General features: G+C 54.0%; 1 protein-coding gene across 4 annotated transcripts; it reads left to right on the top strand.

Moving 5' to 3' along the window:
• Nucleotides 1-5,192: 5,192 nt before the first annotated feature.
• On the top strand, nucleotides 5,193-151,720 carry ARHGEF10L (Rho guanine nucleotide exchange factor 10 like). 4 transcript variants are annotated; one of them, XM_081223481.1, is made up of 27 exons: nucleotides 5,193-5,323; nucleotides 42,133-42,206; nucleotides 47,495-47,686; nucleotides 48,473-48,506; nucleotides 62,352-62,443; nucleotides 64,195-64,278; nucleotides 68,046-68,215; nucleotides 75,811-75,919; nucleotides 78,432-78,538; nucleotides 80,782-80,859; nucleotides 82,308-82,487; nucleotides 83,487-83,603; nucleotides 84,904-84,996; nucleotides 85,741-85,914; nucleotides 90,539-90,684; nucleotides 92,699-92,880; nucleotides 95,757-95,872; nucleotides 96,400-96,527; nucleotides 97,876-97,976; nucleotides 106,894-107,015; nucleotides 113,059-113,145; nucleotides 114,432-114,658; nucleotides 116,291-116,445; nucleotides 123,316-123,464; nucleotides 141,903-142,077; nucleotides 149,243-149,365; nucleotides 150,638-151,720. In XM_081223481.1, exons 2-27 carry the CDS (start codon nucleotides 42,173-42,175, stop codon nucleotides 151,174-151,176), a joined length of 3,714 nt encoding a protein of 1,237 aa, XP_081079607.1. In that variant the 5' UTR covers nucleotides 5,193-5,323; nucleotides 42,133-42,172; the 3' UTR covers nucleotides 151,177-151,720. The 4 variants fall into 4 exon arrangements, with proteins under 4 accessions (XP_081079607.1, XP_081079605.1, XP_081079606.1 ...); XM_081223479.1 differs by having other exon boundaries at nucleotides 68,043-68,215; XM_081223480.1 differs by lacking the exon at nucleotides 5,193-5,323 and adding an exon at nucleotides 14,666-14,684 and having other exon boundaries at nucleotides 68,043-68,215.
• The last annotated feature ends 92,073 nt before the right edge of the window (nucleotides 151,721-243,793 follow it).

Raw genomic sequence — 243,793 nt, 5'->3', positions numbered from 1 at the left:
ACTCTTGGTTTCCAATTGAATTTAATGGAATGTAAATCCTTATAATCATCATTTATTTTGATGCTCAGATTGCCCTTGATTTGGCTAGTGGAAGCCTCTTTGAGTTGGCCTCTGTGTCCTTTTGCTATGTTTCCATCATTTCTTGAGCAATTTATTAATTTCTGGCCCAACAATATGTTTCAGGCACAGCTTGTGCTTCCTCTGAAATCAGCCATTTCTCCAAGGAGCTCTGGTTCCTTTTAACAGAGAATGGTATTGGCTGCACCGCGTGACAGGCAGGATCTTATTTCCCCGACCAGGGATCGAACCCATGCCCCCTGCAGTGGAAGCGCAGAGTCTTAACCGCTGGACCACCAGGGAAGTCTCAGAGAATGGTATTTAGAAACCATGATCTGACTGCTAAGTGTGTTCATTGTCATTGGGTGTCCCTGCTCCCAGGCCCTTTTGGTGGACAGAGCTATGAGCTCACACCCAAATCTCCAATTCCGGTCCAGCACCACAGGGTTCATTCTACTTTTCTCCCTTTTCATATTTGTATTCCCTTCTCCAACAGTGTTGGGAGTTTGAACTCTTGACAACCACTGTACTAGGCTGCCTCTCATCAATAATACGTATGATCGTTTATGATAATATAGTATCAAATAGCTTATTTATCTAATTTTGTTGGTGAGATGTTGAAAAATCTATGAGATAGAAGAGGGCAAAAGGATTATTGCTCTTTTACAGGCATTGGGACCAAGTGGAAGAGGTTGAAGGCTGTTCTCAGGGTCCTATGGAGAGCGTGGGGTGCAGAGCCCTGTCCCGTGTCTGTGTCCAGCCCACTGGACAAGTGTCCCTTACCCCCAATGGCTGTTTTGAGAGAACTCTGAGACTACATCCCCAAGAGAAAGAGCTGCTCAGACTGTCCTCTCCCTTACAGCAAGGCCCGTAAAGTGGTAGCTCAGAAAATCAGGTTTCCTTCTTCACTTGAGCCCCCCAAACCACCTCTAGCTGTGTGTTTCCCCACAAATGGCAGGTCTTGAGTTATGAGGAAACTGGGAGGTGGTGGGGGAGATTGCTCAGTGCGGCCCAGCTGCCTTCCAAATGCCCGTCCTACTGGACAGGGACAGCAGTGTTGCTAGAAGAGAGTTTCATTTTGGTAGGACAGATTATGTCGTCCTCATTCACAATCAAAATGCGATGCAGCCTCTCTTAGATAAGAGCCTGTTCATGACTGGTTTGACGATACAGGAAATAACAAGGACTAGCTGCTTTCTGCACACTCTCCATTCATACTGCCTGTGCAGGGGTGGTATCTGGACTTGGGAAGTCCACTTTCCCGTCTACCCTCTTCCTTTTTTTTTTGCGGTACATGGGCCTCTCACTGCTGTGGCCTCTCCCACTGCGGAGCACAGGCTCCAGACGCGCAGGCTCAGCGGCCCTGGCTCACGGGCCCAGCCGCTCCGTGGCATGTGGGATCTTCCCGGACCGGGGTACGAACCCATGTTGCCTGCATCGGCAGACAGACTCTCAACCACTGCGCCACCAGGGAAGCCCCTACCCTCTTCCTTTTTGATCTACTACAAGCCTGGGCCGACGGAAGCAGGGCCAGGCTGGGAGGCAGAGGCAGCTGGGTTCCCATCCTCACTTTGCAACCAGCTTGCCAGGCAACCTTGGCTAAGTCACTTAGCCCCTCTGACCAATGGGAAATACCACCATGCCCTCCCTCCCTCCCTTCCTCTTTCCCGGGTCAGCAGTAGAGACCAGGGAGAACAGAGTCCCGGCCCCATCCAGATGTATCATCCATGATTATGCTTACACAATAGATCCCGCCCCACCAGAATGCTCAGTGAGGGGGAAATTCTGGTTAATTGAATGTTCTGGGACATGGAAACGTTCCCAGAAATCCTTTTTGTTCCTTTTGTGGCTATTGAAACCCATTTGTTCAACTATTTAGCAAATATTTGTCTCGTGCTTATGCTCCATCAGGCTCTGTCCCAGGTGCTGGGGATTCCAGCATGAATGAGATAGCAGAGTCCCAGCTCCTGAGGACTCACAGTTCGGGGGAAGACATGGGGCAAATACCCTACACGACACGGTAGGATGGGTGCATGGAGGAGGGGACTGTAGGATGCTCTGGGAGCCCAGGAGCCCAGTTTTGGGGCACTAGAGAACAGATCTTGAGAAGGTGTTTTCTATGTGGAGAGCATCAAAAAGCCACAGTGTCTGAGGGATGGAGCAGTAATTGTGTTTCAGGCAGAGGGAACAGTATAGGCAAAGACCCAGTGAAACGCCTTGTACATTCATTCGTGCTATGGAGCTTAGCATGTGAGGCTGGGCAGGCGAGAGAGAAGGGGTGTACGCGTGTCAGGAGAGCAAGATGGTGGAGAGAGCAAGAATGCAGGAGACTTGGGCTGGGCTGGGGCCTGGGCTGACCTAGAAGGTGAGGGCTGCAGGCTCATTTATTCTTGACTATGTGTTTCATGATGTGCTTTTTTTTTTCTTATACAGTGTAAGTAGGATGTAGATGGAAAATGAAATGAAAACACTAATTCACAGAGGAGGGGCCTCAAGGTCAAATGGATGACACAGGACTGGGAGGAATGGTGACAAGTGGAAGGACACGGCTCTTTCTAAGGGGCCACCGCGCCTTGGGGCCTATGGAGTGTGGCCATGGGGGCCTGGCATTACCAGATCGTCAGATCTGTTAAGAGAAGCCAGCAGTCTGGCAACGGATGGGAAATCTCTCAATTGTTAAATGTTGGTAGCTAATTAACAATAATAAAATCACTGCGGGCAAAACAAAATGCTTCTGCAGGCTCTGTTTGTTCTATGAGCTGGTAGTTTGCAACCCTGGATCCAGAAGTTTCTATTGATAAGGGTTTGAGGGTGTCCACTTGGTATGTCCCTAACCTGTGCTGGGCTCTGGGGGCACAATGGGGGCCTGAGGTATGGCCGCTGCCCTCAAGCTGGAGACAGTTTGAGTCATTACATGTCCAGAATCAGCTAACAGAAACAAAAGCGCTAACAGAAGCAACTAACCAAAGCATGAAGTGCTGTAGAGCTCAGAGGGAGAGGTGGTTGGGGAACAGAGGCCACGTGGGGCAGCTTCCTGGAGATTCTGGGCCTTCTGATTGTTCTGGGAGGGAGGGTAGACCTTAGTGCAACCAAACAGGGGGCAGGCATTCCAGACTGGAGGACTCAGGAGGGCTCAGGCCCAGGAGGGAAACAACTATAGCCAGGGAGGGGGGCTGGAAGAAGTCTGAAAGGATGCAAATGCAGGTCCAGGGACTTGTACTTGTACTTTTTCTATGCCAGCAGGACCCGAATACCTAAATTCTGGTCCAAGGCTTAATACCATGAGCCCCGAGGTCACTGGATAGACATCTGAAGATGTTCTTGCTGCTTTCCTGGCATTCCAGAAACTTTCCTCCCTGCTGTCACGGCCATTGTTTATTCTTCCCTGGAATGGACAATCCAACAGGGCAGGGGCTTTGCCTGTTTTGTTCACTGATGTCTCTTGCGTACCTAGAATGGTGTCTGGAACATAGTAAGTGCTCAGCAATTATTCACTGGCTGTACAGTGTGAGCCCAGGGTTGCCCTAGGCTTGGGGGTTAGGATGACTTTATGAACGACTCTTAGGACAAGCTCTATGGGGCTTATGTTCTTGTGTGGAGATGGACAATAAACAAGCAAACCTATCAATGAATAAGATGATTTCAGAGAGCGTGGACTGGTGTGGCTTGTCTTGCTGCACTGTAGTGGCCTGTTATCCCTCTCTCCTCCTAGCCTAGGAGAGCCGAGGGGGCAGGGCCAGGGTCTGTCTGGTTCCTTGTTTCATTCCTAGCCCCTGAGGCTGGTGCCTGCCCAACAGGGAGTACTTAAAAGAAAAAATGTTTTTGCTGGCTGTAGGAAAGAACGCACACAGGCCAACACAGACTCCAGGCTACATACACCTGTGCCCTTTGGAGGCTGCAGAACTCATTATCAAGCCAGGAGTAATTGCTGATAAGCCTGAGTGTGAGTTTCTTTGCATATAGGGAGGTAGCAGGGCAGTGTTTAATACCAACAGGGATCATTTTAATTAATGAGCTGATAACTGTAATTAATTGCATCGTATCCGGAGGCCCTCTTTGGAATTCTGAGAGGGAGTAACTAGGGTTTGGCAGCTTTTTTTTTTTTGCGGTACGCGGGCCTCTCACTGTTGTGGCCTCTCCCACTGCGGAGCACAGGTTCCGGACGTGCAGCCTCAGCGGCCATGGCTCACGGGCCTAGCCGCTCTGCGGCATGTGGGATCTTCCCGGACCGGGTCACGAACCCGTGTCCCCTGCATCGGCAAGCGGACTCTCAACCACTGCGCCACCAGGGAAGCCCGGGTTTGGCATCTTTGAGTACTGGAAGGGAGGGGCATGCTAGGATCTCGGTTCCACCACTTCCTTGCTGGGTGGGCTTTGGCAAGTTACAGCTCTGAGCCTCCGTTTCCTCATCAAGCAAATGGAGCTACATGGCAGGGTGGTTGCTAGTTCAAAGCCCGCAATGCCTGCAGCTGCCAGGATTATGGTTCCTGAGGTTATTATGGGAAACCAGGGTGCAGGGCTGATGTAATGTGTCAGGAGGGTTCTCTGCAGCAGGGGCTCGGTGGGGGCCCATCGCAGGTCTGGGTTTTCCTCCGGGACCAACCCAGGCATCCCTCACCCTTCTGGGGTAGCCCTGGGCAAGCTCCTATAAGTGAGGGAGAAGCAAGCAGCCGGCGCGGGCCGGGGACCTTTCCAAGGGAGAAGCGGGGAAGGGGGGGACACGGGGGTGGGGATGAAGGAGGGGAAGCCCTGTGAAACCTGGAGGGTCTTGCCCCAGCCCCTGCGGGCGTCGGTTTCCCCACCCGTGTGGCGAGAGGCTGGGTGGGCGGGAGGGAGGGAGGGAAGCCCTCCTCCGGCCGCGGGGTGGCGGGCGGTTGGGGGAGCTCCCGGCCTTCCGGGGGTCGCCGGGCGCGGCGGTCTGGCCAGCAGGGGTTAAGCGGTGACTTCAGCCGCGGCGAGCAGGCCGGCGGGCCGGGCTGGCAGGCGGGCGGGGGCGGCGCCGCGTTGCGTTGTGCGCCGCGGCTGGACCAGGCCGCTCGGCAGCAGCGGCGGCGGCGGGCGCACCCCGGACCGGGCCGTGACCTCGCGGGCGGCGCGCGGCGCGGCCATTGGCTCGGGCGGCGGCGGGCCGGGCGGCTGGGGCGCGGGGCTGGGCCGGCCCGGCCATGGGCGCCCGCGGCCGCCGGGGCAGCTGAGGTGCGGGGCGGCCGCCGGCGCCTTTGTGAGCGGCGCGGACAACAAAGGCGCGGCCGAGCGGCCGGAGCCGGTGAGTGCGGCCCGCGGGGCGTGGGGCCGGGCGGGGGGCTCCGCGATCCCCGAGACCCCGCCAGGGTGTCCGTGTGGCTCCGGGTCTCTCCGGGGCCGTGGGCGTCCCTGTACGAGTGTCGCCGAGTCCAGGGTCTCGGTCTCCCGCGTGGTCCTGGTCTCCGCTCCTGCTTGATCCTTGTGTCCCCGATTCTCCGGGGGAGAGTCTCTTCCGGAGCCCGGCTCTCCTCCGTGTACCCGGTTGTGTATGCGAGTGTGTATCTCAGTGTCTCTGGGGGTGAGGTCCCGGAGCTGGGGTTTCTTCTCTGTGTGTATGTATGTCCTGTGACATTGGAGCGATTGTATTACGTGTGTGTGTGTGTGTGTGTGTGTGTGTGTGTGTGTGTGTCTCCTCCCCCCATGGGAGACTCTGTGTCCCTCGGGTGTCCCATCCCTCTGCATGACTCCTGTCTGGCTTTTGTGCATCTGTGTGTGTGTGTGTGTGTGACCTCAGCAGGTTCTGGCAGGGACAGTTTGGAAATCCCCCCACCCCCACCCTGGGCTTCACTTTCCCTTTGGTTCACCCAGGCCTTCAGGTCCTGCTATCACTGTGGTTCAGCTCCCCCCTGCACTGACCTGAGGGTCCCTGGGATTAAGTGGAGTCAGGAATGCTCTTCTCGCCTCTGTTCTGGGCCCACCTCTCCCACCCTGGACCCCTGCCCAGAGACTGAACGGGGCGGCCTCCTGGAGGAGGGGAGTGTGGGAGGAGACGATGCCCTGGTCAGCCGGAAGGCCAAGGCCACAGAACCCGGTCAGGCCTGGACACTCCTGGAGACAGAAAAGTGTGTCCGGGACAGGCTCTGTGAAGATGAAGACCAGCCCCCTGGGCCTCCGGGGGTGGTCTTTGAGAGGAAGGTCAGGCCTGATGTAGGGGAGTCTGGGGGGAGTTCTTTCTCCCTCTTCCACGCTGGGGTCCTGGGGCAGGGGGTCAGGAAGCTTCCTTTAGCCTTGAGAGCCTGAGGACCCTGCCTCGGGCCACAGCAGGGAGGTGGTAGGGGGGGGCCGCCCTGCCCACGGGCTCTGGAGCTAAGACTTTGCCTCAAAGGCCTTGGCCTTCTGGAGGGCTTCAGTCCGGGGAAGTCATGCTCCGCCTGCGGAAGCCCCATCTGTTCCTCCTCGGATGCTGGGGAGAGAGGACAGGTCGTGCAGGCTTATTAACATGCTCAGCTCTTCCCTGCAGGCCCTGCCTGAATGGCCCTGAGCTGCAGCATCCATCCGTCCCTCTGTCTGTCCACCCAGCACTATGCCCCACAGTGTCCAGGCCTCGGGTATATAAACTAGAAAGGAGGGCACAGTCTGGAAATCTCCAAGCTCCCTGTGGCTGGATTAAAACTGCTCGGGATGGAGCTCTTCTTCTGGCTTGTGAGGCCTCGGGTTGTGCCTGCGTCTTTCTTACTTTGCTCCACACTTGCCTTTCTGAGTTCCCCTGCTCCTTCCTCTTCTACCAGAGAGACGTTGCCTTAGCTGGTCCCATCCTTCCCCTCTTCGCTTCTCACTCAGGGATCTCCTCCTCTCTGGGCAGCCAGGCTGGCTCCAGAATTCCTGTTCGTGATGCTCTTAGAGCCCTCACTGCAGTCGGGGTGGGCTTTTACCCCTCCCAGTGGACTATAAGCCTTCGAGAGTAGGGACCATGTCTGTCTTGATCACCAACGCCTGACACATAGTCGGTGCTCAGTAAATGGTTGCTGATTATGTGGATGCCCTGGAACTAATGCTTCCTAAATTGTCCTGTTTCACAGGTTAGCTTTGAAGGAGTCTGGGGAGGGGAAAACTTGGTGGACTTCTTGGGACCCAGGTACCAGGTTCGTTTAAGAGGAAGGCCTACTGTTATTTAAATAAATAGTAAATTAACAGATAAATCAACAGTAAATTAAAAGCTCTTTATGGAACCCAGTATGTGCCAGGTGCTGGTCTGGCTGGTGCATATATGTCATCTTTTAAACGGTGGGATGGAGAAGAGTGGAAAGAATACAATCTTCTTAGATAAGTTTTAAAAAGATAAAGTGGGTGATACATACTGCATATATATGTATGATAATAGTAGGTTAGATTTATGTTGCTCTTTCATGTCTGCTGTCTTTTTGTTTCTACAACCACCCTGATAATTAGGCAGTGAAGATGGGCTCATATACCCATTTTACAGATGAGGAAGATGAAGCACAGCATTTAAGTGAATGCCGAAGGTCACCGTCAGTGAAGGACTCAAGCCTGGGTCTCCCTGACCGCCCAGTCCTTGCTTTCTTCTGCAAGCTTGTCTTTAGTATCTTTGGATTCTCATCTGCTGTGCTTGCGCTCAAGTCCAGGAAAGACAGTCAAACTCATAAACAGCAGAGTAGGCCAAAGTTCTCTTTGTGTTCACTGTGTTCACTGTGCCACCTGGGCCCCAGCTCAGCTCCTTTCTTGCCATGTGTCCCTGAAGAGTTCCTTGGTCTCTCTTTGCCTCAGTGGAGGGCATTTGAGTCGCCTTCCTTTGGGGTCCTAGTCTAATGAGCTCCCAGGAGTGACCCATCCTCGCACGGCCTGTGCTCGGCCCCAGGCAGTGGTGTGCTGGAGTCTGTACTGAAGAATGAGATCAGGTTGATAAATTTTAGGCGTTTTGCGAGTTGGCTGTTAACCTGCAAGTTTATAGTATGTAAGCTGGCTGTAGTATATAAATTTACAATTAAATAAGTTATACCAAAAACAAGGGTAATAAGTACTCAGAATACAGTACTTCCTGATTATTTCACTGTTTTTCACAGATACCTGTGTATTTGTGATTACTTATATCTTTTGTGTGTGTGTGTATGTGTGTATATAGATAGATAGATAGATCCTTTATATGTGTGCGTATGTGTGTGTGTATATACATATATATACACACATACAGATCTTCCTCAACTTCTGATGGGTCCTGATAAACCCATTGTTAGTTGAAAATATTGTAAGTTGAAAATACCATAAGTCGAGGGTATTCCCTGGTGTCCCTGTGGTTAGGACTTGGCGCTTTCACTGCCAGGGCCCGGGTTCAGTCCCTGGTTGGGAAACTAGGATCCTGCAAGCCGTGAGGTACGGCCAATAAATAAATAGATAAATAAATAAAATGTTAAAAAAAGAAAATCTCCTAAGTGGAAACTGCGTTTAATACACCTAAGCTACTGAACATCCTAGCTTAGCCTCGCCTGCACTGAACATGCTCAGAACACTCCCATTAGCCTACAGTTGGGCAAAATCACTTAACACAAAGCCTGTTTTATAATAAAGTATTGGACATCTCACGCAATTTATTGAACACTGTACTGAAAGTGAGAAACAGAATGGCTGTCTGGGTGCACAATGGTTGTAAGCGTGTCGGCTGTTTCCCCTGGTGACTGCATGGCTGGCTGGGAGCTGCAGCCTGCTGCCCTGCCCTGCATCACGAGAGTGTTGTACTGCATGTCACCAGCCTGGGAAAAGATCCAAATTCAAAATTCCAAGTACAGTTTCCACTGAATGCGTATCTCTTTCACACCATCATAAAGTTGAAAAGTTGAACCTTTGTAAGTCGGGGATGTAATGTACATACGGGTGTGCTCCTGCCCATCTCTTTCCAACTCTGTTCAGCGGTCTCACACCTTGTAGCTCAAAGTGGCCACGGTGAGAGCACTTATACCACAGAAACTGGAAAACGATGCAGGTGTCCCAGTTCTCCCCCCTGTGGAGAACCAGCTGTTCAACATTTTACCAGCACACCATGGGGATCTAGCAGTGAGCTCCCTGAGCACAGCCCCTCCCTGGAGCTTGCATTCTCATGTGACAAAACTCCAGGGCTGGTTCAGGGTCGTCCCAGTGAGAGTGGCAGCTGCTGGGCTGGGTCTGCTATGATGGTAGGGTTATAAGTGGCCCCCAAATGAGCTCTCCACTCCAGAAACTGAGTTATCTTCCGATGCACCAAGAAGAGGGGACGTGGGATGAGGATAAGTTTCAGTTAATTGAGAGCCTGCTTTGCCATTGATTGGAAAACCACACTCAAGATGACTCAGGTGTCCGGGAGGCAAAGTGGTTGGGGTGCCTGAGGAGAGACTATGGACGAGTCAAATAGCTCGGGGCTGGTGAAGGTGTGATGGCCAGGACTCCGGTGGCTAGAGCTGTCTGGGGGTGGCTTAGGCAACAGTGGACAGGACCCATCCATATGGATTCAGGGGCAGAGTAGAGTCAGACTGTTGAATGGGCAGGCTGTAGCTCTTGTACAGTCTGAGAGCCCTGGTTGGGAGAGGGGCATGAGCACAGTTACATACAGCGGGAGTGTGTGCAGAGTGCAGCAGAAGAATGGATGGGGAGAGGGCAAGGGTCTGGGTGGAAGGAACAGCATGTGCAAAGGCTTGGAGGCATGAGCTGTTGGAAGTTCAGTCTGGCTCAGGTGTCAGGTGAGCCAGTAGCCTGCAGAGCTGGTGGCAGAGCAGGCGAAGTCCTGAACCTTTCTCAGGTCAGAGTGCACAGCATCATCTGGGTACCAGCAAAGGAACGCTGCCAGACCTCTTCTGCCAGGGGCATCGTGCTCTGCGGATCACCCCCTCCCCTGAAAATCTTTAAGTTTTCCGGGTAGTTTCTTGTTATCCTCAAGCTTGCTGCTGCTCCAGCCCTAGCATCTGTGGCTGGCGGCTTCATAAAAAAATTTCCATTTTAATATCAGGCCGAAAAAATACAGAATTGGGAAGGTGGGTCTGCTGCCCTCCCTCCACCCCAAAGATAAAAGTAACGGTTAGTTAGGTTATCCAGTATTTTGATTACCTCTGCTACTTTTGCCCTTCTTTTAGGCATGGGAGCTTGTTTGTTTAAAGACAACTCATGTTACTTCTTTTTTTTTTTTTTTTTTTTGCGGTACGCGGGCCTCTCACTGCTGTGGCCTCTCCCGTTGCAGAGCACAGGCTCCGGATGCGCAGGCTCAGCGGCCATGGCTCACGGGCCCAGCCGCTCCATGGCATGTGGGATCTTCCCGGACCAGGGGCACAAACCCGTGTCCCCTGCATCGGCAGGCGGACTCTCAACCACTGCACCACCAGGGAAGCCCCTCATGTTACTTTAATGCCTCTGTGTGGCAGACATTTTTCATGCATCAATTCATTTAATTCCCACACTGATCCTGCAGGTGGGTACTATTATCCCATCTTACAGATAAAGAAACTGAGTCTTAAAGAGGTTGAGTGACTTTCCCAAGGCCACAGTATAAGTGGCAGGATTCGAACCAGGTGGGCCCTGAGCTCTTTCTACAGTCCCCCTTTGTTCTATTTTCCCCTTTGCCCTTTGAGGAGGGGAGGAAGAGAAGATTCGACACATGTCTGGAATCTCAAAACACTCAGCCCTTCTTCGTTGGAAGTGAATGCGTGTTTTCTCTTGCATATAGCTGGGTTCATCACCCTGTGGTTTAGGGTCAAGGCCTAGAATAGAACTCGGTGCCCAGGTGGACCGCAAGTCCTGGTGTCTGGAAAGTGCTTATATAATGGCTTGTGTTTATGGAGAGTGCTAATTGTAATAGCTCAGATTGACAGAGCGGCAGCCTCATTGGCGGGGGCGGGGGCGGGGGCGGGGCTCGCAGGAGTTTGGTCCTGGGCAGTCCTGACGAGTGGGCTGTATCATCAGCTCCGTCTTACAGCTCAGGTAAGTTATCTTGCCTGCCCAGAGACACGTAGCGCGGAGGAGCAAAAGCAGCACTGCTTGACCTTGTTCTGTTTGCCCAGAGCCCCAGCTCTCAACCCTGTGTCCTGGAGCCGTGCCACCCCTTCCAGGGCCTGGCCTCTCTGTGCCTCTGACAGCCCCTGGCAGCGGGTTCCACGTGCCGTGGGAACTCGGGGCGGGCAATCGATCGCTGGGCCAGCAGTGCAGGTTGTGCCCACCCCTTGGTCAGAGGCTGGTGCTGAGCCAAGAGCTTTACCTTTTCCTGACCTGTCTGTCGAGAGAGAACCCCCTGCCAAGCGGCTCATCTTCCCACTGACCTGTTGGGAGGGTAGCCTTGGCCCCGGCCTCACCACCACCTCGTTGCAGGGACATCGCAGGTCCGGGGCAGTGCAGGTGGCTTGGGGTGACCCCTGTCCATGACTGCACATTGGGCCTGAGGCGAGGTGGCATTTCTGGGTCTGGAGCCCCTCCTACTTGAGAGGCTGGCCTCTGCAGGACCCCCCTCCCAGCGGCTGCCTGATTAGTATGCATCCCTGAATTCCAGCCCTGAGCGCGCAAGGCGGGAACCAGCTCCCATCACTGCCCTCTTCATTGTTTGAAGTGGGCAGACTTGGAGTGAGCTTTAAAAATACGGGCTTTTTATTCAATTTCCCTAGAAAAACAATGGTTTAAATGAAGTAGAGGAATAACCGTCTCTGGAAATCGAAGAAAAATATTCCGGAACCCTGACATTACCCAGAACCTTTGGATTTCTTTTAAAATAAGGGTTTATTTTACTTTAAATTATGCGTGTATTATGTGACCATTGGAGAAAACTTGGAATATACAGGGAGGGAGAAGAAGATTAAAATCCCCCTTGTTGCACCACCTGAAGACAACCTGTCTCAGTATTGCAGTGTATAACATTCATTTATTCAGCGATTCATCTGATCATTTGGCAAGTACCAATTTAGGGCCTACAAAGGGCTGGGTCTGTGCTGGGCGTGAAGTGGGCACAGGTAAATGGTACCCTGCTTCCTGCTGGACCTTTTTTTTTTTTTTTTGGCTGCACCGCGTGGCAGATGGGATCTTAGTTTCCTGACCAGGGATTGAACCTGTGCCCCCTGCAGTGGAAGCGCAGAGTCTTAATCATAACGGCCAGGGAAGTCCCTGCTGGGCCTCTTTCTATGCTGGACTTTGGGTAACTCACCTGGCCCCTCTGTATCTCAGTTTTCTCATCTGTAAAAAGGGCGTAATACAAGTACACTGCTCAGGGCAGTGCCTGGCCCACTGTCCCGGCAGAATTGGTGGTTCTTACGACAGTGACCAGGCCAATTGTAAGTAGCCTTGCCCTTGTGGATCTTATGTGATGGCGGAGGAGACAAAAGCCAGACAAACGAGTTAAAGTAACCGCATGTCATGGAATTAGTCCTGCCAAGGAGACAATCTAATGTGATAGGATGGGAATAGCAGGGGCTGGGGGGAGGCTGTTGGGAGAGGAGGGGGTGTATGTGGGGGTTAGTGGTGCAGAATTTGTCAGCTGGAGATGGTGAGGAGGGCCCCTCTGAGGAGAGGCATTTAAGCTGAGTCCCAAATGACGAGGGAGGACCCCCCTCCCCTGCAAAGAGCAGACAGAAATGTGTTCCAGGCAGGTGCACAGCACATGCAAAGGCCCTGAGGTCAGAATGATCCTGGCTGGTTTGAACAGGAGAAAGCCCAGGGCTTGCAACAGCCAACGCGGGGAGGGCAGTATAAGGAGATGCTGTGGAGGGCCATGTGGATCAAGGCAAGCAGTTAGGATGGCTAATCCAGGTGCAGCAGGAAGCCATCAGCAGTTTCTTTTTAGTTTCCTGTAAATACCTTTATTCACGAAATACAATCCCAAGATTCCAGCTATAAATAGCTCTGGAAAGAAATTTATGTTTTTTTCAGATAATTCATTCAGAAATAACTGAGTGCCTATGACAGGGAAGCACTGGAGTGGATGCTGGAGGGTGAGGGATGGACTCATAGATGAGAAAGGGGAGGCCTCGCCAGCAGGTGACTGGTGACTGGTGACTGCGTGCCTGCATTGCCGTCCTGCTGACCCCTCCCACAGCCTGCTGGAGCCTGTGGGCCCCGACTCACCTCAGGAAGGGACCCTCTGGCTGCAGGAGGAGAACCGGCTGTGGGCACCCAGGTGGACTTGGGACTGGAGGAAAGGCTCGGGTGGCTCGGGTATGAGAGGTGGCCATGGAGCTGGAGAGAAGACTTAGAGAAAGAATCGGCTGGAATTGCTGGTGGATTGGTCACAGGGGCTGAGGGAAAGAGAGGAATCAAGAGGAGCCAAGACTTCTAGAATCGTCTTTTGAGTGTCTAGGTGGGTGGTGGTATCATTACAAACAGGTGGTTCAGAGGGGGTTGAGAGCATGTTTTTGGAGAATCCAGGAATCCAGTTGGGGACAGGTTCACGTTGAGAGGCTGGCTTAGAAGTCCACGGGGAGAGGTGGGGGCCCCTTGGCTGGGTGTCATTAGCATATAGATGGCACAGGTGGGGCCACCCAGAGGCCAGGTGGGGGAGGAGGATCCAGGAGAGGAGGCCGAGGAGGGGCAGCCAGGGTGCTAGGAGGAGAAGGGAAGGAGAGTGGGGTCTCTGGGAAGCCGCCACGCCACGCCAGGCCACACCACGCCACACCACACCCCACCCCACCATGCCATGCCATGCCATGCCACGCCACGGGGCCTGTTGCAGAAGAGAGCTGGTGGGCCACAGGGCTGCAGGCCGTTGAGAGTGGAAGTAAGACCAGACAGAAACACGGAGGCAGTGTGGGCCTTTGTAAGGGCACTTTTGGAGGAGGGGTGGGGCTGGAATCTGCAGTGGGAGTGGCTGGGACCGGAGGGGAGCAAGGAGAGACAGCGTGTGCGGACAGCGCTGAGATGTTGGCCAGGCAAAGCGGGGTTGGAAAAAGATGTCTCGGGTGGAGGGGAAGTGGGGGGACCCAGGAGAGTGGTTTGTGCTGGTGGCCAGGACTGCTTGGAGAGGGGACAAGACACAGGGGGCAGCTACGGGAGCTGGATCTTTAGGCAAATGAGAGAGGGTGGTACCCGGTGTGATGATGTGGGAGTCGGGGCGGTGGGGGGGAAGGCATTGGCCCTTGATGGGAGCCAGGATGCTCTTAGGAAATGGGAGAAGATGGGATAGATTTGGATTATACATGAGGAGAAGTTGGGGACAGTCCCATCTGATGGCCTCATGTTTCTCAATGAAACCTGGACCAGAGGACAGTGAGGTAAGGTCCCCCCAAGACTGCTCCCCCCCAGGAGAGGTCATTCTGCCGCCACTAAAGGAACAGGCAGAGATGGCTGGGTCCCCCCAATGATGGAAGCAGCCTCAGCCTGCCTTTGTATAGACAGAAAGGATCAGAGAGGTCAGTGGTTGGTCTGAGATGGCACAGAGGGGCTGAGCCCTCATTCCCGACTCAGTGGTGCTCACATTCTCTGGGGCACTGGGCTGCTGGGGTGTGGGTCCCGTGCCAGCAGATGGGGGCAGCCTCCAAGCCAGTTGGGAGGGTGGTGTCAAGGACACTCGGACCCTGCAGCAGTAGCTCAGCGCCCCATGTCACGCCCGTCTCCCACTTTTCTTCCCCAGAGGTCAAGTGCAAGGAACTCACCTCTTCCTGCCAGGCACTGAAATGAGCACTCTGGGAAGATTAGCCCACTAAGTCCTCACGGTAAGTGAGGTGCGGGTGCTGTTATTGTCCTCTCTCTACAGCGGGGAGAAGGGTCCCTAGAGGTGCAATACCACCCAGCAAGCCTGTGCCAGCCACAAAAGGGGGGTGAGGGTCTGCACCCAGCGAGTCCAGCTGTTTCTCCCACGCATGCCCGTTTTGCAGAGGAGGACGCCACAGCTCGTGGATTCGTTAATTTGTTCTCAGTTGCTTGTCCTCGCATTCCTCTCCTCCCAGCATATATTTACTGGACACCCCCTGGGAGCTGGGTACTGGGCTAGGAGCTAGAGATGAGTGAAGTATGGTGACCACCTATCTGGGGTTGGGGGAGCAGGCAGGTAACCGATGGAGGGAGGGGAGAGTGCCTGACCCAGGCATAGGGGCTCACCGGAGCTTCCCAGGGAGTGCTGGGCCAAGCAGCCTAGAGGCAGAGTTGGTTCTGGGAGAGGGAAGCGTCCCAGGTGTGTACAGAGGCTGGAGGTGAGTGCAAAGTAGGACCCTGCAAGGTCAGGATGGGTGCGGTCAGGAACGCCACTTGAGAACTCTGTCCGTCTCACTAGGAGCTTGCACTTTATCTTGACCATGGGGAGCCATTCAGTTGTTTCTAGCTGGGGAGGGGCATGATCAGCGTGGTCAGAACTTTTTGTCCTGGTGGGGGCTGAGTTGGAAGGGACAGGAGACATCAGGGAGACATTTAGAGGCTGTTACAGGCCCTCTGATTCCTAGGTTGTTCTGTGGACTCTTGCTGCTTTCTTCGTGCTTCCCAAACTCTGCTCATTTCTCTTGTCTAGAAAGGTTCCCGCGATTCAGAGAGGTTAAACAACTTGCCTGAGGTCACGCAGCATAACACGGCATCCAGGCTTCTGCTGGTTTCTTTTTTTTTTTAATTGAAAATTTTTTTAATTTTTATTTTTTTTATTAGTTTCTGCTTTATAACAAAGTGAATCAGTTATACATATACATCTGTTCCCATATCCCTTCCCTCTTGCGTCTCCCTCCCTCCAACCCTTCCTGTCCCACCCCTGCTATCCCACCCCTCCAGGCGGTCACAAAGCACTGAGCTGATCTCCCTGTGCTAGGTGGCTACTTCCCACTAGCTATTTTACGTTTGGTAGTGTATACATGTCCATGCCTCTCTCTCGCTTTGTCACAGCTTACCCTTCCTCCTCCCCATATCCTCAAGTAGGTCTGTGTCATTATTCCTGTTTGCTGGTTTCTTGAGTGAAACAACCAGAGTCTCAAAGGTGGAAGCAGGTGGCAAGTAACCTCTGCGAGGGGCTCACAGGAGGCTCCAGTGGACCGTCACCACCTGCAGGTCCTCCTGTGCCTTTAAATGTTGTCCTTTTACCGGTCTCAGAGGCTGGGTGGGACTTCTGGGAGGGAGGAGCTGGGCTGCTGCTGGGAACTGGGAGTCCGCCTTCCCAGGAGCTGGGGCCCCGTGTTTAAGCAGTTTCCTGGGGAACTGGCTTCCTCCCCAGTGAGTGATGAGAAAACTCTCTGGGGCTGGGCCAGGTCATGGGAGGCCAGCAAGGGCGGCGGTCTCCTCTGGGGAGGATGGCTGTATTTTACTGATGCCAGGCAGAGACCTCCTTCTTGGGGGGCTGGAAGAGATGGGGAGCAGTTCCCAGAGCCCTGTTCCTGTGAGTCCTGTCACTTTGGGCAGGTGTCTTGCCCCTCTGGAGTCTTGGTTACCTCATCTGTGAGGGAGGGATAATATTAAACGTGCTCCCGAGGGATTGAAAAAATAACCGGTGTTTTTCACTGAGGGCCTCGAGTGTGCCAGGCAGCATGCATTATCTTCTTTCACTTCATGTGGCAACCTTTTTTTTTTTTTTTTGCGATATGCGGGCCTCTCACTGTTGTGGCCTCTCCTGTTGCGGAGCACAGGCTCCGGACGCGCAGGCTCAGCGGCCATGACTCACGGGCCTAGCCGCTCCGTGGCATGTGGGATCCTCCCGGACCGGGGCACGAACCCGTGTCCCCTGCATTGGCAGGTGTACTCTCAACCACTGCACCACCAGGGAAGCCCCATGTGGCAACCTTTGAGGTATGTAGGGTTATCTTCATTTTACAGATGGGGCAGCCGAGGAACAGAGAGGGTAATTTGCCTGAAGTCACACAACTTGTAAGTGGCAGAACTTGAACACTGATCCGTCTGACTCTGGAGCCCTCCCTGAAACCCCTTTGGTCCCTGTCAAACTTCCGTGGCAAATCACCTGATAGAATCTTCTGGGGCTCCAGCTTTCTGGCCACCCCACTTTGGGGCACACCAATCTAGTCCAACCCCATAAGTTTTATCATGATGTCTTGGAGCCCCAGTGGGCCTAAGCCCCTTGCTCATCATCTCACAGCCACTTGGACCAGACTTGGGACAAGGATCCCAGCATCCCAGGGATACTGGCCTTCTGCTCTTTTGCTACCCCAGGGCCCCAGGAAGACCACCGGACTGGGAGCCTGGCACCTGGGTTCTAATCCCACCTCTTCCTCAAACCAGCCAGGAAAGCTTGGGCAACGTTTCATCCTGCCTCTAACTTCACCCTAAGCCTCAGTTTCCTCTTCTGCAAAATGAGCAGGCGGAGAATATAGGGTCTCTACCAATTCTAATAATCCACGAGTATAGGATTTCAGATTTCTGGGAGTCTGCAAGCGTGAAACATCTGCCACTTTTTTCTACTTCCTGTCCTCTGTTGCCTGGGGGGCAGGGGGAGATTGAATTGAGAAAACAACTCAGAGAGCCCTATAGTTAGATAGCAGCTTATGATCTAAGCATTGATGGAGCGCCCCGTGCGCCAGGCACTGAGCTGGCCGCTGTGCGTATGACTGATTGGTGTGCTCACCAGGGAGGTGGATATTATTAGCTACGTTGCAGGTGTGGAAACTGAGGCATAAAGAGGTTAGCTAACTTTCCCGAGGGCCAGGCTATACAGTTACCTTTATATGAGAACTGGACTTAAAAGCCCAGAGGCAGTGCTAGGGGTCTATGCAGGATCCGTCCTGCCTCGTGGCCCATCGTACAGAGCTCTTGGTAAAACCGGCTCTCTGGGACCCCAGATGGAAAAATTCACCCTATCCATCCACCCTTGAGCAATGGTGATTGGGGTCCAGTCTGTAAACACTCAACGGGTGTGTCACAGGGAGGATGATGAAGGGATGATGGCAGGGAGAGCAAAGCAGTGCTTAGTCCGCCGTCGGCCAGAGCTCAGTCTAGCCTGGCAGCCCGGACACAGAGCGCAGGCCGCGGCTGTTTACAGGGTCGAGGATTTGGGACCAGGGAGAGGCTGTGGCTGACGGGGAGGGAAATGGGAGCTGAGGGTAGGACAGTGGGGTCAGACTCTTGTCTAGAGCTGGAAGGGCCTTCTGGGATTATCTACTCCAAGCTCCTAATTTTATGTATGGGACATCTTAGTCTGGAGAAGGGCCGTGACTTGCCCCAGGTCACACAGCCAGTGACAGCAGACCCGAGAACAGAAGAGGATTTGGGAAGCTGGATCCTCAGCTTCCTTCTGGCCACTGTCATGGGGATGACTTCCTGCCCAGGCCCTGCTGCTGCCCGCCCTCTCTCCCTTCCATCAGAAGATCAAGAGCAAGAACAGGGCTTCCCTGGTGGCGCAGTGGTTGAGAGTCCACCTGCCGATGCAGGGGACACGGGTTCGTGTCCCGGTCCAGGAGGATCCCACATGCCGCGGAGCGGCTGGGCCCGTGAGCCATGGCTGCTGAGCCTGCGCGTCCGGAGCCTGTGCTCCGCAACGGGAGAGGCCACAACAGTGAGAGGCCCGCGTACCGCAAAAAAAAAAAAAAGAACAAGTACAGTGATAGTAAACAGAGGAATCATCTTGCCGAGTATAAGCACGGTGGCTGCCAGTATGGACTCTGGAGGCAGGCTGTCTTGCTCAAGCCTTACCGTCCCCCCACCCCCTTCCTCGCCCTGTGACTCTGGGCAAGGCATGTAACTCCTCTCAGCCTCCAGCTTTCTTCATCTGTATCATGATTCAAGCAGATTCTGAAATTGCAGGGCTTTTCAGCACCTTTAACGTCTAGAAGGGCAATTTCTACCCTGGTTCTTCCATGGTCTTTGACCACTGAACACCTTTTTTTGCACTGAGTATCTATTAGCATATTTCAGGACACAGGTATTCCCCCAGATGTGCAGACTGAGAAACACTGATGTCAGTGGTTCCTCAGGACGATTTAAACATTTGAACTCAGGCACTGTGGACTGATCGTAGAGTTTTGGGGAGACATCCCTACTGAGCTGTGACATTCAGCACCCTCACCAGTCTCCTTGGGATGCATAACCGACAAGACTGTTTGTGCTCATTCCATTCTCTGATGCCTCATCCTTCCTGGAGCACGAGTTGCTTTATCACCATACGTGGTGGAAACAGAAGGAGCCTCCCCTGGTTGGAGCCACCCTGTCTTCCTGGGACAGCAAGACTGGCTGAGAGGTCCAGGGCCGGCAGCTGCTGCCCTGCTACCAGGCTCACCTGGGAGCAGGCTTGGAGGATGCGAGGCAGGGCAGCCTGGGACCATGGGGTGAGTCTGGGGCATGGCCACCTGGCTTCTAGGTCGGCTCTGCCACTCACTCCTTTATAACCTTGGGCAAGACACAGCCCTCCCTGGGCCTCGGTTTCCACATCTGTAAGATAAGAGGCTAGGTGTAGTGATTTGTTGGTTTCCTTTGGGGCTGATGTTCTGAGGAATGGGCACATTTGTTACCTTTTGGCCTCATACCCTCATTCATTTGCTGGGTTCTTGGAGTCATCCAAGATGTCCCCCTATTTTTTTTTTTTTTTTTTGGCTGCACCGCACAGCTTGTGGGATCTCAGTTCCCCATTCCCTGATCAGGGATTGAACCTGGGCCATGGCAGTGAAAGCCCAGAATCGTAACCATTAGGCCACCAGGGAACTCCCCAGATGTCCTGACAGGAGCTTTTCTTTCTCAGGAGGTTAGGTGTGCATGAAGGTGCCAGATACAAGCAGGTGCTCTGAGCACCCTTGGGAACTGGGAGCCAGTAATTCTTATAAGTTAGTGTGTGCCAGCATTGCCCCGACAGCCTGCAAAGAATGCAGATTCTCGGGCCTCACCCCTAGAGATTCTAAGTTTGTAGGTTGGGGTTGGACCTTAGAGTCTACAGTTTAAAAAAGCCTCCCCTTCATTCAGGTTGTTGTGTAGTCAGTAGTTCAAGGACCACACTTTGAAAAAGGGCGTTAGACTCTCTTTGAGCCGAAAAAGGCTTAGGAGAGTGACAACCTGCCAGGTTTGGTGATGACTCTGTGTGACCCTGTTCCGAGCTGCCCTCATCTGTGGTCACAGCCTTCAGTAGCTGGTTACTCTTCTCGCCGACAAGCTAGTGTTTCCCAGACCGGACTGATTATCAGAATCTCCAGGAAGCTTTTGAACAAAATACGAATCCTTGAGTCTCACACTTAGTGATTCTAAGCCAGCAGATCTTGGCTGGGACAGGAAAACTCCATGTTTAAAAAGCTCCCTAGGTCTTTGGTTCATTTGTTTGTCGTTCATTCATGCAATGGTCTAGGCCCAGGGGAAGGCATTGAGGACTTAACTGTTAGACCAGACGCAGTCTCGGACATTATGTCACCTATGCTACAGCCTGGTGAAGGAGACAGACAGTGATCACATAGGGATGCTCAGCCAGGTTTGGGAAATATGTCTAGAAAATGGTTGGGTCAGATTAAATACTTGGGCAAAGCTGGGCTTCCTGGTAAATTCCAGATTGAAGTAGAGCCCTGAGCCCAGTGGCCTTTGGTCACTGCTTATGGACACCTGTCATGTTTTCATTCACTTATTCTTTTATTCATCCATCTATCCATCCATCCATCCATCCATCCATCCATCCATCCATCCATCCATCCATCTATCCGCCTATTCATTCATCCACCCATCTATCCATTCATCCATCAATTGATCCACCCATCCATCTATCCACACATCCATCCATCCAACCATCCATCCATATATCCACTAATCCACCCATTTACCTAACCATCCATCCACCCATCCACGCATCACTCTTGAATCTACCATGTGTTGAGGGCTGCACTAGGTACTGGAGAGACAGAAATGAAAAGCCTTGTCCCTACCCTCAAGGAGCTCACAGTCTAGTGGGTGGAGGGGTCAGAAAGCAAAGCAAATGATTCCAATCCAGAGTGTTAGTTACTCAGAGGGGCGAGTGGCTGGTTCTCCCAGTGGGCCTCATGGAAGATTTCCCTGAAGCTGGGTTGTGTTAAGGCTCAGAATGTAGGTGGGAGGGTCCCAGGCAGATAACGTAGGGCATGGCTTCCAGGCCAAGGAAGGGTCTTGCTCTGGGGAGGGCAGGTCATTGTGGCTGGGTAGGTGGGGGCACCTCTTCTGCTTCTGGAGCTCAGGCTCTGTCTTTTGTTTTCCATGTTTGTTTCTCCATGAGGCCTGGTCCACAGTAGGTGCTCAGCAAACATTTGTCGTTGGTGAGCGGGGAGGTGTGGGGTGACCTGGAAGAAGGGATGGCCTTGTGGGCCACACTGAGGAGCTTGTGGCTCTGTGGGCCCTGGGCAGGGTGCAGGTGGGGAATGACCATCACCTGGTCCCTTGGCTGGGGGAAGGGGGAGAATGGAGATGACCAAGGGGGCCCCCCAGCTCTCACCTTTGTCGGCTTCCTGGGCCTTCAGTTCTCTCCTTGTGCGGATCAGAGCCATTGCCTCTGTGAAAACTCGTTGAGCCCATGGCTCTTTTCCTAGAGTGAGTCTCTCCTGCAACCCAAGGGCTCTGCCTCTGTTGGTGGATGAGGAGGACAGGGTGCTCTGAGGAGGTGAGTAGATGTAAGGGTGGGTGGCTAAGAGCCTTGGCCTCTGGCATCAGCCTGTTTTTTTTTAAAAAAATAATTAATTAATTATTGGCTGCATTGGGTCTTCGTTGCTGTGCGCAGGCTTTTTCTAGTTGTGGCGAGCAGGGGCTACTCTTCTTTGCGGTGAGTGGGCTTCTTATGGCAGTGGCTTCTCGTTGCAGAGCACAGGCTCTAGGCACGTGGGCTTCAGTAGTTGTGGCTCACGGGCTCAGTAGATGTGGCGCACGGGCTTAGTTGCTCCGCGGCATGTGGGATCTTCCACGGACCAGGGCTCAAACCCATGTCCCCTGCATTGGCAGGTGGATTCTTAACCACTGCACCACCAGGGAAGCCCCATCAGCCTGGTTTTGATTCTCACTTCTGCCTCTTTTTTTTTTTTTTTTTTTTTTTTTAAAGCGAATTCTCAGATCCTACCCCAGCTCCACTGACATAGGAATTCTGGGGTGGGACATGGCACTATGTGTTTTAAATTTATTTATTTATTTATTTAGGACTGTGTTGGGTCTTCATTTCTGTGCAAGGGCTTTCTCTAGTTGTGGCAAGTGAGGGCCACTCTTCATCGCGGTGCGCGGGCCTCTCACTATCGCGGTCTCCCTTGTTGCGGAGCACAGGCTCCAGACAGTAGTTGTGGCTCACGGGCCTAGTTGCTCCGCGGCATGTGGGATCCTCCCAGACCAGGGCTCGAACCCGTGTCCCCTGCATTGGCAGGCAGATTCTCAACCACTGCGCCACCAGAGAAGCCCTCACTTCTGCCCAGGGAAGCCCCATCAGCCTGGTCTTGATTCTCACTTCTGCCTCTTTTTTTTTTTTTTTTTTAAAACGAATTCTCAGATCCTACCCCAGCTCCACTGACTTAGGAATTCTGGGGTGGGACATGGCACTGTGTGTTTTAAATTTATTTATTTATTTATTTAGGGCTGTGTTGGGTCTTCATTTCTGTGCGAGGGCTTTCTCTAGTTGTGGCAAGTGGGGGCCACTCTTCATCGCGGTACGCAGGCCTCTCACTATCGCGGTCTCCCTTGTTGCGGAGCACAGGCTCCAGACAGTAGTTGTGGCTCATGGGCCTAGTTGCTCCGCGGCATGTGGGATCCTCCCAGACCAGGGCTCGAACCCGTGTCCCCTGCATTGGCAGGCAGATTCTCAACCACTGCGCCACCAGAGAAGCCCTCACTTCTGCCTCTTGTCAGCTGTGTTTCCTGAGGCAAGTGTCTCAACCTCCCCGTGTTTCAGTTCAGTTTCTCAGTTTGTTCTTGAACCGATTAAGAGAGCTGTCGTGTGTAAAGCACTCAGTGCAGTGCCTGGCACCCAGTAAAGCATCTGATAAATGTTAGTTGAAGTGTGGAGCTTGGGAGGTAGTCGTGCTGGGGTGATTGGAGCCAGAAGGCCTTGTTCCAATCCCACCTCTACCTCTGACTAATTATAGAGACCCTGGCAAGCTGACTCAGGCTCTGAGTTTCTCATCTGTGATGCCTTGTAGGATTGCTGGGAGGAGCACGGAGTCTGGTGGTTCCTTCTCTGCACTGGGCTTATTACTGAAGTCTGAAAAGTTGGGTCTTAACCGGTAGAGTGAAATCTCTATCTGATGAGGGTGGTATGGATGGTCACCTCCACAGCCCGCAGACTCTGGGGGTCGGTCTCATGTCTGCAGGACCACCTCTCTTGGTCCCAGTCCCCCCTTCACATGCCCTCACTGGCTTCTGGGGTCCTTTGGAAATGGATCATCATATGACAGGGGCACGGGGTCTTCAGAGCAGGGTGCTATGGCGGGAGGGTCGCACTAGTCTGTAGGGGCACATGGAAGGGAGTCTTCTTCCCCAGCCAGCCTGGGTCTGGGTGCCCTGGAGAGACCGGGATTTCAGCCACCTGTCCCTCTCCCACATCATGTCCCTGCTTGGTTTGAATGCTCAGGGCTGAGTGATTTGGGCATGCCTGATGCCCCAGAAGATTTGGGTCACAAGCAGGTAAATATTAAACCCAGAAATCTAGCTCCGAATGGGAACCTGTTTGGGCTGGCTGCCTGGGGGACTGCCAGGTTCTGAGCCTCCCGCCCAGCTGATGGCTAGGATAGGCAAGCACCCTCCAGGGGAAGAAAGGGCACCTGCTCCATTCCACGTGACTGCCTTTACTTGCCATTACTGTCCAGTGGTCAGGGGCTGCTGTGTCTGTTTTGCAGTGAGGAGGAAACCAAGGCACAGAGAGGGCAGGAGGTCTGCTTAGGTTTACATAGCTAATGGGGGGACCTGGGGTTGGACCCGGGAGGGTCTCTCAGCAAAGCCCATGCTTTTCTGGCCCTGGGCCCCCAGTGGTCTCCTTGCTGCTGCTAGGGCCATGCCAGGATGCTGTGGGGATCACAGGTGCTGAGGTTTGCTCTCTGGCTCCTCTGAGCCTGGGCCTCAGATTCCCTTTTTGCAAAGTGGGGACAGTCTTGTTTGGGGTCCCTGGCAGGCAGGACCGGGCCCAGGACACCTGAGTGCAGTGATGCTGGGGGAAGGATCCCAGGGAGCGCTTCCTGTTTTCAATGTACAAAGCTCTCCTGGGGCCTGGGCAGGGCTTTGGGAGTAACCACCTAGCCAGTCAAATAAGCCTTCTCTTCAAGACCGTGTACGAGAGGGACACCCAGGGCCCAGCCACAGTTCCCATCCTCTGGGAGCCGATACACAAGCCAGAATGAGAACATAGGTTTGGGGCTTCAGGACCTGGGTTTGCATTCCGGGTCTTATTAGCTGTGTGATCTTGGGCAGGTGCCTTCGTCTGGCTTAGCCTTGGCAGCTCGCTCTGAAAGACAGGAATTATAATTTACTTCACCAGGCCATGGCGAAGAGGAAGTGAGATGGTGTTCTCTAAGCTGCCCTCCTCAGGCTCTCAGGGGATAGTCTTCTAAGGCTGAAAGTGACCAGCAGGTCTGAAAGTTGAGTGAAGACTGCTTCCGGTGCTGCCAGCAGTCTAGGAGTAGCATGGGCTGGTCCTGCAGGCAGCTGGGGATGGCGCAGAACGGGGTGTCCGCTCCACAACAGGACGGGTGGGATGTGGGGTAAGCTTAGCTGGGGAGAGAGGGGAATGTTGGCTTTTACCTGGTCTCCCCACCCCCAGCCCTATAGGCAGTGGCAGCCCCAGACCCTTGGCTGTTTTCACAGACTGTGAAAATCAGAAGCCTAGGAGAGGAAGTGACTTGTGGAGCGTTGGTGGGAGTTGGTGGCAGAGGCAGCCTGACCCCTAGCCCGAGGTCCGCCCGGTCCTGATGCTGCTCCATCAGCCGCCTGGGGTGGGCCCCTGGGGCGGTTGGCCTCCCTCGCCTCTCCTGCCCACCCTGAAGCCAGCTATGAATGGAATATTCTGGGCTACATGACTCACAGGCTGGCCTTTCCTCCACCAGGGCGCTTTGGGTTTTCCTTTCTTTAATTTTCCCTAATAAGGTCTCGTGTGGCTGGCTTTCACCTCTCCTTTCTTTGGGCCTGGAGGAGTGGTGACTTTTGCCCCAGGAAGCCTGTCCTGGGAGGGCTCCCGTTAGGCTGCTGGACTGCACGTACTCAAACCTGGCTAAGTTTAAAGGGAGGCCGGGCAGAGGCATTGGAGCCGCGCAGACCTGGGTCCGGAGCTCGCTGCCCGCTCTATACCTGTGTGACCTCGGGCAAGTCCCTTTGCCTTTCTGAGCCTCAGTTTTTGGACTCAGTTCAATCCAACCCACATTTATTGAACCCCTGTTAGCTGCCAGGTATGGCGCTAGGCAGTTCTGGTAGAGCCTCAAGCAGACTCAGCCGCTGTCCTCCGGGAGCCTCGAGGCTGAGTGGGGAGTCACGTGGGGACTGGGCTTTCCAACCCAAAGCACGTGTGAAAACCCACACCTGGCTCCTGGTTTTACTAGAAACTCGGAGATCACAGTGAGCCTTAGTTTGCTTCCCAGCTAGCCAGAGCAGCAGTTGGGATTTCATGTCAATTACTGTCATTTCGATTTCACACTTGTTAGCAGAAAAGCGCAGGACCTACTTCTGGAGGGACGGCCTTGATTTTCCACGCACACTGGTGACGTGAGTTAGTGTCCCAGGTGGTGAGCTGAGGCTGCCGCGTTCCCACGTGTGCCCCAACCTTGGCGAGGGGGAAATGCAACCCAGATGATGTTCCAGGGTGGTCCACCTCCTGGCATGTAGTGGGTACTCAAGAAGTGTTTGTTGAACCAATGAGAGGGACAGTGGCAGCCTGGAACACATCCTAGCGAGGGTGTGACTGACTCGGGGAAGGAGGGCCAGCTTATGGGTGTCCCATGCAGGAGGGAGGAGGCTTGTCCTGAGAAACTTCACAGGATGAAATGAGGGCAGGTTTAGACTTTTCTAATGTGGGACAGTGAGTCTTCTGCCAAAGGAGGAATTCAAACATGAGAATATGATGTGGGACAGTGACTCAGGCTTGGGTAGAGGTGAGGCATTTATGGAATAGCCACTCTGCGGCTGGCACAGGGCTGGGCTCAGTAAGCTCCATCAGGGCAGGGAGGCTTTTTCTTTTTTTGTTCACTGATGTATCCCAGGCACCTAGAACAGTACCTGGCTCACAGGGGTGCTTAATAAACGGGAATTGATTGACTGAATGCATGAATGAGTATATTACTTAATTGGGTCTCAGGGGTGTTATTACACCCAGTATGCAGATGAGTAAACTGAGGCTTATGGAGGTCAAGTCACATGTTTGCTGGGTTGTGGGGTCAGGATTTGGAGTCAGGGCTGCCTGATTGCAAAGCTTGTGCTCTGACCCACCCATCTGTTGGGATCCTCAAGAAGGAATTCTTGCCCTGGCTGACAGGTTGGATTTCAGCCTCTCAGAGATCCCTCTCTTCTGAGAGTGACTGACTGTGGGAAAATACAACATGCTTGACTCAGAACTAATGGCAGCGCCAATGCTGCGAATCACAGTGGATCACCCGGCCTGCTCTGATCAGCAGGCGCCCTTTCAAAGAGAGGGGTTAGGAGGGGATCGATGCTGCCCGCCCTAAGGGGGTCCTGCCAGGCTTGGCCTGACGTTTTGGGCATCCTCAGCCACCGCTGGCTCAGGTGGTGGCTGGCACACTGCCGGCACAGTGGGACATGAATCTCAGGCCGACCCTGCCCAGGTGCCTGCTCCAGGAGAGTGGCTGGATCGGTGAGGGTGAATTCCTGGTGTTCACGGGAACCTGTGCCTGCCCTCAGCCCCCAGGTGGTTCTGGACAAGGATGCCCAGCGAGACTTGACATGTTTGCATTCAGCTGCTCTGGGAGGGGGCCGCTTATTGAGGCTCTGCTGGGGACATCGTAGCTAGAACACTTGCCCAGGGCCACCGGGCCGGAGCACTTTGTCTGCTGGTCCCCCACGTTCTCCTGATGTGCTGCTGCTTAGGGTCCCTGTCCCACCAGCTCCCCATGGCCCCGTCTGCTCACCTGAGCATTTCCCAGGCAGCAGAGCAGCCCAGCGGACTGGTGGCCGGCTAGTGGCTGAGGTGCGAACGTGTGAACACCGTAGGGGTTCAAGGCACAGCCCTGCAGCCAGATGGCCTGTGATCCAATCCCAGTTCCCCCTTGTATTGACCGTGTGACCTTGAGCAATTTTCTTACCCTCTCTGTGCCTCTGTTTCCTAATCTGTAAAATGGGGGTGATAATAGCTCCTCTCTGAAAAGGTTGTTGTAAAGATTAAAGTAATTATAGGAGTAAAGGACTTGGAATTGCTCCGGGCCCTTAGTTAGCAGTTAATACATGTGACGTGTTGTGATGCTGATTTTGGCACTCACTCCTTGGGGGCAACTCAAGGAGCGAGCGTTTGCCTTTTTTCTGTGCCCGGTGTCCGGGCCCTGAATTCCACCCACTCAGTGCCACTTTTGTGGATGAGTACCTGGGCCAGGTTGCTGGGTGGGGAGAGACGAGCCAGGGCAGTGCAGGGGCCCCTGTGACTCCCCCTGGAAGCCTCCTTTCTACCGTCCTCCCTCCCTCTCTCCTGCTCCCATGTCCCAGGCCTTGCAGAGATGAACTATTCATGCTTTTGTTGACTGTTTCAAGGAGCATTAACTGACATGCCCCCACCCCGGGTTCAGGGCCACTCCCCGGAGTTCCCCTAGGCCTCCAGGTCTTCCCCGCAGAAGCACCACCTGCTCTTGACAGTTGGAGCCCATTCAGTTCACCTTCCCCTGCTGGACTGTGAGCTCCGAGGGCCAGGGGCCGTGTCCGCCTTGCTCACCACTACACCAGCCCAGTGGGGCCTCGCCTGGCACCCAGCACGCTGGAGATGCTTGATGAATAAGTGTCCAGGGCTGAGCCATGTGCTAGGCTGGGCTCGGGGCGGTGGGGGCGGGGGCGGTCAGAGGGGAGTGGGGGCATCGGCCCTGGCCCAGGAGAGCTCAGGTCTGGTTGTTTATTTGTGAACTCAGAGATGGCGGCTAGGTGCCAGGAACGGTGCTGGGTGCTGAGGAGGGAGAGGCGTAAGGCGTGGTCCTTGCTTTGAAGAGGCTGCAGCCTGCCCTCTCTCCCTCCCTCCTGCCCTCCCTCCCCACTTCCTGTATTCCAGATGCCACACCAGGTGGTGGAGGCACACAGAAAAGTAGGTTGTGGTCTCTGCCCCCAGTCTCTGCCCCGAGATCCACAAAAACAAGTAACCAGAGCATAATTCAGTTTCTTTAGAGACTTGGAACCTGGTATTATCTGCCATGGAAACCGGTGGCAGTGACTTTGCTCTCTGTGCCCCTGTGACTAATAGCAGTAACACTACCCTGCATTAACAGGCCAGTGTCTGCTCTAGATCCTCAGAGGACTTGACCAGATGCCCCGAGACCAGGAGTTTTCTACCCCAGCACTGTCGACACTTGAGCTGGATAGTTCTCTGCTGTGGAGGCCGGGCTCTGCACTGTAGGACATGCAGAGCATCCCTGGCCTCTACCCCTTACAGGCCACTAGCTTCCCCCTCCCTCCCCGTTGTGACAACCCCAATGTCTCCAAACATTGCCAAGTGTCCCTGGGTGGCAAAGTCGCTCCCGTTGAGAACCTCTGCCTTAGAAGGATCAGTGAAACTGTAATTGCATACATCAAGATGGAACGGAAAATTTGAAATCCAATACTGCCACCCTCCAAAAAAAACAAAAGAGGAAAAAAGCGCCCACAACATCCTGTATTTCTTGGGTTTGGCATGAAATGCAAACATCCGATGGGAGGTGGGAAAGCCCTTGGAGGCCTGAGCAGTTGTGTGCCTTGGCCCAGGCCAACTGGAGGCAGAGCCTCTGGCAAAAGAACAGGGCCATCGCCAGGCCTTGTGTCGCCTTGCTCTGTGTGGTTACAATGTAGGGCAGGTCATCAAACAACCGTAGGGTGTACATACGACCATCATCAGTTCTGGGGGAGTTGAGTCGGAATGTTCGACTGGCTGCCTCGATCTCAGTTAAGCCCTGGTGTTCCCCCCACCCAGAGTGCCTGTCCTGGTTGGTATAGATGTATGGACTTGTGTAATTGTTTAGCATCTGCATCCCTGTGGGGTTGTGGATTTCAAGCGGGCAGGATCCAAACCCCCAGAACCTTGCATGGTACCTGGCATCCAGTAGTGCTCAATCAATTTTTGTGGAATGATTAAGAGATATTGTGGGGTGGATCCAGAAAAGTAGGTGGGCTTTCCTGCCCTCCCCTTGAACGCTCTTAGGTTCCCAGAAGGAGGGAATGGGACCTGGAGACCTCAGTTCTGACATACATGGCACATATGTGGAAGACGTGACCTTCCTCACTCACTTCCTGGTTTGCATCCTAATGGGAAAGGAGATGGTGTCTCCGTCCTCTGACCCAGACCCTGGCCACAGGACAGACCTCGGATGAACCTGGCAAAGGCTCAGCCTTGGCAGGAAATGCACAGGTGTTCGCGCATGTATCCCCCTGCCGCCATCCAGCATTTTGGAGCACCTGTTGGCTGCAAGCAGGGAAGAGAGCACCAGATCCTGCCTTCCCAGGCCTGTCTCTTTCCACAGGTCACTTGAGGATGCTCCTGATGCAGTGTCAAGTGACAGCCGTGGGCAGGCGGGGTGGGGTGGGGGGGTCACTGTAAGTTTGCTGCCTGGAGGCAGGGTTGCTGTCCCTGACTTCAGCAGAATACATTTGAGTTCAAGCAAGGAAATTGAAGCATCCTGATATTTGCAACTCTCCCCAGGGCTGATTCTCCAGCCAGGGTGCTTTACATAAGGGGTACATCTGCAGCCAGCTGCGAGGCCCCGCCTCCCCTTGACCACGTGAATTCAGGCAATTGGAATGTCTCCCTGGCACCACGCACTGAGCTTTGGTCATCACTGTGTTTCACACCAACTAAGGGAACTCAGCATCGCTGTCATTTTTGGGGTCCTCTCCTTTCCTGATGTGACCTTCTTGCCTGGAATCTTGACTTTAAAAGGAGCAGGAGGTGTGTGGAGGCTTTGGGGAGCTGAGTGTTAGCTTCAGGGCCAGGCCAAGCTGCTGGCTGTCCCAGAGCACATCAGTGGGCACCCCTGGCCCTCAGTGGGGGACACTGCATGGTCAGAAGCTGCAGGAGGGCTTTCACTGACCCAGAAAGACTCTGGAGGACAGTGATGGGGAGGGCCCTGGGACTGCTCAGCTCTACCTAGGACACCACCCCTTCTTGTAGGCCAGGGCTGCTGTCCAGTTAGAAGGAGGTGGTCATTCATTCATTCAATAAACATTTATTGAGCGCCTCCTGTGTTCCAGGCTCTCAGCGAGGTGTTTTATGTGAATTATTCTCATTTAATCCTTATAGCAACTCTTTGCAGTGGGGATTTTTAGAGTTTTCCTACAGAAGAGGGAAGCAGGGATCAGAACAGGGAAATAATGTCTTTGTGTCACGGTGAGGAAATGGAGAGCCAGAACCCAACCAGGTTTGATTGCAGACTCACTCTCCTAAAAATCATACCTGGGGCATGATGGTGGCACAAAGGGGCACCCAAGGGATACCCTGCAGGACCAGAGACTGCCTCAGGATGGGGGCACCCTGAGTGCAACGGGTCCCCCATTTTCCACCGGGCAACAGGATGCAGGCAGAGGTGGGCTCACAGCCCCAGTGCGGTTTCTGTGAGAAGGGAGGGTGGGAATTCTCTGTAGGACCAGGCTGTGGGTGCCAGTCCCTCAAGAGTTCAAGTACAGGGCTGGTGTCGAGAGCATCAGTTAAGCTTTCGCCAAAGCTGATAATGAAAGAGGACCGGTGTTTGGGACCAGTTCCCCGTGGGGGTCACAGTCCAGGATTTGACTGCAGCCCAGGACAGCAGAATTCAGGGCAAATTTATTTCATGGTTGAAACCCTGCCTCCCCCCAACACCTCCAGCCCAGTCTCCTCTGCCCCCTTCCCAGAGCCCCAGGCAGCATCTTGTCAGAGGTGTGGTATTCATCGCAAGGGAGTGGGATGGATCCATTGGTCTGTTGAGGGCGAAGCACCCTGCTACAGCGACGTGGCCAGACCTCTCCACCTGCAGCTTAATCACGGATCTGCCTCTGACGAGCTTCTTGAACATGGACAGATCTCTCTACCTCTCTGAGCCTCAGTTTCCTCCTCTATAAAATGGGGCTGATCCCATCCACTCGTGGGTACTCTGCCCCTTTGGGGGCTGGTGGGAGGACAGGCATTTCCGTCTCTCCCTGGCAGGTGCGGAGGACACGGATCTGCTGGAATGACACTCACATCTTCCCTGGGGAAGGGCCGCACATTGTGAAGGGGGTGGCGTGAAGCTTAAGTGCTGGCCTTTGGGGCTGAGGCCTCTGGGTCCCCTGGGGCTCCTTGTGGGGCTTGTGTTTTGGGAGACCTCAGGTGCTGTCCAGCCAGCTTGCCCTGCCTTGCTTGGGTGGGCTGAGCTATTTTTAGCTCCGAGTTTTGCAAAGGTTATTTCTTCCTGCCCGGAGCGCTCTGTAGGACAAAGCGGACAGCCCCCTCTCAGAGGGAAGCAGAGCTTGGGCCAGAAGAAGAGACTGGAGTCAGACTGGACCCTTGTGGGCTTTGACAGGGAGGCTTCCTCTGCTCTCGGTGGCCGGCCAGCGGGGGGCTCCCGTGATCCTTCCCGGGAGAGCCGGGTGTACGCCAGGGTCCCTCACCTGCCTGCCCGAGCGGCCGAGGGCGGCAGCCACCGGGGCTTCGGCGTCCTGTCTTCTCTCCTGACCACATGCTTCTGACTCACCAGAGCAAGAATGCGGTCTTTTTGGGAGCGAGTTTGTAAAAATAGTCCAAGTCCTTCCTCGCACCCGCCCCGCCCCTCTCCTGATCACACCCTGGCATGGGCCCCAGGCCTCTTCCCAGACTGGTTTTGGGGGAACCGCCTCTTGCACAGCTCGGCACTGACTCTGTGCAGCTCTCCTGGGAGGAGCTGTCCTGGCCGAGGCTGATTTTGGGCAGGAGGAGGCATGGCCCCAAGAGCGGGTGCCCCACAGGCCTCGGCCACCTTCTCGCCTCCTCTGATGGTGGTGGCACGGCTGGTGTAGACCAGCATCCCTTCCTTCATTCAGCAAGTGTGTGTTGAGGTCTGTTGTGTGCCGGGCACCATTCCAGGGCTGTGGTTGGAGCGATGAACATAAACGATAATGTCCACATTCTGGTAGGAGGAAACTGATGTAAACAACTAAAATGTATAGATTCCCGGAGGTGTTAAATACTATGAAGGCGGGGAGAGCAGAGTCAGAGGAAAGAGTGTGATGGGGAAGTGTATGTGCAATTTTTTTTTTTTTTTTTTTTTTTTTTGCGGTACGCGGGCCTCTCACCGTTGTGGCCTCTCCCGTTGCGGAGCACAGGCTCCGGACGCGCAGGCTCAGCGGCCATGGCTCACGGGCCCAGCCGCGACGCGGCATGTGGGATCTTCCCAGACCGGGGCACGAACCCGTGTCCCCTGCATCGGCAGGCGGACTCCCAACCACTGCGCCACCAGGGAAGCCCTGTATGTGCGATTTTAAAGCGGGTGGTTGGAGGGGCCCTCTCTGACACAGTGACCTTTGAGCAGAGCCCTGAAGGAGGTGAGGGAGTCATCCATGTGTATATCCGGGGGAAGAGTGTTCCAGGCAGAGGAAACAGCAAGTGCAAAGGCCCTGTGGTAGGGTGTTTGAGGGGCTGCACAGTGGTCATTGTGACTAGGGTAGAAAAGCTATGGGGAGAGAGGTAGGCTCTGAAGTCAGGGAGTTGGTGGAGGGACCACATCATGTAGGGCCTTGTTGGCCAAGGTGAGGACCCTGGTTTCCAATCCGAATGAGGTAGGAAGGCATTTGAGGCTTTGAGCAGAACTGCTGTGTTGAGAACAAAGTGTGCGGGGTGGGGGGTAGGGGGGTGAAAGCGGGAAGCAGGAGACCAGTCAAGGGGCTATTTTAATGATCCAGGGAAGGGATGATGGTGGTGTGGATCAGGGTGGTAGCAGGGGAGGTGGTGCGAAGTGGTCAGATCCTAGACATGTTTGGAGGGTAAAGCCAACGAGGTTTGCTGACGGGTGGCATGTAGGTGTGAGAGAGAGGGGGGAGCCAGGGATGAGCCTGAGGTGTTTAGCCTGAGCTCCTGGCAGGCTGGAGCTGCCGTCAGGTGAGATGGGACGCCTGGGAGGAGTGAGGGTGGCGAGCAGGATGTTAAATTCAATATGCCCTGTAGACCAGTGAGTGGACGTGCTGGGCAGGCATACTTCTGGGCAGAGGTCTGGAGTTCCAGGGAAGGTCAGGCTGGTGGTGTCACCGTAGAGATGGTCTTAAAAACCACGAAATGGGTGAGGTTGCCTGGGGAGGTGCAGATCAAGATGAGGTTGGAGTCCTGAGCCTGAGAGCAGCCCAGCATTTGGAGGTCCTTTGCCTGGGCCATTCCTGCAGCCTGGACCGTCCATCCTTCCCCCACATCCAGCTCCGTGAAGTTGCCTGGAGTCAAGACCCCTCCATTTCCTGGTCCCACTTCATGCTTCCTGGGTGACTTCGGGCAGGTTGCTTCCCCGGTCTGAACCCCAGCTTCCCTGTTCATGAAAAGGAGGGAACAAAGCCACCTCTTGGGTTTGGTTCTGGCATGAAAATGCTCTACTGCTGGTATGAGTGTTCTAGAGCCGCCCTGGCACTAAATTGCCCGGGCTTTGGATGGGGAAACAGGTGCAGAAAGGTGAAGGGGTGGTGCATATTCCATGCTGTCCTCTCCCAGCTTCCAGGTGTGTGTGCTGGGGAGCCCCATCGAATGGGCCACCCAGGATGTGGCCAAGAATATGGGACCCTCGGATTGGCAGTTTTCCACCTGGCCCTTCAGCCTCGGGCCTTCTGCCTGGACTGGACCTCTGGGAACAAAGGGGTTAATGTGCCTGGGGGCTGGGAGGCGGAGGAGGAGGGGGAGGAGGATGGGGAGGGTCTGGGGGCTGTTCTGGTGGCAGCAGCTTCTCCAGGCTGGCTGTGGTTTCCTAGCGACAGCCCCCAGGGGTCCCTTCGGCCCAGAGGCCTCCTCAGGGTTGGTGTGGGAGGGGGCCTGCTCCCAACCTGTCCTGCCTGGGGATCATTGACCAGGGGCACGCCTAGGGAGAGGGGACACTTACCCCGCGCAGTTACAGAGCCTCCATTGTCTGAGGCCTCAGCCACTGGCCAGCCTCACCCCTGCCCATGGCAGGAAGCCCATTGAGTGGCTTGGCGCCTAATGTGCAGGGAGGGGAGCTGGCCCTGTGTCCCTCTGGCATTTGGAGGCTCCCGCCACAGGCTGTGGAGGGTCTGGGAGGATGCTCTCCCCACTCACCCGCACCCTCAGCCACCTGGCACCTGGTCCGTGCTGGGATCCCGTGAGAACCAGCCCGAAGGTCCCGCCCTGGCTCTCCCAGCTCACAACCCAGGGACCCTGCTCAGCCACTGCGTGGCCTTGGGAACATCCTCAGTCTCTCAGCCTCCTGTTCCTCATCCGTTGTGGGAATTAAATTAGACAGACACTGTAAAATGTTCAGCAGGGGTTCTGGTGCACGGCAGTGCTGGGAGACGTCAGCTATTATCGTTTCTAAGACGATCATTTTGTGATCTCAAGGGTGACAAGGGTCACAAAGGTCAGGGCTGATATTCTGGTGGACCGTCGGCCTGCACTCAGTTGAGCAATCTGCAGAATGGGGCAACACTGTCCTCCAGGAGCGGCAGGAACTCCAGGAAGGGAACTAACATTTATTAAGGGCCTACCGGCATTTTCAGATGTCACTCCACTTACATCTGCATCTGACACATGAGGACAGGAAGCACAGAGAGGGTGAGTAACTTCCTGAGGTCTGGCCGCTGGAGGGCAAGCGCAGATTCAGCGTCTGAAGCTGGTCTCTCTGACCCCAGGCTGAATGCTTTCTGGGGCTCTGAGTCCTGGCCACATGTCCTTCTTGCTGTACCTCCATCTGTGTTCTCTTGGCTAAGGCACGTTGTCTCTCCAGAGCCCCTGCGAACTAGCCCCCTCCACAGTCTGCAGCAGGGGGGCTGTTTGCGATGAGGGACTCCCAGGGCAGAGGTGCCCCCACCATACAGCTTGCAGACCCTGCTCTTCCTCCTGGCCCCGGGCTTTCCGGGCAGGGCAGAGGACACCTGGGCTGAGGTTCCTATCTGGGCCTGTGCCCCTCCTCCACTGGTCAGGAAGCCCCATACCTGCAGCCACCCCAGGTTCAGGGATACGCCAGCCTCATGGTCTCCTCAGTGAGTGGATCCCAAGCAGATGAAAGTTCTCAGGCTCTGGGCTTAGTTCAGTGAAGCTCAGCTGTTGTCTAGCGTGTGGGTCGGTGCTCTGGGCACTGAGACGAAAAGAAGAGTCCAGTCTAGGAAGGGAGACCGTTCTAATGGGGGCTGTAGGTATCCCAGAATCACCTATGCTCTTTGAAAATAGACTTTCTCAGGCTGCACCCGCAAGCTACCAATTCAGAATTGTGGGCCTGGGACACAGGTTTCTTTCTTTTTTTTTTTTTTAACATCTTTATTGGAGTATAATTGCTTTACATTGTTGTGTTAGTTGCTGCTGTATAACAAAAGAAGATGGAACGCTTCACGAATTTGCGTGTCATCCTTGTGCAGGGGCCATGCTAATCTTCTCTGTATCGTTCCAACTTTAGTATATGTGCTGCTGAAGTGAGCACAGATTCAGGTATTTTTTAAACCAGGCTTGGGAACCACTGCATGAGATGGGTCTGGGGAGGCCTCACAGAGGAGAAGGGTCTGGGTTTTGAAGGTTGAGTAGGAGTTTGCTTTTTGGTTCTGAGAGAGAATTATCCCTGGAGGGAACAAACAACCTGAGCAAAGACCCAGAGATATAGAACAGGTCGGCAAAGCGATGGGCCTGAAGCCCTTCATGAGGGCTGGAACAGTCAGGCCGGGCGTGGGAACTGCCCAGACCAGAGAGGTCGGTAGGGAGGGTGGTGTGGCAGGTCAGGGAGGGCCTTGCTGAGGACCTGCATTCCGAAGGCGAAGGTGACGAGGATGAGTCTGAGCCTGTGTGTTTTGGAACCCTTGCTGTGGCAGCAGAGGTGGGCGTGTGTTGGTCAAGCTCACACCTGGCAGGGGCCGAAACCTGGAGAGGCCTCCCGGAGGCTGTGGTTGCAGGAGGAGCTCTGGTCCACACCCCTGGTCTTACCTCCCGTCCCACACTTTTTTCCTGGCTTCCAGGAGACAGATAGGGTGCCTCTGAGGCCAGAGTTGGAGGTGGGGGCCTGGGCCAGATCCTGGTCCGTTTCCCTCTGTGCAGAACAGGGTGGCATCTATCTTTCCTCTGGCAAGGCTGCCCGTCTCGGTTATGCCAGCATCTCCCTCTGGGACTGCCTGCCTGCCTGCCTGCCTGCCTACCTGGGACCCTGCCCACCCTCCCCTCCCCTCCCCGCTGAGTCCCGCCTTCCCTGTCCTCAAACTCCTGGCCTGGTTTGTGCAGCCTCCCTGATTTTCAGGAGCCTTCCTGGTGTATTTCTCCAAGCCTCATTCAGGGGGAGCTGATGGGGCCATTCACTTGAGTGGGAGGTGGGAGATGGTCAGGGATGGCGTGAATCTCAGGAACTAGTGAGGAGGGGTGGGTGCGTGCAGGCTGGAGGAGGGTTTCCTGCTGGGCCTCTGGGCTGGATGGACCTTGATCTCTAGAGGAAGGAAGAACTGATAAGGGTCTGATTCAATTAGAGCCTGGAAGACACCTGCTGTGGTGAGCAGGGCTGTCCAGGGTGGAGGGAAGTGCTAATCTGGCCGCTCTTGGGTGGTCCCAGTCACTGAACTTGACCTGCTTGGGGAGCACACCCGGAGCTGGGCTTGCTCCTTTGCTTCTCGCTCTGTCTGAACGCGCTTGAGAAGTACAGCCTGCTGCTGGTCGTTCTGTGTAGGGTCACGGGCAAGAGCACCGTTCGGGGGTCTGCCTGCCTAGCCAGTCTTGGCAGTCGTTTTTAAAGAGATGACCCCCCAGAGAAGAAAGTCTCCATAACCCTACCACCCACGTGGAGCACTGTGAATATCACTGTGATAACAGTGGCCACTGCAGGCTGAGAGCTACACCACCACACGCCACGGTCCCGTTTCATGAGCACAGGACCTCTGTGAGGCGGGTGCTGGGGAGAAGGGGGTGAATTGTAACAGCTGGAAGTGGCAGAGATGGGATTCAAACTCAGATCTAGCAACAGATCCCACCCTCTCAACACCATCTTGCAGCTACTGTCTGGTCCGACCTGTGATGTTTTGCCTTAGTCCTCTTTTTTTTTTTTTTTTGTGGTACGCGGGCCTCTCACTGTTGTGGCCTCTCCCGTTGCGGAGCACAGCCTCTGGACGCGCAGGCTCAGCGGCCATGGCTCACGGGCCCAGCCGCTCTGCATGTGGGATCTTCCTGGACCGGGGCACGAACCCATGTCCCCTGCATCGGCAGGCGGACACTCAACCACTGCGCCACCAGGGAAGCCCCTTAGTCCTCTTTTTAAAAGTGAGAATGCTTCTTTTCATCTTCCATCCTTATAATACTCACCGTAGAAGATCTGGAAAATTCAGAAAAATGGAATGAGGGTCAAAAGAAAACCTTCTGGAGCCCTGCCACCCAGGCAAACACTGTTCATATACCTTAGTGAGTTTCCTTCTGTCCTTTTCCTCTCTGCACTTTAGAAACAGTTGGAATCCCTGAGTGTAGATAATTCTGTAGATAATCCTGCTGGGCTACTCTTAGTTTTCAGTCAACGCTCCTTCCCCAGCCAGACTGCCTCTTTTGCCAGAGACCGCTGTGGCAGGAGGGTTCTGGATCGCTTTTAAGAGCGAGGCTCATTTCAGGGGCATCACGACACATTTCTTCCAGCTTAGCCTCTGACCTTGAAGCTTCCAGACCATGCATAGCTCAAGGAAGACTTAAAAAAAAATAAAAAAAGGAAATAGCCGAGCAACCCCACCTGTTTGCTCATGTTCACACCTATGCCCCGGCTGCTGGCTGTGGCAGCCTGTGGCATCCTCCGGGCGGGTGCTGTCATGCCCACTTTACAGAGATGTAGCCTGAAGCTCTGAGAGGCCAAGGTGGGGGGCCTGGGGTCACACCGAGAGGAGGAGGCAGAGCCTGGCCTGCAGATGGATTTGGCTGCCCCCAGACCCTCACGGCTTGGAAGCCCTTGGGGTTCCCCTTTGAGCCTCCTCCAGGGTATCTCACACTCCTGGGATGCAGAATCCAGACACATGGTCCCATTTGCTGTTTCCCATTTTGGTGGTGACACGTCAAGGATGGGCATCTTGGCACTGACTGAGCCTGCTAGGGCTTTGTGGTTGACCTCAGGGATGCTGCTGGGAGTCCCATGGGCCAGGTAGCAGGAACCCCATTTTACAGATGAGGACACCAAGGCTCAGCTCACCTGCCAGTGGAGATGAGACTCCAGCCTGGATCCCTGACTCCCAAGGTAGAGCTTGGTCATCACAGTCTGTGCCCTGGGTGTTAAATGACAGCCAGAGACTACCGTGTCCCAGGGACCCCTCCAAGAGTGTTGCATGTATTTACTTTTAATTTTCTTAAGAACCCCATGAAATAGGTGCTTCTTAGAAGTATTTTTAAAAATTTATTTATTTTAATTTATTTATTTTTGGCTGCATTGGGTCTTTGTTTCTGTGCGCGGGCTCTCTCTAGTTGCGGCGAGCGGGGGCTACTCTTCATTGCGGTACGCGGGCTCATTGCGGATGGCTTCTCTTTGTTACGGAGCACGGGCTCTAGGCACGCGGGCTTCAGTTGTTGTGACACGGTGGCTCAGTAGTTGTGTCTCGCAGGCTCTAGAGTGCAGGCTCAGTAGTTGTGGCACACGGGTTTAGTTGCTGAGCGGCATGTGGGACCTTCCCACACCAGGTCTCGAACCCGTGTCCCCTGCATTGGCAGGCAGATTCTCAACCACTGCGCCACCAGGGAAGCCCCAGTAGGTACTTTTTAATCCCCATTTTGCAGATGAATAAACTGAGGCACAGAGACGGGGGTTAAGTAACTCATACAAGGTATTATGGCTACTGAGTAGTGGGCCCAGGTGGTATCAGGTAGCCTTGAATTCTTTTCTAATTATTGTGCCGTGAAGGTCTAGCAGGGAGTTGCGCTGCTCTGAGCCATGCCTATTCCCTCACTCACATCCTTCTGAGCCTTGGGGCACGTGTGTGCAAAATGGTGGCCACAGGCCTGTGGGTGGGCACGGGGCTTGCTGGCCGGGGCCCTTGCCCGGGGACCTCACTGCCCCCAATTAGTCTGCAGCAAACGCCTCCCAGATGCCAGCCCTGAAGTCCAGGGAGGCCGTGTGATTAAGGGGTTGAGACTAGGGTTTGGGGTCAATACCCCTGGATTGAATCCTAGTGTTGTCACTTTGTTCACTTGCCTCTGTGACCTTGGGCAAATCCTTACCTCTCTGAGCCTTGGTTTCCTCATCTGTTAATGAAATAATGCAGATAAATCTCTGGGCTCCTTATATGTTGATGTCTCTGTTTCTTTCTGGGAAAAGCCTTGGGCTTGGAGGGGAGGGCAGGAATCATCCCTGAAAATGAGGAAAAAGGAGAGGACATTGGACTTTCTGGCCTAGAGGGAAGGATCCTGGGCTTCTGCTTGATCAGAAAACATATATATATATATATTTCTTCCCACAGGATGTTTATTAATTACAAAGGAAAATAGTAACTTTACAGTGGAGAAACCTCAGGGAGACATCACTTTAACTAAGTGATCAAAGTTACCATGACTAGTACAGGCGTACCTGGGAGATATTTTGAGTTGGGTTCCAGACCACTGCAATAAAGCAAATACTGCAATAAAGCGAAACACGCTTTATTTTTCCCAGCGCATATAAAAGTTATGCTTATACTATACCTTAGTCTATTAAGTGTGCAATGGCATTATGTCTAAAAACACAATGTACATACCTTAAAGTAAATATTTAAGGAGCAGCTTGCACATGAACCTGGGCTGGGTGCCTTCCTTTTTCTTCTTGCAAAATGGGTATGTCTCCCTGCTCCTCCTTCAGTGGTTCTGAATGAGCCCACAGGGAGGACGGACCTGCAGGGGGACTGCTATGCAGCTGTTGTTTGACTTTTCAACTTGCAAAGTGATTTGCAGACATTTTAGTTTGCTTCCCCCAACTCTTTGCTGAGAGTTTTCAGTGTGGGTGAAAGACACAGTCACACACTTAGTGGAGAGCAGTTTGCGTTCAGTCAGAATGAAAAGTGCAATTCTCTGACCCAGCAGATCCGGCCTAGGAGTGTGACTGACAGGTTCATGCATCCATTCGCTCAAGGCCAAGTATACGGAGGAAGGCTTTATAACACCAAAGCCTGGAAACAACCTCAGTGTCCCTTGATAGGGATTATGTCAATTACGGTATAGCCCATCCGCCCCAAAATACTACGCAGCCATTAAAAAGGTGAGACTGATTTCTGTGTACTGTTCTGAATTGATCATGGAGATTCTTAAGCAAAAAAAGTGGTTGCTAAGTGAAGTAAGTCAGACAGAGAAGACAAATATGTGACATCACTTATATGTGGAATCTAAAAAGACTGATACAAATGGACTTATTTACAAAACAGATAGAAAACAAATTTATGATTACCAAAGGGGAAGGGGTGTGTGGAGGGATAAATTAGGAATTTGGGATTAACACACTACTATGTATAAAATAGATAAACAAGGACCTACTGTATAGTACAGTGAACTGTAGTCAATATCTTGTAATAAACTATAATGGAAAAGAATCTGAAAAAGAATAGGTATACACACACGTGCCCGTGTATAACTGAATCACTTTGCTATACACCTGAAACATTGTAAATAAAGTATACTTCAATTAAAAAAAATTTTTTTTAAAAAGTGGTTGCACCACCGGGTGTGCAGTGTGCTTCCTCCTGTATAAAACAAGGCATGTATACAGATAAACAAGTTGGTGCATACATGGCATAGTTCTGGAAAGATTCATAAGAAACCAGTAATAGTGGTCACTCCTGGGGGCTTTGAGAGACTGACTTTTCATTGTACATCTTTTGTATTGTTTGGACTTTGAGAGACAGTAGAGCATGGTGGTTACATAATGAGCACACACTGGGGCCCCTGGCCTGGGTTCACACCCTGACTCTGCTGCTTACTAGCTGTGTGATCTTGGGCTACTTACTTAACCACCCTGGGCCTCGTTTTCTCATAATTTGGATTTTCATATTTGTTAAGTGCTCAGAATAATGTCGGAGATATAGTAGGCACTGCATAGATGTTTGCTGTTATTAATTAACTGCCCTTTACATGCATTCTATTTTTGTTTAGGAAACCAGCTAATACAAATAGAAGCTTTAACGATTGGAAAGGAAAATAGGCTTGCAGCCAGTTTGTGTCAGGCGCTGATTAGAAAGGAGGGCTCGGGGCTTTCCCTCCAGAGTCGATCCCCTCTCCCCAGGAAGTCTAGAAGGACTGCCTCTAGCTCAGAATCGGGGGTGTGAACCGGGAGTGGGGAGAACTCCTTCTGTCACTGCTTGGCAGGGGGCATCGGGCAAGCTTGGCTCCAGGGCCCAGGAAGCCCGGTGGAGGCACTGGCTTCTTGGTTGCGGGATCCTCCACTGCGAGGCCTGGAGAAACTGCCCCCAGCTCCCAGCATTAGGGATTCCACCCCAATCTCGAGGCACCTGTCTCCATGAAGCCCTTTATTTCCCTCACACCCACGTGCTAAGTGGCCAACCTCGTGGGTGCAGCACAGGGAGAGACAGAGAGAGAGTGAATGGCCTTCCGTAGGACCACTGGGGCGGGAGCTGGGAAGAGTGGCTGGACCCAAGGGTGCCCATGGAGGAGGAAGTGTCCGGCCACGTCCATGACAGTTTAGGTGTGATCCAGCTTCTGCAACACGGGGGCTGAGTGTGATCCTGGCTTCTGAGGCTGGAGTTTCACCTGTCAGCCAGTGGGGACCCACCTGTCAGCCTAGCTGGACCCAGCAGGCTCCCGAGGTTCCTTGGCAGAGGAAGGTCCGTGGAGGCAGGGGCCTTCTGGGAAGATGGCTTAGGGTTCTGCCGCTGCTGTTTTTTCTGCAGGTTAATGATTTATGAAGGTGAGGGCTGGGCCCTTGCTGGCGCTGTCCTGTGCTCCCGAAGTGGCTGGGGAACAGGGTGAGAGCTGGCAGGCTGGCGTGCACAGGTCACGAGTCAGTGACCCTTCTCTGTCGCTGGAACTTCAGCCTTGAACACCCTCTGATCAGATTTCTGGCCTTCTGTTTGCAGACGAGCGCTGGGACGGTGCTGGTGAGCTGCACCCTGTCTGATGGCTTCCTCCCATCCTCCACAGGCTGCCATAGGTATAGTACTCCGGGTGCCTGCTTCTCCCGCTTCTGAACGGGGCCGTGGGGCCTGTCCCAGGGCCACTAGCTTTGGAGTAGGCTGACCTTGGGTGTGAATCTGGCCCTACTGGCGATTATCTGTGTGCCCTTGGGCAAGTGACCTCACCCCTCTGCCTCAGGTTCCTTGCCTACAACATGGAAATAAAGATTTCCTCCTGCGGGCTCCAGGTAAGGGTTGACTCTTTACCTTTCTCCCTAAGGTCCCCTGGAGAGATGAGCAGATCCCCTCTGGGGACTGAGGTGTGCTTGGGGGTAAAGCTTATGAATTGAGTGGGGAGTTGGGGCTCAGGGGAAGGGCGGGGCCATCCATCTCCATCTGCTAAGGAACGGAGGAAGCCGGGTCATCTAGCAGTGGTGGGGCTGCTAAAGTTAAAAAAAAAAAAAAAGCAGAAAAATACATACTTATACTAAAAAAAATTGTTTTTTAATCTGAAATTCAATTTGATGTCCTGTATTTTTATCCGGCAACCCTAACAGTGGGGCCTTGGACACTGCTGGTAGAATCCGGACCCCATCCTGGAGGAGCTGGATGCAAGGCCATTTCTGCCATTGGGCCCAGCTTCCTGACCTCTTGTTCTTTTTGTGGAGTGGCAGGTAGCAGAATGGTAACAAGCCAGGGCTTTTTCTCCCGTCCAACCCTACCACTGCCACTGTGAGCTCAGCTGAGTGACTTGGTGTCTCTCTGGCTCCGTTTCACCACCCACAAACATGGGGATAATAACGACACCCTCTGCTGTGATGTTTCGAGGTTTAAATACAGGTGGGACCCGGGCATGTGGTAATCCATGGCTCTGTACATGACAGCTGCTATCACTGGGGTGTTGGCAGGACGGGCCGCCTGTGCTCTGCTCTGAGCCCCCGGGCAGAGCCCAGGGAGGACTCTCTTCCCCCCCGAGCCTCCGTGTTCTTTTCTGAAGGGTGGGGGACCAGCACGGTGGACACACCTTCTCCATAGTGTGGGGTGGCTTCCTGGGTCCCGGCCTTCTGGATTCTCTGGGGACTCGCTGGGGTGGGCTCTCCCGAGGACGGGGCACGTCCATGAACATGACAGGCGTGTGTGGTCACCTCCAGCCCTGCCAACTGTCTGGATGGGTGGGAAGGGCTCAGTTCAGCTCTCAATTATCCGGGGATGGGCCTCCTGATTTTTCCTTTTGATAAGGAGCTGTGTCTAATTGCCCGGGTCTCAGGATCCTGAACAGAATCTTGGGGACAAGGTCATTTCCTGATTCATGGCCATAGCTTTGGGTCCCAGGATGTCCGCACCCCCGACCACTGTCATAGGCACCCTGAACCCTTTCTCCTACACACCAAGGGGCCAGACATGCCAACTGAGAGCAAAAGTATCTTATGATGAAATCAATTCAGTTCCGTTCAGCAAACGTTTGATGAAAGTTTACTGTTCTGGGTGTATCTGACATCGCGGGCTGGTTTCATCTGGTTGAACCAGTCTCTTTGCCACTTTCTGATTCTCTGAGAGCTTCCCATGGTCTTCACGAATAAATTCAAATCCCCCCAACACCTCGCAGCCGTGTTCTCACCCCCATCATCCTTGCTCACGTCTTCACTTCCACTGGGCCACTTGCTGTTCTTCTCCGCTCCTGCTCTGGCCTCAGCCTGGAATACCCCCTGACCCGTAACCTGAGCCTGTCAGGCCATTGCTCCCCCTTTAAGGCTCTGCACAGGGGCAGCCTTGTGCCAAAGCCGCGCCCCACATAAGCCCCCTCCTCTCTTTAGCACCAGCTCAGTCTCTGGGCTTTTACATTGTTCTCTGGCTGTATCTGCCTGCCTCACCCTGTAGTGAGCTCCTTGACATTGAGGGGCCATGTCTGTCTTCTGCTTGACCCTCCCGGCCCAGGGGCTCTCGGGGACAGTTCACTGGATGCGGGCCTGACTGTGTGGATTGCTGGGCAAACTGAAGCTATTGGTACTCTTAAAGGGAGAAGGTGCAGAAGTAACCTAAGTCCCTGGACACAGCCTGGGGGCCTGGGACTGGGCCTGGCCTGGGAATGGGGAGGGGCTCTGCATCTCACCCGGGGTCAGGGCCAGGGCTATGACTCAAGGCAATAATAACAGTAATAACGATAATGATGATGCAATGACAGTGATGCTAAGTAGAATCGTCACTGTAAGAGCCGCTAACATTTAGCGAGCCCATACCTCGCACTGGGTGCTTTAATGTTTGTCAATTCATGCCATCCTCCCAAAAACCCTGTAAGGCAGTTACTATTATTGTCCTCATTTGACAGATCAGGAAACTGCAGCTTGGTGGGGTAGGGGGAAGGGCGGTGAAATAACTTGACACTCGCACAGCCAGTATAAGGGAGACCTGGAGTCTGAACCCAGGTGGTCTGACTGTGAAACCATAGTGACTACAATGATACAGGCCATGTGCAAAGGGAACCCTCCCCCCACTGTCTGCCCAGCAGATTCAAGAGGGCAGGACCGTGGGCACTGAAGCCCCTTTGGTCAGGATAGGTCTGAACCTGGTGGTCCAGAAATAGTGGGCAGGGAGTTTGTGGTCATTTATTCCAGTATTTTTTAAACTTTTAAAACTGCAACCCGTAGGTAGACCTGACAATAGGAGAGAGAGAGAGTGTGTGTGTGTGTGTGTGTATTCAGCAAATACTTATTATGTGCCTACCATGTGTCGGGCACATTACCAGATGCTGGGAATATGACAGTGAAACAGACAAGAATACCTGCCCTCAGGAAGCTTACATTCTAGCAGAGGAGGCAGACAGTAAAATAAATAAAACATACTGTGTGTCACACGCTGATAAGGGCCACAGAGAAAAAGAAAGCAGGCAAGGCAAATCGGGAGCCCCCGGGTGTCACTGGGGGCAACTTTGGTCCTGGCAGCCTCATTGGAAGCTGACATATGGTAAAGACCTGAAGGAGGTGAGAGCAGGAGAAGACGCCTGGGGGAAAGAACATTCTGGACCCCAGGACTGAAAGTGCAAAGGTCCTGAGGCAGGAGCAGAGCTGGCACTTTCACGGTACAGCAAGGAGACCAGTGTGGCTGGAGTGGAATGAGCAAGGGGAGAACAGTAGAAGATGCTATACACACACATTTTATATGTGTGTGTACATATACATATCCAAAACGGAATTGTTGAAAGCAATATCAAAAGTAATACCAAAGGTGACTGGGGAGGGCCAGTTAGCTCTGGGTTTCTGCTGCAGTCAAGCAGCTGAGGAAGGGTCTTCTTGAATTTGATACACTTGCACCTAAAATGTTCTGCTCTGGAAACCCCAGGTCACTGTGGATGGGGCGGTGGGGGGGTGTTGGATTTTTCTGGTCAGTGAGACTGCTAGAATCAGATATGTCCATCTGTCCATCCGCTGGCCCGTCTAGCTGTCTCTCTGCTCCATCCACCTCCCCACCCATTTACTTATCGATCCATCTGTGGACAGTCCTGTCCTCAAGGATCTCAGGCAGGGAGGGGACAGAAATTACAGCAGGTGTCACTGTGTAACACTTACATCCCAGGCACTATGCCAAGAGCTACATCTGCCAGGGCAGTTCTCCACCAGGGGCAGTTGCGTCCCCCAGGGGACATTTGGCAATGTCTGCAGACATTTTTGGTTGTCATAGCTGGAGGCGAGAGGCCAGGAATGCTGCTACACATCCTATAGAGCCCCCTAGCGCGAAGACCATGCAGCCCCGATAGGAGGCTCAGAAACCCTGACCCACATCTCACGTCACAGTCACATCAGCCTTATGAGGTAGGTGCTGTCTCGTTCTCCAATTTACAGGGAAGAAACCAAGGTTCAGAGAGGCGAAGGGGACCCAGACAGGACTGGGTGCGCCCCAAGCTCATGCCCTAAAATGTGTGACATGAGCTGTGACAGGCCTGCTCTGGGCAGCCCAGGGAGGGGCGATCAGCTTCAAACCAGCCCACATTGTCCCTTGGGTTGGGAGTGGGTTTGCACGAGGTAGGGAGATGGGCTAAATGGACGCTTGAGGTTCTGTTTAGGCTCAGATTCTAGAAAAGAAGTCTTCTAAGGAAGACGACGGCGGGACCTCAGCTTGCTGAAATGGGCCGAAGGCGAGGGCTTGTTATGCTCTTTAGGATAGAAGATCCAATTCTTCACTTGTTTAATGAAACAAGTGAAGTTCTTGTTCAAGTTTTCTGAGTTCTGCCCGTCGACTGAAAAAAAATGCACAACCTAAAAGCAGAGAATTATGTTTTACTTGACGGACTTACTGAGGACTGAAGCCCTGGAGGCAGCCTCTCAGATAGCTCTGAGGGACTGCTCCTAAGAGGTGAGGGGGGAGCCAGGATATATAGGAGTTTTTGCAGCAAAGATCAGGTAGTGAGAACATCAAAAGATTACTGTTAACTAAAGAAAACCAGGCATCTCAAGTTAATGAATTTAGCACTCTTCTCTATATGGGAAGTGCAAGAGGCTGTGCTCCTTGAAATCATTCCTTTGATATGCGCTTTAGCTATCTGGGGCCAGCATCCTTTTCTTTCGGTCCTGAATCCCCTCAGGGTGCACCATTGGGGTGGCTGCAGTGGCTGATGCCTAGATGGCTGCAACATCCTTTGTTTACTGATGTGGCTGGTGACATACCCCAGGCCAGGACCTGCCCCCTTAAAGGGGCAAAATAAATCATTACACATTTTACAGGAACAGATGAAGAAAACAAGAGGCTAAGACAGAGAAGGGATGCGGGCAGGGGTCCTCCCAGGGGAGAGAAGCAGGGAGTAAGGCCGGGTTGACCTTCATGCTGGGAGCCCTGCCCCAGCCAGTCTGTGCCCTGGTACCCGAAAGCTGGCTGCCTTCAGGCTCCCCTCCCCCATGCATACCAAATAAAGTGCAGGGTGCCGAGCTCATTCGCATATACGTGAAATGCAAAGACGTATCACACGTGGAAATACACACAAAGGTGTGTGCCCAGACGCTCGTGGGCAGATGCATTTATAAAACCCCCTTGCTTACAAAATAGGAAAGTAGAAAACAAGAAAACCAGAGACTTACATTCAAGTCCAGATGCACACACGCTTGCCTTGGAAGCTTGCTCCCTGCCCTCCGTCTGCTGCCTATCTGCTTAGAGCCCCAAGCCAACCACAGGAACCTCGGGGCACAGGAGGGCCACCTGACCTGGGCATGGGTTTAATCTAGTCTCTGGGAACTGCCCGCGTGCTCTCTCTCAGACCCCCAGCTGCTCCCCACTTCCAGCCCTCTCTCTGGACCAAACCCTGAGACCCCACAGCAGGCTAACTCCTCCTCCCTTCCAGGAGATCAGCTGCTTCCTGGAGGCCCAGACCCCTCCCCCGAGGCAGAGGACGACCCTGGCGAGGCCTTTGAGTTTAATGACAGTGACGATGATGACGAGGACACCAGTGCTGGCCTGGGCGTCCCAGGCGCTGCTCCAGAGAAGGAGGCAGAAGACGCCCCACTGATCCACTTGGACTCCGCCCCCATCGCTGGTAAGGTGCTCTGGAAGCCCAGGGTCTTCCCATTTCTGGGCCTCCGGGGCTACAGGGAGCTCAGGGCTGCGTGGAGGCTCCAGGCTCCCAGTGATGCCTTGTGGCTCCTCCACTGTCCCTACAAAGCAGGAAGGGAGGACAGACCACTGGGAAGAAGCTGCATTCCATCGCTCCCATTGGGAATTGGAGATTCCTAGCATTCCTGCAGCATCTGGTGCACTTTGGCACGTCGTAAATGGCAGTGGTTGGCCGTCAATGGCAGTGGTTGGCCTTCGGTTGTGCTTCAGCGACAGTTACTGCCCAGAGCTTGTCTCTCTGAAGCTCCCATCTCCCCGCAGCTTCTCCCAGGGAATCACAGCCGCCAGAGCAGCAGCCTCCCAGAGCCCTGGGGGCGGGAAGGCCCTGATAAGGCCGGGGTTAAATGACAGCTTCTGTCATCGGGAGGGACTGGGGACTGGACTGGCAGGGACTTCTTGCAGGCTTGGGGACAAGGGGCTCCTTGAGGGGCTGCGGGTGAGGGCAGGCCCAGAGCAGGCAGCGTGACTGGTTCTGGTCAGAGCTGGGATGTGGGCCATGGGGCTGGGGGTGGGGACAGGCAGGTAGGACTGGTAGGGGAGCTTAATGATAGTGTGGGGCTGGGGGAAGGCAGGCAGGGACGCAGCAGGCACCGGGCTGGCGCCCCGTCTCTGGGGCCCCCGGGGAAGATGGGAAAGGGGGCGGGGATGCGCTGAGTCCCTCGGGCCAACCCCTGGCCTGACGGGCTCTGCCTCTGCTCTCCTCCCGCAGACCCAGACCCAGCGGCTGCACCGGCCCAGACACAGTAAGTGAGCCTCGTTCTTTTGCTCTGGCAGCTGGAAAATGAGGAGAGACCGGGCAGGAGGTGTGGGAAGGGGTGGAGCTGCGGCTGTGAAGGCTCAGGGCAGGTCTTTGGCTAAAGAGAAACACATTTCAGGATCCCTGGGCCGGAGGGAAGAGGTCAGTCCCTAAAACGTGTTACTTTTTCCTTTATTTTTCCCACAAGCCTGTGAAGTAGAAAGCAGGCCTGGCTCCACATCCTGGCTTTGTCCCTTGCCAGCTGTGTGGCTAGAAGGAGTCACATAAAGTCTCCAAAGTCAGTCTGTTCATATGCAAAATGAAAACAATGAAGTACCTACCCACTCCGTTGGGTTGTGGCTGGGAATTAAACAGCTCTCTGGTGCTCCACGCGGTGCCACCCTCTGTAATTGTCTTTGCCATCGCCACTTGTTTTGCCAGTGCCGTTCCTGCTCCCTTTCCTGTGACTGTTGCTGGGGGCTCTGCCCTTTTCCACCTGGGAGTCTGTCTGAGGCTAACACCCCTGGGTGTTGGGGTGATAGCCTGCATCGTACTCGGGGCCCAGCATTGGCCATGGGTCCTTGTGTAAGTCCCAGTCCCCCCAGGCCTTGGTTTTCTCATCTGTAAAATGGGCCACTGCTTCCTCCATAGAAGAATGAAGAACTGCTGGGTAAGACACCTAGAGACACTGCAGGCACCTAATCAAGGCAGTTTTACCACCACTCCCTCTGTGGTCTTCAGCAAGTTGGACCGCGCATTTGGGAGTTCGGGGGCTGTGAAAGCTGAGGCCTCTTGGAGCTTTGCTCACTGCTGCTCATTGCTTGGCTTTCAGGACCTGAGTGTTTAGAGAGTCCTCTTCTAAGGGAAGCCTCAGTGGTGGGTCTAGGCCCTGGAGTTGATGGCCGGGGCCCCTGGGGTCCTGAGTTTAAATCCTGGCTGCCCTAGTCTGGGGAGGGGTGTCTGAGCCTCCCTTTGTTTTCCTAGAGTGAGCTGAATCTGGGCGGCTAATTCTCAGGTAGGTGTCACCCAGCTGGAGGTCTCAGAGATGCAGATTGTGGCCCTGGGTCCGGGAGCCAGGGCAGTTCTGGATTCAAATTCAAGCCTAGGAGTCCTTGTTTGTGCTCATTTGCTTGTTGGAGTGGGTGGTCCTGGGAGGGTTTCTGCTGGGCTTGCCACTGTGTAATTACGGCCAGAAGAGGGGCCAGGCTCTCCTCCCTGGTTAGGGACCTGAAATGAATCAGCGATTCTGCACCTGGGCTGGGAAGTCCTGACATTGCTGTGATCTCCCAGGGGTTACATCCCTCCAGGCTGGGCCAGGAATAAAGCCACCCAGAAACTCAGTCTGGACAGGGAAGCAGACTCATCCAGGTGGGACAGAGGGTGCCCAGGGAACAGGGACACTGACCGGAGGGGGGCTAGGTGGGTCTTGGCTGAGCAAGGGAGAATAAATTCACCAGTGGAGAGAGAGGAGGGTTCTACACGAGGAAGCCACTGAGCAGGGACAGGGGGCGGGGGGTTGGGAAACGGTGTGGGCAGCCAGCAAGTGCACCCCTTCCAGGGGTCTGGCACTTGGTTTGCTCAGGCCATCCTTCTGGAGACCCTGGTTCCCCGACCTCAGAGTCAGGAGCGTAGCCGTCTGGCCTGGCCCTGCCACCTTCTCTCTGTGTGTCCTGGAGACCTGGTGACTGCGGCCAGACGCTGTGTCTGGCTGGTGCTGGTGCCCTGTGGAGGCCTTGCAGTGGCCCCCAGAGCTAGTGCTATACTGCATCAGAATCACTCAGCGTGGGCCACGCGTTTCTGGGAGAGGGGCCCAGCCTCTGCCTTTAACCCACCACCCGCCCTTCCGTAGCACGCCCACCTATCCTATACCTGGCCCTGGTGTTAGCCCAGCTCCCTTGAACACCATCTCCTGGAGGTTCAAATCCTCACTCAGCCCTTCACTAGCTGGCTGGCTTTGGGTTCCCTGTGAAGCTCTCTGAGCCCCAGTTTCTGCATCTGTAAGATGGGCGTGTTCTCTGCCGCTAAGCATCGTGAGGAATAAGTGAGGCTGGTTGCTTCTGCTCCTGCCTCCTGACCAGTTTGGATGTTTCCAGTGCGATGGGGCCGAAGGGGCGGAGACTGTGTGCCCAGTGCCTCTGACTCCTGGGCTGGGCCTGGGTTGCCAACAGGTGTGAATAAACATCACTTCTGAGAGCCCTTGATGGGGCATTTGTGGGCTGTGAGTCCCCTGCATAATATTGATTGCAGCAGGAGTCCCGAGAGACTTCCTTTCTCACCCCTTAATTTTACAGATGGAGAGACTGAGGGGTGGGGCTTGCCCACAGTCACCCAGTGAGATGCTGGAGGCCTCCTGACTCCTTGTCCGTCAAGTGTCTCGGTGCTGCTCCCAGCTTTGTTCCCTCCCTTCCAGGTCTCCGTTTACTTAAGTTCCACCTCCTTCCCCGGATGGTGAATTTCCACTCTGGAGTCCTCTGGGAGAAGAGTCAATCCAGATCGCTTTCCTTCTCCTTGGTATCCAAGACAAAGGGGAAAAAAAAGTATCTTGATTTTCTTTCTTTCTTTTCTTTTTAAAAAAATTTTTTCCCAAAGGTAGTCACTAAGCAGACATTGCTTTGGAAAAACAAATCTCCAAGTGGAGGACATTTCATCTCTTCTCACTGCATTTCTTTCACGGTCCCTGCCTGAAGGCTTGGAAATGGCCTTGGGCTTTGCCTGGCTGCCTACCTGGCCTCCAGAAAAGCAAGGGCTGCCTGACTCGAGGCTCCTGACAGCACAGTTAGAACCACTGTCCAGATCCGGGCAGCCTCAAAGTGACCTCACTCCCCCCCCAGCTCTCATCCACAGCTGGGGAGGGAAGGGGGTGGGAGCGCCGTGGGTAAAGTGAAGAAGGCTGGAGTCCTGGTCTTTGAGGGCCTGGGAGCTCGGGCTCTGAGCCGCAGAGAGCTGGCTTCGAGTCTCACCTGTTACTTAATACCTGTGTGTCATTGGGCAAGTTGTTTCCTCTCCCGAGCCTCACTTTCTTAATCAGTAAAATGGGGATAATAAATCTACTTTCTTGCAGGGCTCTGTGAGGTGTATGTAAGTTAACATTTATTCGGTGCTGCATCACTGGTTACGAGGACTGCTGAGGCTGACGGGCAGTCCAGGTGACCTGGGCAGGGGCACCGGGTCCCTGTCTGGCTGTGAGGCCTGTGGACTTCCGGGTCCCTTCACCTGGTAGGTGGGATTGCCCAGAGGAGGCAGCCAGGCTGTTATGGGGTAGGCAGAGTTGCTGGCTTTGCTGAGTGTGTGTGGTGCCGAGGTCCACGGGGTGATTTTGGGGTCGGGCCCCGCTGCTCCACAATCCCAAGGAGTGAGGGGGCCTGGGCTCTCGTCCGTCCTGCCGCCAGGCAAAAGAACGTTCAGCCTGCTCGGCTAGCTTTTGCCACTTTCTCTTTCTTTTGCCACTTTCTCTTTCCGAAACAGGACGTATTATCAGATAACAGCAACAAGGACAACAGCAATAATAGCGAATGATAATAGTAATAGCAGTGATTGTGTTTACCTGTGTACCAGGCACCAGGCTAAATGCCCAGTCCCATCTCTTGTCTCTAGGAAGTGGACACTTCATTACCCATGTCACAGGTGGGAAATTGAGGCTTGGGGAGGTTAGGTGGCCAGAGTTACATATAGATGGTGCATGTTCATTCAACAAAGACTTAGAACCAGGGCCCCTCCGACAGGAGGCCAGGTGTTTGACCATCACCCGACCCTCCAGGGATGCGCTGGGGACTCAGGACTTTAGACTTCGGTTCATGCTGGGAGGGGTGGCTGGCTCCATATGAACGATCCCCTTCGGTGTGTGTTTATTGGGGTAAGAACTTTGCCTCTTATGAGATCTAACTTTGCCTCTTGAGCTCTTGGGAGAGTAGTGTCCAAGCTGTCGCTGGAATGTTCCATAGACCCCACCTGGGGAGCCAAGCAGAGTGGCCTCGGCCCTGCCTGTGTGTGATTCTGGGTGGCGCCCCTTCCCTTGAGATGGGAGCAGAGTACAAGCAGCCCCCTCCCCTCTTGCCCCACACAGAGGTCTTGTGATGGTAGAGGGGTGTGGAAGCGCGTCTCCACCTGCCGGACGGCTCCATGGGGACAGGGATTTTTCTTGGTGGGAGAGGCGGGTATTTCGTTTGCTGCCATATCCTCCCGGCTTTGCATGGTGCCAGGCACGGGGCGAGTGCTGAAGGCATCCCCATTGAATGAACGATGGATTCCAAGGGACAGAAGGAGGAGCCGGGTCTGAAAGGCGACTCTCAGTGTCTCCGTGAAAATGAAGAGAAAACAAACCGTGTGGAAACAGAATCTCTGAACCGGGGTTCCGACTCTGGCAGCTGACTGAGGCCAGGACAGAGGCCAGCGGGACGGGAGGCCTCAAGCGGCTGAGCGGCTGATCACGCCAATGCCACTCATGTCGGCTGCTGTTTCCTGAGTCACACTCCGAGTTGAGTGCTTCCTGCACAAGATCTCATCTCCTAGGCGATGCAGCCCTAGGAGGCGGGGCTACTGATTATGCCCATTTTGCAGATGAGGAACTGAGGCTTAGAGTTGAAGTAGTTTACCCGAGATCTTGCAGAGCTGGTGAATGGCAGGGCTGGAGCTTGGCCCGTCTGACTCCACAGCCATCCATCCGCTGGAGCTCAGAGGGTTGGCCTTTCTGGTGGACTTTGAAACCTGTGAACTCACAGCCACGCCGAGCACCCAGTAAGTACTTGCTGGGAAATGAGATCGCGTAGGTCGCCAGCTCCCTGTGTTTTCCCGGACTCGGGCCGTGTCTCTCACCTCTGAGCGCACCACGCCCTCTGCATTTGTTTGCTTTTCCTGCCCAGTTTCGCTGCCATCCCCACCAGCCCCACTGCAGCCTCAGTATTTCCTGTTGGCTCCTAGCCCAGCTGCAGGGACTCTCAGTGGCTCCCGGGAGGTACTTGTCCTGCCCCTTCCTGGGCTTATCCAGGCAAGATGGACTGTGTTGCCCACTGGCCAGCGTGTCTCACCCGGGCCTGGAGCCTGAAGGAAGCAAATGGGCAGCTGGGAGAGCCAAGGAGACCCATCCTCTCTGGATGTATCAGGTGCCGAGAAGATCAGACCAGGCTTGGGGAAGCAGTGTTTGAACAGGATGGAAACAGGGCGCTGGAGGGCCTGCCTGCAGCCTGGCCTTGTGGCTTCTGAGGGCCGAGGGTCTGGGGAGCCTGGAGGCTCTTAGGGGGCAGCTTGACGAGGCTGGAGTATCCCCTGGCCCCGGGAGGAAATGGAGGTGTCCATGAAGGTTTGTGAGATTGCTGCAGACCCAGTCTGGAGTTGTTTGGCATCCCGAGCTTGCCCTTAACTTGCTGTTTCCCCAGATCCAGAGCATTCATAGCCTCCTGTGTCCTGTCCTGCAGGGTCTCCATGGGACCTGGGGACTGACAGAGACAAGCTTCCCTCCCAGTGGAGTCCCTCATGGGAGGGTTATGGGGATCCTTTTCCCATGAAAGACCTCTGTCTGGCCCCTTACCAGTCCCTAAATTGGAAAAGCTGTATTTTTGTTTTTCCCCTTTTCCACCCCTGGCTACAAGGGGTTTCCATATAGGAGCTATGGTCTTTGGGTCACAGACCCTTTGAGTCCCCAGTATGAAGGCCACACAGTCTCTGGCCTGAAAAAATGTACACAGGTTTGCATTCATTACATCGAGTCCCCCTTCAGGAATGTGTCAAGTCCGCCCCTGGATCCCCGCAGTGACAGGACTCTGCCTTATGCATCTTCCATCCCAGTGCCTGGTACAAGGAAGACATGGTACTAATAGTTTACATGTGCACGGACGTTACAGTTTATGTAGCCCTTTCCACGCGCATCTCATTTTGATTTGCACAACTGTGGCAGGCAGATTAATGTCCCTCTCCAAGACTTCCAGGTTCTAATTACCAGAACCTGGGAATGTGCGACCTTGTACAGATGTGATGAAGTTAAGGGCCTTGAGATGGGGAGATGATGCTGGATTATCCAGGCGGGCCCAACGGAATCACAAGGATCCTTATAAGGGGGCCTGTGGAGTCAGAGAGGGATTGAAAGATGCTGTGCGGTTGGCTTTGAAGAGGGAGGAGGGGCCACGAGCCAAGGCTGCTTCTAGAGGCTGGAAAGAGGCAAGGGAGCAGATTCTCCCTTAGAGCTGCCGGAAAGAGCACAGCTCTGCAAGCACCTTGCTTTTACCCTAGTGAAACCCATTGTGGATTTCGGAACTTTATGGCTGTAACATACATCTGTGTTGTTTGAAGTTACTGAGGTTGTGGTAACTGTCACAGAAGCAGTAGGAGACTAACACAGCAGCCCTGGAAAGAGGCAATTCTTATGGGTCCCGTTGTGCAGGCCCAGAGAGGTGCAGTCACTGGCCCAAGGGAGCTGAGTGGCAGGTAGTGGCGCTTGGGTTCAAAGCCAGAGGGCCGGGGCTCTGTTTGCTCTTCCGCAGCAGCCCCCTGCCCACCCAGGCCAGCGTTCTGCTGGGAGTCCCCCTGCCCTTCCCCTTTGTCCTCCATCCTCCACCTCTCTACTGAGTGCCTGCAATGTGCCAGGCATTGCCGCGACCAAGGCAGACAGTCCCTGCCCTCGGGGGGCTGACATTCTGGGCCTTGGTGTGTTTATGGGTTCTGTAGCCAGATAATCATGGCCTGCACGTATTCTGCACTTATTATTCACCAAGCCCTGTTCTAAGAGCCTCTCCCGCCTCCAGTAATGCTCGTGACACTCACAGGTGGGTGCTACTGTACTCCCCAGTTTACAGATGCAGAAGCAGGTGCAGAGAACACACGCTGTCAGCCTCAGGACACGGAGCTCCACGGTTGAACCTGGTTGGCTTCCAGTGTTCTAACCCCTGCCCTCCCGTCTCCCGCATAGATCTGGTTGGGACCTTGCCTGTCTTCCACATCAGCTCCACAACCCAGGACCCGTTCATTGTCTGATCTGCTTAACCTTCCATTTCGTCTCTATAAAGTGGAGGCTAAATGAAATGTGAGGACCAGATGCTCCAGCGAGCTGCTCTTATCACTGTCCTCAAAGGGTGTGGGTCTGCCTGGAGCAGGACTCCAGGGCACAAGGGACCCCGCGCTGGCCAATCTGTTGCTCAACGTTGCCTGGGATGTGTTTTCCTTCTCCCTTTCTTTCTTTCTTTTTTTCTAATAGTCATGCATCTTTATTGTAGAAAAATTGGAAAGTACAGAAAATGATAGACTAACAGCAACCTTTAATTCTATCACTGTATGTTCCTACCCAGCTTCCTTGCTATAGAAGTATACATATGTATATATACCAATATTTTATAGAACTGTGGTTTTATTGCACGTGCTGTTTCTCAGCTCACCTTTTGACCGAATTACATAGGGTGAGCATTTTCCCATGGGAACTTCTTCAGTACCCCACAAGGCTCTTGATAAGTTATTGCTGAGGGTACAGTGCCTGTCCTGGGTCTGACTGCTGAGCCTGGGGCCCTTGAGATGACGGGAGGGAGGTGTGTGCACCACAGAGCAGAAGGCCAAGGTGGGGTCTGGGTTATTGGCTATGGCTGTGGGGAAAGATGGTTCCCCAGGGGCCTTGATGCTTGCTTCCCACTGAGGACTGTGTTATAGATATCAAGTAAGGGTCCCCTCCTCCGACTTCCCTGGGGGCCCCTCCCCACTCTGCTCATTCAGTAAGTGGATTTGTGACCATGTGGGGGATGGCACAGTACAAAGAGTCTGGGGCCCAGAACCATTCCGTATGTGAGGGGTGGCCAGGCTCAGTGTGAAGAGGTGAGTGCATACAGGGACCCTGTTAGCTGGAGGAGGGGGGGAGGGGGAGGAGGGGGGAGGGGGAGGAGGGGGGAGGGGGAGGAGGGGTGGAGGAGGAGGAGGGGGAAGGGAAACAGTGCACCGGGGGTATTTATCATGGGCCAGACCCTCTGCTAAGAGTTTTACAAGCCTTTATTTACTCCTTCCTGGAACCCAAAAAGAGAAGTATTATTGCTCCATTTCACAGATATGGAAACTGAGGCACAGAGAGGTGCCAAGTGCCATATCTGTGTTATCTCATTTAATCCTCACGGCGGGAAGTAGAGTGATTATTCGTCCCATCCCTCAGCAGCTCCAGGATGTTTAGCCACTGTCCTGGTCCACAGCCAAGTGGCAGAGCTGTGATCTTATCCCAGGTCTGTTGGCTCTGGAGCATATGTCTATTCCCACCCTAAGCCCATGATTCCCCCGTTCTCAACCCTGGCTGCACACTGGAGCCAGCAGAGAGCTTTAAAAACACCGATGCTGGGCCCCTCCTGGCCGATGGGTCAGAATCACTGGGGCAGGGGCTCTGGGTCTGTATCTCTGAGGAGCTTCCCAAATGACTGCTGTGGGCAGCTGCTTTGAATCCTCCTACCAGGTGATCTTCAAGGTCCTTCTGCCTTTTTTTTTTTTTTTTTTTTTTTGGCTGCACCGTGCGGCATGTGGAAGTTCCCCGACCAGGGATCGAACCTGTGCCCCCTCAATGGAAGCGCAGAGTCTTAACTACTGGACCACCAGGGAAGTCCTTCTTTTTTTTTTTTTTTTTTTAAATCTTTATTAGAGTACAGTTGATTTATAATGTTGTGTTAGTTTCAGTTGTATAGCAAAGTGAATCAGTTACACATATACATATATCTACTCTTTTTAAGATTCTTTTCCCATATAGGTCATTACAGAGTATTGAGTAGAGTTCCCTGTGCTATACAGTAGGTCCTTATTAAGTATCTATTTTATATATAGTAGTGTGTATATGTCAATCCCAGTCTCCCATTTTATCTCTCCCCCCTGCCCCCTTTCTGGTTTTAACATGCTATATGAACTAGAAAATGGCCAGGGCTAGAAAGAAAACTGGCAGCAGGCTTAATCCGGGCTTGATGTGTTTGCCTTTCTTGTGTGTCTCTTGGATTTAGGGATAGTGATAGTGGTGCTGGTGGGGAATTTCTTGAGGGGATGCTCTTGAGTCGGGCCGTCCTGGGCAAGCCCTGCTGTCCCAGCCCTCGGTCTGCTGCAGATTGGGTTTTACTCAAGGCCTTATAAGGCTCATGTTATTCTGGTCCTTTCAATTCCCAAAGGTGGAATTCTTTCCTCTTTCATATTTTTCATACCTTGTCCTGGAAAAGGCATCGGGAATACCGTGTGTGCGTGCGCGCGAACACACACACACACACACCCACCCACACACACCCAGCCACCCTGGTTTTGGGGGTCTTCTCTCTGATAACTCACACTGTGTAGCCTCTGGGAAGGGACCTTGTGGAATCTGCAACCGGGCCCAGCAGTAGCAGGGGCAGGGGTGCTGCCATTCTCAGAGTGGGGCTTCTTGTCTTTAAAAGAGGGCGGGGGGCGGGGGCATCCATCATCACTGAGTGTCCTCGTGTGAAGGGGCTGACGGAATGGGGTGACCAGGCCAGAGCAGGTCCCTGCTGTCACAGGACACTCATTCCCCTCTTGTCCCTGGCGTGTCCCTGGAGAGAGAGGAGGTGGGCTCAGAAGGTGCTTTGAGCTCTGTAGTGGACTCCTGGTGTACTTGACCTCAGTCTGGTCCAGTGAACGCTGTCATGGGGGGGCCTCCTCTTCTTTGCCCAGCTTCTTGTTCTCTGTTCCTCTCCACGGACTTGGCTCCTTTTCTTGGCATTCGAGTGGCGGAGGCCTCACTTTGTAAGACGGTGTCATCTTAGTGGCTGGCCTTTCTTGCCTGTGCAAGCTGAGAAGCATTAGAAGTGCAGGAAGCTCAGATAAGGGCGAGATAATTGGCCTCTTATTGCTTTTTTATGGCTCTTTTATTATCTGAAACCTTTGGGGAGGCTCCAGGAGTGTTTGCTCACAAGGAGAGTTAGATTTTCCAGCCAGGCAGCAGCTGGGAGAGGCTGCCCCTGGGTGGGCTCAGGGTGGGTCAGTGGCCTTGGCAGGCAGCTAGAAGGGCCAGGGAGGGAGGAGGCACCCCCAGCCTCATTTCTTGCCATGCCCACTGCTTCCCTGGCCTGGGAGGCTCTTCCCCATCCCGTCTGCCTGGGGAACACCTGCTCCGGTCTGAGGGCAGCAGAGTTGGTGTCAAGAGCAAGGCTCTGCAGGCAAAGCACAACTCTGCCACTTGCTGGCCAGGTGATTTGGGGCAAGGTACTTGCCAATTCTGAACCTCACTTTCCTCATCTTTAAAATGGTCACAATAAGACACACACTTGTCCTCAAGCATTCTGCCTAGGGCTGGGTGCAGAGAAGATACCAGCAAAGTGCAGGGCAGGGGTGCTGGTGGTCTCCAACCAAGCCTGAGAAGACCTGTGCATGCACGGGCACTGGCCTCTTCCCTCCCTTGGGGCCCCTGGTGTCTCTGCTTGCCTCAGCCATTGAGGCACTCAGGGTGGGCATAAAGGTGACTGCCCTGCTGTGTGGCCCCTGCTCCCCAGCCCAGGAAGCCAGGACCAGTACCTCGGTGGCTGCTCAATAGAAGCACGAGCCCAGACTAGCTTCTCTAGTAGTGCCGGTGGCTTAGACCCATGCTGTCCTGTTTGGGGGCTACTAGCCACATGTGGCTGTTAAAAATTAAATTACTCAAAATGAAATACAATGAAAAAATAAGTTCACTGTGTTTTGGTAACGTGCAAACTAGAGGCTCATATTTTCAGCCCCATCCTGGCTTTTAGTATGTCATAGCAGTTACAGATCCCTTTTTTAAAAAAAATTTTATTTATTTATTTATTTATTTTTGGCTGTGTTGGGTCTTCATTTCTGTGCGTGGGCTTTCTCCAGTTGCGGCAAGCGGGGGCCGCTCTTCATCACGGTGCGCGGGCCTCTCACTATCGTGGGCTCTCTTGTTGTAGAGCACAGGCTCCAGACGCGCAGGCTCAGTAATTGTGGCTCACGGGCCTAGTTGCTCCGCGGCATGTGGGATCTTCCCAAACCAGGGCTTGAACCCGTGTCCCCTGCATTGGCAGGCAGACTCCCAACCACTGTGCCACCAGGGAAGCCCACAGATCCCTTCTAAAGCTGTCTGACCTTACCCCAAAATGCCCATCCCGCCTCCATGTCACCGTTAGAGGTTACCCGAGACCTTCTGGGGTGTTCACTGTCGAAACGCACCTCAGCCTTGGAGCTGGTGTCACAATTTCTCCTGGACAGAGCCTCGAACATGCATCTCTGACTATGCCAAGAGCTCTTTCTCTCTTTCCTTTTTAAAAACATGGTTGGGAGAGTAGTCAAGCGAGGTGCAGTGATGTCATGACACAGTGAATCTGTGATGTCGGTGAATGAATGCGGGTTCCCTACTTTTTTTTTTTTTTGCGGTACGTGGGCCTCTCACTGTTGTGGCCTCTCCCGTTGCGGAGCACAGGCTCTGGACGCGCAGGCTCAGCAGCCATGGCTCACGGGCCCAGCCGCTCCACAGCATGTGGGATCTTCCCAGACCGGGGCACGAACCCGTGTCCCCTGCATCGGCAGGCAGACTCTCAACCACTGCGCCACCAGGGAAGCCCCCGGGTTCCCTACTTGCACATGGTCTGGTGGAAGGAGCAAACTCTGCAGGCGGACAGACTGGGCTGCAGATCCCAGCTCCCTCTGATGAGCCGAGTGACTTCAGTCGAGTCCGTCATCAAGACTTCGTGAGCCTTAGTTTCCCCATCTTAGAATGAGGACAACACTGCCTACCTCACGTGCGCTCTTGTGTAGTGAAATATGCAAATATAGGTAAAGCACAACAAGCAGCACCTGGCACGTTCTTCCAGTAGTCACCAGCTGTTATGGTTAACGTAGCAAAGCAAACTTTAAAACCAAATTCGGCCAAACTCTCATGTCAGCTCCCGCTGGAATGATTTGGTTGTCTGAGCATTTCCGAGCAGCTGGACTCAGCACCTTGAAGCCGTCTCCAGGTTGAGAAGGTGGTGACTCAGGGAAGCGCTGTTAGGGACTGGGACTCAGGTGGCTCCAGCCCAGCACCCCTCCTGGTCCAGACCAGCCCTGTCCCCTCTTGGCCTTAACTTCCCGCTGATGGAAAGCGTTACCCCAGGACTGAAACGTGCCCCTCACCCCAGGCGACACTGCTGACTTCTGGCAGTAAAATTGGAGCTGAGTCTTGCTTCTCCAATAGTGCTGGTGGCTTCGGCCTGTGTTGTCCTGTTCGGGGGCCACTAGCCACATGTGGCTATTTAAAATTAAATGACCTAAAATGAAATAAAATGAAAAGTTAAGTTCCTTAGCCACACGAGTTCCATTAGCCACCTTCCAAGTGCTCCGTAGCCACGCGTGGCTCACTGGACAGCACAGACGTGGCATGTTTCCATCGTCACAGCCGTCCTTGCTCTGTTACCTGAGACGCAGTCCTGAGAGCCCAGCTCAGGGGCCCAGCAGGCTGGCTTCACTGTCCAGCTCTGCCACTCACAGGCCAGTGATCTTGGGCAGGTTCCTCTGCCTGCCACCTGCCGAAGTGGGAAGGATGCCAGGATCTACCTGTCAGTGCTACTGCGAAGGCGAGGCCAAGGGCCTGCTCAAAGGAGGTGTTCCACACTTCACTCTCCTCCCTCCCCTCTCCCTGCACTTCCTGGTTGTCATCTCCCCCTCCTCCTCCCCTCCCTCCGTTCCTCCTCCCCCCCTCCCCCTCCCCCTCCCTCTCCTCCTCCTCTGTTAAGGGCTTGTGTGCTGGCAAGTTCAAGTCAATTCTTCATAACAGTGGCTGCTGCCTTGGACAGTAGAAGGCCTCTACCCTCTGGGTTGCCAGATGTGGCTTTTTTTTTTTTTTTGAGCGTGGGCTTAAAAAAAAAACCAAAAACTTTTCACTCTAAGATAGTTTTAGATTTACAGGGATGTTGTAAAAGTAGCACGTAGAGTTCCATATACCACCTCATCCTGTTTTCCCCATTGTTAGCGTCTTACACGACCATGGGATATTTATCAAAACTAAGAAACCAATGTTGGTACTTTACCATTCTCTGAACTCCTGACTTTATCTGGATTTCATCAGTTTTTCTGCTTATGTTCCTTTTCTGTCCCGGGATCCTATCCAGGACCCACATGGCATCCAGTTGTCATTTACACTGCTCTGCTCTGTGACAGTTCCTCAGTTTTGTTTTTCATGATCTTGAGAGCGTTGAGGAGTAGTGGGCAGGTGTTTTAGAGCATGTTCCCCCATCTGGGTTTGTTTGGTGTTTTTCTCATGATTAGCCTGGGGTTATGGGCTTGGGGTAAGAATCCCACAGAGGTGAGCACCCTTCTCATCACGTCGTATCTGGAGTACATGATGCCCGAGTGACGGCACTGGGGGTGCTCACTTGGTGTCTGCTGTCTCTCCACTGCTTTCCCTTTGCTTCTCTGCTCCCGGGAAGCGTGCCTCTGGTCCAGCCCATCCTCAAGTGTGTGTGGGAATTAAGCCCTGCCTTCTGTGCATGGTCTTGTGAAGCTTTGCAGGTCCTTGTCTCTCAGACGCAAGGCCCCCCAGTCCTCTCCTCCATTTTGCATGTGGAGACTGGGGAGATGGAGATTCCCACTGAGTCTGCCCTGGTGGAGGAGAGACAGGGTGCCCTGGCCCGGAGAGCATCTGACCCTTATCACTTATCACCGTGAATACATTTGACCTTTATGCTCTTGTAAAGCAGGAGGTCGGCCTTATACGTTTGACCTTTATGCTCTTGTAAAGCAGCAGGTCGGCCTTACAGTGCCTTCTAAAGGTGAGGAAACCAAGAGGGGACGGGGCGTGTCCAAGGCCAACCCAGCTGTGGCCTCCCCAGCTCGGCCTTGGGGGCAAGTGGCGCTGTCACCTGGTGAGGGGCTGTCTGACGCTTCAAGGAACCAGCTGTCCCATCCTCCTGGCTCACTGGCCCTGCTTCTCCGCCCGCAGGGGGCCGGCCGTGGTGAGCAATGGGGTTGCCGTGGACACAGCTTTCTCTGGGGTCCGGCGCTCCAGCTGGAGACGGAAGAGCTCCCGTCGCAGTAAGTCCCCCGCATCCCTCCCCACCCCCCAGGTCTCAGCCCCAGGAGGTTGGTGTCAGGATAGCCTCCCCTTCTCTAGGCTGAGAGAGCTGATGTGGGCTCATGCGAGCCGAGGGGTTGTCCTTGCTGCATGGCTGCTGTGGGCTTGGTGGCAGCTCTGAGGTGGACCGGCCACTGCCCACCCTTGAGAGTTGCCCCCTTTGCCACCCGATGTGAGTCGTGATCCAGGAGTAGATCACACATTCAGCTGCTCATCCGTCCCCCAAATACTTCCAAAGCTCCTCCAGCGGGCCAGGGTGATCTGGGTGGTGGGTGTACACTGGTGACCTAGACGAGGTCCCTCTGGCAGCAGAACCAGACACATAGGCGGGCGGTTACCATGCAGAGCGCATGTGCTAGGCTGGGGAGGTGGGAGTCGGGAGAGCCCACGAGTCCTGAGGCAGAGAGTGAAGGAGCAGGGGTCCGGGCAAGAGTGTCTAGGCTGAGGGGGCAGCCTGTGCCGGAGCCCAAGGGCGAGGGGATGCCTGGCACCTCGGAAGCAGTGAGCCTTGGTGTGGTGGAGGGGAGGGTCTAAGGGGTGAGCAGGGCCAGGTGAGGCTGCCATCTCCCCAGTTCCTCCCAGAGTGTGTGTGGGGTGCCCTCGGAGGCCGTGCTTTCCCCAAAGTGACAGTGAGCCATAAGAGGCCAAGAGGAAGCCATGAGACCACGTCTGCATTTCAGTCCCATCACTGATGCTCCGAGACAAGGTGGTGGGCTGGAGGCTGTCCAGGGGAGGGAGGCTGATGGCTGGAGCCAGGGACCTGGAGAGAGGTTGGGCAGGTCTGAGCCATGTGGGAGGCAGAATCTGTGTCGGTGGGGAGGGGGCGGTGAGGCTCCTACAGGGCTCTGGGCGCCCTGGGACCGCAGGGAGCAACGCAGTTAGGAACGGGGACTTCAGAGTCCATCTGGTCCTCTGTCTTCCTGGAAGGCCTGTGGGGTGAGGACAGGCTACCATCGGGCGGGGACTGGTTTTCCAAACCCTCGCTCTGCTGGGGCCACACGCCCCTAGAGAGGGCAGAGACTGGGCACACAGTTATGGCGGGGGGGAGACCTCTTTAAATATTCCAGCTCAGGAGCTGCTAAATGGGCAGGCTGTGCTCTCTGCCCCACTCATAGCACACCCAGCAAAATGTTAGGGGAGTGATGTGCTCATTTGCAGAATTTTTTTTTTTACCAATCAGGACCCCGCTGTCTGAGTTTTGGGGGACTCTCCTTAACCCCCCTCTCCAAATCCATTCCCCCACTCCCTGCCGTATCCTGTGCTCATTAGATATGGCTGCCTTGCCCTCCCTCGCCTCTGGGTGGGGGGTGACTCCTTTTGGGGTAGTCCTGGGGGCCTGGGCGGCTGAAGAGGCTTCCGGGCCCTGGGGCACAGGTGCTGGGTTTGCTTCATGCTCCGTGCAGGTGCCATCAGTCAGAGGGGCAGGCCTGCAGGTGTCGGGGCGGCAGGGGGCGTGTGCCGCAGTCACTGGGAGGGCGTCTTGGAGGGGCCGGGGAGCGGGAAGAGGCAGGGGAAGCTGCGTCCTCTCAGAGCAGTGGCAGGCAGGGCTCCCCAGGGGCTGGGCTGCAGGATGCTGGCCCAGCTGAGCCGTGGGGGTGCGGGCGGGCGGGCGGAGGGAGCTGCCAGCTGGTGCAGTCCTGCTGTCAGTCTGGCAGCCGCCCTGGGCCACCACAGCCTCCTTCGTGCTCTTTTCCTCTCCCTTCTCTCCCAGTCGACCGGTTTACTTTCCCCGCCCTGGAAGAAGATGTGATTTACGACGACGTCCCCTGCGAGAACCTCGACGCCCATCAACCCGGTAAAGCCTCTTTCAGGCGTCCTGCTTCTCTCCGGACAGAGGAGGGGTGGGAGGGGCGGCGGGAGGGCGGGGCCTGGGGAGGGTCTCTCCTTCCACTTCCTCCCCGGCCCCACCCAGTCCATGGCCCCTCCTTGCTTTTAAAAACCACGGCCGTCTTCCCGGGAGAGTCAGGAGGTGGCTGAGGGCGCGGCCAGGCTGGGGCTGGGGCGGGGTTAGGGCTTCACGGGGCGGGGTTAGGGCTCCATGGGGAGGGGTTAGGGCTTCATGGGGAGGGGTTAACGCTTCAAGCGCAGGGGTTAGGGCTTAAAGGGCAGGGGCATGCTGGGCTGTGGGTCCCCAGGCAAATCACTCACTTTTCCAAGCCTCCGTTCCTCCTGAAAATGGGTTAATAATCCAGACTTGCTGAATGGTGAAGCAGAGAAAGCCAGGGAAAGCCTGGGTCCTGCCAGGGAGATTGGGGCCGCAGAGGAGAAACAGGGTGGGGGAGGGTGAGTGCTGCTGGAACTGGGCCCACATTCTCACCTAGCTGGAAGGAGGACTACCCAGGGAGGAGGGATATTTAATATCCATTCACAGTAAGAGCCGTCTTTGCTTAAACACGTTTTGCCAGCTGCTCTTCATGGTTTACCTCCTGTAATCTGCTTTGAAACTTTGACTTAGGGTATTACCTCCTTATTCTTCAGAGGAGGAAACTGTAGAGGCAGAGCTGGGATTCGAACCTGGGTCATTCTGACTCCAAGTCCAGTGCCCTGTCCCCTCCCCCCACAAAAGGACTTGGGTGGCATTTTATGAAAGATGAAACGCATTTGCTTCCCCTATTCAGTCAACCCCGTGAGGTCAGTAGGGCAGGGCCTATGGCTCCAGTTGACAGTCACATCAGAGAGGTTAAGCCACCAGCCCCAGATCACACAGCCAGAATTTGAATAGACATCTGCTGGACTCTGCTTTTTCTACAACACTGTTCTGCCTGTCTTCTAGGGGCTCCCCATCTAGTGGGGGAAACAGCCCCTGCATTTGTGGAGCTCCTAGTCTGACAGGGGCGACTGTAACCATCCTGGGGCAGCACATAGTCCAACGGGAGAGACACACAGACAACATGACAAGGCCTGACGTCCCCCGGGGGCACACTCCTGACACCTGTCCCAGGAGCAGGGTGGGTGGGCCCATGATCCACCCATCCATTTAACAAGCCCTGGAGGAGCCTGGAACCCATTCCTGCTTGTAGCTCATGTGAATCCGGGAGAGTGGGAAAGGGTGGCTGGATGAAGGTCCCAGAGCCAGGAGATCGGAGTGGCCTGAGGCCATTATTTGACCCCTTTGGGCTGTTCTCCCACCTGAATCCGATCAAGCCACGAATCACTTGGTCACAGTCTTCACTGGGCACCCTCGGGTCCCCAGGGTGTAGGGATATGGCATGTCCTGCGGTTTACCCTGAGGTGGGCAAGAGCAGGTGGCCTGGGAGCCAGTTGAGCCTGCCAGCTGAGGACCAGGACCCCTGCCCTGAGACCCCCACTCTCTCTCGGGGCTGTGGGAGGGTTGAGTCGGCGAGGCTGGGCCCAGCCCTCAGCAGGTACATCCCACGAGGAGCACTGTGAGCATCACACCTGCCAGGGCCCCGCACTGACCCGCACGGCCTGTGGGCTCAGCCGGCGCTCGGTGGGGAGGTTGTCCACTGAGGTGCAGGCCGCACAGGCCAGTGGACCCACACAGCCCTGGGCTTTCATCCCGGCTCTGCCATTAATTAGGGCACAGCGCTCTGTGCTTTGGGCCTTGGCTTCTTCGTATGAAATCAGAATATCGTCCTGACCTCACAGGACTTTGGGGAGGGTCATGCCGCAAATCTTCTGGTTAATCTCTCTGGCTTCAGTCGATGCACCTGTAAAACTGGGCAGTGCTAGCTTCCTCCTTGGGTTGTGGGGAGGATGCCATGAGATAGTTGATGTAGAGCAATGAGTGGGTGGTGGTAAGTGCTTTGAAAGGGGAGCCATGTTCCTGAGCATTAGGGAAGTCCATGACCCCAGGAGGCGGGGGGAGGTGGGAGGCAGCGGGGACCAGGCGACTGTGAGGCCTCTGAAGGCTTAGGAATCTGGTGACACTGTCTCCACTGGAGAGAGTATTTCTGGGTGAGCCCAGGGGGTCGTCAGCACAGCAGTGCCTCCGTGGAAGGCAGCATGGTGCCTCTTTGGAAGGCAGCACAGTGAGTGGATGGAGCCCCCTCCCCGCTCACTGCCTGACTTCGGGCAAGCACATGTCTACTCTGGGCCCCATTTTCTCATCTGTCTGATGGGAGGTGGTGATAATTTCCAGCCCCACAGGGCTGCTGGGAGAATCCGGCATGTAGGTGTAGGTGGGCGGGGCCGGCAGTCAGGGGAAGTAGATGCCACGTGGTTCTTCCTCTGGGGCAGCCCCAAGGACTGGGCTCTGCCCCTGGACTCACGGGTTGTGGGGCCTCCACTGCAGTAATAGGACAAGCAGCCCAGCCTTGTGAAGTTCACAGCCTGGTCACCAGCTGCTCTACCCCCTGGAGATGTTAGTCACTATCATCTTTTGCTGAAAAATAACCCTGTGCTTCCTCCTGATCCTGGGACCTGAGTCTCCAGCTAAGCCCCAGTGTGTCTGATTGGCTCTTTGGCTGAAAATCTTCCCTGACCCCTCACCCCCCGGCTTTCCCGTGTGGGGGAGGTGGAGGCTTGGGGTCAGTGTGGAGACCTTCAAGCCCACCCAGAGCCCCCGCGACTAATCAGCTGCTCTTTGCCGAGCGCCTGCCATGTGCCAGGCTCTTGGCTAAGAGCTTTTTGTGCAAATATTATGTTTACTCCACCTTTCAGCTTATCATCCCCATTTTGTAGAGAGGGCTCCAATAACCAAAGTTCTCTGCTCTTTAGAATGCGTGGTTTCTGAGCAGATTTTTGTTTTTTTAACCCATCTCAGTGCCATATTTTGTCTGTGTTAACGCAAAGCCTTTTCACCTTCGTGCACTTTTTTGGAGTCTGCCCTTACTTTTGTGAGGCCTGCAGTTCAGTTATTCTCCGGGTCACAGCCCAGGAAGTGAAGCTCAGAGGTGAAGGTGAGGCTGAGAGCTCCCGGAGGTGGAGCTGGGGCTGGGGCTGGGACCCCGTGTTCTGGGCCCGGGAAACTGGCTTTCCCACCTCAGTCTAGAAACAGCATCTCAAACCCGAGTTGACAGGGACCCCAAGAGTGCCCGGCCCTCCAGGCCAGTGGACTGTCGGGTCTCTGTCCCCCAGTTTCCCGTTCAAGGCATTTCCTGTGGGGCCGGGGAAGAAAAGGGAACATTCCTGGACGCTGGGCTAGACGCGCCCCCTACTGGACCATCCTGGACCCTCACGGGGAACTCAGATTTGGGGTGAGGGATCTGAGTCATTCAATGCCCCGGACCATCTTCATTTTCCCCCCTAGGATGCTGAGGCCAGAGCTGAGGGCCTGAGTCAGGACGTGGTCTTAGGGCTTCTCTTTTCCTCTAAAAAATGCCACAGAAGCCTCAAATGAGCGTTCAGATCCTAGCAAGGTGATGCGGATAGGGGAAGTTGTTGAGCCGGTTGTGTGCCAGGCACGTTTCTTGTGCTTCTCTGCATTTTTCACGTCCTCTTCACTCTGCGGGGTGGATGTCGTGTTCTCGCTGCCTCCTGCTTCTGGACCTGGAAGTGGAGCTGACCCACGCCCCCACCTGCCTGCCTGGGTTCAGAAATAGGGGCTGGTGGGCTTGGCCTCAGGTCCTCGGCTCACCAGCCCTGTCTCTTGGCCAGCAGGGGCAGAGAGGAACCTGCTCTACGAGGATGTGCACCGGGATGGGGCACCCCGGGAGACGGAGGACCTAGGCTGGAGCTCCAGTGAGTTTGAGAGCTACAGCGAGGACTCCGGGGAGGAGGCCAAGCCGGAGGCGGAGCCTGCCAAGCACCGAGTGTCCTTCCAGCCCAAGGTGAGGGGGAGGGCGTCTCTCACCCCAGCCAAGGCACCTGCGAGTGGGGTGGTGAGGCCAGGCCTGAGACTCGTACCTAAACCTCAGTGATTCCCAGGAATGTATGGTGAGAGAGGGAGAAGTGGCCTCAGTAATCCCGAGACAGGTAGTGACCCACCCGCATTGCTGATTGGCCGTGGAGAGCCCTAAACCTAGGACGGGCGTGGTTAGTGCCTGGCACATGTGCTGCCCCTGCTCCAGGCCTGTGGCAGACCCGGCAACTGATGACGATGCTCACGGGCTCAGATCTGGCTTTAGAATCCTCCTCAACACAGTGCTTGGGCAGCCTAACCAACTGATTACAGTTGACACATGGATGAAATCAGCTTGATCTCCTTGCCTCACAGGATGCTTCTCAGATCGATCCGAGACCCCCACAGCCCTCTGCCCTGGGGAAGTGAGCAAGCGGGCTAAGTCAGAGGTGCCTGGGAGGCTTCTTTCCAAAGCCTTTCAAAGTGCCATCCATGCGTTGATTGCTTCCAGTGTTTCTGCCTGGAACAGAGTTCATTCTGCTGATTTCATGGAAGGAGCCACGGAAGCCAAGAGGAGGATGGATTGTTTGGTTCCTCCTTTTTTGTGATAGCCTTGCCTGTCCCATTTGTTCTCTAGAAGCCACCAGAAGGCAGGTTCTATCCATGCCGAGATTTGGGATTGAATGGGAGCAGCTTCTTAGAGACAGGCCCTGCCCGACCAGAGGTGACTGGGTCTCTGTAAGGTTCCTTTTGAAAAGACACAGGGAGGCAAGTGGGCTCAACCTGTCAGCGAGTCCTGCCTGCAGGTGGGACAGGGACCAGGCAGGGGCCCCAGGCCCAGGCTGGATTACAGGGGCCTCCAACTCCCAAGTTTTTCTGAGTGCCTCCTGCCCCTTTCTGAGTTTGGGGATCCCTTCTGGGAGAGGGGCGCAGGCCAGAGCAGCACCTACACCTAAGAGTCTTCAGACAGACTTTACTCAGATGAAGAGGGCTCCCAAGTCCTCAGGAAGCCTGGGGGCTGAGCAGGTCTCTCCTGAAACGTGGTCTTCTCTCGGCTGGGCCCCCGTGGGTGGCACCATGGAAAACAGCCTTGACCTCCTGCTAGCAAAAAAAGTTAAGCATCTCTGACACCTACTCTGTGCCTAGTCCATATCTTAGGGTGTGGGTTGGGGTACAGGGGGACTGGAAGACCCAGCCCAGGCTTGGGGAACCTTTGTGGTCTAGGAGGAGATACCGAATATGAAACGATTTGTCAAAAATGAAGAAAACATGCCTTTCTGTGAACACAAGCCCGTGTACCTATGGCCGCCTGCCCGACACAGGTGGGATTTGATGGGCCTCATCACAGGAGGCTTCCTTCCAAGAGAGGCTGGTTGGGAGCTGGGGTGCAGAAGCCAGAGGAGATGGGAAAGGTGTCCCCAGTTGGAGGAATGACCCAGGCGAAAGGCCAGGAACAGGCCTCTTCCTGCTTCTGTCCTTAGAAGGGGCAGCATGCTCTAGTTTAGGGGAGAGAGGGGGCTTTGGTTATGAAGGCGCCACGTGCCCTGGGTAGCCTCTGCATGGGGGGTGGGTGGGACTCCTGTGTCCCAGCCCGGCTCTTGAGGGTGTGAGCAGGTGGGACCCCAGGCCTGGGCCAGCCCTTGTTCTCAGCCTCTGACTGTCCCACCTGATCTCCCACGGCCACTTCCCCGGCCCCCTGCCTTCTTGCTGGGGACCAAGAGGGAACCGTCAGCACCTCTCAGGGCAGGACGTGTGGGGATGCTGAGTTTGGGCTCTCCCATGGTGGTCCTCGGACTTGCACAGGCATCGGGATCACGTGGGTAGTTGGTTGAAATCGCAGATGTCGGGGCCTCGCTCCCAGGTTCGGGGTTTGGGTGGGGCCTGGCAATCTGCTTTTTAACGGCGCTCTGTCCTCCGGGGATGCAAGGGGCCCACAGAGCACCGTGAGAAATGCTGGGCGGGCCCTCACCTTGGCCTGGCCCCAGGGGTGGGGTCTCTGGGGGCTGCCCCTGGGCATGTGTCCCGCACACCCTCAAGCTGGGGGCTTGGGACTCTTCCTCAGCAGACAAACGATGCAGAGTTCTTGGAATTTCTGACCATGAGGACTTTTCTCCGGCCATGGGCCCAGGCCCTCCTGTTCCCTGCACAGCAGGCTCCCAGGGATTGTAGGGGGGCATTTCCTCTGACACCCCCCCTCTGCCTGGGAACCGCCCCACCTCAGCCCCACCTGCAGGGCTTTGCCCTCCTGAGCTGCTTGGGGCGCAACTGCTCCTACGCGTCGTGCTGCAGCCGCTGCATGTTTCCTGCGCCACCGCTGCTTGCCTGTATGTAGTTTGTGCTGGGGCGCCTTGGGCAGCAGAGATCTGGGTGGAGTCGGGTCCTGTCCTTAGAGTCTAACAGGAGCCTGGCACCCCGTGCAGCTGCAAAAGAACTAGTGGAGCCCCTCCTGCAGGTGTCTGGCCAAGCCAGCCCTCAGTGGGCCGATTTTTGCCAAAGAAAATGACTGGTGGTCTGCAGAGGGACCTCCTCAGGAGCACTTGACCCAGCTGTGACCAGGAGCCTGACCCTGATTAATGAGGGCCTGCTGGTCGCCCCCCATGGTCCGCGGGAGGTTATGTCTTTTTTTTCCCCAGCTGTGAAATGGGCTCCACTGAACCTTTCCACTTTCTGACTGTGATCTCTTCATAATTAAGGTGACCGTGATCCGGTTGGCCAGGGGCCTGGGCAGCAATGCCAGCTCTGACCTCAGCTGGTTGACTCTGATCCAGCTAATTCTGCAGTTGACCTTCGAATCTAGTTCTTCGGACCCTGAGAGAGGCAGAGGCCCAGGTCCTTTATGATTTATCATGTCAGTCTTATTTACAGATGAAACAGGACTCCAGTTTTCTGGGGAGTCTGAGTAACTCTCAGAAGGATCCCTGTCCTGCTACTTCTTTGTATAACAATAGTGAATATTTGCCCAGTGTGCTACAGCTGACAGAGCAGTTTCATTTATTGTTCCTCATACCCTGGAGTGGTTGGCATTACTTGCTTTAAGAGTCTCATTTTGTTGATCAGAGAACCTAAGCGACAGAAGCTCAGAGAGGTTAGGTGTTGTGGTGAGGGCCACACAGCAAGTAGGTTGTAGAACCACAGCTCAACATCACATAGGATTGGAAAGGAAGTACCTTGTCCATCCGTTCATCCCTCCATCCGTCCATCCCTCTGTCCATCCATCCATCCATCCATCCAGTCAACTGTCCATCCATTCAACAAATATTGAGCATTTATTATTTGAAAGATAGATAGTCTAATATCTAAAAAAGCTCCCATTTGTTTGAACACTCACTAAGCTCTGGGGTTTACATGCTTTGTCCATTTAACCTTCTCAGTGATACTATGAGGTAATTATTCTTATGGCTACTTTACCAGTGAGGAAGCTGTCACTCAGAGAGGGAAAGAGACTTTTCCAGCTGGTAAGCGGGGAGCAGTGATTTGAATGTAGGCCCACCTGCCTCTCAGCTCATGCTTTGGATTCCTCTGCTTGTCTACTTTTCTACAAGTAGCCCCAGTCCTGGTCTTCTCTATAGTTTACCAAATATCACTATTGCTCCTACAGTTCATGCATTTGAATGTCTGTCTGTTTGTCCATTTATCTGTCCATCTTCCCAGATAGTATGTAAGCCAGTCAGCCACCTATCCCTCCATCCGGTTGCCTGCCCATCCCTCCCTCCATCTATTCCTCCCTCTGTTCCTCCAGTGGTGTGCTCAAGCCAGCTCATCCTAGCTCACAAGAAACCAAGAACCAATTGTGCACATCCCTTTCCAACTTCACACTCAGTGATGTCACATTGGTAGTCTGAAATTGGCTGTGGTGGGCGTGTTCACGCCGTGGAAATACTACAAGGCAGGGCTCTTTTTCCTGGAGAGCCACTTGTTGAATATTTACCAGCACAGCACTGCTTCCATCCATCCATGTTTTTATTAATTCATCTGACTATCTCTTCATTCCTCTACCCATTTGCCCAGCTGTACAGTCATCCAACTAAATGTATCCATTTGCTCACCCATCCATCCATTTATCTGTCTATCCATCCATCTATGAGCCTGTCCATCTACCCATCTGTCTATTGTCCATCCATCCAACCACCCCTCTCTGCATTCACCCATCTTTCTGCATTTGCCCACTCATCCATTTATCCCCTTGTCCACCCATTCCACCCATCCATCCACCTGCCATTCATCCATCTCAGAAACTTGCCAAGAACCTCTTATGTCGAGAGGCCCGTGCTGGGCTCCTGGGATGGGGAGATGACCGAGACACAGTCCTTGTCCTCCGAGCACTGGGAGGGGGCCTGGGCTGTTCCCCTCCCACCTCTCCTCCCCGACAGCTACAGAGACCCAGCCCCCAACTGCTTGGCATGGATGCTGCTGCAGCTCATTCCAGGCAGGAGCCTGGTGGTCCCCAGGTGCCCAATCCCACCTGCCCCGAGTTGTCTATCCACCACCTCACCTGAGTCTCCTTTTTACTCTGTTGCCGGTGTTTTGTCTCCTGCCCTCCCCGCCTGCTCCTCTCACCTGCTGTCCTTCTGCCTGGCTGCTTGGGGGCTCCAGCTTTCTCCAGACCTGACTAGGCTAAAGGAGCGATGCGCCAGGACTAAGAGAGACATCTTGGCTTTAAGAGTTGGGGGGAGAGACATGCAGGAGCTGAAGCACAAGTACGATTATAAGGTATTGTCTGTCTGTCCCTCCAAGTCCTGGGGGCTCCCGGGGCCTTTCCTGCTGCTTCTGGGGCTGCAGGGGCGGGGCTGAGTCCCAGAGCTGCCTCGAGCCCTGGAACTTGGTGGCATCTTTCGTCGGCTGCACGGGCTGATGCTAAAGGCTGGCTCGCTCCTGTCCATGTCCTCGCCTCTCTTTCTTCCCACCCTCAACTGACACCTTAACCGTCGATAAGAGTTCCTGTGTGGGCTTTCAAACTTTAGGGCCCTCAGAATCACCTGAGTGCTTTGAAAAATGCAGATTCCTGAGCTCCACCCCCAGAGAGGCTGATTCTACAGGTCTGGGCCAAGGCCTAGGAATCTATGAATTTGCTAACTATGGCAGGTGGGTTTGGGTTACACTTTGAAAAATATGACTGTTGGTGACATTGGACGTTCTGCCTCGGAGCTGTTCAGAGAGGTCCGGGGTAAGGAGGCCAGTAGGAGAAACCACAGTGCCTTCTTCTCAGATGGGACTCCGACCTCTGCATAAGGATGATGATATGGACAGCAGTAGCTTCCATTCCTTGAGCACCTACTGTGTGCTGTGGGCTTTGGAGGCCTGGATTTGAATGCCAGCCCCACCACCTCCTCGCTGTGTGATCCTGGGCAGGCCTCTTGACCTCTCTGAGCTTCAGTTTCCTTGCCTGTGACATGGCGGCATGAGCAGTACCAGCCCCCAGGGTGGATGTGAGCTCAGAACCGTCAGGTGCTTAGGGCCGCGCCGGGCACAGCCTGAGAGTTCAGTGGATGGTGACCATTACTACTTGTGCGCCTGACCGTTTTCTCGCTGAGACGCCCTGGGAGGCCGCTGTCTTACTGCTGTTATTCAGCGTTAGTGAGGCCAGCAAGTGAGGCAACTGGCTGGTGGTCCCACCAGCGGTCAGCGGCAGAACTGGGGTTCAAGCCTGCGTCTGTGCAAGCCGGAGCCTGCCCGCCCTCTGTGCTGTAGCCCTGCCCATTTTCTCAGAACCGGAGGCCTCTCTGGAGGAGGCGGAGAGACCCTTTACAGTTTGCAAGGCCCTTACACGGACACCCTCTGAGAGCCCTGTGACTGGAGGTGGGGGCAGATTTAACTTCTCAGGAAGCTGCGGCCCAGGGAGGAGCAGGGAGCACGTGGAGGGCGGCGTCGAGACCAGGGTGCTTTCCCCAGCCCGGCCCCTGAGTCGGCCCCCAGACCGGGCTCTGTGCTCAGTGCTGTGAGCCAGTGGAGGTGGCAGGTTGACCCAGGGACGCCTTCCAGGTGCTCACCTGTTGCTCTTTTTTGGCCCAGGAAGGGTCTCTGATGGTTCCCCCACAGACCACTTTGGGGGTTCCTAGGACAGCCCCCCTGATGGCTTTCTGCTGAGACAGGAACTGGGCTCCAGGAGAGAGGTTTCCAGTCTGGGGGTCATGACCCCCTCAGCGGAGGAGGAGCATCTTCGTACGGTTTCTGGGGTCTGGGGTCGAATGTCCCTCTCGTTAGATTCTCACAGGTGTTTAGGACAGCCCCACCCACCTCTCTGAAAGGCCAAGAACTGCTGCTCTAGAATCATACCATTTAGAGGCAGGGAGGGGCCCGGGACTTCCCTTTCCCCTGCTGGCTGTTGGTTGTTTCCAGAAAGTCGTCTTGTTCCTGAAAAGTTACCACCCTGCCCCCAGCCTCAGCGCCCACTTGGTGTTCAGCAAGCCTTCCTGACCCACACCCTTGAGAAGTGCCAGGGCCCTTACGCTGGGGACCAGGGCGGGTGTTTGGAGGAAGGTGATGGTGAGAGCAGAGACCAGGGACCCCCAGATGAGTGCTTCCCACCTTCAGCAGAGAGCTTCAGGGAGGAGGGGGTTTCCTGGAACTGTACCGGCCATTATGATGGCCACCCAGCTCTTTACATTCAAGTACATTAAAATTAAAGATCACCAGGACTTGGGGTCCTCAGTCGCACCCGCCAGCTCTCAAGTGCCCAGTGGCGACGTGTGGCTGGCCGTTGCTAGGTTGGACAGCGCAGACAGGGAGCATTGCCAACCATGTGGAAACTTCTAGCACTGGCTGTGTGTCAGGGAAGCTTCCAGGACTGGGCTGGGGGCTGAGGGGACAAAGCAGTGAGTTAGGGGACGGCAGCTCTGTTTGCAGGCCCAGGGTGCCGCTTCCCCGTCCTGGGCCTGCCTCTGCCCGCGCCCCGTGTCTGCTTCGCTTGCTGCGCCCGTGCTCACAGGTCCTCCCCACCTGAGGGAAGCTGCGCCTGGCTCTGTGGAGGCACCAGCCTCCCCCTTGTTCCTGGGCAGAGGCTCAGTAAGAAACCCGGCTATTGGGGGGGGCCGGGGTTCCACTGAGGGGATGGGGGTGCTCCCCTCCTGAGGTAAGCTTGGGCATCTGTGCAGCTCATTTTACTGTTCAGCATGCTTTCCCAGACACTGTTTAGTCCTCACAGGCTCTGGCGGGTCTCAGGGAGGAAACTGAGGCTCAGTGAGGTTCAGGGTCTTGTCCAGAGTCACGCGGGGCCGGGGCGGGGGAGCGGTAGGGCTGGGATCTGAACCAGGCCTAGGACTCCAGGCCTTGAGCCTTTTCCCCAGTGTCACCCCATGTCCTTAATTTGACACCCAAGGGGAAAAAACTGGGTTAGTAAAGAGGGTTCCCCCCGGAAGGTCCCCCAGGGCGTGAATGCCCTTCCACCGCTTCCCAGGAGGTCTCGGGGTGGCACTGCCCTGCTGTCTTTCTTGGCCTCTGCTGCCACCTCCCTGGGAGGCACTGGGCCCCGGGGTCCTCATGTTTGTAGCCCCGGCCGGGAGGCCTGGATAGGGCCGGTGGCCCTTGGTAGCAGATGTCGCAAGGCCTCCTTCCGCTTCTCTGATGAGCCCCCCTGCCTTTGCTCAGATGACCCAGCTCATGAAGGCCGCCAAGAGCGGGACCAAGGACGGGCTGGAGAAGACGAGGATCGCAGTCATGCGCAAAGTGTCCTTTCTGCACAGGAAGGATGTCCTCGGTGAGGCGCTGCGGGCCGGGCCAGGGGCGGGCTCCGTGCTCGGCAGGGGTGGGTGGGCGAGGTCACTGGGTGTCCGGGCTCCTCTGGCGGTGGGGTTTGGGGACTGATCCCCAAATGTGCCAGCTTGTTTCCCGGCCTGTGGCAGGTGGACCCCATCTCTTCCGGGAGATGTGGGCCTCTCCCTTCAGCATCCCTGCCCTTGGTCTCTGTCGTGGCCTCCTCCTTGGCCTCTTGCCTCCCAGGCTCACCTGACCTCATCTTTGAATGCGCCTGTTCATTCCCTTCTTTATCCATGCACCTGTCTCTCCACCAGCCAACATTTATTGAACACCTACTAAGTGCCATGCCCCGTGCTGGGTGCAGGGACACCAAGATGAGTTAGGTGGTATTGCCTGCAGGAGCACCTGGGACAGTACGGAGACAGGCATGCAAACAGGAAGTGACCAGCCACATGGTGGGGTGCCACGGTGGGAGCGTGGGGGAAGTGAGCGTGGAATGCACGAATGAAAGGGCAGGGAAGGGCTGAGAGCAGAAGGAGAAGGGGACCCAGGTCCATCAGGCCAGGGAACGGGGCAGGGAGTGGGTGCTCCGGGCAGAGGAGCCAGCATGTCCAACGGTCCAGAGGTGGGAAGGTATGAAACGTTCAAGAAGTGATTTTCATGATGGTCATCGTTTATGGAGTGTCTGTTGTGCGCCAGGCACTCTCCTAAGAGCTTTACAGTTTCTCATTTAATACTTATAAACACCAGACAGGGACAGAGGACTGTCTTGTTCCCATTTGGAGATGGGGGAACAGGCACAGAGTGGGTCAGTGTCTTGCCTGGGGACACACAGGCGTGGAGGGGACGGAAGAGGCTTCCTCTGGCTGGAGTGAGGGCAGGGGTGAGAGAACAGGGCCCCGTTAGCACAGGCATTCAAGCCAGGGAGGACTTTGAGGCTCTGCACCCTCTTGAAATCTATGTATTTTACCCTCTCTGTGCCTCAGTTTCCTCATCTGTACAATGGGGCTAATCTGGCATCTGTCTCAGGGGGCTTTGGTGAGGATGACCGAGCAGCAGTAGTACATGGAAAGAGCCCAGCACAGCTCCTGACCCCTGTGTGGCAGGTGTTATTCCCAGTGGCAGCCACAAAAAGGAGGTGTTTGGTGCTGGGACAGCACCTTGCTGATCTGGATCCGATCCTGGTTCCACGGCCTCCTGGCTGTGTGACCTTGCCCGCTTCTTTCCCTCTTGGACTTCCAGGTTCCTCATCTGTGAAGCGGGTTTAGTTAACCCCACCACTGCATATACTTGATTCAGCGCCAAACTTTTGGGGAAGCCCTACCCGCCGATGAGGGAGGGGACGATGGGCTGAGGAGCCATTTCGAACTTGGAGTGGCCTGGAGAAGGGACAGGCTGGACATGCTGGCTGGCTGGGAACTCTTCCTGGTCACCCTCCCCATCCCCAGGCCAGCCGGGCGGCCAGCAGGCTCCCTCCCCACCCTGCCTGTTAGCCCGGAGCCTTTCCTAAAGCGACCCTCCCACCAGAGGCGTTATTAATAGCCACGGCAGGGCTCGAATCACCGGCCAAGAATGTTACCCAGTGGCGCATGGGGGAAGAGGAAGCCGCGGGGCCAGCGGCTGGGGTGGGTGCAGAGTGATGCCCGGGGTGCCATGTGGGCCAGGCAGGAGGGCCTCCACCACCCCGACCCCCGTACTGTCATCCACTGTCCCTCCTCCTCCTCCTCTTCTGTCTCCTGCTCAGGTAAGGCCCGTCTGCGTGTCCCTGTTCCCTCGGCCCCTGGGAGCCACCGCCACTTCTCTCTTCCCAGCTTCCCCATAGCACCCGCTTCCTGCTGGGCAGCCGGGTTTCAGGGCCGCAAGCAGCGGGGTCCCGTCTCCCTGTGCCTGTGCCTGTAGCTCGTGGGGCGGGCGCCCTGCACGGCCGGGTTACTGCGCTCTGCCTGACCTCCGCTCTTTCCCTCCGCCCCCGCCTCCGTCTGTCTCGATGTGTCCTCTGAGGTCTGCCCCCACTCATGTCTGCGTTGCCCTATTGGACACCAGCTGGACTTCTTCCCTGTTGGGTCTCTTTTTTTGAAAGATGAAAACACAGAGCCAAACAGCCCTGTTCTTCTCGGGGCTTTACTTTCTCCCCCCTTTTTGGCATCCAGAAGAAAACTATTTTTAGTGCCTAGTGATGGGGACATCACTTCTGGCCTTTGCCAGCCCAGAAGCGGGCGGGTCTGAGCGGGGACAGAGACTCCTGGCAGAGTGGGTTCTGAGAGCCGAGCCCCTGCTGCATGTTGTTTTCTACTCCCTCGCTCCATCCCTCCCTCACTTCCATTTCCGGGTGGACTGTTCTAGCAGAGTATAGCCAGGAGGACAGTGAGTAGGCCCTAATCCTCTGTGGCCCCAGGAGCCGCCCATCCCAGGACCCCAGTCTGTGGGGGGGGAGGGTGGTTTCCAGCTCCTGGAGTTTGAGCAGGTGTGTCATCCTTGCCTTGCATGTGTCACCAGCCCATCTCACTTTCCAGGTGACTCGGAGGAGGAGGACATGGGGCTCCTGGAGGTCAGCGTTACGGACATGAAGCCCCCAGCCCCGGAGCTGGGCCCCATGCCAGATGGCCTGAGCCCGCAGCAGGTTTGTGGGAGGACCGGGGTATCTTCAGGGGGAGGGATGGTGGGGACCCCAGCCTGCTCCCTGGGACCATGCAGGTCTGGGTCTGGAAGGGGAGGTGATGATCAGGGGGCTCTTGACAGAGCCCCAGCTGGGTGGGGGACCTCCTGGGGTCTCTTCTCGACCTGCTGCACAGACTTTCCAAATTGGACCCTGCAGGTTCCACGCCATCATCCTGGGTGGCGGTGGGGCTGCGTGTGGAGCTCTTGCTTCCCAGCTCCTGTGTAACTGGGTCAAACGAAGGTGTTTGAACAAAGGGCCCACGGTCCCTTTCTGGGAAGCATCGAGCTAATCCAGTTCAGGGGGGGACCCTGGAGGTGCCTGGCCCCCCTCCCCCAATCCACCCACCTGTCATCAGTTCAGACCCCAGAGTCACCGCAGGCTTCCCAGGAGCGGGACTCTTCGGGCGATGTCTTCCTTCTCCAGAAGTGTCACATTGAGATCGGGGTGGCTGTCCTCTGGGACCTTCCTCGGCAGAGCCAGGTCTGAGTTTTTTCCCACTGGGGTTTTCTTAGCCATGAGGCAGGGGGAGAGACCCCTGCCTCCCTCTGGTCATGAGGGCTCTGAGCAAGACATGTCGGGGCAGCAAATGCAATGAGGGGGTTGGCCGGTTTGGAGTTGGCAGCAAATCCTGATGATGGGCCCCTTTTGAAAATCGGAGATACGGCCACACCTCTCGTCTTGGGAGTCCATCCGCCTCCTTCCTTCCTTCTTTCTCCTGCCTGGCCCCTGGCAACACTGAGGTGGTGACCCCCCTGCTCCTTCCCCTATGCAGTGAGTCACTGTCAGAGCCATCAGAGCTCAGAGCCAGGCAGGACCCTGGGCTGCCAGCTCATAATCCGGGGTTCCCCTTTTTGATGTCGGCCAGGTCTGTCTCCTCGGGAGCCTTTTACATTTCTTGGATCAGCAGTGTTAGTTACTCTAGGCCAGTGGCTCTCAACCGAGCTTATTTTGTACCCCAGGGGACATTTGGCAATGTCTGGTGATGCTTCTGGTTGTCACAGCTTGCGGGGGGTCAGGTGCTACTGGAATCTGGTGGGTAGGGGCCAGGGACGCTGCTACACGTCCTACAGTGCACAGGACGGCCCCAAACATCAGCATGCTGAGGTTGAGAACGCTGCTCTGGGAACACCTGGGAAACTGGGGATCCTTGACAAGGCATCAGGGCAACTTGAAGGACAGTGGCCTGGCTTGTCACACCGCCAGGGGCCATGGTCAGGCCTGGGCGCAGGCAGGGTGGTGGGAGGAGATGCAAAGGGTGTGCCAGAGGCAGGAGGGAGGAAGCAGAGGGGAGCAGGGGAGATGGTGGTGGGCGCCTGGATCGATGTTCTCAGGATGGCTTTGGGGGCACAGTGGGGGTCAGTCACCCTCCCAGCTCTGGGCCAAGGTGCATAGGCTGCCCCCTCGGATGCCTCTCACGTGCAATACCTTTCATGAGCTCTGTCCCAGCTTTGCTGCATGATAGAACCACCTGGGAAGCTTTAAAAAACACTGTTACCGAGGTTGCACCCCATAGCAATTCATTCAGAATGTCTGGAGTGGGAGCCACATGACTCCAGGGTGCAGCAAAGTCCTCCCACCAGCCCCCCTCCCAGCCCGCATGCTGCTGTATCCAGGTGAGGGCTTCTTGACTGGGTGCTGGTCGGTCTGCACCTGAGAGATGCACTAATTTGAGCTGAGGAGAGATAGGGAGGGCAAGTGGGGAAGGATAAGGGGCTGGGATGTTTAGCTTGAAGCAGAGCCCACTTGGTGGGAATGGGAGAGGGGTTGGTTAAGGACTGGATCTATAAGTGTCGAGAGCTGAGATTTCAATTTCATCTAAGAAAGAATTTTCTGCTAAAGTTGTCCAAAGATGGAGGAGGCCGCCCGTCCCCGTGGAGGAGAGTGGTGGTTTCCCATCCCTGGATGTGTGGGAACAGAGACCAGGCAGGGGACTCGAGTCCCGGCGTCCCCTGCCCCCATGCTGCAGTCTGGGGAGCACGGGCATTTGTCTGGGGTTGGCAGGGGCTCTGGAAGGGAATGCTGGCCTGCCAGGCCCCAGTGGTCCAGGAGCGGCTCTGGGAAAGACGAGTTCCTTCTGTCCCGCGGCCGGCAGCTCCACTGGGCGTCATGACTCCTCTCCCCATCAGCAGGGGCTCCGCACACAGCCGGTGCTCGCTCTGTGCCATGGTTGGCACAGGTGCTGACTGTGCTTTCCGCCCGAGCAGGTGGTCCGGAGGCACATCCTGGGCTCCATCGTGCAGAGCGAAGGCAGCTATGTGGAGTCTCTGAAACGGGTACTCCAGGTAGGACTCCGGGGGGTCTGGGGGGAGGGCAGGGGAGACCCCGGAGGGACATTTTACAAGGAGCGTTTGGTGACTGGGGGCATTTTTAAGGGGAAGGAGCCAAAGGCCAAGGCTTTTATGGAAACAGCAGGACCTTCAGATGGGGGACACCAAGAATTCCAGATGCCTTGGTGTTCACAGGATGACTGCATTTTCTGAAACCATGTCGAGGTTCAATAAAATGAGCTCTTATTTGTAATGAGGTGGATAGACCTAGAGTCTGTCATACAGAGTGAAGTAAGTCAGAAAGAGAAAGACAAATACCGTATGCTAACACATATATATGGAATTAAAAAAAAAATGTCATGAAGAACCTAGGGGTAAAACGGGAATAAAGACACAGACCTACTTGAGAATGGACTTGAGGATATGGGGAGGGGGAAGTGTAAGCTGTGACAAAGCGAAAGAGAGGCATGGACATGTATACACTACCAAACGTGAGGTAGATAGATAGTGGGAAGCAGCCGCAGAGCACGGGGAGATCAGCTCGGTGCTTTGTGACCGCCTGGAGGGGTGGGATGGGGAGGGTGGCAGGGAGGGAGATGCATGAGGGAAGGGATGTGGGAACGGATGTATATGTATGACTGATTCACTTTGTTATAAAACAGAAACTACTAAAAAAAATAAATAAAATAAAATGAGCTCTATCCTATGGACTTGAGGGCATGTGGTGCCTCTTGTGCCTTCCTCGCCACTCTGGGAGCCCCCGGGGCAGGGGCTGGTGTCTCCCCGTCATCTTGGAGCTCCCTGGGTGCGCCCTCTCCCCTGTGATCTGGATGCACAGGAATTGCTAAGTAGATGCTTGCATGACTAAGGTGTGCTGGCCTGGTCTGTAGTTTGCATTCCTGGAAAGGTGCACCTTCTGGGATGTTGTGGGCTCTCGGTGAGGACAACAGGGAGGGGAATTGTAGGGGTGGGAGGATGCGAGTAACAACCTCATTTCCCCTCCTGAGTTTGGATCCGCAGTGGAGGAGGCCAGACCTCGGGCAGGTGGAGACAAAAATATCCCGAGTTTCTGACAAAGCTGGTTGGAGAGTGTGGCTCTAGGTCTTGCTGTGACATCACTGCCACTGCTCCGTTAGACAGACTGGCTCACCTGTGGGCAAAGCCGATCTGGGCCGGCCGCTGGGGACTGCCTCCGTGGAGCTCCTTGCAGGCAGGGGTCTGCCTGAAAACCCAGCTTAACACATAAGTCACGGGGGTGGGTTATGGATGGGCAAAAGGGTCAGGAGTGTTACGTTCATGGAGACGCTTCCAGAAGGACAGGTGAAGAGTGAGGGGTGAGTGCTCCCCCCACAGGAAGGTCTGCCGAGTTCTGCTTAGCCCGGTCCAGGTGGCCATGAGGGCAGTGGGGGCAGGGGCTGTGGCCTGGCCTCGGGGCACTCACCCCGCCCGCCCCACCCCCCCAGGATTACCGCAACCCCCTGATGGAGATGGAGCCCAAGGCGCTGAGTGCCCGCAAGTGCCAGGTGGTGTTCTTCCGCGTGAAGGAGATCCTGCATTGCCACTCCATGTTCCAGATCGCCCTGTCCTCCCGCGTGGCCGAGTGGGACTCCACCGAGAAGATTGGGGACCTCTTCGTGGCTTCGGTAGGTGTCCCCAGACTCTCCCCAGCCTGCCAAGGTGCTAACCGCGGCCCTGATCTGGATGTTCTCCAGGTCAGCCTTCTGCCTCCACCTGGTCACCTCGTCCAAGCCAGCGGGGTCAGAGGGTGGCCGGGCCTGAGTCGGCCTGGCCTGCACGGGGGTGGGCGTGACACCTTGCAGCGTGTCCTTGGAGGTGTCCGCCGGCGTGGCGCCCGCTCACTGTTCGGGCTCCGCCTAGGTGACAGCGCCTCCAGGAGACTGGCCACTGTGGGCAGCCACCTGGCCGATCTCAAGCCCTCCCTGCCGAGTGCTCGCAGAGGGACCACTGTGCGACGCTCACACAGAGCATGGCCTTGACCCCAGAGGATGCTGCAGGGTGTCGGGGCCAGGCCACAGTGTCGTGCTGCCAGAGACCTGGCCTGGTCCCAGCTCAGCTGTGCAAACGTGGGCAGCTCCAGGGCCCTCTTGGGGCTCAGGTCCCCATCTGTGGAAGAAGGGGGTGTGCTGGACTCATGGTTTTTGACACTGAAGTCTGTGGACCCCAGAGAGATTCATGGGGTGAGAGATGGTCAGACTGGTGGAACCTTGCTTCGATATGTTGTAGGCAATTGGGTTTTGCTAAAAGACAAAAAACCCAGCACCCTGGTCGGTGCGTCCATGGGGCTCAGGTCAGGAGCACCATCCTTGAGGGTGGGGGGCTGGGGGGTGTAGCAAAGGGCCTCCATGCCCCCCTTTGCCTGTGGGCCAGGCTGCCATGCTGGGGGACGAGGGACCTCCCTGGGCTCTCCTTAACACCACCTCTTCCTCCCTGTGACCTTGGTGTCTCTTCGCCTCTCTGAGCCCTGTCCCCTCCCCTCACCGGGTGACAGGTTTCCTCACCTCAAGGCTAGCTGAGACCCTCCAGGCAGAGGAGGACTGTGGTCGGCAGTGAGGGTGGGGTGCTGGTCGCCCTCCCCCTCGCATGGATGTGACCCTCCCGGGCCGCGCCCACACCTGTTTCAGTTCTCCAAGTCCGTGGTGCTAGACGTGTACAGCGACTACGTGAACAACTTTACCAATGCCATGTCCATCATCAAGAAGGCCTGTCTCACCAAGCCCGCCTTCCTCGAGTTCCTCAAGGTGGGCCCAAGGGTGGTCCGGGGCCCCTCTCAATGGAGCCCTGGCCGTCGGGGGCGGGGACAGGGAGGTTTCTCAGGAGGGAGGGATCGCTGCAGCATCATTTCTTTGGCCCAGACACCTCTCTTCTTTCCTTTGGGCCATCCCCAGTCCCACGGGAAGAAAATTTGCCTCTCCTTTCCCCACTCCCCCAAGGGGAGGGTGAAAAAGAGTTAAAGTTTCTGTAAGCCACTTGGGATCCTGGAGTTTTGACAGGTGGAAGGGTAGGCCTGTGACATCTGCAGATGGTGGCTGGGCTTGGTGTGGCTCAGGTTGTGGCCGGGATGATCCCTTTTCTTAAAGCGGTGCTTTGGGGATCACGTGGGAGAATAGAGTTTAAAGGACTATAGGCCTCAAGTAGCTGTGGGACCAGGTCCCCAATCCCCATTTCCTAGGCGCACACTTAGGTGAGTCAGAGACGTGCCACCCAGCAGAAGGCGCAGGTGGGCTAGGGCCCCCGGCCTCAGCCGAGGAGCCTACAGCCTGGATCCCAGAGGGTCAGGGGGCTTTCTCAATGGGGTGCCATCTGACATGGGTCCTGGGGGGGTCAGTGGGGTTGAAACGGGGAGATGGAGAAGAGGGTGTTCCAGGTGCAAGGGTGATGGGGCAAAGGTCAGAGGCAAGTCTGGTTGGATCCTGGGAACACTGGGTGCCCGGGAGAGAGGCCCAGAGCAGTGGAGTTCAGTTTGGGCAGATCTGGACCTCCTGGCCCAGGGGATAGGATGTCGTATTTCAGGCAGCGGGGAGCCACTGAAGTTTTGGATGGAGGCAGAGGCCGGTGGGGAAGCTGTGGCGGCAGCCTGGGTCGCAGGGGCTGAGGGCTCGGGTCAAGGTGACAGGTGTGTGGATGGAGAGGTGGAAATAGAAGCAAGAGACGGGACAGTAAGAACCGTCCCCGTGGCTGATCCTCACCCCGGCCCGGGCCCGTCCGCTTTAGTTTAGGTGGAGGAAATGGTTGTCTCGGCTACTTTCAGTAGCCTGACTTCTTGGATAAGTTGCTGAAATGTCCTACTTATGCTTTTAGTCCAGAGACTTTAACGTGATACTCTAGGCTTTCCAGGGTGAGGGGCTGTACAGGGGAGCCCTGTGGTGGTAGGGACCCCTGACTGTGGAACCAGGGACCTCCTGGGCTCTTCGCTTGGGCCTAAGGCTGAGCAGGGTCCTGGGCCCGGGGAGGGGAGCCCGGGATGGGCCGCATCTGTACCCCAGGTGCTGGGCCCTTGCTGTGGAAGCTCAGTGAATTATTCCCCCTCATCTCCAACAGCGGCGGCAGGTGTGTAGCCCCGACCGCGTCACGCTCTATGGGCTGATGGTAAAGCCCATCCAGAGGTTCCCACAGTTCATCCTCCTGCTTCAGGTACCACGGGGGATTCCGGCGGTCACCAACCTGCAGGGTGGGGCATGGGCTGGTGCGAGCCTCATGGGGTTGGGGCAGGAGGCCTGGCTTCTCATCCGTCACCCACAACCCACGCATCTGTGCACGGTGGGCAGGGCCTCGGCCCCCCGGCCCTCTTTTCCCACTCTTAGGGTGGAGCCCATCGAGCTTACTTTCCCCTCCCCTGGTGGGAACCTGGTGACTGGTGGTGACATTAGCCCAGGTTGTGGGAAGGCACGTGGAATCCGAGCGCCTGTGGGGCCCCTGGCAGTGAGGAGATGCCCCGTGGATGCTCTGATCTCGGCACTTCAGGCTTCCTGAGGGAGCGTTAGCCTCCACGCTGGGCCCCGAGAGCTTGAGGCAACCCCCTGATTGCAGGGGGTCCTCAGTCAGGGGGTGAGTCCCCCTGGGGGGCAGGCTGGCTGCCAGCCCAAGGGCCCCAGCAGGATTTCCTCTCTGTTCTCAGAGCAACCAGCAGCAGGAATGGGTCTCATCTCAGTGTACAGTTGATCAGTGAATCAGGGATTGGTCCACACAGCTATTTTATTTTAGTTTTTCATTCACTAGCTGCTTCTTGAGGCCTTGCTCTGTGTCAGGCCCCGCCTGTCCTGGCTACAAGCTGGGCCCTTCTCAGGCCCGAGTGTGGAGGCGGAGGCTGTGACCCCAGCCAGGGGAGGGTCTGCTGGGGTGGGGGTCTCAGTCGTGGCTCCCTCTGGGCCCCGGCAGGACATGCTGAAGAACACCCCCAGGGGCCACCCGGACAGGCTTTCGCTGCAGCTGGCGCTCACGGAGCTGGAGACGCTGGCCGAGAAGCTCAACGAGCAGAAGCGGCTGGCCGACCAGGTGGCCGAGATCCAGCAGCTGACCAAGAGCGTCAGTGACCGCAGCAGCCTCAACAAGGTGCGTGCGTACCTGCCCTGCAGCTGGCGTCGCCTGTCACTCTGCCTCCTGCCTTGTGGCACCCACCAGGTGGCAGTGTTCTCCGAGGGAGGCGACTCCTTGCTTCTCTCTGAGCCCGCAGACCTTACCTTAAGGATTAATCTTGACTAGACCTCCACATTCGTTATACTCATGTGATTTTAGGATAAAAGCTGATTTTATTCAGCAGTGTAATTGCAAATAAAGATGCCAGAAATGATAGCCTAGTATTGTGCTTAAACTAGTGGGCCGTGGAGTCAGAGTCTGGGTTTGAGTCCAGATTTTGCCGCTGGTGCTTACTGTGTGGCCTCAGGGGAATCACCCAACCTCTCTGAACCTCAGTTGCTTCCTCTGTAATGAGAAGAGCTCGATGGCGCCTCACCCTCAGGGCTTCTGTGAGGCAAATGAGAGAGCTGGCAAACTGGCAGACCCAGAGCCCTTAATACAAGGTGGCATTATTAGTGTTATTTTTTAAGAAGCAGAAAGAAAAATCCATGCCATGTTTTGGAATTGCAATTTAGGAACATTCTAGCAAAAAAAAAAATCTTGAAAAAGTTTCAAATGAGTCTATTAGGGAACTCTGTTTTTAAAACACAAAATTGGTACCAAAAAATTAGTCACCTCCCAGAGTCACCTGTTGGTGAACTTTATTTTTTTATTTTTAAAATTTTATTTATTTATTTGGCTGCGTTGGGTCTTCGTTGCCGTGCACGGGCTTTCTCTAGTTGTGGCGAACGGGGGCTACTCTTCATTGCGGTGCATGGGCTTCTCATTGCGGTGGCTTCTCTTGTTGGGGAGCACGGGCTCTAGGTGCGTGGGCTTCAGTAGTTGTGGCACGCGGGTTCAGTAGTTGTGGCTCGTGGGCTCTAGAGCTCAGGCTCAGTCGTTGTGGCGCATGGGCTTAGTTGCTCCGCGGCATGTGGGATCTTCCCAGAGCAGGGCTCAAACCCGTGTCCCCTGCATTGGCAGGCGGATTCTTAACCACTGCGCCACCAGGGAGGTCCCTGTTGGTGAACTTTAGTCCTCTGTTTCCCTAATGGCTTGTGACATGAGCCGCTTGCAGGTGCACCCACACCTGGGAGGTCCTGGGCCCCGCCTTCTTTCACCCACCAGAGTGTGGGGTTTGGCCCCGATGGTTCGGGGTGAGGTGACCCCCACCCCAGGGTACTTGGCGAGGGCAAGCGTTGTTCTTTGGGGAAGGGACATCCTGTGGGGTCACAGGGAGGTGTTCAGGTATTCTGGCGGAAAACTGGGAGCCTCCTCGCTCTGTGGCCCCAAAAGCAGAACTAAGGCCAGTGACTAAGGCCGATGAGATTTCAGCCAGACGGGGTGGAACTTTCTAATGTTTGGGGAGTGTTACCAGGAGCACCATGCGGCCCTGCCCTTTACAGTATATGATACTCTCTAACCTGCGTTGTCATGTTTAATTTTCACCACAGGCTTGCAAAACAAGGCCCGGACAAGTTAACTTGCAGGGTCCCTTGCAATTCTAAGCTTCAGGGTCCTGCATCTTAAGACTGTCCCATCTCAGGCCAAATTCAGGCTGCACATGTGTATTTAGGCCCATACGGTATTTTTAGGAAAATGGAATTAATTGCTAACATTAAGAAATGGAGAAATGTCCCACAGCATTTAGACTCATGTATCTTCTTAGGGTCGGAAGAGCTGGCACTCTGGCCCACCTTCCTATGTGGCACCAGTCACCCGAGTAGCGGCTGCCCTTGCCCCCTCAGTCCACATCCAGTTCTTCTCACTGAGGTTACTTCTGGCCCTGCAGGCACCTGGGTTTGCTTTGCCTGTTCCAGGAGTATAGAGCTGGGAAGAAAAGATGAGGCAGGGGATGGAGCCCCCTCCCTGGGGTGTATCCCCATCCAGGATTGCTCAGGGTGGGCCTGAAGGGTGGGGGTCATCTCCCCTCCCCGCCTCCAGGCAGGACTTACCCAGCCAGTCCCACACGAGCCTTCTATTTTTTTAAAAAAATTACTTATTTATTTGGCTGTGCAAGGTCTTAGTTGCGGCACGTGGGATCTTTAGTTACGGCAGGCAGACGCTTAGATGTGGCATCCAGCTCCCCAACCAGGGATCGAACCTGGTCCCCCTGTGTTGGGAGCGCGGATTCTTAGCCACTGGACCACCAGGGAAGTCCCAAGCCTTCTATTTTGAAGTGTCTCTCGGGTTAAAAAGACCTTAGCCCAGCCATGGCCACCATGCTAGTGTTTGATGGTCTTTGCACTTGGGAAGTATCTTCTTCTGTCTTTAGCTCCTTTCCTGTAACCAAGAGGGTTTCTCTCGCTTTGGTTCACACACTTGTGAGATCACTCGGGAGAAGGAAACCCTTCTCCTTAGCACTTGCTCTGGGAAGAGCTGTCTGTTCCCTTCTGCTCTGTCTGCTGGGGGGGACCCGGGCTGTGAGGAGCAGTGGTCACTGGCTGGAGGTCAGGGGGACCTGTTGGGTGTTGGGCGAGGAACTGACAGCCCCAAGCCTCAGTTTCCCCACCTGTCAAGTGGGTGTGTCGCATGAGTGTGGGATGGTGTCGTGGAGAGAGTGATGGTGGCCGCACACCACGCCTTCCCCTGCCAGGGCCCCCCTGGGGCAGTCTCGGCCAGCTCTGAGGCCAGTGCAGTGATTTCCCTCTTGCCACCCATCACCCAGAGAGAAGTGGAAATGAAACTGGGTGTGCCCGAAGTGGAACCGTGTCGGCTGTTTCAAAATGTGCCTGCTCAGGACGTGGCTGCAGGGGGCTGTTTGTGCAATATCCGAGTTTTCTTTTGTCTTTCTTTTTTTTTAATCCGCTTAAGTGGCAGGAGGATGGTTGTCGGAAGCCAGGGGACTTTCCTCTCCCCTGAGGAAAAGGGTCACGGCACACTTGGCTGTCTTCTGAGGGGCCTGCTGTCTGCAGGGTCCCGGCTGTGTTTACACGAGCTGGCAGTCAGCTTGCTGGTGGAGGCTGTGGGCTGGGGGAGCCCAGTCTTAGCAGTCATGGGGGTATCCCTGGGGTACCCTGAGACTTTCTGTGTGTGTTGGGAGCAGTGGGCTTCCTCTGACTCCTCTAACCCCCAGTCAGGAGCCAGAGGGCGTGTGGCTGGCTGCCCGGTGCTGGGAACAGCGTGTGTGGCCTGGCTGTGTCCTGCCCTGCCGCTCAACCGGCATTGGGTCTCAGCAAGTCACTTTACCGCTGGAATCTCCGTCCCCTTGTCCAGGAATGGGGAGGCCTCAGCGTTCTTGAGGCGATTAAATGAGAGGTGGACTATCTAGGGGCATGTGGTGTCACTCGGGCTTTCGTGTCGCCTGGAGAGACACCGTTCTTCCCAGAACAGAAGGGCGTTCTCTCCAGGAGAGGTTTTGGGATGATCCGCCCTTTCCCTTGTGAGGATGGGGCGGAGAGGCGCTAGCTGTTGTTATCAGAATCATGGGCTTCGGGAAGGAATTTTGCTGAATACTCCTTTTCCTCCTCAGCAAAATCCTTAGTTAGTGAAGAGATGTTTTCCCAGTGGGTCTCTGGGTCTGATGGTGGTCCGGTGCTGGCAGCATTCTTGGAATCCAGCCCGAGATGGGCAAACGGCTGTTCGGATGCTGCAGGCTTGAAGGCCTTCAGCCTTGTCAGAGGGCTGCCTTGTCAACCAGCAGGTCTCTCCCAGCCCCACACGAGGCCTTCCACGAGGCCAGTAGCTGAGGCTGTTCAACAGGTCAGGGTGGGGAATGGGACCTACTTTCAGGCCAGGAGTCTCCCTGCTTGAGGCCACACGAACAGTGGCAGCAGTGGGGACTGTGGCCATCTGCGGGGTGTCCCATCACAGGGCCGGCTCCTTGGGTGTGTGGCCTGTGCCGTCACACAGGGCGGGCACTCAGAAGGGCCCCACGTCTGGCTTCATGCTCTGCCATTGCCATCTTGAAATTCTTTTTTTTTTTTTTTTTTTTGCTGTACGTGGGCCTCTCACTGCTGTGACCTCTCCCGTTGTGGAGCACAGGCTCCGGACGCGCAGGCTCCGCGGCCATGGCTCATGGGCCCAGCCGCTCCGCGGCATGTGGGATCCTCCCGGGCCGGGGCACGAACCTGTGTCCCCTGCATCGGCAGGCAGACTCTCAACCACTGCGCCACCAGGGAAGCCCCTGAAATTCTTAATAATTCTGAGCAAGCACCGCGTTTTCCTCCTCTGCTGGGCTCTGCAGATCATGTAGCCAGGTCCGGTCACACGTTGCCTTGGTGATGTGAGCAATAGAGGTATCGCCCACTTGACAGCTGAGAAAGCTGAGGTGTGGAGAGGTGACACGGCACCTGCCAGAGGGCTTCACAGTGGGCGCTCCGGGAACCAAGGTCAGAGCACGGGTCTGTGGCTCTGGAGCTGTGCCGCTGGCAGTGACATAGGGACAGGCTGGCAGTGGCTGGCTCACCTGAGCAGGGGTGCTGGCTGCTGGGGCCGGTGGGTGGTCGGTGCCTCTTGTTCGCCGGGGATGGAGGGCGTGGCCCTGCCTCATCCTCCACGTCTCCCAGCTGTGGTCCCCTTTGTGTGTGGAGGGAGAATCCTGGGTCTCTGGCACAGTGACGTCTGTGGAGCAGCCCGTGTACCATGTCGGTGGTGACCTTCCTCTGTCCCCTCCCCCCAGCTTTTGACCTCAGGCCAGCGTCAGCTGCTCCTGTGTGAGACGCTGACGGAGACTGTGTACGGTGACCGCGGGCAGCTGATCAAGTCCAAGGAGCGCAGGGTCTTCCTGCTCAGCGACATGCTGGTCTGCGCCAACATCAACTTCAAGTAAGCAGGCCTGGCCGTCGCCCCTCCCTGGGGACCCCTCCTCTCGTGTCCCAGTCCGTCATAGCTGGGGTCCTACATGAGCTCATCGGAAGCCTCCAACGTCCTGACTTCCTCTTCTATCCCTTTGTGCCTGCTCTGTCCCTGGTCCCCAGAGTTAGGAAGCACCTGCAGAGGTCACTGAGGGCAAACAGCTGTCTGTTGCACAGGGTGGACTGTTCTGGAACTCTGCCATCGGAACTGAACAGTCTGCTGAGTTTTGACCACTTTGACATTCAAGAGATTCTTCCCTGTTCTCAGCCCAGATCCCAAATCCCTGCTGCTTTAAGATTTTCCTCCGGCCAGATCTGAGTGCTTCTCAGCAAGAGTCTTTGCCTTTCCCCCAACTCCCTGCAGGAGGCTGGTTTCCCGGTTCTGGGTCAGAGGTTGTAGCAATGCCCACAGGCAGGCTGCCAGGCTGCTGCCTGGAGTCGGGACTGGAGTTGGCGCCCTGCAGTGGGGAGAGGGTGATTCTTTAGACCAGAGTTTGCAAACTCATGGACCGTGGGTTGCACTAGGCCTCTGGAAATCTTATGTTTGGCTCCTACGGGGAATTCACACAAAGGTTGAGACATCTGGCTTCTCTTAGAAACGTGAAGATCTCGCGTTCTGGGCCCACACTGCCTGGGGCCACACGGGCCTGCAGCTGGGTTGCGTGAACTCTTTACTGGGGCTCCCACCTGGCCCGGGTCACTCGCATCCACTGCTTGGTCCTGTGGGCATCAGGGATTGTGACCCTTTACCAAATGAAGGCCAGCTGGGACCTTTCCAGCCATACTCGTATCCACTCGAGTGGAGGAAAATCTCGGTTCTCAATACTTGGCAGTGGTTTCAAAAACCACAGAAACAGCAGGATGGCAGCAACAGCCCAGACCCACGAGGGAAAGCAGTCACCCGTAGCTGGGCATTAACCCCAGCCTGGCTGTCCCACCGCCTGGCTGGAGCACATGTGGGGCGGGGGGCACCCGAGGAGCCTGATTTAGATTCTGCACCCAGAGTCGCTGTGCCTTCCTGTGCATGGCCACGGAGCAGATTTGGGGATTATCCGTGGTTGTGGATCACGTGTCCCGGAAGGCGGGGAGCAAGCAGGGCTATGTGGGGACTCGCACACAGCCTCCACCCACTCATCCTTCGGTCTGTTAATCCATCAAATGTTTACTGAACTCTTACTTGGTGTCAGTTCACAGGTCTGGACAGGATCCGGCCCTGGTAGGGGCCTGGGGCAAGGAAGCCTCTGTCCCAGATCAGTGCAGCGGTGCTGATGGCTGACTCATTCATTCATTCATTCATTCACTCCCTCCCTCATTCAAGCGCTATAATTTTTAAGTCCCGTTTATATCCTGGGCTCTGTGCAGGTGCCAGGGATCTGACCTACACCCTCTCTGCCCTCCTGTTGCTTGGAGCCTAGCATGGCGTGAAGGTGTGATGAGGGTGTTAGTGGCCCACTTTTGGGGGGGTCATCTTGGGTGACTTGGGGTGAGTCACGTGACCTGTCTGAGCATCAGTATCCTTTTCTGGAATAACCCAGGCTTCCTAACAGGGCCACTGTGGGAATAGGTGATGGAAGGCCAGTGCCCAGCCCAGGGAGAAGGCCCTCTGTGTGGTCCCCTCTGCCCACACCTGGCCCAGCCCAGTGGCCAACCCCCAGGGGGGTCTCATCGGCTGCAGTGGTTTTTACGGAAACCACTCCGTAACGATAACAACCCTTCTTGTCTTTTTCCTCAGGCCTGCCAACCACAGGTAGGGGCGCCAAGGCTTGGGGTGGGCGTGTGGTTCTGGATCTGGGGCTGGGGCCTGGACGCCCTGATGCTTCCGCCCCCTCCTCCGTTCCCCGCTCCGCCTGGCTTGGTTTTGGCCTGAGGGCTTGTGCTTGGGCTGTGAGGTGCCTGGCTGAGCTGACCTGCTGAGGAGCGGCTCTGGCTGGCCCTGGGGCTGGGTGCTGCGGGCTCTCCAGGGCCGTGTCCTCTCTTCCTGGCAGGGGCCAGCTGGAGATCAGCAGCCTGGTGCCCCTGGGGCCCAAGTATGTGGTGAAGTGGAACACGGCGCTGCCCCAGGTGCAGGTGGTGGAGGTGGGCCAGGAGGGCAGCTCCTATGACAAGGACAACGTACTCATCCAGCACGCCGGCGCCAAGAAGGCCTCGGCTGCGGGCCAGGCCCAGAGTGAGTACCTGCTCGACACTGCCCTGGGAGCACCTGCCCGGGCTTGGCCCCCCCAGGCCCACGGGCACTTGGCCCAGAGACTTTTCCTGCTGTACATAACTGCACACAGACACACACCCACATCCCTACCTGAGTGTGCAAATGCATGCTGCACGCAGTCACACCTCACAGCCCCTGCCCACCCCAGTCCTGTCCACTCTGGCGAGCATGCACACACACACATGCACACATGTGCACACGCATGCATGCACACGCAGTGACCTTGGATCAGAAAGGGTGACCTCCAGTGCCTGCCTGGCCATTGCTTGCCTCCATGTGGGACCTCAGTTCGCCCGTCTATACAGTGAGGGGCCCCAGTGACACTCACCCTGTCCCTGAAACCCTCAGGGCCCAGGCTCAGGGCTGCCTGGCTCTGCCTGGATCCTCTTTCCCCTATGCTATCCCCTCAGACTCTTGGACAGCAAGGACAATGAGAACTCGGGGTGGCAGGCTCCCCCGTGTGCCCCATCCTCTCCATCTCCGTGGTGCTGGGGCAGGAACTTCCTGGTGCTGCCCTTTCCTCCCCTTTGCCCTTTCCTGTCCTGTCCCACCCCGTCCTCTACCCTCCCCAGGCCGACTCTTCAAAATGCACATCAGAGCTGTGTGTCACCCTCCACCTGAAATCCGCCGGTGGCTTCCCACTGATCTCAGGGTGAAGTCCCAGGTTCTCGCCCGGGCCCACACTCCCGTCCTGGGGGCCCACCTGCCGCCCCACCTCAGCCCACCCCGCCCCTTCACTCCCTGGGCTTGGCTGCCCTGACCTCTCCGTTCCTGGGGGGTCGAGCCCCCTCCTGCCCCAGGGCGTTCTCCCGGCCTCTGCCCTTTTCCAGAGTGTTCTCCTGCCATCCTGTTTTTGTCTATCTGCCCCTACTCAGCTTAGCTCAGGTGACACTTCCTTAGAGAGGCCCTTCCTGATTCCTTTGGACTTGCCAGGTCCCCGTCCAGTGCTCTCAAGGCCCGGGTGTGTTTTCACCTTTATGGTGATGGTCTGGTTGCCATCTCGTCTTTCCCCTTGGTGTGACTGTAGCCCTCCGGAGCCTGGTGTGTGGTGGCTGTTAATAGACATTTGTTGAATGAACGAAGGACGTAACTGCATGGCCAGCAGGAAGGCACTTGGCTGTCACCCCTCCCCACTGGCCAGCTCTGTCCATCTCTGACCTGGGAGGTGGCTCTGAGGGAGGGACTCACCACACACTCTCGTCCTCAGAAAGCTGCACCCACTTCAGCGGCTGTGTCCCCCTCCCCGGGCCTGGGAGGCATGGGAGGCTGTCTTGTGTTCCTGGCTCTCTGTTCACAGAAGCCCCCTGGGAGGGGCTCCTGGCCCATCTGCCCCCCTCAGAGGTGCCTTTAGCCCTGGCTCCACTTCACTCTCCCCCCTCCATTCGGGCTCTTGCTCTGGGAGTGCTCCTTCAGCCACTGTTTTATCTGTGGCCACATTTCTCAAAGTAGAGTACGAGGCTGCCTGACCCCCTTCAAAGAGGAAAAAAGAAATCCTTATTGAACCGCAGTTGGCCTTGAATGATTTTTTATTATATTGTTATTCAAATATGTGCAAGTATAAGACTAGGTATAATAAACTCCATATGCCTATATCCCTTGAACAACCGTAAAACCAAAACAGAATCACAAATGGAATAAAAGTGATGCTACAAAATCATAAAATTCAAATGAACAGCATTAATGTAATGTGATGGATGATGTTGTTTTGCTGGCGCCAAATTGCTCTCAACATAGATGTGGTCCTCTTATGGGGCAGGTTCTTTTGAGTTCTCTGCACCTGTACCCCAAAGTGCCTCACGGTGATCTCCATTTCCCACCAGCTCACTCCATTTGGGGCGCTGCAGAGCCCTTCTTTGCCCTGAGTTTGGTGTGAGCGTATCTCTTACCGCCCACGCCCACCTCGCTCTGTGTTCATTACCTGGTGACCATCACGTAGTACCAAAGTCCACGGAAGCCCTGATACCGAGCAGCAGGATGTGGCTTTAAAGTCATTGTATCCTGGTGACTGAGGATGTGCATCTGATCTTTAGATAATCATCTCGATGAAAATCCAAATTAAATGCCTCCGCCCCTCCCTGGGATTCTGTAAGATCTCAGCTTGAGTAACCATGGTGTAGAGGACACAGCCCCAGTTCCCTAGCCTGGCATTCAGGGACCTCCCCATCCAGTCCTGCTGGGCCCTCCTGCTCTGTCTCTTGCTGCCCTCCCTCCACGTCCCCGACACTGCATTTGTATCATCACCAGAGATCTGGGCACCCGCAGCCCCCATCCCATCTCTGTCCTATCACCCCGATATCCTTCTCCCCAGTACCTCCCACCATCTGCAGTTGTTAACTGACTCCTCCCTGACCCTGACCAGGTCATAAGCTCCACAAGAACAGGGACCCTGTCTGTCTCAGTTGCAGCTGTCTCTCCAACATGTAGACTAGAACCTGCCATGTAGTAGGTTCTTAGTACATCTTTGAACAACTTACTCTTCCTGGGCCTCCTTATGCCACAGTGCCTTTGCACCTGTGGTTTTCCTTTTTTGGCAGTGCCCACCGCTCTCCTGGGCCTGTGAAGTCTCCTCGCCTCTCATGGGCACAGTTGGTTCTCAGTCTTCTGGTCTCCTGTGACCCTTTGTATAGACTGAGAGTGGCCCAGATCCTAGGCGCTAGACTTTACCCGTGATTGGATTTGTCCCCGCTAGTCGACGAGAGCCTGGTAACATTTCCTTCTGTATCTCTAGTGCCATATCTCCAGGGCGACAGCTCTTCTTTTTTGCAGTGAGTACATGCTTGGGCCCTTGGTGGTGCCTTCCCCACCCCTGAGGCTGAGTAGGGTCTCTCTCTGCCCAGATAAGGTGTACCTCGGGCCCCCGCGCCTCTTCCAGGAGCTGCAGGACCTGCAGAAGGACCTGGCTGTGGTGGAGCAGATCACGCTCCTTGTCAGCACGCTGCACGGCACCTACCAGGTACCCAGCACCGGCCTCGGCAGGAAGGTGTGGGTGGGCTCCTCTCCCGCCCGGTTCCCCGATGCGCCATGGCCTCTGGGCTCCCACTAGCAGCAGTACTGGCTGAAGCTCCTGTCGCTACCTGGAAGTCTGGTGGGCGGCCTCCGGTTCGGGTTGAAGCTCTGGTTCGAGTTGAGCAGGGCCTGGCTATGGGCATTTTTTTTTTTTTTTTTTCGTTCTCTGTTCAGTGTCTGTTCTGTCCTGCAGCTCCTTCCCGAGCCTCATCCCAGGCTGGAGAGGAAGCTGGCTGGGAGGGTGTGTCCCTCTCAAAGGAAGGGTGCCGTGGAGGGGGGAGGTCTGAACCAAGGCCTGGAGCCCGGGGAGTCGGCATCCCCCCAGCGCTTGTGGCCGAGTGAGCCGCCCAGGTCGAGCTCCCGCGCTGACCCCTGGTTCCTCTCCCCTTGGGTCCCCAACTGCTGTGGGATCTGGGGTGGCTTTCGGGGAGCCAGAGGGCTGTATGGTGACCTCCTTGGCCTCCTTGACCCTAGAACCTGAACATGACCGTGGCTCAAGACTGGTGCCTGGCCCTGCAGAGGCTTATGCGGGTGAAGGAGGAGGAGATCCACTCGGCCAACAAGTGCCGCCTCAGGCTCCTGCTTCCCGGGAAACCCGACAAGTGAGAGGAAGAGGGGCCTTGGAGAGGGGCGTCAGGACCAGCCTGCTTGCCAGCACTACGGGGGTGGGCGTGGGCATACACGCATCGTGGGCCGTGCCTGGCAAAGCATTTGACACAGAGCAGGTGCTCGTGGTCAAGTGAATGAATGAATGAACAAATGACCTATTTGTACCTGGGGTGAGCCTGTCCTCTGTTAGGCTACTGGGACACCCTGCCATTGATTGTAGACTGTGCAGTCCCCTGGGACCAGGCCCCGGGTCTCCTCTCATGGATCCAGCCTCCCCCCAAATGCTCCCACGGAAGCTCATGCTCAGTCGCCCTGCAGCTGATGTTTGTGGAATTGATGCAGAGATGGGGAAAGCGATCTGTCTGATCCCCACTCTACAGAGGAGGAAGGTGAGGCTCAGAAGTAGGTGGCAGAGCTGGGTTCTGAGGAGTCTGACTCCGAAGCCTAGGCTGGCGCAGTGAGGGGCTCAGAGCCCAGGTTTTGACCTCTTGGTTGGGCGGGGACAGTGTTACAGGCACAGTGGCTGCAGGGAGGGGGAGATTGGGCCACTGTGGTCGGAGGCAGGTCCGGGAACCAGGATGCAAGGCCCAGGACTGGATGGAGTCTGAGGGTCAGCAGCCTGGAACCTTCTGGGTGCCCTCGCACAGTGGCTCACAGTGCCCTGCTGAGCGGCTCTCTCCCCTTCTCCGCGCCCCTTCCTCACCTTCCTGCCCACCTCCCGGGGGGCTGGGATGGCTCACAGCGGGGAAATGGGCCCCGGAGAACAATGAAGGGGCTTCCGCTGCTCTAAGGTGAGATGACAGTGTGGTGACAACAGTGACCTCTGGCCACCCCAAGCCTGTACATACCGCCGTTCATTCATTTTTTCATTCATTCATGTGTCCGTTCAGGAGACATTTACCAAGCAAATGCCCTGTGCCAGGTGCTGGGAACAGGCCCGAGTCAGAGGCTCCGGGTCAGGCGTGTGCAGGTGTCTGACGAGGCCTGTGGAACCCTGACCAGGTGGGGCCCTGGAGGGCCTCTCGAGTCGCAGCCTGCGGAGGGCCAGACCCCCCATGGCCTTGCTAGGCACCCACGCCGGGGTGCCTGGGCCGGGCTGGGGGCCGCAGCCTGGTCGCTCGGGGGAGTTACCTGCCCCCTCCCCGGGGCTGTGGTGGGTGGAGGGAGTCCTTCCCCAGGGGACTGAGGCTTTGCCAGGCCACTGGCCTCTCTGGCCATGCTTTGATGCTCTGCACAGACCTCGCTCTATCTCCAGGGCTGGTGGTTGCGGGGAAGAGCTGCATACCTCCCGGGTGAGCCAGGCCCCGTTCCAGCATTCATGCTCCTGCCCTCTCACCGCAGGTCCGGCCGCCCCATCAGCTTCATGGTGGTCTTCATCACCCCCAACCCCCTGAGCAAGATCTCCTGGGTCAACAGGTTGCACTTGGCCAAGATCGGACTCCGTGAGTAAAGCCCCGGGGGTCAGGAGTGCGGAGAGGGAAGGTCTGGGGAGTGTATATGTGAGTCAGAGAGCGTCGTCCAGTCTTGGGGGGCAGGGAGGCTTCTGAGTGGAGGGAGATGGTGCAGCGGAGAAACAACTGGGGCCAGAGGCTCTGCTTCGTGACCTTGGACACGTCACTTCCCCTCTCTGAGCCTCAGTTTCTCCATCTGTAAAATGGTGGGAGTTGACAGAAAGTAAATTAGTGGTTGCCAGGGGCCTGGGAGGAGGAGGGAATGGAGAGTCACCACTAAAGTTTTTTTTTTTGGTTAGAGTGATGAAAATGTTCGCAGATTAGATAGTGGTGATGGTTGCCCAAGTTTGCGAATATACTAGAAACCAGTGAGATGTACTCTTTAAAGGGGTGGGTTTTATGGTAGCTGAATTATATCTCAATAAAACTGTTACATAAAGAATGATGCAGGTTAGGCTAAACTGATTCTCAAGCAAAGGCCTCTTTATAATTCTTTTCTCCTATGCACCCCCTAATAACAGTACAGATAAATAATGGGTATTTCTATTTATAGAGTGCTTCCTGTGTGGCAAGCATTTTTCTAAGCATTTTACACACATTTCTTTCATTTCACGTTCACAATAACTCTAAGAGGTAAGTCTGTTGTGAATCCCTTTGTACAGCTGAGGATTCCGAGGCCCAGAGAGGTGCAGTGACTTGCCTGAGGTCACACAGCAGGGAGGAGTTCAGAACCTGGGCAGTCGGCTCCCAGAGCCCACTCTCAATCCCTGTCAATTCTGTTTCCTCAAGTTGGTGAGCTTCTGTCTTCCAAACCACATTCATTAAATTATAATTACTCTGTGCTTTTTTTGAATTGACAAAAGGCCTAGTTTCTTGCCGATCGGGACCATTATTTGCTGTGACCTACTAGAATTCCCATTTGCCAATTCCAGTCAATAGCAGTGATTTCTGGGGTTTTGTTTGTTTTTATTTCTGGCGTGATCTTTATCTAGATAAATACGTATTTCCGATAGATTTTAAAACATTTCTGGAAAGGAGTCAGGACCTTTGTCAATGGCTTTCATCAATTAAAAAACTATTTATTGGGCTTCCCTGGTGGCGCAGTGGTTGAGAGTCCACCTGCCGATGCAGGGGACACGGGTTCGTGCCCCGGTCCGGAAAGATCCCACATGCCGCGGAGCGGCTGGGCCCGTGAGCCATGGCCGCTGAGCCTGCGCGTCCGGAGCCTGCGCTCCACAACGGGAGAGGCCGCAACAGTGAGAGGCCCGTGTACCGCAAAAAAAAAAAAAACAAAACCAAAAAACTATTTATTGAGTCTCTACAGTCATTTCAGGCATAGGGGAAAAGAACAATGACAAAAACAGAAAGGTCGCTGTTCTCAAGGAACTTACAGTTTATGAGGGGCAGGCAGAGATTTACACGAGGAACAAATCAACCGGGAGGGGTCGGTGCTGTGAGGGGGTAGAACCGGATGCGTGACTGGCACCGAGCCTGGGGGCCGGGACTGCTGTCAAGGAGGGCCTCTGAGGAGGTGATGTCTGAAGCTGTGCAGAGGTCTGGGTAAAGTGATCCAGGCTTTGGAACAGCAAGTGCCAAGGTCCTGAGGTAGCCAGAGTTGGTGAATGGTGGGGTGTGGGGGGAGACAGGTGGAAGTGGGGAGCAGGTTTTCCAGAAAGCCAGGGTGAGGTGCATGGAACTCTTTCTTGACGCATGGGGGCTGTGGGTTGCAGAGCTGAGAGAACCGGACAATGGCGTGAACTGATTTCTAATTAAGTGGATCATTCTGGCAGCTACTCGGAGAGAGGCATGTGGAGACTGGGGAGGGAAACGGGGAAGAGGTTGTGGCTTTGGAGGAGCCGGCATCAGAGCCTTCTGCTCAGCCAGCCCCTTCTTGGATCTGGCGTTGACATCACACAGGCCTCTGCTGGATGTTTCTGGGCGACCAGGAGGCCTGTGGAGGGTGGAGGAAGGGTTTTAGGCAGAGGCCGCCCCGGCCCTGGCAGAGGGCTTCGGAGATTCCAGCCGAGGAAAGGTTAAGGTGGCCTGCCTGCTGGGCCTCGGGCCACCCGCTCCACTCTCTCCCCTTCCCATGGAGCAGTGCGTCTAGGGCAAGCTCCTGAGCCCTGTTTGTACACCCGCTAAAGGCAGGTGCATCTCCCGTTTGAAGCCCAGATGCTTTGCCGAGTGGGCCTTGGCGTTGGTGGGAGAGGAGCCGACAGATGTGAGCATCTCCGTTCTTGGCAGCCTGTGAAGACCTTCGGCTGTCTTATCTCCACATGGTTTCACTGCAGCAAAAGTTTTAAAGGAAAGAGAGTCATTTGAAATCCATTCTGAATGCCTGGATTCCCCTGGGGCTTGAATAATCTGTTTCTTCTATTTTGCCAGTTTTTTTAATCTTCATTGCCTGGTGCCGAGGAAAACAATATAAGCCCGTTAGAAATAGGCCCGTTAGAAATAGAACCGTTAAAAACATTTATTCACAAAGGATGTTATTCCTTTAATTTTTTTTTTCTGCATCTTTCTCTCTCCCTGACTCCAGCGTGCTGAGATCATAATCCACTGAAGATTGGGAAAGAGAGGGCTGGAGTTGGGGGTGCCTGGGATCCGAGATGGTGGGGGCAGTTCTGTCCCTTGGAAGGGCAGGGGTCCTGGGGAATCTGGGGACCCAGTTTACATCCCAGTGTGGCCACTGCTGTGCTGTGCGGCCTGAGAAAGGCAGGCTTCCTCAGTAACTTGGCCTAGAGTTCCACGGGCCTTTTCCCTGTTGCATTTCGGGATCTTAGCACCGCGTGAAATGGGGCCAGACAACGTGGGTTCAATTCCCGGTTCTGCTGCTTGTTAGCTCCGTGATCTTGGGCAAACGATTTCACCTCTGCATGCCTTGGATTCTCCATCAGAAAATGGGGATATTCATAGGGTATCATGTGAGCATACGGGGAGATGGTGCCTGGAAGGCGCCTGGCACACCGGAGAAGCTCCTAGGAAAGGGGTGTCTGCCTCTTACAGTGGGGAAGTGACTGGCCTGGGGTCGCATGACATTTAGTCATGTGCCAGGATGTCCTCCCCCTCTCTCTGCCAATTAGTCTCTGTTCATTAAGGCTCCAGAAAAGAGATGCAGATAGGAGGCTCCAGGGGTGGCAGTGGGGAAAGGGGAGATTTGGGGCTTCCAGCTCTCCCTTCCTGTGTCCCCCCCCAACCCTTACAGCTCTAAGTTCTGCATCCCTGGCCCAGGGACCCCTGCAGCCTCTCCCTCCATGGCCCTCCTGGTTCCCACCCCTGGAGGACCTGGGCTGGGCAGGCCCCAGGCTAATCCCACGCTCCCAGGGACAGGTCCTCGCTGGGCGTGGCCTGGCAGGCTCTCCCCACTGCCTGTGACTTGGTTAGTTTTCCAGCCTGGTTTCCAGATCTGGTTACGGAGTCCTGAGCATGGCCCAGGCTGTGTGCTGAGCATGTTCTAACCCTCATCTCTCATCTCCATTAGCCCTCAACCGTCCCAGAGCCAGGGACCCGCCCAAGCCCTTGGCCGGAAGTGGTAGGTCTGCCCTCCAGGAGGGGGACCGAGGGTACTGGCCCAGGAGCCTGACTTGGGTTTTACCCCAGCTGGGTGATCATGGCCACTGTCTGGCCTCCCTGGACCCCGGTGTCTCTCTCTGCAGGATAAGATGCATGCTGAGGTCCCAGCAGCCCTGATGTCTGTGGCCATGGCCAGTAGCATCTCCGTGGTGCTGGGAGGTGTGAGAGGGGCCTTGGATTTAAGAAGGAAGAGAAGTGCAGTCCAAACTGTCCGCTGGGGCAGAAGTGACAGGAAGGGCATGGTGCTGGGACGCAGGTGGGGCTAGAGAAGCAGGGCAGGGCCAGCGCAGGTGGTGGGCTCAGCCCAATGGCGGTGGGTGGTCTGACCTCAGGCATAGTAATAGGCAGCTTTTTAACACTGAGGCCAGTGGTCATAATGGGTACTATTTCTTGAGTGTCTGGTATACACTAGGTATTAAATATAATCTTTCCAGTGCTCACAACAACTCCAAGTGGTTGGAATTATTCCCCCCATTTTCCAGACGAGGCCACAGGCTAGGAGAGGTTAGGGGTCCCGCTCTGTACCCCCCAGGGCCCTTCTGGCAGAGTCGGCTTCCTGTGGCCGGCAGGTGGTCCTGAGGGCTCAGGGGGTGGGGGGAGCGAGCGGGGACGTGGGCTCCGGCCCTGGAGCTGCTCCCACTGCCCCCCTGGAGTGCTCTCGAGTTTGGTGGGCGCCGGCAAACAGAGCCGGAGGCTAAATAAGCCCCCACTTATCGTCAGTTGGAAATCGCAGCTTTGCCCTTGGTGCCTGTTCTTAATGTCACTTATCCCGAGCGGGCTTTCAGTTTCCAGTGGTAACAGCCTTCTAATTTGGTCTCAGCCGCTCCGGTTTTGTGACGGGAACAATGGTAGTGGCAGATGGGGAACAACACCTCCAGTTTCTTTTAACAGTTCCCAGTCGCAGGCAGGGAAGGCACCATCTGAGACGAGAAGGTCAGATCATTAAAGGAACGTATAGTGATAAGTTGCCAGGACTTGATGGGCTGTGGGTGCGTGGTGGGAGGAGAGGGATGAGCTCGGGGCGACGTGGTGGTGGGTGGGCATGGGGGCTTATGTCCACCCGCTGAGCTCCAGGCGAGCAGGTGGGCTTGCCTGCTCTCTCGGGCTCCTGCCCCTGGGGAGGCGAGGGTCTGCGTGACCGTAAGCTCCTTGAGCGCAGGGCCAGACTCTCCAATCTCGATCATCTTTGTTCACTGCCCGGAGGCTTGTCCAAGAGGCAGCGCGGTGGCTGTGATGTGAGCTCACATGTGAGCTCCTGCCAAGGAGAGGTGGTGTCCCCCAGGGCGGGCGGGCTTGTCTCGGCTGTCACGGCCTGGCCGCGGGCGCTGTGCAATGTGCCCCAGAGGTTAGTTGCTTGGCTCCTGGACCCTGTCTTTGACTCCCTGACCTCCGTTTCCCCAGTGTAGATGGGGATGGGAACTCCGACTTCCCCTGGTGGCTGTGGGATGACGTGCGGGACAGAGCTGTGTAAACTGTGAAGTGAGGCGCGCATAGCCGTTCTGTTTCAGTGATGCCCATCCTGGGCCATCGTTGTTGTTTCCTTGATGGCCTCTTCTCCTCGGTGGCGGGAACCGGGTTTCATGCGACTCTGTCTCCAGGGCTCAGTGGGGCAGAGGGCCTGACACCGGGGACGCCTCTGGCCCGTTTAGGGAGTGAGCTCCCCTCCCAGCGCCTCCACTGCTTGAGGGGGTGGGGCAGGCACCGGAGCCTCTATCGGAGCCAGCTGTTCACATAATAATTCCTGACATTTGCGGATGTCTTCATCTTCTCAAAGAGCCTCCTCACCTGCCCCCGCATTCCGGCTCCTCTCTGCTGTGACCTACACGCAGACATCACCTTTCTCTGGCGGCAACGGCATTTTTAAAGCCCTTTATTGCGGTGTGATTGACATACAAAGAGCTATCCATATTTCAAGCATACAACTTGATGGGTTTGGAGGTAAGCATACCCCTGTGAACTCCATCGCCACAGTCTACGCCATAAACAAACCCACCCTCTGAAAAGTTCCCTCCTGCCCTCTTCCTTATTATTGTTATTTTGTGTGTGTGTGATAAGCACGCTTAACATAAGATCTATCCTCTTAGCCACTCTTTTTTTTTTTTTTTTTGCGGTACGCGGGCCTCTCACTGTTGTGGCTTCTCCCGTTGCGGAGCACAGGCTCCGGACGCGCAGGCTCAGCGGCCATGGCTCACGGGCCCAGCCGCTCCGCGGCATGTGGGATCCTCCCGGACCAGGGCACGAACCCGTGTCCCCTGCATCGGCAGGCGGACTCTCAACCACTGCGCCACCAGGGAAGCCCCTCTTAGCCAATCTTTAAGCACGTCATACAGAATTGTTAGCTATAGGCTGTACAGATAATCTCTAGGATTTACTCACCTTGTAAAAACAAAGCTTCGTACCCTTGGATTGGTTCCTCCTCTTCCCCCCACCCCCAGTTGACCATATTTCTCCAGTGTTGCTCTGTGCTGGCTGGGGGTTGGGGGTGGTGACTGCTCCTGGTGGCCGTCATCCCAATTTGACAAATCTGGAAAATGAGGCTCCAGGAAGAGACTTTGTTCCTGCCACACAAGGGTGTTGATGGTCTGCTGTGTGTCCAGCGCCACGTGAGGGGTTTGGAGGGTACAGAAGGAGACGGTGTGGAAGGTTTCAGCCGTCATGGAACACGGGCGTTGTAGGGGAGCCTCTGGGCACACAAGCACAATGAAGCACTCGCGTGTGCACACTCATGCACGCACATATACACGTGCACTCGTGCACGCGCGCACACACACAGAGGATAAAAGAGCCAAGCCAGTAAAAGAGCTGGAAATTGTGGTCAGGGCCATTACACACACCAGTAGGGGCTGAGACAGAAAGTGATGGAGGTGGGAGATGGGATGATGGTCAGTTAAGGCCTTTCCGAGAAGGCGGAGACGTAACCTAAGCCTCGCAGAGAAGCAGAGCCAGCCCTGGAGAGAGCTGAGTGCACCTTCCAGGCAGAGGGAGCTTTCCGGGCTCGTCCCGTTTAAGCTGCTGAGGAAAGCGGAGCACGGTGGGGCCTGCAGCCGAGGGATGAGGCTGAGAGGGAAGGAGCGTCCTTGCAGCTCTTGTGGAAGAGTTTGGATTTTATTCCAACTGGTCCGGGACTCAGTAGGTATTTTTAAGCAGGGGAACAATGAGGTCCAGGGGAAGTTTAGCAGGATGGCTCTGGCTGCTGTGGGGAGGACCAACTGTAGGGGGCAGTAGTGCGCACAGAAAGACTGGTCAGGAGGTCCCCATGTGGCCGCAGGGCACCCTTGGGCTGAGCTGACCCTCCCTCCTTGTAGCTGAGTAGATGTGTGTGGTGGTGGGGGGGGGAAGGCTGCTGTTGGACCCTTTGGTTGGTGACCTCTGCTCCCATCTGCAAAGCTCTAGGCACCCCTCATCTTGATGTCATTGCGTTAAGTGGCCTCTCTCACCTGGGGTGCCCTGTCCAGTGCCTCTGGCTCTTCGGGGCAGAGTACCTCCTCATTGTCTAGTGTCACCATGTCCAGGGTCATTCATGCCCAGGGGTGTCACTGGGGGTCTGATTGCTGGAAGATTGCCTGGGTTTAGTGCAAAGAACTCAGCCTGTCAGTCAGACAGACCTAGGTCCGCATGTGGACTCTGCCACCCAGCCGTGCACGTGACTTGGTCAACTCACTTAGTTGTCAGTCTCACCATCTGTAAGGTGAACATTGTTATTCTGACTGTGCTTGGTTATTGTGAAAACTAGCCAGGGAGCATATGTGAAGCACTCAGAGTGTGCCTGACGCCTGGACACATACTGGGCGTGTCTGAGCTGCGCCCTGCCCCTGCCGTCATGGGATCCCTGGAGGGCAGCCATCAGTTGGAGTATAAAGAATATGGGCTCCTTAGCAGGGAGAATTCCTCAGGAGAGATGACGGTTTACTCACTTGCTCACTCATTCATTCTTTCAACCCATGTTCACTGAGCACTCACTATGTGCGGGCAGCATGCTGGGTGCCAGAGAGATAGTGGCGGACAAGACAACCCAGATCCCTGCTGCTTTGAACTTACATTCTAGAGACATATAGAGACAGTCTGTAAGCAAGGAAACAGAAAACATGATTTTTTGTTTGTGAAAGCTGTATGGGAAATAAGACAGGGTGTTTAGTGTGGTTTCTGAGGGAAGGGGGCCATTGTAGCCAGGGTGGTCAGGGAGGACTTCTTGGAGGTGGCATGTGAGGGAGCCCAGACCCATGTGAAGGAGACTCCACAGAGAATGTGGTTGAGCAGATGCTCTTGAGCGCAGCAGTCTCCAGGTGAGGGTCCAGGGTCCAGGCTTGGCTTGGGCCTGAGCATGTGCACTTCCTTTGTTTTTTAATTTATAAATTTATTTATTGGCTGCATTGGGTCTGTTGCCGTGCACAGGCTTTCTCTAGTTGCGGCGAGTGGGCGCGACTCTTCATTGCGGTGCACGGGCTTCTCGTTGCGGTGGCTTCGCTTGTTGCGGAACATGGGCTCTAGGCGTGCGGGTTTCAGTAGTTGTGGCTCGTGGGCTCTGGAGCACAGGCTCAGTGGTTGTGGTGCACGGGCTTAGTAGCTCCACGGCATGTGGGATCTTCTCGGATCAGGGCTCCAACCCGTGTCGCCTGCATTGGCAGGCGGATTCTTAACCACTGCGCCACCAGGAAAGCCCAGCATGTGCACTTCTAACAGGCTGCCAGGGGCTTCGATGCCAGCTGGACTGGGGGACCTGGAGGCAGGTGACCTTCTAGGTTTCAGGGTAGGTCTTAAAGGGAGTAGGAGGGAGAGTCTTCCTCTTGACCATCGTCATCACAGGTATAAAAGTGTCATGGCTGCGCTGTCACAATCCAAAAACCTCTTGTCCGCCTACTTGTTTTTGGCCGCCTCCCACCTCTAGAAGGTAAGGTCAAGGCAGCAGGGTCCTGGACTGCGCTCAGTGTCTTAATGCTTTTTGAAACTCTGTCACATGTGCTATTTCACTGGATCCTCGCAGCAACTGCAGGATGAAGGCATTTTCATCGTCCCTATTTCATAGGTGAAGAAATCGAGGCTCAGAGAGTTGGGCGGATTTGCACAAGGTTGCTCAGTGAGAAGGTGGGCAAGCTGGGACTGAAGCCTTAGGTTTTCCGACTCCCAGCCTGGGACCCATGGCTGTGACCGTGGAGTGAGGCTGGATTTCATCTCACTGGGCAGGCGTGGGGCTGGGGGAGCGGCTGGCTGGGTCCGTGGGTCATGCGGGCCAGGCCTCTGGGGCCCGCGGTGGCTTCCCGGGCTTTCAGGGCCCCTCACAGTCCGCTTGGTCCTCGCTCTCTGACCAGCTCCTCCCACCTCCTTCCTCTTGCCGCAGGGGAGGAGAACCAGCCGGGCTGGCTGTGTCCGGACGAGGACAGGAAGAGCAGAGCCCCGTTCTGGTGCCCAGTCCTGGCCTGCTGCATCCCCGCTTTCTCTTCCCGGGGCCTCCGCCTGCAGGTGAGTGGCACGCGTCTTGCTGAGCCCACCACGAAGGTGGCTCCTGGGACAACCAGAGTTTCCAGGTGGTGCCCACAGCAGGGGAGGCCTGGCTTCCAGCGTCAGCTTCTAGACCTTTTGCTGATGGAGTTGATCGAGCCTTTTTGTTGTTCTCTGAGTCAGCTTTCCCCCCCAAAAAAGGGGGCAGATGCCCTCTGTGGATCATTGAACAGAAAATTCCATCATTTTGAGCTAACAAATAGCAATGATCTCATCAGTTGATGGTGTGACTCCAGCTCAGAAGATAGACTGTAATAGGCCCACCTGGCTGTGCCAGACTTTGCGGGTTTCACCCTTTATGATGCTGCCGTGGGGCAGCCAGCTTTGGCTCCACAGCCATCATGCCTCTTGGTGCTTTGCTGTCACTGTCTTGTTTTAATATTTATAAGAACCCCATGAATAGATGTTTCTAGATCTGTTTCACAGGTAAGGAAGCTAAGGCTCAGACAGGTGACGTGATTTTTCTAAAAAAAAACAACACCGCCGGTAAGGATGAGTTGTAGGAATTGGAACCTTGCTGACTCCAGCACCCCAGGTTGTAACCACAAGGATGTTCACTTCCAGTGTCATCTGTCCCCAATGTCCCGGCTGAGCTCACTCCTCCACCTGGAGTAGTTACTGCCCATCCCCCTCCCAAGGAGATGAAGTCATCTGAGCTCCAGGGAGGGGACCTAGGCCCAGGTGAATCCCCAAGAGACAAACCGGGCTGTAGATAGGGGCTCTAAACAGCTAAAATACCCTTGAGATGCCAATGCATTCATTCATTCATCCATTCTGCATATAATTTTTGAGGACCTACTGTGTGCCAGGCTCTGTGCCAGGCACTGGGAATATGGTGGTGACCAAAACATACAAGGTTCCTGCCTACATGTAACTTTCAGTCTAGAGGAGAGACAGGTAATACCCCCCTGCCCCGGCAAACAAAAGCAAATAGAAAAGAGTGCTGTGTGTTATAAAGAAAATAAATCCGATATAATAGATACAGAGATGGAGCCATGTAGTTAGGCGGTCAGAGAGGGCCTCTCAGAGGAGGTGGCATTTAAAGTGAGCCCCAAATGGCGAGGAGGATCCAACCCCTGGAGGCCCCAGGGGGAGAATATTTCAAATATTGACAAGACAAGACAGACTGACACAGAAGCCCATGATAGGAGCAGTTGGGGCAGCTGGCATGGCTGTAACTCGGTGAGCTGGGAGGGAAGGCCCAATAGTGGGTGAGCTGGGCCACACCGGACTCACAGGCTGGGTCAGGTTTGGATTTCATTCTTGGCAACGAAAAGCCAAGCATGGCTCCAAGCAGGGGACTGGCACGATCTGATTTATATTTTGGAAGGATCATCTGATCCTTCTGGCTTTTGTGTGGGAGTGAACCGTGGACACGGAGGGAGCAGGACTGGAGACCAAGAGCCCGGAGCAGAGCTTGGCGCTGGGGTCCTGCTGAGATGGGGTGGGACTTGGTGCAGGTGGAGGCCGGGGAGGAGGCCGGGGAGGAGGCCGGGGTGGACTAGTGCGAGACGAGTGAGGCACTCATGGTCAAAATAACTGATATTTTCACACAATACTTAAAAAAAAATCAGACCTGCGAACTGTGGCCTTGGTTTGCCTGCTTTTTTTTGGTAAATAAAGAGCCAGCGTTAGGGTGAGGCATTGTCAGGTCCTGTCTTTATTTAAACTCTTAGTAATTGTTCACTGTGGATTTTTTTTGCATTTTTATTGTAAACAAATTGTGTTAAAATATTTTCTTGATTGTGTTAAAATCTCTGAGTGTTGGGCCCCCCGAAGATGTGCCCCTGGCATGAGTGACCCGCTCTCCTCACCCTGGTCCCGGCCCTGGTGGGGAAACAGTGGGGCAGTGCTCTGGGGTAGGAATGGCTGAACTGGTGAGAGATGAGACGGGGGCTGAGGGTGAGGGAGAGGATGGATGAGCTGAGTATTTCGCTTGCGCTCCCGAAAGCTGGTGTCAGCGGCGTGGGCTGCTGTTTCCTGTTCCGCAGCCTGATTTAGGGATTCAGTGGGAGAGGCTGGGTCAGGTTCCCAGCACTGAGCTTGACTGGTAGCGGGTGCTCAGTAGACAGTGGCCGTAATAACAACAACAACAGCAACAGCGATAAGACCTAAAGTCCTTTAGTCTTGACAACTTGGGGTCGGGCCCTTCCCAGAGGCATCTGTGCCAGGCTCCGTTCTGGGCACTTCCCAGCGATGAACTCTGATCCCCGCAGCTGCCCTCAGAGGAGGGGCTGCTAGTCCTTGCAGCTGAGAGAAGGGATTCAGGAGTGATAAGTTGCCCGCTGGGCAAGGAGGGTGTTCTTGACCCCTGCCCGATCCTGTTCCTTCCCGCCTCTCCCTGGGGCTTGGCTGGCATGTGCCCCCGCGCCATCCCCTCACCAAACATTCCCGGCCTTTGTAGGGCTTCAGTCCTTATTTATTGATTACGGGAGGCTCTTACCTCCTGGGGGTTGCCTGTGGGCCTCGGGGTGGGGACAGTTCAGGTCCCCCCTGTCTGTGGCTCTCCTGGCCCTACCGCATCCCATGGAAAAGGACTTCTGGGGTGGGGAATGGATTGTCCCATCTTCCCCCGGGGCCTTGGGCCTCTGGGGAATACAGGACGCGGGCCTGTGTCCTGACAGGCCACACGGGGTGGTGGGGTCACAGACAGGCCGCAGCCTCTGGGGCCTCCCTGCAAGAAACGCCCACCTGAGCGGGCAGCCATCTGCCTCCTCTCCCTGGGGGGACTTGGGCCTGAGAATCTCCTCACGTGAAGCTCATGGGGCTGGGGCCGTGTAGGCTGGAAGCACCCTCAGCCTCCTCCCGGCCCGCTGCCCAACCTCTCCTGAGGAGCACCACCCTCCGCCCCGACCCCGAGTGATCCAAGGGAGCTGTGAGGGAATCCCCGCGAGTGACGGGCCTGTGGAGCTCCCGAGGGACTTATCAGAGCCTGCAAGTCCCCGTTTGCTGGGCCCCAAGACACCGTGCCCTCTGCTTGCACCTGCCTCCCACCCCGGACCAGACACATGTGCCCATCAGATCCGTGTGGCAGCAGGTGGATTAGGGCCTTGAGCGCCAGGGCCTTGTCCAATTACCGCGAACAGATGTGAGCGTGTGGGCCCCTGCCTACGCCTCTTCCCAGGCCCAGTCCTGGGGGCCCAGGACTCGGGCTCTGCGGCTGGCCTAACGAGAGCTGCAGCCGAGGCTGTTCTCCCGGGAAGGCTTGTTATCCCAGCCCCTCTCCCAGTGTAGATGAGCTCAGACCTCTTGTACTGCCAGCCAGATGGGGGTGTGTGTTGGGTTCTTTCCCTCAAGGGAACAGGGATGCTGGGGCTGAAGGATAGAGCATCTCTCTAAGTGCTGAGGATGGCTGGTCCCCACGCTGGGCTGCACCGTGGCCTTCAGACTCATCAGGGAATTGCTTGGGGGAGGGCAAGAGCACCCACGGGAGCCACCCTGCCCTGGTTTTTTTTTTTTTTTTTTTTTGCGGTGTGTGGGCCTCTCACTGTTGTGGCCTCTCCCGCTGCGGAGCACAGGCTCCAGACGCGCAGGCTCAGCGGCCATGGCTCACGGCCCAGCCTCTCCGCGGCATGTGGGATCCTCCCAGCAGGCAGACTCTCAACCACAGCGCCACCAGGGAAGCCCTGCCGTGGGTTTGAATCCCAGCTCTGCATGTCCCAGCTGTGTGACATCAGGAATGCTACTTCGGCTCTTGATGTCACAGCTGTGTCTTCAGTGCGTAAACTGGGGTGGCCGTGGTGCCTCCCTGATTGGGTTATAGTGAGGGTTCAATGACACGATTCTTGTCAAATGCTTATTGTCTGCTGTGTGCCCTGCCTTCAGAGTTCAAGAACTGGAAGCAAATATTTGAGGACATCTTGGTCCCCAGGAAAGAAAAGTCACTGGTGTCTGTTGTGGGGGGTTTCCGATAGCCTGACTGTCAGATGTTGCAAGGTTCTTCTTGAACCTGGGCTCCATCCGAGGTGTAAGCCTCTCCCTGGTGGGCAAGGGGGGTGGGAAGGGGAGGGCTCAGGGCAAACCCATTCTCCCTTGGGCTGAGGTCCAGTTAGAGGCCTGGCTGGGGACAGGGCCTTGGGGAGGGGGTGGGGGTACTGCTCACTCTGGGGAGATTTAACACGCAAGCATCTTGGGGGCCTGGGGGCTGCATCCCAGAGCGGCAGAGGGTCTTGTCGGCAGGCTTTCCTAGGCCTCAGTACACTAGCTAAGTGGGTTCTGTCCCGGCTGTCACCCTCCATCCGCCGGAATTGCTGTTCGGGGGTCCTTGTCTCCTGTGTGTCACAGCGGCTCGTGTGGAATAGCCCCTCCCCCATAGTGTTGTCCTGTTGTTCTGCTGACAGTGTTACTGCTTATTGAGTGCTCACGCGTCCCCCAGGAAGTCCTTGTAAGCAGTGGCCGCTGCCGGGCTTCATGGCCACCATCTCTAGCCCCCAAGTCCATCCTGACAAGATGTCAAGGTCCCCATGACCACGAAGAACGGGTTTGTGGGGTCACCCAGCTGGTAGCAGCCGAGCTGGGACTGGAGCCCGCTGACTGCATCCAAAGCTGGCCTCCTTTCTACAGCCTGTGCTCTCCTCTGCTCTTTATGGGGCACCTCGATTTTGGGGAGTTGGCTTCCTGGCATGGACAGGACTTCTGGGTCCAGGGCCTTGCCCCTCCAAGGAGCCGTTTGAGTTTTTGCCATCGTCTTGGACCCAGGCTCTGTTGACTGGGCTGACATCCGGCCCGCTGGAGTTGCCATGGAAACGTCTGAGCCAGGGCTGCGGTTGCCCCCTCCCCGTCTGAGAGGACAGGAGCAGCAGCCTGGCAGAAAGGGCCAGGCACCCAGCTGGATGTGGCCCCCCAAGAAGCAAAGTGATGGGGAACAGGGGCCTGAGGGTGCCCAGGAGGCCTGGCATAAGTTGTATCCCAGAGTGCCAAGGTCTCCAGCCTGGCAGTCTGGCCTCTGGGTAGAGTTCAACCAGAAAGAGCACTGGGCTGGGATTCGAAACTGAATTCCAGCCCCGACTCTGCCATTAACTTGCTGTGTGACCTTGAACCAGTCACATCCCCCCACCCACCAAACTTCAAGTTTGCCAACTCCTAAATGAGGGGGCTGGATGCGGTGACCTCTTTGGGTCCCCTCACCCATGGCCATTAGAGACTTTAGTAGAATATTCTAGCAGGGCTGGGATTAGCCGGGCCTTCAGGACCAGTAGAGGGCAGCACCTGCCTGTCAAAAGGTCCAGTGGTGCTGCATTTCTCCTGGGGGCACCTTGGAGCTCTCCCCACTCAGCCTCCTTCTCCTTCAGTCTGGCTGGAGTTTCCAGCAAGGCCCATGAAAGGGCCAGGCCATCTCCTCACATTGCTGTCCTGGCCAATGTGGACAGGGAGAGGCAGACGGGCAGATCTAGCTCAGGAAACAGGCCCCAGAGAGCCACCAGGCATGGGGTTTGGGGCAGCAGATGCACAAGGAACAAGCGGCTGGTGGTTCTCAGTGACAGTCCATTACAGACGGAGCCCCCAGACCGCGGACCCAGCCCTCTGGTCCTGGAGGGGTCGTCTGCAGAGGGGCTCTGTTGACCTGAGGATCCCCCTCCATCGTGCTTCCCTGGGGGATGCACTTACCGTCCCCGTGGCCTCGGGCAATTGCGTGTCTTCCGTGGACCTCATTTTCCCCGTTTGTAAAATATGGGGGGTGGGCATTAGTGGTTTTCAACAAATCTTACCTGGAAGTTGCCTGGCTTGAAAAGCCCTCTGCTGGCCCAGAGTTTCATTCAGGCCCCTTTTGGCCAGAAGTTTTTAGGAGAGAGATGGTCCAGTGCGAGTGCACAGGAGCTGCCTGGAGAGGAACCTGCCCCTTTTCTGGCTCCACCCTCAGAGGCCTCACTCGGGGCCTGAAGGGGACCCAGGAATCTGCAGGTTTAACAGCCCCTCGGGTGGTTCAGACCAAGGTCTTGCTGTCAAATGTCAGCATCTCAGTCACCTCGACACTTAACCCTGTGTGTGCTGTCTGTCTCTGCAGCTTGGGGCCCTGATCCACAGCCCTGTCAGCTGTCCCCTGCTGGGCTTCTCGGCTGTCAGCACCTCCCTTCCACAGGGCTACCTCTGGGTGAGTAACCCCCAGGCCCAGCCAGGGATTCTGGCCTCAGGGCATGAGCAGGGAGGGTGGCACCCAGGGTGGGTGCTGGAGACAGCTGCCTGCCTGTGGCCCCCATTTTCTGCACCTTCAGCCAGCAAGGTCTTCCTGGGAACTTCTGTGCCAGGCTCTGTGCTCTGAGTTGGCAGGTGTGACCTCACCAGGGACAACAGAAAACCAAGGGACAAATAAGCTCACTTATTTGTGAGCTTGGAAGTGGCCTTGGTGCCATGATGGAAATTAACGGGAAGCTGTGTGAAGTATCTGGATGGCAGGGTCTTCACTCCAGGAGACAGGGGGCAGGGCTGCCCATCTCTCACGGAGATCCCAGCCCACCCTTCTGCCCCTGGGGTTCCTGGCAGAGCCTCCCTGGATTCAAATAGGTGTTCCGCACCTCCCATGCTCCTGGTGTGCAGATGGTGGCCTCCCATAGATTCTCTGAGGTTCCAGCCTCACCACCCCTCTGGTCATCCTCTACTTCCTCTTGCTTATTCCTGTCTCCAGGTACTTAATCAGGGAAACTCTGGCTCACCCTTCAGAGTTCAGCCCAAATGTCCCTTCTGAGGGTGATTTGTTCTTCACTGTTTCCTCAGTGTCTAGCACATGATGCATCCATCCATCCATCCATCCATCCATCTACCCATCCATTATCCTTCCATCCATCCATCCATCCATCCTTATAATTATCTGTCCATCCATTCATCCACCCTTCCATCCATCCATCCATCCATCCATTATCCTTCCATCCATCCATCCATCCATCCATCCATCCATCCATCCTTATAATCATCTGTCCATCCATTCATCCATCCTTCCATCCATCCATCCATCCATCCATCCATCCATCCATCCATCCACTCAGCAAGTATATAATGAGTGCCTGCCATGTGCTAGACACAGAGGTAAAAGAGTGAACAGCACAGAGAAGGACATTTTAAAGAGCAGAGTGTATGCTCACTATTTGTTGGTTGAAATTCACCCTGGAGATAAGGAAATAGAAAGCTGACCGGGTATCTAGTCCACCTTAGTTCTTTACCTGATTTCCTTTGGGCCCTGAATCTAACTTGTTGCCATGGCAGCTGGGACCCAGCGACCTTCAGTGACAGCAGGATATGTGTGGGCAGGAGGGCGGACATTTCTCTTGATACCTAACCCCAGTGGCAAGTAGAAGTTCGGGCCGGGTCCCTGGGAGGCAGGGCTGAGCTCTGCCTCTGCTCTCATGGTTCTCCCCTGATGGCCTCTCTGGGTCTCTGCCCCAGGTCGGGGGCGGGCAGGAGGGTGCAGGGGGCCATGTCGAGATCTTCTCCCTGAACCGGCCCGCGCCCCGCACCGTCAAGTCCTTCCCGCTGGTGGCCCCTGTGCTCTGCATGGAGTACATTCCGGAGCCGGAGGAGGGGGAGAGCAGAGACGGAGACAAGAAGTGCTCGGCTGCTGACGCCTCGGCTGGAGTGCATCCCACCGTCTGCCTCGGGCTCCAGGATGGCAGGTTAGGGGCCTGGGGAGGAGGGGCTGGGAACAGCCTGGGGCAGGGCTGGGCAGGTGCATCGGAGGCTGTCCGTGTAGCTTTGGCTTGTCACCCACCAACATTCTCCACCCCTGGTTGAGAGCAGAGAGGGGGAGCCAGGGGTGCCCAGTGTCAGGACCCTTCAGTGGCTGCTTCGTGCAAGCTGGCTCTCTTCCGGGTAGTGTGGTACCGAGGGCAACGCTGACTCCAGTGTCAGCCAGAGCTGGGTTTGGATCTGCTATTTCCTCATGCCATTTAACCGCTCTGAGCCTCAGTTTCTTGTCTGTAAACTGGGTGTTAGCATCCTTCCATGCAGGGCCGCTGTAGGAGTCCACTAGGACATGGGACATGTGAAGCCTTCAGGTCCCTTCTCTGTCATTGACAGCATCCACCCAGCTGTGGCCTCAGTTAGCTTTGCAGGGTGGGTAGGCAGCCTGGGTGTTCCCAGGTTATGAGACCTGCTGGCAGAGGGGGCTCCCCCAGTAAGACCCTCCCGGAGCTGGTGAGTCAGCAATACTTCCTTGCAGCAAGGGGCACTCCCGCCAGAGTTTAGCCTGCTGGAGGGTCCAGCCGTGTGGATGGAGGATGAATATTCATCCCACTTAAAAGGAAGGTGAAGATGGTGATGAACAAGATCCTGAGATGGGCTGCACCCCCACGTCCTCCTCATAGCTCCAAGCTTTTCATGCCTGTCCTAGAGTCAGGGGAAGCGGGGAGAGAGGATGTTTCCTGAGCACCTACTGTGTGCTGCTCCCTGGGCCAGGGGCTGTGAGCCTCACAGTAGCCCCACTATGAAGTGTTTCCCACACAAGCAGCTGGGGGAGGAGCTAAAAGCTAACATACATAGAACCAACTTGGAGACACTAGAGGCTCTGTGATGTCCTGGTCTGGGTCGACGGAACCCAGGGGTCTGGTGAACACTCTTTGCTTTTAATGAGATCAAATTCAAACAACATAAAATTCACCACTTTAACCATTTAAAATCATATAATTCAGTGGCTTCCAGTACATTCATGATGGGCAACAATCACCACTACATAGTTCTAGAACATTCTCACCACCCCCAAAAGAAACCCTGTATCACCTCCCATTCCCTGCCCCAATCCCTGGGAACCACTAGTCCACTTCCCATTGCTCTGTATTTGTCTCTTCTGCACATTTCAGGCAAATGGAGTCACACAGTGTGTGGCCTTTTGTGCCTGACTTCTCTCGCTCCCCATAACATTTTCAAGGTTCACCCATGTAGCACATGTCGGTGCGTCATTCCTTTTTATGGCCGTGAGGTAGGCATCACGGCCCCGTTTTTTGGAGAGGGCTGAGGCTCAGCAGTCCAGCTCAGTCAGCTGGATGGGGCACGTCTGAATTCACCCTCGGGTCTGTGTGACCCTGAAAACTGTTCTCTTAGCCCCTCTATTGTGCTGCATCCAGAGCCCCCTGTTTTCCACGGGCACCATCCTCTAAAGGCCACCCATGGAAAAGTCCGAGCATCGGCCTGTTCACACAGCAGGGAGGCTGGCTGAGCTTGGTTGCGGGGGCTCGGAGCCTCTCACCAGGAGGGCACGTGGGGAGTGGGCACCTGGGGGGCTAAGTGAGTCACTCAACCTCTCCCCACAGCATCCTGGTTTACAGCAGCGTGGACACGGGCACCCAGTGCCTGGCGACCTGCAGGAGCCCAGGCCTGCAGCCCGTGCTCTGCCTGCAACACAGCCCCTTCCACCTGTTTGCCGGCCTGCAGGATGGGACCCTCGCCGCATACCCCGGGACCAGCGGTAAGGATGGGGGGCTGGGGGCGATGGGGGCAGCCCTGGGCCCTGACTGAGAGCCACATGCTGTACCAGAGCGTCTATGGGAGGCAGGCCAAGGAGGCAGCTCAGAAAAAAATCAGGGAATCGAAGTGCTGGGGAGATTGGAGATCCCTGATCCCCACAGAAACGGGGTGCTCACTACCACACAGGCAGCTCAGCCCATTGGTGGGAAACTCTGCTGGATAAGAGCAGGGTCTCTGGGCTCAGATAGATCTGGCTTCATGTCCACGCTCTGCCCTGATGACAGATGTGTCCATGGGTGAGCAGCTTCTCCTCTGTGCCTCAGTCTCCTCATCTGTAAAATGGGAATAATTGTAACACCCACAGCTCATGGGTACCTGTTGGGTAAAAGGTTCAGTGAAGGCAAAGCATAGGACCTGGCACAGCGAGTGCCCAGTGGGGTGAGGCATTTCAATCTCCATTATTTTATTAAGTCATTGATGGCACAGATAATAACATCTGGAGGGCAAAGCTGACAGCGTTTGAGCTGCCGTATGCCAGGATGGGGTGAAATGCTTATGCAGGCGCATTATCTTAATTCTCACCACGACCCTTGAGAACTGCCTCCCCTTTACGGATGCTGATGCTGAGACTCGGGGAGGGACACGAGTGCTGTGGTCCCCTGTCCCCTTGTGACTCATTCAGCTCTCAGTCCAATGACAAGGGCTGGGCAGAGCAGAGAGCTGCCCCCAGCACCCCCAGAGGTGGCTGATGTGCCGAAGCCCCAGCCTCCCTCCCCCTCCCATGCACCTCTAATTGCTGCGTCATCATAGCCTGTTGCAGGATTATAAACGGATATTTGTACTGAGCTTTTTTTTTTTTTTTTTTTTTTTGCCACTTGGCACTGTGTTGGTGTTTTAAATTAGCTTTCAATAAGGCATTTATAGTTTTTAATTAAAGGGGATAGAGGGAGGAGGAAAAATCCCTCTCACCGCCAGACAGACTGTGCGTGTGAATGTCAATATGGGCTCAGATTTTTGGAGATTTAGATCAGGGGTTCTCAGGGGACTTTTACCCTCTGGCTCCCACGGGAGACTGGGAGCCCTGCCCTGCCCGCGCTGGCTTCTCAGCCGCCAGTTCGGCTGCCTCTAGCCCTTTCCGTCTTGGTTCCTGACTCATCAGTTTGGGCGTCCGGGTTGGGAGGAGGCGAGGGGGTGTATCGGTTTGCTGGGGCTGCCATGACGAAGTACCACAAACGGAGTGGTTTATACAGTGTAATTTATTGTCTCACATTCTGGAGGCTGGAAGTTCAAGATCAAGGTGTCGGCAGGGCCGTGCTCCCTTGGAATGCACTGGGGAAGGATCTGTTCCAGGCCTCTCTCCCAGCTTTGGGTAGTTCTTTGGCTTGTGGCCCCATAACCCCCATCTTCATGTGGTGTTCTCTTTGGGTGAGCCTGTGTCCAAATAGCCCTTTGGAATAAGAACCCCAGTCATATTGGATTAGGGACCCACCCTCCTCCAATATTACCTCATCTTAACCAATTACAACTGCACCAACCCTATTGCCAACCAAGGTCACGTTCTGAGGTGCTAGGGGTTAAGACTTCAATGACTGAATTTTGGGGGACACAATTCAACCCATAGGGGGATGGGCTCTAACCATTGGCTTTCAGCCTGGGATTGGAGTCTGGTGGTTTGTCACAACCAAAAGAGCCATTGGGGACCATCAGATGCCACACCCTCATCTTCTGGGTGGGAAGGGACTGCCTAGAGTCCCACAGGTGAGCCGAGACCTGAACCTAAGTCTCCTCCCTCCAGGGCTGGCCGGGTACTGTCTTGCCTAGAGGAGGAGGTTGAGGTGCTCCACTAGCTGTCCCACCTTGCAAACATTTGTCCCCCAAATATTTACTGAGCACCTACTGTGCACCATGGATATGGTGGCCAGCAAACCAGATGTGAGCCCACCCTCACAGTTTATAGAGGGAGACAAGTTAAATTTATACATGAGTCAAATGAACAGGCAGGAAGCTTACAATTACACATCGTGCTGAGGGTCCTAAGGGGAGGAAGAGGGTGTCGGGTGAGAGCCTGACCCCCTGTGCGTTGGGTGGGCTGGTTGGTGAAGGCCTCTCTAAGGAGTGAGATCCTGAAGGTGAGACCTGAAGAAGGAGAAGCGGCCAGGCCAGTGAAGAGTTGGGGGAGCAGTGTTCTCGCCAAGGGAAGTGTATGTGCAGAGATCTGGAAGCAGGAGAGTGGTTGGTCTGGTGGGGAGGCTGTCTTGCTGGACAGTAGCCGGAGTGGGAAGCGGCACCAGGCAGGGTCCGGGAGTAGATGGACTGGAGCCTGTGGGCCTTGGGTTTGTCTCGGTTAATGGGAAGTGGAGGGAAGTGCTGGGAGTGGCCTAGCACTGTGGCTGGTGGATGGAGTGGACGTCGGCAGGCTGTCTGGGAGGCTGCCACAGCCAGCCGGGTAGGGGAGTCTGGGTCACTCTGTCCATGGGAGCCCACCCTCTGGCCTTTGGTTTGGCTTTGGCCAGGGAGGCCTCTGGGAGAGACCTTGGCCTGGTGCCTCCCCTTCCTATGGTGTCCTCCAGAGGTGGCCAGGGCAGCAAGGGGGGCTCTCAGGACCACACACCTTTCATCTGGGCTGCATGTGGCTGGGTCTGGAATCGTCAGCCTGGCCCATGACCCAGCCGTGGGGCCTTGGATACCCCTCAGATACCCCCACTCCATCCCAGCCCTGAAGCTGGAGCTGGGAGCTGCTCTCAGGCCAGCCTCCCTGGCCTTGGGCCTGCAGAACCCACCTCTGGTGCCCCATGGGGATTGTGAATAATCCAGACCCTTATTCTGGGCGTGGAGCAGATACTGATGAGATATGTGTCAGTGTTCATATGACAGGTTTGCTGTCTTGCCTGGGTTTGGCTAAGACCAAGACCAGATAAAGCTGGCATCTCTGGCCCAGCTTTGGCTCATTGGAGAAGGGCAGGACCAGAAATACTGGGTGAAACAGGTAGAAACCAACCTGGGGACCTGCTGAGTCCTGGAGGTCCTGTGAAACCAGGACCAGCTGTGAGGTGACTGTGAAGATTCTAAGGTCATCAGGCCACTTGGTGTCCTGGGCTGTCAGAGCTGGGGGGGCCTTGGAGTCCAAGCTCCAGGTGACAGATGGAGAATCCGACTCCATGGCAGTGTGGCCGTGGCAGTCAGTCTGCTGCCCCCAGGAGCCTCTGCTTATCAGCATTCATTCCCTCATTCGTTCATTCACTCACTCAGCAAATACACGTTCAGTGCCCACGAGGTGGCTGGCACTGTGCTGGGACATGAGCCAGGCAGCCCCTGCCCCTGCCCATCCTGTGTTTGGGTGGAGCTGCCTGGACCCGCTCTGTCCGCCCCCACCCCCGGCTCCGAGCAGAGACAGGAGTGTGACCAGGACTGGTTTGGGGTGTGGGAATGTCCCTGGTTAGATGCTGGGGACGTGGGCCAGGGTCAACCCCCTGGAGGAACTGGACGACGGAATGGGTGAGTGATGGTCTGGGGTTTGGTCAGGCTGTCGGGATTGGGTCCCTGCTGTGAGAGATCGGGCCTGTTGCTGCTCCTCCTCTTGGAGCCTCAGTTTCCTCACCTGTAAAATGGGGATGAATTCAGCCCCACTGCAGCGGGTGGTTGTGAAGGCCAGGTGCGGTCAGTCACACAAGTGCCCAGAATGGAGCCTGGGCACAGAGACTCACGTCTGTTACCTTTCCACCATCATCACTGTTACTGTTGTTATTACTTCTGGGGTACCGGCTGCCCTTTGGGTCCCCCTCGATCTCAACGACTTGCACTCTGTGTCCTAACTTCTGGCTCTGGCTCGATCTGGACCCCCAAGGATACCGGCTGGGCTTTCTCTCCTGCAACCTGGGGGAGGAGGGACTCCTGCTTCTTGAAGTTGCTTTTGCTGAGACAGGGGCTTCACCTCCATTCATCTGGCGTGAGAGCTGATGCCGGGCCCAGCTCTCACGAATGGGCTGTCATGCAGGGGCCGGGTGTGAATTTTTAGGTGTGCGTGTGTGTTCTGGAGCATGTGTACCTAGAGCCACTGGTGGGCAGGGAGCAGGTGGAGGGATGGATCCCCCGGCAGGCTTGGGGTGGGTAGGGGTCTAGCCCTGCCCAGAGCTCACAATGATTATGTTTAAAGTCTTAGACTTGTGGCCTGTGGAGGCTGGGAAGAACCTTAGAGGTCAGAGTTCTGTCCCCTTGGGGTGCAGATTGGAAAACTGAGTCCCAGCAAGGGGAAACCTCTTGTTTAGGGTCCCACCATGGGCCTTCGGATCAGGGACTCCTGTCCTGTGTCCTTTTTGATATAATGATATCGGTATTATTACATTTTATCAGTTAATCATTCTCTCCTGGAGTCAGGGCTCTCAGGAGACACCCCGCAGGCGGAGGAGTGGTCAGTGCACATGTGACCCTCAAGGGCAGCAGACGCTACCCCCTACCCCAGGCAGCCATGCTATTCCAGGAAGGTAGAGAGTAGAGGGTGCACGAGCTCTGCTGGTCATCACTGCCCACGGGGCAGAGCTCGCATTTCCGTTTTGGGGGTGTGGTTCCAGTATCCCAGCTGCTTCCTTCCTGGCAGGGGGTCTCAGCCCCCACCTTAGCCTTAGTGGCGGGAGCTCCAGCTTCTGGCCACAAGCACCACTCACCTCTGGCCACTGGAGGGCGCGCAAAGCCTCTTATTTTTGTGGCTCTGGTGTCCTGATGGGGGTCAGCATCCCTTGTGGAGGCCTGGCTGCGTCACGGTCACTCTCCCCAGAGATCTTTGGAAACCCTTGGAACCTGAGAGGGCAGCAGGGACTGGGGAAGGAGGCCAGGACCAGAGTTAGCCGAGTTCCAACCCTGCTTGGCCCACCCTCCTTGGGTGGCTCTGGGCTCCCTGGGTGTCTGCCGTTGCATCAGTCAGTGCCCTTCTGCGGGCTCTCGTGTTGTGTCAAAAGACAGCCAACGGCCAGAGCTAATGAGCAGCGGGTCCTGTTGAGCTGTGTGATTCGGACTGGTTCTCTAAACTCTGGGTCTCAGGTTTCTCCGTTGTAAAACAGGGATAAGAATAGAATCTTCCACATAGGCTGGTGGGAGGTAATGAAATAATTCATGAAAAGAGTGCCTGGCATGCCCATGTGTAACAGAACGTGGCAACAGCTGTCAACGCTTCTCACTGGGTGCCCACCCTGTGCTAAACATTCTACACATTTAATTTGATCCCTCCAACATCCGGCGAGGTGTAGGCACGGTTATCGTGCCCACTTTACAGATGAGGAAACTAAGATTCAGAGAGGTGACGTCACCATCACCCATCCAAGTTAATGCAGAGGTTGAGAGGCCACAGCTTCCCACATGCTCCTATTCATGGGCTGGAAAGAACTGGATGTGTGTTGGTTGGGCGGGGGCGGGGGGGTGTATTTTCCAACTCTTAGCTGAGCTGGGGAGTCTGCCACATTTAAGTAGGGCTGAAGGGGAGAGGAGAACCCGCTTGACAGGAAGGGGAGGGGAGGGTGCTGGTGGGGGAATCTGGTCTGTCTCCCATGGGTCCTCCTGCCACACCCCTCCAGCTCTGCAGACAGCTGTGCTCCGTCGCACCACCCAGCAGCTGGCTCAGAGGGAGGGCCTGTGCCGGGGCTGCTTTGCACCCCTTCCAGGGACCCTGTGGAGGGGGGGATGGGAGTGGCCAGGCACTGGCAAGCCAGCGGCAGGCTCTGTCCTGCCTTCCACTGCTGACGGTATCTCAGAGGTGTGCCCCACATCCTGCTCAACCGTCCTGTCCCATCTGGCACCCTGGCAGACAGGACAGCCTGTGGGGTTCCGTGTGGCATCAGGTGTAGCTTCAGAGAAAAACCAGTCTCCGTGGGCACCGCTCTCATGCCAGGGAAGATCCTTGGCATGTTCTTGGGTGAGCCGAGCATCCCTGAGGGTGGTGGGAGAGAGCCTCGTTCAGTGCTGGGCCAGATCCCTTCATCTGCCTGTCTTCAGGGATGGTGGGCTGGGGACTGATGGCCTCTCAGGACTTCCTCCTTCCATACCTGGGGTGGTGGCATCTCTGGAGGAGGAAGGTCATCAGAGATCTTGGTAGAGGTGACAGAGTGCCTTGGAGTAGGCGAGAAGATGTGTGAGAAGGCGAGACTCATTTTCAATAAGTTACGGTGTCAGAAATGTCCTCAGAGACAGTCTTATTCGCAGCACCCTCCCCATTTTACAGATGGGAAGACTGAGGCCTTGAGAAGTAGAGAGGTGCACTCAAGGTCCTTAGTTAGCTGCTAGCAGAACCAGGGCCAGGACACTCCCCACCATGTGCCACCTTCTTGGCAGGGCTCTGTGGATGCTACCTCTTTGGGGAAGCCTCCCTGGAATTCTCCTGTGCAGAGTTGGTTCCTTCCATCTTAACAGCTCTCAAGGCCCTCTGTGCACGCCTGGCCACTTGGGCTTGGCACTTCATATGGTAACTGCTGTTTAACCCTTTGTCTTCTCCATCCAGCAGGGATTTTCTTGAGGGCAGGGTCTGTGTCTGATTTATTTCTGTCTTCACAGCACCCAGTACGGGGCCTGGCATGGAGTAGGTGCTTACTAGGTGTGTGTGGACTGAATGCACAGAAGAGAGGGAAAGGGAGAGAGGAAAAGAGGGAGGGAGAAGTGGGGAGTACAGCCCCCAGAGCGGGTGGAACATAGACAGAGGCAGATGGGAACAGCCGCCATGCCACTGGGGAGGGTGAGGCGCAGAGAAAGGGGCCAGAAGCTGTCACGGAGCCAGGCTTGGCCCACCGCTGTGGCCCGTGGTTCCCGAGGGTTGAGGAGCCCTGGGCCTCTGACCCGTTTGCCATGCCCCACCCCCTGCTGCTGACCTGCTTCCTTCCTTTCCCTTCAGGAGGCGTCCCCTGGGACCTGGAGAGCCCGCCCGTGTGCCTGACTGTGGGACCTGGGCCCGTCCGCACCCTGCTGAGCCTGGACGACACCGTGTGGGCCAGCTGTGGGCCCCGGGTCACTGTCCTGGATGCCACCAGCTTGCAGACTCAGGTACCGGCCCTGCCTTGTGGCTTGTGGGTCCAGGCCCTTGGGGGGTCATCTCCAGGCACACCCTCGCAGACCATCTTGCATTCTACCTGGCACCGCTCTCGGCTCCCAGCCGCGTGTCAGGGATCATCAGAGTTTGCTGGGCAGCAAGAGGGGGCCAGGATCCCTGCGGGGCCCCACCCCCTGCCCCGACACGCACCCTCGGGGCTGCTGTGAGGGGAAGGCTCCCCAGCCCACTGGGCAGTGATCCAGCTCCTCCGTTGTGTCTACTGCTTCCTGTGGAGGTGGAGCCGGGGTCCCTGTGCTCCCACTGGTACCCAGGACCCAGCTGTGCTGAGGGGATAGCCAGTGTGGACGCAGCCATCCCGGGTGCTGGGCTCTTTAAACAGTGTGGACGTGGAGCCTGCTGGGTCCTGCCTTGTCCCGTCACAAGCACTGCTGGATCCTCAGCCCTGGGATGAGAGCCTGGTCCAGGGGCTTCTTCCCATCCCTGCGTGGCTCCCTGAATGGTATTTTGGTGATGTTTGCCGTTCTTTGATTTGTTTGGATTATCAGCTTGAAATGAGTGGCCACCAGGCCCAGGGGGGAGCTGTGGGTGTGGGCTTGGGGTCAGAACACACAGGCCCCCGCATGCCTCCACGTCTTCTCTCGCCCGCTCTACCCTCTCTCGTACAGCCATACATCAGCTACTCAACAGCCAGGCGACTGTAAGATCCCAGGGGATTGGGGCCGGGTCCCGGATGACACTGTCCTGGTTTGGCAGATGGAGAAACTGAGGCCCAGGGAGCTGTGGGTGAGCTCTGAGACCTGGGATTGAACCTCAGGGTCTCGGCGCTAACTTTCCCGTCTTTGTTGAAGCATGAGGTGCAGCGTTCGGAGCTGTGCACGCCTGGCTCTGCCTTCCGGTTCCCCCACTCACCTGCTGGGGCCTTGGGGGACCCCGTCTGTGAACACAAGTTTTCCCATCTGTAAAAGGGGAACAAGCATCCTTTCCCTGCGGTCCTTTCGCCGCTGAGTGAGATAATGCTTGGTCAGTGCCAGTGCCAGGAGATATTGGATTAGCGGCTCTTCTGGGTGCTGGAAAGGGAGGTGGGGTGAGAGGCAGCGCCGTGGGCAGAATCAGAGGATTTGGGTTTTGAACTATAATCAACCTTTGAGGAGAAGAGGGCTGGGGGCTAAAGGTGACCCACCCTTGAGGGGCTGCTTGAACAGGACCAGGACCTTTGACCTCACTGGCCGGGCTGGGCCTGGACAGAGGGGGTGGGCTCTGGGAGGGGCCGGGGAGGCGCCAGCAGGAAGGACACTGCTGCCTGCACCACTCCAGCTTCTGGATTTCTTGGTCCTCTTTCTCCCAGGCAGAGCTGGAGTAGGAGCGGGGAGCCCTGAGCAGCTGCGGCCACAGACTCCCTTCCCAGCCCCTGGTTCTCGTTTGGGGGCTTCCCTGCTGCCCCGGACCCTGCCCTGTCACTTCCCTCAAGGGCCTGTCACCTTCTCGGCCTTCTGAGAGGAGGGTGAGCAGTGGGGACTGGCTCCCCAGGGCTTTTGAGGTCCCCAACTGACCTGGGTCTCAAGACATTGGTCAGGAAAAAGGATGAGGCCCCCCTGCAGCCCCTGCCCAAGCATCCCTGCACTGTCACCACGCCAGGCCCAGTGCCCTCCCAGCTTTCTCGGCTGGCAGCCTGCGCAGGCTCTGACTCAGCCAGCAGCTGAGCACTGGGGCCCAGCTTAGGGCAGCGGTGAGAGGGAAGAGGGCCCAGCCCTGCCCTTGGAGGGCCTCCAGTCTGATGGGGGAGACCCAGCCCTGTCCCTGGGCATCTCCAGTCTGATGGGGGCGACCCAACCCTGCCCTTAAGGGGCCTCCAGTCTGATGGGGAGACACAGCTCTGCCCTTGGGGACCTCTAGTCTGATTGGGGAGATCCAACCTGTCCTTGGGGGGCCTCCAGTCTGATGGGAGAGACTCAGCCCTACTTTTGGGGACCTCTATTCTGATGGGGGAGATTCAGCCCTTCCCTTGGGGGGGCCTCCTGTCTGATAGGGGGAGACACAGCTCTGCCCTGGGGGCCTCTAGTCTGATGGGGGAGACACAGCCTGCCCTCTGTTCTCCATATGGGAAAAGTGAGCCCAGAAACATGAAGAAGCCAAAAGCGGAGTGCGGATGAGACGGGAAGGAGCAGGCTTTCAGAGCTCCCTGTTGGCCAGCAGACATTCTCAATGCTGCCAGCAGGGGAAATGGGACAGGAGAGGGAGAAGGCAGCCGAGGAAAGTGGGAGACAGGATGTGAGCTAAGAGTTGTTTTCAAGGAATAATCTTCTAAGAAAGGATCCAGAGGCCGTAGGACCCTGAAACCACAGGCCCGTGGGAGCAAAGTGCCTGCTGGTTGGGGCAGGCGGTGTGGGCAGCAGGGCCTGAGGAGCTGGTGAAAGCTGGGCCCCCAGGCAGCCCCTCCCAGGGCTATGAAACGTTCGGGAGGGGGAGGAATTGGGAGGCATCATCAAAGACAGAGGCCCTGTCCCTGTCCCGGCCATGCCCACCTCGGGTCTGCTGGGCACCCCACTCCCTTGGAGGCGACTGATTTGCCAGCAGCCTGCTTCAGATTGGGGAGATCCTTGCCCCGCCAGGCTGTGCACCCTTGGACAAGGCCCTGGGCCTTCCTGGGCCTCAGTCACTTCATCTGTAAAATGGGCTGACAGCTGTACTGTGCAGAGTTACGAGAGGACTCAGTGGGAGGGTTTATATAAGGGGCTGTTTCACACAGTGCCTGGCACGTACTAAGTGCTGGATGAGCATCGGTTATTGTGGTAATTGTTTGCCTAACTTAAGTCCTTGTTGCTGCATATGTGGTTTGTTTGGAAAATCAAGCTCCTCCTTTAGAGTCGGCGGTGTTGGTGGGTGTGGGGTGCGTGTCCGCATTGCAGGTCTGCTGTCCCCTCGCTTCGCTTGCTGGAAGGCTTCCTTCTGCTGACAGCTGTCCTAGGAGCCTGAGACAGACGGGCGAAGGGAAGGATGGGGCCCAGGCCAGGCCCTCGCCCGATTTCGACCCTCACCAGCTGCCGTGCAGTCCCACCCGGGCCCTGCAGCAGCCCACTGACCCTCGGGCCAATCGGCCACGAGGCTCCAGCGTGAGGCTGCGATGATTTAAGATTAGTTCTGGACCAGCTGTCCTTAAGAAGGGGATCAATATGACCTTTGCCCTGCTCTGCATACCTGGAGGGCATCGGGAGGGCACTGGGTGGAGGCAGCCGGGATGGAGGAAGGGGTGGTGGACGAGGCTCTGCAGAAGGGCGGGAGGGAGCCCAGGCCCGCCGCTCCCCCCACCCCCCCGCCCCGCCGCCGTCCGCAGCCGGGGAAATTGAAAAGTTTGTGCGTGGCGCGATGTGAGCGGCTCGCCTTCAGTACACACAATCCTTTGCACAGTAACGAGGCGATCGCCATGCATATTTAATAAAACCTCGCTTCGCTGCTGCTTGGGAAACAGGAAGCCTGCCCATCTCTGTGCCGGGGCTCTGGGAACTGCTCTGTCTGGCTGCTGCTAAATGATCGCCGGACCCAGCCGGCAGCTCCACGCTTGGCTTGGTGGCCAGACGACCCGAGGAGCAGCCTGTAGGCTGGGCTGCTGTCCAGGCAGCTGTGGTCCTGAAGGGGTGCCGAGGGCTCAGCACACGTCCTGCAGCAGCAGCGTGCCTCAGCTCAGACGAGAGGCATTGCTTAGTGGCAGCGACATGCTAGACTCTCCCCCAGGGCTGAGAACCCCTGTGGGGACTGGAGCGCCTCAGAGCTGCCTAGGGCTCCACGCCAGGGGCCCAGGAGTGTCCTGTCAGCCGAAGTGTGGTCGCATGGCTCTGGCCCAAGTGTACAGACATTGAGTGTTCATCCAGGGATTGTGTCAACTCTAAGGTCCTTTCCCTTGCTTCTCCCACCCCCCAGGAAGTAATAATAACCAACATGTGTTGAGTGTAGTGCGGACCAGGCATGAGGTTAAGTGCTGTACATGTATTAGCTCATTTAATCCTCAAACCACCCTGTGAAATGGCTACTATTATTATTTCACTTTACAGATGAGGAAATAAGAGTCCCAGAGAGGTTAAGTGACTTGCCCAAAGTCACACAGCCAGAAGGAGGCAGAGTTGGGATCTGAACTCAGGCCTCCGACTGAGTTCTGAACTGAGGCATCTTAACCCCCGTGTTGGCTGCCAGGGTGGGCAGAGGCTCGGTCTCCTTTGAGCTGCATTGTCCCCCTGCAGTTTCTGTCCTGTCCTGTGTAACTCTTGGGCAGTGTTACTGTTTAAGTGCCTGCTTTTCCCACCAACATATCTTCTGGGCTAAGGATTGCACCCTGTTCATTTCCCCATGTCCGTCTGGCTCACATCGCTCACGTAGCAGGGACTCTAAGTAAATAGTAAATAGTCGCGGTGGACAGACGGAAGGTGGTGTCCTGCTTTGCAGGCCTTTTGTGCAGGGGGTCGAGGGGGGTGGGCACAAGTGAGACCTGCTCTTAGCTCTTCAGGAGCTCGGAGTCCAGTATGAGGAGCAGACCCAGGACGGTCAGTGCCAGCCAAGTGGGAGGAAAGCTGTGGGGCACGGCGTGGGGGCAGGCCCAGGCCTGGTGGGAACCCAGGGGAGGCGCGAGGGGTTCTAGACACGGGGAGGAGGGACAGGACAGGGGAGGTTTTCGGAGGTCAGGATCCCTGAGCTGGGCGGGGCAGGTGAGTCAGCTGTGATGCTGAACGGGGAGAGGAGGCGGGGAGGATGCCCTGAGCAGAGACAGCACTGAGGGCCAGGCCCGAGCAGAGCCAGCCCCGTGCCGTGTGGGATGGGGTTGGGCGGCTCCCCCGGGAGGAGTCTCTGAGCTGCCGTCTCCATCAGGCCCACTTGGCCTCTGCCGGCAGCCCCTGGCCTTGCTGAGCCCGTCCTGCGGAGCCGGGGCCGCAGTCTGTCTCTGGGCTCGATGCTTGCCCACCAACTGCTTATTCAGCTCCTTGATCCCAGCAGGGGCAGCAGCGAGGCCTGTTAAATAATAATGTAGCTCACCAGGCCCTGTGTCAACACCGCATCCTCCATGTTCATTATCTGGATCGCCACCTTCAAAGTCTAATCCAGTTGTCTGGAGTTCATTTTAACTGATCGCTGGAGGGGAAGTCGGCTGTGGGATGACTGTTGCATCTTAATTAAAAAAAAAAATGAATTAGCGACAGGCCGACAGGAGGCCTTTGGCTTGTGGGGTGCACTCTGCCGAGTCGGCCTGGTCAGGACACCGGGGCAAGGCTGCTCCCCAGCACAGCGTGTGCTGGGATCTCCGTTACCCCGGCTTAGGGGAGGGGGGCAGTAGTGAGAGGGAGGGGTGCTGGAGAAGGGGCTGGGCTGTGAGTGTGCTTTATGCGATTGGATCCTCGCGTCGCTGCAGGGGTCAGCTGGGCCCGTTGTGCAGATGGGGATGCCAACTAGAAAGCAGGCCCTTGACCTGTGGTCTGTGACCTCTGCTCCCCAGCCACGCTGGCCCCTCTATTGGCCTCTGAACATGCCAGGCTTCTTCCCACCACTAGGCCTTTGCCTCTGCTGTCCCCCTGCCTGGAGCAGGACCACTGTGCCCACAGCATGTCCCTCGGGCGGCTGCTTCTCATCCCCCAGTCTCAGCTCAGCTGCCACGTCCTCAGTGGGGCCTGCCCTGGTGGCTCCATCATAGTCACCTCCACCCCCAGTCAGGGTCTTGACACGTCAGTGGCTTTATTGTCATCAGAGTGTTGGTCACTGTCTGAAATTGTCTCCAGGACTGTTGTCCCTCTGCACTCACCCAGCCATAAACAGATGAAAACGGGGCCTGGTCTGTTTTGTTCACCAGCGCATCCCAGGGCCGGGCGCTGCACCAGCTTCTCAGCCAGTGCTAGTGGGAGCGTGCAGGGACCCCCTCCTCTGTTGGGTGGGTTGAGAGTGGGGCTGGCTGCTGCCTTACGTGTTTGAAAATCTGGGCAGGAGGAGGTTTGGGGCTCTGGTGCCAGATGGAGAAGTGCCTTGGAGGAAGCAGGCCAGGAGGCTACACCAGAAAAGAGGTGGGAAGGAATTTGGGGAAAGGGCTGGTCAGAGGGTCTTGAGGCTGGGAGGGGTGGGTCCTGCTCGATAGCAGCCACCACCGCTGGGCAGAGGGACTCGGCAGGTGGGACAGATGCGGGTAGGACAGCTGTGTCACACAAGGGCCCAGGTCCCACCTCTGACTTGCCCCTGCGCCAGCCTTGAGGCGTTTCCAAGGCAGCCCCCTTTCTTCCCAGAACCTCCTGGGTGTGATTGCAGAAGTACAGGCCTGGGGCCAAGGCTCCCCCAGCCCTGCCTGGAAAATGCCGGCACACAGGGCAAGATACGTCTGGTTTGGGCCGTGGGCCTGGCTCCCACTCCACAGGACTGTTGTGAGGGTTAATCGGGGCAGCTGTTTCTCATTGGGCCCCGGCGCCCCACCCTGGAGAAGCCTGTCTGGCCCCTCATCCATGTGCACTGGGTCACAGCACCGGCACTGGGCCCTTCTCCTCCACAGCACTTGCCATGATGATCAGATTCGCCAGATCGAGGCCCTGTAGGGCAGGACCGTGCCTGGTGGGCTCCCACCACATTCCTGGTGCCAAGACCAGGCTGATGTATAGTGGGTGCTCAGTGAAAGGTTGTGGAGAGAGAAGCAGTTTCCATCAGGGAAGTGGGCTCCGTCTGTGGTGGATCTAAGTGTGCAAGGAGCATGTGGCCAGGGCGGGCAGAAGAGCTGACCAGCTCCAGAGCTCGGTGCTGAGCACGGAAGGTGCTTCCCCAAGTGCGTGCTGTCAATAGTCCCGCCTTGTAGGGGTTCCAGCATCGTCTGCCCCGACTGCTCTGCTCCCTGCCCCCACCCCGGCGCCTGAGTGCTGGCTTCTGATACCGGAACTCATGGTTTTTTGTTTTTTTTTTTGCGGTACGCGGGCCTCTCACTGTTGTGGCCTCTCCCGTCGCGAAGCACAGGCTCCGGACGCGCAGGCTCAGTGGCCACGGCTCATGGGCCCAGCCGCTCCGTGGCACGTGGGTTCCTCCCGGACCGGGGCACGAACCCGCGTCCCCTGCATTGGCAGGCGGACTCTCAACCACTGCGCCACCAGGGAAGCCTGGAACTCATGCTTTTTGTCATTAAGCACGCCAGAGAAGAAACTTCTCTGGTTTCCTGGACACCATCAGACCCCAGATTTCCCCCTGCCCGTCCCAAGCACACCCGCCCTCCCCAGCCTTAATCTTCACGTTTAGTGCCCAAACTTAGTTTGCATGTATTAGCTGTTGTAAATCTATCATAACAGTGTGATGTGGCATGAATAATGCATCACCGGGCTGTATTAGTTTTCTGTCTCCTATCTTATTTATGACACGAAACAGGTGGGAATTTGCAAAAGCGAAATCCAGGCGCAGGGATTCTTGGGTAATGGTATGCAAATTGGTGTGAGTGTGGAAAGATGCACCAAGTCCTCGGGTGTCCAGGGAGCCTCCAAGGCCCAGAGCCCTGGTGTTCAGGTCACCCAAGCTTGTGGATCAGGAGTCATGATACTCCATGGGGTCATCTCAGTTCAGCAGTTTTCTCTGAATTTTTTTCAGTGTGTGTGTCATTGTTATTGTTGTCATCCTGTTTTTCTTTCTTGAATTAAATGTTGGCAGGTGAAACTCGAGAACTCGATTTTCTAAAGGTTGTGGAGACTTCCCAGGAGGAAAGTAACAAGTTCCAGGGGAGTGCAAGTGTTTTCTAGTAGCCTGAAGAAATGAGGTTAGATGTTCAGAAAGTCTTCCTTTCAGGAAGCTTATGAAGGATAGAATGTGGGGGGTGGATTTGGGGATCCCGTGGGGCTCCCTTCCTGGGGGCGCACCGATGGGTCAGAAGTGGTCCAGGGCCATGGTTGCCGCCTCTGCTCTGGGGTCTGGGGGTTGTGGAGACATATCTCAAAGGACGTCCTGTGGGACTTGGGTGGCTAAGGGGCTGGGCTCCAGGCTTCCTCTCTTCTCACCAAGAAGAGCTCAGGGCTTTCTTGTCTCTGACGTTTGGTTTCCCCCCGTCCTGGAAGATTTGGGTTGATGAAAGGATTTCACAGTTAAAGAAAAAATTGTTTGAAGCCGTTGGCTCAGGGAACAGGTTCTGTGAAACCATGGAGGAGAAAAGGGAGATGGTAGAGGGAAGGCAGATGGGAGGGGACGTCCCGTTGGAGAGAGAACAGACTGGGACTGGAGATGGGGCGGGGCAGACGATGGCGCTGGGGGTGAGGTGTGGGGAGTGGGCGGTCCTCTGTCTTCTGAGCCACTGTCCCCCAGCATCTCTGGCTGTCAGTCTGTCCTGCCCTCCACCATGGTTACTCTCCCCTCTGAGCCCTGCTGCAGGATTAGGGATGGGGACACCATAGGAGCAGTTGTCCAATCCCCTGGGGTTTGGCAAAGACACAGAGAGCCACGGACGGACCCACGGAATGCCAGGCCTTGGGCTGGGCCTTAATACAGTGGAGGCTGGGAGCGCCGGCGGGAGGGGTCACACCAGGAGAGGTTTAGGCCAGTGCCCCGTGCTTAGGGTGCACGCGGTGGTTATGTCATGGCCTTTGGAAGCCTGGCCACTGGGCTGGGGGAGGGTCTGCCCGGTGGGAACCTCGAGACGCATTGCCGGCTGCCCCTGCTGTGGTCTGAGCAGACTCGGCTGATGGTCAGTGTGGACTCAGGAGCCAGGTTGGTTGGTTTCGACCCCCAGCTCCACCACCTATTGCCTCAGTTTCCCCACCTATAAAATGGGGATCATTACAGAACCTACCTCAGGACTAAGCAGCGTGATGTACGTAAAACTCCCAGGGCTCTCTGCCTGGTGAGGAGTCAGCACGGCGGGCCGGTGTCAGCCACTGTTTTATGGTGACTACAGGACCTGCTCAGGATCACAGGGACCACCCCCCCCAGGAGGTGGTGGAGCCCAGATCTCAGGATGCTTGTGACTCCAGTGCCTGTGCTCACGAGCACATGTGCATGTGAGTGCACATGGGTGCATGTACATGAGAGAGAGGGAAATAGGTTGAGTATATTAATGTCATATAGGTCCTTGTCTGTGATCTGAGAGTGCTGACGGCACCCTGTTGGGACCTGAGGGCCTGGGTCAAGCCTGGAACCAATCCCCCCTCTCCGTTATCCCCTGGCCGCATCCCCAGCTCCCACCCCCTCTGGACAGTCCCCCTGATCTCTCACATGGCTGCCACAGCTCCCCAGCGCCTTGGGTGTGGATCTGCGCCTGGTCCGAGAGGCGGCCCTCTGCAGAGCCTTTCACTCGTACCCTGAGCGGGACGGCAGAGAAGACGCCTTGGCCGAGCCTGCTCACCTCTGCTGCTGAGCCCAAGGGGAATCTGGAGTCCAGGCCGTCACGAGGCAGGAGGCCCCCCTCTGGTTAAGCAGGGGCCACAGGTGCTGAGCAGATGCCGTGTGAAGGGGTGGGGGCCATGGAGGGCTGGGTGGGTGCCTGGAATTGCACCACGCAGGCTCGCTCGGGCAGGGCCGGCAGGTGTAATGCCGTCTGCCCCTTGGAGCTGGAAAGCAATGCTGAGCCACCACGGGAGTTCTTTCCAGAACAAAGCTCCCTCACACCTGACCCTGCTTCAGCCTGACCACCCAGGCTGCCTCTTCCCTGGCTCTTCCAGCCGCCAGCTCGGGGGTCGCACTGGCTGGGGCTCCAGTAGCGGCCCCCACCCCCATGGACCTGCCGCTCTGGTGTGGGTGTGGTGAGGGCGTCACGGGGCTGACAGAGACCCCCACTCATGAGTTAATGCTTATCGAGACTCACCCAGAGGCTGGTCCAAGCTCTTTGAGAGTAGCGACCTGTATAACCTTCACAACAGTTTAATGCCGGTGGTCACCTCATTATCCACCCTGTGAAAGTTGAGGAAACCGAAGCAGGAAGTGGTGGAACTGGGACCCAGACCCTGATGGTCTGGTCCTGAGCCCATGACCTCAGTACCTCTCGGAAGCAGGAGGCAGGTGACAAGATGACCTCAGGCCACAGCGATGTCACACCGAAGGTGAGCCAGGCAGCCGAGCTCAGCCCCACTACTTCCAGGACAGGCCACCCCCCTTCTGAGTCTCAATTTCCTCATCTGACCAGAGGCTCCGCAGTCCCACCAAATCTCGGGGCTGGCGGGGGCTCCCAGAGTTGAGCTAAGCTGCGGTGAGCGCAGCCCAGATACACACAGGTGCCGAGCTACACGTCCCCAGCTCTCCTGCTTGGTCTTCACTGGGGTCCCTGTGGTGCTGGAAAGGGACAGGCACCAGGCAGACCCCGGTGCAGCCCGGCACCTGCTAGTCCAGAGCAAGGCTGGAGCAGACCCACAGCCAGGGTGCTCGGTGGCCCCAGGTGGCCTGCAGTCCGGCTCCCTCTCAGGTGTCTGCACTGCATCTGCTGGCTTGTATAATTGAAGAAAACAAAAGGAAATTAAATAGGACTAATGAGGAGACTATCCATAGCCCACACTTTGAGATGTTTTTTAGCCAGATACACAGGTGGATGTCAACTTGGTTGAGTTTTTTTTGGTTGGTTGGTTTATTTTCTTTTCCACTGTAGTTTATTACGGGATATTGAAGTTTTGTTTTTAAAGACAAAACGTTGGTGTGGCCACAGCAGGACAACCATCCCTGCAGTGGCGCTTTCTGTGGGCCTTGCTCTGGGTGTGGTGGGTGGTAAGGAGGGTCTGTGCCCACCTCCTTATGTGCCTAGTGATAAAGAAGCCTCAATGCAGGAATTTTTAACTTGGCGGTGGGGGCAAGAGTGGTTTACAGACTCTTTTGAGATGTTGGCAAAAACTATTGATCATCTTTCTAGAAAAATGCACCAAACACAGCAAATTTTGCACAATCAATTCCAAAATGGGTTGTTGACGACAGGTTTGGGACCGACTATCACTCTTAGGGCAGAGACGTCGTCCTTCCCTTTGTCCCTTCTAGGTTCCCGGGGTGGCCCTGAGCCAGGAGAGCCCAGCACCCAATGAAGTCTCTTGCTAGACAAGAAGGGCCTCGCCCCCACTTTACAGATGAGTGAACTGAGACCCAGAGGTGTTAACTGACTTGCTGGTAAGAGGTAGAGGTGGATGCCACATCTTAAGCCTCCCCACTGGCACACCATCCCCTGGCCTTGACCAGGTCCGATTCTGAAGGCAGAGTGTTAAGCTTTGGACGGAGCCCCACAAAGGTGTCTGTCCATGGCTGAGAGGTCAGATGTAGGCTTTGGAGTCCCATTAGGGTGACCGACTGTCCCGTTTAGCCCAGACAAGGAGTTGGACTTCCAGTGCTACAACTGGGGTCTCTCTGGGCAAACTGGGACGAGTGGGTCACTCTAAGCTGGAATCCTGGCTTTCCCCCCATTTTCCAAGCAGTGACTTTGTGAACAGCACTCAGCCTCTCAATTTGTTTTCTCAGCTGTAAAATGTTGGTAAGAATAAGATAGATAAGGGAAGGGAGTTGTGTCCTAATTGTCTTTAAAAGACTGCCTCTGCCTGCCCAGTGCAGCGGCTTGGAGCATGACCTCTGGGTCTCAATCCTCAGCCTGTCCCCTGGCTGGCGGAGTGACCCCACGCCGCTTTCTCGAAGCTTCGGCATCCTGCCTGTTAGGTGAGGATGGAAGGGTGGTGTCCTCATCCCAGGTTGCAGGGGTACTAAGCAGAGCCAGAGCTGGCAAGGTGCTGGTGAGTGCTCCGTGGGTGGTCTCTGGGGCCATGACCGGGCCTCCCAGGCCAGCTGGTTGTGGTGACCGAGCAGCGAGTAGGAGGCAAGAGCCCCTTCACGCCCACACCCTGCTGGGGAGCTTGGCAGGAAGGTGTCGGGGGCTAGCGTGGAGCTTGGAGTCCACAGGTCAGGCCCACACCCCAACTCTGCCCCTGTCTGGCGGGTCACCTGGGCTCATCGTGTCCCGTTCTGGGCTCTTTCCCTCTTCTTTCGTGAAGGCCTCTGGGAAGATGAAATACCAGACATGGCATGGCTGGCACACAGTAGGTGCCCAGCGAGCCTGGCACACAGTAGGTGCCCAGAGAGCAGTAGCCTTCTGCCATTTCCTTGGCAGCCCCTGGCCCCCGAAGGCCCCAGCGTCCCTTCCCAGCTCCTGGCGATATCGCAGCTCTAATGACTTTGAGTGCTGAGCTGCTCACGCCAGGAATTTATGGAAACCAGGCCCAGAAGCATCACCTGGAGGCACATAAATACTGTAAGACTGAGGCTGGGCTGTGTCAGCACTACTTGGGATGGGATTACTCACCTGAGACCCTCTGAGCAGACGTCTGCCACAGGGCTGCCGTGAGGCTGCTGGGAGAGGGCGAAGGGGACGGGGCTCCGGGGCGGCTGCAGGACGCTGGCTTGTCCCTGCTCGCCTGACCCGCTCCTGCCCACAGCCGCATGCGTGGGGCGCTCACGGTGTGCTGGCCCCGTCCCATGAACCGCCCAGCACCCCGTAAGGCAGGTTCTCCTTGTATCTCCGTTGGCAGATGAGAGGGGAGACCGAGTGACCCTGCCAGAGATGAGCTGGGAGCCGGGAGTCAGGCCCGGGCCCTCCCCTCCAGCGACCAATCTTTTTTTTTTTGAAAAATAACTTTACTCCCCTGACTCCCAACTTTTTAATTTAAAAGGAGGTTGAAAGAATAGTACAATGAATGCACAAATTGTCTTCACCTAGTAAACCAACTGTTAACATTTTACCATAATTTTCTTCCCCTATTATATACATATACACACACACCTTTTGGGGCTAACTCACTTAAAAGCTAGTTGCAGACATCATTGCCCTTCATACATAAATACTTCAGCTGGGCTCCCTTATATAACCTCAGTAGCAGTATCGTGCCCATCAATCTACCGACCATAGGCCCGTTTTCCCAGTTGTCTTCAAAATATAGCTACTCCCCATCGCCACCTCCGGCATCCAGCTGGGAACACATGTTGCATTTGGTTGTCATGTTTCTTTTGTCTCCTTTTAATCTAGAATAATTCCTCTCCTTTTTTTTTTTTTTTTTTTTTGGCCTCCATGATAGTGACTTTTTTGAGGGGTCCAAGCCAGTGTCTTCTCATAGGTCCCACCAGCTGGAATTGCCCCATTGTTTCCTCCTGATGAGATTGGAGTATTTAGCCAGATTTGGTGTAGGAAGCCGTGCCTTCCTATCGAATCCCTGGGGAGGCGGGAAATGCAGGCTGGTCCCATCCTGCATCACTTGGTTAAGGTGGGATCTGCCAGGTCTCCCCATCATAAAGTTACCAGTTTCCCTTTGTAATTACTTCGGGGGATTCTTGGAAGATGGGAGACTATCCTGTTCCTCAGTGAATTTTCACTACAAACTTTATTTAAAGAGGAGTTTCCTCCCCTCACTTAACCCTCCTCCTTTATTACTACTGCAAATTCAAAGAGTATTTTTAAAATCCAGTGTGCTATCATCCAGGACCATTGTTATTACTTTTGATGCTCAAATTGTCTCAGATTTGCACACCAGGAGCCCCTTTGTGCCGGGTCCTGGGTCCTGTGGACACTTCCTCATCATTCTTTGAGCACTTGCTTGCTTGTCTGCCTCTAGAGAAGCCCTAGGCTCATCTGGTACTTCCCCTGCTCTAATCAGCCATTTCTCCAGGATTCCCTTTCACGGGGAATGGTGTTTAGAAACCAAGAAGTGGTGTGCTCACTGCTGCCGGGGTGTCATTGCTTCCAGACCCTTTCAGTGGACAGAGCCAGGAGAAAAATCTCAAGTTCATACTGATACCTCTAATTCAGGTCCAAGGTCATAGAGCTCTACCCTAACTTCTCACTCTACACTTGACTCTTCTGTTTACCCTGGTTCCCAATAATAACATCAGCGTACTTCAGTCACACTGTGTAGTTTCAGGATCACTGTGCCTGTTCCATCACCACCACCAAGCTTACTAAGTAAAGTTCAGGATTTTTTTTTTTTTTTGCGGTACGCGGGCCTCTCATTGTTGTGGCCTCTCCCGTTGTGGAGCACAGGCTCTGGACGCGCAGGCTCAGCGGCCATGGCTCACGGGCCCAGCCGCTCCGCGGCATGTGGGATCCTCCCGGACCGGGGCACACACCCGTGTCCCCTGCATCGGCAGGCGGACTCTCAACCACTGCGCCACCAGGGAAGCCCTGACTTCTCTTTTAATTAGATTCTGACGGCAGCACGCCGGGCTGACTGGCTGCAGACTCAGCTGCAGCTTTCCGTGGGCCCAGGTCTCTGGGTTATAGTGCGGTTTAGCTTTTTCGGAGGCAGGAAATGCTTCTGACCTTCCTCTGGGAGCCAGGCAGGAGTCTCGCTGCATGGGTATGAGCATGCACACACCTTCCTGTTGGTATCTGTGTGTTTGTGCATTCATGTGCAAGTACGTGCGTGCCAGTTTTTGGAAAAGTCTGCAGACGAAGCACGTTGGGTGCCCCTTCCATCCCGCTGCCCCATCCGTTCAGCCATCTGCTCGTCGACGGCGGGCGTTGCGGGACTGTGGATCCGGCCGCAGGGTCTCATCTGTGATGGGGGTTGGTGGTTCCTCGGCTGGACTCTCCCAGCAAGGGCCCCCTCGGGGGGGGTGTCCTGTTGTAACCATGGGCTCGGCCTGGGTCTGAGCCTTTCAGAAAGCTGAATGCAGGCTGGTGCAGGAAGATAACCACCCCTTACCCCCGACAGCGGTTTCTTTCCTTGAAGGAGAGCTCCTCTCCGGAAAGGAGCTGCCGGCCAGCACTGCCAGGGCAGTGGACAGTAGACTGCGGAGCAAAAGGCCAGAGACTTGGACGTTCCCCCCCTTGCCCTGTGCTGCACGGACTGAGCCCGGGTTTGTGGAGGCTGTGAGGGGGCCAGGCCTCTCCCCACATCCCAGGGCTGCCTGGCTGAGCCTCCAGCGCCCGGGCCTTCACTGGGGCACCGTAGGGGAGCCAAGGAAGGAGCAACAGAGACACCCCCCCAGGAGGCCCTAGTCTGAGCCCCCAGTCTGAGGGAGGAAATCTCTCCCTGCCCTCTGAGTGTGCCCGGCCTGATACGCGACCCCCTCCTCCCCACTGGAGCGCCCACTTTGATGGAGATGAGGCACTCCTGCCCCAGAGGGAGCTGCAGCTTCTGCTCGAGGGGCCCCCCATCAGGGGTGAGCTGCGCGCTGGGACCCTGCCTCCCAAGAGCAGCCCGGAGCCCTTCCTCTGGGACCCTGCACCTTCCTGTCCCCCCAGCCCGTCCGTCAGGCCACCCCACCTGGGCCACAGAGCTCAGCCTGCAGGGACTGGCTCAGAAAAAGCCATTTCATCAGCCGTCTCACAGCCTTGCCCTCCGTGGGACCCCGTGTTCTTTTTTTTTTTTAAATTTATTTATTTTTGGCTGCATTGGGTCTTTGTTGCTGTGCGCGGGTTTTCTCCAGTTGTGACGAGCGGGGGCTACTCTTCCTTGCGGTGTGCGGGCTTCTCACTGCGGTGGCTTCTCTTGTTGTGGAGCACGGGCTCTAGGCGCACGGGCTTCAGTAGTTGCAGCATGTGGGCTCAGTAGTTGTGGCGCACGGGCTTAGTGGCTCCGCGACACGTGGGATCTTCCCAGACCAAGGCTTGAACCCGTGTCCCCTGCATTGGTAGGCGGGTTCTTAACCACTGCGCCACCAGGGAAGCCTGGGCCCCGTGTTCTGATCGGGAGTGAGCACTGAGTTCATTGGCTTGGCTCCCCCTTGGCTCCCCATGGAGACCCCCCTGCCCCAGCTTCTTTATCTCGGTGGGAAACCTCCAGTGATTTGAACTGGGATGGAGTTGGGGCTGAGCCGGGGCTGGAGTGACAGTGGCAAAAGAAACCGAGTCCTCTTATTGCCACTTCTCACTGGCTAAGCCCACGCGAGGCCCAGAATTCCAGCCCGCTGCCGCACAGCCCTCGAACTGAACTTCCTTCAAAGGTAAACCTGAACTTGTCACTTACCAGGCTCAGCCCCCTCCCGCACTTGAATACAATCTAAACTCTTCACTGTGGACTTCAGGGCCGCCGGGTGTGATCTGGCCCCTGACCGCCTCTCCCACCTCTGTCTTGCCACCGTGCTCCCCAACACTGACCACCTTTCTGTCTCTCAAACACGGCCAGTTCATTCCTGCCCCAGGGCTCTTGCATTTGCTGTACCCTTTGCCTGACATGCTCTCCCCTCCCCCATCCCCCATCCCAGATCCGATTCCTTCACATTTTTATTGTCTCTGACAAATACTACCTCCTAGAGAGACTTTCTCTGGTCACCCAATCTCAATGGCACCCAGTATTTTTCCCAGTATTTTTACTATTGGGAGTCATCTTTATTTGTTTTAACTGTGTGGGCCCCTTGTTTATCTTGTTCATCACTATATTCCCAGCACCTAGACCCACGCCAGGAATATCATAGGGGCTCAAGAACATCTGTTGGATGGATGAGGCCGTATTAGGAACTGGATTTGTGCTAAGCTCTCCCTCACCCAGGAGTCCCTATAACTCTCATGACAGCCTCCACCTACAAATGGGGAGACTGAGGCCCAGACCTGGGAAGTTATTGAGGAAAAATGAGGTTTAACAGCAGGCCTGATTCCACACTGATGTTCTGGCCAACACCTCCTCCTGTCCTGGGCTTTCACGCAAGATCTGCTCTTTATAGAAAAAAAAAAAAGGAAAATCAGACAACTGGAAAGGAGGAAAATCAGCAGGTACGGCCCTGGAAGAATCCTCAGTGCGCAGGTTTCACCTCTCCTGCCCCTTCCCCTCCCCCAGTGTTGAATGTGGCCTTTTGCTTTTGTTCCTTTTTGCAATGACTGCTATAACATTCACATTCTTCTACATTCATCACACAGTCTCTGTAAACATGACGTTGAACAGATGTAGGACAGTCCACCGGGTGGATGCACCAGAGTTACCTGACTGTCTCTAGTGCTTGGGCCTCTATCTAGCCTGGTGCGCTGGGGTGGTCAATGTTTAAGTAACAACTCAATGTCGTGTCTGGAATTCAAGCATCCATCCATTTGCTCTTTGACCAGATTTCACTGTACGCTGGGCCCTATGCTGAACAGGGAGGGTGTTGACGGGCCTGAGGCTCAGTGTCTGTCCTTGGAGTTCATGGACCGGTGTGGGAGGCAGCCAAGCAGGGCCAGAGTGGAGTAGATGTCGTCAGGCTGGAATGTGGCAGGCAGAGGAAGTGGCCGGTGCAAGGGTGGCTGGAGTGGGCTTCATGGTTGAAGATGGTGAAAAGCTTTTCCCAGGAGGGCAGTGGGTGGTACACGTTGCAGACAGGCCATCTTGAGGGCAGAGGCGTGGCCGCATAGTGCATCCTGAGCATCCTCCAGGCCTGGGCTCTGGTTGGCCTGGAGCATAGGGAGCCTGCCAGGAAAGGTGGGAGTTGGGGCAGAGCTGAGGCCTGGAAAGCCCAGCTAAGGAACTTAGACTTTCTCCTGCAGTAGATGGGAAGCCTGATGTTTATCTCCTCTCTTTGTAAGAGTTTTTTTTTTTTTTTTTCCTTAAATTAATTAATTAATTTATTTTTGGCTGTGTTGGGTCTCTGTTGCTGCACACGGGCTTTCTCTAGTTGCGGTGAGCGGGGGCCACTCTTCGTTGCTGTGTGCGGGCTTCTCATCGTGGTGGCTTCTCTTGTTGTGGAGCACGGGCTCTAGGCGCGCAGGCGTTAGTAGTTGTGGCTCATGGGCTCTAGAGCGCAGGCTCAGTAGTTGTGGCGCATGGGCTTAGTTGCTACGTGCCATGTGGGATCTTCCAGGACCAGGGCTCAAACCCGTGTCCCCTGCATTGGCAGGCGGATTCTTAACCACTGTGTCACCAGGGAAGCCCTTTTTTATTAAAGATCAAAATTTTATTTAAAACTGTAAAAAAAAGTCAAGTAGCACGTAATGGTTTACCTGGAAAGGCCCTTCCTACTCCCCGTCTCCAGTCCTGCTTCCTGGAAGAAAATACTTTCACCTGTTCTGTTTTTAATCCACCGGGCACTTTTCTTGTGACTCAATTGCTCCACTGCTTCTGGATTTATCAGTTTGGGGACATTATGTCTCGCCTCCCTGCAGTGAAGACGAGGGTTTGGCTCACGCCACCCACCTGCCTTCCCCGATAGTTCTGTTCTGTTGGTGCCTTCAGACCTTTAGATAATATACGTAAGCTCTCACTTCCTCTTCCGTAGGCTTGCAGCTCTGTCTTTCCCTTGCATCGGCGTCATGGTAGAGCCTGGTGTGTGCTTGTCTTCCCTCGCTCCACGTTCGGTGCTGTCACGTGGGTAGCTCGAGATGGGCCATGTTAGAAGTATTTACACCAATGGAATCAGACACAACACACCAGGATTCCCCCCGCCAGTTGTTAAAATGTTTACCGACACAGCACTGCCGGGCTCCTGAGGTTTCTCCCCTCTGACTTGGGTTCAGGCAGAGGCCAGGTTAGCTTGGCTCCCAGAGGCTTGGCTGGCTGGCCCCGCCCAGCACTGACAGCCCTCCCTCTGTGCCGCAGCAAAGCTTCGAGGCACACCAGGACGCCGCCGCGAGTGTGACACACATGGTGAAGGCGGGAAGCGGCGTCTGGATGGCCTTCTCCTCCGGCTCCTCCATCCGCCTCTTTCACACGGAGACGCTGGAGCATCTGCAGGAGATCAACATCGCCACCAGGACCACCTTCCTGCTTCCAGGTGAGGCTGCTGCTGGGCCGTGCCCTGCTGTCCTGGGGCTGTGAAGGGAGGGAGGGAGCAGACATCCGGGAAGCAGCTTCCACGGCCAGGCCAGCCCATCTCATTAACCCTTGAGGCAGCCTTTGGTCAGTCTTGAAAACTGGGCCTCCCAGAGGGGAAGCAGTGGGCTCAGGATTTGAACCCAGGCCTGTCCTTCCAAAGCCCTTCTGGCTGTCACCACAGCACAGCAGGCGGGGGCTCGTGGGAAGTCAGGCTCTGAGCTCAGGGGACTCCCCCAAATCAGGCGGCCACTAAAAAGCCACGCTGGGCAGGAAGCCAGGCTCATCTATATCTGCCACTCCTCAGGTTGACCAAAACCCCATTTCTGCCTCAAATCGCCTTCAGAATAAGGCAAAGGGAAAGAGAGACAGTCAACTAAGGGTCTCTTTCCTTAGAGATTTTTAAAGAAAGGCAATTGTCCCCCTTAGTTTGCCATCAGGTTTGGGGCAAGGGGAGGGTGAAGACCTTGGACATCATCCCCTTGGGGCCCGTGCTTCCTCCTGCGGAGCTGTTTGTGAGACCCGAGGAGAGGATTAAGATCTGAGCTCACCTAGCACCCCCGCTGCCACCCAGCATCTGCCGAGGCCTCTGTAGAATCGGCTCCAGGCATCTCCCCTACTGTCTGCTGCCCCAGTCGCTGCCCAGATCCCTGTGGGCTGTGCTGGGAGCCAGGGCAGACATGTGCTCAGGGTCCATCCCTACCCCCAGCGGGCTTTAGAGCAGCCCTCAGGGCTGGCAGGCCTTGGCCTGCCTTGCCCTGACCCAGGGCTGGTCTGGGAGGGTGTGGGGACTGTTCTGTTCAAGCTCAGCCGACTGGGCTGGATGCAGCAGCTGGGGGCGCCGAAGGGCCCCAGGGCCAGGGAAACAGAGAGGCGTGGCAGGCTGAACCTGGAGCTGATTGTGAGAGGGGCTTGGCAGATGGGCCTTGGCAGAGGCTGGAAGCGGCCCGGGGGTGGGGTGGGGGGGCAGGGTTGGTTACTAAAAACAAGATGAACAACAACAGTGATAGTACCTAGTAGCTGCCAACCTGCCAGGAGCCCTACAGTGAGCTAGGTCCCAAGGGCTTTATGTACAGGATCTCACTGTCCCCATTTTACAGATGCAGAAACTGAGGTTTGTTCAGCAGGGTAAAGTGGCCAGAGGCAGGACGGGGAGTCACATGAGGTCGGACTCAGTTCAGAGTTCCACTGGGCGTAACAGGGGAAGAGATGTTTTCAGAGGTGGCCAGAGTCCTGGCTTGGCCACTGTTGGGTCTTAGCAGGTCTCTTTGCTTCCTGGAGCCTCTGGTCCCTGTGTGGGATGGAAAGTGGTTCCTGGCTCAGGATAAATGGCGTCAGGCATGGGAAAACGCCTTGCCTAGGTCTGGGGCATCCACGAGGAGAATAAACGGCTTCCTAACCTGCTCCTGGGGTCTGGGGTAGGGGCTTGGGGGACCTATGTTATGTTCCTATGTTCCTCGCTCCCTCCCTTCCTTTTTTTAAGCTTTAGCTTCATTGTCTTTCATAGTATTTATATATGAGGTAAATCTATTTTAATTACAGTACAAGTTTCTCAGTATCACAGAAATATTTCCACATTTATGCTGATAGCTAAATTATTTCAAGCTAGTGGAACAATGGAAGAAATAGATAATCTTATGGGCCTTTCGCATCTTCTCAGTCTATCTGTGGGGATGGTGGAAAGTAGAGAAAGAATCAAGTTTATCAAGCGGTCAGAGGCAGGCTTTGTGGACAGACCCGCTGCAGGCGGAAAACCAGCAGGTTCCCGCTGCACAACTCCGACCCCACTGTGGTTTTAAAATGCATTTTTCACGTCCACTGTCTTGACTTGTTCTTTGCAGTTACCCTTAAAGAAGAAAGGACATTCGCTTTCATGAGCAGGTAAACGGAGGCCCAGGAGGTTAAATATTAAATAACTGGCCTCAGGTCACTCCACTGAGGGCCCAGAGCCAAGACCCGAATCACAGCTCTCTCACAGACTAACTGGGCGGCCTCCCCCTTCCCGGGCCTCCGTTTCCCCATCTGTACAGCGAGGGTCGGAGCTCATAGGGCAGACCAGAGCCCGGAGTTAGACAGGCCCTGCTGGGATCCTGGCTCTGCCGCCTTCCAGCTCTGTGACCGGAGCAAGTGGGGTGCCTCTCCCACCTTCCGTCCCTGCCTCTCAGGGCAGGTGTGGGCCTTACCTGAGGTGGTGAGGACAGCGCCCCATGGTCCCCGGCTCCAGTGCATGATGGTGTCATCCACCATCGTTATCTTCATGGCAGTCCCTGCCGCTCACGGCACTGGTCCCCTTCGGCCGTGCATCACCCCCCAACCCTCCAGTTAGGGCCGCTCCCACCACATCGGCACAGACAGAAGCCACCTGTCCGCTTGACCGACCTCCCGGAGCTGGGCCCTGGACACGTCAGAGTGGAGGCTGAGCTTCCTGCGTTCAGGGCTTCCCGAAGGTCCCGAGGAGTTACTGTCCTGGGCCGCCTTCCCCCAGGCCTGACCTTTCCTAACACTGGGGAGCCCGGGCCCCTGCTGGCCGGGACACTGCAAGCCCAAGAGGAGCCAGCCCTGGGTGGAGGGGGGCATCAAATCCACCCTACACTGTGCCCTGGCAGAAGAACAGAGCAGGATTCTTAAATTCTTTATTAGAGATATTTTTAAAAGGCTTTTAAGTATTTTTTCTTCCCCCATACCACCAAATGAAATAATTGTGTAATTACTAATAAATTTGTTCCTCCTCTAAGTGCGGATTTTTTTTAAGGGCATGTTAAAAATTCATCACGCTTCCTTTCCCCGACCCCTTTCCTCCACTCGCATCCCCAACTGGTATTAATGCATTTTTGAACCTAAACTCCCTCCTCCTCTTAACTAGACACGTCATTAATAAAATGTTCTCTGAGAGCCTGAGCTTTTTAATGTTGTATATCTCCAGATAGATGGCTTGGGTGAGTTGAACACTGCTGCATTAAGTCTCTGTGATAAAATATTTATCCACCATTAGACTTTCTTTTTTTCCTTTCGTACTGTTTGTGAAGTGCCTTGCTCTTTTCCTCGAGGCAGAGTGGGAGGAGGAAGGGCCTCGGAATGAGGTCTGCAGATGAAGTCATTTCTCCATTCCGGCATCTCTTTTGGTTTCTCGCTGCCTTCCTTTCATGTGCCAGGTTTCTGCTGTCCAGTGGGGGCCGAGGGGAGGCAGGGGCATCAGGAAATGGTCTCCTGCTGGTCCTAAGGCCCCAGGGGCCCTGGAAAAGGAGGAGAGGCATGTGAGATGAAACATTTGCCACTGCTCCCTCTCTTGGCTTTTATTATTTTTGTGGGTTTCTGGCTCTGATGGAGCTGATCTCAAGAGACTAGGTCCTTTTAATAATCACAAATATTGTCCTAATAGCCTCCATTTTTTGATTATATATTATGGGCCAAGAGCTGTGCTCAACTGTGTGTATATATTATACTGTGTGTATATATATATATATTTATATACATACTCTCTATGTATATATACATATATAATACTGCTTATAATCATAAAATCGAGCAGGGGACATTTGTGATACTCATTGAACACTGAGAGACAGTGGCTTGTTGATTCACGCAGCTGGTAAGTGATAGCAACACCTGTGTCCTTTACTCACTTCTCTGCTTTCATGCATTCATTCTCTCATTCACTCATTTACTCACAGGTCCTTTTTAAAAATATTTATTGAGGTACAGTTGATTTACAATATACGTTCCCGGTGTACAACATAGTGATTCACAATTTTTAAAGGTTATACCCCATTTATAGTTGTTATGACATATTGGCTATATTCCGTGTGTTGTACAATATATCCTTGTAGCACATTTATTTTATATCTGGTAGTTAGTACCTTCTAATCCCCTTCCTCTGTCCTGCCCCACCCCCGGTCCCTCTCCCTACTGGAAACCACTAGTTTGTTCTCTAGATCTGAACTCACAGGTCCTTTTTGAGTGTCTACCATGAACCAGGGTATTCGGCCAGGAGCTGGGGAATCAACTTTGAGACACAGATAAGCTGCTGCCCTCAGGAGGCTTACATTTGGGAAGGCAAACAGTAAATGAGCAAAGGGAGAAATAGAGGAATTACAGACCTTGAGCAGAGCCAAGAAGAGAAGACAGGTGGTGACGTGAGAGGGCTCACAGCCCGAGCCTCCTGCACTTTCTGATTTCACGAGGGCTGGGAGCACCCAGGTTGGACTGTCCTCTGAGGCTGTCCTAGCAGTTGGGAGCCTACACTCTCTGAACTGATGAGGATGTGGGGAAGAGTCCCCGCTCCCCCAAACCCAGATACGGTTTGTGAAATAGCCCCTGACAAACTGGCTTTTTTCCCACTGTGGTTTCCATTTCCACGTTGAATCAACTTTATGAATAAGACTCGCTGAGTTTGCATCATGTCGCCAGGTTCATATATCCCGCTGCCTGCTGAGAGCTCCACTTGGGTATCTAATGTGCATTTCAGACGACATCCAGTATTGAACTTGGACTCCTACCCCAAGCCTGCTCCTCCTTGGTCTCGGTCCACAGCACTGCTCTGCACCCAGCTGCTTGAGACAAAAAACTCCGAGCTGTCCTTGATTCCTCTCCCCTCCCCCCTCCCCTTCAGTCTGTCAGCAGGTCTGTCTCTAACCTGTTGGTTTCTCACCATCTCCCTGCCACCACCGTGTCTTGGATGCCACCATCCCTGCCTTGCTGGTCTCCTTGCTCCCGCCATCACCCCAGTCCTCCGTCTCATTGCAGCTAAAATGCTCCTCTAAAATCCGGGCGCATCACTCCCCTGCTTAGACCTGCCAACTCCTCCTCATCACGCTCGGAATGAACAGTCAAAGCCCTATAGCCCTGGCCCATCCACTCTTCTGACCCTCCCCCCATCGTCTCGCAGAGCCCTCATCCCCAAGCTGCACTGGCTCAGTCCTCCACAGACTGCGAGCTCATCTCATTACAGGGCCTTTGCACGTGCCGCCTCCAGGGCTTTTGCTTGGGTCTTGGTGTGGCTGGCGCCTCCTTGTCATTGGATGCAGCCTCCCCATCCCCCCAGGAAGCAGAGTAAGGCACAAAACCCCGGCATCCTCCCACCCACTCTCTGCCTCACTGCCCCGTTTCACTCCTCTGCCTAGTAGTTATATTCCTTGTTTCTGTTTTCTTTTCCTCTTTCCCCTCCCAGGGCTGCATCAGTACGGTAACTACCATTTAAATTAAAATGAAAAGAAATTACAAACTCAGCCCCTTGGTCCCACTAGCCACATTTCAAGTGTCAGTAGCCATATGTGGCTAATGGTTACCGAACTGGACCGTGTGGTAGAGAACCTTTTCATTATTGTAGAAAGTTCTAGAATGTTTGCTCCTTAGGAGCAGAACTTTGTGTGTGTGGTTCCCCCTGTGCCTCCAGCACCGAGTGCAGCGTCCTGCACACAGTAGGTCCTGGGGATGTGCTGGGGTGCCGAGTGAATGGGTGGGTGATGGTATCGACCAGGTGTTAGGAAATGCTGTGTGAACCCCAAGATAGTAACCTTCCTTCTGGGGTGACCATGGAGCCACACCATTCTGCTCTGAGACTCTGCTCTGCAGAGGAAGCCCGTACACCTACAGGTATGGAACTCACGTAATTTGCTCGAGAGTAGAGAGGCCGTGAAAGCATCAGGTTGTACGAAGCGGCAGACCTGAGCTCTTCTCCTCCACACTCCCCACCCCGCACTCATCAGCTGGGTGACCTCTTTGGACCTTAATATCCTTGTCTGGAAAATGGGCACAGCATCTGGGTCTTGCATACCTCTCAGCTGTTGCAAGGCTTATGTCAGGCTAGGGCAGGTATACAAAGTGCTTTGGAAACTGCAAAGCAGTATTTCTCAAAGTGTGGTCCCTGGCCCAGCAGCATCGGTATCATCTGGAAACTTGCTGGAAATGCAGTTTGGGGGCTCACCTCTGGGGTTGGCCCCTCAGTTATCAGCCCTCCTGGTGGTGCTGATGCATGCCCAGCTTGAGAACCCCCTGTTCTAAGCATCACTCCACGTCATGGCATGACTTTGAATTTGAGGAGAGAATAATCTTGTCCTTGGGCAGAAGAATTCAGGCCAGAAGTGAGACGGTCCTTTGGAGGGGCAGGAGTGGGCCCCCAGCCCCTCCCTCATGCCCATTCCCGTTGACCGGAATTGTTAGCAATGGAACAGCAGCGAGGATGGCAGACGGCCCCTACCTGTGAGTGCCATGTACCAGCCACTGGATTATGTGATTTACAATCATTGGCACATTTACTCCTCAGGACAAGGCTTTGAAATATCATCATTGTCACCTTTTGCAAGTGAGGGAACCATGCCACAGACAGGTTTTGTTTCTGGCCTCGGGACATGGAGCCAGGAAGTAGCAGAGCCGGGGTTTGAACCCAGCGCCTGGCCCCGCAGCCGTGCTCGCATCCACCATGCTGTGCAGCCCACACTGTGCTTCCTCCCTGTGAAGAGCAGAGGGATCTGCCTTCCCTGCTATCGCTGTTCTCACTAAAAGGAAGAGACAGCCCCGGGGATAGCTGGATAAGAACTAATCTGGACTGGCATCAGAAACATGCTAGTTCCTGGCGCTGAGTGCCTGTTTCACTCTTGGGCCCAGGGACTGCAGGGTACACTGCCCTCGCCAGAGGAAGGGCTAATGTGGGCAAAATGTTAAGCCCGGGCTGGAAACCAACTTACCTGGACCCCTCCCCATGCATCCTGTCTGCACCATCTGCTTCACCCTCAAACGCCCACTTTCCCAGGCCTCCCTTCACTCCCCAGCCGGCCAGTTGTGTCCCTGGCACGGGTGGCCCTTAGCGCACACCTTGTGCCAGATAAGCCAGCCATGCTCACATGGACCAGTACCATGGCCTTCCTTCATAACATCCCCAAGGCAGCCCCGCTTCACATAGGAGGAAACTGAGTCTGCGTCGGGGGAGCACTCAGCTGGGGGACCCAGGGGCCAGACCCCAGCCAGGTTAGCCTCCCAAGCCCCATATCTTAATCACAACCCTGTCCAGCTTCTTGCTTATCTCAGGAGAGGAGCCCAGACTGTGCCATTTTCTCACCTGCATTGGCTCCCATCCACTGCCCCCCGCCCCCAAGAGAATGTACTACTCATGCTGGCTTCTCCCTCTGCAGGCCAGAAGCACCTGTGTGTCACCAGCCTCCTCATCTGCCAGGGTCTGCTCTGGGTGGGCACTGACCAGGGTGTCATCGTCCTGCTGCCTGTGCCTCGGCTGGAAGGCATCCCTAAGATCACAGGTGAGACTCTGGGAGCCAGTCCTGCAGGGCCCGGGGAGTCAGCTGCCTATGGCCAGGGAAGGGTGGATCTTGTGCCCAGATGTTTGCGCTCTCTTCTGATACGGGGGTGGGGGTCCATTCTCTAACATCCTCTGTCATCGCAGGTGGCACTGTGGCTCAGTGGAATTAAATCACCTTGACGTTGCAGTCTCCTTCTGAGTCTTCTTTCTGAGTCTCAATTACCTAATCTAGCAATGGGCACAGTAGGCATATTGGCCGGATGGTTTGGGGATTGGCTGAGACACCTGACTAATGGTAGAGGACCTTCTGGGCCCCTTCTGCCCCCTCCCCACAGCAGCTTCAAAGTGTCCAGGCTCCAGTGGTAGAAATAACTGAGGGCTCCTGGGGCTGGGGCTCCATGTGCAGCTGTGTTTGCATGGATTAGAGGGAGGGCTCCCCTGACAGTGGCACTGGGGTCCAGGATCAGGGAAGACCCCAGAGCTCTGGGCCCCTCTCTGCCTCTGCCCTGAGGGTGATGACAAAGTGGCCTCTTTCAGCTGCTGCCGGAGGGCAGGGCTGAGTGCAGTGGGAGGGAGAAGTCCTGAGGGAGACCAGCCCCAGGTGGATCTCAAACCTCTCTGCCAAAGAAGACTCTCTTCCTAAATTGTAAGATTTCCCATTTTCATGATTTTATCACATAGGTCAATTTGTTCATCCCAGGCTTGGTCCTGGGGTTGCAGGGATGCATTGGGCAGAGACCCTGCCCCCAAATGCTGAGAGTCTGGTAGGGGCAGCTTGTAGCCAGGGTAGCAGGTGCTATAAGGGCAGGTGTCCTGGAATCTGCATTGCATAGAGACAGGAGTGATGATTTCTTCATGGCTGAAGGCAAGAAGGGTGCCCTGTGGAGGGGCTGAGCTGGGCTTCAAGGCTGAGCTGTAGAGTTAGGTGGATGGGAAAGGCTCTCTAGGCAGAGGCAATGGCTTGGGCAAAAGCACAGAGATGTGAGGATGGCTCAGGCAGGGAGCTGCAGGTGCTTTCATACCGAGGTTCCCCATGTGGTTTATAAAGTCACTTGTGTTCCCCTGCTCCAGTTCTCCAAAAAAAGTAGCCCTGGAGCATGAAGAGCCCTCCCCCAGACCCATGGCCTTCTGGGAAGATAACAACGTAGACTGCAGTAACCAAACAAACAAACAAACAAACAAACAAAAAAAACCCCAGAAATTCTCCAAGAGACCTGTTGGGTCGTTAAAACTCTGGGCCTTTGGGCCCCTTCTCTCTGCCCTCTTCCTGCAGGGAAAGGCATGGTCTCGCTCAACGGTCACTGTGGGCCTGTGGCCTTTTTGGCCGTGGCCACCAGCATCTTGGCCCCCGATATCCTGCGGAGTGACCAGGAGGAGGCCGAGGGGCCGCAAGCCGAGGAGGACAAGCCGGACAGTCAGGCTCATGAGCCAGCACCCGTGCCTGCGAGCCACGTGGGCCGAGAGCTGACCCGCAAGAAGGGCATCCTTTTGCAGTACCGCCTGCGCTCCACTGCCCACCTCCCGGGCCCGCTGCTCTCTGTGCGGGAGCCGGAGCCCATGGACGGCTCAGCCCTGGAGCACAGTGAGGAGGACGGCTCCATCTATGAGATGGCTGATGACCCCGACATCTGGGTGCGCAGCCGGCCCTGTGCCCGTGACGCCCACCGCAAGGAGATCTGCTCGGTGGCCATCATCTCTGGAGGGCAGGGCTACCGCAACTTTGGCAGCGCCCCGGGCAGCAGCGGGAAACCAGCCCTCTGTGGGGAGACAGACAGCGCCCTCCTCATCTGGCAGGTGCCCTTGACGCTATAGCCCCCACCCAGGCCACGCAGCTGCAGACCTGGCCACAGCCAAGCCAGTCTCTCGGCCTGCTGTGGACCCTCCCAGCGGTCCAGGGTCCCCAGGGAGCACTGGGTGGCAACGCCTTCCAGGGACGTGCATGGCGCCATGCGGACGGGCCTGGAACTCTGGTAACTACCTGAGCGGGGCAGAGGAAAACCTCTTCCTTTTTAAGAAAAAAAAAAAAATTCAGAGTGTTTAGGGGAGTGGTTTGGGTTTGGGGAGAGGGAGGACACCTCTGGAGAAGATGGCCTTCTTTTTAAAAGCAAAAAACACAAAACCTCACAATTGCCTGGCAAGCCCAGTGCCTCTTGTCCAGGCCCGAGCGGGGCTCAGGGGCGGCCACGCACCCTTCCTGGAAGGGTGCGTGTGTGTGAGTGTATGAGAGTGTGTGGGCTGGTGTGTGAATATATATAAATACGTATATATGGTGTATATTATATGTGTATAAAGTCTGTACATATTGGAGCTCTGGGAGATGCTGGAATAAAAGGCAAGAATAACGTCAGTACTTGGATTGAGGGTTGTTGTTTTGTTTTGTTGTTTCGAGATGTGATGGGGGAAGAGACAGAGCAGCTGTCGCTGGATAGGGTTTGTTCTGGAACCAGCAGGAAGGATCCAGGCCAGGCACCGCGAGGCCCTAGAACTGTGCTGTCCGGTGCAGTCGCCGTTGGTCACATGTAGCTGTTTAATTTTTTAATGAATTAAAAGGAAATAAAATCACAGATTCAACTGTTCAGTCCCATTAGCCACATTTCTAGTGTGGCTCAAGATGCCCAGGTGGTGAGTGCCAACCGCATCGGACAGCACAGGTACGACTGTTTCCATCACCCCAGAAAGTTCTCTTCTGCTCAGGGAGGGGCTCTTGGGAGTTTCTTTTCTGAAAGTTTTTGGAAGAGAAGGCTGGGCCCCAGCTCTGGAATGGTGTGGAGGCACAGGCCTTGGCATCCATCTGGCAAACCTGGGAGGAGAAGAAACTGAAGGGCTTCACTGTGTGGAGGGTGAGGGTCTGGGGCTGTTGCTGTGGGCAACAGAGCCACGAGGGAGGGGGCTGAGGTCCCTGGGTCTGAGGGAGGATGGCGTGAGTTCCAGGGGCTGGGAGCAGAGCCTAGGCTGTGGGGTGGGATTGGCAGGTGGGGACCTGGCTCAATCTCCATCCTTAAGTTTCTAGAGCTGCCTATAGAAAAAAACACCAAAACCCAAACCCACCACCCAGAAGGGAAGTGTTCCCTCCGTCTTCCCACCCATCCGTCCACCCCTCTGTCATCTGTCGGCGTGTCTGTTCGCCCACCACCCACCCACCCACCAGTCCTCCCTTCCACATGTAACGGCGGCCGCGCTGGGATACAGGGAGGAGGGAAGCCGAGGCGGGAGGCAAACCTCGAAATGAGACCCGGCCTCACGGCTTGATGCGATTCCATGGGAAGCTCCGCGAACCCAGGGGAAGAGCCGCCAAGGAGGGGACATTTCAGCCGTGTCCCGACTACCTGATGGGATCTCGTGCACTGGAGGAGTCACTTCCTTGTCCACTCCTTTCACACGCCCCTTGAGCCCTGCTGTACTCAGGCACCATGCTGGTTGCTGGGGCCACGGAGGTGAGCAAGGCCATGGCCATCCCTGTCCCTTGTCCTCAGGAAGTACATGCTTAGCGGGTAGGGCAGGCATGAGCCAGTGGGCGAGGGCTGGGGGAGGTCAAGGGTGCTGCAGGGAAAGGGAAAGGCCTTGTGGAGGGAAAAGCCTGTGCACAGGTTGGCTTATTCCTGGGGTGGGGGGGTGCGGGTGAGTGTTCCAGCATGGTTGCCCAGGAGGAGGAGGGGGAACCTGTGTCTGGAGGAACCCTGGCCCTGGACACTGACCAACTACATCCACTCCAGATGAACCCGTCTTCTGTTGGCCTCAGTTTCCCATCTTGTATCAAAGGGAGGCTCGTTACCTCCCATGGGAGAGGAGGGGCCTTTCTAAGTACAAATGGGATAAAGAACATGTCTTCATTTTCATTGCTTAACTTAATTACTGAGTGCACTGTCTGGGTGGGGCTCCCCGGGGGAGCTGGACGGGACTTTTCCTGGGACAGCGACTGGTAGGTAGAGGCCGCTTGGGACAACGGACAAGCCTGGAGTCTAGGATCCGGCAGGCCTACATTCATGTCCAGCTCTGCCACAGCCCCGCTGTGTGTCTTCCAGGGTGTCCCTTCACCTCCAGGCCTCGGTTTCCTCACCTCTAACATGGGCACGATGATGCCTTGAAGAACTACTGAGGACAAGTGTTAACAGGTCCATGGAAAGCACCAGAACGGTCCTCCAGCGGCAGCTCTGTGATGATTGCTCATGTCATCGTAGCCTGCCTTGTTCCAAACGATTTGAGGCAGGCTGTTCATATTAAGAAGTCCCCCCGTTTTGTGCAGGAGTTAGTGTCTGAGAGCTTTGCGGGTCTGTTAGATCCTAGCCCTGCAGATCGCTCAGCTGAAGAGGACCCGGGAGATGTGATGGGGCCCGTGAAATCTGTCACTGAGCAATTGACTGACTGCTACTGTAGTGAAATTATCATATCAGTCAACAGCTCCTCTCCCGAGTCTCTGACAACAGAGCGAGGGAGGATCGGGGAGCGTCAGAAACGGCTCCTGAGTCGAGTGGTGGATGTGCCTCGCATAGGAGAGGAGAGGCCCTCACTTTAGATATTCATCCGCGTAATAATAACCACAAGTGCTCTGGGTGCACCAGCTCATTTCATCCTCATAGCCGCGCCCTGAGTAGCTGCTCTGTTTGCCTCATTTTGCAGGTAAGGGATCTGAGGCTCAGGGAAGTTAAGCAGCTTCCTGAAAAGTGTCAAGGCCAAGACTGAGGTAGGTCTGTCTGCCGCCAGAGCCGACTCTTAGCCACCAGGTGACTCTGCCCCCAAGGGCAGAACTTGGGAGACAGAGCAGAGTTCCGACTGTGCTTTACCCACTTACTAGCTGTGTGACATCAGGCAAGCACCTTAACCTCTCTGTGTCTCAGGGAGGGGATGGTAAACAGTTCCTGCCATGGGAGCTGCGTACCATTCATTCAGGGTTTATTGAAAGCCTGCTATGTGCCAGGACCCGGATCCAGGTGGGCACTGGGTAGACGGGTGAACCAGACACCCGGTACACACCTGCCCCCCATTCTACGGGGGTTGCAGAGGGAACAGAAGATAAATAGGTAAAATGTGTCCGATGGCGTCTGTGCTCTGGAGAGGAATGACACAGAGAAGGGGGTTAGAAAGTACCGGAGAGGGGGCTCTGATGTTAAACCGGGTGGCTGGGGAAGCCTCACTGACAATGTGACATTTGAACAAAGAGCCGAAGGAGGAGCAGACATGAGGCCCTAGAACATTTCGGGCGGAGGGAACAGAAAGCGCAAAGTGCAGAGGCAGGAGGGCAGCTGGAGCGGAGGGAGGGGGGCCGTAGGAGACGGTCCTGTGTTACTAGGTCAGTTCGTGGAGGGACCTTGCCTTTTCCTTGGTGACATGGGGGGGTCATCGGAGGGTTTCGAGCCGAGGAACGACGCCATCTGTCTCTGGCTTTCTAACAATCACTCTTGGCTGCTAAGTTGAGGAGAATGCGTGGGGGCAGGTGTAGAAGGGCGGAGGGCAGGAGACCACCTGTTGTAATCCAGGTGCAAGATGCTGGAGGCCGGGACCACCGTGGGCGTGGTGGAGGTGAAGGGCGCCAGTCAGTGTGGATGGGTTCTGATGCTGGAGCCCCCAGGGTTAGATGATGGGTAGGCTGGGCGGGAAAGGGCAGTGAGGGATGACCCCATGCTGTCTGGCCCAAGCAACTGGAAGGACGGAGCTGCCATTTACTGAGGTGGGGCGGGGGTTGGAGATAGCTGCGAAACGGCTGGTTTTCTAGGGGGAGACCAGGAATTGGGTTTGGGGCTTGTTACATTTGAGTTGCCATTGGACATCGGAGTGGAGAAGCAGGGGGCGTGGTGGCTCTGTGCGTTTGGAGCTGTCCAGGGAGAGGTCCAGGCTAGAGGCAGGTGTGAGCCTGGCTGTATCTCAGGGGAGCAGACGAGATGGAGGAGACGTGAGAACAGCACAGGGAAGGCGGGTGTTGGGAGGTCTGGGAGATGAACGCGACACCCAGGGAGCCTGAGAAGGCCCGGCCCATACGAAGGGGAAAAGCAAGAGGGTGAGACGTCCTGGAAGCCACGTGAGCGTGTTGGAAGGAAGAGGGAACAATCTTCCACGTCCAATGCTGTGGAGAGGGTAAGACGAGGCCTGAGAACTGACCTTCAGTTTAGCCACGTGGAGGCCATTGGTGACCTTGACAAGAGGGATTCGGGCAGAGTGGTGGGGAATGGCCTGATGGAAGGGGGATCAAGGTCGAACAGGAGGCAAAGAACTGATTGATTGGTCTGGGCGAAGAGCCCGGGGAGCAGGGTCCGGGGTGGGTCCCTGAGGCTGAGGCAACCTGGGTGGTCCTTGGGGCCCCTGTTGTTGGGATGGAGGGAGTGACAGGCTGGATGCCATAGCTCCGAGGGCCCAGAGCATATCAGTCCATGTGCCTTAGTCCCTTGCCCTTGCCTGAGGGAAAACCACTCTTTTCTTTACCCCCGATGAGCAGATACAGCCTCTTGATGAGACCCTCATCAGGAGGCAGCTGTGACCTGGACCCGTCTCCCAACTGGGGTTCTGTGCAGCTGCTGATTGGGGATCTCAGGCTGATGGCAGGCTGCTCGCCGCCCACCCGTGGGTTCCCCAGCCTGCTCTCTCCCTCCTGCTGTCCTTCCCTGCACACAAGGACACTCACCACCTGGGCCATCGCAGACCCGTGGGCCCAGACCATCCTGTGCCCTGCTGTCCCCATCCCTCTCCCACCCTGGTGGGCATGACAGGGACACACATCCCTGCCCACGGCTCTGTCTCCCTTCATCTTCCTGACTTTCTCCTGGACTTGTGAGGCCCAGGGTGTGGGCTGGGAGTGCGCTTCCCTCCCCGGGAGCCCACATAGTGTCTATCCTCAGGCTTGTCTCCTCCAGTCTCCCCCATTTCCAACTTGCTGATTAAAATGGGATTTCTGGCCTGGGAAGAGCTGCTCTGTGGCCTGTGGGGGTCTCTGGGCTCAGACGTGGAGCTTTGCTCTTGCTTCGTCAAAGGAAGTGACTTGGTCTGGGTTTCCCCAGAAGCAGATCCTGAGACAAGGATTTTGATTTGAACTGGGGACACTGGTATGGGACGTGAGACAGGGATGGGACGGAAGCCAGAGCAGTGTGTGTTAACTGAGCAGGTAACCTGTGCTGGAGAGCTCGGGAGACATGCATTGCTTCAGAATTCCCCGGCTTTGGGGTGAGGACACTGGGCACATATCCCCACCTCTCGTCAGTAGGGTACCTGGCTGAGGCTGCTCCTAGAGCCATTCATCCAGCCCTCCAGGCTGCTTCACTGCAGCCAGAGAGATGGCCTCGGGCCGAGCATCCCCCGTGCCTCCAGTAGAGCATGGACTGCCGTAATGAGTGCCCAGGAGAGCTGGCTGTGGCTTTTATAATTTTTAAATGTTTTCTTCCCCAACAAAGCTAGGTTTTCAAGAAGATAGTTTTGCTATGGACACAAAAATATCTAATTTGGAACTCAAAGCTGGTTGTTTCTTTTAGGTTTCATCCCCCATGTCTTAGTCGGCTTGGGCTGCTGTAACAAAAGACCATCACTGGGTGACTTTAACAATTTCTTTCTCAGTCCTGGAGGCTGGGAAGTCCCAGATCAAGGTGCTGGATGATTCAGTGTCTGGTAAGAGCTCTTTTCCTGGCTTGCGGGCTGCCTTCTTGCTGTATCATCACGTGATGGAGAGAAGATGCTCTGGTGTCTCTTCCACTTGTTATAAGGGCACAAATCCCATTCATTAGGGCTCCACCCTCATGACCTAATCACCTCCCACAGGCCCCACTTCCAAATATCATCACATTGCTGGTTGGGACCCACATTCAGCCCATAACAACTTCTCTCTCCTCCCTTGCTACACACACACACATGCTATCTGGCATTGTTTTAGTGGGGGTGGGGGCCAGGGAGATGTTGACTCATCAAGATTTATAGGGGATGAAAATAAACCTCGGGCTTATATCTCAAACACATCACCTTGCTATACAACTGGGTACTTTGCACTAGAATCACTGGGGATATGAAATTGTCCTTGTTCTCATGGAACATGCAGTCCAGCAAGCAGGGTACTTACTGTTGCCAAGGAGATTCAATCGAGGGAGGCTTTCTGGAGGCAGTGAGGTGTGGTGCAGCAGATTCCGGCTTTGGAGTGATGCAGATTTGCATTTGAATCTTGGCTCTATCATGTATTTACTATGCGGCCTTAGACAAGGGACAGGCTTCTGTACTTCCACGTCCTCAGCTGAATAAATGGGTTAATAATGCCTTCCTTGCAGGGTGGCTGTGAGCGCTTAGTAGATGTTAGGTATTAGCTATTACTATCATTACTACATCTTCTAGTCCTGCTGCTACTGCTACAAGCATTATTTCAGTGAATCTTCAAAATTAACTGGAAAAGGGGACTTCCCTGGTGGTCCAGTGGTTAAGACTCTGTGCTCCCAGTGCAGGGGGCCTGGGTTCGATCCCTGGTCAGGGAACTAGATCCCGCATGCCACAACAAAAAGATCCTGCACATGGCAATGAAGACCCTGCATGCTGCAGGTAAGACACAGCGCAACTAACTAACTAAATATTAAAACAAAACAAACAAACAACAACAGAAAAACCAGAAACCAAAATTAACTGGCAAGGGAGGGAGATGAAGAAACGGAGGCTCAGAGGGTGCAGTAACCTGCAGTGCACACAGCCCGGGGAGGGGGATGAGGATGGTGGGGCAGAGGTCTGCCATTCTGGGAGGTCTGGTTCCAGGAGGGACAGGGGCTGGGCTAGGGGTCAGGGCTGTGTTCTGGCCCAGGCTCTCCTGGCCTGTTTCCAAATCCTAGGCTCAGCTCAGGGGACCTCAGCTGTCCCTCCCTGAGGCCAGAACCATGTGGGGCTCCTTTTCGTCCTGTCTGAGGGGAACCAGCCCTCCTGACACCAACATGTTTTGTGTGACCCTATGAAAGTCCAGTACACACACATATAAACTTGCCCCATTATTCCATGGAGGTCACAGAACCTCTGAAACCTGCTTTCTTGTGGGTCTGATCCTGCTTTCTTTAGACTGCCACGCACGTGCATGTGTGTTCATGTGGGTGGGGTCCACAGGAGGACGGAGTCAGCTTCAGCCACAGAATATGAGGATGTTAACAGCACTGACCCCACCAGTCTGATGGGCAAGACAGAGCCAGACGAGAATGTGCCCAGTCTGATGGGGGAGAGGTCCTTGTTCTCAGAGAGCTCCCAGTCTGATGGAGGACTCACAGCCTTTCTCACCTAGTTTGATGGGGAAGTTGCTAGTCCAACAGGGAGAAATGGGCCTGTTCTGGGGAACCCCAAACTTGACGGGGGAGATCTATCCCTTGCCTTGGAGGATTCTGCAGTCAGATGGTGGAGACCCCCAGCCTGAAGTGGGAGATAAGCCCTTGCCCTTGGTGAGCTTCCAGGCTGACAGGGGAGGCAGGACCCTCAGCTGTGAAGAGATCTGATAACAAGACGCACAACAGAAACTTTTTCACAAGACAGACCTGATTACAGCGCTGCCGAACTCTCAACTCCTGTTTACACTTTCCTGGGGCAGCAGCAGATAGCAAGAACGTGTAAATTGAGGAAGATTAATAGAATTACCTGAGCTATTTCTTGTTATCTTTTCCTGTCAACAGAAACCACAAACCTCTCCTGTTGAGAAGCCTGGCCGTTATAGGCTCTCTCCCTCAGGCAGACAGCTGGCTCCTTCTCTGCAGGGAACAGATTCTTACAGGTGCCCCATCCTGGAAGCCAGCCCCCCAGACGGATGGGCAGGCTGTGTGGTGGAGAGGGTGCTGGGCCTTTAGTCAGGAGACGTGGGTTTGAGTTTTGGCTCTGTCACACTTCGTGTGTGACCCACGTGTCCCCACCTCTGTGAGCCCAAGTCCTGCCCAATAGTAATCCAGAGGTGCTGAGCTCTCGTCCGGGTCCAGGCACCGTATTAAGTGCGTTATAACCTTGATGGCAAGGAATCGGCACAACCACCCCCCAAGGAGGTTCTGTTATTATCCCCACTTTACAGATGAGGAAACCGAGGCTCAGAGAGGTGAAGTCACTTGCCCAGGGTCACACAACACAGAAGATGACCCCAGGGCTGTGGCCTTGATGTCCATACCCTTAACCCTGCATTCCCTGCCACCCTATCCTCAACCCCTGTCCCGGCCCCGCCCCCTCCCTCTGCTGCCTGAGGACAGAGGTGTGAGAACAGGGACCCAAGTGCCAGTGCAAGCCACAGAATGTTTGCGGACCTTTAGCTTCGGTTGCCTCTTCTAGAACGTGGGGATAGTAACAGCACTGATCGCATGAGCTGTTTTGAGGGTGAAATGAGTTAATTCATGTAAAATGCTCCGAGCAACCCCTGGCCCACAGTGAGCCCTCATTGACCGGCTTATTATCATCTCACACAGGAGCCCTGCCAGGCGTCTGTAACAGAGATGCCCCTCTTTAGAGCATTAAATGCGCCAGGCACGTTGTGAGCCCTTAGCACCTCCTTTAGAGAGGCATAGCTCGGAGAACTCAGCAGTGTGTGCAGAAAGTCTTACTGGTTCTGCTGCCTTAGGACACAGAGAAACTGGTTCCTCTCACCAAGTGTTTTTGGAAAATAAGGGCAAAGTGCAGTGAAAACTGTCCTGATAGGCATCACATTGTGAGCTGTTTAAGGGGTCCATAAAATAGGCAGTTTAAGTTTGCAGAAAACATACCTGTGTTTGAGCAAGTGATACCGCAGAGCGGGCTTCATTCACTGCTGTGCCCCAGGCTCTGGGCGGGGCTCCGGAGCAGATACAGTCCTTGCCCTCCTGGAGCTAAGCCCCTAGCCTCGAGACCAACACAGGCGTGAAAAGAAAAGGGCCTTGGAGACCCAATGTGTAGGGGAGAGAACGCTGGGTTGGGGGGGGGAGGGGGGGCTGTGTTTGTCTCACAGATGTGGGGCCTCCCACTTGCTGGTCTCAGTTTCACCTGTTGTAAGATGGTGATAAGAGTTCCTTATCCTGGGCTGCTGCCAGGAGTGAAGGAGCCGTGTGTGGAAAGTACTCAGCACAGGGCCTGCCCACTCAGTGGTGGCTCTTTTTAATTGAATGATATTAACAGTGTGCCTGATAGGTAGTGAGCCTGTGGGTATATGTGGGCAGGGAGGTGGGGTTGGGGAGCATCCTATTCCAGGGCCCCATCTGGAGGGAAGGGAGACCCTGGGAGCTCAGCTGCAGGGGAACAGGGCACCACTGTGAAGCTGGGCTCTGTTGGCAAACCCAGGGCTGGGGGCTCCTGGTTGCAAGGGTTGGGGGCAGGGTCTGTGGCCCAGGGTGATTAGGGATCCCTCAGCTCCATTCCAGAAGGCCTCCAGAGTTCTTTGAGCCTGAACCTAACTCTGACTGACAGACACAATTTTATCCCCCTGTTATTTCTGCTAAATTAGGTGACTGGGCCTTTTTCTTTGGCAAATCCAGGGACATACATTTGCATGCTATTTTGCATAAATCAGGGATCATTTGCATCAATTTGCATGTTTCTCTGGATATGAGGTTCAAGAGGCCTGAACTCAGTGTGTGTGAAATGAAATAAGTATGTTGAGTCCAACCCCTCTGAGCTGGCCTGAACTCCACAGGCAGGGATGGAGGAGCTCAGAGGGGCCAGTGCTCTCCTGGGGATGGTTAGACCAGGGAAGGACACTGGGGCCAGCTCCTCCAGGGATGCTCAGGACTGGGGGGAAGGAGAGCTTAGGGCACCTGGGTATGAAGAAGCTGAATCGGCTGAGATGAAACCACAGGGCAGGGTGTCCTTGGAACACAACACAGACCTTGGAACAGGTTGAGACATTGGGGAGTGGTGGTAACCTGTCTAATAGGGCCTCATTATTGAGCACCTACTGTGTGCCAGGCACTGTACTAGCTTTTCTACATGTGAGTCCATTTTCTCCTTAGAGCTATATGAGGTAGGTAATTATCAACCCCATTTTAGAGATGAGGAAACTGAGGTGCAGAGAGCCAAAGGGACCCATTCAAGGCTTCAAGTCTGGCCTTTGGAGGCCCTGAACCCAAACACAGGCCAATTTGGTTCCAGAACCTTTCTGCTCTGATGAGAGAGAGTGAGAAACCCCACTCTTTGACAGCTCAAAGAGTCCCCCTTGGAGCCCCTGAGCATCTCTTTCCCAGGGAAAGGCCTTCTCCTCTTCTTTTCTCATGTTTCACTGGACTGCCTCATGGGGAAAGACCTGTAGGAGCACCTGTGCCTCCAGAATGGCTTGGCTCCCATTTGACAACAAATACACAACAGCCCAGTCACAGGACCCTCCTCCTGACAAGGGAGGGGGTTGTGGGGAGGTCCAACTTCAGGTCCAGCCCCTGGCACAAGGCCTGGCACTGAGCAGAGCCTCCATGAGTGCTTCTGGAGTTAATTCACAGCTGAGTGGACATTAGGGGGCATACCTGCTGCCATTGTTTGCTCAGTCCTCCCAGGATGGGTTAAAAATGCTGAAGATTCTTTGTCACTGTCCCCATTGAGAAGTTTCTTACCTTCCTCTTGAATCTGAGTCTGTCTTTCTGCTTGACAATGGAATATGATGGACGTGACACTATGCCATTTCTGGGCCTGGTAGCTGCTTCTTTCAGGCTTTTGGGAGCCCTGAGCTGCCGTATGGGAAGTCCAGCTACCCTGCTGGAGAGGCAACTGGGGCAGACCCACAGAGACAGAGAAGACCTGAGAGAGAGTCCTGGCCTTGGGCACCACGCACTCAGGTGAGCTGTCTTGGGCGCTGTTGCCTGGTCAAGTCCCCAGATGACTACAGATCCAGATGATGTCACATCGAGCAAAAGAACCAGCAAACTGAACCCAGTCAACCCACAGAATCATGACATCATCATAAAGGGTGTTGTTCTAAGATGCTAAACTTTGGGATGGTTCATTTTCTGTAACCACATGCCTCCTCCTCTTCTGGTAGTAAAAGCATCCTTTCGGGATGCCCCTTCACCTGCTTTCCTGGTGGGGGTGCCAATCCTATTAACACCTTGTTCCTTCAGTCCCAGGAATGGGTTGGGACCCAGGCCTAGTCAATATAATATTGAGCCACCTGGCAATAGTGATTGGCTCAGAGATGGGCATGTGACTCTAGATGAACCAATCAGGGCCCTCCCCTGGACTTTATATATTGATGCTGGGTGAGAGAAGCTGTTTCTTCTGAGGTTGCTAAACCGGGACCGACGTGAATCCAGAAGTTGTCTGTGGTCATGTTCCCCACCCCCATCCCCACACCAGCCTGTTGTGGAACAATTCCAGCTGCGGTGGAATAGGACAGAAAAGATAGTGTGGTGATATTGTTGGACCAGCTCTTCCTCTGGACTTCCAAGTTTCATGAGCCGATAAATGTTCTTTTATCTCTAAGCTGGTTTGAGGTGATTTCTGTCACGTGAACAGACGGGACACACATCATACTGACTCCACTTCTTGGCATTATCAAACTTGTTCTGTCTCAGAGGCTTGGTCCTCATGGGAAAGGAAAGATATACCTGGTCTGTCTAGGCCCCGGCGTTGGGCCCTTTACCCTATTCTATTACTGAACTCCCACCACTGCCTTCAGGGGAGGTGGATCCTGACCATTTTGCAGGGTGGGAGTGAGTCACAGGCCGAGAGGCAGATCCCCACCCAACCTCTCTCTTCATGTGGCAGCTCTGCTCTGGGTCAGAGCAAGGCAGAGACCAGGCGGGGGAAGAGCGGGGGAGGCAAGGGAATCCCATTAATTTTTCCAGCCTTAAATCAATTTAATGGGAGCCTCCAATGACTCTGATTTGATTTTTCATTTTCACTATTACAATTATCAGCTGATATTACCGGCAGCTCTAGCTTGAAATGGGACAGCACAGCAGAGGCTGTCAAAAAGGGAATAGTGCCAGATTACACCAATTATCTAATATTTTGCTAATTAGATACCCAATGCATCTCTTTCATTTACAGCGAGGGGAAAAAAAGGCTTCGTGCTATCATTGTTATTCTTCTTTACTGATCAGTGGTTATCACATACCCCAGCTTGGGGATTTTACATCCCAAGGAGATCTTCCGTTTCCAGAATCTTTCATCCCCACGAAACTGCCTCATGTGGAATCAGGGAACTCCTGAAGTCTACCTTTAGTCCTTTGTGCTGCTCTCTGAGGAGACGGAGCGCAGTGGTTCAGGTGTGCTCAGCCTCTGTGGGGTGACACTGTGTCGGGGTGCAGGATGCATGGTGAGAAGTTTCAGGCACCTCCAAACCTAAGACCAGGTGCCTTAGAGGAGGACCCTTGGAAGGAATTGGGCTGGAACATTGTTTAGAGTCAGAAACCTTCCTCCCTCTTTACAGATGGTGAAGGGGCTCGGAGAGAGGATGTGACCCAGCTAAGGGGCCACAGAGAGTTGTGGCAGAGCTGTGCCTGGACCCGGGGTCTCCTGATCCCCAATATGACAGATTTTCCACCCACTGCATATGGCCAGTATGAACTCAAGCTTGTTGAAGTCCCCCATGCAATTGACGATTGGTAAGAAGGAAAACACGGTCAACGAATGTGTTCAGGTGTAGCCATCCGTCTGCAGGCTCACATGTCTGCACAGCTGCCCCTCCTTAGCACATGGTATGGTGAGAAGAGCTTAGCTTTGGGGTCAGAAATACTGGGTTCAGATCCTGCATCTACCACTTACCAGCTATGTGACTGACCTTGCTTGATCAAATTCTTCAACCCTTTGAATCCCAAAGGGAACAGAAAGCCCAGAATGAGAGAAGTCTCATGAAAATCAGGAGTCAATCGCTTATCCCATAGAACCATTTTCCAAATGGATACACAAAGTCAGTGAAGGGGCTTCATTATTTTATTTCAGTAATAATAGTAACTGCTACTGTTTACTGAGGACCCACTATGTCCAGGCGCGTGTCAAATGCTTTATGTGTATCTCATTTAACCAGTGCCAGGAAGTGGGATTGTCATGCCCGTTTTACAGCAGAGAAGAGTGAGGCTCTCAGAGGTCAGGTGACTTGACTTCTGTGGCACATGGCAAAGCCTGGATTGAAACCCAGCTTGTTTCCAGGGACCTTTAGGTCCCCTGGGTCCTTCAGTCTAAGGAGGATGAAATGCATGGTGGGGGTTGGGGGTGGCGGAGACCACAGAGGAGGGACAGCTTGCTTTGGAGTCACTGGCCACAAGCCCTTTCACCTCTCCCTAGATCCTGATTCGTAGAGCTCAGGGCAGCTGCTCTCAGAATCGTGGTCAGCTCTGCTGACCAGTGTGGTCATCAGAGCCAGTGGTCATCTATTTAAGACGTTTCCCAGGGCCTGTGCCAGCTGCTTAATGATACGGGAGCGGCTGGCCTTATGTTCAGAGTGTCCTGGAGTGAACCAGGGAGGGGTGTCAGTGCGTGACCCGACCACGGTGGGGTTCCTGCTCCGTCATGGTCTGGGGCTGTGAGTGACCACCCCTGGTCACTGCCGCCACCCCCTGGCCACACTCCAGGGCTTCTTGGGAAGGAGGGTGTGCCGTGGCCTGCAGTGCCTGAGTTCCTTGGAGTTAATTTTGTAAGTGACAGGGGTAAGACTTTCTTTTGTGCCCGATAATGGCTCAGCCCTGTGACAGCATGCCCCCAATTTGGCTAATGAACTCTTCTGTTGGTAAATGAGATTTTTAAGATGAGAAAGGAGGATAGGCAAGGGAGTCTGCAGCAGCATTCCAGGGGAGTGAGGGTCCGGCTCCGAGGGAGGAGGTTTGGTGGTTGATGGGAGAGCTGTTCCTTAGGAGGTGGGATGGATGGATGGATGGGGGTGAGAAAAAGTCAGGAATGGCATCCTTTTTTCTGGTTTGGGCAACTGGCCAGAGAATGGTCAGCCCTGCCAATTCATTCATTCATTTATTCACTCATTCATTCAACACACACACACACACACACACACAAACACACATTGCTCACCTATTTTTAAAAATTTATTTATTTATTTATTTAGGCTGCGTTGGGTCTTCGTTGCTGTGCGTGGGCTTCCTCTAGTTGGGGTGAGCAGGGGCTACTCTTCGTTGCGGTGCGCGGGCTTCTCATTCTCTTGTTGCCAACCACGGGCTCTAGGCGTGCGGGCTCAGTAGTTGTAGCGCACGGACTTAGCTGCTCCACAGCATGTGGGATCTTCCCGGACCAGGGATTGAACCTCTGTCCCCTGCATTGGCAGGCGGATTCTTAACCACTGCGCCACCAGGGAAGTCCCTCATGTATTTCCCAAGTCCTGGGTGCCAGGTACTGGGACTAAAACTATGAACAGAACAGACCAAATCCCTGTCTCACAGAGCCAACATTGTAGTAAGATTTAGTCTTAAACTCGTGAGCCATGTAGAAACATAAAATCTGGAGCCTTGGGTTCACTGCATCTTAAAATCAGAGACTCTTCACTCTAATTCTATTAACTTCCATTAAGTGAGTGCTGACTCACGCAACGTCTCATTCAATCATTGCAATGACCCTGAGGTGGGTTCTAGGGTTCTCCCCATTTTACAGATGGTACCACTGAGGCTTAGGGAGTTTCATAACATGGCCCCTAAATGGCTGAAGCCAGGATTGATCAGGCCTACCTGACACCTCTCCCCTCCTCTGCTGCCTCCCTCATCTTACAAATTGGGTACCTTCCAACAGGCGTGTTGGAGCATCCCAGAGCATCCACTGGGCCCTTCAGATGCCCTGTGTGGCGTGTCTTGGATGAGGCAGCCCCGTTTGGCTCCATGCTCATTCTTGTCCTGATCCCAGGCCCTCAGGCCCCTCTTCCTCTGCCCAGCCCCTCCCTATGCACCCCAGCTTCTTCTGTCTCCAGCTGACTGGCTCCTTCTCTTCCGGTCTCAGCCAGATTCTTGGAGCAGGCATCTCTGTAGCCCCCCACCCTTTGCCTTCAATCTGCTGGGTCTGCTTATGTTGACTTCAGAGCTATCATGGGTCATAACAAGGAAGGAGTGATAAGGATAAAAACAACATAATGGCTGGCCCTGTTGTGGGCGTGCTCTGTGCCACACGCTGCCTCATTCCATCTTCCCAGTGTTGTTAATCCCCGCAGGGAGATGCTGCCACTACTTCCATTCTGCAGACCAGGAAACGAGGTCCAGGGGCACGCAGCTAGTGAGTGGCACAGCTGGGATTTGAACCCAGGACTGTGGCTCCAAAGCCTACATGCTTAATCAGCATTGTGTGGAGTTGGGAAGCTGGGTGAGAAATCCCCAAGTGAGGCTGCAGAAGACGAGTCTAATCTGCAAGCAGCTGCCCGGTTTGCAGTGCAGGGAGGTGGAGTGGCGCTGATGGAGCAGCCAGCCTTGTGGTCCGCAGCAGACTGTGCCCTTCCCTCCCTCCTCATACAGGTATTACTGGGGTGTCATCCCACTGTGATCCCCCAATCTCAGGTAGGCTTCCCTCCCAATCTTCTTTATTTATTTATTTTTTTTGCCGTACGCGGGCCTCTCACTGTCGTGGCCTCTCCCGTTGCGGAGCACAGGCTCCGGACGCGCAGGCTCAGCGGCCATGGCTCAGGGGCCCAGCCGCTCCGCGGCATGTGGGATCCTCCCGGACGGGGGCACGAACCCATGTCCCCTGCGTCGGCAGGCGGACTCTCAACCACTGCGCCACCAGGGAAGCCCCCTAATCTTATTTTTATCGCACTGGTCAGTACCTAAAATTGTCATGACTTACTGGTTTACTTGCTTTTTCTTTCCCTCTAGAATGAAAGCTCTAGGAGGGCAGGGCCTCACGTTGTTCCCTTGGCTGAAGCCCTGACACCTATGATCCTGTGTTGGGTCCCTTAGTCATCTGCAGAGATGACGATGCATTTTCTTTGGAAGAGACAAAATATCCAACCCCTTTGACTGTGGTATGGTCTAAATGTGGGCCTGCACCCATCTAGTCATTTCAGATCCAATGATTAAACAGAAGCAAATAAACAGAAGCAACCACCAGTCGGGCCCACATCACCTCTTCTTTCTATACCAGAATGGATGCTGTCGAAAGCTCCCTCCTCCCCACTCCACACAAGCCCAGACCCCAGCTGTGATGTCAGTGTGGCTGCCCCTGGGATCCCGGCCTGATTTGCCTTTAAATTTTACAACCTTGTTTATGCAGCCCAAGGCCCGTGCATTAAAGACCACATACTCCACTGAACACTTATGGCTGCAAATGGCTCCCAGAGTGGGCAGGGGAGGGGGCTGTGTACAGATGGGGTGGGGTGGGTCCAGGGGAGACCCGTCGGCTCGCAGCCTTGGCTTCTCCCTCTCAGAATTCTTCCCTTGGCTGACTCGCTACATCTTTTTCTTGGGCATCACTCAGGTCAACCATTCCCCCACAGCGACCATGCAGCTTGTGTCTGGGCGCTGTGTTAAGAGTGGGGTAGGGACTTCCCTGGAGGTCCAGTGGTTACGACTCGGTGCTTCCACTTCAGGGGGCACGGGTTCAGTCCCTGGTTGGGGAACTAAGATCCTGCATGCCAAAAAAAAAAAAAAAAATATATATATATATATATATATATATATAGTGAGGTTAGAGGTGGGCAGGACACCTGCCACTGCCATAGGTGGCTTCAAGAGATGAGGATTTGGGTGTAAGAAAGTGAGGAAGGCAGGCCAGGGTTGGGGATGGCTGGGGGACTGCCAAGCCAGAGTGTGATTTCAGGCAAAGCCCCGCAGGGAGCAGCCTCAGCCTGATCCCTCGCGGGACTCTGGAGTATAAGTTACACCTCACAGTTGGTCTCAGCTGGTGACCTGTCAGTCTCTGGCCCAGGGCCAGCCTTGGGCTTGCACAGGCGCAGGCAACTCAGCTCTCTGTAGACGTGGGCAAAGCAGCCCAGCCTCTGGAGGAGAGCTGTGGGTACAGACTTCACAGGGGGAGGCCAAAGTCAGCGGGGAGGCTCACAGAAGCTGCGAAGGGGCTCCGTGGGGGTCTGGGAAACGCCCAACCATCTTTGCGACAAGTGTCAGTGAGTTCATGAGCAGGTGGCAAAAGACATTCTGGTAAACAGACAACATGGAGTGACACTAGTGACCGCTAATAAAAACCACTCACATCTGTGAGCGCTCAGAATGTGCCTGGTACCACCCTGTGTGCGGTGCTTGTCCCCTGACCCCTCACAATTCTCCTTGGCAGACACTATTATTATTATCCTCCTGTTACAGGTGAGGACATGGAGGCACAGAGAGGTTATGTCACTTGCCCAAAGGCACACAGCTAGCCAGTTCAGAGCCAAGGCTTGGACCCCAGAGCCTACACTTAAAATAGTTGGGGGTTTCAGGGGAGCTCACATGAGAAGCCCTTAACCCAGCCTGGGTAGAGGGTCAGGGAAGTCTTCCTGGAGGAGGGGCTTCCTGGTGGCAACTTCCTGAACCCTGTTTTTCCTGTTGGTTGATCATTCAACAATTATTCACTGAGCTCATGGGGGTCCTGCTCTAGGCCTGGAGGACCACAGAAAAGGGGGCTGGGAGAAATGATCCTGAGGAAATGGACATTCCTGACTCTGGGTTCTGGGAAGACAAGGGGCAAAGGGGCAGCAAGGGTGTCCCTGGAGCCTCACCCTGAGGAGGGGGAGGGATTCACAGGGCTGGTGTACTGGGGGCGGGCCCAAGACTTGGGCTGCTTTTCCACAGGAAAAAAACCCACATTATTGAGCCCTTACAAAGTGCCAGGGGCCACCCTCAAAACAGTCCTGGGGGTGTGGCTTTATCATCTGCAGGTTCAGAGGAGGAGACTGAGGTTCAGAGGGGCTGCCTCGGGGCGGGACAGCTGGTGGGGAGCTGAGCAGGTGCCGGGTGTGGAGATGGGAGGCGCAGAGGGGACCGCCGTGGATCGACGGCTGCTGGGGACAGAGGAAGGAACAGAAAGTTAGACGGCTTTTAGAGGCGCTGGGAGTCTGCAGAGATGGCTCCCCCCTTGTCCCAAGGTGCTTGTAAATAGTCACTTCTGCCTACATCAGACTTGGAGGGGAGCGTCTGGCCTCGCGCCTCTGTGTTTCCACATCCTGAGAACCTCAGCTGCTCAGAAGCTCCAGATCCCCCCACCTTGTCAGACACTCAGGCCCTGCAGGAAGGTGCCTGCGCCTCCTCTTAGCTGTGGAAGGTCAGAGTCAGGAGGGACCGGGCATGGGGACACACCTGGGTTCTAACATCTCCGCTGCCTCTGGCCAGCCAGTGACCAGGGCCTGCTGTGGTCCTCTCTGAGCCTCCGTGTCCTCATCTGTACAACAGGTATCCTAAGCCTCTCAACCCTGCCCAGGCCTTGCAGGGGGGCAGGATTTCCCATCGCAGGCCTGGGAGACACATGTGGGAACCAAACACTGGCTGATTTAGTGCGGGCAGTCCTGGGCAGGGCCTGTGAGGGAGAGGGAAGGAGGAGGGGTCGTGCCTGCCCATGTCTTTTGGTTCTGACTAGGCACCCGAGAGGGAGGCTCCTGGTGCTGGGAAAGAGGCCGGGCTGCAAGTCTAACGGGCTCCCCGGCCCAGCTGCGGGCGAGCTGCTCAGCCTGCCTGGGCCTCAGTTTCTCCAGAGTTCAGGTTCAGTCACCACAGCTGTCGTGATGTTTGTTTCTTGGTGTCCAACGGGAGGGAACCTCCCCGATCTCCTATTTCTTTCTTTAAAAAAAGAAAAAAATTTAATTAATTAATTACTTTTTGGCTGTGTTGGGTCTTTGTTGCTGCGCGTGGGCTTTCTCTAGTTGCAGCGAGCGGGGGCTACTCTTCATTGCGGTGCGCGGGCTTCTCATTGCAGTGGCTTCTCTTGTTGCAGAGCACAGGCTCTGGACTAGGCGCGCGGGCTTCAGTAGTTGAGGCGCACGGGCTTAGTTGCTCTGCGGCATGTGGGATCTTCCCGGACCAGGGCTGGAACCCGTGTCCCCTGCATTGGCAGGCAAATTCTTAACCACTGTGCTACCAGGGAAGCCCTGATCTCCTAGTTCTGATCTGATTCTGGAACTTTCCAGGCCCTTTTAGGCCTTCTCAGGCCCTCAGCCACTCTCCCCTTGACGTATTCACGGTCTGCACAGGAGTAGGGGGCATTTTACTGGTTCTGAATGAGCTGCCTTGCGGGGAGGCAGTGAGGTCCCAGGGACAAGACCCTCACTCCCCTGTTCAGCTTCCAGGAGCCAGAGACCCAGCGTCCCCGACCAACAGGCCTCGACTCCTCTACCTCTCGTCTCCCATCTGCCTGAGCCCCTTCCCCACTGATCCTCTGGGCCCTTCACTCTTCCCTAGCTCGACCATTTTTCCTCAAGCAGCAGCAACCGTCTAGTATTTTATATATATATATATATAAATATGTAATAATAGCAACAACAATATTAATGAATGTTAACCTTTGCCTCTAAACCCACAGTCCAGTCTGCTCTGGGGCTGCCTTTATCTCTTTCCCCATCGGGGTGTGTCACGAGCTCATTGAAGCCTCTCATCACCATGAAAGCCACCTCTGAGAGCTGTGAAGGGAGCATGGCCCTGGAGTTCGATGGATCTGAGTTCAAATGCTGCTTCAGCTGCTGCCCCTGGGGCCCTGGGGCCTTTGCCTTCCCCATCACCATGGCAGCCCTCAGTTTCCTCATCCGCCCAAAGCGGAGAATGGCGATGGCCTCCTGGTAGCTGTGATGCTTAGACACAGCAGGTCCTAGGATCCACTTATGCACTGAAGAAGGATTTGGGGCACATGGCTTACCTCTCCACCCTCTCCAGAGCACAGAGGTGAGTCCTAAGCCCTGGCTGCAGGGAACTTGCCACCAGGCTCAAGCAGGCAAAATGCAACACTCAATCAACAATTCAGTGATAATTCAGGTTGTTGCAATAGATGCACAAGGCCAAAAAACTCTGCCTTCCCTCCACCTGCACCTCCCACCAAGGAGCTCACTGTCAAGCCTGGGAGATAGGTAATAATAACCATTTCTGTAGTAACAATACTGTTAATAAATAATAAGGATCGTTTGTTGAGTTGGGCTGAGAACTGTAAAGTGCTTTACATGGATTTTATTTTAATTCTCACAAAAACCTGAGAAGGCATCCTCAGAGAGGTGTAGCTGCTTGCTCTCAGGGTCACACAGGAGAGCTGTGATTTAAACCCAGAGGACTCTGTTCTATGCCTCTGTGTACAGGTCTCTGTGCACAAGGTTGCAGTCTCCTGAGTGTCCTCTACGTGCCAAACCAGGCACTGTCCCTGCAGTAAGTGATACCCACCTTCAGTATGTACTGCAATTTGGGTTGCCAGGGACAGAAAACCTAACTCAAAGGAGCTTAAATAATAAAGGGAATTCACTGGCTTACATAACGAAAAAAGAGGTAGGAGTGCTTCAGGCAAGGATTGATCCAGCCTCTAGACACTGTTTGGAATGGATACGACCACCAATGCATTTTCCCTTTCTTCATTTGTTGGCTCTACTTCCCCACTGTTGCATCATTTTCAGCAAGCCTACTCCTCCTGCCTCTAGGATGGTCACCAGCTGATTCCTCCTTTGCATCTGTGATAAACAAGAGTCCGAGTCACTCAACAGATAAATCCAAGTCTCAGAGTTTGGCCTGTGGTTAGCCAGATTTGGGTCATGTGCCCATTCCTGTACCAATCACTGTGGCCAGTCAAACCCTCCTGTGGCCAAACCACATCACCAGGAAATTTAGGACAATGAGAGGGAGAGGGAAAAGGATGCCAAACTGTAAATAGACATCCACTGCTTTCTTCCTACAAAAAAGGTGTTCTACCCATTTAATGGATGGGGAAACTGAGGATCAGAGCAGCCATGCACCAGAATGGTGCTCTCTGATGGGGGAGGGAGCTTTCCCAGAACAGGAGAGCGAGCTAGCCATTGTGGGCATCTTACATAAAAAGTCCTGTGCACACACCTATGCTTAACAAGGGTTTTGTTATCCTAACGTTCCCACTTTCCCCAAACCCACTGTTGCACCTCACTCTAGTAAGTGAAGAATGCAAATGGAAACAGCCAGAGTCTCATTTTTGGCTGAGCAAATTGGCAAAAGTAGACAAAATAATGATCCTTGATGCTGGGGTGTGTGGAGTGAGGCAGGCTGTTTATCTCTGGCTGGTGGCGTAGAAATTGGTCTGAGCTTTCTGGAAGAGAGTGTTTCTATATTGTGTTAAGAGCCCTAGCAGTTAGTAGCCTTTGACTCCCAGCAATTTTACTTCTAGGAATCCATCCTTAAATGATGGGGACCACCCAATAAAGAAATATGAAGTTGTCCAGTGCTGTGTTGCTTGTAGCAGGGGAACCCTGGTAACACTGCGTTCTCAGTGGCTCATCTACCCATGGTAGTGTGCAAAAAATGCAGCCCTCTTTATTGCTCTAAGCCTGAGCTTAATTTCTATTTCAACCTTCCATTCTGACCAGGGGCAGAAACTTAATCTCTGTAGCTCAGGCTCCCCATGCCCGCTGCCTCTTTCCCTCCTTGGGAAGCTCTTGGTCTTGTGTGGTTGTTAGTTCTTGATTCATTTAATCACTGCCTGTCCCCTGCATTCCTCTCCCACCTTGTGGCCTTCTGTGTGTGTGGGAACATTCCCCTTCTGGGAGGTAGGGACCTTGCAGACATCAAGCTCAGGCCCTCTGCCTGGACCCCGCAGGCAGACATGTCTTCTGCTCTCATTCTGTGTTGACGCAGGGATTGGGGAGTGGCAGCTGGGTCATCTTTGCCTTAGATTTCCGTACCTTTATAGAGTTTCTGCTAGAATCTAGCATTTTCCTGCCCTCTCGGATACTCTTGTGCTCAGCCCAGGGATTCTTCCTTAGCTGGTCTGGGGTGAGAATCCTTGCTTTTATACCTTCTTGCCTTCTTCCACGTCTTTTGCCTTATGTCAGAAGCCAAGACAGTGCAGGTGTCTGGACTGGGTGTGAGGTGGGGTGGAGATGCTGGTGCATGAAGGAGGATTCTGGGGGAACTTTGGTTAGAGCCACAAATAGGAACAGCTAATATTTATTGAGCACTTACTATGTGCCAGACCCTATTCTAACCAATTTACATGTATTAGCTCATTAATCTGTGTTAAAACTGACTTTGGTTGTTGAGGAAACTGAGGTTCAGACTAGGGATGTTTTTTTTACCCAAGGTAAAGGGGCTAAGAGGGGTGTTGGTGGTGAGCGAGGGGCCGAAGTGGTTTGAGCCCTCAGGGCTGGTTAAGGAGGGGGAAGGAGTTCAGGATCAGCCCCCCTTCCCTGCTCCCTGCTGACCTTCACCTGGGGAGGGCCGAGCTCCCCATTGGCAGATGCATGGGCCAGTGTCCTGCTGTGGTTGACCAAGTCTTGGGCCCCCGGCCTTGACCTCAGCTCTGCCTGGGCAGTCGGCCGAGCTCCCCATTGGCAGGTGCATGGGCCAGTGTCCTGCTGTGGTTGACCAAGTCTTGGGCCCCCGGCCTTGACCTCAGCTCTGCCTGGGCAGTCGGCCGAGCTCCCCATTGGCAGGTGCATGGGCCAGTGTCCTGCTGTGGTTGACCAAGTCTTGGGCCCCCGGCCTTGACCTCAGCTCTGCCTGGGCAGTCGGCCGAGCTCCCCATTGGCAGGTGCATGGGCCAGTGCCCTGCTCTGGTGACGAAGTCTTGGGTCCCCTGTCCTTGACCTCAGCTCTGCCTGGGGAGTCGCTGCATGACCACCTCTTGAGGCATCCAGTAGTGGATGAATTTTGCACAGGAGCCTTGGAGGCTAGATTCTTCTATGATGGGCCTGGGAAACCCAGCCTCCTCCCACCCCACATCCAGCCCCGCTCCTGTCTGAGCCGGTGGGGGGGCCCTAAGCACCTACTGTGTGCTCTTTCTTTCTATGCTGTCTCAGTGGGTCTCACATCAGCCATGTGTTACAATTCACCTTTTACAGTTGAGGAAACTGAGGCTCAGAGAGGTGAAGTCACTTACCCCGGGTCACACAGCCAGGAAGGGGGCAACCTGGGGTTGAACCCCATCTGGTTTATGCTCATCACACTCCATCAGGGCTGTGAATAGGCGATATGATCCCTGCCCTAGAATTCTAGCCCTGACCAGGCCCTCTAAGGGACAGGGCCAGGGTTTGGGTTATGGGATTGGAGGTGGGGAGGAGGCAAAGGCTCTGTGAGCACCAACCTGAGGAACCTGTGTGCTGTCGTCTGATGTATCTGGACAGTTCAGCTGTCGTCTGAACTTCCTATGGGGATTCTCTTAAAGGAACCATGTGAGAGAGAAGGGACAGTGACATGGATAAGTCTGCTTTGGTTTTCAGGTGATGGGCTCTGGGATCACACAGACTTGGGCTGAAATCCCAGCTCTGCCTGCTACCGGCTATGTGGTTTGGGACAAATCCTTTGTTATCTCTGAGTCTTGGGCTTCATATCTAGAAAATGGGTATAATGGTGCCTCCCCTGACCCTATAGAGATCACAATGTACAAAGTCCACACATAACTTTTGCCAAATTCATTGAGTCTTTTCTATGTACTGGGCACCATCCTAACCCTTCACACCCTTAACTTCATTTGATCTTCACTATGATCTGATGGGGGGGCATGCTCAGTGAGGTGAATCACCTGCCTAGGGTCACACAGCATGGAGGTGGCGGAGCAGGACTCAGCTGGCCTGTCTGCCTCGAGCGCCCACAGCTTCCCCTGCCCTTCTCGTTCTCTGTCCCTTTCTTGCTCGGGCTGGGGCCCTGGTACTTCTTATCCTGTGGTGCCTGCAGAGGAAGCTGACTCAGGGTTTTGCAGGAATTCTCTATCAGCTTCCATGCACTCCTGGTGAGTGTGGGCCACTGAGGGGTGAGGGCCTGGGTCCTCTTGACTCTCCCTGAGACATAACCACCACTTGCCTCAAAGCTTTCTTCCCTCCCACCCTCCCCCAGGCCCGTGGCATCTTCCCTACAGGGATACTGATGCTTCCCTGTAGTTTGCTGTAGTCAGCTGGTGCTCCCAGCTCTGCCCCCCCACTCCTGCAGCCTCGTGGTGGCTGGTGGCTGGTGGCTGGCGGTGGGTCCTGGGATCACCCCAGGAGACTCTTCAAAAGCCTTCTAAGCAGTCAGCACCAGCAGGCTCATCACTGCAGAGACCCGTCTCCTGGAGCACATCTGTCTCAGCTTGGGTCCCCCACCCAGAAGGCAGACTCTGAGACAAGGCTGGGTGCAGGTGGTTTATTTGGGACCAGATCCCAAGCACCAGGGGAATAGAAGAGAGATGGAGGCAAGCGTTATCAAGTTAGCCTTTGGCACAGGGGATCGGTGTTCCACCTTGCTGGAACCTTCTGAGAAGACTTAAGAAACATATCTCTGAACTGTCCACCTAGGGGGCAGAGGGAGAAACATTTACCTGTTGGCTCCTGTCCCCTACTGATCGAGGTGGGCCTAGGGGTGTTGGCTCCCCCACTTTTGGCTGTGCGTGTGAGTCCTGCTGCAGCTTCGGAAGAGGGGCCAGAAGCGAGGGGTCAGCATCCTCAGTGCTGTGAAGTGGCCCCTACGTGAAGCTGCGTGAGGTCCTCAGCAGTGGCTGGAGAAGGGGCGGGTGTTGGGCGGGGGTGAGAGGACTCGCAGAGCTACTCAGGAGGTGTCCAGTACCAGCATCTCTGCCCCGCCTGGTCATTCCCTTTCCCTTCCCTGAACCCATGGGTACTCAGGAGTACCCTGCTTTGCCAATGGTCTGGAGTTAACAACCACTGCTGGGCTTCGGTTATGTAGGTTGTGTGGTGTCCTTCTGAATGTACACCTGTTCTGTTCCAGGTCCTGCGCTAAACACTGTGACATATAATTGGAGCCTCACAGTTCTATGGGGGAGGCACTATACCCTCCCCATTTTATAGGGGGAGGAAATGGAGGCTCAGAGAGGTGAAGGCACATGCTCCAGGTCACACAGCTCGGAAGAGTGGGGTTGGGCTTTGCAGCCAGACCTCTTTCCTGCTGCGGCCCTCCGTCAGCTGGTTCACCCTCCTGCTTTCCTTCCCCATCTCCATCCTCCCTGTCACTGGGGCCAGACCGCCCAGTGCGAGGCAGGTAATAGATTTTTCAAGGGAGGGAGGCATGGGAGAGGCACTGGGTTGAAAGCGGGTGGAGAAATGGGGGGATACGGGAAGTCTGCCAGGTGGGGCTGTATCTTCTCTCAGTCCTGACACCCCTCCCCCATCATGCAGCCCCCCGAGTCCCGTCTCCCCGCCTCTCCCGCCCCATCCTCCTCCCTTAGACTCCCAGAAGGGCCTTCACGACTCGTCTAGTCCAGGCTTTCAAGATTCCTTGAAAGGAGGGGAATCCTTTGTTGAAATGACATCTTATGTGAACTCCCAGCACACCAAGCAGATAAAAGCGAGTCTGGTCTGGGGGGCAGCTGGGGGGCAGGGCCAGAGCTCCACTTTCTCCACTGCCCCCTACTCCCCCGCCCCCCCACTCCCACTTCAAAATGTCGCTGAGGCTATTCCAGGGAACCCTGGGGTCCCAAGGAATCCACTTTGAAAACCCCTACTCTCATCCATGTAGATGAAGAGAAGGAGGCCCAGAGAGGTCCCCTGACCTGCTCAAGGTCACCCAGGGAGTCAGGGGCAGAGGCAAGGCCCAGGCTGCGTGGCATCCAGGGTGTGCGTCCGCTGCGTCCTCTATGTGGCCGAGGGCTCCACGTTGTAAAATTCCCCTTGCAAACGCCAAGCGTGCCCCTGGCGTTGTGTTTGCTCACACCTGCGGAGGCTAGTGCTTCCAAATCCTTATCATTAGAGCGGGGCTATCACTCCAAGGCCTTCCCCCGCCCCACTCTCCAGGCTGAGATAAGGGGCGTTATCTGTCTCAGAGAGTGGAGCTCCTGGAGCAGTGGACGTAATAAATGATGTTTGCCGATCAGACCATGTTCACTGAATCTCCTTGAAGAAAAGACATAGAAATAGCTCAGCAGGCCCTGAATGCTCCAAGGCCTGACTTCCCTGGAGATGCGAGGACCAGGCCATGTGAGGTCCCGGAGACCCCTGCCTTTACTGGGCCCCCTTCTCAGTGGGAGCCCGTAGGGATGCCCTGACATGACGCAGGGGTGAGCTGGGTCACCAGCAGGCAGGAGGAGTGCCCAGTGTCCAGTTGGCCTCCCTCTGGATGTGTGTCCCTAAGTCTCTGCTCCTCTCTGGGCCTCAGTTCCCCCGTATGTACCAGAAGCTGTGGGCCTGGACCATCCCTAGGGCCTCAGTAGCTCGGGCAGCCTCTGTCCTCTAAACCCTCCTGCCTTGGACCCCTCGATGCAGGCGAATCTTGTGGGCTCCTGACCCCTCTTCTGCATGCCCAGGGACCAGCTGCACACTAGAGCCTTCCCTCCACCCCCGAGGCTCCCATCTGTTCCCTTCCTGGAGGACCGACTCTAAGCCCGTCCTTTGTCAGCAGAGCCACCTCTCCCAGCAAAGGGCTTTCATCTCAGTGAGCAGGACTTCCCTCCCCATCAGCAGAAACTTCTGGCTGGGGAAGAAACAGGTTTCTGACTCCAGAGGGAGCCTTCAGAGAGCCCAGCCTCTTGTCCTCTAATGTCTGGGCTGGAGCGGCTGCAGGAAGCTGGGTGAGCTGGTGTGGCTCAGTGGTTAAGGGCAAAACAGACCTGACCTTGAATTCTGACGATATTCTGGGGCTAGTTGCTTAAGGGTCACATGACTCAGTTTACCTAAGTGGATTATGGGGGCTAATAATCGTACCTAATTAAATAGTTCAAGAAATAAACAGCTAGTGTAAAAGATCTAGCACACTGCTTGGCACATGGTAAAGGCTCTATTGTGATAAACTGATTGTATTAAAAACCTCCATTTTTCAGTCTTTCTTGTCCCTCTATCCTTTGCAATAAGACCCTGCAGTTGATCCCACTCCTGAGCATATACCCAAAGAAAACCATAATTCAAAATGATACATGCACCCCAATGTTCACTGCAGCACTATTTACAATAGCCAGGTCATGGAAGCAACCAAAATGCCCATCAACAGACAAATGGATAAAGAAGATGCGGTACATATATACAATGGAATATTACTCAGCCATAAAAAGGAATGAAATTGGGTCATTTGTAGAGACGTGGATGGACCTAGAGACTGTCATACAGAGTAAAGCAAGTCAGAAAGAGAAAAAACAATATCATATATTATTGCATATATGTGGAATCTAGAAAAATGGTACAGATGAATCGGTTTCCAAGGCAGACAAAGAGACACAGATGTAGAGTACAAATGTATGGACACCAAGGGGCAAAAGTTGGGGGCAGTGGTGGTGGGATGAACTGGGAGATTGGGATTGACATGTATACACTAACATGTATAAAATGGATAACTAATAAGAATCTGCTGTATAAAAAAAATAAATAAAATAAAATTTAAAAAAGAACTGAATATTTGTTCTTGAATGAACTTGTATATGTAGCAACAAATCAGTTAAATTAGTCAAATTCATTATCAAATTCATTATGGCAATTCTTACAATAAACTATTTTGCAGTCATTAGGATGATTTATACCATTATGTATTGTCATAGAAAAGTATTTATGATAAGGAAAGATAAGTAAATGTCTTATTTGCATAAATTAAAAAAAAAAAAAGACCTGCAGTGTTCTCATTTAACAGGCAGAGTCTAATTCCCCAAACCTTGTGCCTGGTCTAGCCTTGTGATTGCTGTGGTCAGGTGGGAATGTGGCTGGAGTGATGCTGCACCAGTTCCAAGACTGGGTCTTGTACATTTCCACTTGTTTGCCCTTGCACTTTTGCTTTGTCATGAGAACATGCCCGGGCTAGCCTGCTGGAGGATGGGAGACATATGGAGAGGAGCTGAGTTGCCCCAGTGGATTAACCAACAGCCAGCCAAACCCCAGACACAGGAGCCCAGCCTAAGCCAGAGCCGCTCAGCTGACCCACAGACTCATGAGCTAAATGAATGCTTGTTTTAAGCCACTGAGTTTTTATGGTTGTTAAACAGCATTGCTATGGCCTAAATGACTGATGCAGATATTTGTATTATTATTACTATTATTATTATTTTTTTGCGGTACGCGGGCCTCTCACTGTTGCGGCCTCTCCCGTTGCGGAGCACAGGCTCCGGACGCACAGGCTCAGCGGCCGTGGCTCACGGGCCCAGCCGCTCTGCAGCATGTGGTATCTTCCCAGACTGGGGCACGAACCCGTGTCCCCTGCATCGGCAGGCGGACTCTCAACCACTGCGCCACCAGGGAAGCCCAGATATTTGTATTATTGAACTTAGGATGTCAGAGGATGCGGCCCTGTGCACTAACTTGCTGTGTGGCCTTGGGGAAGTCACCTCTGTCTCCACTGTCATTCCTATTTGCTAAATGGCAGTAGTAACACTCAGGGCTTTTGTGATGACAATTGTGGCTGAGCTGCTGGAGTTAGACTGGGGTTTGAACACTAGCTCTCTGAATGTCTGACCTTGAAGTATCACTTGAGCTGTCTGAGCCTCATGTTCTCCACTTGCTGGGTAACAAAACCATCTCAAAAGAACTGTTGTGAAGATTGGAACTTTTTATGTTGAAAGGTTGGCACATGTTAGGGACATGTTTCAGTTATCCATTCGCTGTATAACAAAACACCCCCAAACTTAAGAGTCTTAAAACAGCAGTTGTTTACTGTTTCTCTTAACTCGATGAGTTGATGGGTTGGTTTTTCTGCTCCATCTGTTTTCGGTAGGGTGACTGGGGTAGGGGAGGCATGTTCCGGGGAGGTGAGACTTTTCAGCGCTAAAACTGGAGAGCCCCAGGGAAAACTGAGATGGTCACTGTTGTTGTCTGGGTCACTCGCGCAGCTGCAGCCGGCGATGGGCTTGACTCGGCTGGGATGTTGAGGATGGCATCACTCTCGTGGTTGGTTGGTAGTTGGTGCTGGCTGCGGGCTGGGACGCAGGGGCACGGTGAGGGGTGGGGCCCCAGTGTACTGGTCTACCACCAGCTTCTTAAGTGGTTGGGTTGCTGCCGTGATTCTTATTGATATAATGAAAGGCCTGATTGATGATCTCCGAGGTCCCTCCCTCCCAGCTCCTGTGCTCGGTGATCCGGGAGGATGAATGACTTGCCCAGGGCCACCCAGGGAGGTGGGGGCAGAACCAGATAAATCATAAGCCTCACTACTGATAAAACAATCAGTAACTGAGAAACGACAGAAACATAAAACATTATACATCTGAGCATTGGCAAGAGTTTTAAGTGTGGCAGGACCATCACAGGGTCAGGCTGCTCTGTGCCTGCATTACTGCAGACAGTGAAGTGCTGGGAAAAAAGAATCAGAGGCGTCTGGGGCAGTGGGGGTGATGGTCACGTAGACCCTATAGCCCCCATCCCGTGACTGTGCAGAGGCCCTGCTGGAGGGGCTGTGTTTTCAAACCAAGGCTGAGTGTATGTTTCAAACTGAGGCTCAGAGAGGTCAAGTCACTTGCCCAAGGCCACACAGATAGGACAGGGCAGAGCAGGGATTGGAGTCAGCACTGTCTGCTTGCAAAGCCTGGGGTGTAATTTTCGAGCCAAGCTGCCCCCAGATTTCCTACTGTAGGAGCTTTTCTCCAGGAAGCTGGGTCAGGATAGACAGCTGGTGGTCAGATGGGCAGCAACCTCCTGCCTCCTCTCTGGGTGAAAGGGAAGGCCAGACTGAAATGAAATAAGGTCACTAGGGATCATACCCAGTGGGTCTGCAGGTCAGGAAATCTCATGTTCTCCAATTCTTGACCCCCAAACCCTTCTTTTTTTTTTTTTTTTTTTTTTTTTTTTTGCGGTACGCGGACCTCTCACTGTTGTGGCCTCTCCCGTTGCGGAGCACAGGCTCCGGATGCGCAGGCTCAGCGGCCATGGCTCACGGGCCCAGCCGCTCCACGGCATGTGGGATCCTCCCGGACCGGGGCACGAACCCGTGTCCCCTGCATCGGCAGGCTGACTCTCAACCACTGCGCCACCAGGGAAGCCCCCCAAACCCTTCTGACAGGCAGCCTGGTGCGTGGTTAAGGTCAGACTTTGGATTGAGGTGAGACTTTGGTCGGAGTTGGAGGTTCAGCCGAGTCCCTTAACAGCTGTGGGACTTCAGGCAAGGTCCCTACCATCTCTGGGCCTCAGTTTCCCCAGGGAGCTATAAGGATAAAACAAGAAGATGCACCCTGAGCTCTGAGACCGGTGCCCGGCTCCCATAAACCCTCTGTAATGCTCAGTGGTATCCTGCACTGAAATCTCATCATCCTACGGGGCAAAGGCAGAAGGGACAGGATGACAGACGACCTCTCTAGGCATCTTTCAGACAGGATCCTCCCCGCCAGGCCCAGTGAAGGAGGTGCAGATACGGCCACCTCCCCCACGCCTCTAACCCCAGGCGCCAGCGGATGATCAGAAAGGAAACATGAGCAAAATGGATCGGTCGGCCGGCAGCGCCAGCTGTTGATTTATTCCTGGGAAGGGCCCCATGTCCCCCGGAACGGTGACCTCTATTAATGTTGACATGTTGGAAAGCTACAAATTGGGAGGCAGCTCGCCTCTCCTGTCCCTTTAGAGAACCTGCTGTTAAGTTTCAAAGACCCTGGCGGGGTGTGAGGAGTGTCTGGGAGTGCAATTCCTTCAGGAGGAATATTCCATCAAAAGCCCGCGTGATAAATGGGGGCCCAAGTCACGGCAGACGCTCACCTAGGACGAGTTGCCCAGTGCGCTCACCTAGGACGAGTTGCCCAGTGCGGGAGACTTCACTCGCAGGGGTAAAAGGAGATTCATTCCCAACAGAATGCCTGAACAAACAGCCGGTGCCGGTGTGCATTTCTGCTGCCCTGTCCTTTGCTGCAGCCCCAGCTCCCCGGGCCCTGCCAGAGCCATTCTGTGCTGGAGGAGGGCCACCTCTTCGCCGGGAAGCCATGCAGACATCCAACCCCACAGATATAGGAAAGGGCTTCTCTGTGCTCAGGATGTGCTGCGTGCTTTGCATAAACTGCCTCTTGGTGTGCCCACCATTCTTGGCCAGGTGGGAGTTATTAGCCCCATCTTGCAGAAGAATGTGAAGCCCAGAGAGTTTGGGGCACTTGCCTAAGGTCACACAGCCCAGGAGCCAGAAGCCAGGACTTTGACTCCGAAATGGTTTTTTTGCACTGTTTAGCCCTGGATGAACCCTTGAAGGCAAGCAGTACCAACCACGGCATTTTATAGCATGGAAACTGAGGCCCAGAGCGGGGTCGTGGCTGCCCAAGGTCACAGAGCCAATTTAGTAGAGAGGAATTTTCTAGTGATGAAAGGAAGTGTAGCTCCTGGCCCACAGTTGGCACTTACTAGATTGAAGTCAGTTTCCTTCTTTCTTCTTTTTTCCACCAAGGCCAAGGGAAAAGCAGGAGTGGGGGAGTTACAGTGATGAGAACTGAAAACTCAGCAAGGTGGAGTGAGTGCCCCTGGGTCACACAGCCAAGCCAAGCTGGGTAGGAAGCGTGTTGTGCTGAGTCGATTTTATACACACGATTCCCTTCAATTTCAACCTCAGGCCTGTGGACGGAGAGTCAGCTATAGGGGGGCAACCCTGGGGGTCAAGGATGGCATTCTGCTCTGTGGGTTCCAGCAGAGCTCATGTAGCTTCCAGAAGGCTGGCTCCACAGAGAATCCCGGGCTGCTCAGAGACTTCCTGGAGCCCAGGACGGCAGCCTTCCCCTCCACCTCACCTGCTCCCCGACCTGTGCCCCACTCCTGAGAGAAGGTCTAGAACTGACTCCTTAAATGTTTTCATTTCCTTATTACTCACAGGATAACACCTGGACCCCTTTCCCTTGCCTGCTGCAGGATGGCTGCTGGTCCCTGCACACACACCCGGCTCTTTCCTGCCTCTGGCCCTTTTGCATGCTGTTCCCCTGACTAGAACACTTTTCCCTCTCTCCCTGCCTAACGTCCACCTCTAGGGCTCAGCAGAGGTGTTGCTTCCTCCCTGGCTATTAGCCTGGGCATGTGTGCCCCTCCTCTGGGCTCCTGCAGCCCTTGGGCTCTCAGAGTCCTCATCAGCTCAGCAGTGATTCCCTATTGCAGGTCTGTATCCGAGACTGGACTGTGAGCCCCTTGAGGACAGGGCTACGTCATTCACCTCCCCGGTTCCAGGGCCCGGCACAGTTGGTGTTTTACAAGAACTAGTGTAACTGGATTGAGTTTGTGAGCTGCCATCCATGCCCCCAAACTGCAGCTGTCCCTAGGATGTGGGCACAGCGCAGAATGTGTGTACATGTGCGTGTGCATGTGTGCGTGTGCATGTTTGCATGTGTGTAAGGGCTTTGGATCCCAGCTGCTCTTTGGGAAAAGGCCTGGGAGTCATGGTTCAGGTCTGAGGGTCCTATGGGTTCCTCCCCTGAGCCCCACTGCAGGAAGAAGCCCGAGGGGGCTGGCTGGGGCAGGGCCTGGTCCCCACAGACTCCATTCATCACAGCTCCAAACTCCCCATCAATCCCGCTCTTAATGTACCCAAGGATTGATATTCTTCCTCGGCCGGGCCAAGGGCCGGATCGATTCCTGTCTTAAATGCACCAGCCTCCCTTCAGAGCCATCAAATGAGCATTTTGTGGAGGTGGTTATTTAAAAACAGCCTTTTAATTCTGTTCTTGACTCAGAAATACTGCAGGCTTATGTTCTTTGACCCTGGGCACAGGGCAGGGCTGTGTCTCCTGCTCGGTACGGATTATCTCATTTAATCTCTCGATAACCATTTGAGACAGGTTATTTTGATGCCCGTTCAGATGGAGACATGGAGACCCAGGCTGGTGGGGTAGCTTGCCTGGGGGGTAGAGCTGGGACTGGAACCGCGTTTTTCTGATGCTGGTTCATACACATAACGGGGACTTAACCCAGGTGGGGTGAAACCCCACCTGGCAGCCCCCCGCCAAGTCCAGGGCCCACGGGATGTCCCTGAGATACCCTGCCGCTTGTTGCATCCGGGCTGCATCAGCCCCAGGCCCCAGTCCTGGGGGTGGCTCCCTCCCTCCTATCCCTCCCACAGCCTCCAACTCGCTTGATTGCAATTAAGGATGGAGCCACTGAACAGGGTTCGACTGGTGAATTAATAACCTCATCCCCCAGCCAACTCTGTGGCCACCACACACCTCTGGCACGGGGTGGGGGAGGCCTTCTTTATCTGGCTGCAGGCAGTGCTCAGATTTTCCTTCTTAGACAAGAGGGCACAATTATCTCGCTGCTGGTTGCTTCTTGTCCCTGCCCCCAGCTGCGGCTGCTGGTGCCCGACCACTGCCTGGGATTTCCCCCAAGCCTGGTGCTTCTCTGCAGAAATGTCCCCCAAGTGGCTGGTTTGAAATCTCAGGGCTGGATTGGCTCCAGGGACTATTGGGTGCGTTCCCCTGTCACCGTGCAGTGGGTGGCTGCGTTCCCCTGGAAGGGCTGGCTCTCAGTCCAGCTTTGTCGGGGTGGAGGTTGTGAGTCTTTGCAAGGGTCACTGCCAGCCTGTGAGCTCCCGCCTGCAAAGATGCGGACCTGCACTGGGCCTGGCCCTGGACATAATTAACACAGGACAGAAAGGAGCTGCCCAGGATCCTCTTTGGCTGCTGTTTAATTGTCCACCCACCCGTGATGGTGGAGAAGGAGGGTCTCATTAGCCAATGGGACCCCCGAGGGCTCTTGTCTCGCAGGTTGCGGAGAAGTGAGATTGATGTTGCCCTAGAAGAAGTTTCTGCCTGCTCAGCTGACTTTGGCTGGTTTATTTGCTGCAGGGGGAGACCCTTGTCATCGTGAAGGGAATCAGGTGATGCAGGAGGGAGAGAAACAGCTAAACTGTGTAACATGGGCCCAAACCTCAAATGTTTTTTTAGGCGGTTCAGTGCACGGACCTTGTGCAACCCTGGCTCTGCCACTAGAAAGCCAGTGTCTTCAGATGAAGGAATTTGACTTTGCTGAGCCCACTTCCTCTCTGTGAACTGTGAACTACAGCAGCAGTACGTACCTCATGAGGCCATGGGGAGGACACAAATGAATCCATCTGTGTAAGTGCCTGCAACAGGGCCTGGCCCAAAGTTAGGGCTGTAAAATTGTTCGTGGTTACTATTTTACTTTATCTTCATGCGGGAATCCTCCGAGAGGTCATCAGGAAACTGAGGATCAGAGAAGGGGAGTCATTTGTCCAGAGTCACACAGCTTTAAAGAAAGAGCTGGAATTTAAAACTCAAAATCCTACCACCCCATAGGGTACTGTCCTTTTTTAGAGGGCAGGGGCTAGGGCTCTGGCTCTCCCCTTTGTCCCTGATTTATCACGTGACCTTGGGCAACTCATGTCCCCTTTTTGAGCCTCAGTTGTTCCATCTTTAAGATGGTCATATTATTTATTTATTTATTAAAAAAAATTTTTTTTGCGGTACGTGGGCCTCTCACTGTTGTGGCCTCTCCTGTTGCGGAGTACAGGCTCCGGACGCGCAGGTCAGTGGCCATGGCTCACGGGCCCAGCCGCTCCGCGGCATGTGGGATCTTCCCGGACCGGGGCACGAACCCGTGTCCCCTGCATCGGCAGGCGGACTCTCAACCACTGCGCCACCAGGGAAGCCTGGTCATATTACTTTTGTTGAATGAAGGCCGACAGCTGGATTAGATGGATTGGATTAGACCGGAAATTTGTAGGGGGCCTCAGAAACAATCCAGGCTCATTCTACCCTTTTAAAGATGCGGTCACTGAAGCCCAGAGAAGAAGAGAGAGTTTCCAGGATCACACAGCATTTGGGATGGAGCCAGGGCCAGAAGTTTCCAGCCTCTACGGCCAGCACCAAAGAGGTGGCCTCAGGGGGGCCCTCCCTCCTGCTGGGACATCTGGGTTCTCCCCAGTCAGCAAGTGTGTAACCCATCTCCTGGCTGCAGGCTTCCTGCTTCTTGCCTCTCCCTCATCTGCCTCTTCTGATGGGTCCAGCCAGGTAGAAACTGTGCCCTTTTGGGCTGCCGTTCCAGGGTCTGAGCCTTCACCTTCCCTGTTCCCACTCAGAGCTGGGCTGGACACGCCCTGGAGAAACTAACCTTCTGACTGGACCGTTGTTAAGATGGGACTGAGTTAAGATGGGACGGAGACTCCAGGAGGAGTCTTGCAGTTTCAACAGACGGCCATTCAACCCTCCTCTGCCCCATTAGGAGCCCTTCAACAACTTGGGGAGCAAAGAAAGAAGCATTTTTTGGAACCTGCAGAACCCCCATTGCCCTCTCCCCCAAGGCTCCGGGGCTGGAGGAAAGACCTGTGAAACAGGCCCCAGTTGGCAAATGGTGTGGGAAAGACTTCCCACAGGACACGGAGAAAAGTAGCCTGGAAATAAATGATGCGCTGCCAGACCTCCTATTGAAGGAGGGTTGGAATCCCATCTCGGGAGATTAAAGTTCCCATCTTGCTGGTCTCCAACTGTTGATATTGGATTGTTGATACCCCAGAAAGTTGATGCCCCAGAAACACTGATATTTAAGGATCACTGGAACCACAGTCTCTGGGAATTGTGATTGCAGGAGTGTTAATCACCCAAGAATGCTGTTTTTCAAGAAGTCTTGGACTCCCATCCCAGGAAATTGATCCTCCCAGAATATTTATTCCCTGTGCTGTTGGTACCCCAGAAACAATCCTTTCTCATCCCCAGGCCCTCGGCAACCTGGCTTTCCCAGGAGCTCATTCCAGGCCTGATGGAGACCCTGTGAGGGATTTTCTCCCTGGAGGGATTTTGGAGAAATATTAGAGCCTGACTCTCCCACTTGAACTGCATCACGATCACAAGGAGGGCTCCTCAAAACACACACTGCCTGGGCCCACCTCCAGAGCTGCAGATTCAGCAGGTCTGGGGTGCAAGAATTTACATTTCTAACAAGTTCCCAGGTGAAACTGATGTTGCTGGTCCCGGGACCACACTGTGAAAACTTCTGTTCTGGAACTTAGATGTTAAGTTCTTAGCTCTGGCTGCATTTTATTTTATTTATTAAAAATTTTTTTCTTTATTTTTTTATCGAAATATAGTTTTTTTAGCCTTCAAAGTACTTTAATTTTTTTAATTGAAGTATAGTTGATTTACAATGTTGTGTTAATTTCTGCTGTACAGAAAAGTGATTCAGTTATACACATATATATATGTATATTCTTTTTAATATTCTTTTCCATTATGGTTTATCATAAGATATTGAATATTGTTCCCTGTGCTATACAGTAGGACCTTGTTGTTTATCCATCCTATATACAATAGTTTGTATCTGCTAATCCCAACCTCCCACTTCATCTGTCCCCCATGGCAACCACAAGTCTGTTCTCTATGTCTATCAGTCTGTTTCTGTTTCATAGATAGGTTCATTTGTGTCATATTTTAGATTCCACATATAAGTGATAGCATATGGTATTTGTCTTTCTATTTCTGACTTACGTCACTTAGTGCAATAACCTCTAGTTGCATCCATGTTGCTGCAAATGACATTATTTCGTTCATTTTCACGCTGAGTAGTATTCCATTGTATATATGTGTATATATGTATATATATATATATGTATATACCACATCTTCTCTATCCATTCATCTGCCGATGTACATTTAGGTTGTTTCCATGTCTTAGCTATTGTGAATAGCACTGCTGTAACATAGGGATGCATATGTATCTTTTTGAATTCTTGTTTTGTCTGGATGTATGTCAGGCTGCATTTTAGAATCAATCAACTGTGGAGTTTTTTTTCAAAGACTTACTTATGTATTTTATTTATTTTTGGCTGCGTTGGGTCTTAGTTGTGGCATGCAGAATCTTCGTTGAGGCACGCAGGATCTTTCGCTGTGACGCACGGGCTCTTCGTTGCAGTGCGTGGGCTTCTCTCTAGTTGTGGTGTGTGGGTTTTCTCTTCTCTAGTTGTGGTGTGCAGGCTCCAGGGTGCATGGGCTCTGCAGTTGTGGTGTGTGGATTCCAGAGTGTGTGGGCTCGTAGTTTGCGGCATACAGGCTCTCCAGTTGAGGCGTGCAAGCTCAGTAGTTGTGGCGTGCGGGCTTAGTTGCCCCGTGGCATGCAGGATCCTAGTTCCCTGACCAGGGATCGAACCCGCATCCCCTGCATTGGAAGGTGGACTCTTTACTACTGGACCACCAAGGAAGTCCCTCATCTGTGGAGATTTTAAACTGCTACCCACCCTGAGAAATTGATTTAATTGATCTGGGATGGAGCTGGTAATTTAAAAAGTTCTCTAGGTGATTCCAGTTGTGTGGTCAAGAGCTAAGAACCACTGAGCTCAGCCAAGCTTGGGATGGGGGTGAGTAAGAAGCAGTTGTGTCCTGTTAGAGCTTCTGAGATGCGAGGGAGAAAGACACACCTTGGGGCTTTGGGGCAGAGCCTTGGGTTTAGCTCCCAGCAGGGGCACCCCCAGACTCAGGGTCCAGGCAGCCCAGGACCCTCCTCTTGGAGCTACTGAGATGGCTTCTCCTGGATCTGGTACTGTGAGGGGGTCTGTTCATTCATTCACCCCTATTCAGTAGACGTGTATTTGGCACCTACTATGAGCACTGTTCTAGATCCTGGGGTATACATTCTGTGAGTGAAACAGAGAGACATCCCTGCTTTCATGAAGCTCAAGTTCGAGTTTATAGTGCTGATGATGCCAAGTGTGGTCCAGAGGTGTTCTAGCATCTGAACATCTCTTTGTTCATACTCACGGCTGGCAAAATGATGGAGCCTGGAGCCTGGGGCAGGCAGTGGGGTCAGGGTTGGGTACAGGGGCAGTAGGGGAGGCTCCCAGCACACCCTCTAGGTAGAGTCTCTAAAACCTGGCCAAGAAGGGAGTCATACTTTTTCCTGGGTTCCATCTCCTGTTTGTCAGACCTTGATTCAGCTTCTAGGTGATGGGCATCTCAGCATCACCCAGTCCACCCCTCTGCCTCCAGAAAAGATGGCAGCAGGTCTTCCCCTGGGGCCTGTCTTGAGGTGGTGGGTCTGGGGGCTGCTTTTGTCTCATGTCTCCACCCCATTCTCTTCCTTCTTTGGTTTTGTCCCCCTTTTTTTTTTCACTCTCTGTCTCAATCTTCTGTTTCTGCCCCCTTCTTTCTGCTTCTCTCTCTCCATTTTTCCTTTGTTTGCTTGTCTCCAACCCTCCAGGCACACTCGGACCCCTGACACCTTGGGACATCTGGAAGCGTCTCTCGTGATTGGATCTCTCTTCTCTGGCTACATCCTTTCCCTCTCGATGAACATATTCCAAGCCTGATGCTCCGAGACCCCTTGGGCAGCTTGACTTGCTTCCTTTCCTCTGCCAATGGATGCAAATTTCCCTCCCTGGCCAGGGCATACAGAGCAGACTGTAGCATCCTGCCTTTCCCCCTCCCCACAGGCCTGGAGTGGGTAGGGGCTACTTAGGGGTCAGAGTCTCCATTGAGCAGGTTCCAGTCTTGGTTGGGTTAGGAAGCCCAGTCCTCAAGACTAGTTAGGGCAGTGACTCTGGTTCATTCTCTGATACATTTAATTTAATGAACATTTGTGGGCTGCCTATGGTGTTGCAGGCACTGAGGCAGAGAGAGAAATAAATCACAGTCCTCACCCTAAGGAGTCAAGTGAATGATGTTGAAAGTGCCATTCATCGACCCTTCTATTCTCTCATCGTTCATTTATTCATCCATTTATCCATTCACTCCTTCAATAAATAGTGACCACCTTCTATGTCACCGGCACACGGGGATATAGGAATAAACCTGAGACAGTCCCTTCCCTCAGAGTCACCCCCTAGCGGGGAAGACAGACAAGGCTCCAAGCTCTCATCAGATTCCAGGTCTGGGTGGCCAGACCTCCTCTTCAGCCTGTCTGGTGGTGGCCTGGGTGGGCTGGGCTGGGGCAGTTACCACAGACCTGGCTCAGGGACAGGTGAGAGCTGCCCCAACTCAGAGGGGATCTGTGGTCCTGACATGCTACTAAGTCTCCCTGAGCTGCGTTACAGAGCCCACTGTAAAGTGTGCCTTTTAATACCCTGATGGCGTCAGGCGTAAGAATGCAAACTTCTGCCACGGGGAAGGGGAGGAAATCCATTTCCCAGCTAGGAAATTATTGAATATTTAGGACCCAGAGGAGATCGTTTAGAGGGGGAAATGAATTTCTCTGGCTTCCTTTGGCTGAGATAAATCAGCCCAGCTGCTCTCATACTTTCATTTACCCCTGAGGAACGGGTCTGGATGGGGGTTTATGCAACGCTAAAGTAATCGTTCTTCCAGAAGTGGTAACGTTGCTTCCAAAGCCATCAGCTCCTACCTACTGCCAGGGTGGTGGACCCCATCGGTCAGCCCTGCCTGTGTACATCCCCAGGGCCCAGAGGCCAGGAGGGGGAGGGGGAGGGTAGCGCCATCTTCCCTCCTGATAATTGAGATCTTGCTGTCTTGATGGGATATTGAACAAGATCCAAGTCTCAGCCAGTAACAATGGGGTCACCCAACAAAGTGCCTGGGGTTGGGCCAGGGGTCTGAGCCATGAGGCAGGAGGACTAGGGGGTTCCAGATTTAAGTTAAACTTAAGAAAGGACTTCCCCTGTCAGAAGGTAGTCGTGGTATTGCTCTCCCTAGGTGATTGGTCAGAGCAGAGAAGACCCTTCTCTATGGGGGATGGAGGCAGGAGATGGACTGAGTGACCTCTGAATCCCGAATGACCCAGGATTCTGTAATGCCCAGACTACCAACCTATAAATGTTGGTAATCTTGCCTTGGCACTGGGCAAGGACTAATTTTTTCTTCACAAAACTATGTTCTTCTAGATCAGGGCTTGGCCAACTTTTTCTCTGAGGGCCAAATAGTAAATATTTTTGTTTTGACAGGCCGCACAATTTCTGTAACAACTACTCAACTCTGTAGTTGTAGGGCTAAAGGGGCTGTAGACAATATATAAGTGAATAGGTGTGGCTGTGTTCCAATAAAACTTTATTTATTAAAAACAGGTGGCAAGCGGGATGTGGCTCCCTACCATAGTTTACTGACTCCTGTTCTAGACCTTTGATTGTCAAACTGAGACTGAACCAGGGGTTTTTGACTTTTGTGTTTTTGAAACTGCTCTATTTCATTTTCCTGATTAGAAAGGTAATGTTTGCTTATAGAGAAAAATTAAAATGCTATAGAACGTGAGAGTCATTGGTAACCCTCCCCCTTTTCAAAGACATCCGCTGTTCACAGTTTAATGTCAGTATATATTTTTTGTCCTAACACCGTATTCTTTTTAAAGGTCATCTTGTACAGACCATATTTACTGAGGCTGTTATATTTTGAGTCCCAAGTTGACTCGGGTTGAAAAGAAAATGGGAAATGGTGGCAGGCAAATGGAGCCCAGGGTGACCAGGTCATCTCTTTCCTGGGAATGTTTCTTCTCTTTCCTGGGAATGTTCCCTCCCAGAGAACTGTGTGGTGCCTTTGGGATGTCTGCTGTGTACCAAGCTGACACGGAGGAAGGGCAGGTGGGTGAGAAGATGTGGGGAGGGAGCCGGGGCAGCTCCTCCTGGCCAGTGGGAGTCAGCAGTCCCTAGGGAGAACTTGCTGAACACAGCAGTGGGGCAGGGACCCCTGATGGGGGTGTCTTGGCAATGGGAAGAGGAGTCCTGAGCCACACAGGATTCTGGCTGGCCTAAGGGGCTCTCCCAGCTTGGGGCACTGGGACATGGGCTGACCTGCCCACTTCTGGAGGAGGAGGAAAGCCCTTTCCAAAAGAGCCCAGGGATACAAGGGAAAGGGGCTCCGTATCCTCCCTGCCCCCTGCCTTGAGCAAAAATACATTAAAATAATGGAAAAAAGAGGGTACAAAGAGGGAGAAATTCAGTCTTGGAAAAGGGCCCCCACTGTCCCCCCAGGACTCCCATGCTCCCTGGGAGTGGCATGTGGGATGAGGAGCCTGAATCCCCTTGGGGGTCCTAATGCCATCTGTGCCCTGAAACAGGAGCTAAAATCCCCAGGCATCGGCTTTTCTTCAGCCTCGATTCCGTGGAGGAGAAAACATCTTTTCCCAACAGGGACAGGATGGAGAAGAAAGGGGGAGAAGAGAATGACCAGTTTTCTTGAGAGAGCGGATGGCCCAGTTTTCTACACCATCACGTTACACCATAAATTAATTTCAGATCGGTTAGATCCAATTTGGCTCCTGAGCTTAAAAAAAAAAACGGAGGTATAATTAAAAAACAATAACAACAATGGAACAGGAGTTCAGCTATCACAGTTGATTTTTCTCAGAAGTCGATGATGAGAAACTAGTGCAGCTCTGCATCGTTCTGGAAGCTGTACCAGGAGGGGAGCAGGGTGGGTGGGCCCTGCCTCCCAAAGTGTTTGTGGTTCCAAGAGAGACCCTGAGGCTGGGCGGCTCCCCCCATCCCCCCCATGCAGATCTTGTGTCCCTTGCGACCACACTGACCTTTGTCCCTCTTTGTCTTCTTCTGCAATGCCAGATCTCCAGTCAGCTTTCTGCAGCCTTGTCCTGTGCTGCTCTATGGCCCACTGCAGTCCTCCACCCCCCGATCCCCTCTCCTGCAGCAAGGCTCACCTGCCCTGTCGCGTCCTCTGATCACGCAGGCTCAGCAGTGTGGAGCTGGAAGGGCCTTGAACAACATGGGCTCCAGCCCCACAGGAGAGCTGATGATCACAGCTGGTGGTTACTGCACACCTACTAGGTGCCCACATCTCCTTCTTCTCCTCTTGACACTACAAAGTACGTACCTTTATGGCCCCATTTTTATTTTTTTATTTTTTTGCGGTATGTGGGCCTCTCACTGTTGTGGCCTCTCCCGTTGCGGAGCACAGGCTCCGGACGCACAAGCTCAGCGGCCATGGCTCACGGGCCTAGCCTCTCCGCGGCATGTGGGATCTTCCCGGACAGGGGCACGAACCCGTGTCCCCTGCATCGGCAGGCGGACTCTCAACCACTGCGCCACCAGGGAAGCCCATGGCCCCATTTTTATAGATGGAGAAACTGAGGCTTGGAGAGGTGAAGTGCCTTGTCCAAGGATAACAGCCAGGAAGGGGTTAAGTTGGATAAGGGTTAAGTTGCTAAACACTGTGCTGTGTAACAGTTGGGAATACAAAAACAGGCAAGGCAAAGCCCCTGATTTCAAGGTATTCACAATCAGGGCAAGCCTTGAACTAGGCTGACCAGCTGGATGAGTGGATGGATGGATGGATGGATGGATGGTTGGATGGGTGGATGAGTAGATAAATGGACAAATGAATGAGTGCATCCACTCATTGATGGGTGGATGAATGGATGGATAGATGGATAGACAGATGGATGGACAGAAAGCCAAATTTGAAGACATAGAGAAAAGCAGGCAATGAAGACAGGCTGCACAGCAGCTCCCTTTGTCCTTGATTTGATGGGTGGCCAGTGAGCGGGTCTCACTGGCCCTGACATTAGTCTGCTGTGTGACCTCAGTGACCCATTTAACCTCTCTGAGGATAGTGGTACCATTTGTGAAATGAGGGCTTGGTTGCAGCAGTCTCTAAATTCCCACTGGGTTCCTAATATTCTTTGATGATCTAATTTTCTCTCAGCCCCAGAGTTGTAAGATCCACACTCATACTGGAAAGCAGAGGTAGTTGTGTGGGTGGTGGAGGTGGATGAAATTTAAATTTTGACTTGCTGAAATTCTTGAAAAGCAACAGTTATAAGCTGGCAGCTGAGACACAGGTATCCTTTGTTCATGTCCATAAATACTGGGTTTTTTTCTTAATTAACAGCCAGCATTTAACAATCAGGCAATTTTTCAGTTTCCCTTGGAAAACTGAAAGCTTGGGCAACATGGGCTCCTACTCCTAGCGTAGTAGTAAAGAGCCAGGCTTTGCACCCAGCCAGGAGTTCAAATCCCAGTGCTGACCTTTTTTAGCTGTGAGTCTTTGGGGGAAGTTACTTAAACTCTGTGCCTCAGTTTCCTTATTTGTAAAATGGGGACGGTGATAGTACGTTCCTTATAGGGTCATTGTGAGGATTAAATATTAATGCATGTAGAGATTTAGAATAGTGCCTGGAACTCAGTGAGGGCTGTGTAAACGTTGTCTTTTCTTACTGTTATTTTTTTCCCCATGGATATTAACCTGCTTAGGACTGCCACAACCAAATACCACAGACAGGGTGGTTTAAACAACCTATTTTCTCACAGTTCTGGAGGCTGGAAGTCCACGATCAGGGTGCTGGCAGGGTTGGTTTCTCCTGAGGCCTCTTCTCCTGGTGCACAGACGGCCGCCTTCTTGCTGTGTCCTCACGTGGCCTTTCCTCTGTACACGTGCATCCCTGCTGTCTCTCCTTCTCCTTAAAACCCACCAGTCCAATAGGATTAGGGCCACACTTAGACTTCATTTAATCTTAATTACCTCCTTAAAGGCCTTTTTTCCAATTGTAGTTACACTGGGGGTTAGTGCGTCAACTCAGGGGACATAATTCAATCCAAACTATCATGGTGTAGCATCAGCCCAAGGTGAACAGCAGCTGCTCCCTCAGGACAGGGCTTTTTTTTTTTTTCTGTTCATAACAGTCCCAATTAGGGTGACTACCCTTCATGGTTTGCCTGGGACAGAGGTGGTTCCTGGGACGCCAGTCTTTCATTTTTAAAACGAGGCAACCCAGGATGTGCTGGGCATTCAAGTCTTAATCACAGCCCACTTCCTTCATTTATTTTACCTGCCTGGCCCCTGAGTTGTTTTTTGTTTTGTTTTGTTTTGTTTTTTGCGGTATGCGGGCCTCTCACTGTTGTGGCCTCTCCCGTTGCGGAGCACAGGCTCTGGACGCGCAGGCTCAGCGGCCATGGCTCACGGGCCCAGCCGCTCCGCGGCATGTGGGATCTTCCCGGACCGGGGCACGAACCCGTGTGCCCTGCATCGGCAGACGGACTTTCAACCACTGCGCCACCAGGGAAGTCCCGGCCCCTGAGTTTTGACCTTGCTTTGGAGTGACACCTGGCCCTAGGAAGGCTGGTGAGAGATTGGAAAAGATGAGCTCCCTGGGCTGCAAGGCACCAGGTGAGTTTCTTGGCCAAGCCAGGGAGAGAATGTAGCACGAGGGACTCTGTGGGAGCCCGGGCTGCCGAGGGTTAAACCTACATCAGGAAAGAACATCCAGCAAACGCCAAGGGAAGGAACCAGCAAAAGCATTATCATGATTAATGTTATTTCAAAGACTTAATTTTTTCCCTTCTTTCAGAAATGTTGTGCTGAGTGTTATTTCTTGATTCTGAATGTCCTTCCCCCTGGAGTAATTTGGAACAAGGTCACTGTTAACCAGGAGGGCCTCCTCGCATCTGATCTATCTGCTGAGGCCCCTGCCAGGAGGAGGGGCTGTGAGCCAGCAGGAGACAGTCTGATGGAGGAGGTGCTGGGACCAGTCCTGATGCTTTCAGGGCTGGGTCCTCCCTGGCTGTAACCTCACCTCGCCGAGGGACAGACAGAGTCTTCAATCCAAAGGGGCAGGAGTGGGAGAGGTCTGGGGTGAGGATCAAGAACTTTATTCAGGCTCTACCCCTTGTTGGCTGGGAAATTTTCCACGTCTCAGTTTTCTTACCTGCAAAGTAGGGTCAAGACTGGTACATCCCCTTCTGGATGGTTGTGTTAGTTTTTTTTTTTTTTTTTTTTTTTTGTGGTACACGGGCCTCTCAGTGTTGTGGCCTCTCCCGTTGAGGAGCACAGTCTCTGGACGCGCAGGCTCAGAGGCCATGGCTCACGGGCCTAGCCTCTCCGCGGCATGTGGGATCTTCCCGGACCGGGGCATGAACCTGTGTCCCCTGCATCGGCAGGAGGACTCTCAACCACTGCGCCACCAGGGAAGCCCGGTTGTGTTAGCTTTTGATTCTGGGAAGTCTGAGCACTTCTCAAGCTCAACTGTGCACACCGATCTCCTGGAGTGGGCAAGTGAGACAGGACTCTGAATTTCTAACAAGTGTTTAAGTAGTGCCCATGCTGCTGGCCCATGGACCGCATTTTGAATGGCAAAGCTTGTGAAGATGAAATGAAATGTAAGTTCTTAGCATCATAGGAGGTGCTCAAAGTACGTATTACTTATCATCATCATCATCACCGTCATCATCACGGCAACCATCATCATCGTCATTTCAACTTCACCATCTTTATCCCTGGCATCAGCATCATCTTCTTTATCATCATTATCAACCTCATTTTCATTGTGGTTGGCATCATCATTAGAGCTTGTCTATGCCCTCTCTTGCTCCCATTCTCCAGAGGAGGTAATCGAGACCCAGAGATGGTTTGAGACTTGTACCAGCCAATTTTATACAGAAGAGAAGCTCCCAGGGTTGAGGGCTGCTCTGTTGAAGTAGACAAGAGCCTGGTGGTTGGAAGTCAGGAGACTGGTCTCACTCTGTACCTTTGTTAATTAAGCCTTTGAACTTTTATTTTTTATTTTTATTTATTTAATTTTTAGTTATATATATATATATATATATATTTAACATCGTTATTAGAGTATAATTGCTTTACAATGGTGTGTCAGTTTATGCTTTATAACAAAGTGAATCAGTTATACATATACATATTTTCCCATATCTTTTCCCTCTTGCGTCTCCCTCCCTCCCACCTCCCTATCCCACCCCTGTAGGTGGTCACAAAGCACCGAGCTGATCTCCCTGTGCTATGTGGCTACTTCCCACTAGCTATCTGTTTTACATTTGGTAGTGTATATATGTCCATGCCACTCTCTCACTTTGTCCCGGCTTACCCTTCCCCCTCCCCGTGTCCTCAAGTCCATTCTCTAGTAGGTCTGCATCTTTATTCCTGTCTTGCCCCTAGGTTCTTCTGACCATTTTCCTTCATCTTTTTTTTTTTTAGATTCCATATATATGTGTTAGCATACAGTATTTGTTTTTCTCTTTCTGACTTACTTCACTGTGTATGACAGACTCTAGGTCCATCCACCTCACTACAAATAACTTATTTTCGTTCCTTTTTATGGCTGAGTAATATTCCATTGTATATATGTGCCACATCTTCTTTATCCATGCATCTGTTGATGGACACTTAGGTTGCTTCCATGTCCTGGCTACTGTAAATAGAGCTGCGATGAACATTTTGGTGAACTTTTAAAGAGATGGGCCACGCCCTTAAAGATTTTCCAGTTTAACTCCTTCCTCTAACATCTCTACTATTTGTGGAAACCAAGGCCAGATGGAGGAGAAGATATGCAGTTAAGGGGAGACACGTTGGAGCTGGACAATCCTGCATTCAAATCTCTGCTCCATCACTTGCTGGTTGTGTGACCTTGGGCAAGTCAGTTCGTCTCTCCGAGTCTCAGTTTTTCCATCTGCAAAATGGGGTGCGATAGCCAGTCTCCAAGATGGCCTCCAATGACCCCTACCTCCTGGTATTTACACCCTTTATCAATCTCCTTCCACATTGTACCAGGCTTGGTCTGTGTGACCAACAAAACATGGCAAAAGGGATGGTATTCAATTCCAAGGCTAGGATATTAGGTTATTAAAGATGCTGAGACTCTGTCTTGGGTTTCTCTTTCTCTGTCTCTGTCTTTTTCTCCCTTTCTTCCTCTCTCTCTCTTTCTCTTATCACTAGCTCTGGGGGAAGCCAACTGCCTTGTCCTGAGACCACTCAGGCAGGATATGGAGAGGCCCACGTGGTGAGGAAATGAGGCCTCCCAACAGCCATGTGGATCAGCCTAGAAGTGGATTCTCCAGGCCCAGGCAGGCCTTGAGATGAGAGAGCTGTCCTGGCTGACAGCCTGCATGCAACCTCATGGGAGACCCAGAGCCATCCAGCTAAGCCACTCTCAAATTCCTGACCCTCTGAAGCTGCATGAGATAATCAGTGTTTGTCATTTTAAGCTGTGAAGTTATGGGGTAACTTGGTACACAGTAGTGGGTAAATAACATATGGGGATAATAATATCTGCCTTGTAGGTTTGTTGTGAGGATGAAATTCAGGTAAGCACTTTGCATGGTACATGATGCATGTTGAAGGCTGTGTGAGATATAACAATGACAGCATAAAGCATATCATTGACAACCCCCAGAGTCGCATACCAAGGGGGTAACAGGGTTGATGATCCTGTGGTTCCCAGATGTCCGGTTTTAACCATTTGTGTCCCCTAAACCTTACTGACCTTGGTGGGCACTGGAGGCTTTGCCAGAAATGAAATGGCAGGATCGGGGGTGGAGGGGCAGAAGATGTGATGGTGGCGGTGACAGTCTCTGGGCCTCTAGGAGGGCGAGCAGCCATGGTATGTGCAGGGGGTGTAGGGCTGAGGCACAGGAACAGTCTGTGGGCACGCGTGCATGCGCACATGTACATGTATGTGCACGTGTATACGCATGTGCATACACATACCGTATATGTTTATGTAGGGGTGTGTGTACAAATATGTGTGCATGTGCGGGTGTATGTGTGTGAACGCGTGTGTATGCATGTGCGTGCACATATGTGCATGTGTATGCATGTGCATGTGAACACTTGTGCATGTGTGCATGTGCTTGTATATGTGTGTATATGTGGGTGTGTTTAGGTCACCTCTGACAACCCTTCAGCCCAAGGCAGCTGATCTGATTCCCTGCTTGTTTCTGGCCTTCTCTCTGTGGAAGGCTCAGAAAAGCCATGGCAACAAAGAGATAATTAATGAGCAGGGATGGGGGAGGCCAGGAGCTGGTATATCTCTGAGACGGCAGAGAAAGAAGCCCAGGAGGAAGGTCCATTGGGGTTTGCTTCCCTGGTTCCGTGAGACTTCTTGGGTAGAGAGATATCAAAGAGGGTCTGAATGGGAGGTAAGCCCCTGGACCTCTAGTCCCAACATTCTAGAAGCACAAGGTTCTCAGCACCCATCAGAGGGCTCCCTTGGGGTCATTTGCTCAAGGTCCTGGAGATCTGAAGTTAGAAGCATTGTTCTTGGGAGGCTGTCTATGGCTTTCCCCAGCTTCTCAGATGGGACTGTGACCTGAACCATGGAGAATTCCTAGATATTGCTCATTGTAGGCACAAGAGCAATGGAGGAACAGAGAGGTTAAGGAACCTGCCTCAGGTCACACAGCAGGCTGTGACAGACTCAGGGCTGGAATCCAGGCCTTCTTGCTGAACACTCTGTCCCCGGGTGGGGCCTAAGGTGGGTGTCTTGGAATGCCCTAGTCCAGAGGCCTCCTGTGTGCATGGGCCCCTCTGGCTGGTAGATCTACTGCCAGGAGAACTGACCCACCCCTGCCTCCTGCCTGGACCAGATGGGCTGCCCTCTCCTCTCCCATCTTCTCCACCTTCGCATTTTCACTGGAATAACTGGGGCAGAAAATTCTGGGGGAGCACACAGTCTGCCAAGTTTGAGTCTGGCATCAGCCTGGGCACCTGGGTACCAAGCAAGTTGGAAATAGAATTAGTAAAGAGGGTCCCTGAGGGGCTGAACTGCTGGGAGCAATTTGGCAACCACCTCTCCTGGCTCCTGCCAGACCATCCATCTTAGGGATGTCTCCTCCCCGCCAGATCCTACCTGCCATGAGCCAGGAACATCTGGGAGAGAGTGTTCTGGCAGGACCTGGGGTATAGATGGGTTACAGGGGTCTCAGTCATGTATTCAATCACAAGGAAAGGGGACTGGTGTGCATCCAGAGTGCCTGCTGGTGCAAGGCACTGAGTGAAGCCCTTGCACATCCTTTGCTTCACTTCTCATCACACCTGGGACATAGGAGTCTCCATTTTACAGATGAGGAAACTGAGACTTAGGAACTCTAGATGACTCTCCCAAGGTCACCCATCTTCTAAGTGGCAGAGCTGAGATTTGAATCTAGATCTGTTTGACTCCAAAGGCTGCCTTTTCCCATCTCTAATATCTCTCTGAGTGCCCTCTACACCCACTGTGTCCAAGTACCAGTCTGGATACTGGAGACACAGAGGTAAATGGGCTATGGGCTTTGCTCTCAAAGCACTCCTAGTTTAGAGCGTGTATTAGCTATTGCTACTGCATGAATGCTGTGTAACAAATAGTCCCCCAAATCTCAGTGGCTTATAACTCTAAGCAATTATTCCTCTTGCTCACAGTGTTTGGGTCGGCTGTGAAGGCTCTGCTTCAGGCTGCCAGTTGGGTCCAGATCAGCTTCCCTTGTCTCCATCTCCTTGTAACAGTGGCTACTCAGCTCCTGCTTTCATGGCTGGGCAGAAATATACAATATCCCCTAAGGCTTCATGTTGAAATGGGGGCACTGTCCTGCTGCTCATATTCCAAGGCAAGTTAAGTGGCCAAGCCCTACATTGATGGGGTGGGGAAATTTTCTTTTTCTACTTGGTGGGAGGAACTGCAAAGTCATACAACAAAGGCACGGATTTCTAACTCTCTAATAGGGAGGCAGGAAGAATAGGGAACAATAATCTAATCATCTGCAGGGGGGAAGACAGACCTGTGATAATACTGTAGTGCATTTCATCAAATTTAGGAAACCATCAACCTTAAGACACACCATTAATTTATGTACCACTAAGAAAGAAAAGTGACCGCCAGTTGAAGTATGATATGATGCTTTCTCAGCTCACTGTATTTTTATTTTATTCTTATGGAAAGAGCTATTAATACTTACTTAGACATAGAAGTGGCAGTGATATGAACAGTCTAGATCAAGTTTCCTCCTGCATAGGCTGTGACAACTATATCACGACAGCCACTGTCTAAGGAGATTGTGAGATGCCATTGATTGCAAGACACATTCTGCTTTCAAACATGCAAAAACGTGAAAACATATGGGTCTTAGTACCAATGAAATGCATTGTTTACTTATTATGGTGAGCCATTGCTCTGGATGGACACTGGACATAGTCTATGTGAATAAACTAACTTGTACCTCTTGACAACCCAAGGGCAAAATATCATCTGCATTTCAGAGATGAGTAGACTCAGGCTCAGAGTAATCAGTTGTCTTGCCCAAGACCCACAGTTAGTGGAAGAGCTGGGATATGAACCTAGGACAGTCTGACTCCAGAGGCAAAGTAGTTAAGAGTGTACACAAACTGTATCTCAATTTCCTCATCTGTAAAATGGGGATGATAGAAGTAACTACTGCGTGGGTTGTTAGACATATTAGACTATTCAAAGCAGGGTCAGGCACAGAGTACTCACGATATGCTGGTCACTCTGATAGTGCTTTTTACCCCTCTGCAGTGAACATCAGTATAATAAAAGCTATGACTGAACTAAGAGATGAGGGCTATGGGAGCCCAGAAAAGCAGACCAGTAGCTTAATGATTTGGGGGGATTGTCAAGTTAGATGTGAGAAAAGTAAAAAGTATGTGATTCATGCATGCATTTATTTACTTAAACATATGTGTTTGCCTACTGTGTGCAAGCACTACATAGCGGCTAAGTTTGAAACCAGAAATTGGGGGGCTAATTTAAAACATTTGAGTTATAAGTTATCTGCAGTGAAATGCACAGATAGTAAATGTTCAGTTTGAAGGTTTTTCACAAATGTAAATGCCTGCCCCAATCACGATAGGGAATATTTCCATTACCCCAGAAAATTCCATTGTGCCCCTTTACAGTAAGACACCTCTCTCCATCTTGTTTTTTAAATTTCTGTCACTGTAGATTAGTTTGCCTGTTTTTGAACTTCATAAAAATGAATTACAGAACGTGTTGTTTTGTGTCTGATTTCTTTCACTCAACATAATATCTAGACGATTAATCCAGGCATCGGTAGTTCCTTCTTTTTCATTGATGGGTAATATTTCACTGTGTGCTGGTTATACACGATTGCCTTGCGGCTCCAAATTCATACTTCTTGCCTGCTGGCTGAAAATGGATCTGGGCCCTTTAAATTTTTTTTTCCCTGGCCAACCGGCAAGCTGAATTTCGCCAGTAGAGGGCGCGGGAGAGCCCATGCAGCAGCAAAGGGTTCTGCTTCCGGGTTCCAGGTGCTCACAGGCAGGCTCCGGCACCACGTGCAAAGGGTTCTGCTTCCGGGTTCCAGGTGCTCACAGGCAGGCTCCGGCGCCACGTGCAGCCTTTCCGGCGCGTGGCTTCTGCGTGGCACGGTGGTCAGTAGCGGCCAGCTGCTCCCCCAGCACGCTTCTAAAGGCAGTTTTGCAGTGGGTTGCCTCTGGTGAGACACCTCCTGTGAGCCGCTTGTGTGGCATCCTCCAGGGCAGATCTCTGGTAAGTTCCACAGGTTGGATTTCTAGCAAGTTCCGCGGGTGTGTGGCACAGACCACTTTTTGCCATGCCTGAGCCACAGGCACGTCCCGCTCAACAAGGTCTGGATGTCAGCTCTGGAGGGTTGTGTGTGTGGGCACTACTTCCGGGGGCTCTCCTTCAGCTAAGGGGTTTTTCATGGGGGACCTTATTCCAGATTTCGGGGGGGCTCTTGCTTGGGGACCCTAGCTCAGCTCCGGGTGGGAGCTCCTCCTTGTGGGGGGGCTCTTCTTTGGGGTTCTATCTTATCCTGGTGAGAGGTTTCTTTTTTTGGGCTCTGTGCTCTATATGAGCCCTAGGGTGAGGGCTCTTCTCTGGGGCTCTGTATCAGCCATGGTTTGGGGGGACTCTTCCATCAGGGTTCTGCCTCAGCCCCAGGGGACTCTTTTTTTTTTTTTGGTGGTACGTGGGCCTCTCACTGTTGTGGCCTCTCTCGTTGCGGAGCACAGGCTCTGGACGCGCGGGCTCAGCGGCCATGGCTCACGGGCCCAGCCGCTCCGCGGCATGTGGGATCTTCCCGGACCAGGGCATGAACCCGTGTCCCCTGCATCGGCAGGCGGACTCTCAACCACTGCGCCACCAGGGAAGCCCCAGGGGACGCTTTCTTTGGGACTTTTCTTCACCTCAGGGTTGGGGGGTGGGATTCATCCTCGGGGAGGTCTACCAAAGTCCTTAGAGGATCTTCCTTGGGGATTGTATCTTAGCTCTGGGGGTGGGTGGTGGATACTTAGGGGCTCAATCTCAACTCTGTGGGTTGCGCTGCTCTTTATAGCTGCTATTCTTACATTAATTAGCCAATGCCTCTTGATTCAGTGCCCTATTATAAGTTAATAATTCATCATTTGAAACTTTCCCTGTTAAAATTACTGTGTGGTTTCTTTTTCTTGGTTGGACCCAAACCAATATAGAATTGGTGTCAGGAGAGATACCGGGAGATTGATCTGTAAATATGAGATTTACAGATTGGTTTTCTCATATCTTTGGGCCCGAGCATGAGCACTTGCCAATAGGAAATAGGGTGTTGGTAACCCAAGGCACGTAGTGGCCTTACAATTAACCAAGGTATCACCCATGGTTGATTGAGATAAAGTGCCACAGAGACGCATCCCTTGGGAGCCTGAGTGATGCTGCCCGTGACTGCTAGGGCAGTATTGATGATTATAAGAACTGTGGGATGGGGTGGATTCTTTTTTTTTTTTTTTTTCGGTATGTGGGCCTCTCACTGTTGTGGCCTCTCCTGTTGTGGAGCACAGGCTCCGGATGTGCAGGCTTAGCGGCCATGGCTCACGGGCCCAGCCGCTCCGCGGCATGTGGGATCTTCCCAGACCAGGGCACGAACCTGTGTCCCCTGCATCGGCAGGCGGACTCTCAACCACTGCACCACCAGGGAAGCCCAGGGTGGATTCTTTTGAGGGCTCTTGAGCACTTACAGAGAAAAAGCGACAAGCTCAGGTCCATTAACTCTCACTCTCATCTGGTGTGAGAACCAGAGAGCTTCCATGCCAGCCCTTACAGAAGCTCTTATTTCTTGCAGTCCCAGGGCTGATACTGCTGAAAGTCAAATACAAAATTTAATTGTGCTGGTTGCTGAATTACAGTGAGAATTGAATTCACATCTTGACAAATTGCTCATGTGAAAATGAGGGTATTAGTTGGGAAAGAAGGGGGTCCTGAAACATGGAAAGGGGACATCTGTGAGACCCAGGTGAAACTGATGACCTCAAACTGCAAGTGGCTCTGAGCCTCCCATATGGGTGGTGGGAGTTTGCCCTCCATTGTCTGAGGAGGCTATTCTTCCTCTACTTAAATATCCTGTAATAACCTCAGTGGGGGCAGATGCCCGTTTTCCTTAAGGTTCTACATAATCACCCCCTGTTGTCACTAGATGTTAAGGATCAAATCTTAGCCCATCCCTTGGTGACAGGGACACAGTAGGACCTACGAGGAAAACCCAAAAGAATTGCTGGACTTTGCTAATATATATCAGCAGAAACCTGGGGAACATGTGTGGGAATGTATTCTAAGGTTTTCTGACCAAAGAGGGCAGCATACAACACTAGACTGGGCTGAATTCATTGCTCTGGATGCCCTTACTAGAGATTCTGGGTTTGATTATTAGCAAGTGCAGCTGGCGGCGGTGGGGGGGGCTCTAACAGCTTACTTGGTTGATTGACTGAAATCTGGACTCAACAGTGGCCTATAATTAATGAGGTTGCAAGGTCATGATGTGGAAGAGGGAATTCAAAGCTTTGGGGAGAAAGGAGTGTTGGGCTGGATGTATTACATGAAATCTGCAGTTCCCAGACCTAAGTCAATTCACCGACCCAGAAGCCCTCAGGAGGCCAGGTCCCCTTGAGGAAGGAGCCTGCATCATTGCTGCAAGTACTTACTTTAAATATTCCTTTAAACCTCCCCCACAAGGACCTGCAGCCATTTACCAGAGTGATTGTGCCTTGGGGAAAAGGAAATGCCCAGATGGTTCTGAGATTACTAGGCACTGGCTCTGAGTACACCGTAATTCCTAGGGACCTACAGTGCCACTGTGGCCCGTAAATCAAAGTGGGGCTGATGGTAGGTGATAGAGTCTTGGCTCCAGTCTGACTCACAATGGGCTGGGCGGGTCCATGGACCCACCTTGAGGTTATTTCCCCAGTTCTTGAATGAAAAATTAGAATAAGGACACTTAGCAACTAACTGTTTTCTTCTCTCTCCTTTCCAGTTTTATTTTATATGCAAATTTTTGTAGGTTAGCTTTACAATTTAGTCTTTAGGTGACAATATTCTGTGGAACTGTGACTGAATTTGAGGGGTAATGAAGACGGTATTATGACTGTGGGACTGTTGGTTTCATTTTATGGAAAGGGTGAGAACTTGGCTTGTAAGAACGATAGCTGTGTCTTCTTAGATAGAAATACAGAGTTGTGTTGCTGTACAGCAGTTCAGTCGTGTGAGAAGGGCTCACGTGGAAGCTGAGTCATCCGAGGGACGGAGTGTGCTGGTTATACACGATTGCCTTGCGGCTCCAAACTCATCCTTCTTGCCTACTGGCTGAAAATGGATCTGGGCCCTTTAAATTTTTTTTTCCTGGCCGGCCGGCCGGCAAGCTGAGCTTCATCAGTAGAGGGCGCTGGAGAGCCCGTGCAGCAGCAAAGGGTTCTGCTTCCGGGTTCCAGGTGCTCACAGGCAGGCTCCGGTGCCACGTGTGGCTCTTCCGGCACGTGGCTCCTGCAGGGCACGGTGGTCAGTAGCGGCCAGCTGCTCCCCCAGCACGCGTCTAAAGGCAGTTTTGCAGTGGGTTGCCTCTGGTGAGGCACCTCCTGTGAGCCGCTTGTGTGGCATCCTCCAGGGCAGATCTCTGGTAAGTTCCACAGGTTGGATTTCTAGCAAGTTCCGCGGGTGTGTGGCACAGACCACTTTTTGCCATGCCTGAGCCATAGGCATGCCCCACTCAACAAGGTCTGGATGTCAGCTCTGGAGGGTGTGTGTGTGTGTATACTCCTTTGGGGGTTCTGCCTCAGCCTTGGGGGTTCTTCCTTGGGCACTCTTTCATCCTGTGGTAGAGGGGTGCTTTCCTGTGGGCTCTGTTCAGTCCAGGTTGCAGGGGGGCTGTTCCTCAGGGGCTCTATGTCAGCCCTTGGGGGATTCTTGCTGGATACTGTTCGCTCGAGTTCTCTTTACTTCTTTCTAGCCAGTCCGTGTTTTTTCGCGGTACGCGGGCCTCTCACTGTTGTGGCCTCTCCCGTTGCGGAGCAAAGGCTCCGGACGCGCAGGCTCAGCGGCCATGGCTCACGGGCCCAGCCGCTCCGCAGCATGTGGGATCTTCCCAGACCGGGGCACGAACCCGTGTCCCCTGCATCGGCAGGCGGACTCTCAACCACTGCACCACCAGGGAAGCCCCCCAGTAATTCTTTATGTGGCACTTTCCCTCTTCAAATTACTGTGTGGTTTTCCCTCCTGATCTATTGCAAAGTGATACACATTGTATGTATAGATATAGTTTGCTTATCCATTTTCATGTTGATATTTCGAATTTGAGGATATTATGAATAATCTGCTATGCATATTCCCAGATGGACAAGCCTTTCTGTGTAGTATGTTTTCATGTTGCTTGGATAGATACCTCGAATGGGGTTCCTTTGTGAAGGCCAGGCTAATGGGTTTTTTTAAAATTAAGTTAATTAATTAATGAATTTGGCTGCCTTGGGTCTTCGTTGCTACGTGCAGGCTTTCTCTAGTTGCAGCAGGCGGGGGCTACTCTTCGTTGCGGTGCGTGGACTTCTCATTGTGGTGGCTTCTCTTGTTGCGGAGCATGGGCTCCAGGCACACGGGCTTCAGTAGTTGTGGCTTGCAGGCTCAGTAGTTGTGGCTCGTGGGCTCTAGAGCGCAGGCTCAGTAGTTGTGGTGCACGGGCTTAGTTGCTCCGTGGCATGTGGGATCTTCGCGAACCAGGGCTCAAACCCATGTCCCCTGCATTGGCAGGCGGATTCTTAACCACTGTGCCACCAGGGAAGTCCCCGGCTAATGGGTTTTAACTTTGGAGGGTACTGAGGAGTTACCAGGAGTTTTGTGGGTCTGTTTTCTTGTAGCGGCGATGGGGTTCATTGTGGGTCTTAGAAGGATTGCTTGGCCTTGTGTGAGTGGCGGGGTGTAGCACCAAACTTAAATTCCCCAAGATGAAGGTGGCAGCTCAGCCTAGTGAGTCTGGCATGTGGCTTTGCTGTAGCATCTATTTGCAACCAGTCTGTGAAATGGGAATGTTCACATGTATCCATAGCATTGTTGGCAGGACTGAATAGGATGATGCCCATGGGGCACTTGGCACGGGGCTGGCATGGGATAGGTGTGCATGGGACGTGACAGCCAACACACTGATATTGTTAGGTGTTTAAGCCAGGATGTTGCAGTTTCTCCCTGGCACTGGCGACCATGTGTTCAGAGATCAGAGCCTGGAGGGGTGGAAAAGGGTCTCAGCACCTTGCCCAGAGGCACCTCTGGACCCAGAAAAGGTGGAGCACAGCTGCCCACTGCTGTCCAGCGCCTGGCGCTTTCTGATGCCTTCTTGTGGCTTTCCTCTGGGGAGTGGACCTGCAAAATGGCCTTGGGGTCTGGGCTGTTTGCCCGGCCCCCTGACAGTCACCTCAACTGGCACCCTGCCAGCCCGAGCCCCGAGCCACTGCACCCCAGCAAGTCAGACGGCCATGATTAGTCAAATAAAATTTCCATCTGCTGAGGAAATTATGAGAGTTATTACTGGCTATAAAACTGATCGGAGGAGAAGGATGGACCTACGGGGGTAAGTGCCTCTAATTATGTGCAGTAGTGACTTTTAAATAAGGTTGCAGATGTCCTCATCAGAGTGAGCCAGATCACCAGAGCGGGCTGGGCCGGAGGGGGCTGGGCTGCTGGGGGCAGGTCCATCACTGCAGAGGGAGGAAGAAAAGGGGCCTTTGCGTTTGAACCTTGGGGGTTGTGGCATTTATAGCGATCCTGGATGCACGCTGCAGGTGCTTAATGAACGCATGTTTCTGCTTTCCCTGCTTCCCTCCCTCTTCCACTGAGGCCTGAGCCCAGCTCCTGGTCAGAGGCAGCAGTCTTTCTAGGCCAGGGTCTTGCTGTCACAGACTCTATGTGAGCAGCCATGTAACCCCATTGCGTCTCTAAAGCTTCGTTTTTAAAATGGACGATTAATTATGAAGCGTCCATCCCAAAGGAACCTGGGGAGAGAAGATCTTTGAGAATGTGGGCCCAACCTTGTTCTGTTACTAATATATGGCTGGGCTCCAGTGCCTGACCCATTTTAACCCCTCAGCATCTGGGGATGAAGGTGACATCCTCCGTCTTGGATGGGAAGGTTTTGGGGCTCATCTGAGGGCACCTGGATGCCAGGTGCTCCTGCTTTTTCGGAGGGGCATAGCTTTAGAAGTCCAGGCCCTTTCCTTCACCCTACTTGAGATGCTGAGAGCAAGACCACGTTTGGGGGGCAAACTTGGGCTCCTGGGGTGAACCGGTGAGGTCAGTGGTCTTGCTGGAAAGGATTCAAACAGGACTGAGGGTGGGGGTGAATTACCCGACCCCAGAGAGAGCAGTTCATAGGGTCCAAGCCCTCAAAGGCAGGGCTTGGGCCTGAGAGTCTGAAGACACACTGTCCCCAGCCTGCTAGGCCAGGGGTCTCTCCGTGGTCACTCTCTGTCCCTCCCCGGCCTCTCCTGCCCACCTTCCCATCAAGCACAAACTAGCCTGCCCCCTCCCTCTTGGACCCTTTTAAAATCAGGGGCACAAGCCCAGGCCTCACAGCCGGCTGCACTTTCATTCCTTAGAGTCAGCTGTTGAATAGCCCACACCTAGGGCCAGGAGCCATCAGGATGTCCTTCCCAGGCCCGGGCCCACCTCCGTGCAGGTAACTCTGGGCTGGGCCCCTTTATCTGCCCGGTGGTTTGAGGGTGACCGTTTAGCAGGTGTGTCTCGAGTCCCCTGGGGCCTGACTGGAGCCATGGGTGCTGGGGCTGAGGGTGGGGCGTGGCAGGCACTGGTGCACGAGGAGCCGAGCCCTTTGGTGGCGTCTGTTGTCAGGGAAGCCTTCTCCCTGGGTCCCCCCCAGACCCCAGACGGGGCCCTCCTACAACTTGGTCCTCTGGGCTGCCGGGGGCTGTGGATGGGGGAATCTGGCTGCGCAGGGGCCCCCAGCTCTGCTGCGGCTGCATGATCTGGGCAGGTCCCCTGACCTCCCGGGGACTTGGTTTCCATCCCTGTGAGTGGGGATGACAAGGCTGCCTTGTAGGGTCAGGGCAACAGTGAGAGGAGAGTGTGGGAGAGAAACCCCTGGCCAAGAGTGGGTCTCTGATTCCGTGTTTGCTTTTTCGGGTCAGGCTAAGAGACCTCTGGGGAGGGGAGGCTTTGGGGCTGGAGTGACTTGAGTATCTAGAACTCTCCCCGGCACCCCACTGGGGGATGAAAGAGCCTGTGACGGGGTGGGCACCAGGGAAGGGCCTTGGTGTCTGTAGGCTCTGAACAACAGCAGGAGTTTGGTCTTTGGATGAGCTTCCGTTGTGCTGATAGCTTTAGCCCTGGCAGGGTTTCACGGTGTATAAAGCAGTGGGTTTCACGGTGTATAAAGCAGTGGCGGGGGGCTTTGTTGGCTCAGCTCCTGTGGTGGTCCTGGCTTGGCCCATGGCACACGCACACGCGCTCATTCTTGCCTCCCCTCTCCCCCAAGCCCCCACCCCACCCTCTTCCCCTGCTTTTGATGTCAGGATAGCAACACAGCCTGCGTCATTCCTGCTTTACAAATGACGAAACATGCTTAGGGGTTGGGGCTGGGCTGGAGGGACTTGGTTTCAGGCCTCGGAGCTCGGACTTCCTGTCACTGTGACGAATGCAGCATTTATGTATTGAACGTGCCCTTTGGTGCCCGGTGCTGTACTAGGGGCAGGAGAAGCAAGGACGGCCAGAAGCCAGCCCACGTGGTGCCCCTGGGGGGGTGGAGAGATGGACGGTGACCAAGCCAGCCCAGGCATAAAAGGTTTCAGATAAGGCGCAGCGCTGGGACTACCATGCAGTGGACGTAATGGATGAAGTGTGCCGGTGGGGAGGGGTGCTTCCCGGTTTCCTCAGTCACATTTGCATGTTCCCGCCCCACCGGGTCTCCCAGCTCAAACGGGCTGCGGGCGGGGATTGGCATTGGGAGCCCCCAGGCCTGGAGCCCGGCAGCTCTGAGCTCCCCCCGTTCCACTCCCCCCACTTCCCCATTGTTGAACCATGATGATGTAGGACCCCCGCCCCCTCTCTGCCGCTCCCAGGGCTCTTTGCCTCTAGTCTGGGAGGGGAGTCTGGTGATTTCCCTCTGGAAAGGATGGTTTGGAGGGCACTGTAGATTCCCTCTCAGGCTTGGAGAGGCTTTTCTAAGGGGCTGATTACATCGCTTCTTCCCAATTCCTTGTTAGCCGGAGGCCTTCTCCGTGATTTCTGCGTTTGTGTCCAGGCCTCTGGCACGGGAACGCTTAGAGCAAAATGCTCCTTCATCTTTTCCTGTATTTTCCCACTGCCCCCGCCCCCTGCCCAAAAGAACGGGAGGTTGGGAGCTTCCAGCTGACAGGTGTAGTGGGTGATGGGCGCCTGTCCTCGGGAACCCTGGATCTGAGATGGAACTCTTTGTTTTATCAGCTGATGACCCCGTGAGTCTGAGCCATAGTTTCCCATTTGCTAAGTGGGGACGGTAACCCCACAGGGCGACACCAGGGTTAATGAGAAAGGGCTCCTCTCATGCTTTCTATCACAGTCATCATGAGTTTTGGGTGATGTGTCCCAGATCTAATAGCAAAGGATGGAAACAGAGCCATGAGGAGTGGAGCTGAGTGAGGCTTAGGAAGCCAGCGGCAGAGCTAGCCGTGGTTCTGTGCCCCTCGATGTGTGCACAAGCCACTGGCTAGTTCCTCCGCCCGGGGGGCTGGCCTTGGGTGTGGTCCTTGGTCCTCCTCCCCTAAGGTCCCTCTGTCTTTCCGTGAGAGTCTGGGTCCCCCTGAAGTTTATCAGCGTCCCCTCCAGCTCTGGATTTCCCTTTATGACCAAAGGAAAGAGCGGGACCCCTTTCAGTAGGAGGCAGAGAACGCTCATTCTGTTGCAAGTTCCCTGAGGGTGAAGGCTGTCCTGGGCAAGCAGCTGACCACAGCATGGTCCTGCCCACAAAATGCTTAGGTGAGTGCTACGATGGAGTTAGATACGGGGTGTGGGAGCACAGAGAGTGAGCTACTTCCCCCGGGGGCTGGGGAGTAGCAGGGAAGGCTTCCTGGAGGAGGTTACACCTGAATGGGATCTTTAAACATGAACAGACAGGAGGCAGGCAGACAAGAGGGTTGGAAGGACAGGCCAGGAGGCAAGAGGGCTTCTGGGTAGGGATGACCTGTGCCTTGTTGTTGCTGGAGGGTCAAGCGTGGGACAGGGAATGGTGAGCACTGACGTAGAAGAGCCAGGTCACGTAGGCCTTGAATGTCAGGCCATGGAGCTTGGATTCCATGCCAATGGTCATGGGTGCCAGGGAAGGTTTGAAACAGGGGAGCAGTGAGATCAAGCTTGCCTTTAAATTGCTTTTCTCTCTCTAGCCCAGTAGTCTTTGACATGGGGGCACTTTTTTGTCCCCCAGGGGACTTTTGGTTGTCATAACTTGGGGTCAGTGGGTGCTACTGACATCTAGTGGGTTGACTCCAGGGATGCTAATAAATATCCTACACTGCACAGGGTGCCCCTCCCCCCACGACAGAGACTTCTCTGGCCCCAAATGTCAGTATTCCTGGGCCCATAGTCGGCTCTCAGTAACGTCTGGCTGAATGAGAATCTGGGGCAAGGCCAGGGGACTGGTATGAAGTCAGCCTGAAAATTGGGAGTTTCCTTCCTTGTCTCACGTTGTTTCTTTCCACTGCTCTGATGGGTGTGTACAGGAACATTACAAGATTCCGCTAGGCAGGCTTGATCGAGCCTGGGTACCCTTGTGACCACAGTGGCCCAGCCTCCTGGGCCCCCTCCGTGGACCCCACCTCCTGATGCCTAGGTCCCTTCCAGCCTCCTCCTCCTCCTTGCCTCACCCACGCGCTGCTGACAATCCACCAGGCCCACTTGGTATGCAGCCGCAGCCTGGCCCGAGAGCCTGGGTTTTAACAGCTGAATATTTCTTTAAAAAAACTCTACTTGTCTCGAGGCCTTCATTCCTCCAACTCTGCCCGCCTGGCTCCCCGTGGGAGTTCATGCAGAAACCAATGTGTTAATAGACAGGCAGCAGCTCTCGTCTGGCTCCCACTTAGCTTCCTGAGGAGAGGGCGGCAGCCTCTGTGCTGCTCCCTGCGCCCCTGCCTGCAGCCCAAGCTGGTGCTTGACTTTGGGCCTTGTGTCCAGGCGGTGGGGGGTGCAGGCGGGCAGCAAATGTCAGAATCCACCTGGTGGCCTGAGCCGCGGGCCCTGGGACTGCCAAACTCTGGTCCCTTCTAGGGCGTGGTCATTTATTTGTGCCTTGTCCAGCCACCCACTCTCCATGAGGGAAACAGAGGGAGGCCCTCAAGGCTGTGCTGGGGATAAATCCAGCCGCTTTGCCCAGCTTTCAAGGCCCTGTGATCTGCCTCCTCCGTACGCCTCCCTTGTCATTGCAAAATTCCTGGAACGCTTCTGAGCTAGGCACCCAGCAAGCCTTATTTTATTCAGTCCTCACAACAACCTTACGTAATAATGGGCATGCTGTTATTTCTTCCGTTTTACAGACCAGGAAGCTGAAACTTGGAGGGGTCACTTGCCCAAGGTCTCACCTCTGGTGAGTGGTGACCCTGGGCCTTAGACCCGGGTCAGTGCCTGCAGAGCCTGCCACCCATGGCCCTCTTTTCAGTCCTTAGCAGGTTTCCCGTGACTTCCCTTCAGTTGGATGAATGAAACAAGGAGCAGCCTTAATCTGTGGAGTCAAAGGGCAGGACTGGCTTCTAAAGCGAGAACTTTCTAGCAATAGACCAGCCTATCTGTGTGATGGGTTTTCTAGCGAGGTGGTGAGCATCCCATCACTGGCGGTATTCAAGCAGGGGCCGATGGCCATTGTCCAGGTGGGACAGAGGGGATCCTTCTCAGGTGTGTGAGGGGCTGGACTGGAAGATGTCCGAGATAAAATCCTCTGAGCCTTGAATTCTCCAAACTTGGAGGAGATGGAGTTCCCTTCCCAGGATGAGGAATGGAGGCTCAGAAGAAGGCATTTCTGTGCCCAGGTTGCCTGTCCCTCCCCTACCTTCCACTTAGCCAGGTACAGAGCAGGTCACCCCTCGTGTCTTGTGTGATGGGCCTTTGGTGCCCTGGCGGGGGAGGGGGAGGCTTTGATTTTGTTAAACACCCTCTATCTTCTCTGCTGAGCACCTCCTGTGTGCCAGGCCCTGGGGACTCAGGGCTGAGGAGAGATGACGGGCACGTGGCCTTGTGTGTGGTCACCAGGCATCAGAATGAAGTCTTGGTCTTCCTCAGATCCAAAGAATGCCTGGCCTGGGGAGGGGCCCTGGGATCTGTATTTTGTCACAAGCTCCCTAGGGGATCATGACTGAGACCTTGATTCAGGGACTGGGGGCACACAGCTCTCAGTGGGCAACTGTGCAGCATTTGGGGGTTCAGCCAGAGGGGACGGGGGAGGGGCGCCATTGGGATTCAGAGCTGGTGGAGAGATGGGATGAGCCAGAACCCCCCTGAAAAGGGACAGGGAACCCAGGGCTCCACTGGTGGGATACCCCGTGGTGGGGTAGCCTTCCTCCCATCCTGGTCTCTGGGGGCTGATATTTGTATCTGCTTTAGTTCACCACTGTGTTCTGGTGGCTGGACTGGGTCCGGCACAGAGCGGGTCTCACACTTCACCAGACAGGACAGCCCCCTCCTTGCCTCCAAACCACAACCTCTTCTTGAACCCTACGGACCAGACCCTGTGCTCAGTGCTTTGTGTCTGTTAACTCATCACACCCTCATCATAAGGCCATGAAGTAGGCATGATATTTACACCCATTTGACAGATGAAGAAACTGAGGCCTAGGGAAGGGAGGGAGCATGCCAGGCCCAGGCCCCTCTCTGTGGCTGGCTCCTCACAATCCTTTAGGGCTCAGCTTCGGTTTTGCCTCTTCAGAGGGGTATGCCCTGACCCCTGGGCCAATTGCATAGACATCAGCCTCCTTGCTTCCTCCATAGCATGTAGGAATGTCCTCTCACTACTGCCCTGGGAAAAAGGTCTCTGAGAACAGCATCTGCCTCATGGTGGGCATAGGGAGGGCAGAGCCAGCTGATCTGACTTGACATCTGGGTTCCTGATGACTATACTTTGCTGCCGCTAGGCTTGACGAGAGCTGTGAGTTCATTAAATGACATTGGCATCATTTCCCGGGTCCCCTGATGCGAGGCAGAGGTTCCCCCGGTGTACCCCCACCCCAGCTTCCAGGGAGTTAAATTTCACCCCAAGTTTTAGATCAGCCGAAGTTCATGCAGCCAGCCCTCCTGCGAAGTAATTACTATAATTTCCCTTGCATCACCCTCAGCTCTTGGCTGATATTGTGACTGAAACGTAAGGAGCGGTGACACTCCCTGCCCTTGTAATTGAGGCTTTGAAAACACTGCCGACATCTCCCAAGGGAGCTAGGGTTTCGTAGCCTGTGTTGGAAGCATCGTCACCTTTGAACTCTGGCTTTTTGACTTCGTGGTTGCTGTGTGAATAGAATCATGACTGAAGGGTGGGACGCATTGATTCACTGTCCCCCCCATGTTGTGTACACATGGCTGATCCAGTTTGGAGGCTCGTGGCAGGCCAGTGAGCTAGGAGGGGTGCTTGGCCCTGACGTGTCGGGCAGAGAAGTTGTCTGTCCCCCTAAATTGCACGGCGTGTGAGTGGCATGGCCTGGCTCCAGCCTGGGTCTCCTGTCCCCAGGTCACGTGCTCTCCTGCTGTCTCCCATCCCTCCTGCTCAGAGGCCCCCTTAGAGAGGACTTCCTGATGATTCTACCACCCAGCGGACACTTGAAGAGCAATAATATAAAAGCAAAAATCATAACCTTGGGCACTCATGGCTCACCCCAGGCACCATCTTCTTTGCCTTGTATATGTAACACGTTTCATCTTCCCAGCCCGCCAGGGTAGGGGCTGTTATAATACCCAGCTTACAAATGAGGGAGCTGAAACCCAGAGAGGGCATGCTGACCTGAGGGCAGGCAGCCAGGAGGTGATAGAGCCAGGGTTGGAACCCAGGCAGTCCCCAAGGGCCAAGCTTCTAACCATCCTGCCTTGTGAGCTGTGCAGAAAGTCAGCCTTCCTGGATGTACTCTAGTTTTTCTTCAGGGACTTCATTCATTCATTCATTCATTCACATTCAACCATTGTTTATGGGTGCCTATTGTGGGCCAAGTGTTGTTCTAGGTGTTAGGGATTCAGTCCTGAGCAAAACAAGGTTCCTGCCCCCATGGAGCTTCCATTCCAGTTGGGGGAGACAAACCATAAGCAGACAGATAATGCAGTTTCAGGGTGGAAGAGCTGTGGAGAGAGATGAATTAGGAAGGAGGACAGAGTGATGGGAGAGGGGAGACCTTAGCTAGAGAGGTAGGGGTGGGTTAGAGACCCGAGGGAGGCAAGAGGTGGGCCATGAGAATATGATGGGGAGGAGGTCTCAGGCGGAGGGAGCAGCATGTGCAAAGGCCCTGTGGTCAGGCTGTGTGAAGCATGCTCAGGGACCTGCAGGGAGGTGGGAGTGGAGAAAGATTAGAGTGGAGAGGTGCTGGGTGGTGGTGGTGGTGGGGTTTGAGCAGAGGAATACGACCTGACTTCCACTGTTGAGGACAGGCTGTAGGGTGAGGCAGTGGCAGAGGGGACAGTGTGGAGGCCGTTGCCGTGATACAGGGGAGAGAGGGTCCTGGCTGCTTCGACCACGGTGGTTCTAAGGATCTTCTTAAAAATCTCTCCTCTCCCCTTTCCTCAACTGGCTGACTTCTAAGCATCCTTCCCTCATGGCCAAGACCTTCTCTGCACTCCTGGAAGGGTAAGTTTGGCTGCATCTATGCCCAGGGCCCCTGGGTGCTGCTCTTTTGTGCCCGCTGGGCTGTCTTGTCCTTTGGTCTCTCAGCACATTGTAAGTCCTTTGCTCTTTGGACATTGAAGATTCGTGCATGCTGTGTTTGTCCTACTTAGGTCCTCAATTCTTATTTTTGGCATCTGCAGAAATACCTGCTTTATATGTAGTCTGCTAAGTACATCTTATTGTTACCTTTATTTTTTTCAAGCAAGAGGTATCACCCCCACTTGGCTTCTCAGTGCACTTGGATTCTGTTTGCTGACACAGGGCAGGAGTTAAGCTGCTTGGCTTTTTCCCTGAACGCGTGAGGTTCTTGGCCTCTTTGGCCACGCGCAAGTGGTACCTATGAGCCTCTCTGATGGGACTGGGTGTCTGGGGATTTGGTTCTGGGAGGCTTATGTGAGCACGTATGTGATGTGGAGTCTAGAGAATGCCAGTTCTCTTTTTTGCAAACAGCAGGCTCTGCAAACAGCAGCAGAAAAAGAATTGATCAGAAGGAATCTCGGGGGATCTGAGGCTGAGCTGAAGGACTGGCTTAAAAAGACCAAGAGCCCAGGTAGCTCTAGGTGGTCTCTTAGCAAGATCTTTCAAAGGCCTCTGGGACCCCACCAGGATGGGCGGCCCCAGCTTTTAAGCACTGCACAGGATGTACTTCCGTGCCCTGGGAGAGAAGGATCTAACTGAAAGGGCTTTGGTCATATGACCAGTCTTGGCTTGGGGGTGTTTAGGACTTCGTGATCAGTGGTCCCGCCCAGACTGCATTTTGGAAGTGAGGGTCAGTCCTGGACAGGAATTTGGGGGTGTTGGTATCAAAAGAAGAGGGGACGAGTGCTTGGCTGCTACAGATACCTAGTGTCCCCTCAAAGGATCTCAGAGATATGTGAGCTGCATCCTGGACCTTCAGGATGCTAAAGGCAGAGCGTGTCACCATATGGAATATTAGAGAACAGGACCAAATTCCTCCAAGCGAATGGAGGAGCAGAGGTCAGAGTGGACAGAGGTTTCTGGGTCTGGGGGAGGTTGTGGAAACTGGGGGTCTGGGTGTTCTTGAGTAGGAGGGGGAAGGGTGGGGAACGGTGCTCTGAGTGAGGCTTACCGCTTGGGCAAAGTCACAGAAGCTGGAGGCTGGGATGTGCCTGCTGGTTTTAGTGGAGGCGGAGACCAGCTGGTGATTCACTCACTGGTAGGGAGTGGGGCATGCAGCTGGAGCTGCTGGCTGAGGATGGAACGGAACACCAGGCGGGGGAGGGTGACTGTGTCTGGCTGGGGTGGAAGCACATTTTGAGTAGTAATGGAATACACTGCTTTATGGAGGACCTACTGTGTGCCTGACACTCTACCAAGTGCTTTGTTAGGCCTTATCTAACTTGCGTAGCAAGCCTACCCGACAGCGCTGCTATCACCCCCACTATGCAGGTGAAGAGACACGGGCTCAGAGAAGTTAAATGACTTGGCCAAGATCGCACAGTGAGCAAATAACAGAAAGGGGATTTGAGCCCAGGCCTGGCTGACGTTCTCTACTCATCTGTGCTACAGAATCATCAGCTGTGAAGTCGGGGGCAGCCTGGCCAGCTCTCCTGGGCTATGGACCCCCATTCTTTTTCCTCCAGCCTTTTCTTCCTCAGTATTCCTAAACAGCATTGAGTGTGGCTATGGGCAGGCAAGGATGGCCGAAGGCAGGGGGGTTGGGGAGGGTCCGAGGAGACTTTCCCCTTGTCTCTGCAGAGGTTTCCCTCCTCCCTCCCTTTTCCCTGAAAAGAGCTGGAATGAAGCTGGCAAAAGTGGAGTCAATAGAAAAATCTAATTTTTACCTTAGACACGTTTGTAGCTGACAGATATTAACCCAGCCTCTGAACTTTGCTTCCAGACAGGTGTGAGCTGAGTCCTGCCCTGGTTGTTGGGAGACCAGCTCTGTCATGAATCTACATGACATCGCATTTTAGGCAGGATGTTCTTCCTCCGTAGGCCTAAGCGTTTCTACTGGTAAAATGGGGGTGCTGGTACTTGGGTGGGGTGTCACAAATTCAAAGACCTACAGGGATCCTCCAGGAGACACAAGGTGTGAAATGGGCCAGGTGTGGGAGAGAAGAGGGTGCTGGAGACTTAGGGGCCTGGCAGGCACGTGCCTGCCTGCAGGGCCAGCCCCCGGTCAGGGCCAACCGGTTGCTGCAATGTAGGGTTGCTATCGCCCGATCTTCAGTTTCTTTTCAAAAAAAGCCAGAACTCTGAATTGTACTTGAAAATATTTCAAATTTTAAATGTTAGCAACTTATTTAGAAATTTGGGGAAAGATTGTGGAAGCCAGTAAGAGCAGCTACATGGTTGGACGCTGGCCTGTGGGTTGCTGGCTTGCAATGCCTGGGCTGGATTGTTTGGGTTTCTTCTAGCCGGCTGAGATGTGGCTCCATTTAATATGCATATAAATAAAAATCAAATATTTGCCTTCCAGATACATTGATTTGTATTTATTGATGACCTCTGTGATTTATAATGTGCATGTAAGCTCAGAGTTAATAATGGGGCAGGAACCTCTTTGAGAAACTTTAATCACAGATTAGGAGTTTGTGTGCCTGGACCTCTCCCTCTGGATTACTTCCGCCTCTAACATCTATCTTTAATCCTTCCTGATGCAGACGTAGCCTAGCCTAGTTTCTATGGCAACAGAGTATGCTGCTTTCTCCCCACATCGTATATTCACAGAGAGAAAAAAGCGGGGACAGCAGCCTCGAGATTTCCATAACCTGGACAGCAGTCCCAGGGACTTCTACTTTCTACCCCTGTGAGATTGTGGGCAGGACAGGTTTATTTGAAGCCAGTGGGCAGCCCAAGAGCAAGATTTGTTGGCTCTCATAAAGTTTTAGAGACCTCTGGCTAGAGCTACTAACTTTATCACATCTGCTGCGGTCGCTAGTCTGGAGGGTACTTGTGGATCAATTTTTTTTTTTTTTTTTTAGTATCCAGAGAGCAATGGGTTTATAGGCCCATTTAAAAGAGCCACTACGAGTAGAAGAGGATCTGGGGGGTCATAGTGGCCAATGAGCTGACCAGGTATTCTGGTCATTCCCACCATGCACACTGAAGCTGAGAGGGCCTGTAGGCAGGGGAAGCAGACAGCTCCTCTGGAGCTGTGGTGTATGTTAGTTGTCAGCCCTGGGCTCTGACAGGAAGAATAGGGGAGTGGATAAGACACAGATATTGGAATCAAATTGTCTGGGTTCGATTCCTGATTCCACCACCATGGGATTTGGGCAATTTCCTTAACATCTCTGAGCTTCCGCTTCCTTGTCTGTAAAGTGAAGATCATAACAGTAACCTCCTCGTAGGTTATGCTGAGGATTGAGATGATACACGTAAAGCATCTAGAATAGGAGTTGGCAAACTGTTCCTGTCAAGGTTCTAGATAGTAAACATTTGAGGCTTTTTGGGCCTTAGAATCTCTGCCAAACTCAACTCTGCTGTAGTAACTTGAAGGCAGCCGTAGCCAATATGTAAATGATGGATTGGGCTGTGTTCCAATAAAACTTTATTCTTATAGGCACTCGAATTTGAATTTCATATACTTTTCATGCGTCACAAATGAGTCCTCTTTTTCTGATTTTCTCCCCAACCATTTAAACATGCAAAAACCATTCTTGGCTCACAGGCCACACATATAAAAACAGGCAGGGGGCTTCCCTGGTGGCGCAGTGGTTGAGAGTCCGCCTGCCGGTGCAGGGGACACGGGTTCGTGCCCCGGTCCGGGAAGATCCCACATGCCGCGGAGCGGCTGGGCCTGTGAGCCATGGCTGCTGAGCCTGCGCGTCTGGAGCCTGTGCTCCGCAGCGGGAGAGGCCACAGCAGTGAGAGGTCCACGTACCGCAAAAAAAAAAAAAAAAACAGAACAGGTAGGCAGCTGGATTTGACCCATGGGCCATAGTTTGCTGGCTCCTGTTATAAAATAATGCCTATTATATGTTCGTTAAGTGTTAGTCACTGAAATTACCTTTATCTCCTTCATTATTATTTTCATCCTAGGAGGGTGGGTTGAAGGCAGTAAAATATCTGGCCCAGAACGGGATGACTTGGGTGGGGAAGAGAGGGTACATAGTGACTGCACTCAGGAAGGGAAGGTGGAGTTTGTTCTGATAGTCCAATAGGGTGTCCTCCGGGACTGATGTATTTTTGCCTCCGAGACCTCTAGCAGCAGCTCGAGGTACCTAAAGTTGGAACAGACTGCCTTGGGCGTAGTAAGCTCCTGCCACTGGAAGTGCTCAAGCAGAGGCCAGGTTCCCCTGACATGCTGCTGCGGAGGAGGCTGGCTCACTGGGTGAATGGATGCTGAGGTGCCGGGGTCCGAGCTGGGTTCCTGCAGCTCTGGCCGGTGCGGAGAGGGGGTGAGGAGATTCCTGCTCTTCCACGGTCCCCTTTCCTAATTCACAAAGCCCCTTGCTCTCTTGCTTCTTGAATAATCCAGCGATGTGTACGGGTCCGGCATTACCCCTCTTTAACAGGTGGGGGAGTGGGGGATAGAGGACAAGCTGGCCGGATCCGCCAGCTAGGTGGGGAGGCGTGGTATGGTGGAAACACACAGACTGTGGTCCTGGACCTGGTTCAGACCCCAGCTCTGCTGCTTCCTACCTTTGTGACCTTCTCTGAGCCTCAGTTTCCCCATCTGTAAAGTGGAAGTATATCATCTCCTTGACAAAGCAGTTGCAAGGCTGAAATGAGTTATTGCACGTAAAACGTCAGCATCCCTGCGGACAGACAGTAGGGATTCAGTCTGCTCTCGTGGCCACCCTAGTCCCAGCCATTGGTCCCAGGCTGCTGGGGTGTCCTGGGAGGGTCAGGGAGGAGCTGTCCTTTGGGACATGGCCTGTCCACCAGCAGTTGGCTGTATCAGAATCCTCTCCTGACCTTGTGGTGCCGGCATCTTCAGGGCAGGGATGGGTGTTAGGGATGGAGTGACTCCAGCCCAGCCCAGACGTCTCTGAGCCTGCAGGGAGGTGAAGCCAAGTCTGGGGCATAGCAACCGCCCATGTGATCCAGCGGTGACAGCAGGTGGGGATGTTGGGCTGGGAGGGTCACCGGCTTCAGGGTCTGGGCCCCCCCGCAGGAGCAACTCACACGGGGGACTCCATGAATCCTCACAATTGCCCTATGAGGAGCCTGCAGTTTTTACCCCATTATATGAATGAACAAACCCAGGCTGAGAGCCCAGCCACCTGTCTGGGGCCACGGAGGAGAAAGTGGGAGAGTCGGGTTTTGAACCTGGGTCTGACAGCAAAAGCCTGCATCTGCCAACCCCGTATCCCTACCTCCTTCCACCTTTTGGCTGGCACTGGAGACCACAGGGTATAGAGTAAGCCCTGATGATGAGAGTAGCCAGCTTTCTGGGGGCGGTTATGATGCTCCAGACGTTGATCTAAGTAACAGTGTAAAGGATAAAAGAGTCAATATTCTCCTACATTGATTAATTTTGTAATCCTCACAAACTCTCTGAGCTATTCCCATTTTATAGGTGAGAAAACTGAGGCACAGACAGGTCATATAAATACTTTGCTCGAGCTCACAGAGCTGAGCGGTAGAGCCTGGGATTTGAACCCAGGAATTCTAACTCTGAATCCTGTCCTCACTTGGCTCTCCTGCCTTCATCGGGCACAGAATAGGTGAGCAATAAACATAAAAACCCAAGACTGAGGCCAGCATGAAGTTATTAGGAGATTGGTGTGTCTTGACTCACCCTGGGCTTTATGTTCCCTCCTGTGTGATGGGGACGTGATCCCCATCACTGCTCTTGCCTCACAGGATGGTTTGTGCATGAGAAGAACTGCCGCTTCTGCTGTAGCAGCCCTTTACTTGTGCCTTAAAATCATCGTGCTATGCAAAATCGCACAATAAAAACGACAGGGTTTATGGGAAAATGGGGTTAAGAGCGCAACACTCAAGCACATTAAAAAAATAGAAACCACATAAAATGGTAGCCGAGTTTTATCCATGTTGAAGGTTAAGAAATACATAAATACTAAGGTAAGTATGGCACTTCATCTTGAAGGAGACCTGAAGTTTGCTTGTGGGAGTGTGTGCCATTCTACCTGCTGGCCGCCCGCCCAGTTCCCACACCTGCCACCCAGTGTGCAAGAGGAAGAAAAGAAAGAGATAAAGAGAGAAAAAGGCAAGAGGAAGGAGAGAAAAAAATACAAAATTGGCTGAAGGGAAATAGTGGGGAGGGCATGAGGTTGCCCTGGGAAGTGGTAGGAGGAAGGTTATGGGAAATTGGATGGAAGTTGTAGCCCCAGGTGTGGATGCGCCCATTGTCTAGAGAGGTGTGTCCTGTCTGTGTCTTCCTACCTGGCTCAGTTCAGCCGGGCAGGGCACTCTGTTTACCAAGTGTTTCTTGTGGATGAACTCTCTCGGAAGCAAACGTGAAATTTGCATGATGCTCAAACTCTCCCCTAATACAAGGATTGTGTTGGAACAGATTTGCATTTTCAGAACAAGTGCTCTAGCAGGTTAGAGCGTACTTTGAAAAGTCAGGACTTAGGAGGCATGGGAGTGTCTCTTAAATAGGGACTTCCTTGTAAGTCGTGCCTCACCCCACAAGGTGGGCTCGTGCTCCGCAATTCAGGCCTCTGGGACTTGAGTGAGGTTGCCTCTCCCCTAACGTCTGTCCCCTTTCTGACCCCCAGCAGCTGGTCTCTCTGATCTCAAGGCCCCACACCGGGTCCTCTACTAAATCTGATCTCACTCATGCATTCCCAGCTCCCTGGAGCCTCTGCCGTTTGGCCGGAGCTCTGGGGGCCAAGGGATTTTTCTCTGGTCAGACCCAGGCGGTCTAAGAATCCACCTTCCTTTGCAGCAGAGCCCACAGTGGGGCCTCCACATGGGTAATGAGGTCTGGTAAGTGGCTCCTCCTTGGAGCAAAGAGGGAAAAAAACACAAAAGGATTGCCCAGAATTTATTAGTCTAATTATATTTTCCTAATGTCGTTGACCCTCCCACCCACAGGCGTGCGCTTATCAAAGCCGCAATCACACCAGCATTATTGGAATTTTAATAAGAGTCAACTGGTTATTGTCCTTGCTGCGGCAGACTCTGTACACGTAATCCCCCGAAGCCCCTTGGGGAGGCAGGGAGCTTGCTTTCTTTTGCCGGAATATTATTTACATTAATAACAAGGATTAGGGGCTTGTTTTCTGTGTTTAGGAGAAGCAGATCTCTTAGTTCAAGCAGCCACCAGCTGAGTGCCTGCCAGCACCTGCCCCTCAACCCGAAGTCAGGAGAGCACTGGGCTGGGGGAGTCTGGAGCAGGGGTTTGCTGCTCACCACACCTTGCTGTGTGCGCTCAGGCAGGTGGTCTAACCTCTCTGGTCCCTCTTGTGTGAAATGAGAGGACTCAGCAATGACAGTGAAATGAGAATGCACGGGAAGCACTTTCTTAGCGCAGAGCAAGTGTGAATAAATGCCGGCTGTTTCAGAAATGGCCAAATAAAGCAGGTAGCTAAACCCCACTCACACATATATATTTATTGTGCTTGAAAGTCTAGCAGTTTTGTATCTGGAATGAGCTTTTCTAGAGTGCCAGGTTGTGTCCTAGTTTATGTTATGTACGGGGTGGTCTTGCCTGTTAGAGAAGAGATAGGACTGCAAGCACTCAAATTTCTGCTCTCCCATCAGCTGTGTGACTTTGGGCGCCATTCTTGGCCTCTCTGTGCCCGACTTTCCCTGTCTGTAAAATGGAGATAGTTAGAGGATCTCTTTCACAGGGTTATGAGAGGATTAAACGAGATAACAATGCAAAGTGTTTGAACAGTGCTTGGCCCATGCTGACTAGATGCTGGTTATTGGGAGATAGACAGGGTTTCTAAGCTTCCGTTTGCTAGATGGTGATGCCAGCTTTGCAGGGTGATCACGAGGATGTGGTGGGGTTGTGTCTGTGTGATGCCTGGCACATTGGGAGCAGTCAGAGATGGGGGTCGGTTCTCGCTGTGACCCTAGAGGTGTCTCTTCATTCCCTTTCACAGACAAGCACAGTCCGAAGTGCATGCTGCAGACGGCAGATCAGAACTAAAGCTCGGCGTTTTCTGAGCCCCAAATCTGGGATCATTTGGCTCCAGTGGGCTTTTATGCCCAAGAGCTCAGCAGCCTTACAAATCATTGCTTCCTACGTTTGGTCCTGGTCCTGCATTTCCCCCTTTTTGCAAACGGGGGACACTCTTCTGCCAGCTGAGGAGCTATGGTGCCCTTACTTTCGGCTCTGTTGGGCATCTTGGTTTATTACCGGCTCAAATGTCAGCACCAAGGTGGGGGTGTGGGCTGTCTCATCCACTGCTCTGTCTTCAGGGCCAGACGCAGCTCCTGGTACATAGTAGGTGCTCAGTCAATATCAGACAAACACCCCTGCTCGTTTGGAGCTTACAGTATGTCGGATGATGGTAAGTGTAATGGGAAGATAAAGCAGGGAATGGGGACAGGGATTCTGGAGAGTATTTTGGGAAACTTGTAATTTTAACTCCCCAGGGGCCAGAGAAGACCCACTGAAAAGGTACCGCCTGAGTAGAGACTCCAAAGCAGTGAAAGAGCAAGCTGTGCAGCTGTCTGGGGGAAGGGGGTTCCAGCAGAAGGAACAGCAAGTGCAGAGGTCCTGAGGTGGGCACACACCTGGAGTGTTTAAAGAACAGAAGGGGGCCAGGGATCCCGGAGTGCAGGGAGCAAGGGGTATGAGGTCAGAGCTCTCCCTGCTTTGACAACAGGTGGGGCACCAGACTCTGGGTGGTGACAGAGGCAGTTAATCTCCAGGGCAGGTAGAAGGAGGCTGAGGAACACCTCCTGGAAGACTTGTACCAGTGTCATTGTCCAGTCTCTGGCGACAGGTGTCCCCTCCCACCTAGTTGGTTGTCAGGCTTTGCCTCCTCTTTGACATGGCCTCTAGCCATCTTCTTTTACCTGATTCATATGCGGGAGGCATGGCCCCGGAGACTGGGGGTGAGGGGAGAGGCCTAGAGGTTCCTGGGAAATGCTTCCTCCCCAAAGTTCAGGGAGGGTGGGCCTGCCGGCTCCTCCGTGGGAAGGACTTAGGAGATCAGAGCAGGATTAACTCTGACTCTCTCAAAGTGCAGGGAGAGAAACTGAGGGAGGTAGGGGAGGGGCTGGCCCAAGTTCACCCAGCAGTTAGAGACCCAGGGCTGACATCAGGCTGGAAGTCTGGAGCCCAAGGTGTCTAGCTGGGTGGGGGCAGGAACGAGGGTCCCGAGAGGGTCCTGCAGAGGCTGCCCCCTGCCCACCCTGCTGATGGGCTTCTGGAAGCTGAGTTAGCTCTGCCTGGAGATGGAGGAAAGAGAGGTACCTTTGGGGATGGGAGTGACCAAGAAGTTCATTAACCAGCACCGGGCTGGGGAGGCAGGAGGTTGTAGAGAGAAGCGGATGGAAGGTGCCAGAGGCCAGGCGGGCCAGCCGGCTAGGGCTGTGCCATCAGCATTGAAAGCTCAGGTGTACCCAAAGGTGACACTGAAAGGAAACCATTGTGGGCCTGGACCAGAGTGGACCATCCAAAGGCTGCAGCCCCCTTCCAAGGTCACCTGTGAGAGATGACAGCTGACACTAACAACCACTTCAGTCCTCAACCTGATTCAACTCAAAGATACAGTCTCTGTCTCTTGGCCTGACTTAACCGCACTCCCTGTTTATGTGTGAGCACGTCTCTCTTGGAGCTCCTGGGGGCTTCTCCTGTCTTCCCTCCTCCTTCCCTCATAACGCTCACCTCCCTCAGATGTCTCCATCTGGTGGGGTGGACAGACCAGGGCTAGTGAAGCCAGCATGGGATGGGGAGGTGGTCTTAGAGCTAGGACAGGGGCTCCTGGGATAGTATGGGGAAGTGCTTGGTCTACCTGGAAGAGTCAGGGAGAGCTTCCTGGAGGAGGCGTCACTCAGTGAAAGGACTGGAAGCCGAGCCATTACTTGGGAGTCTAAGGTGGGGTGGGGGGAAAGTCATTGCAGGCAGAAGGGCACAGTGATATGAGTACGGCATGTTTGAGAGACTGCAGAAAGTTCCACATGCCTGCTGTTCATCTCTGAGGGTTGGGGGGCATGTTGGATGGGAGGCTGGAGAAGAAAAATCATAGAAGGCCTTGTACAGACTGATACCAATGACAGCGACCCCTTGAGGATCTGTGGGGCCTAGGCACACATTGTCTCTTGTCTTCCACTCTTGGAGGAGCCGTCATTATCTGCACTGTGGAGGTGCCAGAGGGGCAGGATGGCGGGGTCACTGGCCAGGGTCACACAGGCGGGAAGTCACAAGGATAGGATTTGCACCCTTTAGACTCTTCTCCCCATCCGTGTCTCGTGACCTGCCCCTGAAGGCCACAGGGAGCCATAGAAGGCTTTAGAGCTATGGACAGAGGCTTGTGATGAGAGCAGCAGGATGGTCCTGGGCAGGATAGGACCTGCCCAGGCAGCCTTCACCTTGCCCTTTCCACTGGCTCTGGCAAGAACTGTCCTCACTGGGAGGCGCTATGGAGGACCTAGCAGATGGCAAAGGCCATGGATTTGAGCCAGATCCTGTGTCAGCCCACTGGGGCTGATGAGTCCGAGTGGCTCAGTGCCTGGAGCGGGCTGTGAGAACTTCTTTGTTGGTCCTGAGCCTGCCTTGCTCCTGTTCTGGGCCCTTTATCCTCCCGCTGGTGCAGGGGCAGTTCTAGGAGTTGGAAGGGAGGCTCCCTGAAGCCTCCTGGGAGTGTGGATGGCAGCTTTCTTGCAGTCCCCGTCTTGGCTTCCTTTCCACTCCCCCCTTCTTCCTTCTCTTTGCCACGTGGTCCGATGGCCTCATCTCCCCTCGCAGGCAGGCGACACCATCTGCAGTCTTGGCAATCTTGTGCACGTTCTTTTGCCCGGCGCACTTCTAAGCATTTTAAGTAAGACTGGTTCTAGCACCAGTCCCTAGGGCGACCTCACTTTTCACATTTTCCCTTCCAAAGGGGCCTATTTGTTCCTATTCTTATTTCCTGTTTTCTAAGCCAGTAACCTAACCACAGCAGAGCAAGCCCATCTCTTGAAAAATGCAAGTAATGTATGTGTTGTGTCAGGTCAGACCCTTCAGGAAGTCTGAGATTCTACGTCCTGGTTCTCAAAGAACCTCATGGCCTCTCCAGAGCACTAACCGGTGGCTTACATCATGGAAACGCCATCTTCCCCCGCCCGTGACTTCTGTGTGCTCAGCATCTCTTGCTAGGCAGAGTACCACTTGAAATTCCTTATCCCGGGGCCCCAAGCATGCATCCTTCCCACCTCTCAGTGTGTCCTGACTCTTTCACTCACGACATCAGACAAATGCGTGCCCAGAGGTGGAAGGCAGCCCTTGTATCTGAGATCCTTGGCCGGCGATAGCATGTGTGGAAAGTGGCTTTCGTCTAGTGCGCCAGCTCTGATAGATGACCGTTGCTAACTGGAATGGGCTGTGGAGAGATTCCAGGCTGTGCTTAGAGGGGAAGAATCCCATGATTGATTAGTGATGTCTGCCACGACTGCGAGGGAGCAGAGTGGTGGACCGTGTGCTAGAACCTGCCATCTGGGGCTAGGGACCTTCCCTCTTGCCTTTTCCTCTCTTGTCGTGCCGTGGGCTCTGAAAGCTGGAATCGTGGGTGGAGGTGCCCATCAGCTGCTTTGAGGGCTGAATGGGAGACAGGTTCTGGTTTTGGGGAACAGTTGGGAATTGCTCTATCCTGAGATATGTGATTATCCGATAGCATGTGTTCTGCCAAGAGCCAGCACACATTTCGGGGTAAACAGGATGTGATTATACAAGCCTTGAGATTCTTCTAGTCTTGGTGCACAGGGCTTGCTTTTTCCTCAGTGGAGTCTCACGGGGCAGAGCGGCTGCAAGGCTGAAGCATCTCTTGGGCCATAACCCAGAATGCCTTTCAGCCTCTTGGGGGTGGGGGTGGGGAGGAGCACAGGGCTGGGGTTTCTACCAGGACCCATGAAGGTGCCCAGGCTTAGTTCTTCCCACGGAGACCCTGGATCACCTTTTCCCCTCCTCCCTGCATACAAACTAGAACTGATACCCTGAAGATGTATTGTTGGGAGTGGCTGCTGAATCAGAGAAGGGCCAGTTTCTGGTGCAACATAAAGCCCAAGGACCCTGGGATCTTAAGAAGTGGAGTAGTAAAAGAAAGAACAGCATGCTGGGAGCCCCGTCTGCATGCTAGTCCCCAAGCTGTGCCATGGATTTGCTGTCTGGCTTTAGGCAAGTTGCTTCCCCACTCTGTGTCCATCTTTCTTCTCCGTACAAGGAAGGGGAATGACTAGAGATCTGAGGGCCTTTTCTGCTCTAACTGCAGAAGTGGGCTGTCCTGGGCACACCCCGGGTCTGATTACTCTCAGGCGGGGTGTGTCTGCAGATTGAACCCAGCAGTGGTGGTGCGTCCCGGGAGCCCGCTCTCCCGGTCATTGACTGCACATTCCTGTGTGTGGATGAGGTGGCAGGGGGGCTGCTGAGGAAGTGCCAGAGTTGAGTGGCCGGTGGGGAGATAATAGAGAGACTGAAGACAGGCCTCTTCTGGGTCAGGACAGCCCCGTCTGCAGGCCCACCTCTCCCCAGGGCTGGTCGTGCTTGGAGGTGGGCCAGGCTCATGGAAAAGCCTCTGGTCACCTCCTCCCCCGCCGGTGCTCTCACCTTGGCCTCTCCAGCCCTCATTTCCCTGTACACCCCTGAGATTCGAGCCACACTCGATAATGTGCAGCTCCGTGTTTGGTTTCTCCTCTGGGTGTTTGCACCTGCTGATTCCTCTTTTGGATCTTTCCTTCCTCCGCCTCTTCTCGGCTCCTTTAACACTCAGCTTGAGTGGACCTCTGTGGACAGCTGTCTCTGACCTCTGCCCTGCACCTTGTGCCTAGCTTGAGTTAGAGGCAGTCCAAGACTCCCACCACCCACCCCCTTGCCCGTTCAGTTTTCTCCCTCACTGTCTGGATATGACTGCCATCGGTGTGTGAATTTGGGAAAGCCCCTTTTTACTTTCTGCCCAGATTCCTCATCATCAGATCCTTAAAAGGAAATAGTACCTGTGTTAGTCAGGCTAGGCCAGGCTATGCTGCATTAATAAATGTGGCCTGAAATCTCTGTGGTTTAAGCAGCCAAGTGTGGCTCTTGCCAATGCAAAGTTTCTGAGACGAGTTGGGTGGCTCTCTGGGATGGCTCCCTTCCACAGTGTAACTCAGAGATCCAGGGTGGGCCTTGGCTCCACCATTTCAACATGGGGCCTCCGTGGTCACTGCGAAAGGGGCAGCATATGGCGATGGCCCAGTGCCTTTTAAATACCTTCTTCCAGAAGTGATCACTCCTGCTCACATTTCACAGGCCAGAACTGGTCTCTCGGCCCCAAGCAGGGCAGGGAAATTTCTTCCACGTGCCTGGGGAGGGGGACCTGGATCTGGATGAGCACTAAGGGCTCTTATCACAGTCCATGAATCCAAAATGTGTTAGAGCCTCTGGTTTCATGACTGGCAGTAGCCAAGAAGTGACATTAGCCTGGACAGACTTGGAATGCCTCCCATGTCACATTATAGATGGGGGAACTGAGGTCCAGAGCGGGAGGGGTCTCACCCGAGGCAGCACGTGGGGTCTGCAAAGGGGCGAGGAACTGTTCTCAGTCCTCCGGTTGTCCAGACACTGTCCTCTCCTCCTTATTCTTCTGACGCTGTAGCCTGGAGTCCTGCTGTCTAATCCTGCTGTGATGCAGGCAGGGATGGGGGTGGAGTCGCTGGGGCTCTTGTGAAATTATTTTAAGACCTTGGAAAGCAAATTAGAATTTCAAACCATCCGGCCCTCTTGAAAGCAGACTGGGGGTATGTTAGAAGTAATTTAATTTTTCTTTGTTTTATTAATAGGATGTGGGAGAGGAGGGGAGGGTGTGAGTGGTGGCTGAGGGTGCTGGCTTCAGAGCCTGGGTGGATGGAACCAGTACTGAAGCAGAACATTGGAGAAGGGCAGAGGCGGGGCTGGGGGGGTGGGGAGCACCCTGAGGCTAAAGGACAAAGAGGCAGACGTGGGGAGTGTCCAGGGGGCTCTGAACTGCATGTGCAGATTCGGGAACTACTGGCTTACACCAAGGAGGGTCTACACTGGGGCCTATAGTCTCTCTGGGATGAGGGGCTGTGTCCGTTTCTCTGGGCTGCCCTAGCAAGTTGCCACAAACTTGCTGGCTTAAAATAACTGCAGTGTGTTCTCTCTACAGTCCTGGAGGCTAGAAATCTGAAGTAAGTATCGCTTTACTGAAATGAAGGTGTGGGTAGGGCCTTGCTCCCTGCATAGGCTCTATGGGAGGATGCCACCATCCTCTCCCAGCTTCTGGTGGCCCCTGGTATTCCTTGGCTGTGGCAACATCAGTCCAGTCTCTGCCTCCGCCCTCACCCGGCCTCCTTCCCACGTGTCTCTGTGTCCCCGCCTCTTGTAAGGACACCAGGAACTTACAAGCCTTTGGAGTTAGGGCCCAGCCGAAATCCGGGATGATTCCATCTCGAGATCCTTAGCTAATTCTATCTACAAAGACCCTACAGTAAGTCCCCTCCATACAAACGAGTTCCATTCCAAGAGTGAGTAAGTCCAACAGAGGTAGCCTAGGTACCCAGCTGACACAATCAGCTGTCTGTAATAGGTTTATAATATTTTTCACACAAATAATACACAAAAATCAAACAAACACAAAAAACAAAGACAACATTTTTAATCTTACAGTACAGTACCTTGAAAAGTACAGTACAGTACCAGCTACATCACAGCTGCTTTTACGCTTGCTTCTGGATATCCTGGGCTTGAAATAAAGTTACTGTACTACTGTACTCTATACAGTACTGTACAGTAGAGTACACAAAAGCACAACCACTTGTAGAGGATGCACACCTGTGACAATGTATGCCAGACATGTGAACTAACTTACGTGATCGGACATGCGACGCACGTTCGCATCTTTGAAAGTTCGCAACTTGAAGGTTCGTATGTAGGCTACTTACTGTATTTCCAAATAAGGTCATATTCTGAAGTGCTGGGTGGACATAAATTTTGGGGGGGACACTATTCAACATACTGCAGGGGCCACTCCTGGGTGGGCTTCAGGAGGGTGCAAACCTAGATCCGTCATAAAATTCAATGCATACGTTTCCCCCCAGGAAGACACATAGCTTTCTTTGATTTGTCGGAGACCCCAAGATGAGAGAACAGCAGTCTTGTAGGACACATGTCTGGCAGGTGGGAGGGTAGGACAGAGGACGGGTCATGGGAAACACAGAAAGAAGGGGGCTCTGGGAAATGCGCCACCACCGGAAGGAGCCTGATGGGACAAGAGGAGCTGGGTGGAAGGGTGTTCTGGATGGCCTGGCACAGTGGGCCATACTGCCCAGGGCCACGGGAATCTTTAAGAATATTGGGACTTCCCTGGTGATCCAGTGGTTAGGACTCCACGCTTTCACTGCAGGAGGCACAGGTTCGATCCCTGGTTGGGGAACTAAGATCCTGCAAGCCACGTGGTGCGGCCAAAAAAAAAAAAAAAAAAGAATATGACTTTTTCAGTGTCTTCCCCAGGAAAATGTACTTTATCAACACACACATCTTTGGTGTACGACTCAGTGGGCACGTGCCTGTTCTATCCCAAAGCCCATCCCTGGACTCCCAGAGACCTCAGTTAGGATCCCCCACCAGAGGAGAAGAGTTTTGGAAGAACAGAGGAGAGGAAACAGCATGAAACACTGCAGACGGCTCAGATGGCTCAGGTTGGGTTTGGTGGTTAGGGGTCCAGCGGTGAAGGGCCGTTGTGTCTTGTTTCTGGGTTTGAGGATTGCAAGAGATAACCATGGGTGGAAGTGCTCCTTGGTTTTAAAAGCTAAATTACTTATTTCATCTTTTTTTTTTGTTGTTAAATTGTACAAAGCAGTATCTGTTCACAGTAAGAAAAAATGAAGAAATGCAGATAAGCAAAAGAAAGAAAATCCCTTTAATCTCATTCCCCGCATATAACCCCGGTAACGCCTCTGTCTATGACCTTTGGAACCTTTTCCTCTGTATTTTGTTTGACAGGAAGTGGGTGATAACATACAGTGAAACTCACATATTTTTTAAAGAATATTTTAATTAATTTATTTTTTAATTTAATTTAATTTTTGTCTGTGTTGGGTCTTCATTCCTGAGCGTGGGCTAGTTGCGGCGAGTGGGGGCTACTCTTCGTTGCAGTGCGCGGGCTTCTCATTGTGGTGGCTTCTCTTGTTGTGGAGCACGGGCTCTAGGCAAGTGGGCTTCAGTAGTTGTGGCGCACGGGCTTAGTTGCTCTGCAGCATGTGGGATCTTCCCAGGGCAGGGATCGAACCCGTGTCCCCTGCATTAGCAGGCGGATTCTTAACCACTGCACCACCAGGGAAGTCCCGAAACTCACATTTTAACCTAAAATATGGAATACCTTTTCATGGGAATAAATGGTCATGAAGCATCTTTCCTGACTGCGTAGAATTCTGATGTCCGGATGTATGTAACTTAACCAATCTTCTGTTTTTGGACACTTTGTCCTGCTTCCTGTCCCCCTTTTTTTTTTTTTTTAGGATTGCCATATATTTGTTTCTTTATTTATTGTTTTTTTCTTCTATCCCTTTTTATAAACAATTCTGTTGTGAACATCCTTGCAGCTTCTTTGTATATCTGCTTCTGTACAGGGACCTGTGTTGTAAACCTTAAGCTGTAAAGCACTTTACCCAGGGACCCATTTCAAAAGCCTTTATTTGACAGTGGATCTGTGTATGGGGAATGGGGGAGCCCAGAGCTGAGGGTGATGCACTGGCTTTCATGCTTCCTGAAATCCTAGCTGGGTGTCTGTGTCAGATTATGCCGGGGGGGGCTCTCTGTGAAGGTGGTGTTCGTTATTTTTAAATTTTTTTATCGAAGTGTTATGTTAGGGTCAGGTGTACAATATAGTGATTCAATATTTTTATAGATTATACTCCACTTGAAGTTATTATAAAAGATTGGCTATATTCCCTGTGCTGTCCATTACATCCCTGTAACTTGTTTATTATATACCTAGTAGTTTGTACCTCTTAATCCCCTTCCCCTATCTCACCCCTCCCCCTCCCTGACGGGCAACCACTAATTTGTTCTCCACATCTGTGAGTCAGGCTGGTTCTGTTTTGTGTGCTGTTTGTTATTTAAAACGTTCATGACTTTATGCCTGTGTCTTGGACTGACTTGGCTTGAAACAGAGGGAAAGGAGTCCCATTCCCACTGACCTTTGCTGCTCTGTGTCTTCTGCAACTCTGGCCTCCTGGTGTGTCCTAGAGGTGATTTCTTCGTCTCTCGTGAGGTTTAAGGGGTCTAGAACTGCATGGTTGTGGCTCTAGAGATATCATCTCTAGGCGTCTTCTGCAGGTAAGTGTTCATTTCCATTCTGAGGAGAAGCTCTGTTTTCTGGGGGATATGTCTCTTGGATCCCACTAGCCTGGGATTCTGGAATGAGAAGTAGCTCTTGGCCTGGGCTGGTACAAAGGGGAGGTCTTGGCCAGCTGGCTGAAAGCCTTTGAACTGTTAATAACTTAGAATGTGAGGGTTTCTGGAGTGGGCCCGTGTCACCCTCTAGGTCTAAACGGGTCCGTCTGGGCAAGTGGCTCAACCATTTCAGGCCTCAGTTGTTTGGTCTCTGTTATGGGAAGACAGCCCCTGTCCTGCGTGCCTCATAGGAATGTTAGAAAGCTCGTCTCCTTGACCCCTGTGGGTGAAGAAAAGGGCCGTATGCTTGGAAGAATGATGTATATTAACCCATTTCCCCAGGAGTTACTACTATTCAGAAATTGAACTTTTGTTCTTTTTGTCCTCATTGTTTGGAGAGCAGTAAGAACGATAGGAAAGAGATTCAGCACTTTCCAGGCGCTCTTCCAAATGCTGTCTGTGCATCAACCCATCGGCTCCTCCTGAGAGGAGCCTCGTGCTTCTACCCGTTTTACAGGTGGAGGAGGCTGAGGCCAGGGAGGCAGCATGGTGTGCTAAGGGCGAGGGCTGTGGGGTTGGAGGAGACACTGGGCAGAGCATGTGACCTTGGAACCTCTGCTTTCTCACCTGTAAACTGGAAACCGCGCCTGTGCTTGGTGGGTCTGTGGGTACCACTTGAGTGCACATGGCGAGCCGTTTTCCCTGGAAAGGTTTCGTACTGCGGTGTGTGCTGTTGGCGCTCAATGAGAGGATTTGGACGGTCCCTTCTGTTCCAGGGGATGGTAGGAGTACCCATCTGATAGGTTGTTGCAGTGACAATTGAGAGTTGTAATGTTCACTGTTCCCTCCATCTCCTCACCTCCTTCCTGGTCCCTGGGGTATTAGATAGCGGCCCTTGGCTGTGATGGGGCTGCTTATAGGATCCTTCGCCCTAACTCAGGACAGCCCCAAACAGTTGTTAGCTAGTGTATATCTGCTGTCCTTCATCCTAATGGTCATTTCTTACAGTTGTAGCTCACCCTTAGTTCCTCCTTTTATTTCTTCATTTGATGAGTATATTAGTTCTCGCTTGCTTCATGATAACAAATCACAATAGATTTAGAGGTGGGAAACAACACGTATTTAATATCTCGTGGTTTCTGTGGGCCAGGAGCCCAGGCACAGCTTAGCTGGGTCTTCTGCTCGGGATCTGACAAGGGTGCAGTCAAGGTGTGGACTGGGCTGTGTTCTCATTTGAAGGCTTGGTCGGGGAAGAATTGCTTCTAAACTTGTTCGGGTTGTTGGCAGAATGCATTTCCCTGTGGTCTGATGACCAAGGATGTAAGTTCTTTCCTGGCTGTTGGCTGGGGCTGCCCTCCGGTTCTGTAGGCCACCTCAGTGCCCGGAGGCTGCCCGCAGACCTGTGCCTTGTGGCCTCTCCACAGGCAATTTGCAACATGACACTTTGCTTCTTCAAGGCCAGCAGGAGAGCATCTCTCTCTTTAGCCTGCTAAGATAGAGTCATATAATGAAACACAATCATAGGTGTGATATCCCACCACCTTTGCAATATTCTATTGGTTAGAAGCAAGCATACATGCCAGGGGAGGAGATCATGCCATGGTGTGGATCACTGGGGTCACCTTCGGGCATGTCTGCCACCATGAGCTTAATAGGCTTATTAAAATTGTATAAAATAAGAGTAATTAGCTCAGAGCACTTTCCTTGGGGGTAAAGAATATATAATCCTTTTTGGCTATTAGATCTCTTTTTGCTTTGTAGTTCTAGACTGTGTTCTGGAGAATTAAGGGTGCCAGCTCAATAAGGTATTACTTCTTATTTGGAATCTATTTGTTTTTCTCATCTGAATTGTATGACCTGAGAGGAAGAGTGAAGAAAATAGGGGATGAAAGTCAGCATGAAGCCAAGAGGATTAAAGGAGGGAAGGGCACATGTATGTGGAACTTCTTTACACACGAGAGTAAATGTCTTTTCATAGGCAGTTTTATGTAAATGCGTAAATATTGTATTATACATTTTAGTGTAATTTTCCTTTGTTTTGTTCATCACTTAACCTTTCGTTTATTCCCCTAACCAGTGACATCATCCTCCCTGACTCCCAGCTTGAAATCATGCTAATGATCTCGTATAGATCCTTTCATATTTTCCCATGATCTCAAAATCATACACAAACATCTGTTAATGTTTTTACAATCCTGGATCATCTTCTCATTCAACAGTGCCCTGTGGAAATCCTCCTATACCAATAGCTGTAGTTCTAGTTCATTCTTGTTTAATGACTGTATAATATTCCAGAGCATAGATGTCCTGTAATTTCACCAGCCATTCCCCTATCGATTGTCATTCATTTCCTGTTTGTTACCATAATAAGCAGCATGAAGATAAACTTCCACCCACACGCATGTGCTTAGATACATCCTTTGCTTTTATTTCTCTGGGGTATAATTCCAGGAGTTGAGTTGCTAAGTCAAAAGGTTTGTGTAGGGGCTTCCGTGGTGGCGCAGTGGTTGGGGGTCCGCCTGCCGATGCAGGGGACACGGGTTTGTGCCCTGGTCTGGGAAGATCCCACATGCCGCGGAGCGGCTGGGCCCGTGGGCCGTGGCCGTTGAGCCTGCGCATCCGGAGCCTGTGCTCCGCAGCGGGAGAGGCCACGACAGTGAGAGGCCCACATACCGCAAAAAAAAAAAAAAAAAAAAAAGGTTTGTGTACTTTTAATTTGAGTAGCTGTTGCCAGCTTGATCTCTCCAGAGGCTATAACACTTTCATCCCAGTAATTGGAGACTCATCTTTCCCCTGTATCCCATCAGTAAGACTTGTTATTGGTCTTGTTAGTTTTGCCCAGGTCAAGAGGTATAAAGTGACAGCTCATCATTACTTTTAATTTGCATCCCCCCCCCACTGCCGCCACAAGCAGTAGGTCTGACCTGCTTTTCATCTGTTTGGCCATTTGGATGCACTCCCCTGTGAACTGCCTGTGTGAATCCTTTGCTCATTTATCCATAGGGTCACTTGTCCCCTTCTTGTCAACTTGTCAGCTTCTGTATAGCATAGATATTAACCCTCTTTGGGCCTTTGCAGAGCAATTATTTTTGCCAGAGATACAGCATTGTCTGTTAACTCAGTTTATGGTTTCTTTTGCCATGCAAAATTTTGGAATTGTCCTATAGTTAGGAATACTTGTCTTTTGGTCTGTGGTTTCTGGGTCTCCGTGGTCTTCTTTGGTTAAGAAGGCTTCCTCACCCACACGTATTTGCTTTCTTTTCACATCAACAGTTCAGTCTAACAAACATTTGCCAAGGGTATGATCAGCGCCAGGGTCTGGGCCACACACCACAGATGTGGGATAAATAAGAAACATTTCGCCCCTCAAGGAGCTCGGGGTCACAGAGGTAATTACAACCAGAGTGATGGAGCTCAGGTGGCAGGGTTCAGGAAGGCTGCTACCTCAGCTCAGAGCCTCCCAGTGTGGATTCAGGATACAGGTGTGCCAAGGCCTAATGCCCTCAGCCCTCAGAGCAGACAGGTGGGGCCTTGGGTGGCCCAAGCCCCCAGGAAGGTCACCGCCTGCCATGGGCAGCCTCATCCATATACCCCATACAGGTATCATTTTCTCTGTGTTTCGTGTCACGGGGCTGCCTTGGCTGATGCCTCGGGGATGATGGCTGAGTTAGCCAGGCGAGGAAGGAGGGTGGGGAGGGGTGATCCCGGGAGGAGGGACAGCAGGAGGGGTGGCAGCAGGGCTTGTGCTCCCTGAGGAGGAGGTGGGTGCAGGGGAGGGGTAGGAGGGTGGAGGGGGGTGCCACCAGGCTTTAGAAGGTCAAATGCAAAACAGAAAGGGACCCAGAGCTGATGCCCACCACCAGGGGACTGTGGGAGAAGAGAGAGTTGAGCTGGTGGACTTGCAAACTTGACTCCTTTCTGGCGCATCTGTGTTGGAGGGGCAGATGTCGGCCAGCTGACCTCTTGGCGTGCCTCGGGCATCTTTGGGGCCCTTCGTGATCAGCGGTCGCCAAGTGGGCTATGTGGATGCCCAGGAGGGTGTGAAAGGAGCCAGGGAGAGCAGGAGGCAGAATTAGAGCTTCATTGCTATTTATGTCCTCACCTCCTCCTCTAAAGGTGTATTCTGGGTATGTTTAATGATGTACATAAAATTAGGAAGGCAGTGCCTGCTTATAATGATAAACAAATGCACACGGGGATGGATGCACAATCAAGAGTTTGGAGGCCATTGATCTTAGTGGGATGAGCGATTTCGGCCACCCCCAGCCACCCCAAGAATGAGGGGACCCCCTGACATAGAAGGGAGGGACGTTCATGTGGGTTGGGGAGATCTGAGAGAGTGATTGCCAGGAAGGAAGTAACTGCTCCCTCGCTCCTGGAAGGGCTGCGGCTTCTCATGTATCACTTCCTTGGAGCACCTCCTTCCAATCCCTCTTACATTGTATTTTAGCTTCTTTTTTTTTTTCCTTTAGAAAACCTTTTATAGTTTGTAGTTACTGTGTTTAACTTGTTGCCTATTTCCCCACTAGACTGAAAGCAGGGACCATGAGAGCCGGGACCAAATGTCTCAGTCCTTGGGGTCACCCCAGTACAGCACCTGGCACACAGGTGCTTCTCATCCCTGTCCACAGCATAATGGGTGGAGGTGTTAAGCACAGAGTAGGTGTTTTCCATGCCCCATGAAGGTAGACATCACTATCTCCATTTTGTAGGTGAGAAACTTGGATTCAGAGAAGTTGAGTAATTTGCTCTAGGTCACACAGCTATTTTGGGGATGGGAGCAGGAGGAAGGGTGCTGACATTTTTTTTGAGTGTCTACTGAATGTCTGACTCTCACTACATCCTGGCACCAGCCCATCGGCTGTGAGAAGGTCTGTTCACAGAAGAGTAGACTGAAGCTCAGAGGTGGGAAGTGACTTTCCCAAGGCCACTCAGCTAGGAAGTGGAAGAGCTGGGATTTAAACTCAGGTCTGTTTGGGTCTCAAGCACTTCTCTTTCCATCCTCCGCAGCAATTCCTTTTTTAAAATTGGAGTATAGCTGACTAACAATGTTGTGTTAGTTTCAGGTGTACAGCAAAGTGATTCAGTTACACGTTTTATATATATATATATACTTTTTCAGATCCCTTTCTCATATGTGTTACTACAAAACATTGAGGATAGTTCCCTGTGCTATACAGTAGGTCCTTGTTTATTATCTGTTTTATATACAGTAGTGTGTATGTATTAATCTCAAACTCACAGTGATTCCTTTATTCATGGTCAACTCAGGGGCCATGGTGTCTCTGAGGTCCGTAGGGGCACATGTAGGCACAGACTGAACAGCAGGCACCCTGTGGGCAGGCGACAAGGAGGCCGGCTGGATCGGGCCACCCTGATGATGGGTGCTGGTTCACAGGCACCGGGCCTCAGAGCCTGGCTGATTTGCCTGCCTGACGAGGAGGGTGATGTTTTATGCATGGCGCCTAATTTTGCCCTGGCAGTCTCTGGCTATATTTAACACCATTAATCATTATTGTTGGCTCCCAGGGGGATGGATCTCTGATTACTGTCAGAAACACATCATACGAGGAAGAGAGAGGGAAAAAATAAGAACTCGTCCCCAACCTGATTCTTCCTAACTGGAGATGAGAGGCGTGTTCGTGGCCCCCTTCTCTCTGCCATCTGTGACGTTCGTGACTCACGGCTGCCTTGGGTTGGATTCCTGCCCCTCCGTGGCTGGGCTGCAGCCAGGCCCCGGCACTGCCTCGGGACCCCCGCTTCTTTGCATCAGAGCAGCTCAGCCAAGTGAGGACAGCTGCCTTGGTCTGAGCTTGAGAAAGGGTAAACCAAACACTTATTAGGTGCCTCCTGTAGGCAAATGTCCCCACCCAGGGCCTTACCTACCTATTCTCATCACTCTGACTCTCTCCTTCCTAGAGGATGTGTTTTAACCCTTCCCAGAGGATGTGACAAATTGGAAACTGAGGCCCAGAATTGGGTTTCACAGGCCTGTGGCTGGTTTGAACAAATATGTGGAAACACCCCCCCCCCCCATTTACAAGAACTGCTTGAATGTGATATGACCCTATGACTTTACCTTCAGGTATCTGGAAGGGTTTTCTGGTTGCATTGGAAACAGGAAAGAGCCCCGTCTTTCTTATCAAATGCAAACCTATGTGGAGGCTAGAGATTCGAGTACAACACTTATTTTCTGCTCCCTCCAGGCCTCAGATGGGTGGCTGGAAGTCCCATCTCTTTCATCTCCACCCAACTCCTACTTTTACTCACCCTATCCTCCCCACAGGGCCCTGCTCACCCCACCACCACCTTTATGTTGACATCAGGGACATCGGCTCCTCTCTCATCCCAGAGTTCATGGGGGCCTCTCTCCTGAGCAGCATCCGCCCTCCTGCCCATTTATCCACATAGCCAGTTAACTGAGGCGTGTTCATGCTTTGTGGGTAAAAACGGGTTTGAATTTTTCCGCCCTTAACGGAGTTCCTTCAGGTTCTCCTTTCTTGGGCCTGAATGTCCTCAGGCAGATTTCACTCTTTTATTGCCCTTTCCAGTTATTAAATCGTAGTCCAGTCTGTTTTAGAATCGTGGATCTCACGCCTTGTCTAAAGCTATTTCACACCCACCCCAAGTTTTTCCAGCCTCCTCCAGGAGGTGGGGGAGGAGGGCGGCTCGCTCTTTGTTGGACCAGGCAGGTTGCAGAGCGTGGGGACCCCGTGCCCTGCTTTGGGCTGGTTCTGTGCACCCTGATGGTCTCTGCTGCTCGGACAGCATCTCCTGGCACCTGCTCTTTGGTGGCTGTCATCTCTTTGCCTGTGTCACCTCTCCACGGCCAGCACTCTGCCCTCCGTAGGGCTGACCTTTTGTGCACATGTGTGGGGAGCATCGGTGTTTGGGGCTGGCTGTGCTGCCTCCTAGTAGATCCTGGCAGGAGACAAGAGGGGGTAGTCTGGCCCCAATTTCAGGCAGTTACTTGTTAGCTCTCTCTTCTTATGGTACTTGGTCCTCCTTGTCTCTCTTTTTGGTTTTGCTGTAATTCCAGGGCACCAGGAGAAGTCCCACCACATTTTGTTACATGCAAATCCTGTTTGGTTTATGGGATTATTTCCATCGACAGGTGGGGATACAGAAGCTCAGAGAGGTGCAGTCACTTGTCAGTGGCTGCTCAGCAGCGGATAGTGGGTGAGATTTGAAGCCAGGTCTGGCTAACCTCAAAGCTGTTGTTTAAAAGCCTGGATTATGAAGCCTGATTTCCTGGACTGGAATCTCAGCTCTGCTATTTCCTAGCTGGGTGACCTTGGGCAGAGTTCCTTAACTTCCTTTGCCTTGATTTCCTCATCTGTAAAATGTGGATGGTAATCAACACCACCACCCAGGGTGGTTGGGAGGATTAAGTATATTATGCTACAGGACTCATTATTGCATTTGCCACCAGGACTGTTGCTGGTGTGGTCCATCAACTGCACTGTCCACCCTAGGCTCTGTAGGAGAAATGACTTTCAGGCCTTGAAGCCTGGGAAATAGATATTGAGCAACCAATAGTCACCATGTGTTGACTGTGTTTCCCTCTTTGCTTTGGCTGCTAGGAAGCTCAGTCAAAGTGCTGCAAGTATATAAGTCTTCCTGATCTCATTTTATTTTTTTCTCCTTTTTTCTTTACTGTAATTTTTTTTTTACTTCATTGTGTCTTATTACCTATCGTGTGAAGTTATATAACATTTTCTGAATTCCTATGTGAAGCTCTCTGGTTGCCATCAGAGGGGAAATTGAGGTCAGTGTAAAGGTCCTAGAGGGTTGGTCTTCCAGATAGTGTCTAATCCTTCTCCCTCAGAGAAAAGCATCTTTAAAAACGGAACTACTCTTGTGGGAGTGGGTGGTCAGTAATGCTAGAAATTCCTTCTAACCTTTTACATTCTGAAGCAGTAAACAATCTACTGATAAGGTCTGCAAAAAGAGGATTACCTCATACATAGGTCCTTTTATCTGTTTAATATTAATGTAGAAAAACCCCCAATAAGAGGCTTAAGCAATACAGAATTTGATTCACTATCATGTTCAAATAGTTTGGAGGTGGGTCCCTCTCCATGTGACATGGGGTCCTGCTGAGTTGGGATCCGCCTTCCTCTCTCTATTTCTGCTATGTAATAGCTTCCATTCTCCCAGATGCTCACGTTCGAAGCTGGTCATGGGAGCTTGCCATCCTGTCTGTGCTCCAGCAGCAGAAGGGAGCAAGGACAAAGGAGGGCTCACTTCCTCCCATTAAGGACCCTTCCTGAAGTTGCAGATAGAAACCTATCCCCTATACTTGGCACTAACCAGTCTCAGGACCACACCTAGCTTCAAGGGAGGCTGGGAGAGTCTTTATCCCGTGCATACCTGGGCTTCTCCGAGCCTATATCCTCTAGAAAAACACTCTCACCACCTTGCAGCCTTCTTGTGATAATTAAATAAGAATGTAGTAAAATATAACAGGTGTTCTGCACATGTAAATTTCCTTCTATTTTTAGTTTTCCCTTCCCTCCATTACTTGAGATTAAGAGGGAAGCTTTAGCTACACCAGGAAAGATTTCGGAGCAATAAAAAAAGAACACTTTTTGAGAGGGAATGTTGCACACACTCGAACGCTGGGGTAACAGATTCCCTTTGGCTCCCATCAGTGAGGCTGTAAAATGGAAATGAAAAAGCAGGGCGGGGGACCCATGTTGATTACCAGAGGTTAGATATGTGTACAGATGGGTTGTAGACCTAACGACCTTGGAATGACCTTACTCACCTGTGATTGTCACCCCCAAATTTGCACGACACTTGTACAAAGTGGGCTGGGTTTGCATGGGTGGCTGTTTTCCAACTCAAGATGAGCTCGGGCATTCCAAGACGGCGCACCAAGCAAACTGATGTGGGGTGCAGTGTTGTGCAGCCCCTCCTTCCCCTGCCACCCTCTCCCTGCCAGAGCTCACCCCCCAGGAACCCCTCTGGGGCCTTTAAAAGCTGAGCTAGTGAGTGGGAAACCAGCAGGTGGCTCACTCTGCTCAGTGGAGTCTGCTGGGCATGATGCTCTCCCCTGGTGGCTCACCAGGCCGGGAATGTTGAAGTCAGCAGCAGGGTGGCAGGTCCTGCGGACCCCCAGCTGCCCTGGCTACTGAGCCTGCCCAGACCGACTCTCCTGGGTACAGTTAGATTCCCTGGAGAATGAAGGAGAAGAGGAGGAACAGGAAGTGGTTTGGGTGGGTTTTAACTTGAAGGAGGTTGGCTGTGTGTGTGTGTGTGTGTGTGTGCGTGCGTGCGTAAAGATCCTGGCACAGGGGATCTGGGAACTTTCCAACCTCCAGGCTCACACAGATACCATGGGACTGGTCCAGGATTCAAACCGCAGGCCCAGCTGGCTTCAGGCACCGACAGTATGCTTCCTGATCTCCTCTTCTGACCCCTTCCAGGTGGACGCCTCTCTGGCAGCTGATAGTATATTCTAGACTCAGCCTGAACCAAGTAGGGAGGTTTAGGTGGCAGCTTGTTGGCGTATTACCTTGTCCTTGAGTTAGCTTGTTAACCTCCAAGCTGGGAATTTCCAGAATGATAGAGTTGGTATATCTCCAGGACTCCAGGGGAGCCAGCCCAGCCCTGAGGGCCGAGGCAGGTGGCAGCCAATCTGGCCACTGACCAGGCACCCCTTTGCTCTGGTCTCTGCAGAGTGCAGCCAGTTGGGGGCCTTGCCCGGCAGCCTGGTGTGGTCTCCATCACTTTGGGCTCATGCTCTCCCACCACAGGTGTACAGCCCAGTTTGGGAGCACCTGTGACTATGAAACGGTTCACAGAGAGAGCTCAGGTTTTCCACCTGACCGGGTTGGAGATGCGAATCTTTCCTGTCTGGCTGGCGGTCCAGGGCCAGGTTCCCAGCATCCCAGAGCCTCAGTGTCTGCACCTCCACAGGCAGGATGGCACCTCCTGGGGCCACTGTGGGGATCTGAGGTGATGGCTGATAAGGTGCCCACGCCCCGCTGTGATAGGTGCTCGATACATAGTCGTCATTGGTTGTCATGTTAGGATCCCCCTGTCTCTCCTGTGAGGCCATGATTGCTTGGAGCTGAACCCCATCATTCCTGGACCACATCGGCATCTCCCGAGCTGTGTTCTGCAGACATGAGTGTCCCGGGAAGGGGGGTCTGTAGCCAAACGTGTGTCAGAAATGCCACGTTAAACAGGCTTCTCAGAGTCCTCAAATGGCAAAGAGGCTGTGAGTCTCCAAGGGGGGCAGGGCAAGGCTGTAGCATTTCTCAGACTCGCCAGTCAGACCTTCTTCTCATCCTCCCTGTGGAGTAGAGTGTAGAGCATCCCTTAGAGGAGGTTCTGGAAGCCTGCTGCCCTGGGCATGGCTCTGGTGGTGTCTTCTACTTACTGACTGTGTGTAACCTCTCCAAATCTCGTTTTGCTCATCTGTAAAATGGGGAAAGGGACCCCGAGCTTTCTGGGTGCTCCAAGGATTAAATGATGGGACATAGGTAAAGCTGTTAGCACA

The sequence above is a fragment of the Mesoplodon bidens genome, assembly GCF_964165515.1.
Source record: "Mesoplodon bidens genome assembly, chromosome: 2".
In the NCBI taxonomy this organism is placed as follows: domain Eukaryota; kingdom Metazoa; phylum Chordata; class Mammalia; order Artiodactyla; family Ziphiidae; genus Mesoplodon; species Mesoplodon bidens.
The sequence above is the reverse complement of the archived record's forward strand: the minus strand, read 5'-3'. Positions and strand labels throughout refer to the sequence as shown.

Bases quoted from the DNA above. Each gene is read 5' to 3' on its own strand.
- ARHGEF10L (XM_081223479.1), top strand. From the start codon at position 42,173: ATGGCTTCCTCCCATCCTCCACAGGCTGCCATAG. The intron at 48,507-62,351 runs GTAAGTGAGCCT...CTCCGCCCGCAG, and splicing joins GCTGCACCGGCCCAGACACA to GGGGCCGGCCGTGGTGAGCA. The intron at 68,216-75,810 runs GTGAGGGGGAGG...GCCTTTGCTCAG, and splicing joins GAGTGTCCTTCCAGCCCAAG to ATGACCCAGCTCATGAAGGC.